The sequence below is a fragment of the Mobula birostris genome, chromosome 21 (assembly GCF_030028105.1).
Source record: "Mobula birostris isolate sMobBir1 chromosome 21, sMobBir1.hap1, whole genome shotgun sequence".
Lineage (NCBI taxonomy): Eukaryota > Metazoa > Chordata > Chondrichthyes > Myliobatiformes > Myliobatidae > Mobula > Mobula birostris.
Window position 1 is genome coordinate 53864447 of NC_092390.1, and position 247489 is coordinate 54111935.

At 39.8% G+C, this 247489-nt stretch overlaps 2 protein-coding genes across 9 annotated transcripts; both read left to right on the forward strand.

The window, feature by feature from the left end:
- The first annotated feature begins 13016 nt into the window (after nucleotides 1-13016).
- On the forward strand, nucleotides 13017-35645 carry nsmce4a (NSE4 homolog A, SMC5-SMC6 complex component). 3 transcript variants are annotated; one of them, XR_011882730.1, is made up of 12 exons: nucleotides 13017-13272; nucleotides 18960-19040; nucleotides 19454-19584; nucleotides 22299-22444; nucleotides 22610-22709; nucleotides 25855-25945; nucleotides 26592-26686; nucleotides 27940-27988; nucleotides 28081-28166; nucleotides 28377-28450; nucleotides 32579-32668; nucleotides 33539-35645. XR_011882730.1 is itself a non-coding variant. In XM_072239507.1 (11 exons), the coding sequence occupies exons 1-10, from the start codon at nucleotides 13053-13055 to the stop codon at nucleotides 28437-28439; spliced, it is 1062 nt and encodes a 353-aa protein (XP_072095608.1). In that variant the 5' UTR covers nucleotides 13017-13052; the 3' UTR covers nucleotides 28440-28450; nucleotides 33539-35645. The 3 variants fall into 3 exon arrangements, 2 of the variants coding, with proteins under 2 accessions (XP_072095608.1, XP_072095607.1); XM_072239507.1 differs by lacking the exon at nucleotides 32579-32668; XM_072239506.1 differs by lacking the exons at nucleotides 32579-32668; nucleotides 33539-35645 and adding an exon at nucleotides 32343-32517.
- Nucleotides 35646-39073: 3428 nt separating this feature from the next.
- LOC140185802 (arginyl-tRNA--protein transferase 1) lies at nucleotides 39074-219675 on the forward strand. Of its 6 annotated transcripts, none has more exons than XM_072239501.1 (13): nucleotides 39074-39414; nucleotides 46509-46572; nucleotides 47590-47652; nucleotides 49941-50041; nucleotides 55274-55522; nucleotides 71768-72018; nucleotides 77673-77801; nucleotides 79281-79409; nucleotides 107054-107086; nucleotides 129322-129503; nucleotides 134131-134230; nucleotides 186675-186795; nucleotides 216828-219675. In XM_072239501.1, exons 1-13 carry the CDS (start codon nucleotides 39330-39332, stop codon nucleotides 217004-217006), a joined length of 1686 nt encoding a protein of 561 aa, XP_072095602.1. In that variant the 5' UTR covers nucleotides 39074-39329; the 3' UTR covers nucleotides 217007-219675. The 6 variants fall into 6 exon arrangements, with proteins under 6 accessions (XP_072095602.1, XP_072095605.1, XP_072095606.1 ...); XM_072239500.1 differs by lacking the exon at nucleotides 39074-39414 and adding an exon at nucleotides 40238-40359; XM_072239504.1 differs by lacking the exon at nucleotides 77673-77801 and having other exon boundaries at nucleotides 39075-39414.
- The last annotated feature ends 27814 nt before the right edge of the window (nucleotides 219676-247489 follow it).

Genomic DNA, 247489 nt, shown 5'->3' on the forward strand with positions numbered 1-247489 from the left:
CAAAAAGGTAGAGAAGTAGCATGTAACATTTGTGCCACAAAATTTCTGGGCAATAATCATCTCTAATAAGAGATATTCAAATTACTTTCTCTTGATATTCAATGTCCATCTCAGTTAAAGCCCTCCCAACTATTGAGCACATCTGCACGAGATGCTATCGCAGAAAAGTAGCATCCATCATCAGGGACCCCCACCACCCAGGAATGCCCTCTTCTCACTCTTGCCATCAGGAAGAAAGTACAGGAGCCTCAGGACTCATGACACCAGGTTCAGGAACAGTTATGACCCTTTAACCATCAGGCTCTTGAAACAAAGGGGATAACTTCACTCACCTTCACTTGCTCCATCATTGAAGTGTTCTCACAACCCATGGACTCACTTTCAAGGACTCTTCATCTCATGTTCCCAATATTTATTGCTTCTTTATTTCTTTTTTATTACTTCTTTTTGTAATTCCACAGCTTGTTGTCTTCTGCATTCTGGTTGAATGCCAAAGTTGGGTGGTCTTTCATTGATTCTGTTATGGTTATTATTCTATTGAGTATGCCCACAAGCAAATTAATCACAGCATTGTATATGGTGACATTTATGTAATTTGATAATAAATTTACTTTGGACTTCAAAATTACCATCACCAAATCCACTACCACCAAGTAATGTGAACCACTATTGACCAGAAAATCAATGGGACTAGCCACATAATTATTAAGGTGACAATATGTTTATGAAGGTTCTCAGTCATGCAGGTCATTGTATATCAACCAGTAGTAAATCAGGGCAACTGGACTTGCTGTGTTGTCCAGAAGACATTTCACCACTCATCCGAGAGGCTTCTTCACTTCTGATCGGGGTGGGGGGGGGGGGGGTACAACACCCCCTATTGGCTACTTACAATACAGTCCTAACATCTCTACCCTAGCAGCTCCACAACAGTTCACACCTCTGTTCATGCAGAGGTAAGACTAATGACCTCTCATTACCTCTACAACTCTTAATGACCCTCGTACAACTGCTATACCTTTAAATAACTCACAGAGTTTACAAGCCTGAAATCTACGCAGCATGGATCAGAACTGAAGCAGCCTCTCGGATGAGTGGCGAAATGTCTTCTAGACAACTCAGCAAGTCCAGTTGCCTTGATTTACTACTGCTTGATGTTAAGGTGACAAGCGTAGTCAAAGCCTGGGTACCCTACAGGAAGATTTTCCATCTTCTACAGGGCAAAAGTAAGGACTGTGATGGAATACTTTTTCTGGTATGAGTGAAGGTCTGACAACAAAGCTTATCCACCCAAGGACAGAGTGATCCAGTTGAATGGCACCTTATCAATTACACTAAATATTTATTCCCTCTACCACTGGTGCACAGTGAATGCAGTGCGCATCATTAATAAATTGTATAGCAGTTACTCACCCTGGTTAATTTGACAGCATGGCTCACAGCCACGCCAATATGAAAGATGAAAGCAGCAGGTGCAGGTGTCCACCACCTCTGCCAGGGTTTCTTCCATGACACACACCATTCTGATGTGGAAATGCATCATTGGTGTTTTATTGTCACTGGGTTTAAACCCTGGAACTAGCTACCTAGCAATATTGTGGACACGTTTTCAATAGACAAGTTGCAGTGGTTCTCAAAGCCAGCTCACTATCACATAATCATGGACAATAAGAGGCCGACAGTAAGAGTCCATTATCACAAAAACTAATAAAATAAAATAAAATATAAATACTAAATCAAAATTAAATATACAATCTAAGTAACAATAAACCAATAATTATTAAAAATACATATATACAGCAGTTTAATATACAAAGTAATTTAAATGTTTTATAACCCATTTTTAATCATTGGCATTTGTAAACATAATGAAATCAGCAGTGGTGCTGTTTTCAACAGCATAAAGATCCAATTGTAACAGTAATGATACAATATTCTGACAATACAACATCATATAAGAAAGGTTCAACAGTCGGAAATTTCCTGCTGATTCGCCAGTTTCCAATTCTCTCCATTTTTGACAGGGGTGAATGAGATGATGTTTTGTTCAGGTTTGAAAAAAGAGAATTGTCTCTATTGGTGAATTGTTCAATGACTTGGAGATGCAAATTTTTAAAAAATTGACAAAAGTATTAGGAGGATATGAGGAAATATTTTACAGTGAAAATTATAATTTGAAACTGATTGTCTAAGACTGAAATTCATAAGGGCCAAAATAGAATTGGCTAGGTAGGAAGAAAAAATATTTCAGGACTATGGGGCGGGGGGAGAGGGAATAGGACAAGGGGACTGGTAGGATAGTTCAACAATAATCTTGACATGTTTTGAATATGATAGCAGTATTTTTAGAAGCATTTAACTGAACATGAACAGGTGAAGAAGGGTTGCTGATATTGCACAAGCAAGATGGAAGTGGTTTAAATTGGCATCAAGGTTGGCACAGACAGCCTGGGCCAAAGACCTATTACTATGCTGTTCTGTTTTATGTTCTTTGTTCTGTGATGATTCAAATGGTCTCTTCCACATCATTATAATTCTTATATTGAAACTTACTACTGAAAAAATAACTTGACTATAGATTTATGAACAAAAAAACTGGAATATACACAATGTATAAATAATATGAAAATAGATATTGCTAAAATATATTTATTTCCCTTTAAATGACAGTTTTCTGACTCCCATTTTCATATGTGACAATATTTTATGCACCTGTAATCTTTCAGATTCTCGCATGCCAGAGAATAGACTCAGAATTGTCATGGCAGTGAAAGTCATCCAGGCTCATTGAGTCCACACTCAGTCATGGGAGGGAAATCCCATTGGTCTCTTTTCTCTGTTGTTTTCCTCAGCCTTGCAAATTAATCTGCCTTAAGCATTTATCCGATTTCTATTGAGGGCTCTAACTGACTCTGTTTGTATCAATCTTACAGGCTCAGAGTAAAGATCCCTTACATCTCCCTTCCTTACCCTAATGAAACCATTCACTCTCATGTATACATATATCAAAGCTAATTCAAATAAACCTTTTCTGTAACCCTTTTAGAACCTCAGATAGCTGTACCATTTTTGGACTCAAGCTCTGTTTAGTACAGTTTGAACATTACAGTTTTTGTACTCTGTGAAATTATAAATCCCCGTATCCTCTACACTCAGTGAGCCATTATTTAAACATGCACTTTCACATTCAAAGAATTCCATTCTTGCACAGCCATCAGAATGGTACAATTTAGACTAAACTGTACTTCATTCTTTTGTCAAAGGTATGACTTCCTGCAGTACTGTGCAAAAGTCTTGGGCACACATATATAGCTGGGGTGCCCAAGGCTTTTGCACAGTATTGTATTTGTCAATGTGGAGTGGAGAGTGAGTTTGTGAACCTGGCAGGAGCAAAGTACGTTGGAAATGTCAAAGGCTGAAGCATTGCAGGAGGGCTGTGGGACAGGAGGCAGAGATGGACTGTTGGAGTTGGTACATGTGCAGACACACCCAGCCCTGAGGCACCTGGCAAGGTCCACTTGATTCCAAACAATTGGTTTACAAATCATTACAGAATGTTTCTCTGGTACTTCCTGCTCCCTCCCCCTCCTCTGTTCCCCTTTTCCCAACCATGATTCCTTTTTTCCACTCTCAATCCCCAATAGAGACCCATATCAGAATCAGGCTTATCATCACTCACATACTGTATGTCGTGAAATTTGTTTTTTTATTTTGCAGCAGTACAGTGCAATACATAAAATTAGTACAATACTGTGCAAAGGTCTTAGGCACCCCTAGTTACAGTACCTGTGCCTAAGTACTTTGCACAGTACTGTCTTTCTCTGAATTAAATGTAATCTGCCTGTTCACTCAGCTTATTTGCATAAATTTGTGAATTACTATCCTCGTTTTCACTGTTACTGTACACCATACTTCCTGTTATCTACAAATTTAACAATTTTACCTTAGCCAAGTATTTAATATTTATAAAAAGCTGTGGTCTCAATAATGACCCCAGGGAGCACCATCATTTACCATCCTCCAATCAGAAAAACAATAACTACTCTGTTGTCTCCCTTTTCAATTAGCGGCTTCTAAGTAGATATTACTTTAAAAATAGCCTGTATTAAAAACAACATCAAGGTAAGAGTTATAAATTTTTTTGCTAAATAACTAACAATCTGATATTCTATCTAACAAAAGACTAAAGATTATTTTGTTCCCTTATGGAGTGCTCCAGCAAAATGATTAGCACGTCAATTTTTTTGTTATTATTAAATAATTAAAATGTTAGGCACTACAATTTTCAAATTAACTAATAATTTGTTGAAAGCTGTGAAACAATTTTACTTAACTTCATTAATAGGAGCCTCTTTACCTGTACAATTAGCCAAAATTTCTATTCTAAATATATATCCTATGATTAAGCAGTCATTACGAATTTGGTATCAGTTTCGTAAGTTTTGTAATCTTAAAAAATTTAACCTTCTTAATTCAATTTATCGAAACTATTTATTCAAACCTTCACTTAGTGATCCTACCTTTTCTCTTTGGAGGAATAAAGGAATTTATTCCTTCATGGCTCTGTTTCAAGAAGGCTGATGGATGTCCTTTGAGAAATTAGTAACTAAATATTCTCTCTCATACTCACACTTTTTGCAATATCTTCAGGTCAGACATTTCTTATAAGAATATTTAAGTAATTTTCCATATATACAAGATTCTGACCTGTTAGACATTATTTTAAAAATGAATCCTTTAGTGAAAGGTTTTATTGGGAAAATTTATAATTTACTATTACATCAGGATAATTATCCTTTACTCAAGATTAAGCAAGATTGGGAAAGACAGCTTAACATGACCTTGATAACAGAGGATTGGTTGCAAATTTTGAAGTTGGTTAACTCTTCTTCGATTTGTGTCAGTCACTCTCTAATTCAATTTAAAATTGTACATCGTTATTATTTGACAAAGGAGAGACTGTCTAAAATATTTCCTAATGTTAGTAGTCAGTGTGATAGATGTAAAACTGAGACAGCTACATTGACACGTATGTTTTGGTGGTGTTCCGTATTGAAACAGTTTTGGAAATCTATTTCTTCTACAATTTCTAAAGCTTTAAAAATTAATTTACAATCTAATAAATTGACAGTTTTGTTTGGTATAATTCCTCAATATATTCACGGTGTTTCTATATCAGACCAACATGTAATTGCATTAGTCACATTATTGGCCAGAAGGGCTATTTTATTAAAATGGAAAGATGCTTCTGCTCCCACTTTGATACAATGGTTCTCTCAGGTGATGTTTTGTCTTAGTTTGGAGAAAATTAGAAGTCGAACTTTTGATCCTCGATTTGACTTTGAGAAAAGGTGGGGCTCTTTTGCCCGCTACTATCATTTGATTTGAGTTAATTAAGACGGTCCCCTTCTGATTCTTGGGTTAATGGATTTGGTTGGTGGATTGATGTCTTTCTTTTATGGAAGCTTGTATGGTGTATAGCTCCGGGTTTGTGCTCCAAATGGCATTTTTCCCCGTTTTTTTTTTGTTAGTAGGGTTTTTTTTGTTTTAGTTAGTAGGGGTCTTTTTCCTTTCCTTTTTTTTAAAAAAAATAGCTTTAACATTTTGTTTTTTCTTATTATTATTGATATACTGTTTAGCTTGGTTGATAGTTTAAATCTTATTGTACATATTGATATGTTGACGATTACTTTGATGTATTTTTGTTGTTGATTTTCAATAATAATTAATAAAATATTTAAATATGAAATGAAATAATTTGAATTTATTGTATTAATTGCCTATTTATAAACTTCAGATACTGAGAGAAGTTTGGAGAAAAGCTACTTTATTGGACAGTAAACTATAATATTAGGAATTTAAGAAATACACAGAATATACTGCTTTAATATACTTCAAACAAAAGATCCAGTCACAATTAAGCTGCATTTTTCATCAACTTGAATAAGAAAAATGATTTATGACAGTATGAAATATCTGATACACTTAGACTCAAGAGCTGATTGTCAAAAGCCTGTAAAATTGGATTAAAATACTGCTTAAACTACAGCAACAAAAATGAGCTCTCATGGCATGGATGACTAAGAATGAGATGAAAACGTAATGACTGTTTATTAAATTGTGCAACAGCCCCGTTTCTTCGTTCAATTCCATTCCAATCTGAATTGACACAGCCCAATTTTAGTGTTGTTATTTACAAATCAGTTTAACTTTGGTACAATCCTCTCCGTCTGAAAACCACAATACATTTTACTATTCTGAAGACTTTAAGCTTACCTCTATGTTCTTAAACGTGTTTGTACTCTGATAAACTTCAGCATTCTTTTTCTTCCTTGTTAACATTCAGTATTTAGTATGGTGCTGTTGCAATTGAAGTAACTAAAAGTTCAGCAGAATCTGTGTGTAGAAAACTTACAATATTATTATAATCTAGATCACACAGATGTTGCTTGGCGTCCTATGTCATCAGAATAAAATAAAGATTTCTCTAATCTAGGGTTTTTAATTTGAAAACACTAATGACTTATTTTCAGCACTGCACTAAGTCATACTGATTGATTAAAAGAAAGCTGGAAAGGAATTTATGGTATGTTGCATGGTTATGTGCCAATTTAATTTTAAAACTGTTTTTAAACAAGTGCCTCAGAGATTAGGAGTGTTACCATAGAAGGATTTGTAAATCTTAAAACCAATGCAGTACCAGATCAGGAGCAGATATTTGCCAACGAGTACAGCAAGTGTACACTCAAAGGGAATTTGATGCAACAGGGTATGGCATCATGCTTTAGAATTAGCATATAAACTAAAGAAAACACGAAAATGGTGCACTGGTCTGGAGAACATTAAAGTAGTCAAATTTGGAGATGAGTGAAGTATATACTATAAGAATAAAAAAAACTCAGAAATCCAACTACAGCCTACAATTAACAGAAATTAAAACCAAGGAAACGTATCACACCCTTCCATAACTAAAAATACCCAACATTCAGTAGTTTTAACTTAAAACTAATATGACCACATTGCATCTTTCATTGAGATCAAAAGGTAAATAATTTCTTAATTTGTAGCATGAAATATGAAGACTACTGATGAAGCTGTAATTTGACAAATGTATTTGTTCTGCTTTTGCAGAAAGCACGTAGACACCAATGACTCAAAGCAGATGTTGGCTACATGACAGGAGCCCAGCAGGACCCAACTATATGTGCTATGTTCAGCTTAGTTGGATGCTCAATCTGATAAAATATTTGAGCTCTGATTGGGTCAGGGTGTGCTATTCTGGCTCAATACATGGTCTGGGATGGGCTGATTTTAGAATTATTTGTTGTGCCCTTGATTCCTCATAGAACAGTACACTACAGGAACAGGCCCTTTGGCCCACAATGTTGTGCTGACCAATTAAATTAGTTATCAAATTGGCAATTAAACTAATCCCTCTGCCTACACAATGCCCATTTCCTCATATTCATATTCACGGGCTGATCTAAACTTCTCTTAAATCCCTATACCACCCCAGGCACCACAACTCTCTGGTTAAAAAAAACTTGCCCCTCACATCTCCTTTAAACTTAACCCCGCTCACCTTAAATGCATGCCCTCAGGTATGAGATATCTCAACCCTAGGAAAAAAGATACTATCTATCCATAAGACACAGGATCAGAAATAGGCCCTTCAGCCCATTGTCTGTTCCATCATTCTATCATGGCCGTCTACTCTATCTATGTATCTCATAATCTTATAAAACTCTATCAGTTCTCCTTTCAGCCTCTCCACCGCTCCAGAAAAAAAAACAAGTTTGTCCAACCTCTCGTTTTCTCGTTTGTCTAATCCGGAGAATATCCTGGTAAACCACTTCTGCAACCTCTCCAAAGTCCCGACATTCTACCTACAATAGGGTGGCCAGAATTGTATGCAAAACTCCAGATGCAGCCTAACTAGCATCTTATCAAGCTGCAACATAACTTCCTGACTTTTGAACAGTTCAATAGCATGTTTGAGATTGTTATACTTACAATGTCAATTAGCTAGATATGGAAACATATAGTTACACCTAGGCTGAGATGTACCAATGTCAGCACTCCAGCCAGACATTGTCAGCTCCATGGCCTTTTCTGTACTTCGCGATCCAGTCATTTCTTAAAAGTGTGTGGAGTGAATAGAGCACCCTCAACAATTATGTTGAGGACCTTGGAAGAACTGATGACAGATTAGCCAATTGGTTCTTCTGACTGAAGGTGATTATACATGTTTCAGCCTTACATTTGAAACGTGAGTACAGGTGCTGTTTCCCACCATTTTTGTCAATGCTGATGTCACTTTCTCTTCCTTTTACCTTTTAATTGTCCACCACCACTTACAATCGGATGCAGCTTTTGTGTTACGAAGTTAAAAACTGATGCTTCATCTGACCAATCAAAAGTGATGTTATGATGTTTGTTTTGAAACAAATCTTTTCAAAAGTGTTGTTTCCTTGAATTGTTTTTTGTTATGCTAGACCACTTGAAGCTGAACTGAAATATGATTTCAGACTACTTGTATCACGTAGGAATTTGGAGAAACAAGAAATTAACTTTTATTGAATATAATGTGTTTATTTGCATAATGGTGCTGATGCTTTACAATGGTTCGACTATGCTTAAAAACGTTGGGTCAACGATTTTCATTTGTTCTCGGTGCCAGAGCACACAGTCTCAGAACAGAGAGACATCCACTCAGAACAGAGAAGAGGAAAAATGTTTTTAGACAGAGGGTGATGAATCTGTGGAATTCATTGACACAGGTGGCTGTGCAGGCCAAGTCTTTGGTATATTTAAGGCGGAGACTGAAAGATTAATCAGGGCATCAAAGATTATGGGAGAAGACAGGAGAATGTGGTTGGAATGACGGAGGAGACTCAATGGGCCAAATGGCCAAATTCTGCTCTTATGTCTTATGGTCAAGCTGGGGTTGCTTGAAGCCTTAACTCAAAATTTCTGTCATTATAACTTACAATAACAAAGTTTGTTAATATTAAGCATGCTCATAGAGCACACTATATTTATTAACATTAATTCTGTGATGTTGCTCTGAATGTCCATAAGGCATAGGAGCAGAATTACGCCATTCAGCACATTGCTCCATCGTTCTATCATGGCTGATTCATCACCCTCTGGCTAAAGAAATTCTTCTTCCTCTCTATTCTAAAGCAGCATCCTTGTATTTTGAAGCTGTGCCCTTGGTCCCAGACCCTTCACTCCCATATTGTGTAGTGCCAGTCCAAATTTAATGTGATGTTTTATGTGAAACTGTAATATTTACTTCTTGGAACAATATCAAAGAAACAAACTGCTTTTTAAAAGAGATGGTATCTAAACATCAGGCCTGCTCTGCCTTTCAATTATATCATGGTGATCCTGTATGTTATCCACCTCCCTGCTTGATTTCTTTTATCCCTCTTGATTCACAAACATCAATCATGTATGAACTTACTGTTAAGTTTTGGATTATTGTTGCTTCTTTCGATTAGATGTAATTCTCTGTCAGAAAATGCCTGGCCATAGTTTTGGGGAAGTTACTTCTTTTGGTTCATAGACAGTAATTTGGAACCAGTAACTCACTAGCTACTGTCAGATCAGCACAACTTTGTGGGCTGAAGGGCCTGTATTGTGTTGTAGCTTTTTCTGTTTCTGAAGCATGTTGTCAACCAGCTCCATGTAGTTTGGAGCTCTGTAGTTGCCAAAAAGTTTTCAACAACATCCTTAAGTGCCTTCCATGTGATTTTCTCCGGTCCCAATTGCCTGTCATTGATGACCTGTTTTGTGTGCCAACAAAAATGCCCTCCTTAATCTTGGCATCAGTTATTCTGGGAATCATTGTTTCAAATATTGAAATCCTTAATGGAAATTTATAGCTTTTCTAAAATCTGTCCTGCCATGCAGCATCTGCCTTGTCTAAACATGCACACGCATGCCTGGACAAGATAGAAAATTTTCAGCTTGTGTTGTAGGCAACATTTTAATTGACTTGAATTAGGAATTAAGAAATGTAGGTGTTTTTTTAATGGTCAGTGATAGGGAAATTTCATTGTGATTTTCATGATCAGCAGCACAAAATCCATAAGATACATCCAAAAGTCTTGAGGAAGCAAAATCTTTGTTGTCCAGTATAATTAATGGATTTGTAGGTTCTGATCAATGTCAAGTAGATTAAGAACTGCCACAAATCTGATAAGGAAAGCAAACATTTGTTGCTACATATTTTAAGGCAATTTTGTTGTAAGCTCTCTAAAGAACTTCTATAAACGGAAACAGATAATGCTAGGTAGAATCAAGTGAAAGAGTATCCATATCACGGCTGATCCATTTTCCCCCTCAGCCTGAATCTTCTCCCCCCCGCCATGTCCCTTCATGCCCTGACCGATCAAGAATCTATCAACGTCTGCCTTAAATGTACATGAAAACTTGGCCTCCACATATGCCTGTGACAACGAATTCCACAGATTCACCTCTCTCTGGCTTGAGGGGACATAGCCTCAAGATTCAGGGCTGTAGATTTAAGCTGGAGATGAGGAGGAACTGCTTTTCCCAGAGAGTGGTGAATCTGTGGAATTCTCTGCCCAATGAAGCAGTGGAGGCTACCTCAGTAGATATACTTAAGACAAGATTGGGTAGATTTTTGCATAGTAGAGGAATTAAGTATTTCTAAAGAAGTTCCTCCTCATCTCCATTCTAACAGGACACAACTCTTTTCTGAGGCTCTTTCCTTCGGATTTAGACTCTCCTACCATAGGAAATATCTTCTCCACATCCACTCTATCAAGGCCTTTCACCATTTGATAGCTTTTAATTAGGTCATCTTTCATTCTTCTTAATTCTAGTGAATACATGCCCAGAGCCATCAACAGCTCTTCATATGACAAACCGTTCAATCCTGGAATCATTTTTGTTCACCTCCTTTGAACCCTCTCCAGTTTCAGAGTATAGTTCCTAAGGGACCCAAACCTGCTGACAACACTCCAAGTGAGGCCTCACCAGTACTTTATAAAGTATCAACATTACATCCTTGCTTTTATGTTCTAGTCCTCAAAAGAGAAAGAGTTGACATTTCAAGTCAATGACTTTCTAGGAATTTACAAGGAAAAATACTGCACTTGCTCAATATTTCAGTCAAATGTATGTCTTTGGTGTCATTAAGAAAATTCAATGTTGCATTCAAAAACATTGATTAGAAATTCATGTGCTAAATACAAAGTGCAAAGCTACAATGCACATTTTCTCTCATAATGACATTTTTAGTACAATTGAGAATAAGCCACTAACAAAATGTTATATTTGAAATCCAAATGAATCTTACAAACTGTACAATGATGATGTATGTCAATTACAAGCAAGTATATGCCAATGCTGGAAGTCTGAAATAGCAAGTCAAACATGTAAGAATATTCAAAGCAACCATTTGAGGTAGTTTGTGGGTGCTTCTGTAATCTTTTCCATGTCGGGAGCTGGAGGAGTACAGTTAAAGCTTTTGTGAAATTGGTGCAACACACATCAAAGTTGCTGGTGAACGCAGCAGGCCAGGCAGCATCTCTAGGAAGAGGTACAGTCCATGTTTTGGGCTGAGACCCAGGGTCCTGATGAAGGGTCTCGGCCCGAAACATCGACTGTACCTCTTCCTAGAGATGCTGCCTGGCCTGCAGTGTTCACCAGCAACTTTGATGTGTGTTGCTTGAATTTCCAGCATCTGCAGAATTCCTCGTGTTTGTGAAATTGGTGGCTTTTTTTTCTTTTAATTTGATACATTTTCTTTGTGTTTTGATTCTTTTTTCTCTTTATTGTGCTATCCAAAAAAAAGCATTGTGTTTTTCACTGTAATCGTTGATTCTCTTTCATCAGTTGTTGTCTGGCCCGCTGAATAGTTATTCATATTTCCAGCATCTACACTGTTAAAATTTTCTAGCATAACTATCAAATTTCTGTCTCAGTAAGAATAAACAATGAACGAAGGGAGCATTTCAAAAGCATAGTTGCTGCTGAGGATCTACTGTGGATAACATATCGATGCAGCTATAAAGAAAGAAGACAGTAGTTATATTTCATTAGGAGTTTGAGGAGATTTGGTATGTCACCAAAAACACTAGCAAATTTCTAGATGCACCGTGCAGAGCATTCTAACTGGCTGCATCACCGTCTGGGTATGGCAGTAGGGTGGAGGGAACTGCTATTGCACAGGATCGAAGTAAGCTGCGGCGATTAATTAGCTCCGTCATGAGCATTAGCCTCCATAGCATTCAAGACATCCTTCAAGGAGTGGTGCCACAAAAAGGTGGCATACATCATTAAGGAGCGGCCCCCCCCACCCCCATCACCGAGGATGTGCCTTGATCTCGTTGTTACCATTAGGGTACAGAAGTCTGAACGCTCACACTCAATGATTTAGAAACTACCTCTTCCCCTCTGCCATCCAATTTCTGAACCCATGAACACTACTTCACTACTCTCTTTTTTTTGCACTACCTATTATTTTATTACTTAATTATATATTCATACTGTAATTGTTTTTTTCTCTATCACGTATTGCAGTGTACTGCTGCCACAAAGTTAAGAAATTTCAAGACATATGTCAGTGATATTAAACCTGGTTCTGATACTAAATCTTAAAAGCCAGAATAGTGAATGAAAACAGATAGTTTATTTGTAACATTTGAACAACCTGTGTCAATATTATATTGAAACGTTTACTCTCTCTCTCTCTTCACATTTTAAATAACCCTTAAATTGCTCAATATTTCTCTCATAATGAACTAGTTTTACAACAAATAAGGACAGGCAGCAGCTGTGGATGAGAACAGGTAACATTTGAACCCAATCTCAGAAACGACTAAAAATCTGATCTAATTCATTACTTATATAAAATTTAGCACATTTAGGTGCTAACCTTGCTCACTCGCAGGCATCCATTAATGAAAGGGCAAAGGGAAGAAGACTGGGGCTTTGCACCGATTTCCGGTGCACGTCCATGACATCAGCGCGTACTGTTGACATGTGACGTAAGCCGAACGGCGAAGCCCGCGCTGATGTCGGAGAGAAATCGGTCTCGTTCGCAGTCGGTTAGCACCTCCAACGGCACCGGAGGGCAGGCCCGCGGCCGGAGAAACTCGGTCGTCTCCGATTCCACCATGACGGAGGACGAGGATCTCGGCGAAGGTGGCATCCCGTACGGGGCCCGGGACGATGACCCGAACCGCCGGAGGATGCTGAGGCACCAGTACCGGGAGCTCATCAATAGTGTTCAGCGTGAGTGGGCGGCGTGCCTCGGGCTCTCCCTCAATACACTCTCCACCGCTCGTTGTCCCTTTTGACTCATCGTTAATAAACCCTCAGCCGGGGGGAGGGGGTGAGATGAAAATACCCACTTTTCACCCTGGCACACCCGTCAGGAACTTTAAACAAAAGCAAGAGTAACTTGTGCCACCTTTGTGCTGTGAATAACTCAAGAAAAAGTAATAAAACCAGTCTGAAATAATAAATAGACTTCTTCAAATGCTCAGGCATCATCTGTGGAATGAAAAGCTAGAATTCATGATCTGTTCTGCTCTCCAGAAATCAATTTACTGACTATTAACTTTGAGTTGTCAACTTAGAGAGGGATTCTGAACATGGGCGCCATGTAATGGTACTTACAAGCTATATTTCTAAGAACAACTGCTAGAAGTAGAATCAGGCTTATGATTTGTATGGTGTGGACCTTTTGTGACAGCAATGCAGTGTAAAGTCATAAAATTACTATAAAGTACAAAAAAAGAACAATGGGGTAGTTCTGGATTGTACAGAAATATAATGGTGGAGGGGAAGAAGTTGAATGTGGGTGTTCTGGCTCCTCTACCTCCTCCCTGACGGTAGTTATGGGACGGGGGCATGTCCCAAATGGCAAGGGTCACTGGTGATGGATAATGCGTTATTGACTACCACTGCTTGATAACTTAATAATAGGGAGAATTGTGCCCATTATGGAGCTGGCTGAATCTACAACCCCCTTCAGCCTTTTGTGAACCCATGCATTGGAGCCTCCATACCAGCCTGTAATCGCAACCAGAACGAATGTTCTTCATTGTACAACTGTAGAAAATTTTAAGCGTCTTTGTTGACATAATAAATCTTCTTAAACTCCTAATGAAGTAAAGCTGCTGGCATCCCATTTTCTTAATGGCATCAATATGTTGGACCCAGTACAGATTCTCCAATATGTGTTCTCTTGACTTCCCCTTCTTGAAGTCCACAGTCAGTTCCTTGGTCTTGCTGACATAATCAGAGGCTCTTGTTGTGACCCTACTCAATGAGCTGATCTCTCTCACTCCTGGACACTTTCATGCTGCCACTTGAGATTTTACCAACAGCAGTGCTGGTGTCTGTGATTTAATAAATTTCATTTGAGCTGTACTTTGCCATAAGGCCATGAATGTAGAGAGAGTAGAGCAGTGGACAAAACATGAATCCTTGTGTTGGAAGTCAGTGAGGAGGAGATGTTATCATTTCCGTACTGACCATGGTTTCTCGAGGAGGAAGTGGAAGATGCATTTGTTCTGGATTGAGGATCTTCATGTTTAATACTGAAGGAAAGATGATATTTAACATTGAACTGCAACTGATAACCAGCAGCCTGATGTATTAGGATTTTATTCTCTAGAGCACAAGAGAATGAGGGGAGATCTTATAGAGGTAAACAAAATTACGAGCGGAATAGATAGGGTGAAGGCATGGAGGGTTTTCCCCTCAGGTTGAGTGAGACCAGAACGTTGGTTTAAGCTGAAATTTAAGAGGACCACTTTTATTCAGAGGGTAGTACATGTGTGGATCGAGCTCCCAGTGAAAGTGGTAAGTGGGGGTTCAGACATAATATTTAGGAGAAGCTTGGATAGGTACATGGATGTGAGAGGTAAAGTGAGCTATGGTCAGGATGTAGGTACGTGAGCTTAGGCAGAAATCTAGGCTGACGTGGAGTAGATGGGTCAAAGTCATGCTTTAATGCCTAAGATTCTGTTTTGTTGTTGTCTAGGTACTTCAAAACAGAGCCAGTGAGATTGCCTCTGCCATAGAGCTGTTGTGACAGTAAGCAAATTACAGTAAATAGTGACTTGCCTTTTAAAGCAGTTGAGCTGGAAGCTGAACTTCACTGGAAGATATCCATCCTGGTCTTCTGTAAAAATCTTTATCCGCTCAGGGGATCTCCCATCCACTGCTACCAACCTTATAGTTCCCACACCCCGCACTTCCTGTTTCTACCTCCTACCCAAGATCCACAAAACTGCCTGTCCTGGCCGACCTATTGTCTCAGCTTGCTCCTGCCCCACCGAACTCATTTCTGCATACCTCGACACTGTTTTATCACCCCTTGTTCAATCCCTTCCGACCTATGTTAGTGACACTTCTCACGCTCTTAAACTTTTCGATGATTTTAAGTTCCCTGGCTCTCACCGCTTTATTTTCACCATGGATGTCCAGTCCTTATATACTTCCATCCCCCATCAGGAAGGTCTCAAAGCTCTACGCTTCTTTTTGGATTCCAGACCTAATCAGTTCCCCTCTACCACCACTCTGCTCTGTCTAGCGGAATTAGTCCTTACTCTTAATAATTTCTCCTTTGGCTCCTCCCACTTTCTCCAAACTAAAGGTGTAGCTATGGGCACCCGTATGGGTCCTAGCTATGCCTGCCTTTTTGTTGGGTTTGTGGAACAATCTATGTTCCGTGCCTATTCTGGTATCTGTCCCCCACTTTTCCTTCGCTACATGGACGACTGCATTGGCGCTGCTTCCTGCACGCATGCAGAACTCGTTGACTTTATTAACTTTGCCTCCAACTTTCACCCTGCCCTCAAGTTTACCTGGTCCATTTCCGACACCTCCCTCCCCTTTCTAGATCTTTCTGTCTCTGTCTCTGGAGACAGCTTATCCACTGATGTCTACTATAAGCCTACTGACTCTCACAGCTATCTGGACTATTCCTCTTCTCACCCTGTCTCTTGCAAAAACACCATCCCCTTCTCGCAATTCCTCCGTCTCCGCCGCATCTGCTCTCAGGATGAGGCTTTTCATTCTAGGACGAGGGAGGTGTCTTCATTTTTTAAAGAAGGGGCTTCCCTTCCTCCACTATCAACTCTGCTCTTAAACGCATCTCCCCCATTTCACGTACCTCTGCTCTCACTCCATCCTCCCGCCACCCCACTAGGAATAGGGTTCCCCTGGTCCTCACCTACCACCCCACCAGCCTCCGGGTCCAACATATTATTCTCCGTAACTTCCGCCACCTCCAACGGGATCCCACCACTAAGCACATCTTTCCCTCCCACCCCCCCTCTGCATTCCACAGGAATCGCTCCCTACACAACTCCCTTGTCCATTCGTCCCCCCCCATCCCTCCCCGCTGATCTCCCTCCTGGCACTTATCCGTGTAAACGGAACAAGTGCTACACATGCCCTTACACTTCCTCCCTTACCACCATTCAGGGCCCCAAACAGTCCTTCCAGGTGAGGCAACACTTCACCTGTGAGTCGACTGGGGTGATATACTGCGTCCGGTGCTCCCGATGTGGCCTTTTATATATTGGCGAGACCCGGCGCAGACTGGGAGACCGCTTTGCTGAACATCTACGCTCTGTCTGCCAGAGAAAGCAGGATCTCCCAGTGGCCACACATTTTAATTCCACATCCCATTCCCATTCTGACATGTCTATCCACGGCCTCCTCTACTGTAAAGATGAAGCCACACTCAGGTTGGAGGAACAACACCTTATATTCCGTCTGGGTAGCCTCCAACCTGATGGCATGAACATCGACTTCTCTAACTTCTGCTAGGTCCCACTTCCCCCTCGTACCCCATCTGTTACTTATTTTTATGCACACATTCTTTCTCTCACTCTCCTTTTTCTCCCTCTGTCCCTCTGAATATACCTCTTGCCCATCCTCTGGGTCCCCCCCCCCCCTTGTCTTTCTTCCCGGACCTCCTGTCCCATGATCCTCTCGTATCCCCTTTTGCCAATCACCTGTCCAGCTCTTGGCTCCATCCCTCCCCCTCCTGCCTTCTCCTAACATTTTGGATCTCCCCCTCCCCCTCCAACTTTCAAATCCCTTACTCACTCTTCCTTCAGTTAGTCCTGATGAAGGGTCTCGGCCTGAAACGTCGACTGCACCTCTTCCTACAGATGCTGCCTGGCCTGCTGCGTTCACCAGCAACTTTGATGTGTGTTGCTTGAATTTCCAGCATCTGCAGAATTCCTGTTGCTTCTGTAAAAATATTAATTTTTGTATGAGCTAAGAATTCTACCTTTATTTTATTACCCTCCTAGAGACTTTTTTTTACATTTACAGTCCATCAAGGGACTAATGTTAAGTGACAAAATAGGCTGATATTCTTCTAGTACTCGTGGAGTTCTTGTGGATTTGTGCGACTTTGCATTATATCATGTTTGCTGTTGTGTGCTGGGGCAGCAGACACCAACAGAATCAACAAACTCATTCGTAAGGCCAGTGATGTTGTGGAGATGGAACTGGACTCTCCGACTGTGGTGTCTGAAAAGAGGATGCTGTCCAAGTTGCATGCCATCTTGGACAATGTCTCCCATTCACTACATAATGTACTGGTTGGGCACAGGAGTACATTCAGCCAGGGACTCATTCCACCGAGATGCAACACAGAGCGTCATAGGAGGTCATTCCTGCCTGTGGCCATCAAACTTTACAACTCCTCCCTTGGAGGGTCAGACACCCTGAGCCAATAGGCTGGACCTGGACTTATTTCCTGGCATAATTTACATATTACTATTTAACTGTTTATGGTTTTATTACTATTTAATTATTTATGGTGCAACTGTAACGAAAACCAATTGCCCCCTGTGATCAATAAAGTATGACTATATAATGTCCATTTTGTGTTTGGGCCAAAAACAGAAAATGTTAGAAGTACACAGCAGGCCATGCAACATCTGTGAAAAGATGCTAATAATTTAGATGGGACCTTTTCTAAGAACTGTGCTGAATTCTTCTGGTATTTTGTGTTTCTTTTTCTGATTTCCATCATCTGCATGTAGCCCCCCGGTAAGCCTCAGGCTCGCTCAGCTCGCTTTCATCTAAGGGGAGCAGCCTTCGGCCCCGCCAAACGGGGTAATCAAGTTTGTGTGGATGCTGCGTGATGTACCCCACCTCGCCAAATAACAGACAATACACCATGTGCGATTAAATAATTACACTTTATAGATCTTACTGGAACTGTGTAATTAATAGAGATAAAATATAAAAGGAAAATAAAAGCTGCCAAACTTATCAAAGTTCAACCACTTCATGCACAACAGTTGGAGCTCAATTAACAGAGTGTTCTGTCCACCATTCAATCCCCTCCGACCCCCTGGACCCACCTCCTGGGACCAACCACGTGCTGGGCACTTTCTCCTGCAACAATAAGGAGTGCCATTGGCTCATCTATTGCATTTGGTGTTCTTGATGCGCCCTCCTCAACATTGGTGAGACTAATCATAGAATAGACAACCATTTTTGTGCAGGGGTTCCCAAACTTTTTTATGCCATGGACCAATATCATTAAGCCAGGTTGGGAACCCGTGATTTTATGGAACACCAGTGTTTTGTCCTCAGGGGCTACACTGATCTCCAGTTTGCATGCCATTTCAAATCATATTCTGATTTTCACACAGAACTGTCGCTCTTAGGTGAGGCCATTTATAAGTCCTGATGCAGGGTCACCATCTGAAATGTTACACTATAAATGCTGCTTGATCTGCTGTGTTTCTCCAGTACTTTGTTTTTTGCTGCAGACCTTAAAGTCTCATCCAGTGGCATAAGATTTTTTTTTATCAGATATTGAGCCATGACCTCATTGCCTCTTATTTATGTAACCTTCTAGAGTGTCATAATCACAAGTGTAACTGTAAATTTTTTTCGTAAAATGTTTCTTTTCTCTTCATTCAATGTTTCAGAGAATCGGGAGGACATGATCAGACCCAACAGTAATAAATTAACAGAAGCATTGGAGGAAGCTAATAAATTGTTTTCCAATGGTGAGTGCTATTTAACTTGACATTTATTGGAATGAAATAGTTCAGGAACAATAAAAGCCTGAAATTTTATTTTAATTCAACTCAACTCAAAGAATCAAAGTACATTTATTATCAAAGTATGTATACAGGATGCAACCCTTAGATTTGTTTTCCCTTAACTCAAGTAGCTACAGTAGCACTTGATAAGTTTTTGCTGTTATTACAGTTGTTAATAAAACTTTTAACTAAAAGTGGTTAGGTGATTTTAGCATTTGTTTATACGTTTTCTGCCACTGAATTCTCTTGATAGTCATTTGACATTTTCTTTTACTCCCTTAATGACATGGTGACATTTTTCAGTAGATGGATTGTATTGAAAGATTCAAAACTTCTTAAGAAAACTGAAATAATGCTTCACTGTGCACCTTTTTCAGTACGTCAGACCAGCGAGGCAGCCCTGGATGCTCAGTTTCTTGTACTTGCTACAAATCTGGGACAAGAGAAAGCTAATCAGCTGCACACAGACATGATGGTATTTGATCCATCTGTCTTTGCAGAGGAACTGGTAAGAATATTTCATTTCTTTTAAAATGTTTAAGGCACAAGGAATGATGCTGTGAAGTGGTTATATCCAGGTTATCAGATTGAAAAATTTGAAGTTTTCAAGTTCATTCCAAATTTAGAAGACGGAATTGTCTTCAGGTCTGCTTCATTTAATTTTGTGTAAGGCTGTGGAACAGCTTGCTCAGTAACTATGCAGTTGCAGGTTTCTGGTGTAATCTCTATACTGATAACCAAGAGAGCCATCCACTGAACATCTTTGCTATCAAATTGGTTCTGTAGAAGGTGCTGTGTGAAACAACATAAGGGATAAAGCTGCTGCTCCTCGAGTACTGACCCTGGCAGCTGCATCCTTAAGTGGAATAACCACTGGAGTCAAAGTCCTGTCTTTGCATCAGATAGCTCTGTTGTGTTGTCTGGCCGGGTATTTTCTCTTGTGTTGTCCAGTGCCACCACTGCAGTAGGTGTGATCAGAACACTTTCAGAATCTCGGATTAGGGCATCTGAGAGGGGCTATGATTCTTCTTCAGCAGCAGCATTGTATTCCACTGCAACTGCTCATGACACAACTCTTGATCCAGCACGGTTATTGAACTGGGTGGGGAAGACTGACAGAGCCCTGCATGTAAGTGCCAAAGAACAGGTTAAGCATTTTCAGCCAAAGGTGTTGCATTAATGATCCATCAAGGACTTCTAAGATCCACAATATTACAGGAATTGGTCTTCAGCAAGATCTAGCCAAGATCAAAAATAAAGGCACTGGACAATATCCCAAGATGAGCAGTCTTTAGTGAATCATTAAAGGCCTTCTATTGTGAGGTCAGAGGTTCAAAGTACATTTATTACCAAAGTACGTATATGTCACCGTATACAACCCTGAGATTCATTTTCTTGCGGGCATACACAGAAAATCCAAGAACCGTATTGCCATCAATGAAAAACTGCACCCAACACGATGGCAAAACAACGAATGTGCAAAAGAGGAAAATAAAATAATTAAGCAATAAATATCGAGGACTTTTCATCTCATGCCTTGAAAGTGAGTCCAAAAGTTGTGGAAACAATTCAGAGATGAGCAAGTGAAATTGAATGAAGTTATCTCACTGGTTCAAGGGCCTGATGGTTGAGGGGGTAATAACCTGGTAGTATGAGGCGTGAAAGTATTATGTTTGCATTGTTTGAATGCCATCCTTCAGGCCTCAGCAAAAGAAGTAGTACATGCATGACTTATCGAACTTTTTGGCATAAGTTGATATATGGCGTATACCATTATGCCGACATGCCATGTATTAAGATCTCCACTGAGAAACAAGGGTTCCCAACCTGGCATCCACAGACCCCTCAGTTAATGGTAGGGGTCCATAGAATAAAAAAGGTTGGGAGCCCTGAATGAAAAATGGGATCTAACTAACTTTAACATTATATTGCTTTAATTCTACGGAGTCGCACACCAGCAAAAAAAAGATAGTAGGTTCCCAGAAATGGAAGGGTTTCTGGTCATCTTGACCTGAAACTTAACTAGACTAGCCAGATCAAACAATGTTCGCACAATTAACAGGTTAGAGACTAAATATCCTACTGTAAGAGATTTGTTTTCTAATTCCTTAAAGCCTTTCAATTTCTTACTAGGCACAAATCAGAAGTGTAAAAAAAAAGTCTTCTTCCTGGATGGCTGTTCCTTCAACACTCAAGAAGATTAGTGCCATCCAGCGCACAGCAGCAGGCTTGACTCGACTCATCACCGTAAACATTCACTAGTAATATCCACCTGGCTTCACTTATCCCTTTGAGCTAGTCCTCCTTCCCCTACCCCCAGCTTGTTATTCTGGCATCTTACCCCTTCCTTTCCCGTCCTGGTGAAGGGTCTCAGCCTGAAACATTGATTGTTTATCCATTTCCATATATGCTGCTTGACCTGCTAGGTTCCTTCAGCATTTTGTGTGTTTTGCTCTGGATTTCCAGCATCTGCAGAATCTCTTGTGTTTAAACATTCATTAGCACTGCTCAAGCATACTATGATTGCAGGGTATACCACCTACAATGTCAAAAGTGGATACTTTTCTAAGCTACTGCAGCAGAACTTTCAAAAATTGTCATCTATTGCACGAACAGTGGTGACCTGCAGCCATGTGGAAATGCCATTGCTTTTTGATTCCCTCTAAATCTGTGGTATCCTAATTAGTGAAATAGATTACTGTTCCTTCATTGTATTTGGATGTACATCCCAGAACTCCCTTTCCTGTAAGACTTTGACCAAAACGAATGCAACAGTTGATGATATGGTTCTCCGCTATTTTCTCAAGCCTTGGTCACTAAATGCATGCCTTTGCAACAAACCTCTCAAGCCATGAATTGATACATTTTGAAAAGGATTCCAACAGATAAGATAGTGATTGTACTGAAAGTGTTGCTTTATAATTAAATCTCCTTGACATTTACCTTATAAAGGTTAGAATATACAGTTATGCCATAGGAGTATTTTGGCAAGAATATATACATTATTTAAATTGAAAAGAGATGTCAGCTGAGTTGTTGTCATATCTATCTCTAGATTATTGTCTGTGGGAATGCACATGTTTTAGATTGTGTTTCCTAGCTAGCATTTCTTCTAAGTATGAAATAAAAGTTTGTGTATAAATCTTAATCTGCCAAATTTTATGAGTTTATCATTGTCAAGAATGACTGTTAGTTTGTTGCTTTCTAATTATTTCTGTGCAGTTGACATTCATGGGTTTGAGACGGCTGGAAACTGAAGGGAGTGATGATGATGATGAATCTGCAGGGTGGCTTCCAAAGGATGCCTGGACTAGACTAGGAAATGAAGCTGTAAAGTATTTTAAAAGAGCTCCAGCCTTTCATTATATGTAAGTTAAATATTTTTCCCCAGTTATCTGTCACAATAGGTTTTCTTTCAGCACCTGACTTGGGTGTTTCATTAACTGTAAAGCGCTTTGAAAAATTGAGATGGTGTAAGTAATTTTAGTTTTTTTTTTAATTACAAAGTTTACCATGGTTCTGTTATGGTGCAGGCTGGGATCTTACAAAAGTGAACCTCCAGTTCCACGACAGAAAATTGAGAGGCAGAAGAGAGTTCCAACAAAGGAAGAACGCAGAATAATGCCAACACAGGTTTGTTTGATAGCAACTAAGAATTGTGTATTTCATTATTTCAAGCACAAGTTTTGTCTGCTTCTGCACCAAAATAACTTATACTGCTCTTGCAGTGCATTGCGTGTAAAGGTAGGCAGGAAGTTAAACACCTTCTCAAAAATCATCTGAGATAGAAGCTTTCTTCAGGATTTTTAATGAGAAAACTTTTTGAAATTGCAGAAAGTTAAGTAAAACATGTATTAGATTCGATATAGATTGGTTGAAATCTGAATTAGCCTGTGCGGGAAGGGATGTAAAAAAAAGCTTACCAACAGGAAGTGATGTTTGTACAAAACAAACAGCGCCTCTCGAGGCAGAACATAACTTGAGTTTCCTGTTGATGTGCACAGAATTGCGGAGTGCTTTGTGGTGTAATCAGATTTATATACAGTGATTATCTGTTGTCTGGATTTTGAGATAACATGATGGTGTTCATTTAGCTAATATTTCCAAACTTCCTGTCATTTTCCTCAATATAAACTAAAAATTAACTTGTATAGAAACTTAAAGCTACACACACAAAATGCTGGAGCAACTCAGCAGGTCTGGCAGCATCTATGGAAATTAATAAGCAGTCGATGCTTCAGGTCGACACCCTTCTTCAGGACTGTAAAGGAAGAAAAAAAGTCCCAGAATAAAAAATTGGTGGGGGGGGGGGCGAAGGAGGATAGTTAGATGTTGATGGGTGAAGCCAGGTGAGTAGGAAAGATAGAGGGCTGGAGAGGAAGGAATCTGATAGGAAAGGAGAGTGGATCAGAGGCAACGGGGAAGGAAGAGGGGTCCCAGGGGTTGGTAATAGGTAGTCGCAAAGAGATGAAGTTAGAGTACGGAATAGAAGAAGCGGAGAGGGGGTGGGAATTTTTTTTTACTTGAAAGAGAAATCAATATTCATGCCATCAGTTTGGAGGCTACCCAGAAGGAATATAAGGTGTTGCTCCTCCACCCTGAAGGTGGCCTTATATTGGCATAAGAGGAGGCGATGGACCGACATCGGAGCAGGAATGGGAATTGGAATTAAAATGTTTGGCCACTGGGAAGTCCCGCTTGTGGCATATGGAGTGGAGGTGCTCAACAAAGCATGTCCCCAGTTTATGATGAGTCTCTCCAATTAGAGGAGGCCACATCAGGAACACCAGATTCAATAGACAACTCTAGCAGATTTGCAGGTGAAATGTTGCTTCACCTGGAAGGATTGTTGGGGCCTGAATGGGTGTGAAGGAGGGGATGAATAGGCAGGTGTAGCACTTAGGCCATTTGCAGGGGTAAATGCCGGGAGGGTGATTGGACAAGGGAATCACGAAGGGAGTGGTCCCTGCAGAAGGCGGGGGGGGGGGTGTGGTTAGGTAGAGATATGTTTAGTGCTAGGATCCCTTTGGAGATGGTGCAAGTTGTGGAAGATGATGTGTTGGATGAGGAGGCTGATGGGGTGGTAGATGAGGACAAGAGGAACTCTTAAGGTGGTTGAAGGATGAGGTCAGTGCAGATGTTTGGAAAGTGGAGGAGATGTGGGTGAGGGCAGCATCATTGGTGGAGGAAGGGGAATCCCGTTCTTTTGAGGAGGACATTTCTGATGTCCCAGAATGGAAAGCTGCACCCTGGGAACAGATGCGGCGGAGCCAAAGGAACTGAAAAAGCAGGAATAGTATTTGTGAGTGTTGCTTTGATCCCAGCATCTGCAGATTATTTTGTGTTTAGGAATAGTATTTTTACAGGAAGCAGGGTGGGAAACTGTATGGTCAGAATAACGGTGGGAATTGGTAGGTTTATAAAAGATGTCGGTTGACAGTTTGTCTCCAGAGATGGAGATGGAGATTGAGAAAGGGAAGGGAGGTGTCAGAAAGGGACCAAGAGAATTTCAGCACAGGGTGGAAGTTAGAGGCAAAGATGATGAAATTGACGAGCTCAGCCTGGGTGCATGAAGCAGTGTCAATGCAGTTGTCAATGTAGCAGAGGAAGAGTTTGGGAACATTACCAGAGAGGCTTGGAACGTGGACTGCTCTATGTAACCAACAAAGAGGCAGGCATAGCTGGAGCCCTGCAGATGCCCATGGCTACTCCTTGAGTCTAGAGGGTGAGTTGTTGAGGGTGAGGATCAGTTCTGCCAGATGGTGGAGGGTGGTGATGGAAGGGAACCAGTTGGTTCTGTTATTGAGAAAGATTTGGAGGGCTTTATGGCCTTCTTGATGGGGGATAGAAGTGTATAGAGATTGGACATGGTGAAATTGAAGTGGTCAGGGCCAGAGGATTGAAAGTTACAGAGGAAATCAAGAGCATGACAAGTATCGAGATGTAGGTGGGTAGGTACTGAACCAAGGGGAATAGAATGGAGTTGAGGTATGAGGACATAAGTTCAGTGGGGCAGGAGAGGCAGAAACAATATGCTTACCCAGACATAGGTCCTGACGAAGGGTCTCGGCCTGAAACATCGACTGCACCTCTTCCTACAGATGCTGCCTGGCCTGCTGCGTTCACCAGCAACTTTGATGTGTGTTGCTTGAATTTCCAGCATCTGCAGAATTCCTGTTGTTTGCTTACTCAGACAGTCAGGTTTGTGGATCTTGAGTAGGAGGTAGAAGCAAGTAGTGCAGGTAAGGGTTCTATCAGTTTGTGGCAGTGGATGGGAGTTTTCCAGAGTTGATGAGGTCGGTGGTTATGTTGGAGTCAGTTTTCTGATGATCTGGAGTGGGTTTCTATTCAAAGGGTGGGTATGGTGAGGTGTTTGAGAGTTGCCGCCGAGCAAGGTAGAAGTTGGTCTGCATAGAAACTTGCCTAGGTAATGGTAATGCATTATGTAAGCAATACATAGTCCATGATTTTGATACTTCAGCATGAAAATTAATTAGGAGCTCCTGATTTCCAGTACCTGCAGTTTCTCTTGTATGTCCATGAAAATTAATTACATTTGACTCTGGATGCGAAAAGAAAGCAGAAATTTAACAATGCCTATCAAATAAACATGGGTGAGTGTAGTGCTATTTATAAAGAAAATAATTAAAATGAGAAGTAAAACTCTAGTTCTGCAGTTTGGATGGCTGCGTTTAATTAGTCTTTTTTAGGTTACAAATAATCAGTTAATTTTGAGCAACTTTGTTCTATAAATTGCTATTTTGTTTTGTATATGAAGTTGAAAAAAATGGACGAATCTCACCAAGAGGCAACTGAAAAGGAAGTGGAGAGGATATTGGGATTATTGCAAGAGTACTTCAAATCTGACCGTAAGTATAGTACACACAGCATGCTAACTGTTACAATTATGAACATGATCTCTCCAATTGAAAACTCAGTGTACTGAAATAATCTATTTTGTGATGTGCCATCTATTACAGTAATTTCTGATAATTGCACGGATCTATTTGAGCAATATACCACCACTAAAACAACAATTGTGAATCAACATTGCAACAAACCACTAAATTATAAGAACTTTAAAAAATGCCTGGTCTTACCTATTTTTATAAGGAAGACCTGTGGCTAAAGTCATCATTATGTTGCTTTCAGCCTCTCTTGAGTATTAAATATATTCTGACTTAATACTCGTGCATCATATGTTTCTCGCACTTTTATTTCTAAATTATCAGCATGGTCTATTGATTAGTGTTCTCAACCTTTGAGTCTAAAAGTTTAAGATTTGAATTTAAAAATGTTTAAGTTTAAGGTCAGGTTGACACAGCAACAATATACAGAGCAAATGTTACAGTAATGAAGCTGCCTTTCTTTTAAACTGAAATGTTAAGCTAAGGCCCTGTCTAGTAACTGTAACAAATATTTGGAAGAAAAGCAGAACATTTTCCTAGATGAATGTTTACTCGTGACATTTGTATTTTTGATAATGTCATTGAAAATATTGATTTGTCTTTTCAGCTGAAACACCAATCAATTTCTTTGACTTTGTAATTGATCCACATTCTTATGCACGTACTGTGGAGAATATATTCCATGTCTCCTTCATTGTCAGAGTAAGTGTTGCGTTAAGTAATTGGTTTAAAGGGCAGCTGTTGGCATTGGCATATATTTCAACAAGGATATATATGTAAGAGTATTGTCTTTTCATCTTGAGCAGCTGCTGGCATCAATGTACATTTTTACAAGGATGTATATGTAAAAGTGTTGTCTTTACATCTTTCTCTTTGTGTACGAGGGGTGATTGATAAGTTTGTGGCCTAAGGTAGAAGGAGTCAATTTTAGAAAACCTAGCACATTTATTTTTCAACATAGCCCCCTCCTACATTTACACACTTAGTCCAGCGGTCGTGGAGCATACGGTTCTTGGACCTCCAGCAGGGGTGATTGATAAGTTTGTGGCCTAAGGTAGAAGGAGATGAGTTATTAACTTCAAACTTTCTGCATAATCACTCAAAGAGTTGACCTGAATGTGCATGGGACTGTTTTCCTTAGAGTGGAAGAGATTAGGGGCTGACCTTATAAAGGGGGATAATGTGGATGGTAATCTTTTTTTCCCATTTTTCTGAATGGCTTGGACATATTCCTAAGATGATACCTGAGAAGAGATTGAGCAGACAGGCCCTGTACTCTTTTGAGATTAGAAGAATAAGCGATGATCTCTGTAAAATATAAATTATTACAAGGCTAGATGTAGAGTTGTTGCCTTCCCTGATTGGGGTGTCCAGAAACTCACCAGAGGGGAGTGAATGTTTAGTGTTGGCGATTGTACAATAATTCTCTATGGAGATCAGTTGCAGAATACATTCACAATGGATTTTGGGGGAATTAATGGATTATAGGGAAAGTGTAAGAAAGTGGTAATGAAATTGTGCTGAATGTTGGAGGAGCCCAAGAGACCTATTCCTGCTTCTAATGCATTCATGCAATTCCTGTCAGTGGCCTTTGGAAGAGGTTGGTATTTTACATCTGTCTCTCCCTAAATATGCACTCCTGCATGAGTGAAAAGCCAAAGTTTCTTGTCTAGAAACTGGTGACGTGTCTACCTTTTTTTAAAAAAAAAGTCTGGAAAAGGTTACCACTCTGCTTTTTTGATGGGACTTCTGGTTGATTTTAAATCTCACTTTCAGCCTCTCCCATCTGTAGTTCAGTGGTCTTTATATAACTATTAGATCTGATCTGAATACCTATTACAGTTGCAATTTTTGTGTGAAGCACTTTTCCAAAGCTTGTCACCTTCATGATTGAAACTGGATTTGACTAAATTTTTAACTACTGTTTAAAGATATTGCTTGTTTTTTTTTTAAAGGATGGTTTTGCTGCCATTGGGCTTGATCAAGACAAACTACCAATTATTGGTAAGTTGCTGTATTATGGTAAATCGGGAAAAAAAGATTAAAATGTATTGGTATATTCCCAAGAAAATTATTATTTTTGTTTTATTTTTAAGAACCAGTAAATGAAAGTATGGATAATGACAGGCCACAACAACAAAGACAACAGATGGTTATTTCGTTGAGCCAACAAGATTGGAGGGTAGGTATAGTAAATAAAAGCTAACTTATTTTCTTGATGAAATTCAAGATTGTCTTCTATTTCATCATTTGGCTTAGGTGCTAGTTTCATCAAAATTAGATTAATAGACACTCCTAATATTAGTCTTATGTAGAACATTAACCATAATCACTGTGTGTTAAAGAATCTTAACTAAATTATATCTTAACAAGTACATTTTTTGTGTTACAGGAAATAATTGATACATTTGAAATAGCAGATGCCATGATACCACCAGCCACCCAAGGAGATTGATGAATCTTGATGTATGTAGTCTTTTGAAATCTTCACATTTTAAAAATATGTACTTCAGTCTATTTGTAAAAATTTATCATCTTTGTGAATATTAAATTGCATGGACCAATTCCTCGGTATGATGGATTGTATCCTGGGAATATTTGAGTACAAGGCAGAACAATAAATGCACTAATTTTGTATATACATTTAATATATAATGAATATACAAAAATTACACTTACTGTTGTGCATCCTGCAACCCGCATGGGTTGTAGGGGCACTGTACAGATGAGCGCTGCACCAGTTGTCTCCATCTCTCACGGTCGTGGGTGAGTGCGGCAAAGTTCTCTCTGGTCCACTCTGCAAAGTTGTCAGCCTATTTCTTCCTCTATCTGCCCCTTTTTCTTTCCCCCTGCACCATTCACTGAAGAGTGGCCTTTGAGAGTCTACTTGATCTTGTTATGTGGTCATACCATGTCAGTTTCCTCCTCTTTACCGTGGACAGTAGATCTGATAGTGTCTCGTGCTGGGTGATGGTTTTTCGTATTTCATTGTTTGAGACATGGCCAGTATAGGAGATGTTGAGGAGCCTTCTGAAGCATCTCATTTCTACTGCCTGGATTTACTTTTGCAGTTCTGCTGTCGCATGATTCACTTGCGTATTAAGAAGATGGAGAGCACAGATGCATGCAGGAATTTCAACTTGGATCTGAGAGCGACATTATTGTCTCTCCAGATTGGTTTTAGTTTGGCCAGCACTACTGTTGTTTGGGCTGTCCTTGCAAGGACTTCAGGCCTTGATCCTTCTTGGTTAATAATGGCACCAAGATACTTGGACCATTTGCCAGTTTCTAGTTTATGTCCACTGACTATGATTTTATCGTGATTGGCTCCTCAGTGTTTCTCATCAGTTTCATTTTCTCTGCGCTGTTCTCCATGCCATATCTGGTAGTTGTGTCATCCAGACGGTTCACAATGAAGGCCAATTCATCCTCACTTTTTCCCAGCTCATCAATGTCATCGGCAATCCCGAGGTTGGTTATGATCTGTCTTCCGATGCTGACTGCGCCGATATGGTCTTCCAGGACATCTGTCATTATTTGTTCCAGAAAAATGTTGAACATTGTGGGTGAAAGGAGGCCGCCTTGTCAGACTCCAACTGATGTGTAGAACCATTCTCCAACTGTGCCTTGAACAAGGACTGCACTGCTCACTTTAGTGTAGAGCTGCTTGATAGTTTGGATCAGCTTCTGGCTCACATTGTATCTCATCATTGTGGCCCAAAGTGCATCATGCCACATCCTATCAAATGCCTTTTTGAAGTCTATGAACACGTGGAAAATGTCCTGTTGATGTTGGCTATATTTCTCGCACAATACTCGGGAGTTTCGCACTCGCCGGAAAAACAGCAGCAAGACAACACTGGAGGACAGTGTCTTCAAGTGCAGTCGCTGCAGTCGAGACTGTCACTCCTGTGTGGGCCTCTACAGCCACAACAGATGCCGCTCTACCAACACAGACTGAAGCAAGACTTTCCAGGCGTAGATCCATGGTCTCACGAGACTAACGGATGCCATCACCACTCGGAGTTTGAAATTTAATAAAATTAGACTAATATAGTGTCAACCTCCGAGTACACTGCATTAGTCTAAATTTTATCAAATTAAGTACAAAAGCACAATTTCAAGTTTAGTCAGTAAGAATGTTAAGAATATTCATAAACAGAATTTGACTGAGGTTCAAGGAGGTATAGGGCGGCACGGTAGCGTAGTAGCTAGTGTAATGCATTACAGCGCCAGTGATTGGAAGATTGAAACCAGGTGAGGTAGTGCAAGAAAATACAATAGCAATGTTTGAGACATTTGGACAGTTGCACAGAGAGGCAGAAAATAGAGGATGTCAACTATGTGCAGGCAGATGGATTTATTTTAATTTGGTCATGGTGAGTGCAGACGTAGTGGGCTGAAGGGCCTTTTTCTGTGCTGTACTATTATACGTACATGGAGGAAAGAAGATATCTTCAGAATTGTCAAACTGAAGGCAGTTAGGGAGCAAAGTAGCAGAAAACTTCCTTTTCTGGGCGGGGGGGAGTGTCCTCCATTTTAAAACTGAGGTAGTTATTGCAGCTAGTTAAGAGTCAATGCAACTTGGTAAGTAAATGAGTGATTGTTGAAAGGGATTTATGAGGATTGGGCATGAAGAGTAGTTTTGGTTGTGGAGTGAAGAACAAGGGAGACTGGTGAGGAGTTTGTTGGAATTGTCAGGTCTGGATGTGGCACTAAGCATTTAGGCTGCAAATGAGCTATGCAGGGACAGGAATATTAAAGCAGAGGCATAAAAGGATCATGTGTGGTACCATAAAACAACTAAGTTGCAAATGGTCTTGTTTAGCCGTGGGCAATTTCTCTGGTTTCCTCTAGACAATGAAGTGAGTGACCAGGAAATGTAGTTTGCTGCAGGGACAAAGACACTGGCAAGACTTGCAAATATTTCATCAGAGAAAATTTCCGCACACCCAGAAGTGGATGAAACCTGATGATTTCAAGAAAGGGTTGGGAGAGGTACTGTTAGGTAAATATGGCTCCTGTCATTTTGCTAGTTGCAGAAAATTATATCAAGAAAAATGAACAATTTAAAAAGGTTTTGCAGCAAAGGAGCATAAATTCTTCAATGGTCCTGACTAGTTGCATTGGACACAAACTGAGCCTGGTGGTGTTTTGTAGCCTAGGCAGATCTGTTGGTGAATAACCAAGCAGATTATTCCTCTGCCACAATTCGTCTATATTTCTGAAACCTAAAGAAGTGGAGATAACTGCTGTAATGGTGAGTGTCCAAAATAGTGATTTTAATTTGGAACTGGAGTGTCAAAGGTGTGTATGGGTGCTTGATTGAGTAGATTAGCAGTTTGTAAATGGATGCTAAAGCTAAGTTGCAAGTGAATTGGGGGAGTTCAGACAAGAAAAAATAATGTTAGGGCACAGGCGTGTGGGGAAATGTAGCTGTAAGAAAACAATTGAAGAAAATGACTGAACACTAAATTTAATGGAAGGAGCAAGACTACAGGGTGACTATGCCAATGGACGCGCAATGAAAACAAGTGGGGAATTGTAAGGTTAAAGGAAGATCAGAAGGCAGTGGATTCTAGGAAGAGAATGTGTTTGAGTATGAGCAGCCACTTGGTATGTAAGCTGAGTATTGGAGGCCAATTCTCTGGATTCCTTCAAAAAAGAGTTAGATAGAGCTGTTAAAGGTAGTGGAGTGAAGGGATATGGGGAGAAGGCAGGAAAAGGATACTGATTGTGGATCATCAGCCATGATCACAGTGAATGGTGGTGTTGGCTCGAAGGGCCGAATGCACCTATTGTCTTGTCAGAGTATCATCAAGAACCTTCCCACAGTAGGTGATTAGGCAAAAGAGAATGAGAATTTTATAAGTTGAAGGGCTGAAACTAATTGACAACCAAGAAGAGTAAAGTGCCAAAGGAATAGGGAAATAGCCAAAACTGTCTTGATGTCAGAAACCACATTATCATCAAAGCTGTCTTAGAGCAGGGGTTCCCAACGTGGGGTCCACAGACCCCTCAGTTAATGGTAGGGGTTCACGGCATAAAAAAGGTTGCAAATTCCTGCCTTAGAGTATGCCAAATAGTGGCAGATATAGCCCAAAGGGGAAGCCTTGTACAGGGAGTCTGTGCTGTCATTCTTCTGAGCTTGTATCTGCATGTTAAGATTTCTTGTGCTCTATTTAAAATACGACATTTATATTTTGTCTCTGTTTTTTGTTTACATTTATTAAAACACATCCTGCAAGCTTGCAGGCTCCAGCAGAAGTTTCCAAGCTCCATTTTGATATCAAGACCGTTCAGCTTTTTAAGTGCCATTTGCTTTTCTTTAGATAACTCTAACCTTTAATTTTTACAGGTGCCTTATACCCCACAGCTAATAGAAGATGGGAGTTTTGCATAAATGAAGATTATTTTGTATAATTGTAATTTGAAATTTATACAATGTGATAAAAATTCATTGTATTTTTATTCTTTATCATGTTTTCAGTTTTTACATTTTCAGAAATAAATGGTTAATTTATTAATTCAAATTCTTCGTGTAAGATTTTATTGCTTGTCAACACCATTATGATTGGTGAATCCCCAATTTAGGTACTTGGAGCCTCCATTGATCAGATGCTTCGTATTCTGCAATAAACATATTGGCACCTGAGTTCAAAAAGACTTTCCAACATCTACAAGGTACAGAAAACAGGATGCTACAATTTAGTGCACGAAGCTCTGAGGAGGCAAGGGGAAGCATTAATGTTTTAGGGTGAGACTGGCATCAGGCTGAGAGAGAAGAGGAATAATTGCCATTGTATATAGCAGTACAAGGTGAGAGGATGGTAGGTGATGGGTGGAATGAGATAGGGAAAGGATGATGGGCTGATGGAACCAAGTAGGGGAGCAGAAGGGAAAAGTGAACAAAAAAGAACTAGGTAGACAGGTCAGTGTGTGGGTTACCTGAAATTGAAAAAGTCAGTGTTTATGCCATTTGGTTCAAAGCTTCCCAAACAGAGTGTGGGATGTTATTCTTCTATTTTGTTTAGCCTCTAACAAAAAAGATTGAGGATGGATGGTTTGGTGTGGGATGAGAAGCCAAGTTAAAATGATGTGCAACTGGAAGTTCAAGATGGCCGTCACAGACAGAGCAGGATGATTTTGTGATCCCTGATAGCTGACAGGAATGGGGGAAAATGTTGGTTGTACCAGTGGATACGATGGAAGATGAAGAACTGTGGACTAGTTTAAGTTTGAAGTGGCCAAAGAAGAAGATGAGGGTGGGGGGAAAAGGGAACAAGGATACTGACTTGGTGATAGCAAAATGCTAGATATAGAAGGGGATACAAAGAGAGATCAATCCCATCATAGTGAGATGGTAGAACTTCAAAGTGGATGTGCAAAAATTTTGTGGTGCAGCAGTAGTTCTTTGGTAAATGGAATATTCTCCACTCCTGGGGGTTTAGTTTTGATAAGATATAAAAATTTCAATTTCATCTAGGATGAAGCACCCTCCTATTAAACATTTTCTCCACCATTCTGAACATTAATTTTCTATTACTGTTGTAGCATGAACAAAGTCACCAGAGAGGCACTGAAGCCAGTGGATACCGAAATGTTTTATTCAGCAAAGTGAGACACTCTTGGAGGAAGAGGCCTGTTTGACCCAATATTACATGACATTTTATATGTTAAAGATCAAAGAACAATTCTAGTTAGAATGCATCTACAATGCTTCCTCTTCTGTTCTGCAGCCAATTAAATGTCACATTCTTCTTTCACTTGAGTAGTTACTTAAAATTGAGATTTGTGATCATCTAGAAAGTTGCTCATTCAGCAATCACTGCCCTGCTCCAAGAGTGGGTTCTTCTGGAGGTGTTCCAGACTAGCAGGCAACCACTTCTTCAGTCAGGTTTGTTATGCAATAAACCTGAAAAAGAGAAAAAAGATTTTGAGCAACTAAAGGCTGCAGATAAGTCATAAGCTTTTATTTTTGCATTTCTTGACCATAGTTCTGTAGTATGATTTTGTAATCATGTTAAAGCTTTCTTCCTGTTCTTTCAATAATAATCTTGAATTGGTCACCAATCAGCACAAGCTTTCACTATTAATGCACTTCTAACATACCAGTATTTCAAAACAATTTTTTTCTTGCAGTCAATAAAGATATTATACCTCATCTTTCATACTAACAATCCTATTCTCAATTCTCATCAATATGAATTTTTGCTGTATTTTCCAGGTCTTCATAATGTATTAATTAGTTCATTATGATAACATCCCCATGCACATATCCTGACAATCTTTCATATACTTCAGATTGCTACCAGAAAATACTAATACCGTTCTTGTGTCTACCTGTATGTCCCATTTTTAAATGTAGTCTCAAGATAATATGTGGAAATTTATCAACTTGTTTTGCTTCTGACTTCTGAAGCTCTGCTTGTTTTAACAAAGCTGTATTTTGTAGCTAATGTATAGATTTATTAAACCATGGTTAATATAAAAATATCACATTCTATATTAGATTTTTCTAAATAGACTAGGACTTCTTTTCTGCACCAGATCCCCGTAGCCCTCTCCTAATCCTGTAATTCCTTACCCAACAGCTCAGAAGTACTTTCACTAGAAAAACTGCAGCAATTTAAGAAGGCCATTGACAGCAATCTTTTCACGGGCAATTTATGGAAGCTTTGATAGTGATGACCAATCCCAAAAAGTAAAAACAAATACTTTTCTGGGGTTCAAATCCTTTCCAAATCTGGTACAAAAATAACCAAATGAGTAAGTTTGAATGACTTTGTAACTGATGAAAGGTGGAATAGAATTCCACAGCGCCTCTACTTTGTAGAAGCTTAAGATTAGGTGTGTCATAAAATCATAGACATAGGAGTAGCATTAGGTGACTTGGCCCAGAGTCTGCTCTGCCATTCCATCTAAAACTTTAAACTTCTATGGGTGTATGGTGGAGAGTATATTGACTGGTTGCATTGCAGACTGGTATGGAAATACTAATACCCTTGAACGGAAAAGCAGTGGATACAGCCCGGTCTATCATTGGTAAAGCCCATCCATCATCAAAGACCCCCACCATCCAGGCCATGCTCTCTTCTCAGTGCTGCCATCAAGAAGTTGGTACAGGAGCTTCAGGTCCCACACCACCCAGTTTAAGTATAGTTATTACCACTCAACCATTGGGCTCTTGAACTGGGTGGGGGGAAAGGGAGGAGATAATTTCACTTGTCCCATCACAGAACTATTCTCACCACTTATGGACTCACTTTCAAGGACTCTTCATCTCATTCTCGATATTTATTACTTATTTTATTTTATTTTTCTTTGATTTTGCATTTGCAGTTTGTGTTTTGAGCACTGATTGTTTGTCCTTTTGGTCTTTTGATACTATCGTGTTTCTTGTATTTAATATGAATGCATGCAAGAAAATGAATCACGGGATTGTATATGGGGACATATATGTACTTTAATAATGAACTTTTTAATTTTAGAGCTTGAATGCTCATTTTGGGGTCGCAACTTAATGCAATGACAACTGGCATACTGCTTCTGTGTTAAAGTAAACCAAGAGATCTTGAAGTATTCGTTTATCCCACAGGGACAGTCATTTGGAAGCCAGAATACTTGATTGTTAATGTTGAATAAACACCATGAAAAGAAAGCCCTTCCGACTAGCCATTCTTAATGAATACCAGCCAATGTAGTCTCAAGTGATTCTATCCTGGTTCAGAATCAGGTTTATTATTTTTATTTGATGTAAATTTTGTTTTGTGGCAGTAGTACAGTGTAAAAGATATAAACGTTATTATAAATTACAAAATATATAAATAATGCAAACACAAAGGAATAACTAAGTAGTGTACATGGACCATTCATAAAACTTATAGCAAAGAGGAAGCCGTTCCTAAATCACTGAGTGTGGATCTTCAGGGTCCAGCACTTTCTCCCCATTGGTAGTACTGAGGGCATGTCCTGGATAGTGAGAATCCTTAGTAATGGGTGCTGTCTTGCCGAGAATTAGACTTGAAGATGCCCTCGGTGTTGGAGAGGGTCACGCCTGTGGTAGTGCTGGCTGAGCCTACAACCCTTTGCATTGGAGCCACCATACCAGGCTGTGATACAACCAGTCAGAATGCTCACCATCGTACATCTTTAGAAACTTCCAATTAAGTAGAGCTGCTGGGGTACCTTCTTTGTGATTGCATCAATGTGTTGCACCCAGGACAGATCCTCCAAGATGTTGACTTCCAGGAACTTGAAGCTGCTCACCCTTTCCACCAATGACCCCTCAATGATAACTGGTGTGCTCTCCTGACTTCCCTTTCCTCAAGTTCACACAATCAGTTCCCTGATCTTGCTGATGTTGAGCGCGAGATTGCTTTTGCAACACCACTCAACTAATCTATATGGCTCCTTGTCACCATTTGAGAGTTTACCAACGAGAATAGTGTAATCTGCAAATTTATAGATGACTTTTAAGTTGTGCTTAGCCACAGTCATGAACATAGAGTAGAGCAATGGGCTTAGCACACATCCTGGATGTGTGCCTCTGTTGACTATCAACAAGGAGATGTAATTACCAATCCATACTGACTGTGGTCTCTGATATGGAAGTTGAGGATTCAGTTTCATACTGAGGTACAGAGGCCCAGGATTTGAAGCTTGGTGATTAATACTGAGGGGATGATGGTGTTGAATGCTGGGCTGAAATCGATAAACAGCACCCTGATGTATGTTTTGCCGTAGTCTAGTTGCTCCAAAGCAGAGTGGAGAGCCAGTGAGATTGCCTCCACTGTAGACCTGTTCTGGCAGTAGGCAAATTTAGTGGATCCAGGTCCTTGCTCAGTCAGGAGTTATTTCTAGCCGTAACCAACCTCTCAAAGCACTTTATCACAGATGTATGTGCTGCCAGGCGATAGTTACTGAGATGGCTCACCCTGCTCTTCTCGTACACCAGTGTGATTGCTGCCCTTTTAAAGCAGGTGGGAATATCAACCCACAGACTAAATTTGCCAGTGAAGATCCAGACTTCAAATTTTAATTTGAAAGTGAAGGATGCCTATGTTTTAATACAGAGTGGCAATTGCTCAACCACCACCTTGGCAGATCTAAAGGCAAGAATATCCAAGACAATTGGAGGCAAGACTGTTATATGGATTTATCACACAAACTGGTGGGTGCACATGCTGTTGTCCACACTGCTTCTCCCTCATGTTCCCCTATTCCTTTTCACCTCAAACCATTTATAAACTACCCTTTCTTTTTGTCACTAGCTGTTGAACATTTCCTGTTCCCCAGGGGATGTTGACATCCTTAATGTTGCCTTCCACCACCTGGGCTGCTCTTGAGTCATTCTTTTCCCTTGCTGTGGCTGCCACCCACCCATGCCCTTCACTTTCTAAAGGATTATTCATATGCCTTGTGACTTTCCTTCTAGACCACTGTCAACTGACACCCCTCACTCCTCAAAGTTGTAAGAGACTGGCACCCTTGGTTCTTTGAGGGTCAACACTCCAAACACAGCCTTCTCCAGTTGTGCCTGTCAAGGACAGTGGCCTTGTGGGGCATTCCAAATCTTCAGTAAGCTCCTAAATAAATATTGCTTGCTGTCAGTAAGTTATGGTCCAGTGCTGTACTGAGACAGGATGATGAATACTGCAGCTAGATTATGCAAGAAAAATAATGGACTATCTAAGGAGGACCTTTTTTGCTAAATTGTTATTCCATATCATGTTATTTTTTCATGGAAGAACAATTAAATTTAATCAATATTTATTCCATGGTTCTAAAAGTAACCCTGCTGAAAAAGGCTGGTGCAATAATTATGATTTATTTGCATTGGAAAATCTGACATAAATTTTATTCTCTGACTGTGGCCAAGTTGATCACCTTTTGTAAAATAGTGAAGGAAATTTTTACTTCCCAGTCAAGAAGAAAAATAATTGATACATTCTTATAGGTCAAATTTAATTGCTGACACAATGGAAGAAAAATTAAGTTATTACCTGACGTCTTGAAAGATGAAAGAAATTCTGCAGATCTTTTTTTGAAGGCAGTGAATGGAGAACTGACAACCTTATAATTCCATTACCAAAAAAACCACCTCTTTCTAGTTCTTTACATAATTAGACAAAATTTGTCTTTACCAAAAAAAAGCATTTTTATAAACATGAGAAAATCTCCAGATGCTGGAATACACACAAAAAAACACTGGAGGAACCCAGCAGGTCATGCAGCATCTATGGAAAAGAGTAAACAGTTGGTGTTTGAGACCAAGATCCTTCTCTTCAGGACTGAGAAGGAAGGGGTGAAAGATCAAAATAAAAAGGTGGCGGGAAAAGCGGCTAGCTGGAACATGACAGATGAAGCCAGGTGGGTGGGAAAGGTCAGGCTGGAGAAGAAAGAATCTGATAGGAACAGACAGTGAACAATAGAAAGGGAAGGAGGGGACTTGGCAGGCAATAGGCAGCTGAGAGAAAGTAAAAGGCCAGAGTAGGGAATGGGGGGACAAATCGATATTCATACCGTCAGGTTAGAGGGTACTCAATGGAATACAAGGTGTTGCTCCTCCAGCCTGAGAGTGGCCATAGATCGACACATCAGAATGGGAATGGGAATCAGAATTAAAATGTTTTGATGCGGTGGTACAGAGGTGCTCAGTGAAGCAGTCCCCTAATTTATGATGGGTCTCACCTATAGGAGGCCGTGTTGCGTTGGACACAATAGACAATCCCAACAGATTTGCAGGTGAAGTGTTCCAACTTGTCAATCCATGGCCTCATCATGTGCAAAGATGAGGCTAACCTCGGTGGAGGAGCAACACCTTGTATTCTGTCTGGGTACCCTCCAATCTGAGGGTATGAGTATCAATTTCTCTCCTTCCGGTGAACAAAATTCCTTTCACCCCCCCCCCATCCCCCACTCTGACCTTTTACCTGTGCTACTTCTCACCTGCCTATCACTCCCCCTGGGTCCCCTCCTCCTTCCCTTTCTCCTATTGTCCACTTTCCTCTCATCAGATTCTTTCTTCAGCCCTTGACCTTTGCCACCCACCTGCCTTCACCTATCACTTTCCAGCTAGCCGCCTTCTCTCTCAGTCCTGAAGAAGGAATTTGTCCCGAAACGTCGACTGTTTACTCTTTTCCATAGATGCTGCCTGACCTGCTGAGTTCCTCCAGCATTTTGTGAGCGTTTTGATAAGCGTGCTAGATAATCGCTTGCTTTTCAAACGTACAGTATTGCTGGTAGTTGGTATGTGACGTTATTTCCTCGTAAAGCCTTCTGTTCGTAGGAAAGACATGTAAAAATAAAGGTTTCGAATTGAACTTCAATCCAACGACACGGGATGTATTCAATCGTGGAATTTAAGGGTCTGAAGTCCGATTATCATTGTGGATACTGTGGCCTAGTCGACGGAAAGACATCTGTGGGTAAGTCAATGATTCGCTAAAAGCTATCAGTGGGCCACACTCGGTAGAAATCTAGACTGGAGTCACACTTGCGAACGATCCGCGCAGTACTGTTTCTAAACCCCTCTGCCAGATTGCTTTTACAGTACTTCAAGTCCAGAACAGTACAATAGCAACATTTCAATCCATCGTAATTAATGTCCGTTTAATAATACACAAACTCCAGCATGACGCAGGAAATTGAGCTCTAAATTCGAAGAATGCTATTGCGTCAGCGGAGGGCCGGGTTTTACTCCAGCTAAAGCTGTATTACACTTAAACCCGCACGATATATAAAGCACAGATTGATCACAGAAAGTGGACATTGGGCAGGTTACTTCCGTCCAGACTGCAACTTTGCATCGTGTCAAAACACAATCGCCAGTTAAACGCATTTAAGTTGAAAGGATTCCCGGCCACTTGCCACAGTGTATTTTGCAAACAGTATAATACTTGTTTTCTGAAGACTTGGTTTTGCTGGTATCTAAAGGCGGGTAAAATTAAACCATAGTAAAACAACTAAGGCCACCCACAGCCCTGGCAATCAGCGAGTACTCCGGCGCGCTCTCGCACCGATGACCCTTCGTTGATTGGCGAGTCCGTACGCGCGCGTTTGCTGCGTGTCCTCATTGGTTGACGGATGACCAGCCGTGCGAGTGTCCCTTCATTGAAAGCCGGTGAGAAGGTGCGCGCGTTCCCATACCTTTTTACTGATTGGTGGGCGAGTAGCCTACTCTCGTCATTGGTTGTCGGGCGAGTAGTGTGTCTTCATTGGTTGGCTGGCGGGCGGGCGCGCGCATGCTGTGCGCCTCAGAACAGCTGTTGAGATCATGGCTGCTGGCGGTCTAAGTATTGTGGAGTATTTCACAGAAGATGAAGGATATAAGTGTGGCTACTGCAAGGGTGCCTCCAGCAACTACTCGAATGGTGAGAGAAAAGTTGGGGCAAGGATGATTTGATGCAGTTAACTGTGCTGAGCGACAAAAGCGAGGACAGTGTTTATGTTTCGAGGCTGAGCTGAGGCCCGTTTCCTCTTCTGCAGCTTTATGAGGTCAAACAGACAAGTAGTCTCGCAGGGATCCGGCTGCTCTTGTTTCACACGGTCCTCCCTAACGTTCAGTAGTAAAGACTTAGAAGGTTTTGGAAGGTTTTAAATGCCCGGAAAGTATTTTTAAAATAGAAGTGATTGCTGTACTGCAGTATCCTATCTAGTAACATAATGATCTCAAATAATATTTAAATAAAATTATCTCACTTAACTGAAAATGCTGGAAATACTGAGCAAGTTAGGTCATAAGTGGGAAGAGAAAGTGTTAAATGTTTCAGGGATGAACAGTTCTAATCATAGCAATAGGGATTAATAGGCTTATAATGGATGTCAATAACCAACCATCTCTGGAGATGGAGACAGATTCAGAAAATGAAGGAAAGGCTGTGATGAACGATGTGAAGATGGGGGTAAGGTGGAAATTGGCATCAAAAGTAATTAAACTGTTGAGTTCAGTGCATTTTTTCTACCCTTTTTCCTATAAAGTCTATTCCATTCTTCTGGTTCCTCTGAATTTGTTGTATTTGATCCAATGATAAGTTTTATTGTGGTGGTGCCTCTGAAATAGTTTATTTTTCTTTTTTGAACTGTGACTTCCCTCTACTATTGTCTACTAAAGCTCTTGACTGCATCTCCTCCATTTCCTATGTGTAACCGTTCTGCCAGGACAGAATGAGGATAAAGTCTCCTTGGTCCTCATCTCCCTTCCTACCAGTTTCCACATTCAATAGATTATTCCACATCATTTCCTTTACTTTCAAGATGATTATCCCACTAGGCACATTTTTCTCCTCCCCTTTCAGCACTTTGCAGAAATGCTCCCTTTGTGACTTCCTGGTTCACTCATTTGTTCCCACCCATTTTTTTTACACGTCTTTCTCTTGTAACCATAGGTAACATAACACTTATCCTTTTTCTCCTTCCTCTCCCACCACACAGGTACACAAACAGTCTTTCCAGGTGAAGCAGCCATTCTCTGTTACTTCCAATCGAGTGTACTAAATTTGATCACAACGGGAATTCTGCAGATGCTGGAAATTCAAACAATGCACATCAAAGTTGCTGGTGAATGCAGCAGGCCAGGCAGCATTTCTAGGAAGAGGTATGGTCGAAGTTTCAGGCCGAGACCCTTCGTCTCTTGGCTTGAAACGTCAACCGTACCTCTTCCTAGAGATGCTGCCTGGCCTGCTGCGTTCACCAGCAACTTTGATGTGTGGTACTAAATTTGATGTTCAGATTGTGATTTCCAAATGCAGATTGAGTGATCACTTTGCAGAAAAGTACGAGTGTTTAATCTGCATGGCTGATCCTATTGCCTACTATAAATTCCCACTACCATTCCCACTCTGGCCTTTCAGTCTGTGTCCTCTTGTACTGTCACAGTGAGGCTCAATGAAGCTTGAGTAAATCACAAAGATGTGTGGCTTGGCGGGTTAATTGATCACTAAATTACCCCTGCCCCTGTATACAGGTGAATGCTATAATCTGGGCAAGTTGATAAGAATATGGGGACAATCATAATGAAGTGGCACTCTTGGCACACTTTGCACAGACTCTGATTTTTTTTTTCTGTGCAGTAAATCTTTTATGACTGTGCGAGCCTGGAAGTTAGCTACATCTGTGGGGTGGGGTAAAAGCTGAGATAATATTGCCATTTAGCTAGCTGGGGAATTCTTAAAAATCTGCAGTTGTTGAATTCCATGTTGATTTCCATGTTGATTTCTAACTGCAGCAGTGTTAGATCAGATACTGTTCCTAAAGTTTACATTGAGCTTTGTTGTAACAAGAGGCCAAAACAGGGGAAGTGAAAGTAAGGACGGGATGGAGGATTAAAATGACATGCAACTGGGGCCTCAGGGTCGCCCATGTACACTAATTGGAAGTGTTTTACAAAACACTCAAACCTTACACCCCCCTCCCTGCAATTTGTGTTCATTCTTTTTCTGCTGTCGTGACCACTGAATGCAATACTTAGCTGATAAAAGGAGATCCATTGCCTCCTCTACTGCCCCAAGAAGGCCTCTCTTAGGTTGGAGGAGCAACACCTCGTGTTCTGTCTGGAAAGCCCCCAACCTAACATCATGAACATTGATTTCTCCATCTGCTAATTTTTCACTCCCTCCCCCCCCCCCCACCTTCTTCAATTCCCCATTCTACCTCCCCTTGTCTCTAGAGCAAGGACAGGACTCCCCATGTCCTCACTTTCTATTTCATCCAGCCTCTGCATTTCTGCAGATGCTGGAAATCCTGAACAACACATACAAAATGCTGTAGGAACTCAGCAGGTAAGGCAGCATCTATGGAAATATTTCTGGGCAAGGCCATTCATCAGGACTGGAAAAGTGGGGGGGGAGACAAAGCCAGAATAAGAAGATGGGGGGTAGAGAGCAAGGAGTACAAGCTAGAAGGTGATAGGTCAAGTCAAATCGCTGGGGGGAGGGTGAAGTAAGAAGCTGGGAGGTGATAATTCGAAAAGTAAATGGAGGAAGAAGAAGAATCTGATAGGGGAGAAGAGTGGACCATGGAGTAGGGGAAGGAGGAGGGGCACCGGGGGAAATGATAGGCAGGTCAGAAGAAGACAAGGTAAGTGGAGGCAGGGTGTGGAATTGCTGATCTTACCTCTGTATATTCTACAGACATGTTCAGTCCAGTTTCACTTTTATCCTGTGAGGGGTTTGCCTGTTCTCAGACACTCATCAATAGGACCAATTCACTTTAATGTGCCTGTATCATGGTGCATTGGTATTGCAGAAGCGATCAATTTCTTTAGGAATTCAAAAGCATATTGTGAGTGTTAGAAATGCCAGGTCTAAGAGAATTAGACGTCTAAGATAATCATTGCTGAACTTATCTCTGTATATTCCAGTTTCCCAGATTTCCAAATCGAATACTGAATTCAACAATTTCAGGTGATCTGCTCTTCCCAGTTACATCTTTCTTGTTGCTTTTTTTTTTCCTTTCCTTCTCCCAGGACCTTTTTTTACTTGCACTGTATTTCCTTTTGTTATTTAATAATTCCTCTTTTGTAGATATTTCCTGTCCTTTATCTTTCTCTGTCTTTTATTGAAATATGAATGATATATTTATAGTGCAAAAGTCTTAGGCACATTATATATAGTTAGAGTGGCTAAGACTTTGCATAGTAATATATTTGTCAATGTGGAGCAGAGAGCGAGTTTGAAAATCTGGCGTGAGCAAAGGATGTTGGGAATGACGAGACTGGAGTGGCGTGGGAGGAGTGTGGGTCAGGTGGTGGAGGAGGAGTGCCAGTGGTGCAGGTGCAGACACACCCAACCCTGAGACAGCAGGCAGGATCTTTTGATTCCAAACAATTGATTTATTGATAATTATGGAATGTCTCTCTGGTGCTTCCTGCTCTCTCTTCTCTCACTTCCCCTTTTCCCAACCATGGCTCCCCGCTCCCTGCCCACATCCTACTCTTTATCATCAACCACATATGTCATGAATTTTTTTTGCAGCAGCTGCAGTACAATGCAATATGTAAAATTATAGTACTGTGCAAAAGTCTTGAGCACCCCAGCTATATATATGTGGCAAAGACTTTTGCACTGTACTGTACCTCTCCACAGGTACTTTAGATTTTATTTATGTCTCAATTTTCCAACATCTGCCCTAAACATCAACTGTTTATTAATTTCCATAAACGGTGCCTGATGTGCTGAGTTCCCCCAGCATTTTGTGTGTTGCTTTGGCGTTCATGATCTGCAGTATTTTGCTTTTGTTTTGAGGAGGGCTTGGTCAGATTGGGAAGATTGATGAAATTTCATGGAGTTGTGGGAAGGATCAGAGGCAAAGTGAACTAAATAATGCAGTTTCAGAATGGATATAAGAAGAGACAGAAAAGGCAGTAGACAGAAAAATTATTGAAGGTATAGTGGCACTTTGAAAAGGCTGTCCTTGATTTTGTTAATAGAAACAGGAAAATGCAAAATGATGTCAAAACAAATCTCAGCTCTAGCTGGAGAAATATATTTAGGGCACCACACTTTAGTATGAATACTAATACTTCGACGTAATTTACTAGAATTCTATGGTGTCAAGGGTCTTTACTTGTGTGGGGAGAACTAAAATAGATCAGGGAGACCAGATAGTGGTGTTAAGAATCATGAGTGGCTTTAATACAGCAAACACCTGAAAGAATGCTTTTCATTGCTTAAAGGCCAGTAACTGGCAGACATTTATTTATGGTGATTTATTCAAGTTTATGACAAAGGCAAATTTCCTGCAGAGTTGTGAGATGAGAGATGTTGAATGAAGTCAAGTGCTATCTTTACCAAAGATTGAGCAAATTGCCTTCTCCTGTACATTGTTTTACCAGAGCTTGCTTACCAGCTTTTGTCTTTGTGCTAAATATGAAGAATTTGCTAAGAATTTTAAAATCTATACAGGTTTCCCCCGCCATCCGAAGGTAGAGCGTTCCTATGAAACGGTTCGTAAGCTGAAATGTCGTAAAGCGAAGAAGCAATTACCATTTATTTATATGGGAAAATTTTGTGAGCGTTCGCAGACCCAAAAATAACCTACCAAATCATGCCAAATAACACATAAAACCTAAAATAACAGTAACATATAGTAAAAGCAGGAATGGTATGATAAATATACAGCCTATATAAAGTAGAAATACTTCTCTACAACGATTGCCTGCACAGATCTCCGTAGCGAAAATCTCACGCAAGCGCTCTCGGCATAAACGCGCTGTCCAGTAACCTTTAAACTATGAAGCTGCCAAATCTACCAAATAAGACGTAAAAATACACAGCCTATATAAAGTAGAAATAATGTATGTACAGTGTAGTATCACTTACCGGAATTGGGAAGACAGCGCCGAGCACACTGATGATGGTGTGTCAGACTGAGTCATCGCAGGTTGGGGCGGTGCAATGCCGCCGACCCGATACATTGCCGCGAAGAACGCGGCGGTAACCAGGAGACACACAGCGCATCTTTAAGAAAAATGCCGAAATAATCATGCTAATTAATTAGGTGCTGCCCGGCACGTAAATGTCAGTGCAGATCAGAGGCAATTGCCGATTGCATCGTCTCTGATCTGGGCCGACAATTGCGTGCTAGGCCGTACCTAATTAATTAGCATGTTTATTTCGGCTTTTTTCTTGAAGATGTGCTGTGTGCCTCCCAGCTACTGCTGCATTCTCCGCGAATCGGTACTGTATCTGTCCGTGGCCTGGGGGTTGGGGTGGTGGGACACTGCGGTGTCATCTCGTCGTCTGTTTCCATTAGAGCAGGCAGCTCATCTTCTCCTATGACTGCCCGCCTCGATGTCGAAGGTTGAGGTTCGTCGTCTGCTATGGCTGATGTGGAAGGCTTGTTTGACTGCAGAGCCTCGCACATTTTCTATCACACAGTTCTTCGTAAGCACTCAAACCATCCTGCAAATATCCCCTAAAGCTACATACCCTTTCAAAATTAAAGTCATACTTTATCATTGCAGCGAAAACCTCACGCAGTTGCTTCACTTTCGCTACTGCATTCGGTTTCGATTGTTATCCTTTCTTCTTCCAATTGCATCAGCTCTTCATTTATCAGCTCTTTGTCATGGGATGCCAAAACCTTCAACATCATGTTCTTAAGCTTCCACAAGCCAAACTCACTTTGTCCTTGCTTCATTCACCACAATCGAAACATTTAATTATGCCTAGTTTTACGCTAAGTGTAACACCCTTACGAGCTCTTTCAGGTTTTTCCGACACCTTAGAACTCATCATGCTCAATGCAACATGTTAAAGCAATGCCATTCCGAATCCGGGGGAGAGTGGCTACTCGGGGTGCGCGCTGCCTTTCTTCATAAGAGTGAAAACACCTTCTGAAAGCGAAAACAGGGTACTAATGTAGGTCTTTCGTAACAGTGAGGTTTTGTAAAGCGAACGTTCGAAAAGCAGGGGACACCTGTCCTGATATCACCTATTTTGGTACAGTGTGTAATTAAATGTGTTCCGTATGATCATCTGAAGGGAGAATTGGAGGAAATTGAAATGTTTCTCTGTTGTAGGTATGTGGGCTCATACAATGACTGTTCAAGACTATCAAGATCTAATTGACCGAGGTTGGAGGAGGCAAGTATCTCCTTTGTGTAGTTGTATAACTAATCTGTCGCTCAGAACAACAGACAAGGGAAAGCGTGTATGTCATTGCTCTTTGGCGAACTTGTTTGTGAAGAAGGGAAATAATTTGAATTTGCACAAGGAGTTTGTACATTTGCACAGAGACCATATGGGTTTCCTTCCGTAGTCCAAAGATGTACCAGGGTGATAGGTTAATTGGTCATTGTAAATTGTTCTGTGATTTGTATAGGATTAAATCAGGGAATTGCTGGGTGGTGTGACTTAAGGGTCTGGAAAGGCCTATTCCACCGTGCATCTCAATAAAATTAAATAAAATATATTTCAGACATCCCAAATTTCTAGATCTTGAAGTGTGATTGTGCATATTTCCAATGTAAAATTCCTTAAAAGAGAAATATGTAATCAGAACAGTTGTTCCTCTGTTTTGTTGATGTTGCTGGAGTACTGTATGTGACTTCTGGGTTTTTGTGTACTTGATTAAAGTTCTGCTGGAAACCCAAATAAGGTTACATTGCAGGATATAATCAAGACAGAAAAGAATGCAATGAGTTTACATTGGTATGATTAGGTAAAGCCAAATTTTGAAGAAATAAATAAGCTAATGATTTCAAATCTTTGTTTTGTGAAAGCACTGAAATAGAATAGCTTCCTGGAAATTTGTTTGACGTTTAAGAGGACTATAAAAAGTTCAAAGATTGATCATTAAAAGTGGACAAAGTGTGAGTGCTGGATGGTAATCCCTGACGAAGTAGAAAAAGAGGCTTCAGAATAAAACTCATCCTGTAATATATTGCTCTGATGCAATTTTCTTATCTCGTTTCTCATTAATTATAAAAATAATGGGCTATGTTAACTGATTTATACTGAACTTGTCTATCTCCATGGTGATGAAAACAGAAGTAGCGTAACTAATCCTGGTAATGGAGTGACATATATTTAATTCAAAACATCTATGTTTGAATTTAACTTGCGCCTGTATGCTGATAGGAAATTTTTTAATCATTTTAGGAGCGGTATGTACGTTTATAAGCCGGTAATGAATCGAACATGTTGCCCTCAGTACACGATAAGGTAAGGATTATGCTTGACTTCAGGTAAGCATGTTCATTCTAAGTGCTAGAGCAGGGGTTCCCAGCCTCTTTTTTTAAATGCCTTTGTCTCCTACCATTAGCCAAGAGACTCCCAGACCCCAAGTTGGGAACCCCTATGCTGGAGAGTTTCTCCTTGTGAAATTTTAGAGTTGGTACTTAGAAAATATATGGTGCCACTGGGTACGCAATAGGTCACCTTGCAGTTTATAACAATAAAGTTGAGCTCAGCATATGGTGGTTTGTTTTACTCAATACTCTTGTTCTTTGATAGGGGAGGCTTTAACTTATTATAGTTATTAGCAAATTATAAAAGGACAGAACAAGCACCAAGTTAGATTTATGGTTTACAGTTCTTGCAAGAGATATACAGTATTAAGTTCAATGAGCTGCAGGCACAGTTAACTACCTGTGGTTATAGTGGCAATAAGAGATCTAGCAAAACAAAAAAAGGGCAGTTGTGACTAAATATTCCTGAATACAAGGTTTTAGGGTAGGAAAGGAAATGAAGAGGGCTTAGGGGTGGAAATAAGTGTGGCAGTATTAAGGAAAACATCGCTCTGCTAGTCAGAGAAAATATCCTGCAACAGTCACAGAGTAAACCTGGAGATGAATAAAACCATGCAAATAACTGAAGGTTGGAAAGATTTCTGTTTAGAATTGAGAATTTATTAGATACACTTACTCTATTCTACACATGCTTAACTTGTTTTAGAAGGTTATTCTGGTACAAATTGCAGATACATCGAAATGTACAAAAAACTGGAAATAGTGGGGAAATTATGAATGGTCCATGAATGCTCGCTCACTATTTCTCTTTTGCACTTTATTAATTTTTAAAATTGAAACTTGCATATTTTTATGAATTGCACTGTCACAAACTTAACAAATTTCTTGACATATGTCATTAATAATAAGCTCGATACAGTTTCTGATCCTAAACTTGTAACTATATAGGTGTAGACATGGATGCCAATAACATAAGGGGCAAAGAAGTGGAAAAGTTTCAGAAAATCATTCAATAGAACTTTGTTGGTTACTTGGCTTCAACAAAGAAGTTGGTATTGCTGGGGTTCTGGAAAATGAGCTGGGCCTTTTGGGGAATTGTCAAAAAGGGTGTAAGATTTTAATGGTTTTGGGAAGAGGATATGGACAATGAAAGGACTTAAAAGTAGAGATATTCCAGTTACAGTCTATGTTCATGCCAATGAAGGGAGTAGGGAAGTTGGAGTTTTGTAAATGAGCGTAAACCAATAGAAAAGGGAATGTGCGTACATTACATTAAAGCCAAGCAGATGTTCAGAATGGAAATAAAGAAGAAAATAAGAGGGGCAAAGATGGAAAATGTGAAAAGGCTCCCAGTAACTTCTGAGTCCAAAATTATTCGATGGGCATGTGAATATTATGAGTGCTGTAAAAGGAGAATGGTGCTGATTAGATATAGAAGGCATGGCTCAGGTACTAAATTCATAACTAACATTATTTGTTACCAAGGAAGGTGACGCTGCCAGCGTCTCAGCGATGAAGCATGAAATAAAGATTCTAGATGGACTAAAGGTTGGTGACAAGCACTTGATGAAAAGGCAAGCAGCACTTTAAATCACATGGTTCAAATGGGAAGTATCCTTAGTATTAAGTGAAGTGAGGAAGGAAATTGTGGCTGGTGTGATCATGATCTCGGTTGCATTTATGGGTTAGTTTGTGAGTGTGGTACATGATACTAAAACCCTAGTTCAAAAAAAATTTATGTAGATAGGTCATCATTACCTCTGCTGGGAAGTGTTGTAGGAATAATAAACAGGAACAGAATTAGTGTAAGTGAAAGATTGCAGAAGGATCTATGTGATTATTTTTCTTATATATACGGGCAGAACCTTAGTTAAAACTGCTTACTTTATTTAGGCCATCTTGAAATTGTTAACTTAATTCTCTCCCAAATCTGGAGGTCCTTTTATTTCAGGTAGCCAGCAATTCACAAGAATATAGTTTAATATTTGTAATGGAAATCTGTGCGTTAATATTTTTGAGGCAAGCATCTCCACTTCCACTGATCTTGTAAGCATTATTAGTTTGCATAACAATATGGTAATTGCTACACTTTAAATCCAAGTAAGCAAAGTTCCTTTAGTCATTTAGCATCAGATATACACAATCAAATTATTATCTAGTAATTCATGTAATAATTTTGAGGTTATACGAAAATATCTTGTATAAGAATACTTGAATACAAGGTTAAAATCTTCCATTTTGAATGTTATTTTATCTTTCTAGATGTCGTATTTTGGATTTCAAACTTTCAAAATCTGCAAAGAAGGTATTAAAGAAAATGACACGATTCCTTTCCAAAGGAGAAGGAGAAAAAGAAACTGGTAGTAAGTATCCACTACTATATTATTGTCTTAATGATTCAAGTACCTGACAGCCATTCACTTTTCATATCTTTTGGGTGGCATTGTTCGTTTCCTACCTTACAATCTATATTATTAAATTACCCTCAATTTCATCTCCTTTTAAAATGACTGTTAGATGACAACTATAGGTTCTCTCAAGCTAACTTTGATGATTTTTGTGAAGAAAATACCAGAATCATGAGAAGTAACATGTCCTTTAAAGGATCTTGACAAAAAAATGAAATGTTGACTTAAATGGCAGTTATCCTGTTCCATGCTCTTAATGTAAGAGAAATTCTCCATTTTGCTTTCAGATTTGCTCATACGCAAGATATGAGTAAACAGTCAGTTTTTTTTTTTTTTTTTTTTTTTTTACCCTGTGTACCATCCAAGAAAGATGAGTACAACTCGAGTATTTTGATTAAAATTGGGTCTGTTTTTCATTTTGATTGTGGGTGAAGTTTCAGCTTTTCCATTATTGAATGGTGGATCAAACTCGATGGACCAAATGGCCTCATTCAGTCCTATGCCTTATGGTCTTTTCTCAGAGCATACCTCTTGTTTCTTTGTTCAACAATAGAGTTAAATATTCTGTAAAGTGAATTTTTATTTAAAGGGAGTTTGCATTGTATCTGTTAGAGGGAAATTTTAATGTTAATCTTACAACTATTATCATTGGGGCATAGAATTCTACAGCAGGGAAATAAACTATTCGATCCAGCTTGTCCATCCATGCTGACCAGTGGGTACCTTTCTGTATTAATCTCTAATCTCCAAGCACTCGGTCCATAACTCTCTATGTCTAAGTGATTCAAGTGCTCATTCGTGTAATTCTTAAATCATTTCAGCTTCAAGCAGTCTATCAGGCGTTACAATCCAGGCACTCACCATTTTCTGGTTGAAGAATGTCCCTCCCATGACAATGATAAATCACTCTCTCTTTACCCTAAATCGACATTCTTTACTTTTATTCTTGAAAAGTATTTTAGATGAAGAGTACAAGTAATGAAAGAATGTCCCTTTGGGAACTAAACCAAAATCTTTGTGTGTTGCTGTGAATGAAAACCAGCAGAGTGGGTGGAGAGTAGGGGGAGGTGTTCATGATGGTCTAGAGTGTGTATCAGGAAACTGGAAATATTAGTGATATTGATGTGCATTAAAGTGGAAGAATCCCAGGACCTGATTAAAATCTATCCCAGGGTATTTTGTGAAGCACAGGAGGAGATGGCTGGACATCTGATGGAGATCTCTGCATCATCTTTAGCTATGTTTGAGATATCAGAAGACTGGAGGGTAGCTAATCTTGTTTCATGCTCAAAAAAAGGGGGTAAGAATAAGTTAGGAAAGAATAGGCTGGTGTGTTAGAGTTAAGTTCAAAGTACATTTAGTATCAAAATATCTATACTATATAACACTTGAAATTCAACACCTTACAGGCAGCCATAAAAACAAAGAAACCCAATAGAACCCATTAAAAAAGACCTTCAAACACCCAATGTGCAAAAAAAGAAACAAATTGTGCAAAGAATTAAAAAGTAAATACAGAAAACTCAGAACGAAGTTCACGAAAGTGTGTCTAACGCCACAAAGCCAGTCATCACATCAGCTGATTCAAGAGCCTATTAGTTACAGGCCACAGCCTCAGTTAAGTTCAGAGACGAGTAAACCTCGCAGAGTTGTACACTGGCCCATCCCTCGCCTATGGCTCTGACATCCCAACCTTTTCAATCTGGCCCCGTACTTAAATTAGCAAAATATCAGCCTGTTCCTCACTCTCGGGTCTGGGCCTTGCTGCTTCAATTCGACCTCAAGTACACTGTAGCAACGACCGAACATGTTCCACACACTCAGACCCAGGCCCCACCACCTTGGTTTGGCCAGTACCGACCTTTTCAATCTGGCACGGTGCTTAAATTGACCAAATATTAGCTTGTTCCTCAGTCTCTGGCCCAGGCCCTGCTGTTTGATTTAGTCCTAAGTCTTCTCCAGCAGTAGCCAAACATTGGATCGTTCTTTGCTGTAGACCCCAGGCCCCACTATGCCGTTGCAAATGCAGTTCTCCAAATCTCCCAGAACATGGCAAAAATGCCAGGTCATACAGGTGGTTCAAAAGCAGAGCTCTGAATAATTGGAAAAAATTCTTCAATATAGGGTTTATGATCACTTGGAAAAGTAGGGACTTGCTGGGGGAGAGCGGTTGATGGAGGATTGCCATGATATTGTATTTGGGAGCTCCTGCCTCAGAAATGATATCAAATATTACAGGAAGATGGGGTTAAGATGGATAATGAATCAGCCATGATGGAACGGCGGAGGAAACTCGATGGGCTAAATAGCCTAATTCTGCTCCTATGTTTTATGGTCTAATATGAATGGGTTTTTGAGCAGGTTACTAAACTATTGATGTTGTGGTATCCATGGACGTTAACTATGGTTTTGACAAAGTCCCTCATGGTAAGTCGGTCCAGAAAGTTAGAGCACATGGCGTTCAAGGTTTTTCAGCAAACTGGATCCAAAATTGGTTTGCTGATGAGTAGAAGGAGGTAGTTTTTCCGACCCCAGTTCTGTGACCGGTGGTGTGCTGCAGGGATCGTTGCTGGGACCTTTGGTATGAATGTAAATAGCTTGGATAGGTAAGTCTGCTGACAACATGAAGATTGGTGGATTTGTGAAGGATGGTTATTAAAGGATGCATTGGGACATAAATCAGCTGAAAGTTGGGCACAACAACAGCAGATAGAGTGTAACCTAGATAGTGTGATGTAGTGCATCTTGCATCACACAGAAACAGCATGGACCTTAGAAAAAAGAAACACATTAATATTTTACTAAAAACTATACATAAGCTAACAAAGACTGACAAACAACGAATGTGCAAAAGACAGACTGTGCAAATAAAATACTGAGAACATAAATTGTAAATAATCCTTGAAAGTGAGTCCATGCGTCCGTTCAAAGTAGCGGTGAATGAAATTATCCACGCTTGTTCAGGTAGTAAGGTGATAACTATTCCTGAACCTGATGCTGTGGGGTCTAAGGCTGTACGTTCTACCTGATGGTAGTAGTGAGAAGAGTGCATGGCCAAGATGGTGGAGGTCTTTGATGATAGGTGCTTCTTTCTTGTGGCAGTACTCCACGTAAATGTACTCTAGGGGGTGGGAAGGGCTTTGCCAGTGATGGACTGAGCTGTATCCACCACTTTTTGTAGCTTTCTTTGTTCTTGAGTGTTGGTGTTTCTGTATCAAGTTGTGATGCAGCCAGTTAGGGTGCAACCATTGTGCATCAATGGAAGTTTGTCAAAGTTTTTTGTGACATGCCAAGTCTATGCAAACTTCTAACAATATAGAGGATCTGTTGTGCCTTTATTGTGATGACACTTGTGTGCTGGTCCCAGGACATATCCACTGATATGTTAACACCAAGGAATAGAAAGAATGTGGTAGTGCTTGAATAAGAGCAGAAGAGAATCCACCGGGATGTTGCTTGGAATGTAAGGCTTTGGGTACAGGCAGAGATTGGATGGGTTTAGATTGCACAGGAGGCTCTGGGTGTGATCTTAGAGATTTATATATATTTAAAAAAAAAACTACAGGGGCAGAGAAAGGGTAGATAATCATGGTCTTTTTTCAAGGCCACGAGAGTTTCAAGTTAGAGGGCACTGGTTTAAGGTGAGAAGAGGAATATTTATAGGAGATTGGAGATCTGAGGGACTTGCTTTCGAGAGCTCTTCATCTCATGTTCTCAATATTTATTGCTTATTTATTTGATTATTACTTTTATTTTTCTTTTTGTATTTGCAGTTTGTTGTTTTTTGCACACTGGTTTGTATGCCAGTTGCTGTGATCTTTCATTGATTCTATTATGGTTGTGGATTTATTGAGTCTGCCCACAAGAAAGTGAATCACTTTGATATGTACTTTGATAATAAATTTACTTTGAACTTTGAAGTTTTTCATACAGAGGGTAGTGTGTATTTGGAACAAATTGCCAAATTAGCTGGTAGAGATGGGTGTGATCACAGGTTTATAAAGCGTTTGTGCAGGTACACAGATAGGAAAGGAATGGGCCAATGGGCTTGTTTCTGTGACATATTTGTCTGACTGAATTTCTGATGTATGGAATATTTTCCAGCAGTCTACCCTATTTATGCTCATAATTTTATACATCTAAACATGTTGCCTATTAACCTCCTGTGCTCGAGAGAGAACACACCTAGCTTCTCTAATCCCTCTTCATAACTGAATTGCTCCATTCCAGGCAACATCCTTCCTATATATTACGGTGACTATAACTGCATGCAGTATTCTATTGGATGTATGACCAAGCTTTTATAAATTTAGAGCATATCTTTTTTGTTCAATGCCATTACCAATGAAGGCCATATGCCTTCCTATCCACATTACGTATCACATTATTCCTCTGTTCCTCAATACTCCTAGACCCTACCATTTACAGGTATGTACTGAGATTCATTTTCTTGCAGGCATACTCAGTAAATTCAAGAACCATAATAGAATCAATGAAAGACTGCACCCAACAGGGCAAACAAATGACCAATGTGTTAAAGACAACAATCTGTTCAAATACAAAAGAATAAAAATAAGCTATAAATATCAAGAACATGAGATGAAAAGTCCTTGAAATTGAGACCACATGTTGTGGGAACAGTTCAGTCATGGGCAAGTGAAGTTGAATAAAGTTATCATCATTGATACAAGAGCCTGATGATTTAGGGTAATATCTATTCCGGAACCTAGTGGTGAGAATTCTGAGGCTTCTGTATCACCTTTCTCATGGCAGCAGCGAGAAGAGAGGATGAGCTAGTTGGTGGGAGTCCCTGATAGATACTGCTCTGTGTAGTTGTGCTCAGTGGACATGAGGTCTTTACCCATGATGGACTGGGCCATATCCACTACTTTTTGTAGGATTTTTTATTCGAGGGTATTGGATTTTCCATACCAGGCTTGATGCAACCAGTCAAAGTATTCTCCACCACATATCTATAGAAGTTTGTAGGAGTATTAGCTGTCAAGCCAAATCTTCTCAAATTTCTAAGCAAGTAGAGGCACTGCCATGCTTTCTTCGTAACTGCACTTGTGTGCTGGACCCAGGACTTGTCCTTTGTAATCATAACACCTAGAGTTTAAGGTTGCTCACTCTCTCCGCTTTTGTTCCTTTTCAATTGTTAATTAAATTTTGTTCTATGTTATGAAGCTGAACCCATGGATTCCTGCAATGATGATAATGGAATTGGCCATCTACCTTCAACTTGTACTTCAGAAGTTAATATAGATCTAGAGAAACCTTTGGAGATTGTGAGCCTTGAAGAAATACCAAAGTCATCTCAAGTGCTTCAGAATTCTCAGACAGTCAGTGCTGATGACGAGAAGAACCCAGGCCAAAAACATTCATCTGCAGTGGCAAATGATTTTTCTGAATCATTTAAAAGTGTTCCTAAGCCAGGTGGGTTTAAAGAACTTATTTGTAGTGGAAATTGCTATGTAACATTCTTGGGAAAATGTACTATATATTGATATTTGAGGGCTATTGATTGTTATGAAAATTTAAGCAAAAATACTCTGCATGATTCGCTAATTGGAATGCAGATGCAGCGTTATTTCTCCTTCCCACTTGCCCAAAGAGAGTTGGAATCATTTTAGATGTTGAAATTTTTCTTGGTTGTATCTGAAAGTACCTATATGCATTTTTTTTTTTTTTTTTTTGTTGTTATTTAATTCCTGCCAGCCCTAACATTGTCATAAGAAGGAACATTGTTTAAGCAGGTCAGTAAGTCCATTGGGAGCTTGGTTTACTGCACATTTGCGTAGCTAAGTGCAAGTGGGAACTGTCTCTAGTTGGACAGTATACTGGATTCACACTGTTTTGAAAGCAGGTGAGATTTATTTATTTCATTTATATTGAGTTACAGCCTGCCCCTTTGAGCTACGTTATCCCAGCAACCCCCGATTCAACTCTAGCCTAACCATGTGAAAATGTACAATGACCCATTAACCTACCAACTGATAGGCCTTTGGATTGTGGGAGGAAACTGGAGCATCCGGAAAAGCCCCGTGCATTCCCTGGGGAGGACATACAGACTCCCTACAAGTGATGTCGAATTGAACTCCAAACTCTGATGCCCTGAGCTGTAATGGCATCGCTACGCTACTATGGCACCCTGATTCTGCTTCTCGGGCACTCAAAAGTTCGATCAGGGCCTTGATGTTTGTAAATCTTTCTTATCTCAGCATTTACTAAAGGTTAGAAGAAGCTTTCAAAGAATTGTTCTTTTCATAGTCTTATAAATTCAATTAGACATTCAGAATGCAATTTGAGACCAAGTAGCAAAACAGACTACCTGTCTTTCTTACATCAGCTAATTTCTATCACTCATTTGAATTGGGCCCTTTATGCATGGGGGCAGGCTTCCCAGCTTGAGCATTCAGAAGCTCATGAAAGATTGCTCTGTCTTGTTGAATTCAAATAGAAAACTTGGGCAACTGTATCTTGAGGTGGTAGGACAAGAGCTATTGCTGTTAATCTAGGTTCACGGTAGAAATTAGTTCTTCTACAGGTAATGTTGACAAAGGGTAAAAGTTCTTTTCTAATTAGGATTCCTGTTTTTAATCAGTTTTTAAAGAAACCTAATGTATACCTTTTGAGAGTAATTATAAAATGTTTCTTTACGTATATGTGTTCATAACGAAACATATAAACCCTTGACTGGAATATTGAAAAAGCATAAAATTTCCACTTTAACAACTCATGCAGCAAGGTGAGCAGTATTTTTTCTTTCCCCCGTGTACACAGTATAGGAACTCTTGATGTTTATGTGATTTAAAAGATCCAAGGTTTTTAATGAACTGATATCACCAGAGGGTGGCAGTGCAGCATAATAATTTTGTCTCTGGGAAAATGCAGGCTTTCTATATGTTTTAAATGTAAAGGCAAATATGGGTGAATTTCTTGCTGTACATACTTCCATAAGTGGAACACTTGTCTCTTATCAGGACAAGGTACATAAAAATAGTATTTGGTGATGGTGGTTTCATGTATTTGTAATGTGACCTAGTTGTTCTAAACTTGCTAGTATTGTATTTCATTTGACAGAACTCTTGACAAGATGATATCAATGCTAATTTTAAGTTGTATCACTTTGCAAATTGTAACTCTATCTCATCTAATAGAATGCCTACAACTTTTATCTTTATATTGAATTATACTGTAGCTAACAACACTGATATTATGTATCTTGGTCAGTGGTCCCCAACCACCGGGCTGCAAAGTATGTGTTACCGGGCCGCGAGGAAACGATATGATTTAACGATATGAGTCAGCTGCACCTTTCCTCATTCCCTGTCATGCACAGTTGAGCTTGAACCCACCTCCCCCACCCCCCGGGTCGGCAGGTTCGCAAGAATATTGTCAATATTAAACCGGTCCGCAGTACAAAAAAGGACTGCTGATGTTGGTTGTAAATTCTGGCCATGGTCTGGTTGATGGCTTTGACAGTCACTCAACATCTTTTTTGTTATTATATTTGAGAAATAGAATCCCACTAGACCCCAATCACTTCTCCTGGTGATGTATGATGAGCAAATTCCCTTCCATGTTGCATCCAGTCCTCCCCCTCAGTAATAATTGGATCCAATTACTCCAACTCCCTGCCTAGAACTTAATCCTAGGATTTGAATTCGGAAAAGTTAGAAACTGAACACACTTTAGGCTGCAAAGGGAACAAACAATGCCTGTGACAGTAGAGATGAGAGAAAATTAAATGACCCAAAAGGTGGTGTTTGTAATTAACAAAATTTCAGCACCTACTCTCACCTAGCACTATCTTTTGTTATATTTCATCACTGTTCATTTCTACCTCATCAGAAAATACAGTGGATTCCAATTAACTGGCTCACATCAGGACCAGTACATCTTGGCTCAATTAAGCAGTAATAGTTAAAAGGCATACAACTAGTTTAACTGAGTAACAATTTATGTATTTAAATGAAATATAGAACCAATTGTAGCACTGTCAATGCTACTATAGTACTATGAAACTATATTAGTTCCTAATACAAAAGAGGAATTCATCCGTGTCACATTCTTTTGTCTGTAAGTGAAGAAAATCGCGTAATCACCTAGTGCAGATAATGGACTGCCTTCATACAATGCTGTTGACGATCACGAACCCCAAATTTTCATTTTAACTGTAACATTCAAGATTATTGTTGACACCTTCAAATTCTCTAGTTTCTAACTTGTTGAAGTAGTGAAATCTTGTTTCATTTTCACTCCTGGCTGTTTCAGGCATCTCCAAGCCTGAATGCATGTAACGCAGCGAGCAAAACAGTTCTGAGCTGTGTTGCTGCTCAATTCTCGGCAACTATCAGCGACACAAATCACTGCTTTTTTTAGACACACTCACACGCAACTGACTCTATTTAAAAATTGCTCACTCCAAACAAGGTGTGCTGACTAATGGCTATGCAAGTTAATGTGACTGTCTCAATTAAGTGGCATAATGTACCAAATAAATGAAGGGAATCCCGGTTATTTTCTCTATTAGTTTTTTTTCTTTAGAGTTCTCCCAGATAAGAGGCTGTCCTACTTAAATGATGGTCCAATTAACTGCAAGGCGTTGTAATCTGTCTGTTCTCTCCACCCATCCCTTCTCTGCAACTGAAAATGTGTTTAGTTCCCAGTTAAGAACAAAAGTCTTTGACTTGAAGCATTAGCTCTTTTTCCCTCTCCACTAATAATGTGTATCCAGCATTTGACTTGGAAAATTTTTGTCAAGTATTTTTTATACAAAAACAGTCTGTGCCTGGTAAAGTGAGGCTTTACAGATCTTTTAAGGTCAATTTTAGTTTAATAGTCTTTGAGCTGAAAATAGGTTTAGCTTGCCTCAAGAAATTAAACTCTGATTAAAATTATTTGAACACAAGCTGCTTTGTATTCTGAGAAAAATTCTATTTTAAATGGGTCATTTGCAACTGTTAGTTTTACAGTACAGATGTTGTGTGTGACAGAGTGGGTGGTTAATTTGGTGGGCTAGCACTTGGACCATTGATTTGGGGCACAAATTCAAACCTGATTCTAGCATCTGGGAAATTTAAGTTCAAGTAATTAAATGAACATGAAACATAAAGCTGGTGCCAGTAATGGTGGAAAAAATAAATGTGTTGCTATAAAAATCCATCTTGCTCACTATGGTGGCATTCATGCCCTGTGACCAAATAAATGCATGTGTGTGTTTCAACTTCTGTTCACTTTCATATGCATCCTTAATTTTTCAAATTTTTAAATAGAATTGTATGCCTGGTGAACTCTGAAAATGAGGCAAATGTTAAAATGACTTGGGAGAAAAAGATAGAACGTGTATATCAGGTTGAAGTACAGAAGAGTTGAGGATATTTAACGTAATTTCTACATTTATAAAGGATTGTGAAGCAAGCCTAGATAGAAATAAGTAGTCTGATCAATAGAACCTTGGAGAATAAATGCTGTTGTTGTGCTGTATTAAACAGTAGTCAGAACCAGCATCTGGTTTATTATCACTGACGTATGTTGTGGAATTTGTTGTTTTTTGCAGCAGCCATACAATGAAATACAGAAAAATATTACTTTGAGTTACAGAAAGAAATATAAAATAATTAAATATGCAATGAAGAGAAAAAAGAGGCAGTTTTCATGGACCATCAAGATTGTGCCCTCTGAGATCCTCCTGAGATATTGATGCCAGGAATATGAAGCTGCTAGCCCTTTCTACTGCTGACCCCCTGATGAGGACTAGTCTGTGTTCTCTGAACTTCCCCTCCCTGAAGTCTGCACTCAATTCCATGGTCTTAACTGATGCTGAGTGCGAAACTATTGTGTTACAATATCATTCAATCAGATGATCTATCTCAACCTTGGACGCATCCTTGTCACCCTCTGAGATTCTGCCAACAGCAGTTGTGTAATCGTTATATTTATACATGGCAGTTGAGCATTACCTAGCCACACTGTCATTAGTGTTGAGAAGGTAGTGCAATGGGCTAAGCACATATCCTTGAGGTGTACCTGTCTTGATTGTCAACAAGGAGGAGATGTTGTCACTGATCTGTACTGACTGTGGTCTTCCAATGAACAAGTCGAGCATCTAGTTGCAGAGGAAGGCACAGAGGTCCAGGCTCAAGAGCTTGGTGATGAATACTGAGGGTACTATAATGTTGAATGCTAAGCTGTAATCGATAGACAATAACCTGATGTATATTTTGTTGTTGTGTACGTGCTCTAATGAAAAGTGGAAAGCCAATGAGATGCAACTTCTATAGGACTGTTGTGATGGAAGGCAAATTGCAGTGGATTCAAGTCCTTGCTCAGGCCAGAGTTAATTCTAGCCGTGCCCAACTGCTCATAGCACTTCACAGTAGTTGTGAGAGTTAGTAGGCAATAGTTTGGTACAGGTACTGCTCTTCTTTGGTACTGGTATGATTTGATGCCTTTTTAAAGCAGGTAGGAACCTTTGACTGGAACAGTGAGAGGTGGAAGATTTTCTTGAACACTCCAGCCAGTTGGTTAGCACAGATTTTCAGTGTTCTCCCAGGTGCATCGTCAGGACCTGACGCTTTGCAAGCTTCACCTTCTTGAAAGATATTTGTACATTGGCCTCCAAGGTGTATATCACAGGCTTTCCAAATGCTGCAGGGATGGTGATGTATGAAACGTTGCAGGGTTTGGATAGAGTGGATTGTGGGAGATTAAGGACTAAAGATCACAGGCCTGAAACTAAGGGGAAGAAACTTGATACTGATTAGAAAAAACTTTTTTTTATGGAATGTGTACTTCGAACCTGGAATGTACTACCTGCAGATGTTGTGGAAGACAGATGGTGAAGAAAAATTTTCAAGATTACTGTGGAGGAAACATTGAGTTATTCTGTAGGAACTGGCATGTATGCAATTTGCTGAATGAATTCCTGTTCTGTAACTATGCTGATTCCATAATATTCACAGTAGGAAAGATGATAAAATCCTTAATCAAACTTCTTCCAGAAAAAATATTAAAATAGAAAGTAATAGCTTGGATTCGTAAAGTGAAGGCTACATTTAATCAATTTTGTTTTGAATTCCAGAGAAGTAACAATCAAGCAAGTGTAATGAAGTGCAGTTAGCTATCATTTTTATTTAATTCATGCATTGTCAAATTGTGGCTAAGTCTTGAAAGTAGATTTTGGGGACAAGTAACAGTTGGTTATAAAATATTTTTTTGTATATTACAGAATTGCTTAGATTGAGATGTGATATTTCACAAATGTTGTTAATAGAATCGCTATTGATTAATGTTGATGTAATCAATTTGAATTCTGAGGTGCAAATAGAATCAAAATTTAGCAGTAGCACCAAGTAAGGGAATAATTTATGGTGTTCTGGTGAGGGCAACTGTAAGACAATAGAGGAATACAGAGAAAACTTTGAATGGGAATTGGTAAGTAAAGCAGCATGAGCAAGTATAAGACAATACTTGGTGGTAGAAAAGAAGAATAAGAGTCCACAGAGCCTCTGGAAAGATCGTACTTGCACGTTTACTATTAGCACTAACATAGGTTAACAAGATTTTTAGCTGGGGAAGAGTTGTAGGGAAGTTATATTTATATTTGTACGGAATTTTTGGTTAGTTTCAATTTGGAGTACGAAGACTGATTTTGTTTAACACACATAGAAACATAGAAAACCTACAGCACAATACAGGCCCTTCAGCTCACAAAGTTGTGCCGAACTTATCCCTACCTTAGAAATTACTAGGCTTACCTATAGCCCTCTATTTTACTAAGCTCCATGAACCTATCTAAAAGTCTCTTAAAAGACCCTATCATATCTGCTTCCACCACTGTTGCCGGCAGCCCATTCCACGCACTCACCACCCTCTGAGTAAAAAAACTTACCCCTAACATCTCCTCTGTACCTACTCCCCAGCACCTTAAACCGGTGTCCTCTTGTGGCAACCACTTCAGCCCTGGGAAAAAGTCTCTGACTATCCACACAATCAATGCCTCTCATCATCTTGTACACCTCTATCAGGTCACCTCTCATCCTCTGTCGCTCCAAGGAGAAAAGGCTGAGTTCACTCAACCTATTCTCATAAGGCATGCTCACCAATGCAGGCAACATCCTTGTAAATCTCCTCTGCACCCTTTCTATGGCTTCCACATCCTTCCTGTAGTTAGGCGACCAGAACTGAGCACAGTACTCCAACTAGGGTCTGACCAGGGTCCTATACAGCTACAACATTACCTCTCGGCTCCTAAATTCAATTCCATGATTGATGAAGGCCAATACACACCAACAACAGGAATTCTGCAGATGCTGGAAATTCAACTAACACACACCGTATGCCTTCTTAACCACAGAGTCAACCTGCGCAGCTGTTTTGAGTGTCCTATGGACTCGGACCCCGAGATCCCTCTGATCCTCCACACTGCTAAGAGTCTTACCATTAATACTATATTCTGCCAAATTCTGCCATCATATTTGACCTACCAAAATGAACCATTTCACACTTATCTGGGTTGAACTCCATCTGCCACTTCTCAGCCCAGTTTTGCATCGTATCAATGTCTCGCTGTAACCTCCAACAGCCATCCACACTATCCATGACACCGCCAACCCTTGTGTCATCAGTAAACTTACGAACTCATCCCTCCACTTCCTCATCTAGGTCATTCATAAAAATCACGAAGAGTAAGGGTCCCAGAACAGATCCCTGAGGCACCCCACTGGTGACTGACCTCCATGCAGAATATGACCCGTCTACAACTAGTCTTTGCCTTCTGTCTTTGCCTTCTGTGGACAAACCAGTTCTGGATTCACAAGCAATGTTCCCTTGGCTACCATGCCTTTCTGCTTTCTCAATAAGCCTTACATGGGGTACCTTGTCAAATGCCTTGCTGAAATCCATATACACTACATCTACTGCTCTTCCTTCATCAATGTGTTTAGTCACATCCTCAAAAAATTCAGTCGGGCTCGTAAGGCACAACCTGCCCTTGACAAAGCCATGCTGACTACTCCAAATCATATTATACCTCTCCAAATGCTCATAAATCCTGCCTCTCAGGATCTTCTCCATCAGCTTACCAACCACTGAGGTAAGACTCACTGGTCTATAATTTCTTGGGCTATCTCTACTCCCTTTCTTGAATAAAGGAACAACATAATAGAGATGGTTTAAAAAGATTTTGAGAATGATTGTAGAATTGAAAAGCTTCTTGGAATCATGGAAGAATCCATGAATCATAGTCAGGCATTCATACAGCATGGAAACAGTCCATCAGCCACCCATTTCCAGTGGAGACTCGTCAGTGCTAATCCCATTTTCCAGCCCTATTCAGTCTGTTACGTACCCCGTAACTGAGTTGCCAAACCAGCAGAAATGGATCACTCAGTTGGAGTCTGGATTACTAGATCTAAGAAAGTTTTATTAAAGAAACAAGCAACACAGTAATCGAAAGGATAATAAATACAACAGTTCAGCAATGATAAGCACACATGTGCACAGAATTAAGATAACAGGAACAACCAAGCTCTATCGTTGTCTAGGGGTAAATGACCAATTTCAAAGTGACGCAAAGTTCAGTCCAATTTAGTTCAGTTCGCAGTAATCGTTGCCATGGCGATGGACAACGTGGGGGGGGGGAAGGAGAGAGAGAACGAGAACGACTGATCATTCAAAACGGCTTCCACTCACAGACCTGCGATATTGCTCACAAGCAGCTTTCGGGCGAGTCCTTTGTGATGTCACCTGGGGTCACCGACTGTGACCCCTCCTCCAGATGCGGTCGATCCTCTGCAGTGAACCTGGCACCCAAGCAAGGGCGGACACACACTGGGTTCCCGCTGATCGTACCTTTCCACCCTGTGCGTCTAAGGCTGATCCCGCGATCAGCCGTCCAAGAGCTTCCCACCGACTTGTGAGAGGCGCACCGCTTCCAGGGTCTCGTTACCTCGGGGTGTCGTGTGTGTCCTGCCTTAGCGAACCTGTCCCTTTTTATCCCCCTGCTGGGGTATCGCCTGTCCATCACTTCAGACAGTTCAGGGTTCAAAGGGGGAGCCGCTCTAGACAGCTGTCTCTCCCGTCCCTTCATTACACATCTCCAGATCGCCTGTCCATCACTTCAAACAGCTCAGGGTTCAAAGGGGGAGCCGATCTTGACAATACCCAGACTGATGACTCCTTCATTAACATCTCCAAATGTTGCTCATTGTGTTCCTTATCTCTCCCTCCCCTGAGGACAGGTGGCAGACCAACTACTGATGCCACTGGTGCTAGCCCAGGCCAGCAAGCTTCTTAATTTATGTGTATTCTCGTCACACTTCCCCCCCCACTTTAAGGATTTTTACCGGGGTAAAAATTACAAACATGAGTACGTTATTTGATACACACAAATATACATCTTTATCAGCTATTTGGCTAATACTGAGAATTTGAAGTTGTCACCACCTTGACAGACAGTCAGCAATCACATTTTCCGTGCCTTTTATATGTCTAATTTTTATATCAAGTTCCTGTAGCACCAGACTCCAACTTAGCAATCTTTTTTTTTTATCTTTCATAATGGCCAAAAACACTAATGGGTTGTGGTCAGTGTAAATTACCAGTGGTTTCCGCGCCGGGCAAATATAAACTTCAAAATGTTGTAATGCTAGTATGATGTTATAATGTTATAATGCTAGCTCCTTTTCCACAGTGGAATAGTTCCTCTGATGGGTATTAAATTTCTTAGAAAAGTAAGCGACTGGGTGCTCAACCCCCTCTTTGTCTGTCTGCAACAGCACTGCCCCGGCAGCTTCGTCGCTAGCATCTGTTGCTAGGGAGAAGGGTTTTGAAAAATCAGGCGCATTTAGCACAGGATGGTGACACAGAATCGCCTTCAGACTCTCGAAGGCTTGTTGACAAAGGTAGTCCCTCACAAACTTCGCATTCTTTGGCAAAGGCTTAGTGAGAGGGAGAGTAATATCCGCAAAGTTTTTGCAAAACTTCCTGTAGTACCCCACCATCCCCAAGAACCTTCTCAGGGCTCTCTTGTCTGTCGGGGTGGGGACCTCCGAGATAGCCCGCACCTTAGCCTGCATCGGAGCCAGCTGCCCCTGTCCTACCACATTTCCCAGATAAGTGACCTTCGCGTGGCCGAACTCACTTTTCGCGAGGTTCACTGTCAGGCTGGCTTCAGACAGCCGTTTAAATAGCTCCCCCACCGCCACAATGTGCTCCTCCCACGTGTCACTCCAGACCACTAAATCATCAATATATGCTTCTGTGTTCCTGAGTCCCTTTATTACTGAATTAATCATCCTCTGGAAGGTCCCTGGGGCGTTTTTCATGCCAAAAGGTAGAACATTATACTCGTACAAACCGGAGGGGGTGACAAATGCCGAGATTTCTCTAGCCCGGTCGGTTAAAGGGACACACCAGTATCCTTTCAGCAAATCGACCTTGGTGATGTACGTAGCTCTCCCAACTTTAACGATGCAATCGTCTACCCTTGGGATGGGGTAAGCATCAGTTTTTGTGATGGCGTTCACCTTTCTGTAATCTGTACAGAATCAGATGCCCCCATCGGCTTTCGGGACAACCACGCAGGGGGACGCCCATTCCGTCTTGGATGGCCTAATAATATCTGTGGCTAGCATGTACTCAATCTCTTTCTCCACTTGTTTGCCCTTCTCCAAGTTCATCCTATAGGGGTGCTGTTTAGTAGGCTGGTCTGAGGTAACCACAACATCATGCACCATCCCTTTGCATCGCCTTGGGACATCGGGACATACATCTGTGTGCCGTTTAATTAGCTTTATCAATGGCCCGCTTTGTTCGGGGGTTAGGTGAGAGACCTTGTCAGCAAGATTAGCCAGAACAATAGAGTTCTCCAATCGGGTTGGCACCATATTCATCTTTTCAAGATGGGTTTTTCCTGTCTCATTCGACACCCCAGTCTCAGTAATTTCCGTGATAACACCAACCCGGTTTTCTTTCTGATCATGGTAGGCTTTTAACATGTTAATGTGTACCAACTGTGTGGGTTTACGCCTGTCTGGCGTTTCGATAACATAGTTCAAAGGGTCTATCTTTTTAGTTACCTTGTACGGACAGTGGAATCTCACCTGAAGGGGGTTGGCTACCACTGGGAACAGAACTAAGACCCAATCGCCCACTTGGAACTCTTTTTTGCGGGCACGCCTATCATACCATTTTTTCATTTTAGTCTGGGAGTGTCGCAGATTTTCTTTGGCAAGGTCACAGATCCTTTCCAGCCTCTCACGAAATTTTAAAACATAATCACATTAACTTGAACTGCCGGGCTGGACCATTGCTCTTTTAGTAAGGTCAGGGGTCCTCTGGGCCGATGACCAAAGACGAGCTCGAATGGGCTGAACCCCAATGACTCTTAAACTGTGTCCCTCACGGCAAATAGCAGGAGGGGCAAAGCATCATCCCAGCTCCTAGCGTTTTCTTGACAGTAAATTTTAATCATTGTCTTTAAGGTGGCGTGGAATCGTTCCAACGCCCCTTGTGACTCAGGGTGGTACGCGGAGGCCAAAATCTGCTGTGCTCCCATCTCATCCAACATCCGTCGGAAGGTGTGAGATGTGAAGACACTCCCCTGATCCGACTGGATTTCCCTGGGCAGCCCCACCGTAGTGAAAAATTTCACAAGCGCCTTTACCACGGCGGGCGCCTTCATGCTTGCCAGGGGCACAGCCTCCGGAAACCTGGTGGCGGCGCACATCATAGTCATCACATACTCTCGCCCACTCGCAGTTCTGGGCAGGGGACCGACAAAATCCACAATGACTCGGGAAAAAGGTTCCCCGAAAGCGGGTATCGGTCGAAGGGGCGCTTTAGGCAGGACCTGATTTGGCTTTCCTACCACCTGACATAAATAACATTGCCTACAATATTCAACAATATCTTTCCTCATGTTCGGCCAGTAAAGTTCTTCCATAATTCTGTCGACTGTCTTCCTCACCCCAAAATGTCCACTGAGGGGTACCTTGTGGGCCAAGTTAAAAATCTCGCCCCTATAAATCTTCGGCACTACCACCTGGTGTACAACTCCCCATTCCTCATCTGCGGGCACAGTAGGTGGTCTCCATTTCCTCATTAGTACTCCCTGCTTTACATAATAGCCTACTGGCTCCTTTTTTAATTCTGCCTCGGAGAGAGCTGTCTCTGCCAAATCCATCAGCTCCTCGTCCCGCCCCTGTGCCTGTATAAAGCCCCCCCCGGCTAATGCCAAGTCTGCCTCAGCTCCCTCACTTCCTCGTTTCATTTCTTTCCGTCTTTTCACTTTCTATCCCCTCCTCGTACAAGGCTGGCAGAAACGTTTCAGCTAACTTTATGTCAGCCTCTGCAGCTTTTCTCGACATACGCCGAGTTACTGCGCAAACGGGATAAACCTGCGAGTCCACGGGCGGGGCCTCCATGCTGGCAGGCTGACTTGTCAGCCTCATGGCGGGGAACACAATTCCCCCCGCGAGGTCATTTCCGATCAAGACTTCCACGTCTTTCATCGGTAATTCGGACCTCACCCCGATCGTGACGAGTCCAGAGACCAAGTTGCTTTGTAGGTGTATCTGGTGCAAAGGCACGGCTTCAGTCCCTTTTCCAATGCCTTTTATCACACTGACCTCCCCAGTCTCGGTCTCTGAACTAAAGTCTAAAACACTCTTCAGTATTAGTGACTGACACGCTCCTGTGTCTCTCCAGATCCGCACTGGAACTGGTTTTAACCCCTCCTTCACTGACACCAATCCGGCCGAGATAAACTTCTCGCACCCTTCCTGAACTTTGGCAGACCTCCTCTCCCTTGGGGGTGGGTTTGCCAGCTCAATACAGCTAGTCGGAACCCCCGTTTTTCCTTTCCCCGTCTCCTTCCTTGGGGCAAAGCACCTGGATGCAAAGTGTCCGACTTTCCCACAATTATAACAGACGACCCCAGGGGACTTCCTACCAGACTGCTCCCGGTCTACCTTATCCTTTTCACTAGTCCCCGGCTTACTTACTGACTTTTCTGGCGGACTCTCCCCGCCGTCCTGACGACCCTTTTGGTAGCCTTTACTCGGGGCAAACTTCATTTTATGCGTCAACGCATACTCATCCGCTAACTTAGCAGTTGCGGCTAACGTGGCTGCCTCCTTCTCATCTAGGTAGGGTCTCATACCCTCAGGGACACAACCTTTAAACTGCTCAATCAGGATCAGCTGCAGCAGTCTGTCATAATCCCCCTCTACCCCCTTTGAGGCGCACCAACGCTCACAATATGTCTGCATCTCACGGGCAAACTCCAAATACGTGCGGTCCCACTGCTTCCTCGCATTCCGGAACCTCTGCCGGTATGCCTCCGGGACCAACTCATAAATTCTGAGGATGGCCTCTTTCACCACCTCATACCTCTGGGCATCTTCGCGGACAAAGCTGAGTAAGCTTCTTGGGCTTTCCCTTTCAGTACACTCTGAAGCAAAACCACCCACTTATCCCTCGGCCAGTCCTGACATAGCCACTTTCTCGAAATGGAGAAAGTACCGATCCACGTCGGTATCGTCAAATGGGGGAACCAGCCTAACCTCCTGGGTCGTCCAGAACCCTCCACCTTGGTTCGGCACGAGCCCCTGCTCGGCCCTTATCTTTAACTTCTCCAGCTCAAATTCCCTTTCCCTCTGTTTCTCTCTCTCTTCTCGCTCCCATCGCCTCTCTTTCTCTTCTCTCTCCAACTGTCTCTCTCTCTCCCTTGCCTTTCTAACTCTCTCTCCTGCTCTTCTCGCTGTAACTGTCTGTCCCTCTCTTTCTGTTCTCGCTCCAACTGCCGTACCCGGAACTCATGCTCGAGTCTCAGTTTTTCAAGCTGCACCTGTACCGTGTCTCCAGCAGGTTTTTCAATAGACACCACCTCCAGCTCGCCTTGGGGAAACACACCTTTTGATACATAGTGCTCTACGATAGCTCTGTGTATCTCCTCTCTCCTCATTGTCGACTTCCCCTTAGCAAGATTCAACCGTTTGGCCACAGCTACCAATTCCGATTTCCTGGCATCCTCTAATGCCTCCAAGGTCGGTGCCTTTATAAATTCCTCAGCCTCCATTTCTGCTGTTTGTCTTTTCTTTCTTTCGGGAATGTTGACCCAATCAATTTACTCCGTCCCAAATTTAGCGTTCAAAATCCCGGATGAGCCCCCACTTATGTTACGTACCCCGTAACTGGGTTGCCAAACCAGCAGAAATGGATCACTCAGTTGGAGTCTGGATTACTAGATCTAAGAAAGTTTTATTAAAGAAACAAGCAACACAGTAATCGAAAGGATAATAAATGCAACAGTTCAGCAATGATAAACACACATGTGCACAGAATTAAGATAACAGGATCAACCAAGCTCTATCATTGTCTAGGGGTAAATGACCAATTTCAAAGTGACGCAAAGTTCAGTCCAATTTAGTTCAGTTCGCAGTAATTGTTGCCATGGCAATGGACAACATGGGGGGAAGGAGAGAGAGAACGAGAATGACTGATCATTCAAAACGACTTTCACTCACAGACCTGTGATATTGCTCACAAGCAGCTTTCGGGCGAGTCCTTTGTGATGTCACCTGGGGTCACCGACTGTGACCCCTCCTCCAGATGCGGTCGATCCTCTGCAGTGAACCCGGCACCCAAGCAAGGGCAGACACACACTGGGTTCCCGCTGATCGTACCTTTCCACCCTGTGCGTCTAAGGCTGATCCCGCGATCAGCCGTCCAAGAGCTTCCCACCGACTTGTGAGAGGCGCACCGCTTCCAGGGTCTCGTTACCTCGGGGTGTCGTGTGTGTCCTGCCTTAGCGAACCTGTCCCTTTTTATCCCCCTGCTGGGGTATCGCCTGTCCATCACTTCAAACAGTTCAGGGTTCAAAGTGGGAGCCGCTCTAGACAGCTGTCTCTCCCGTCCCTTCATTACACATCTCCAGATCGCCTGTCCATCACTTCAAACAGTTCAGGGTTCAAAGGGGGAGCCGATCTTGACAATACCCAGACTGATGGCTCCTTCATTAACATCTCCAAATGCTGCTCATTGTGTTCCTTATCTCTCCCTCCCCTGAGGACAGGTGGCAGACCAACTGCTGATGCCACTGGTGCTAGCCCAGGCCAGCACACATCTTAATTTATGTGTATTCTCGTCACAAGTCGGCCCTCCTTATCCATGAGCTCTGCGTGCGCGAATTCAACCAACCGCGAATCGAAAAAACCCGGAAGTGCTCTTCCAGCACTTGTTGTTCGAACATGTACAGACTTTTTTTTCTTGTCATTATTCCCTAAACAATGCAGTATTACAACTATTTTACGTAGCATTTACATTGTATTAGGTATTATAAGTAATCTAGAGATGATTTAAAGTATATGGGAGGTTGTGCGTAGGTTATCGTGGATCGGGATTTAAAAAAACGTTAGTTCTCTTACTAAGTAAGTCGGAACAGGTACATCCGGTATTATTTTGCGTGAGTTAGTCAAACATTTGTCTTAGTAGATAGTGTATATTTTACCTTTCTATGCTTATAAAATACTTAAGAAACTTATGTTTCAGCGCTGGGCTAGGGAATGGAAGTTCCCGAGTTCGATCCAGTGACAGATCACTCCCGAGCGCGCTGTCCATCCCTGCCGGGTTGATGTGGAGGATCAAAAACCCCAAACCCCAAAACCCAAAACCCAACAATTAAACCGCTGTGTTGCTGCGCAATAATTTTACTTTAATCAGGCAGGGCCTTTCTCATTTTATCCTTTAAAATTATTTCAATGGTTGACCGACTGTAGCCTAACGCTTTTCCAGTGACCGATGGCGTTTCACCTCTTTCTGATTGTTTTATTTCCACTTTATTTTAAATTGCGATCGTGATTATTTTTGTGAACACAAACACTGCGGATTCAGAGCTCTGCCGCCGGGTCCTAATGCCCACCGCATTGAGACAGGCTGGAAAAGGGACTTGAGCATCTGCGTTTTTTGGTATCCGCGAGGGGTCCTGGAACCAATCCCTCGCAGATAAGGAGGGCCGACTGTAGTGTCCTGTGCCTGATTGAGGACTTCAAGTTTATGAAATGGATTGGTACAATCTTACTGACAGTTGTGTTGCAGCTTCTGGTGCCAGTGAAACCTATTCAAAGACAAAGTACTTGTTATGGGAGATTTTAATTTTCACAGAAAGCTAGGCAAAACAGAATGGCATCAGCAGTAAAAGCTACACAAGATCGGTTGATTAACAAGTTAGAATGAGTTGACTGTTTATTATAGTGAACATAACGTCAAATTTGGTGTAACAACAAAGGGAATAAAGATTGGCAAGTTTGAGTTTCAAAGGATGACATATGAACTGGCTACCCTACATATACTTAAAATTGACAGATTCAATAATATTAGTTTGGAACAGTTCCACAGTTCTTGATGCTGATTTTTAAAGTGTTGCATGGGCAGTAAAAGTGAAATATGATGGAGACTGTTCAAATGAATACTTCAGTGCAGCTAAGACAATGCTCTTAATATTGTCTGGCACAGAATGAATATTCTGGAATAGTTGGCAGTTAAGAAGGACAAATAAAATATACTAAATAATCCATTTAAGTTTACAATGGTAAATTTGTCCTAAGTAATTTTATGATGTCAAGATCTGTCTAATTTTGGTATGTAAACCAACCTTCTTTTTAAAAAAAAAAGGCAGAGGAGCTGATCCAAATAAACCACCATGCCGCAAAGCAAAAGATGTTCGGAGAGAGAGAAAATTAAAAAAGCTGCTTCAGAAACAGCAACGTATGGAAATGGCTGATGTCTCCCAACATCAAGAAGCTTCTTGTGACAACTCTAATACTCTCTTCTTGCAACACCATGCCCCGCAAGCAAATCAACCAAAGTCATTGGAAGATTTTATTTCTGAATCTTTGTCTCCAGATGCAGTCCATAAGTTAGAGGTACTTTTTTTTAATTTCAGTGCAATTACTCATGCCGAGCCTTTGTTCCATTAATATTCTTGTATTAATTTCAAGAATGTAGTTTTCAAATATCAAAACAAAGATATCTAAATGTTTGAATAGATTTTGATCATATTTCATCACATTTCCCACCAGTGTTAATACAGAATGGAAAAATATGTTAATACATTGCTCGATGATATTTTTGACTTTTTACCTTTGTATCCTAAATATTTATATTAACACTCAAGATTTGTCACTTTTGATTAAACAAATTTACAATTTGCCTCTCATGGTGTTATTTCAAAGTACTTTGGGGAAAAATATCCAGAATTATGATATGTAATCCCATTTTTTAATTTCAAGTGCCTATTTTTGATAAAAGTCATCACAAACTGGAGAAAGTACAAATTTGCTGTTGATGCACAAAAATCTGGAATATCGTTAGCACTCAAGCCATAAAACGAAATTAGTCTAGCTGAATCTTGCAAAAATCTCTTAACATTTAAAATTGATTTTCACCACAGATAAAACTCATTCAGTTGAAGTATTTATAGATGACATGGCAGCAATTTTACTTCCCCATTTGCAATATGTTCAAGCAGATGGCTTGTTGCTTTCAGTGTTTGCCCAAGCCCACATTTATTGGTAATCATCTGCATTGCCTAAAGATGTCTCCAAATGAGACATAGTTTTGGAGCACTCAGTCTTTTGCCATAAAAGCCTGTATTTTTAAAAAAGTGTTTTTATTTCCATGTTCTGGCCACTGGATGTCACCACATCCTTCAGTGTTGATCTTGGCTTAATGCAAGGATATTTCTACCTTTCTATACTCCTCAGTCTATGTGTATTTCCGACTGACAACATAATTTTCTTTGATATAGAATATAATGTCATTGCCAATGTCTGAAACATCAACACCATATAATCACCAAATCTTGTGAAATCTTTCATATCCCAACTGGATATTTGGGACGACAGACATGGGAAAGTCTGCAGATGCTGGAAATCCAAAGCACACACACAAAATGTTAGTGGAACTCAGCAGGCCAGGCAGAGAAGAGTTAGCAGTTGACTTTTCGGGCCGAGACCTTTCATCAGGATATTGGCAGAAAAATGTTGTCTATCCTATTTCTAATTTATTGATCAATGTTAGGAGAGGAGACTGTGGACAAAAAACAGAACCTTTCTAAATAATAACTAAACGTATTCATGTATCCTTTTAATTCCTTTTCAGTTGCTTTCGAAAGCAAACTTTCTGCATCATTATTTCATGTTTTTGTTTCTTCAATGAGTTGTGCTCCAGAATGTTCAAAATATTTTAAATTTGATGGAAGTGCATGTATAAGTAACTTGCTTTCATTAAGTAAATCAGTAGTGGCCAAAGATAAGGTGACAGGACATAAACGTAGCAGCCCTCTTATTCTATTTAGATAACTAGCCTTTATGATAAGTTAGTTTACCTGCAGAGGAAATAGAAAATGTCTGTTTGATAGTCCTAGGTGCATCAGTAATTACATTTTAAACACAAATTGAGAAATTCAGATACACGTGTATGACATTAATATTCTGTGCTTTAATTCTTATGATTAAGCTTAAAACATTTTTTTTTCATTGAACTTGGCAAGCAAAGGTTGACAAGAATATTAAGGAAGAACAAATGGCTTGTGCTTTTATCACATTTTTCCTTGCATTTTGCTTGTTTCATTCTTTTTCTAAAAATATATTTTTGACTTGCTGCTTGATGTGATCAGCAATACATTAGCAAGTTCATATACAATATGCTGCCAAAATTCATTTTAACATAGAAACATAGAAAATAGGTGCAGGAGTAGGCCATTCGCCCTTTGAGCCTGCACCGCCATTTTTTATGATCATGGCTGATCATCCAACTCAGAACCCCGCCCCAGCCTTCCCTCCATACCCCCTGATCCCCGTAGCCACAAGGGCCATATCTAACTCCCTCTTGAATATAGCCAATGTACTGGCCTCAACTGCTTCCTGTGGTAGAGAATTCCACAGATTCACCACTCTCTGAGTGAAGAAGTTTTTCCTAATCTCGGTCCTAAAAGACTTCCCCTTTATCCTCAAACTGTGACCCCTTGTTCTGGACTTCCCCAACATTGGGAACAATCTTCCTGCATCTAGCCTGTCCAATCCCTTTAGGATTTTATATGTTTCAATCAGATCCCCCCTCAATCTTCTAAATTCCAACGAGTACAAACCCAGTTCATCCAGTCTTTCTTCATATGAAAGTCCTGCCATCCCAGGAATCAATCTGGTGAACCTTCTTTGTACTCCCTCTATGGCAAGGATGTCTTTCCTCAGATTAGGGGACCAAAACTGCACACAATACTCCAGGTGTGGTCTCACCAAGGCCTTGTACAACTGCAGTAGTACCTCCCTGCTCCTGTATTCAAATCCTCTCACTGGAAATGCCAGCATACCATTCACCTTTTTCACCGCCTGCTGTACCTGCATGCCCACTTTCAATGACTGGTGTATAATGACACCCAGGTCTCGTTGCACCTCCCCTTTTCCTAATCGGCCACCATTCAGATAATAATCTGTTTTCCTATTTTTGCTACCAAAGTGGATAACTTCACATTTATCCACATTAAATTGCATCTGCCATGAATTTGCCCACTCACCCAACCTATCCAAGTCACTCTGCATCCTCTTAGCATCCTCCTCACAGCTAACACTGCCACCCAGCTTCGTGTCATCCGCAAACTTGGAGATGCTGCATTTAATTCCCTCATCCAAGTCACTACCTTCCTTGATTTATTCTTTTGCCAAACTGGGATAACATACATAGTTCTCAGTGCAACTGGATTAAACACATCTCTTCAGATTTTTTTGGGTGTTTAAGGAGTTGATTTTGTTTGATTATTAGATAATCTAATTTGTTTCAATGTGTAAATTGACAAATACTGATGGTTCCCTCTCAGTGATTAAAAATGTGCAGTTTTATTGCTCTACCTGTTTTTTTTTCAACTATTATTAGCTTCATTTATGTCTTGTAGTGAAGAGAATGAGAAACGAAAACATGATTCCTATCAATTATAAACGGCTGGTGGTGAAAAATGACTTGATTGTTTTGTTCTTCATAAGGAATGATTTTGTTCTTTATGAAGAATGTTTTTTGTTTTGACCATTCCTGAACAGTTTAACTGAAATTACAAATTAATTATGAACAGATTTATGCCATTCGGCCCTTCGAGCCTGCTGCTCTGTCATTTAATAAGGTCATTCTTTCAGCTTCTTAACAAGAATCTATCTACCCCGCCTTAAAGAAACAAATATTTTAGTATATATTTCTGTTGTTCTTTGAGAGAGTAAGTTTTTAAAGACCTGTGACTCTGAACCAAAACGATTGGCCTTCGTAAATGAGAGACCCTTTAATCTTAAATAGTAATCCATGGTTCTTTATCAAGAATCCTCAAAAACTTGCAACTGGCAGATAAAAAAAGAACTGGTAGGAAAATGAGTCATCACTGCATAACGTGATGATGTGAATAAAAAGTACACTAGCAGACCATATTGTATCGTACTAAGCACTGGACATGAGGCATGACAGATCTAATTAATACTGCAATTTCCTTCAAATTAACTTAAGGCAATGTGTTTTCTTCAATCAGTCAAAAAACAGCCTGGGGCAATTATTCACCGACATCTCCATCACTATTCTTGTGTAAGTTCTGCCATGCCACAAAGACAGAATTGCTGGAGAAGACTAAGTCATTGGTACACACTCACCAGAAAGTGATTCAGGAGTCCTTAACGTATGATTGCATTGAGTCTGGAATCAATGGCATTAAATAAACTACCTGATGTTACCATCTATGACCGTACTCAGTTGAGTCGGTACTCTTTCACATTAAAGTCTTCTCAAAAGCAGTACAAGAGGTTGGAATTGCAACCGAAGTATTCGTGGTGGGGTCTAGAGTCTATCAGCAGTCCTTGCCTAGCAATCACATTACTGAAGAGATTGATGTCCAGGACATAGTCGACAGATTCAAGTTCAAGTTTATTGTCAAATAGTTGTACATGTATACAACCAAACAACACTGTTCCTCCAGACCACTATGCACCCACAAAACATGTATCACACGCAACACATAAAACAAAATATTACCTTAAATTAATAGAGTATCCTACGATGCATGCATTATACAGCAAGGTAAATTTTAAACAATACAGTAAACTAGTGTCAAGACAATAGAGTATTCATTAGTTTCTTTGAAATTGCAGTGGGTGGCAAGAAGATCAACACAAGGAAAGTAATACTTTATAGTCTAAGCTGCACTGACCGACCCACTCAAATTTTAGCACTTGCTCCTCAATGACCTACTCTTCAATACCTTGGTCAAAGGATAGGGATTATTTTCAACATGTGGCCAAGTGTTTTTTTTAAACCTACCCCCAACTTTCTTAGAAATGAAATTAAATGTTGATTCTGTAAGCCAAGCTTGGAGCCCATCCATTAGTAAAGTAGTAAGCTCTATACTTTTTGATAAAGAGGAATATTACTATATCGTGACCAGCCTTTTTGAGGACACTAAGTAGTACAATACTTTACATTTTTAATTCACTCTTTCCTCCATATATAATTCTTCTCAAATATTGGTTTACTTTTAATGATTAATCCTTGTCACGTTCTGATTTTTTTTAAAGCTACGTGAAACTGTAAAATAAATTCCAAAACTAGTGGAATACGGACATACTGCATGTCTGCAACTACTCGCAGTTCATTTGACATTTATATCTTGAAATTTTGCAAAATTTAGAAATAAAACTAATCATTGAGTTGGAAATATTAATATTCTTGTCCTGACTTTATTACTTCATTCCCTTTTTATTAACTCCACCTATTAGTTTTATATTACTAGGGATATGTTTGGCAATTAAAAGTAATTTTAGTTATGAGTAATGTTTATATGGTTAGAGTAGGATGTGTATGATCGTGGTAGGACAATAACTATGATATATCTTGCAGAAATTGGATCAATAAATTGGGTTAATATTGAACTATTTTATTTAGACTGCTGCTAATTTAGAAAGAAGTGAGGAGAAAGTAAACATGAAATGCAAATTTAGTCCATAATTACCAGTAAGAGTTTTATGTTGACCTGTTTTTGTTAAGAAGGTTAAGAGCTTAGTAAAGCATTAATTACTGTGAGTAAATTATCTAAGCTGGAAGAATCAATTTTCATATTTTTCCAACTTTTGTGATGGTGGCTTTAACTGATCTGTAAGATATGTGAACCCTGAGTCAGCAAATTAGAATGTATAATTACTGTTGAACATTAAGGCTTGAACTTCAAACTTCGTCTCAAAATGTAACCATGTTAGTATGTTATGCTGACTCAAAGCATTGGGATAATGGCATTATGCAGAAGTGATTTATTCAAGGTCACAGCGTAGAGATTTTGTTTTACAGTAATCTAAAAACCTAATATTAATGTTAATTGCATTGATTACTGTAGCTGCGTTGATTGGATGGTGCTGTTGCATTTTGTAACTTTTCTGAAAATTTCTCGCAATTTTTCTGTGTTTGCATTAAATCCTATAAATTTGCATTGATAATTAACTAATATAGCGGTTTATTATTCTTGCTTTTATTGTTTTTATTTTCTTCTTGCCTCCTGAAGGTAAGACTAGTGAGATCATCTCCACCAAACTCCCAGTTCACAGCAACTTTCCAAGAGTCATACCAGGTCTATAAACGGTACCAGATGGCCATTCACCAGGACCCCCCTGATAAACCAACTGAACACCAGGTTAGAATGAGAAGTACTTAATTCTCAAATCTTAGAGGTAAAGCAGCCCAGCTAATGAAGGGATTGCCAATGAGGTTCATATAGAAAAAAAATACTTGTTCATCCGAATATTTTTTTCCCTTTCCAATTTTAGTGGGTATGTATTAATGGTTAAGGAATAATAAGTAAAACATTAAGTAGTGAGAGTAAATGTGTATAATATAGCTTCCTTATAAGAGTAAGTACATAAATTATAATCGTCAAGTTATAGCTTAATTGACTAATCCTAATACAATCACTCTGCATATGTGTAAAATTTAATTAAATGTTGGATTGAATTATGAAATTGAAACATTTTTGAATTTCTGAAATGAGCAAATTAAATTTGGAAATTCACTTTAACAAAATAAACTGGCTTTGTAATTTTATCAAACCAATCTTAAGAATAGAGATGCCATTCTCTTCTTTATAATTGGATGATCATTTATAGTACAGATTTAACAATCCAATTCTATCGATTTTGTTCTTAAAAATGACAGCCTAAAACTCTTGTACTGGGCAGAAGCTATACACATGTAGGGACAGATGTTTTCTTATTCAATATCTCCTTGTTATGGGAGTCCAGAGCACAGAATCTGTATATCAAAAATATTTATCTTGATATCTGGAAAGATGTGAGTTCCTTTCAAATTAAGTTAATGTATATCCTGCATTCTTGGGCACCCCTATTTTAGAAAGGGCATTAAAGCCATGTGAATTGTACTGTCTCCTGGGTTGATGCCAAGAAGGGGGAACTACTTCCTGTGCCAAAGGGAAAAACTAAGAAGTGATGTTTGGAATTCCTATTTTCATATTGAATTCTAATAGGTTAAAAAAGGGGAATTTTTTTTTCTTTGTGGAACTGGTGTTAAAAGAAGACCAGTTTAAAATTCTTAAAAGGAATTTTCCTTTTATGGATTCCTTTCGGGTTTCAATCAGAAACCTCTCCAGTAATGCTAAATTTACACAATAAAATGTATACTGATGTTTTTGAATCAATTAGAGTAGACTTTGCAATGATCTCTTCAGGTTAGGTTACTGTGCAAGCAGTTATGTGCACAGGACAGAGACTATGGCGTCTAAGAGAACAGTTAAGTGATGATAATGATCCACCTAGCAATTTGACCTTTGAGCCAGTTTGTAAGTGTAAACATAAGTGTTCGTTAGCAGCGTGGACTGAATCAGAGTTAGAACTTACAAATCAAGTTGATGTGTTGTTTATTGCCAGCAGATGGCATATAAAAGAGAAAAAATTTCTAATTTATTAGTTACAAATTTTTGAGAATAGTTTGACACATGAATAAATTTAAATAGGCTTTTGAACTGGATGTGGAGGAGACCCTGCACTACTCTTGCCTTCAGTGGTAAAACCTAATTGTAAACTTTTGTTTACTTTGTGTCTTATTATAAACATGTTATCAATTTTTATTTTGAAAATTTACATGATCTCATGCTCTGAAGGTGAAACTAGTGCCAGTTTCCTTCGATGATCCAGCTTTCACTGAATCCTTTAACCAGTCAGCAACTCTGTACTCCAAGTATCAGATGGCTGTGCACCATGATTCACCTGATGAATGTAGTGTGTCAGAGGTAAAAATATTTATATTTGTTAATTTACTGGTTCTTATAGAAATGCCGTTATTTCATTGGTAATTCACAAAAAAGCAATTTGTTTTGTTAAAAAAGCTCTCTCAGTTGCCTTGGATTTCTAGATGCCCCATTAACCATGTAATTTTTAAAAATCTTGTTAATTATGAAAATGTTAATTATAAACAGGTTTGGTGACTAGGGCATGGAGAGCTCTATATTCCCACAAAAGAAAGACAATAATATATGGCATGTATATGTCTAGTTTGGTCATATCCCTTTCTTGTAGACTTTCATTTTAGCTCTCTAAATACACTTACACTCCATGTTAACTGAGAGATATTACTCACTAACATTGCGCTGAAAGTTGTGTTATTATAAAACATACAGATTTTTTTCTTACAATGTACGATTTGCCATTTAAAGAACTTTTTGCAATTGGAGCATATGGTTTTATATTTATGCTGAGTCTCTTATTAATATCAAAATTTGATAAATAGCTGATGCAGTTATTCCTGATTTGGTGCATACCTGCCCATGCTTCTCAAAGGTACTGAAAGCTTGTGCTTTGAATTGCCCCTTTATTCATTTCTGTTTTCATGCTCAGGAAATAAATGAAAAAATATAGCATGTTACAATATTTACTCATAGTCTGTACAGATCTCTGAATAATTCTTGTTATGAGAGTAAATCTTAAGTACTATCACAAGGTTGCTTTCATGAAGTGACAAAATAAGTATGTTGTCCATATTGAGAAAAGTGGGCAATTGGAAACTGGAAAAAGGATGAGTTTCTATTTTCTTCATGATACATTTTAAGCTCTCAGGGTAGATGTTAGAAACACAAGATATATTCTGCAGATGATGCAAATCTTGAGCAATACACTCAATGCAGGAGGAACAGTGAGTGAGGCAGCATCTAAGGAGAGGAATAAACAGTTGAAGTTTTAGGGCAAGGCCCTCTGTCAGGACAGGATATAACAAGATAGTTTTGCAATAAGAGAATCATGAGTGGGTGGGGGGGGGCAGAGTTTTAAAGTGAGTAGCTAATCATTTAAAAGAGGCATGTAGGAATTACTGATCACAAAAAGTGGTGAACATATGGAATTCTCTGCCCCAAGAGTTGTGGAAGCTAGCTTATTAGAAGTATTTAAACTGGGGGCAGATAATTTTTTGAAACCTTGGGACATTGAATGCTGTGGGGTTCTAGTACAGGGGTGGTTCAGCCAAGATCAAATTGAATGATGAAGCAAGCTTGAGGGGCCAGGTAGTCCTGTTTTATAGTTCATGCACTTTTATGTAACTATTATGAAGTTTTAAACTGTAAATAAAAGTTGATTTGGATTTCTGGTTTAACTGGAATATGAATCCAGCATTTTATACGAAGCAAATACATATTCCAATCTGTAGAAGTCCATTCTTCCTCGATCACTTTCTAAAATCAGTATTGTGCAAGAGGATTATTATTTTATTTTCCCAAATCTTTGGATTTCCCAAAGATTCTGTCAAGAAAAATCCGTATTGATCGCAAACATAAGAAAATTCTGTAGATGCTGCAAATTCAAGACAACACACATAACATCCATGGGAATGAATATAAACAGTCGATGTATTTTCCAGTCCTGATGAAAGGGCTTGACCCAAAACATTGACTGTTTACTCTTTTCCATAGCTGCTGCCTGACCTGCTGAGTTCCTCCGGCATTTTGTGTGTGTTCCCAATGTGACAAGAATACACATAGATTAAGATGTAGCTGGCCTGGGCTGGTACCAGTGGAATCAGCAGTTGGTCTGCCACCTGTCTTCAGGAGAGAGAGAGATAAGGAAAACAATGGAGCAGCATTTGGAGATGTTAATGAAGGAAGGAGAGCTGGCAAGAGCGGCTCCCCCTTTGAACCCTGAACTGTTTGAAGTGATGGACAGGCGATACCGCAGCAGGGGGATAAAAAGGGACAGGTTCACTAAGGCAGGACACACACACGACACCCGAGGTAACAAGACCCTGGAAGCGGTGCGTCTCTCACAAGTCGGTGGGAAGTACCGGGCCATAGATGCACAGGGTGAAAAGGCACGATCGGCGGGAACCTGATGTGTGTCCACCCTTGCCTGGGTGCCAGGTTCGCCGCAGAGAAACGATCGCATCTGGAAACGGAGGGGTCACGGTCGGTGACCTCAGATGACATCACAAAGGACTCGCCCGAAAGCTGACTGTGAAGGTCTGTGTGGAAGTCGTTTTGAATATTCATTCGTTTTGCTCTCTCTCTCCTCCTCCCACACTGTCCATCTCCCACGGCAGCGATTACTGCGAACTGAACTGAACTTTGCGTCACCTTGAAATTGGTCATTTACCCCTAGACAATGATAGAGCTTGATTGATCCTGTTATCTGAATTCTGTGTACATGTATGTTTATCATTGCTGAACTGTTGCATTCATTATCCTTTTGATTAGAGTACTGTGTTGCTTGTTTCTTTAATAAAACTTTCTTAGTTCTAGTAATCCAGACTCCAACTGAGTGATCCATTTCTGCTGGTTTGGCAACCCAGTTACGGGGTATGTAACATAAGTGGGGGCTCGTCCGGGATTTTGAACGCTAAATTTGGGATGGAGTAAAGTGATTGGGTCAAAATTCCCAAAAGAAAGAAAAGACAAACAGCAGAAACGGAGGCTGAGGAAATTATAAAGGCGCCGACCTTGGAGGCATTGGAGGATGCCAGGAAAACGGAATTGGTAGCTGTGGCCAAACGGTTGAATCTTACTAAGGGGAAGTCGACAATGAGGAGAGAGGAGATACACAGAGCTATTGTAGAGCACTATGTATCTAAAGGTGTGTTTCCCCAAGGCGAGCTGAAGGTGGTGTCTATTGAAAAACCTGCCGGAGACGCGGTACAGGTGCAGCTTGAAAAACTGAGACTCGAGCACGAGTTCCGGGTACGGTAGTTAGAACACGAAGAGAAGCAGTTAGAAAGGCGGGAGAAAGAGAGAGCGTTAGAAAGGCAGGAGAGAGAGAGAAACAGCTGGAGTGAGAGGAGAAACAGAGGGAAGGGGAATTCGAGCTGGAGAAGTTAAAGGTAAGGGCAGAGCAGGGGCCCATGCCGAACCAAGGTGGAGGGTTCCGGGCGACCCAGGAGGTTAGGCTGGTTCCTCCATTTGACGATACCGACGTGGGTCGGTACTTTCTCCATTTCGAAAAAGTTGCTATAAGTCAGGACTGGCCGAGGGATAAGTGGGTTGTTTTGCTTCAGAGTGTACTGAAAGGGAAAGCCCAAGAAGCTTACTCAGCTTTGTCCGCGGAAGATGCCCAGAGGTATGAGGTGGTGAAAGAGGCCATCCTCAGGATTTATGAGTTGGTCCCGGAGGCATACCGGCAGAGGTTCCGGAATGCGAGGAAGCAGTGGGACCGCACGTATTTAGAGTTTGCCCGTGAGATGCAGATATATTGTGAGCGTTGGTGCGCCTCAAAGGGGGTAGAGGGGGATTATGACAGACTGCTACAGCTGATCCTGATTGAGCAGTTTAAAGGTTGTGTCCCTGAGGGTATGAGACCCTACCTAGATGAGAAAGAGGCAGCCACGTTTGCCGCAACTGCTAAGTTAGCGGATGAGTATGCGTTGACGCATAAAATGAAGTTTGCCCGGAGTAAAAGCTACCAGAAGGGTAGTCAGGACGGCGGGGAGAGTCCGCCCGAAAAGTCAGAAAGTAAGCCGGGGACTAACGAGAAGGATAAGGTAGACCGGGAGCAGTCTGGTAGGAAGTCTCCTGGGGTCATCTGTTATAATTGCGGGAAAGTCGGACACTTTGCATCCAGGTGCTTTGCCCCAAAGAAGGAGAAGGGAAAAGGAAAAACGGCGATTTTGACTGGCTGTATCGAGTTGGTAAACGAACCGCTAGGGAAGGACAGGTCTGCCAAAGTTCAGGAAGGGCGTGAGAAGTTTATCTCGGCCGGATTGGTGTCAGTGAAGGAGGGGTTAAAACCAGTTCCAGTGCAGATCTGGAGAGACACGGGAGCGTGTCAGTCACTAATACTGAAGAGTGTATTAGAGTTTAGCTCAGAGACCCAGACTGGGGAGGTCAAGGTGAAAGGTATTGGGGGAGGGACAGAGGCAGTCCCTTTGCACCAGATACACTTACAAAGCAACCTGGTCTCTGGAGTAGTCACGATCTGGGTGAGGTCCGAATTACCGATGAAAGGCGTGGAAGTCTTGCTTGGTAATGACCTCGCCGGGGGAATCATGTTCGAAGCAGTGAGATTGACAGGTCAGCCTGCCAGCATTGAGGCCCCGCCCATAGACTCACAGGTTCATCACGGGACTGCGGTAGTAAATTTAGCTGAGACGTTTCTGCCAGCCTTGTACGAGAAGGGGGTAGAAAGTGAAAAGAAGGAGTGTAGTGAGACAAGAGGTAGTGAGGAAGCTGAGACAGACTCAGCATTAGCCAGGAAAGAATTTGTGCAGGTCCAGGAGCAAGACGAGGGGCTGATGGTTTTGGCAGAGACAGCTCTCTCTGACACAGAATTAACAAGTGAACTAGTAGGCTATCGTGTGGAGGAGGAAACAGTTGGTGGAATCATGAAAGAGGTTTACCGGCTGCCCAGGAGGAAGGATGTTATTGATTATGACCGATGCGAACTGAGACGGTCACAGGCTTTTGATATGCTAACAAACCTAGTCGGCGTTAGCGGGGAAATCAATGAAGCTAGGGTCCCCCTGATAAGAGAAAAAAACTATTTTGAAAAGATGAGTATGGTATCGACCAGATGGGAGAAGACTATTGTTTTGGCCAGCTCTGCTGATAAGATCTCTCCCTTAATCCCCGAACAAAGCGACTCTTTAGGAGAAGTAATTAAACGACTCGCACACGTGTATTTGATTGTCCCGAGGCGATGCAAAGAACTGGGATGTTGGGTGGTGTCTGTTACATTAGGGCAGCCTAGCGAGCAACAGCCATATAGAATGAGTAATTCAGTGACAAAAGGGCTGGCGAACACAGAGGTGTGTATTAGCAATGTAATACGGCTGTCTGAAGCCAGCTTGATAGTGAACCTTGAAAAAAATGAGTACGGCCACATGAAGGTCACTTACCTGGGAATTGTGGTGACACAGGGGCAGCTGGCAGCGATGCAAGCTAAAATGCGGGCTATCTCTGACATCCCAACCCCGACAGACAAGAGGGCCCTCAGAAGGCTCTTGGAGATGGTGGGGTACTGTAGGAAGTTTTGCAATAACTCTGCGGTCACTACCCCTCCCCCTCCTACTAAGCCCTTGCGAGAGAAAACTAAGTCGGAATGGGACGACCCTTGTTATTGTGGTCTGGGACAAAACCAAATGAGAGGTTACATTGATCGCAATTCATCAGTGTTTTTGGCCACTATGAAGTTTGCTAAGTTGGAGCCTGGTCTAAGAGATTATTAACAACACATATAAAAGGAACAGAAAATGTGATGGCTGACTGTCTGTCAGGTGTTGACAACTTCAAACTCGCTGTATTAGCCAAATAGCTGATAAAGATGTATATTTTTGTGTATCAATAAAGTATTCATGTTTGTAATTTTTACCCCCGGTAAAAATCCTTAAAGGAGGGAAGTGTGACAAGAATACACATAGATTAAGATGTAGCTGGCCTGGGCTGGCACCAGTGGAATCAGCAGTTGGTCTGCCACTTGTCTTCAGGAGAGAAAGAGATAAGGAAAACAATGGAGCAGCATTTGGAGATGTTAATGAAGGAAGGAGAGCTGGCAAGAGCGGCTCCCCCTTTGAACCCTGAACTGTTTGAAGTGATGGACAGGCGATACCCCAGCAGGGGGATAAAAAGGGACGGGTTCGCTAAGGCAGGACACACACACGACACCCGAGGTAACAAGACCCTGGAAGCGGTGCGTCTCTCACAAGTCGGTGGGAAGTACCGGGCCATAGACGCACAGGGTGAAAAGGCACGATCGGCGGGAACCTGGTGTGTGTCCACCCTTGCCTGGGTGCCAGGTTCGCCGCAGAGAAACGATCGCATCTGGAAACGGAGGGGTCACGGTCGGTGACCTCAGATGACATCACAAAGGACTCGCCCGAAAGCTGACTGTGAAGGTCTGTGTGGAAGTCGTTTTGAATATTCATTCATTTTGCTCTCTCTCTCCTTCCCCCACACTGTCTATCTCCCACGGCAGCGATTACTGCGAACTGAACTGAACTTTGCGTCACCTTGAAATTGGTCATTTACCCCTAGACAATGATAGAGCTTGATTGATCCTGTTATCTGAATTCTGTGTACATGTATGTTTATCATTGCTGAACTGTTGCATTCATTATCCTTTTGATTAGAGTACTGTGTTGCTTGTTTCTTTAATAAAACTTTCTTAGTTCCAGTAATCCAGACTCCAACTGAGTGATCCATTTCTGCTGGTTTGGCAACCCAGTTACGGAGTACGTAACACCAAAAATTAATCAATATAATTTTTGTCTTCCACTTTAGCTTTGAAGGTTAGGGTAATAATCTTTCCAATTTGCCATAGGAGAGTGAATTATTCTTCTGTTTTTCTTGTCTTTTTTTCTATAATGACAAAATGGTAATGTAATGTGATTTTTCTTTTTTTTAAAATGCCCTTGTTCTTTCTATGTACAAGTTAGAATTTCTGAATTCCATTTTTGGAAAACACCAATAAAGTTCCATTGATATCCTCATTGGCTGTTATGGATTATTGGATGATTAATATTTTGATCACATATTAAACAAATTAAACGTTCCTATTTGACTCTGCAACATTTTTTTATGATCTCATTGTTTTCTAAAGCCTTAACTGTTTACTGAATTGAGAAAATTAGTCAAGACTATTGGGGAAGAAGAAATGAAAGTGATGTTATTACTAGTAAGAAGTGTTTTACTTCTTGCCAGTAAAAATATCACTTTCAACAAGTGAGACCAAAAGCTGAGCAGAAAAACAGAAACTTGTATGCAATGTCCTTTGTTATGGATGCTACTGAGTATGAAAGCATTAACTAAGATCTACAGTTCTCTTCATTTTTCAAGAGTCCCTGTGAATTGGAAGATAACAAATGGAAGGCAACTTTTACAGAAAGGACAACCAATTAGAAAAATTCTGGAATTCATTGTTAACAATTAGAAACAAGACATTTCAAAACATTATGATTGAACATGACCATTCTAGTTTACGAAAGAGAAATTGAATTTGACAAATAGTAGGAATTTTGTGAATATGATTGCCATGATTGATAGAAACATAGAAAACCTACAGCACAATACAGGCCTTTCAGCCCACATTGCTGTGCTGAACATGTACTTCAGAAATTACCTAGGGTTACCCATAGCCCTATATTTTTCTGAGCTCCATGTACCTATCCAGGAGTCCCTTAAAAGACCCTATCATATCCACTTCCACCACTGTTGTCGGCAGCCCATTCCACACACTCACCACTCTCTGCGTAAAAATACTTACCCCTGACATCTCCTCTGTATCTACTTCCTAGCACCTGAAAACTGTGTCCTCTCATTTAAGCCATTTCAGCCCTGGGAAGAAGCCTTTGATTATCCACACGATCAATGCCTCTCATTATCTTATACACCTCTATCATGTCACCTCTCATCCTCCGTCGCTCCAAGGAAAAAAGGCCAAGTTCATTCAACCTATTCTCATAAGGCACGCTCCCCAATCCAGGCAACATCCTTGTAAGTCTCCTCTGAACCCTTTCTATAGTTTCCACATCCTTCTTGTAGTAAGGTGACCAGAACTGAACAGAGTACTCCAAGTGGGGTTGGACCAGGGTCCCATGCAGTGGCATGTACAGTGGTAGGAGGAATTAACAGAGAGTTTATTTATGTGAAGGGAAGTTGTAAATGAGAGAAATAGTGAAGGATCCCGGTGTTGTCCTGCACTGTAAAACAGCAGACGGGTGCAGTGAGGGGTTTGGAGAGTGAACAGTGTATTGACATTCATTCCTCGTTGGTTGGTGCAGAGGAACACTGAAGTGAGCAGTTTCAAACTCCTGGGAGCGCACATCTTACATAACCTCTTGTGGTCCCAGAACACATCCTCCACAGTCAAGAAAGCTCACCAATTCCTCGACTTTCTGTGAGGAGGCTCAAGAGTGTTTGTGTATGCACATCTGTACTCACAACCTTCTACAGACATGCAATGGAACACATCCTAACATACTGTATCACTGTGCGATACGGATACTGCACTGTAGTGGATAAGAGAGCTTGACAATGAGAAGTGAAAACTGCCCAACACATCACTGATACACCTGCCATAAAGGACATACTGTATATATACATAAAGGTGCTGTATAATGGCCAACAATATCATGAAGGATCTACCCACATTGCCTTTGGATTGTTTGCCCTATTCCTATCAGCATCCACACCAGGACCACTGGACTCAGAAACAGTTACATCCCCCAAGCCGTCAACGCCTCCACCCATTAACCTGCACACTACCACTACATACACATCACTAAGTGTCACCTTATGTACATAGTATAGTCTATGTATAGAACACTTACACAGCACATATATAGAGTCAGAATCATTTTCCCAGGGTGGAAATGTCAAATATGAGAAGGCATAGCTTTGAGGTGACAGGGAGAGAATTTCGGGGGGGTGTGTGGGGCAAATAATAGTTTAGTTTTATGAACAAAGTGGTGGGGCCTGGTATGTGCTGCCATGGGTTATGGTGGAAGTGGATATGATAAACTTTTAGACAGGAAATGGAGGGATATTAATCACATGCAGACCAAAGAGGTTTAATTTCATTTGGCATTTGCTTCATTGTGGGAAGAAGGGCCTGTTCCTGTGCTGTATTGTTCTGTGTTCAGGATGAACAACGTTGACGGAAAACTCTAGCCAGGTGTATCTGTGGCAACAAGTAGAGTCCTCAAGTGTTTGAGAACAGAGAGTCCAAGGGGTAAAAGTACATAGTTCTCTGAAAATGTAGGGAGAGTGGTGAGGAAGATATTCGGCGCAATACCGTTATCAATCATGGCTTTGAGTACAGGAGTTGGGACTTTACATGTTAATGGTGAGACCCCACAAGGTATTGTGCACAATTCTAGTCACCCATTTATGGGATGAATGTCATTAAACTGGAAAGGGGCTGGAAGTTTAGAGGAGTTTAAAACTGGAGGACATAATGTCAAAGGGACCTGAAGAGCAATTTTTTCCAAACACAGGTGGAGGGTATATGGTACAAGCTACAGAGGAGACATTTGGTCAAGTACATGGACAGGAGAGTTTCAGAGCAGGGGTCCCCAACCTTTTTTGCAACGCGGACCGGCCGACCCCGGGGTGGGGGGGGGGGGTGGTGTAGGGTTGCCAACGGACAAGAGTAGCAGTCAAATACGTTGTGTTTACCCCAGAAAGACTACATGTCCATGAAGCCTTGCGCGGCACCAGTGCGCATGAGTGACTTGTACATGCGTGTATGTGCCAATTCTTTTCTGCAAATCCTTTTTGGTGATTCTGTTCGGGGTGGGGGGTGTTAATCACGACTGGAATATAGGTGATAAGTGGCTAATACACTCAATTTTGTTTCTAAAATGGTTCATCTAACAAATTTAATATTAAACACCACATATTTTCCTCGCATGAATATAGTGATAAATCAATTATCAGGGGAGCTTGAAGTAAGTGTTGAACGAACTTCCAGTAGAAATGATAGAGGCAAGTTTGATATTATCATTTAAAGAAAAATTGGATAGGTACATTGGCAGGAAAGGAATGGAGGGTTATGGGCTGAGTGCAGGTCAGTGGGACTAAGTGAAAGTAGCGTTCGGCACAGATTAGAAGGGCAGAGATGGCCTGTTTCTGTGCTGTAATTGTTATATGGTTATATGAGTCACTTATAAGTCAATAGCATCATAACATTTTAGGTAACGTTTGGATATTAAACTCACAGCACATATTTTCCTCATGTGAACATATAAGATCATTGCAACGCACCAATATCGCTGAATCAGTGGGAGCCCTGGGTTTGTTTTCCTGCAACAACACGGTCCCATCGAGGGGTGATGGGAGACAGCGATACTCGAAGGGGGTTCCATATGTCCAGTCTATTCTGCAATTTAGTTTTCGTGGCATTCATTCATTGCAGAGATATGTTGGAAATGGAAGCAACAGTTTCAGTGCTTTCGTGGCTATCTCAGGATATTTAGCCTTGACTTTGATCCGGAATGCTGGCAGAGATGTTGTGTCAAACAAACTTTTCAGCCCGTCGTCATTTGCAAGCTCGAGGAGCTGATCTCCTTCCCACGCTGACATGGATGACGCGTGGGTAATGACCTCGAGTGCGTTCAAGCTCAACAGTGCGTGACAGGGAATGAGGAAAGGTGCAGCTGACTCATATCGCCAAATCATATCGTTTCCTCGTGGCCCGGTAGCACATGCTTTGCGGCCCAGTGGTTGGGGACCGCTGTTTTAGAGGGAGATGGGCCAAACACAGACAAATGGAACTCACACAAATAGACATTTTGGTCAATAGGGATGAGTCCAGCCGAAGGAGTTTCTGTCATGCAGGGAAAGAGCACTGAAGACTGGGGAAGCCCTTCAACCATATGGAGAGTGTGCAGAGAGTTTGAAAGTAGAAATTAGATGAGCAAAGTCAAGTCACGAATTATCAGTGGCAGCTAAAATTAAGGGAATGCGCAATAAATGTTAATAATATAAGCATATTAGTGAGTGTTTTAAGTATATGAAGAACAAGAGTGTAACCAGCAAATGAGTGGGGCCTGTTGTGCAGCAAGTTACAATCTATGTATGGGGCCAGAGGAGGAGGACACGGTCTGAAATAAATAACTTTCATCTGTATTCACCTTGGAGAAAAACATATTTGGATATTTCAGACGATGCGGTGAAATTCCAAAGCAATGGATTGAGTTGTAAGGAGAGACTGCATAGGCTGGGCTTTTTTGCTGTTGGTGTATCAGATGATGAGGGGCTAAACTTAAAGAGGACATTAAATCATAAGGGGCATAGACACTGTGAATGGAAAGAGACTTTTTCAAGCACAGGGGAGTCTTAAAACTAGAGAGCATAGATTTAAGTTGAGTGGTAAAAGATTTAAAAGAGAGGGCAAGGGATTCCCCATAAGCTCAACAGTCAGCTATCTACATTCTGGGGAAAACAGACCCAGGATTTGACGTCTCTCCTTATAATTCGGTCCCAGTCACATCCCCGTATCCCTTCATGCACTGACCAGTCAAGAATCTAATATAGGATTATCTGTCGTTATAGGCATTCATTAAGATTGTTGTACAAAACAAGGACTCTCCGTGTTGCATGTATAAACATGGATACATAAATTTGATTTCCTCTTCTTCACTTTGTTTGAGAATCTATTGCTTAATCTTTGATACTGATATTTTGGGACTTAATGAACAAAATCTGCGAATGATGTAGATTAGATTAAAGCAACAATGCTCTGTTCATAGCTTTAATTTGTGGAACTGAAATATTTAGTTACTTCATTCATTTTTCAAGTGTATAAAAGTCTGAATTGATCATATTTTCATTCCTCAACAAAGGCAGGACTAATTATTACTATTAAAATTTATTTTTCTTTTTATCTACATTGCATTAAGGCACTAAACTAGAGATGCATCGATAATTTCCCTTTAGGGTTAATGCAGTCAACATGAATGTTGGCTATGAGCTCCATCTTATAGATGGGTTAGAATATTGTCATTGATTCATACTTGGATTATGATGCATGTAGAAAATGTCATCTATTTCCAGTGCTTTACCTTTAAGCTCTGCTGTAAATGAACAAATTATTGAAACATAAATGTTTGTTTGCAGTCTCTCTACCCTAATATGCAATATTACAACTTAATGTAGAGCTGCTTAAAGATTCTATTGCCTATGTGCAGTGCAAGCTTAATGGATTTTTAATGGGTTTTTTTGCTGAACAATTGTTTAATGAATTTGAATTATTTACCAGCTGAGTTTTTGCATGCATTCTGTTTGAGTATTTGTGATCAAATTAGTAAATACACTTTTCTTTTTAACTTCCCACCCATGCTGTCTCCAAAAATAGGAAGTAGTTGTTTGTTCTTAATATTGATGATCTTTCTGAATTAGAGAAGTGTTTAAATATGAAATATCAAAATTTAGGGGTGCATCTTAGTACCTAGTTTGCATGTTTTATTATGATTCTAGGCCAGTGTTAAAGGTCACTGAAGACATCTGTGGGAACAATGGAGAATCTGGAATTGACTGTGTCTTCAATATCTTGTGTTACAGTATGTCAAGTTGTGGTTTATAAAGGTCAGGCATGTCATTATTCTCTGAGAGTTCTAAGTGGATACGGTTTCAGTGTTGCCAGTGACTCTTTTTAACCTGTCTCCCTCTTTGTATTTTTTCTATATATCTCTGTTCACCTTGATACCTAGAATTACAAATTGGGATTAATCCCCTACTCTTAAACCAGAGAGCAAATCCAGTTTGGGGTCCATTTCTTACTGAGTTCAGATTAGCCTATATAGTACATTTAAACAATAAGCTTTAAATCTTTTTGTAAAACTGCTTCATCAAGCTATAGATAATTTTGCTACCTTTAATTATAGTGGTCCAGCTAGAGGGACATTCACTTCCAAGGTTTAAGCTTTTACTGTATAAAGGAACTGCATATTGGTGTGCCTGGTACTGTTTTCCAAACCTCAGTTCGGAAAATAATTATACTTGAGGGAAAAAATCCTTTGAAGTACAGTCCAAATATATGAGAAGCTTAATGGCATCTCCACCAAGTTGGTCTGTCTTACATTATATTTGAAGAGTATGTCTGGAGATATAGATGTGCTTGTAGATTAGTGGACTCAATATTTTTTAATTTGATAAGGTGCAACATCAGAGGTTTCCAATGAAGGGTTATTGTTGTGAATTGAGAATTCATGCAGCAGAAGATGCCTGCAGCCCCACAGCAGCTGACAAATCCATCCTGCTGGTTTCCCAAATGCTTCATATGTGTTTTCTTAGACTGGGGAGGACCTATAGAATGATGAGGATTTTTATTTACTTTTTTTTTAAAGGAAGGAGGCTAGTAAATCTTGCCATTCAGATAGACTTGTGTGTCCATCAACATGACTCTCAAAATTAATATCCAGAACATAGATCGCATTTTAGGAGAAATGATACATTGAAGAAAAAGAGTAAGGGTGTTTTGCTACATTTATAAAGGAGGAGAAATAAATCAGCCATGATTTGATGGTGGAGCAACTCGATGGAATGAATAGCCTAATGCTGTTCCTGTGCCTTTTGGTTTTATGGGATTAGCTTGATACCCCATGAGGCATTATGACTCCATCAGTGCCTTGGTGAACCCAGTTCTTCAATGGAAAAGTTGAGTCTATGTGCAGCAAAGTTATAACACTTCAAATGCCACATGAATTCCTTTGTGAGGATACAGAATGAACTCTGCACTCTTGCTACCTTTTAGCCATGACATAATATCCCAAACCTTTTGTAGTGCATGCATTTCATATTTTGTCAAAGTATGTCCACATCCAAGTCTACAAACTAGAATGTGGAAACTCAATCTGGCAGTTAGGGTTAGACTCATTTTTGTCTGACTGTGATATACGCTTGTCAAGTATGTTGTGAAATGTGACTGTCTCTTTTGCCTTTGTGGTGCTGACATTTGAGTTGCTGCCAGTGGTGACTGACAATAACAATGCAATATAGATTTCACCTTTCAATTCATTCACCTGCTCCTCCATTGCTGCTGCTGCCACCTCTTCCTACTACTGCCTTAGCTGTTGCAAAAGGGAGAATTTGGGAAACTGGTTGGATGCCTCCAGAGATCTTGCCACATTAAAGGCAAAAGCATAGCTATGCTGTAGTTCTAAGCCTATTGGTTAGGCCCTCCCCACCAGTGAGCACATCTGCACGAAGCATTGTCACAGGAAAGCAGCATCCGACATGTGGGATTCTCACCACCTAGGTTATGCTCTCTTCTTGCTGCTGCATCAGGAAGAAGGTTCAGGAGCCACAGGACTCATGCCATCAGGTTCAGGAACAGCTGTTATCCCTCAACCATCAAGCTCTTGAACCAAAGGGGATGACTTCACTCTACTTGCCGCATCACTGAATTGTTCCCACCACCTATGGACTCATTTTCAGGACTATTCATCTCATGTTTTTAATATGTATTACTTATTTATTTGTTGTTGTTATTATCTCTTTCTTTTTGTATTTGGACAGTTTGTTGTCTTTTGCACCCAGGTTGAATGTCCTTTGGTGCGGTCTTTCATTGATTCTATTACGGTTATTACTCTATTATGGATTTTTGAGTAAGCCCACAATAAAATGAATTTCAGGGTACTATATGGTGACATATATGTACTTTGATAACAAACTTATCTTGAACTTTGAAAGAGGCCAGCATGCTCATTTCGGAGGGGGTGTGGGATGGGGGTGATGATGTACCAAAGGATACTTGGCATACAAGGGAGATTCAGGAGTTAGCTAATTAAATAAAATTTGCAGGATGCTGGAAATCTGAAATAAAAAAACAAAAAATACTGGAAACCATCAGCAGGGCAACGAACTTCAGTGAAGGAGAAGTAGTGTTTACCTTTTGCTTCAAGACCCTTCAACAGAAATGGGAAAGGGTGAATACAAGTTAGTCCACAGTAGCAGAGGCTGGGAGAGAAATGGGTAGAATAAGGAAATGTATGTTAAAATCAGATTATTATACTTTGTCTTTGCTTGTGTTTCTTATATCAAAACTACAGGACACGTCCAACAGGTCAAAGGGGAAAAAAGTGCGAGAAATAGCCACTATCAATATACACAAAGTGAGTGAGTTACTGAAAGTTGAAGATGAGGTATCGAGTCTAGAAAGCTGCAACATGCCAGATAGGAGATTAAGGGTAGTTCCTCACATTTGAATTTGGCCTGTGATAGTGCAGAAAGTTTCAGCTAGGTTATGAAGGGTGATTCATTCTGGACATAGCCATTGTTTTTAGTGGGGAGGCAACTGTTTCTTGTAAGTTGGACAAGAAGACGAAGGCAAAGCATTATTTCATTGAATAATTTGAAATGTCTAATGCATTAATTGTATTGAGTGAATACTGCAGTTTTTCTATTGATACTCTTGATTACCGATCAAATGAACTTGTCACGTGTTTGTGTTTTTTTTTAAATCATGGTTTACTATTTTCTGTATTAATTTTTCTTGTGTTACATGTTCATTTATTAGGATGAACAGAACTACCACATGTCAGGACAGGGACATTTCTGTTCTCACCTCCCCCAGCCCCTCCTTATTTAATTGCTGGTTTAAAAAACCTGGTATTTGAAAATAGTTTTGAAGTATTTACTCAGTTACTGTGACCTATTTGTACAGACAACATGGGGATCAATAGGCAAAACTGTACAAGCACTTGATCGTGGACCAATTTAGTGGCTATTTGGATCAAGTAGACGATTCATTGCTTTACATTGCTATCTCTTATAATTGAATCAATCTTTTGGAATGAAACCATAATGAAATTGAAATAGTAGGCTAATATTCGCTTCTCAATCAGGTTGCAATAAACTGGAATTTTTTTTTACATCATTAAGATTTACAATACTGTGCAAAAATCTTGGGCACATATATCTAGGGTGTCCAAGACTTTTGCACAGCACTGTATATTGGTTAAAAATGGGAAGGTGGCTGGAAAACAGAAATAAGAGTACTTAGCTTTGTATTATCTCAGTAGTATTAAGTGTTATTTGCACAGTACTGTAATTCAGTTATTCATGATATCACCGTTTAGCAAATGAAACTGTACAAGGTTAATCAAGTTTAGATATTTAATGTTTTACTGAATACTTTGATTTAAGAGCTAATCAGATTTTTATAGAGAAAAGTAGATAAATATTTTTGGGCTTTCATACATTTGGGTTGTCAGTTTTAAATGTTTTGTGAAGAGAAATTGCATTTTTGTAATTACATTTTGATTATTTACTCTAGATATTTTTATATATAGGAACAAGAGTTTAATGCAAAATGCCAAATGTTTGTGAGTAAAATTGTCATAACACCATAAAGCTTCAAACTTCTCAAAGCGACCCTGAATGAACAGTTGTAACCATGCTTTAGTACATTAGGTTAGAAAGCTTTTGGTTGGCTTTACATTTAGTGACAGCTTCGTCAAATATAATTGTCTCCCACAGCCTCCAATGTAAAGGTAGCTGCATAATATGTTGACCTGCGCATGACTAAATATTAGCTTTGGCACTCATTAATCCTGGTGGAAAAGGAATCATTTGGCTATGAAGCAAAAATAGTAATACATGTTAATATAGTAATAAATAGCATTCAAAAATGTATGAAGACTTTAAAATGTGCTTCGACATTCCAGTTAGGATGGGATATTGGAACATAGGGCTGTACATAGGAACATTTCGAGTATAAGCTTTTGGTGACCCTGCATAGTAATGTGATATCTCCCAAGCAGTAGTTGAAAAACAAAAGTGTCCAAATTATGTGTTTCTGAATCATTCTGGATTGAAGAGCAAGTACGTAATTATGCTACTGTGAGTTGAACAACAGGAATTCTGCAGATGCTGGAAATTCAAGCAACACACATCAAAGTTGCTGGTGAACGCAGCAGGCCAAGCAGCATCTGTAGGAAGAGGTGCAGTCGACGTTTCAGGCCGAGACCCTTCGTCAGGACTAACTGAAGGGATCCCTTACTCACTCTTCCTTCAGTTAGTCCTGACGAAGGGTCTCGGCCTGAAACGTCGACTGCACTTCTTCCTACAGATGCTGCTTGGCCTGCTGCGTTCACCAGCAACTTTGATGTGTGTTGCTACTGTGAGTTGAACTGGGTTGAAATTTCCCATACTTAAGTTGACAATTTTATAAGCTGAATATATTTCTCATTTTCCCCATTTTTCCCCAATGTAAAGCAATGTCCTTGTGATAATTCTAATGATTTGTCTTATCTTACCTTAAAGATGTTGATGCATGCATGAATAGACAGAACCTGTTGAATTGGGCTCATCTTTGTAATCATTGTTTTCTCCCCCCACCCACCAATCAGCTCTCCTAATGACAGTATTATACCATTGCGATTTGTGTATCTGGTTAACTTCCAGGCCATTTTCTTCATTTATCCTAAGAAGCAGACCTCCAGCACTGGATCCTCCAGTCTTGCCTTGGATGACTTCAGGGCTGTTTCAGCTATTTGTAATCCTTGTAGTCAGAGACATCTCAAAACAGTTCTTATAGACCAAATTCAAAATTTATCTTGCTGCTTGACTGCAGGCCGAAGCATCACGCCTGAGCTTATCACTGGATCCAGCATTACACTTGGAAATCAAATCCACTGAATTTGATCTCCAGTGCTTTCTAGATTTCACGTTACTGTAGTACAATTCAAGTTTGTGTAGTTTCATTGTGCCCTAGTTATGTTTCATGTAGTTTGTTTTATTGCGTGTTTCTGCAGGCTTTGCGCTATTCTTTTGCTACACTGATGATGGACCATACTCTTCCAGCCACTGATGCATTACAATTCATATTTCCAATAGATAATTTGCCTGGTCTTTCACCCATAGTGAAACAAAGGTTTTTAAAAAATCTATTTCTAACTTACAGATGTTTCTTTTTGGATGGGTGTTTACCCATTTTGATGAGTATTTTGTTGCTGTTGGGCATCTGCTGTCAATGTCAGAAACATTTTAATAACTATTAAAATCAAGTTTAATCATTAATGTCTGAAAAAAATCAACTAAAATGCGTAAAGCACTTCAAAGTATTAAAAGAACTTGCATTCTCCTTATGTCTATCCCTGTAATGAGTGACTGTTGTCATGAAGAGCTGTGAGGATATGCCAGGTGATTGCAGGCAAGTCAGTTTGTTTAACTTGGTTGACTAAACTCAGAGGTAATGATGTAATAAAAGGTATGTGGTGCTTATGAATTTTCAAAAGACTTTTGATAAAGTGGTGCAGAGGATAAATGTGCAGACTGATAATTCAGAGGCTGGGGATGACAATCCTGAGCATGACACAGTAGCACAACTAGTAGAGCCACTGCTTTCCAGTGCCAGAGACTCTGGTTCAGTTCAGATGCAATCTGGTACTATCTGTGTGGAGTTTGCATGTTCCCTCTATGACCTTGTGGGGAATGCTGCTTCAGTAGGACTAGACCTATTGTTGGTTGGCAGACAGGAAACAAAGAGTAGGGATTAATAGGTCCCTTTCAGAATGGCAGGCAGTGACTAGTGGGGTACCGCAAGGCTCGGTGCTGGGACCACAGCTATTTACAATATACGTTAATGATTTAGATGAAGGGATTAAAAGTAACATTAGCAAGTTTGCAGATGACACAAAGCTGGGTGGCAGTGTGAAATGTGAGGAGGATGTTATGAGAATGCAGGGTGACTTGGACAGGTTGGATGTGTGGGCAGATGCAGATAAATGTAGATAAGTGTGAGGTTATCCACTTTGGTGGCAAGAACAGGAAGGCAGATTACTATCTGAATGGTGTCCAGTTAGGAAAAGGGGAAGTGCAACGAGATCTAGGTGTCCTTGTTCATTAGTCACTGAAAGTAAGCATGCAGGTACAGCAGGCAGTGAAGAAAGCTAATGGCTTGTTTGCCTTCATAACAAGGGAGTTGAGTATAGGAGCAAAGAGGTCCTTCTGCAGTTGTATAGGGCTCTGGTAAGACCACACCTGGAGAATTGTGTGCAGTTTTGATCTCCAAATTTGAGGAAGGACATTCTTGCTATTGAGGGAGTGCAGCGTAGGTTCACAAGGTTAATTCCCAGGGTGGTGGGACTGTCATATGTTGAAAAATTGGAGCGACTGGGCTTGTATACACTGGAATTTAGAAGGATGAGAGGGGATCTGATCGAAACATATAAGATTATTAAGGGATTGGACACGCTAGAGGCAGGAAACATGTTCCCGATGTTGGGGGAGTTCAGAAACAGAGGCCACAGTTTAAGAATAAGGGGTAGGCCATTTAGAATGTTGAGGAAAAACTTTTTCACCCAGAGTTGTGGATCTGTGGAATGTTCTACCTCAGAGGGCAGTGGAGGCCAATTCTCTAGATTCTTTCAAGAAAGAGTTAGATAGAGCTCTTAAAGATAGTGGAGTCAAGGGATATGGGGAGAAGGCGGGAAAAGGATACTGATTGTGGATGATCAGCAATGATCACAGTAAATGGCGGTTCTGGCTCAAAGGGCCGAATGGCCTACTCCTGCAACTATTGTCTATTGACCAGAGGTTCCCAACCATTTTTATGTCATGGACCACTACTGTTAACGGAGCGGTCCGTAGACTCCTGGTTGGGAACCCCTCTAGACGCTAAAGCATTGATAAACTTAATGTTCACTGTCTTTATTTCATTATGATGTCACATCCTCAAAGAGCTTTATCCTGATGGTGACACCTACTTGTGCTAATTGGGATATCTCTTTAAGCATGTGCTGTTAGTATTTTGACAAATTGCAAGCCATGGCTTTGTAATGATTCAGAATTAATGAGCACTATGAAATTAACTTCCCATGGGGTCCTGATAATTCAATAGTGACAGCATGAAATGTAACAACTTTAGATATTAATATACAAACCTTTTGTAAACCTGGCGTAACTTAACATGCCATATGTTTAGGTGAACTTGTCTGCTTAAATAAAAATAAGTAACTATCCAATTAATAAAAGGTGCAATTTGTATTCTTTCCAATTCTCCCTTATAAATTTCTCTAGTCTTCAAGTTTAACACAAAAATAAAGTATTTGGATATAACAGGAAGGATAGCTTTCATTAGCTTGTTCAGCAAACCAACAAGCTGTAATTGGCTGCATTGGTGTTTTTTGTGACGTGACCTAAGTTAAGAATAAGTTACTCTTTGGAATTTTAATGTGATCAAATATACTATTGCTTGTGAACGCTTATTACCTTTCTAGCAAGGTGGTAGGTCAAGTTTAGAATTTTAGTTTGGGATCAATTGCACTTGTACATGCCATACTTTAAGGTGGGTATCAAGACTATGAGACTGATCTAGAGGAGAGTTGCCAGAATAACACTAGGTACTTCACCCATGCAGGTTGGTTTAAACTATGATTCTAATGAGAGTGCAAAGATTAGAATAAACTTTTTATTGGCAAGATAAGGGGAAAACAGCAACTAGTTTTAAAAAAGCCTATGGAAAGTTGTTAGAATATTGAAGGTACTGCATGAACTAGTGGTAGTAGTTGTAGTAGTTATGAGCAACTACAGCAAAGCACTGCGAACAGAACCCTCTCTCTTTTCCTCTATGTAAAGAAGAGTTTAAAACACAATTGCTATAGACCTAAAATTAAATATTTTTTAAAAATTTGAAGTCTTGCATGATTTTTAAATGTTCAGCAGCATTTGATAAGAGTTGTTAAATCATGTATCACACTGCCACAATGGTACCTTTAAGAAAATTACCTATACAAAAAAAATTTTGAAAATTATGCTGCCAAACAAATGTGAAAGAGGTGCTGTTAATTACTTGTGAAATATGAGGTGGATTATATATAATGTTGACATTATAATCTTTCAGTTCCACTATAGTACATAGGTCAGTAACCTCTGTGCAATTATTTACAACAGATGTTGGGTATTATTCACAAATTTAATGGAATGTTTTTGTAACTTGTGCCTTCACAAAGAAATGTCTGTTGTATATTGCATAGATACTAACAATCAAAGATCACATCAGGTAATCATAGTTTTTTTTCCAAAATAAGTGATTTTAAGGTTTTTGCACATTGACTATAGTTAATAGCGATAAACATTTATTTCTTGGGTACATCTGCCGCCAGACATTTTGGTGTCAGGATTTCCTTAAATAGGTCTTAAGATTTTAAATCTAACAGTTCTTAGAAGCAAATTTCAGTATTAAGTTCACTTTGCTTATCTTTGTTGGAAGTATTGTTTAAAGGTTTATGACACTAAGCTGTGACAAATTGCATCTATTAGTAGTTTATCAAAGAGGAAGAAATGACACCTAACAATTTCAAAACATATACAATGGAAACCAATGTTCTTCTCTTTAACTCTCCAGTCTGGTTTTACTGAACAGCTATAAAGTGAAGATTTCTTTGTTTCTAAAAACTGAATACAGTACAGCAATAAATCATACAAATCAACATAGACATTTTTAAAATGAGACTGTTATTGGGCCTGAATTTGCTAGAGTTGTATCATAGTATTAACCCTGAGCACAAGAATCATTAATAGGTAAATATTCCAGAAAATTATGGAGATGGTAACTTTCAGTGTTATGACTGATTGACAACCCTTTCCACTGTTGATCTGTCCAAAAGTGGTAGTAAGACTCAGTTCACTAGGATCACCAAGGATGATCAAACCTTTGCTGCCTTTAAGCTATTTTATATCCCTCAACCAACAAGGTTGGAAATAATGATATGAGTGACCTGAATGACTGATGATTCTGCAGTGGTAGCATTCCTATTGCTATTGTCCTTTTCAATATCAGTTTTTGTAACTTATTCACCAGTGGGGAGAGGATACGGAGCAAACAGAGGTGAGTGAGTATTGAGGGGCAAGCCTACTTACCAAAACTATAGTTGTGCACGAAACACATAACCATCTTCCAGTAACTACCCAGCATGTAGTCGAGCGATTCTGATGTTTTTTTAAAAAAACTGCATGTGTGTACATTGTGTGGACAATGTAGTAAGTATGTTCAGTTAAGTGCCAAAGGTTGTAGTCTTCTATGTTGTCCATAATTTTGCTTTATGGTAAGAATTTCATTGAATCTTGTCAGAAGATAAGGCTGTAGAAGTAGATGTTCTTAGCCTGCAATGCTTTTATGGGAGAAGGTGTGATTGGCAATGGAAAGTGATCAGAAGTCGACCAGTGATTACTCCCCTTAATCCTTCCTCCACCAAAAACACTTCACTGGAGGTGTATCAGGAAGTATGAGCTGAGATTGTAGAATGATGCCAATTATGACAGGGGCACAAAGGCAATAAATAAAACAAATTAAACTTTAATTGAAAACAGCATGTGAAGAACTGCATTAGTGAACATGCAGAAAAGCAAAGTAAGCATTTCTTAAGGAAGCTAAAGTGGGGACATATATAGAGTAGCTGGATAAAGAAGGTGATGTCCATGCTTCTGTGGAAACAGAGATAGTGGAATTAACCTTTATAATCTTTGAAGAATGTATGTTTAATTTATAAAATAAACTGCTTAAAGTTATTTTCTGAAATTGCAGTTCACTTGTTTTCTCAGAGCCATACCTCAGTCTGCTTTATACTCAGTTATTTCATGTGACGTGTACTTCGACAAGCTGGTCGATACATTTCAGAAAATTATGGTGCAACTAGAGATCAAAGTGAATGGAGCATGTTGGGGATGGGAAGTACGAGGGGAAAGGGCTGAAAAGTTCAAGCAACCATTCTATTTCCAGCAAAATCAAGATCCTATATATTAAAAACAATACGTTTTAAGCAACTTTTTATCATTATATTCTGAAAAGGTAATTGAATTGTTAGATCTTAAAACCTCAAAATATTTGAAACCCAAGAAAGGAAAGCAAATGGATTAACTCTGGCAGTGCAATGATTTTAATAATTGAAACCTTTCACAAAGAATTGGTCATACCAATATCAAACAGTTCATGTGTATGGCTTGCATTTCAGGAGCGGTTTGCTGAGGAGAGCATACTGTTGTATGTTGCACAGACCCTCCAGAATCACCACCTGTCTGCACTGTGAGAGTTTGTCCCAGGCACTACCCCAAGACAGTCAAATCCTTGGACCGTGAATGAGCTGTCAAAGCCTGTCAAAAGCTTTCTAACAAGTTTTAAAAGTTGGCAGGCACATTTGAAAACTATTAAAATAAAATTAAGCAATTTAAAGAAATTACTAAAAAGATTATTTACAGAAGCATCAAACATTAACACATAATTAGAAACCTGTTAAACCAAGGAAAATATTAACATATTCTAACCTTTTTTTTTTGCACAGTGTCAAATGATCCCATTCAAATGAATAGTGTCTTTGTTCTTGTACGTTTTCTTAGGTGTAGTGCTAACTGAATGTGGACCCTTTTTTTTGGGGAGGCTTGACTCCAGCTAAGGAAGTCTCAGACCTCTGTGATTGGGCACATATTCTGAGAAGACTAAATTTCTGAGAGACAAGTGGTGATAATTGTTCTGTTTGAAACCTCTGGCTATCAGTCAGCAATGATTCAGCACAATAATTTGTTTTCTATTCCATAAGCTTCAATCTTATTGAAAAGTCTTTGAAAGAGAATTTAGTCAAATTTCATGTCCGCTGACGGGCCTCTTTCCACCCCGATTTTTAAGTTAACTGTTGGATAATCAGGCATTGCTTAGCAGGTGAATGTTCAACTTTAATTGCTCTAATTTCTGACCATTAGATGTTAGGTTTATTGATTTTTAATTGCATTATTTCCTGTCTGAAATCCAGAAAGTTGTGACATAGGGCAGTGTGGCAGTTAGAATTTAATTTCGTTTTGAACATTGTTATTTTGGGTTATTTATAAAGCTTTTTCAAATGGTTCAAATTGTTCAATTTAATATCAGAAAATATATACAGTATACAACCTGAAATTCTTACTCTTCACAAATATCCGCAAAACAAGAAACCCCAAAGAATGAATGATGGTAACATCAGAACCCCAAAAGCTTTTTTTTTAGTATTGGGATTTTATTTTTAGAGGTTACCTGGGCTTTTATATTCGAATTGAAATAGGGCAATTTTTTATCTTCCATCCAGTCACTTTTTTCCTATTAACAGTATCATGTTTTGTATGTTACTGTGGTAAATTGATTACATTCAAAGGATTCAAAATTGTAAAAGTTGGACTTGAATAGCTTTGCTTGGAAAATGCATGGTCTTACAAAAGTGTAGGATGATCATTAACTGAATACAGTAAAAATAGCATGTAAGGTTGAGTGTAATTAAAGTGCAGAGGAGCCCGATACTTCACAGCTTCAAATTATCCAGTACTTTTGTCATTAGTGCAAACTCTTTTGCAATGACAGTCTTGTGCTTTAAATGGAGGATGAGTATCTTGACTTGTAGAATTCAGAGAGAAAGACACATCTCCAAAAGTTCTAAGACCCCTAATGATACACAGAACAAGGAACCAGCAGGTAAATTGTAACTTGCGACCTGTGAGCATAAACTAAAATTGTTAGAAGAACTTTCTAAAAGGGGATGGTGGGCAGCCAGAAGTCTTGGTACATATTGGCACCAATGACATGAGTAAGAAAGGGGAAGAGGTCCTGAAGAGAGAATTTTAGGAGTTGGGTGGAAAGCTGAAAAATGGGTTCTCCACGGCGGGCAATGGGGCAGTTGCTGTACAAATAGATGCAGTGTGCACTGAGGCTATGAGGAAGTACAGGCAGATGATAGGACAAAATTGAAGTCAATAGCATAAGTTAAAGTGTAATGGGGGGGCAAAATCAAAAAGGGTGCTGAATACAGGACTGAAGGTATTATATTTGAATGCACACAGTATACTGGATAAGGTAGATGATCTTGTGGCGCAGTTAGTGGCAGGTATGATATTGTAGGTACCCCTGGTCATGGCTGAAAGAAGATCACAGTTGGAAACTTAACATCCAAGGGTACATGGGGTGGGGTGGCTATATTGGTAAAAAAGAACTGAAAGAAAATGAAAAAGTGATAGGAACAGAAGAAGTAAAATCATTGTCAGTAGAGTTAAGAAACAGTAAGGGTAAAAAGACCCTGGTGGGAGTTATATAAAGGCCTCCAAATAGTAGGCAGGATGAGGTCTACAAATTACAACAGGAGATAGAAAAAGCATGTTATAAAGGCAATGTTGCGATAATCATAGAGGATTTGAATATGCAGGTAGATTGGGGAAATCTGTTTGGTGCTCTATCCCAAGAGAGGGAATTTGTAAAATGCCTATGAGATACTTTTTAGAACAGCATGTGGTTGAACCCACTAGGGGAATGGCAATTCTGGATTGCATGTTATGTAATGACCCAGATTTGATTAGGAAGCTTAAGGAAAGGAACCCTTGGGAGGCAATGATTATAATATGATAGAATTCACCCTGCTGTTTGAGAAGGAGAAGATAAAATCAAACATATCAGTATTACAGTACAGGAAATTACAGAAGCATCAGAGAGGAGCTGGCCAAAGTTGATTGGAAGGGGACACTAGCAGAGATGATGGCTGAATAGTAATTATGGGGGGGGGGGGCGGAATTCAGAAGGTGCAGGATAAATGCATCCCAAAGAAGTAGTCTAAATGCAGGATGATACAACAGTGGCTGACAAGGGAAGTCAAAGACCATATGAGAGGGGAAAAAATAGAGCAAAAATTAGTGAGCAGTTAGAAGATTGGGAAGCGCATAAAAACCAACAGAAGTCAACTAAAACAACCATAAGAAGAGAAAAGATGAAATTTGGAGGTAAGCTAGCCAATAATGTTAAAGACAATTCCAAAAGATTTTTCAGAAGTAAAACGAGTCATGAGTAGATATTAGACCGCAGAAAAATGACACAGGAGAGATAGTAATGGGGGACAAGGAAATGGTAGACGATCTGAATAAGTATTTTGCATCAGCCTTCACTGTGGAAGACACTAGCAGTATGCCAGAAGTGTGTCAGGGGGCAGAAGTGAGTTGAGTTACTATTACTAGGGAGAAGGTGCTTGGGATGCTGAAAGATCTGAAAGTAGATAAGTTCCCTGGGCCAGATGAGTTGCACCCCATTGTTCTGAAAGAAGTAGCTGAAAAGATTGTGAAGCATTAGTAATGATGTGGAATGGGTGTTTCATATAATAGAAAAGTCTAGGACCAGAAGGCACAGCCTCAGAATAGAGGGATGTCTATTTAGAATAGAGATGAAGAATTTCTGTTGCCAGAGGATGGTGAATCTGTAGAGTCTGTTGCCATAAGTGGCTGTGGAGGCCAAGTAATTGGGTGTATTTTAAGGTGGAGGTTGATGGGTTCTTGATTAGTCAGATGTCAAAGGTTATGGGGAGAAGGCAGGAGAATGGGTTGAGAGGGAAAATAAATCAGCCATGTTGAAATGGCAGAACAGACTCGATGGGCTGAATGGTTTAATTCTGCTCCTATGTCTTATGGTATTGTGGAACAGTCAGAGTGATGTCACCTTGCTTCAGGAGCCTGTCCTGTCATCAAAGAGCTGATGTGGAAGAGTGTGTTGAAAATGCAGAAATTGAGGGCCTTTAACTAGTACGAGGAGTCCCGTATGGTACAGTACCAGTCTTGCATATTGTTTGGCCAGAGTTGGAACCGATGGGAAAGAATATTGGGCTTCAGGTGGTAGAGAGGTTGGTTCCAGTAATTGATTATCTCAGTGTAGACTACAATTCAAAACAAATATAGGGAAATTATTCATTTTGGAAAGTATTAGAAATTGTATAAATGAAGAGGATCTCATGGGTATAATCTCAATTATTTACCTGAATAAAATACAAATTGACACGAGAAACATTTTTGGTGAATATGTAATTTGAGGAGTAGAATGGGTTAATGTAGGACTAAACAAATTTACCACTAGACTTGGAGAATCTTTCTGGGAACACGGCCGTGCAGTTAGACAGGGCATTTGTAGAACTTCGACAATAACTGGGTTGAGGTGCCCTTGAGTAAAGGGGAGGGAATAAAGAATTGGTCTTAAAGTAAATTTAAAAGAAGAATATGGACGTTTGAGCAATTATGAAAATCAGACTCTTGAGATATCTGCATTGCTCCATTTCTGTACAATTGTTCTAAATTTGAGTTCACCACCATTGATAGTCAAATCTTCAGCTTTCATGGACTTGCGTTCTAAAATTCCCTATAAATGTTTTCACTTTTCTATCCTCATTTCCTCCTTTAATGTATTCTTTGCAACCAACCTCTTAGATTAAGATCTTGGTAAACTATGTTAAGTATTGTACAATTTAAAAATGCAAACATGAGGAAATCTGCAGATGCTGGAATTTCAAGCAACACACATAAAAATTGCTGGTGAACGCAGCAGGCCAGGCAGCATCTACAGGAAGAGGTACAGTCGACGTTTCGGGCCAAGACCCTTTGTCAGGAGTGACGAAGGGTCTTGGCCTGAAACGTCGACTGTACCTCTTCCTGTAGATGCTACCTGGCCTGCTGTGTTCATCAGTAATCTTTATGTGTGTTGCTTAAGTATTGTACAGCCAGCATTTTATTATTTCTTTTGTGTAGCACCTTGGGACGTCATTGCTTTGTTAGACCTCTTATGCACATGGTAATTCTATTTACACTATTGGTTTTTAATCAGGTATAAATATTAAAAACTATCTTTAAATTGAAGTTTTCATCACAAAAGAAAACTTCAGTTGATCTGGCTATACTCTTTCTAATCCATTCTTGGTGGGTTGAGTAATGGTGTGAATACAGGTAAACCTGCTGAATAGAGAAATTCGATATAAGGAGTGAACATTCTATGTAATAAATAAACTTTGTATATTTAACCTTCATATCAGTTGTAATGTTATATGTAATAAAATTGCAAGAACTGATAAATTGTATTTATAATAGAACAAGATTGTTTTATGTATTATGGTCATCTACATGATTACTGTGTTATCTTTATTAAGGCTATAATTAATTTGATTTTTTTTCTTTTTTCATGCAATGAATGTCGATTTATCTCAACATAGTATACGCGATTCCTTTGTCAGTCTCCGCTCCAGGTAAGATCCACATTAGATTCATTGGTATGTTTTAAATTTTTTTTGTAATTTGAGATGCAGAAGCAAAGCTAGATATCTGCCATTTATTGCTTTAGAATAAGATGCTACATTATTGAAGATTTAAGATGTGAGCTTAATTTCTTTGATGAACCATGTATCTGGATGAACCATGAGACCTGCAATCTGCTGAGGGCCAGATCAGAGGCATTCAGATCTGGTGACCAAGTAAGATGCAAGAGGTCCAGGTATGACCTCTGGAAAGCTATCTCAAGGACAAATTGGTAATGCCAGACTGAATGTGAATCACCGTGGCAGAGCTTGAATGATATTACCTCTTACAGTGTGAAATCAAGTGACACTGGTGATAACAGAGCTTCGCCCCCAGAAGAGTTCAATGCCTTCTATGCTCACTTTGACCATCAATACATGGAGGAATCTTCACGAACTTCCACAGCTTCCTATGATCATATGATTTCGGCCTCTGAGGCCAACGTGAGAGCATATTCAGAAGGGTGAACTCACTGAAAACATCAGGCCTAGATTGAGTACCTGGCTGAGTACGAAAGACCTATGCTGGAATGTTCATTGATTTCTTTTACCTCTCATTTGGACGGTCTGAGGTACCTACCTGTTTTGAGCAGGCTTTAGCTATATCAGTGCCTAAGAAGAACATGGTAACCTGCCTCAATGATTATTGTTCAGTAGCGCTTAGAACCACTGTGAAGTGTTTTGAGAGGTTGATGATGAAACGTCAATTTCTGTCTCACAAGTGACTTGGATCTGCTCCAATTTGCCTACCAGCGTAACAGGTCCACAGCAGATACCATTTCATTGGCTTTTCAGTCAACACTGGAACATCTGGAGAGCAAAGATGCAGACATCAGGATGTTCTTTATTGACTACAACTCAGCATTCAATACTATCAGCCCTTCAAAACTAATCAATAAACATCAAGACCTTGGCCTCAATGCATCATTGTGCAATTGGATCCTCGATTCCATCACTAGCAGACCCCAGTCAATTCGGATTGGCAATGGCATCTCTTCCACAATCTCCATTAGCACAGGTGCACCAGGAGGCCACGTGCTTAACCGCTGCTCTACTTGCTTTACACATATGACTGTGGCTAAGCACAGCTCCAATTCTGTATTTAAATTTGCTGACGATACTGTGATTGGCTGAATCAAATGAGGTCATGAATCAATATATAGTATATAGGAGGGAGACAGAAAATCTGGCTGAGTGGTGCCACAGTAATTAACTCTCAATGTCAACCAGACCAAGGAGCTGATTATTGACTTCAGGAAGAGGAAACCAGAAGTCCATGAGCCAGTTCTCATTGGGGGATCAGAGATGGAGAGAGGTTAGCAACTTTAAATTCCTCATTATTATCATCTCAGAGGACCTGTCCTGGGACCAGCACGTAAGTGCAATTATGAAGAAAGCACGGCAGTGCCTCTACTTCCTTGAGAGTTTGCGAGGATTTAACATGACATTTAAAACTTTGACAAACTTGTATAGCTGTGTGGTGGAGAGTTTATTGACTGGTTACATCATAGCACCAATGCCCTTGAATGAAAAATCCTACAAAAAGTAGTGGGTATAGCCCCAATACATCACGGGTAAAGCCCTTCCCACTATTGAGCACATACTGTTGCAAGAAAGCAGCATCCGTCATCAGGGAACCCCACCACCCAGGTCATGCTCTCTTCTCACTGCTGCCATCAGGAAGAAGGTACAGGAGCCTCAGGACTCACACCACCCAGCTTCAGAAACAGTTATTATCCCTCAACCATCAGGCTCTTGAACCAGTGGGGATAACTTCATTCAACTTCAGTTGTCCCATCACTGAACTGTTTTTACAACCTATAGACTCACTTTCATCACCATGTCCTTGAAATTTATTATTATTATCTTTTCTCCTTTTTACTTGCACAGTTGACTTTTGTACATAGATCATTTGTCTGTCCTGTTGGGTGCTGTTTTTCATTGATTCTATTATAATTCTTAGATTTACTAAGTACTCCCACAAGAAAATGAATCTCAGGTTTGTATGTGTTGTCATGTATGTACTTTAATAATAAATTTACTTTGAACTTGGAACTTTTTAAAATAATTTTATGTGGATTTATCAAGCAAAGGGAATTGAACTGGTATTAATAGTTATTTCCGTTTCTGTCACAGTATGTTTTTACTAGTATTGATTCCCGTGAAATATGATGCAATTTTTGACTGGTTTTATATACTGAGATTTTGCTCTGACTTTCAGCTTGTATATACAATTACATGATTGAAATTGTTTACATTGATTTGATTAAATATAAAATGCATCACTGTTACTAAATCAAATGAGATTTAAGATGGCTGAAGCAATTAATGCTTCTCAGCTGTATGTGAACGTATTTTGACTTTGGGTGTCGAGAACTGTTTGTTTCTGGAAGAAATATGTTGACAAAGGTGATAGAGCAGGTGTCCCCAACCTTTTTAGCACTGCGGACAGATTTCGTATTGACAATATTCTTGCGGACCGGCCGTCCGGGGAGGGGGGTGCGCAGAGGTGGGGGGGATGGTTGCCAATGGACAAGAGTAGCAGTCAAATACGTTGTGTTTACCCCGAGAAATACTACAATGACTATGAAGACTTGCGCGGGCACCAGTGCCCAATGCGTGACTTGGGCATGCATGCACGTACGGATATTTTTCTGCAAATCGTTTTTGGCGATTCTGTTCGGGGGCGGGGGGTTGTGTTAATCACGACTGGAATATAGGTGATAAGTGGCTAATACACTCAATTTCGTTTCTAAAAGGGTTTATCTGACTAATTTAATATTAAACACACAGCTCATATTTTCCTCGCATGAATATAGCGATAAGTCAATTATCAGAGGAGCTTGAAGTAAGTGTTGAACGAACTTCCAGTAGCAGGCTTGATATTATCATTTAAAGTTAAACTGGACAGCTATATGAACAGGAAAGGAATGGAGGGTTATGGGCTGAGTGCAGGTCAGTGGGACGAGTTGAGAGTAGCGTTCGGCACAGACTAGAAGGGCAGAGATGGCCTGTTTCCGTGCTGTAATTGTTATATGGTTATATAAGTCACATAAGTGAATAGCATCATAACATTTTAAGTAACGTTCGGATATTAAACACACAGTGCATATTTTCCTCATATGAACATATAAAATCATTGCAACGCACCAATATCGCTGAATCAGTGGGAACCCTGGGCTGAATACTTGTTTTCCTGCAACAAGTCTGTCCTATTGAGGGGTGATGGGAGACAGCGATACTCGAATGGGTTCCGTATGTCCAGTCTATTCCGCAATTTAGTTTTTGTTGCATTCATTGCAGGGATATGTTGGAAATGGAAGCAAAGTTTTCACTGCTTTCGTGGCTATCTCAGGATATTTAGCCTTGACTTTGATCCAGAATGCCGGCAGAGATGTTATGTCAAACATACTCTTCAGCCCGCCGTCATTTACAAGCTCGAGGAGTTGATCTCCTTCCCGCGCTGACATGGATGACGCATGCGTAATGACCTCGCTTGCGTTCAAGCTCAACAGTGGGCATGACAAGGAATGAAGAAAGGTGCAGCTGATTCATATCGCCAAATCATATCGTTTCCTCGCGGCCCGGTACCGGTCCACAGCCCGGAGGTTGGGGACCGCTGTGATGGAGCATGGAACTAGGCCCTTTGACCCAACTGATTCATGCCAACCACAACACCCATTGCAGCCAATCATATTTGCCTGTTACTTGGCCACAACACTCTAAACCAGGGGCTTCCAACCTTTTTTTATGCCATGGACCAAAACCATTAAGCAGGGGATCTATGGATCCCAGGTTGGGAACCCCTGCTCCAATCCTTTCCTATCTGTTCAAGTGTATTTTAAATGTTGTTAATGTACCAGCCTAACCACTTCCTCAGCTCATTTCATAAACAGACTACCTCTGGGTGAAAAATCTGCCCCTCTGATTCCTATTAAATCTCTCCCCTCTCACCTTAAACCTATGCCCTCCAGTTCCTTATTCTCCAACTTCTACAAAAAGACTGGATTCGCCTCCATTCTCCAATCCTTCATTGAATAAAGTCTGTTCAGCTTCGCTCCATTATATAATCCCTTGAGTTCAGAAAGAGTACTCTGTACTCTTTCCATCTTAATAGCATTATTCCTGTAGCAGGGTGGTCAAATACTTACCCTTATCTGCAAACAATCCTGCATCACTTTTTAAAAAATCTTTCACACTTTTGTTCTACAATTTTTTCCACTTAATCTCTCCACTGTGGTCCCTGGTTAAACTGTATGGTTTCGTGTGTCAATTATTCTGTGTGAAAATTGAGGCCAGTTTCTTAGAGATCCAAAAGGAATTGGTGATTGTGAATATTTCAGTCACTGTGTTTATTTCCTTTTGCTGTGTGGATCGTGACATAAATGAAGTAAAATCAGAAATTGTAATATTAGTAGCTCCATTTCTGTCCACTGGTGAAAAGTTGTTATTGTGTGCAATCCAACATGCAAGCATGTTTTGATTTTTATTTGTTTTAGTTCTCTTTATGAAAATGCAAATACTTACACAGTAAAAGGTGAATCAGGATTGAATTGTATAAATAATGTTGCAGAAACTTCACTACATCTGTTTATGTATCAGATTTGAAGTCACTAAACCATAATGCGTGCGTAATAAGTAAATGCACCTAGGTGATCTCTTAACATAGTAACTTGTCACCCCCACCCCGATCAGAATCAGAATCAGGTTTAATATCACTGGCATATGTTGTGAAATTTGTTAACTTAGCAGCAACAGTACAATGCAATTCATGATAAATATAGAAAAAAAAGATTTACCGTAAGTATATTAAATAGTTAAATTAAAGATAGTAGTGCAAAAACAGAGATAATTTTTTTAAAAAGTGAGGTAGTTTTCATAGCTTCAATGTTCATTTTGGAATCGGATGGCAGAGGGGAAGAAGCTGTTCCTGAATTGCTGAGTGTGCCTTCAGGCTTCTGTACCTCCTTCCTGATTGTAACAATGAGAAGAGGACATGTCCTGGGTGATAGGGGTCCTTAATAATGGACACTGCTTTTCTGAGGCACCGCTCCTTGAAGATGTCTTGGATACTACAGAGACTAGTGCCCATGATCGAGGTGACTAATTTTACAACTTTCTGTAGCTTCTTTTGATCCTGTGCAGTAGCCTCCCCCATACTGGACAGTAATGCAGCCTGTCAGAATGTTCTCCTTCTTTGTAGCTGCATCAATATGTTGGCACCAGAGATATTGACACCCAGGAACTTGAAATTGCTCACTGTCTCCTCTTCTGATTCCCTATGAGGATTGGTTGGTGTTCCTTCATCTTGCCCTTTCTGAAGTCCACAATCAGCTCTTTTGTATTACTGAGATCTTGTGCAAGGTTGTTGCTGTGACACCACTCAACTAGCTGGTATATCTCGCTCCTGTACACCCTCTTGTCTCCATCTGAGATCTTGCCAACAATGGTTGTATCATCAGCAAACTTATAGATAGCATTTGAGCTCTGCCTAGCCACTCAGTTGTGGGTATAGAGAGAGCAGAGCAGTAGGCTAAGCACGCATTCCTGTGGTGTGCCAGCGTTGATTGTCACCGAGGAGGAGATGTTATTACCAATCTACACAGATTGTGGTCTTCCGATTCAGAAGTCGAGGATCCAATTGCAGAGGGAGGTTCAGAGGCCCAGGTTCTGTAGCTTTTTGATCATGACTGTAGGAATGGTGGTAGTAAATGCTGAGCTGTAGTCAATGAACATCATCCTAACATGGGTGTTTGCATTGTCTAGGTGAACTAAGGCCATGTGAAGAGGCATTGAGATCGCATTCGGTCCAGGTCCTTGCTGAGGCAGGATTTGATTCCAACCTTGACCAACCTCTCAAAGCATTTCATCACCTTAGATCTGAGTGCTACTGAATGATGGTCGTTTAGGCAGCCCACATTATTCTTGGGCACTGGTATAATAGTTGCCCTTTTGAAATGGGTACAAACCTATTCTCACCTGCCTATTACTTTCTCATGGGTCCCCTCCTCCCTCCCTTTCTCCTATGGCCCACTCTCCTCTCCTATCAGATTCCTTCTTCTCTATCCCTTAACCTTTCCCACCTGCCTGACTTCACCTATTACCTTCCAGCTAGCCTCCTTCCCCTCCCACCCCACCTTTTTATTCTGGCATCTTCCCCCTTCTTTCTTAGTCATGAAGAAGGGTCTCAGCCTGAAATGTCAACTATCTATTTTGTTAGATGCTGACTCTTACAACTACCTGGACTATACCTCTTCCCACCCAATTACTTGTAAAAACGCCATCCCCCTTCTCTCAATTCCTCCCCCTCCACCACATCTGCTCTCAGGATGATGCTTTTCATCTCCGAACTAAGATGTCCTCTTTCAAAGAAAGGGGCTTCCCTTCCTCCAATATCAACGCTGCCCTCAACTGCATCTCTTCCATTTCTGCCCTCATTCCATCCTCTTGCCACCTCAGCAGGGATTGAGTTCCTCTTGTCCTCACCTATCGCCCCTTCGGCCTTTGCATTCAATACATAATTCTCCGTAACTTCCACCATCTCCACCTCCACCTCCTCCTTCACTACCTTTCAGGGCCCTAAACAGTCCTTCCAGATGAGACAACACTTCACCTGTGACTCTATTGGGGTTATCTACTGTCCCCAGTGTTCCTTGGTGCGGCCTCCTGTATATCGGTGGGACCCGATGTAGACTGGGAGATCGCTTCGCCAAGCGCCTACACTCTGTCCGCCTGAAAAAGCAGGATCTCCCAGTGCCCATCCATTTTAATTCCACTTCCCATTCCCATTCCAACATGTCATTCCATGGCCTTCTGTACTGCTGTGATATGGTCACAGTTGGGTTGGAGGAGCATCACCTTGTATTCCATCTGGGTAGCCTCCAACCTGATGGCATGAACATCGATTTCTTGAACTTCCGGTAATGCTCCCCCTCCCACCTCTCCTTCACCATTCCACATTCCCATTTCCCCCTCTCAACTTATCTCCTTACCCACCCATCACCTCCCTCTGGTGCTCCTCCCCCTTTTCTTTCTTTCATGGCCTTCTGTCCTGTCCTATCAGGTTTCTCCTCTCCATCCCTGTATCTTTTTCTTCCCAGCTCTTCACGTCTCCCCTCCCTCCCTCCCCGGTTTCACCTATCACCACTTGCTTCCTACTCTCCTCCCCCACCTTCTTACTCTGACTGCTCGTCCTTTTTTCTCCATTCTTTTCCGTAGGTGATGTCTGGCCTGCTGGGTTCTTCCAGCGTTTTGTGTATGTTGCTTGGATTTCCAGCATCTGCAAAATACTACTACCAAATATTGCTTTTGACTGTTCTGTTCCTCTGAACATCTAAAGGTACTACCTGTACTCAAGTTGTTATAGATGAAAATGAAGATGAGTTATATTTGGTTTACAAAGCATATGTTTTCTTAATACATATTTACATAATACTCAAGTAATTTGGTATGAAGTAGGGAGATTATTTCCTTGGTGAAGGAGTTTAGAACCAGGGTTCACAAGTTTCACAATGAAGGGTAGGTCATTTGGGACAGAAATTTCTTTCTAACTTGAGAAAACTCTCCAAATCTGTTAGATTCTAGTGATTTAAGGCCATTAGACAAAAGAGCAAAATTAGGCCATTCAATCATGGCTGATTTCGAAGTTCAAGTTCAAAGTAAATTTATTATCAAAGTACAATATGTGAAGGTTGGGGGTTCGCTGGGTTAAACAGTCAAATGTAATTGGCAACTGGTTGTATTGAATGTAATTTGTTGGTGTTGCATAAATAATTAATAATAAAAAAGTACAATATGTCACAATATATAGCCCTAAGATTCATTTTATTACAAGAATACTTAGTAAATCCAAGAACCATGTTAGAATCAATGAAAGACCACACCTAACACCTAACATGGTGGACAGTCGATGTGGAAAAAACAACAAACTGTGCAAATACAAAATAAAAAAAAAACAAATGAGCAATAAATATCAAGAACACGAGCGGAATAGTCCTTGAAAGTGAGTCCATAGATTGTGGGTACATTTCAGTGATGGGGCAAATGTGGTTGAATGAAGTTATCCTCACTGGTTCAAAAGTCTGTTGGTTGAAGAGTAGTAACTGTTCCTGAACCTGGCAGTGTGAGTCCTGAGGCTTCTGTACCTTTTTCCTGATGGCTGCAGCAAGAAGAGAGCATGAACTGGACGGTGGTGGTCTCTGATGGATTCTACTCTCTCAACTCTATTCTCCTGCCTTATCCTAATAAACTTTGACACTTTTACTAGTTAATAATCTATCAACTTGTTGATTTAGATATACCCAATGACTTGGCCTCCATAGAAGTCTAAATTCAGAATTCCAAAGACTTGCCACCCTCTGGCTAAACAAATTCCTCCTGTATCTGTTTGAAAGGGATGTCCTTCTATTTTGAAGCTGTGTCCTCTAAAGCTAAACTCTCCACTGTTGGAAATATCTGATCCATGTCCACTCTATCTAGGCCCCTTAATATTTGGTGGGTTTCAATGAGATTTCCTCTTATTCTTCTGAACTCCAGCGATTACAGGTCCAGACCCATTGTTAACCCTTTCATTCCGTGGATCATTCTCCTCTGGACCTTCTCCAAAACCAGCACATCCTTTCTTGGATATGGGGCCTAAAGCTGCTCACGATATTCCAAGTGCTGTCTGACCAACACTTTGTAAAGCTTCAGCATTAGATCCTTGCTTTTTATTCTCAAGATAAATGCTAACATTGCCTTCCTTTATTTTTATTCCTTTATCTAAAGTGCATGAATATACATTTCCCTACACTGTATTCCATCTGTCACTTCTTTGCCAATTCTCCTAATCTAAGTCCTTCTGCAGACTTCCTGCTTCCTCAATACTACCTGCTTCTCCACCTATCTTTGTATCATCTGCAAATTTAGCAACAAAGTCATCAATTTTGCTATCCATATCATTTTGATATAATCTGAAAAACAGTGGTCCCAACAATGACCCTTACGGAACACCACTAGTGACTGGTAGCCAACCAGAAAAGGCCTCCTTTATTCCTCTCTTTTTCTGTAATGCCATGAGCTGTTATCTTGTTTAGCAGCATCTAGTCAATAGCTTTTGAAAGTCTAAGTAAAGAATATTTACTGACTCTGCTTTGCTAATCCTGCTTTTTATTTCCTCAAAAAATTCAAACAAATTTGTCAGGCAAAATTTCCCTTAAGGAAACCATGCTGATTTTGCCATTGAAGTACCCAAAAACCTCATCCTTAATAATGGACTTTCAACCACTGAAATCAAGCTAACTGGCCTATAATTTCCTGCATTTTGCCTCCTTCCCTTCCTTAAAGAGTGGAATGATATTTTCAATTTTCCAGTCCTCTGGAATCATTCCAGAATCTAGGGATTCTTGAAAGGTCATTACTAATGCCTCAACAATCTCTTCAGCTACTTCTTTCAGGACTCTAGGGTGTAGTCAACCTGATCCAGTGACTTAACTACCTTCAGACCTTTTAGCTTCCATAGCACCTTCTCCTTATTAATCGCGACTACTCTCAATTCTGCCCCCTGGCACTGTCTAATTTCTGGCCTGCTGCTGGTGTCTTCCACAGTAAAACTGATGTAGAATACTTATAAAAGTTGCTGCCTGGCCTGCTGCGTTCACCAGCAACTTTTATGTGTGTTGCTTAAAATTCCAGCATCTGCAGATTTCCTGGTGTTTGCAGAATACTTATTCTGTTTGTCTGCCATTTTAAGACACCAGCATCATTTTCTAGTGGTGGATATCTATTCTTGCTTCTTTTACTTTTTATATATCAGAAAAACCTTTGGTATCATCTTTTATATTATTGGCTTGCTTACTTTCATATTTCATCTTTTCTCTTATTTTTTTAAAGATGCCTTTTGTTGGTCTTTAAAGCTTCCCAGTCGTTTGGCTTCCCCTCTAATATTTTCTATATTATATGTCCTCTCTTTTGCTTTTATGTTGTATTTGACTTCTTTTGCTGCCTCCCTTTAGAATGCATCTTTGGGATAAACTGATTCTGTGCCTTCTGAATTACTCTCAGAATCTTCATCCTTTGCTGCTGTACCACCATCCCTGCTGGTGTCCCTTTCCAATCTACTTTGACCCGCCCCTGTCTCATGCTTCTGTAATTCCCGTGCTTCCTCTGTAACACTGATATATCTGATTTTAGTTTCTCCCTCTCAAACTGCAGGATGAATTATGATATATTATGATCACTGCCTGCTGAGGATTCCTTTACCTTAAGCTCCCAATTCAAATCTGCTTTCATAACATAGCACTCAGAATTGCCTTTTCTACAGTGGGCTCAAACATAAAAGCCATCTCGTAGGCATTCTACAAATTTCTTCTTTTGCTATCCAGTATCAAAATGATTTTAACAATTTACTTTTGCATTGAAATCACTTGTGTCCTTCGTAACATTGCCCATTTTACATGCCTTCTCTGTATCCCATTGTAATTTGTACCCCACAACCTGGCTACTGTTCAGAGGCCTGTACTTAAGTCCTATTATGGCTTTTTTTAATCTTGCAGTTTCTTAATTCTATCCACATGGTTTCTACATCTTTGCCTTGTTGAAGGCCAGTTCAGTGGTATCTAATACATTGAAGTACAGCAACTATTGAACTTTGAGAAAGAAATGGGCATTGCTTCCTCTCCCTGTCACCCGCCAAGCACAGCGCCCATGACTCTTCTCCATGCATCAACCGTTTTGTGTTGCTCCAGGGGCCAACAGAAGTTTGCATTTCTATTTTTATTTCTTCATGTTACAACAGGACGCAGTTTCTAAAAGGATATGATTGAAAGCTTTTTTAAAATATGCTTTGAAGACAAATTTATTTATGTTGAAACCATCACAGACTATGAATATTGTAAGTTTAGATTACTGGAGAATGGATAGTTCGTAATTCTTTTTATTGTGGTCGTAGATATATTGAGGTAGGATAAAGAAACTGCTCTCAAAAGTTCATTTGGAAGAGGTACTGTAGTGAAAAATATATTTTGTGAAATGAAATATTTCATACCAGTTTGGCTGTCAGTGTCGACACTTAGCACTTGCTGAAAAAGTACGAAGCAGTCAGTAAAGGTTAAAGGCTCGCTTTATTTTTACACTGATATTTTGCCAGGGATCCTCAACTCCTATTGTATTTCCTTTTTGCCACAATAGCCACCATGGTATTTTGGCTGATTAATGATTAAAACAAAATTGTTTTGTGTAATTTTGCCAGCTGCAAGCTCCTTTTACTTTTCCAGAGTTTTTGCATTTCTCTTTCTTTCTCAGAATCAATATTTTTCAATTAATTTGAGAGTAGTCAACTAGAAATGGATATTCATTAACTGTAGCTATTTATTTGACATTTAGAATCCTTACGCAAGTCACGGTATTTGCGTGTGGAAAAAAACAAGTTGCAATGTCGACACTAGGAAAGCAAACTTCACAAAATTGGTATGTCCCTTCAGGAAAGAAAGAAAAATAAAAAATTTTTATTATATATTGCCCTTTGCTTCACTTTCATGAAGTTTATCGGCATTGAAGTACTTTTGAAGTTTAGTCACTGTGATAACATAAAGAAAAAGTTTTAGTCAGTTTATGCATGGCAGGTTTCCACACTGGGCATTGTGTTTCAAAATCAGAAAATCTGATTCTGGGAAACTTGTTAGAGTGATACTGAACAATAAAGATTTTGCTTCCTGATTACTTTTGGGTGTAAATTTATGGATTTTAGACTGCTAATCATGAAAATCACCATAAAATTTCCCTATCACACACCATTTATTTTTAAATCACCTATATTTGTTATTTCAATTACTAACTCAAGTTAATTAAAATGTTGCCCACTATATAAGCTATTTTATCCAGGCGTGCCTGGGCATGCTTAGGCAAGGCAGATGCTACATGGCAAGACAGGTTTTAGAAAGGCTATAAAAAGCATTGCCTACACCATTCTAAGCATTATGTTTATATGTGATCACGTTGATCACTTTGTGATCACGCTGATGCGCATGATCTGCGTGCATAGCATATTGTGTGTACTCATTATAATAAAGTAATTGTATTTGTGATAGCAAAATGTCTTTCATATGTTGCAACAACTGCAGTACTTTGTTATATTTGTGGCAAGTATACACTTAAATCTCAAAGAAGGAGCGTAACTGGTGACCAAGATGTAGCCTGGGCTCCTCACAGTTTGCGCAGCCAATTTTAAAGCTTGGCTCAAAGATACTCGGATGTCAATGCTGTTCAAAGTCCCGATGATATGGCAAGAGCGGAAGGATCATTGACAGACTGCCATTTCTGTTTGACCAATGGTGTCTGGTTTCTCTGCTAAAATCAGGAAAACCATTGAATACCCTAATCTCCCTTTGCCATGAGACTGCATGACGATAGTCCTCCAATGCCAAAGCCATCAGAGTCTAGAGGAGGCCAATGAAGATGCCATGATACACAGCCAGGAACAGAAAATGATACTGATACAGATTTTGAACCCTTTACATTGAGTAAGCCTGATCTGATAACTCAATCTGAGCTAAAAGAACTGGTCAGAGATTTAGGTTTGCCAAACACAGAAACAGAATTACTGGAATCAAGACTACAAGGATGGAATCTGCTGTCACCAGGCACAAAAATTTGCATCATGTAGACCACTGAAATTGATGCACAGGCCTGAAAGGGTTAAGGGTCCTGCAAATACTGATATGAAGCCACAATATAGTCATGATAATTAGTTCATGTCTAAATACAGGGTTTTATGATAGATATGGTAATGACCCCATTATCCAGATATTCAGAAATGATTTATGAATGCTGTGAGGGTGAATTTATATTGCCCAAATTGCTGTTATATGGGGTCGCCTGTTGTGCCTTACTGTATTACCACTTACAATCTCATCTAAGCCTTGGTTATTCTGCAGCTACCAGTTTCAGGGATGTACCTGTGGAGAGCAGTTCACAGTTGATAGATTGATTTGATACTGCAAACAGCAGACATGGCAAAATCAAAGACATTGTAGAATTATGTAACATTCCTCAAGCATTGGTGTGCTGAGTTTTTTGAGGCAAAGGGACCACGGATGATGATGTGGTTATAGCAGTAGTAGAACAGCTTGATTAGTTGAGCACTCCAACTATGATTTTATCTGAGTTTTGAAAAGAATGCTGATGCTTGCATTTGACCAGAATGCTGATTATCAAGCTCTCTGATTTAAAGTCTTACCTTGAAGATAACTTCTGAATACAAGTTTCAATGGAATCACAGTAATTTTCAATATTAGGTATACTATTTCTATAAACATTAAGTATATTAAAAATAAACCAAAATAATGGAGATAGAAATTGGTATTATATAGCATCTAGTGTGACCTTGATTTGTGACATTTTCAATAAGATTTAATTTTGCCAGTCATCATTAAGAAAAACAGAATTAAAAAGAATAGTTTCCCCGCATTAATCAAGTACCATTCCTCCATGTCAGAGTTGCCAATTTTTTTTGCAGATGACCTCAGTCACATTCTTAATTCTTCGGGTAACATTGCAATTCAAATCCCTCTGCCAGCACAGGAGTTATTCTGGCTGGATCAGATAAGTAACGTTGTGCCTCAAGAGCTAGACTTGGTGCAGATTGTGCTGCTGCCTGCATCAGAGAGACGTTGGAGGAATTGGTGTGCAGTCTAACAGTCAGTGCACGTCTTAGTCACTTTTCTTAAGGTCACAAGACCCTGATGGACATTATTAATCCGGAATATTACAAGTCTGATTCATTGATTTATTGGTGGACAGCATGGGCGGTTGGTGGGGGATCTGTGTGCCCTTGACATAGCGAGGACTAGGCCTTAAGTTATGGTGTCACCTGTTTACAGCCGCCCAGGAGAGAGGTGGCAGAGTCGGTGAACTCTACCTGCGGCGGCTTGACATGGTATCTAAACTGGAGTTGGTGCTGCTCCCAGTGTTTGCTTGGCAGAAGACAAGCTGTATTGTGTTCAACCGCAGATTGCAGCAACATACATGGACTCAGGGTTTTGGACTACATATTTTTTGTGTGACTGTGTTTTATTGATATCTTCTTTGTGCTTGCTAACTTACACGTGCCTTGTGCTATTTGTTGCTGTTGGTACTGTGCTTTGCACTTTGGGCCGGAGTTAAGCTGTTTCATTTGGCTATATTCATGGATATTCATGGATGGTTGAATTACAAACTTGAACTTAACAATCAATATCTCCTCATTTTGCCATTTTTGGACACACTTTTGGTCAAAAACTAAATGGATCGTCTACATCAATACTCTGTCTACAAGAGCACATCTGATTCTAGTTAGTCATGAAAATTGACATAACTCCTGACTTCTTCAAGCCTTTAAAACATCTGCAATTTGTGTCATAAGTGTAATGGAATATGCTGTGTTTAGCCACAAGTGTGTAGTTCCATCAATACCCAAGAAATTTGACATTATTGAGGATAAAGTAGCTGACATAATTGCCACCCTCAGTTGCCAGTCCAAACATTGATCTCCCCCACCACCATCACAAAGGCACTGTTACTGCAGTTTATGCCATCTGCAAAATGCATTATGACATCTATCATCTTGCTGATCAGGCAATACTTTGTGACATTGCCAAGAAGTTGCATTCCAAATTGAACTCGACAATGAAATAAAGTAATCCAATTTTTAGAACTTCCTACCTTATAGTATCCTGGAAATGCTTTCATCACATGTTCCATCTTGGTCCCAAAAACCGTTTTGGCCCTACTTTTTCAAGAGCAATTTAGGAATGGTCATATTTATATTGCTTACAACAGAAATGAGTGAACAAAAATCACAACAATAGAGTGGTATAGATTAGCTGTGCATAATCTATATGTACATATTTAGTAGTTTAGTGAGCTGCCCACAAAACATTGCTGCATAGCACCAATGCCATTTTGAATGGCTGTTTGTCAGTCGATGTATGCATCTTTTCATTGATTATGTTGTATTTCTTTGTTCTACTGTGAATGCCTACAAGAAAATTGAATCTCAGGGTAGTATATGGTGACATATACGCACTTTGATCTATATGCTTCTATTAACTAAGATGGAAAAGTACCTGGAATAGCAACATGAAACTTTTGAGGTAGTTTGATTTTATTTTCTTTGTTAAATCCTGACTCGATAAGAACTGGAATTTAGTATGCTTTGTAATTTTCAGTGATTCCCCCCCCCCAATATTTTCTATATCTGGCATCAGTAACACCTTTGATTTAATTGCCTTCTGCATATTATACTTAATGTTCAAAGAGTAAATGCAAACTCTCACATTAAAAGCACCAGTGTGATTAGTTTAAAGTGAAGTATTTTGTAAAGCTTGAGATTTTGGTCCTAAAACATGCTTCTCCAAACTAGTGGGTAAATTGAGTGCCACTAGAATGAGCTCACACTTGCACTTTAAAAGGAATAGCATTGGAGAAGAGAGCTTTATATGTTTTGTACTCTACTTTCTTGACACAAGAGATAAAGTGGTCTTTGTGCTTCAGTTATCTCTTCTGTTTTAGTACATATGCTACAAAAAGGACAGGTTGCACCTGAAGCCAAAGGGGTCCAATATCCTAGCAGGCAGGTTTAATAGAGCTGTTAGGGAGAGTTTAAGCTAATTTGGCAGGGGGATAGGAACCGAAGTGATAGGGCTGAGGAAGGGGAAAACAGAAATAAATTAAAGATGGTGTGCAGCAGAGATGATAGAAAGGACAGGCAGGAGATGAGGCATAATCACAGCCAGTGGGATGAGTTACAGGGCAATAGAGGCATGCTGCAGTTAAAACAGAGAGCAATACTGGACTAAAAGTGTTATATTTGAATGCACGCAGCATAAGAAATAAAATGGTCGATCTTGAAATTCAGCTACAGATTGGCAAGTATGACATTGTGGCCGTCTCTGAAACATAGCTAAATGATGTCTGCCATTGGGAACTGAACATCCAAGGATATAAGGTGTATTGGAAAGATAGGTTAGTAGGCAGAGGGGGTGGTGTGGCCCTGTGTGTGAGAAATAATATTAAATCATTAGAAAGGGATGACATAGGGTTGGAAGGTGTAGAGTCTCTGTGGGTTGAGTTAAGAAGTGGCAAGGGTAAAAGGACCCTAAAGGCAGTTGTATACAAGCCTCCAAACAGCAGCCGGGATGTGGATTACAACCTACAGCAGGAGATTGAAAAGTTGTGTCAGAAGGGCAATATCATGATAATCGTTGGGGATTTTAATACGCAAGTGGATTGGAAAAACCAGGTCAGTACTGGACCTCAAGAGGAAGCATTTGTAGAATGTCTAAGGGATGGCTTTTTAGAACAGCTTGTCGTTAAGCCCACTAGGGAATCGGCTGTGCTGGATTGGGTGCTGTGCAATGATCTGGAGGTGATAAGAGACCCTTAAGGTTCCTTAAGGTTAAGGAACCCTTGAGGAACAGTGATCACAGTATGATCGAGTTCACTTTGAAATTTGAGAAAGAGAAACTAAGTTCCAATGTGTCGGTATTTCAGTGGAATAAAGGAAATTACAATGGTATGAGGGGGAACTGATCAAGGTTGACTGGAAAGAGATACTAGCAGGAAGGATAGCAGAGCAGCAATGGCTGGAATTTCTGTGAAAAATGGGGGAAGTGCAAGACAAATTTATTCTGAATAAGAAGAAATTTTTGAATGGAAGAAGGACACTACCGTGGTTGACAAGTGAAGTCAGAGCCAAAGTAAAAGCAAAAGTGAGGGCATACAAGGAAGCCAAAGCTAATGGGAAGATAGAGGATTGGGGAGCTTTTAAAAACTTGCAGAAGGAAACTAAGAAGGTCATTAGGAAGGAAAAGATGTATTATGAAAGGAAGCTGGTGACTAATATCAAAGAAGATACTAAAAGATTTATTAAGTTTATAAAGGGTAAAAGAGAGTTGAGGGTAAATATAGGACCAGTAGAAAATGACGCTGGAGATATTGTAATGAGAGACGCAGAGATGGCAGAGGAACTGAATGCGTATTTTGCATCAGTCTTCACAGTGGAAGATATCTGCAGTATACCGGACATTCAAGAGTGTCAAGGAAGTGAAGTATGTGCAGTGAAAATTACAACTGAGAAGGTGCTAAGGAAGCTTAATGGTCTTAGGGTGGATAAATTTCCTGGACCTGATGGAACGCACCCTTCGGTTCTGAAGGAAGTAGCTGGAGAGATTGCAGAGGCATTAACAATGATCTTTCAAGAATCGATAGATTCTGGCATTGTACTAGATGACTGGAAAATTGCAAATGTTACTCTGCTATTTAAAAAGGGTGGGAGGCAGCAGAAAGGAGACTATAGACCTGTTAGCTTAACATCAGTGGTTGGGAAGTTGTTGGAATCAATTGTTTGGGATGAGGTTACGAAGTACCTGGAGGCACATGACAAGATAGGCTAAAGCCAGCATGGTTTCCTGAAGGAAAATCCTACCTGACGAACCTGCTGCAATTTTTTGAGGAAGTTACAAGCAGGGTAGACAAAGGAGATGCAGTAGATGTGGTTTACTTGGACTTTCAGAAGGCCTTTGACAAGGTGCCCTCCATGAAGCTGCTTAGGAAGAGAAGAGCCCATGGAATTACAGGGGCGTTACTATCATGAGTGGAGCATTGGCTGATCGGCAGAAAACAGAGAGTGGCAACAACGGGATCGTATTCTGGCTGGCTGCTGGTGACCAGTGGAGTTCCATAGGGGTCAGTGTTGGGACCGCTGCTTTTTACGATGTATGTCAATGATTTGGAATTCAAAGGGTACGGGGCGAAGGCATGGGAGTGGAGATGACTAGAAGAATTGGATCAGCCCATAATTGAATGGTGGAGCAGACTCGATGGGCTGAATAGCCTACCTCTGCTCCTATATCTTATGGTCTTATGGTCTAATAAATAATAGAGATGCCAGTTACTTTTATTGGCTTTGGAGAGAGTTCTGTTTGACTACTTTTTTAATGTTCTTAATAAGGTTGCCTTGAAACACCATGGTTACTCTATCACCATCCTTGTTGAGTGGTTCACCATCATGTGTTCATTTTTAAAATATGTGCCACTTTTTAAAGCATCTGATATCTTATAATCAAGGTCATTTATTTATAATATAACTTTTTTATATTGCAATTTTCATACATTAAGATGCAGACTCAAAGTGCTTTATATAAATTGTAAAGATAAATCAATATGGTCATAAATATATGAGAAAACTAAAAATCATAAGTAAAGACTAACATTAAAATAAAATATAATCAAATATACCAAATTATATAAATGTAATCAACACCAGCAGGCATTAAGTAATCCTATAAGTCAGCCAAAAAAATTTTTAAAAGTTGGTCTTTTAGAAGTGTTTTGGAACATTCCACAGTATTTGTTTGGTATAACTCAGTCAGTAGAGTATCCCAGATTTTTGGTGCTTAAGAACAAAAGGCTGCATTACCAGTTTTTATATGCTTTGCTCTAGGAACATTAAGGAAACTAATATTCGTGGGTCTAAGATTGTGATTAGGGATGTGGGGTTAGACCCTCTGAAGATTTCTTAAAGCCTTGTATACAATTATGAGTATTTTATGACCTATACTATGAATTCAATTCTAATATTTATACTGTTGTGCTTGTTCTTTTGAAAAGATAAAGACTCTAGTACCTAATGAGGCATAGCTAAAAACATTGATTTGAACTGATTCTGAGCTGCTTTGGCATTACAGTGCCTTTACATCAGTCCTGGGATCTGGCAAGAAAGTGATAACCTGGTGAATCATCACTTGGACCAGGTTAAAGCAAGTACCATGCCAACATGCCACTACCCTTTTGATTTTTAAAAAAACCATCACTAGGACTCCATTGATAGTGACGGCATTCTTAAGTTGTAGATAGTGTGCTTGGCAGTGTTGCAGTCTCAGTCTACTGGTCACAAGTTTTTGCTTGTAAATGCATTTATTTAAAAGGTGATATTTGCTTAAGTAATGCAATTCTTCAGAATATCAGGCCTGGAACAGAGGTAAGAATGAATTGGCCTCATTCTGTGGTTGTTTACCCCTTTTAGTATATTTGTTTTCTGTGCATTTTGATTAATGTTCACTTTTTCTAAAAGCTTCAGTGTGACCAGTCTTAGAGGGCCAATTGCTAACAAGGTCTGCATCTGCCAGCAGTAGCCAAGGGAGAAGCACTGAAGGAATGTATAACCAATCTCGGTGGAGCAGGAACAATAATACGACAGTTTTGTTTAATCAGATAAGATTTCTGTAAAAGTACAAATCCACCCAAAAAAAGATCATATTTTAAAAATAAATGGGTAGATATTCATCCACCATTACCTCTGCTGAAATGGATGTACACTTCTTCCAAAATTAATTCAATTGAAGTGCATGTGACTGGATAAATTAAACTGGAGAACACAGTAGTATTGAATGTCGTTTGACTTTGATCTTTTATTTTTGGTGCTTGTCAGGTTGGGAACCAACTTGCAGGGACTTCAATGTGGATGTGGTGGGCACTAATTTGGGTGGATTGCTGCTGAAGCTCATCTTACACCTTGCATACACCTTCAGTAACTTTTATCAATATGAAAAGTATGACAATACAGTTTACAGAAAGGGGGCAAAAAGCTACAAGTCACAGGTTTTACTTCTGGGTAATTCAGCAGCAAGTACTTTAATTGGAAGAGTGGAAAAATTGATTCAGTGCATCAGTTGGTCTCTTTAATTCTTTGTCTAATTCTCAGTTAGCTGTCTGGTTCAAAGTATTATCAGAGTCGCCATAAACTACCCTGAGATTCATTTTCTTGCAGGCATTCGCAGTAGTTACAAAGAAACACAATGGAATCAGTGAAAAGCTACACAAACAAATAAAGGTGGACAAACAACCAATGTGCATAAGACCGTGCAATTACAAAAAAAAATAACTAAATCAATAATATTGAGAACATAAGTCTTTGAAAGTATGTCTATAGGTTATGGAATAATTCAGTGTTTGTGAAAAATAAATTTAACCATGCTGTTGCAGGAACCTGGTGTCTGAGGGGTAATAACTGTTCCTGAACCTGATGGTGTGGGACCTAAGTCTCCCGTTTCCCCTTTCTTGATGGCAATGGTGAGAAGAAAGCATGGCCTGGATGGTGGGTGTCCTTGATGATGGATGCTGTTGTCCTCTGATAGCACTCTGTGTAGATGTGCTCAATGGTGGGGACTGGGCTATAAGCGCTGTTATTTGTAGGATATTCCACTCATAGCATTGGTGTTTCCTTACCAGGCTGTGATGCAACAATGGGAATACTCTCCACTATACACCTATGGAAGTTTGTCAAAGTTTTAGATGACATGCCATATCTGTGCAAGTCTGAAGAAGTAGAGTCACTGCCATGTCTTCACTGTAATCACAGGACAGATCCTCTGAAATGATAATGCCAAGGAATTTAAAGTTATTGACCCTCTCCACCTCTGATCCCTTGATGAGGACTGGCTCATTGAGCTGGTTTTCTCCTCCTGTAGTCGATAATCAGCACCTTGGTTTTGCTAGCATTGAGTAATAGGTTGTTGTTGTGGCACCATTCAACCAGATTTTCAATCTCCGTCCTATATGCTGATTATAGACTATTTGTAGTCTATGAAGAATTGCAATTCAATTAAGTATTTTATATTGCAAAATAAATTGAGAACTCTGAAGTTTATAGAGAATAAATAACAACCTAGAGTATTTTCTTTCTAAAATACTTAAATATGAATATTTATGTAATACTGAAGAATTGAACACAAATCTTTCAGGTTTATCTTCATATCAATAGGTATTTGGATTGACATTCAGCCATTCTGACCAGTAATGTTTCCTGTATAAATTCCCTTATTTCCCCACATCCTGAATGCAGTGTTCGCTGAGTATAATTGTCATAACTATTGGAAGGAGCTCATGTTAGATCAGGGACAGATCAAAGTTAGCTGTGATACTCCTTGTAATGAATTGGCATATTAATATTCTCTGTCAAAGCTTGCATCAATAAAATGTAATAACTCAAAAGTTGTGGGTTTGAATTGTCTCAGGCTATTGCACAATATTTCACCCTCAGAGAAAAATAAGTGCATTTTAAGTATTAATTAAAATGCATTAATATTCTAAGAATGTTCTAAAAATATTGTAAAGAAGTTAAGATAAACGTGAGGAAAAGTCATGCCATTTCCTGTTGTGGAAGAGCTAATACCGGTCGCTTCCGATCAAGATTGCAGCTACGTACAGTGCTCGTTTGGTCAACATCTGGATAGATCATGAAACCACGTGTTTCACTTCTTTTGTTTCTTATCTTGAATATGATTCTGGAACTGTAAGAGCCCTTGTTTTGCTGTTTGGAGATCGTTTGGGTGCTTCAGTGCTCTTTAAGAGGATTCCGGGTGGCAGAGGCAGCATGAGTGCACCTCATGGCAACAAGGCTGAAGGACGGGTGCAAGCCAATGTTTGACCCCATTTTCCCGATTATAGCTTCCATTGTTTGCCAATTAAAGTGACGAGGCCAGTGTGGAAGTTTGGAGATGGTTTGGAGTCTCCGACAGGATTCTAGGAGGCCGAGGCAGTGTGTGCGAACGTTGTAGTGGGCAGGATGCAGGATGGGGCACATGCCAATGTTTGGCTCTGATTCGACGATGAAAGTTCCCATTGTTTGCTGGTTAAAGCGATGAGGGAGAATGAAGCATTGAAGCGAATGTAGAGGGTGAGCGTCAGCTACTTGCCTTTAGATCAGTTGCTCTGTACCAAAGAAGGGAGAGCCTGCCGCTGTGCCCAGAGAGTGTTGCCCAGGTTTTTTCTGCATTTTAGATGTGGTCTTGGTCTATGGACTTTATTTTTCAGTCTTACAGTTTTTAATATGCTGTTTTTTGCCCGATCTTGTTTATTTTTATGTGGAGAGGAGGGATTTGATGATGGTGCTGCCTTTCTTTTCTTTTTTGGTTTCATGGCTACCCAGAGAATTGAAGAATTTCAGAATTGTATAATTTGATAGCAAAATGAACCTTTGAACTTTAAAATGTTACTCTTATAAGCCAGTTTTCAAATTATTGAATATCATACACAGAAAAATACAGAATTTGAATTTTAGATGACATAATTTGCTCAGTTAAGGCACAATTAACAAAATAAATTATTTCAGTATTTTACTTGGTATATATGAAATAGTTTGGGCAAACCTGATGAAATTTTTTCTTCTCTAGGCAGAGAACCCAGCTGAGGGTCCTGATTCGGGTTATGGATCATTTCACCAACAGTACTGGTTGGATGGAAAGATTATTGCTGTGGGAGTAATTGATATTCTTCCTCGTTGTGTCTCCTCGGTGTACCTTTATTATGATCCAGATTATGCATTCCTGTCTTTGGGTGTTTATTCTGCAGTCAGGTGAGATGTTCAGTTATTTATTTTTCATTGTGTATTGAAGTGTATTTCCTTATTAGCATGCATTGTATCCTCAGGTCAGACGCCACGGTAGCTTAGCAGTTAGAGCGATGCTCCTGAAGCGTGCAACGTTGGAGTTCAACTCCGACGTCATCTGTATGTCCTCCCCGTGGAATGTTTGGGCCTTCTCTGGGTTCTCTGGTTTCCTCCCACAGTCCAAAGGCATATCAGTTTAGGAGATTAATTGGTCATTGTAAATTGTCCATGATTAGGCTAGGGTTAAATCGGGAGTTAATTGGGGTTTGCTGAATGGTGCAGCTCGAGGGGCTGGAAGGTCGTATTCCATGCTGTATCTCTAAATAAAATAGATAAATATTCTTATGGAGGATAAAGTGCTAATGAATTGCTTTTAAATTTGCTTGCAATTTAACAAGCAAAACCAAGACACCAAATAAATTCTCCATCAACATTTTGGATTCAGAAACTTAATATTGCACTGAAAAATCACACATGGATTTCTATTATTTAAGGAGGGAGGGAGGCAAAATTGCATCTGCAGATCTGTTTAACATCAGTTGGGAACAAGGTTTAAGACTTTCTCCTCAGAATGACTTAATATTTGGGTAAGTCTATGCATATCAAACTAATCTGCCTGATATATTTTTTAAGTTGCCATTGTCATTATTTCTTGTTCTATGGGTGCAATTCATATGTAGTAGGGGTAAAAATCTATGTTGTGTTGACAGCCGGTAATTTTACCTCAACCTCTTATCAGGTATTTGAATGATTTGTTTCCATTGAGGTAACTACCTGCTCCAAATTATTATTCTCATCTATATTTAAATGTTGCTTTTCTTCAACTTGTATATGCTTATGTCATGAATTCAGCCCTGATTTGACAGTCCTCTCTGAGCCAACAAGTAGTCCTGTTCTCAAAAATAATATTGCAAATCATAAACTATTCAATTGCTAATCCTGTTAAATTGCCATGGACATAAGAGTTGACAGATTGAGCAAAGAATGTGCTATAAAGTATAAAAATAAATGAATTTTACACTAACAAATCAGTAGCTTCAACCTTCGTTAGAGTAATTCTTGTGTACTAATATTGTATCTAGTCTTTACAGCTTAGTTGACTCCACATTTAATTATAGCTTCATATTTAATATATAATGCTGCTTATGTTAGAAGGTTGATGATGTTATGGGGAGGGTAAAATGCATGCTACAATTATACCTACGCACATCAGAAATTCTGGGGGAGTAAAAGTATAGTTAGTACGAAGAGTTAAAAGCTAAAAGTACAATGAGTGGTAAGCTAAGATTTCAAGAGGAAAAATCACTTAGCCAGCTTTGTATCACACATTGAAGTAAAAGTAAATGTTTTTAAGGGTAACACAATAGATATGAGGTGACAACACATAGAAGATTCATGACATGGGTCAGAACATGTGAATTGGTAAGAAACAAGCTACAAAACGAGAAGTGAAAAGCGCTATGACAAATCATATATCATCTTTTGCTAATCAAAGTAGCTCCTTTGACAAGCAAAAATTATGGTTTGTCCATAAGACATAGGAGCAGAATTAGGCCATTTGGCCCATCGAGTCTTCTCTGCCATTCAATCATGACTGATTCTTTTTTTTATCCCCCTCCTCAGCCTCACTCCACGGACTTTTCCCCATGACCTTTGGTGCCACGTCCAATCAACAACTTATCAATTTCTGCCTTAAACACACCCAAGTTAATCTTTAGAGTGTTTTGCACAAGGACACCCAAGTCCCTTTGCATTTCAGATGTTTGGATTTTCCCCCCATTTAGAAAATAATCTCCTCATTTATTTCTTCTACCAAAGTATATGACCTTGCATTTTCCAACACTGTATTTCATTTGCCACTTTCTTGCCCATACTTCTAATCTGTCCATCCTTTTGAAGCCTTCCTATTTCCTCAACATTACCTGCACCTCCACCAATCTTAGTATCATCTGCAAACTTGGCAACAAAGCCATCTATTCAATCATCTAAATCATTGATATACAACATAAAAAGAAGCAGTCACAACACTGACCCCTGCGGAACACCATTCGTCACTGGCAGCCAACCAGGAAAGGATCCTTTTATTCCCACTCACTGCCTCCTACCAATCAGCCAATGCTCAAACCATGCCAGTAACTTTCCTGTAATACCATGGGTTCTTAGTTTGGTAGCAGCCTCATGAGGCACCTTGTCAAAGGCTTTCTGAAAATCCAAATATACCACATTCACTGCTGCCCCTTTACTTATCCTACTTGTAATCTCCTCAAAACATTCCAACAGGTTCGTCAGGCAAGATTTGCCCTCAAGGAAACTATGCTGACTTTGTTCAATCTAGTCTTGTGTCTCCAAGTACTCCATAACCTTATCATTAACAATTGAATCCAACATGTTTCCAACCACTGAGGTCAGACTAACTGATCTATAATTTCCTCTCTGCTGCTTCTTTTCTTAAAGAGTCGAGTGACATTTGCAATTTTCCAGTCCTCTGGAACCATGCCAGAGTCCAGTAATTCTTGGAAGATCATTTATAATGCCACCACAATCTCTACCGCTCCCTCTTTCAGGACCCTAGGGTGTGGTTCATGTGGTTCGGGTGATTTATGTACCTTTGGGTCTTTCAGCTGTTTGAGCACTTGCTCCCTTGTAATGGTAACAGCACTCACTTCTCATCCCTCACACCCTTCAACACCTGGCAATATTATTTCTTCAGCCTCATTTTCTAGCAGTCTAATCTCTTTTTATTTTTTTATATACTTGAGAAGGCTTTTACTATCCACCTTGATATTGTTTGCTAGCTTGCTTTTATATTTCATCTTTTCACTCCTACTAATTCTTTTAGTTGTTATCTGTAGGTTTTTTTTAAAGCTTCCCAATCTTTTATCTTCCCGCTGGTTTCTCCTTTGTTGTATGGCCTCTCTTTTGATTTTTCTTTAGCTTTGATTTCCCTTGACACCCATGGTTGTACTATTTTGCTATTTGAGTATTTTTCTTTCTTTTTGGAATACATCTATCCCGCACCTTCCTCATTTTCAGAACCCCAAGCCATTGCTGCTTTGCTGCCATCCCTGCCAGCATCTCCTTCCAATTTACTTTGGCCAACTCCTTTCTCATACCATTGTAATTTCCTTTGCTCCACTAAAATACTGCTACGTCAGACTTTACTTTCTCCCTATCAAAGTTCAAATTGAACTCAATCATATTGTGATCACTGCCTCCTAAGGGTTCTTTTACCTTAAGCACCCGAATCACCTCTGATTCATTACATCACACCCAACCTAGTATAGCTGATCCCTTAGTCGGCTCAACTACAGACGCTTTCAAAGCCATCTCATAGGCATTCAACAAATTCACTCTCTTGAGAAACTAGATAGGCATGTGCTGGAGCAGAGTATGCTAAATTCAATAAATCAGATGAAATGCGATAGGAGAAGTGATACGTGGAACACAAATGCAGGCACATATCAATAGGACTGAAAGGGCTGTATATTTTTTGTTAATATGCATATGATTTAGGTTGGTAGACTGTTCTAAATGGAACTACATCTTCACTCGCGACTGGTCAGAATAAAATGTGAAAATTTTTAGTTAATGATTTGCATTTGGAAAGTTTGCTGCTGTGACTTTGTGTGCTCACTCTAAAAAGCTGTAATTATCAAGGGGAACTTTGACACAAAAGCTTGAAGACTTGCTTGAAATTTGAAGTTTCAGAAATGCTCAAGCTCTCCAGATACTGTCCAATTCCAGCTAGGATCTAAATCTGAATTTGCAATAAAACATTTGATCTCAAATTAAAATTGTCAAATCAAAAATTTCTTGCATTTAATTCTTACCTTGTTTTTGCATAATTAATTTTTTTTTAGCATGAGACTGCTTCCAATTACTAAGAGTATTTTCAACTCTGCTGGTTATTAAAGCAAGCTCTCTAGAGAACTGGCCCCTGAAAAAACAGGCTACAGCAATTTAAAATAAAATGTAGAATATAATATGTATTTCTCTTCCGTATGTATGCCGTACTTCAAACTGGGAAAACACTTTTTCATTCTTTTCCTTCCAATCAGTACAACTGACTGCATTGTTAAAATTCCAAGTTTCCATTAAGACGCATGCTTATACTTTTATTTGTGCAGGTGGTATATTTGCATATGAATTAGTTTTGCGCCTGAGAAGTCTTCTCTCTTGCTTGTTGAAACACAAAGGAGAAAAATGCTTTCATTATTGCCTATTCTGTTGTTTTCTACCCAGCTGGGGATGATGATCTCTGTTCAAGAAAAATATCGGGATACATGAATATTAACTAGAAACTGCTAAATGGGGTCTTTAATCGCAGGCTGTTTGAATTTCAGATCAACTACTTGTAGAGATGGTGCTAAAATAGAAGCATCATGTGTTGGGCATAGATGCTTTTCTGAATGCTGTGTCCTTTAAAATGCTTTTGTTATTTTCCATTCTCCTTGCATGATTGGAGTGGATTAAGGAGAGAAAGATCTTTAGAATGCTGAAACTAGGAGAAATATAGCCCAAGAATAACCCTTTTATTGCTTATAACACACTTAAATACCCGTTGATTTTGATTGTGTGCCATGATTTATTCTAGGGAAGTTGCTTTTACAACTGAGCTACAGAAGACAGTTCCTGATCTGTGTTATTATTACATGGGCTTCTACATCCATTCGTGTCCTAAAATGAAGTACAAGGTAATGTTTTGTTTGGCTGTACTGTCACTTCCTATCCATTGTTGGAAAATCGTAGTGCTTGAAAATTAACAATACAGGAGCCCTTTTGACCTATTATGTTTGTGCCAGTTAAACAAGAATTATCCAGTCTAATCCCACTTCATAGCATTTGTTCTGTAGCCCTGCAATTCATGGCTCTTCAAGTGCATATCCAGGAGCTTTTAAATGTGATTAATAATTGAGGAAAGGAAATAATAAGGAAGTATATAATTTATACTGTATATTGGCACACAAGCTACATTAAGTGTAGCAACACAAGGTGCTGGTAGCTTCATGTAGTTGTGAAGATTAACAACAATACAAAACCATGATATGATACTTTACAGAGTATGACATTAAGACAATATTTATTATTTAGCAATACAGCGCCCCTCCGCCCTTCGAGCCATGCGGCCCAGCAATCCCGCAACCCGATTAACCCTAACTTGATCACAGGACCAATGAACCTACCCAGTACATTTTTGGACTGTGGGAGGGAACTGGAGCACCCAGGGAAAGCCCACACATTCCAGTGGGAGTTCATACAGAGACTCCTTGCAGAGCGGTGCTGGAATTGAACTCCAAACTCAGGACCACAATAGCATCACGCTACACGCTACTCCAATGTGGCGCCCACCATTAATGGATTGAAAGGATGGAGGGGAAGTAGAAAATGAAATAGAAGAAAGCATTTTGTGTTCAGCATGCCAAACCCCATCTAGTAAGGGGGCTGGAGCATGGCTCGTGGACATTCACTTGCAGTACGTAGAACAGGCAGATTATTATATCAGTTTCTGTGCAGAGCTGACTCATTGGTTACATTACCATTTTGAAACCATTGTCCTGCAGCTCATGGCATCTCTTTGCCCAAATTATTGTGTATTAATAGGAAACAATCGTACCACGGAGCACAAGTAAATGAACGCTGATGGAAAACTATTAATATTTGAAAAATTAAAGAGTGAAAAGCATTGAATCTCCAGAACCTGATGACTGGCATCCTGGAGTTTTGAAGGCTGGTGGAACGCAGCCAGTCAGGCAGCATCTGTAGGTCAAAATTTCAGATTGAGACCCTTTACCAGGGCTTTTGAAGGCAGTGGCTATAGGGATAACGTTGTTTGCTATGTTGCAAATCTCAGATTCTAGAAAGGTTCCCAAACGTAAGGGTAGCAAATTCCAGGAAAAGAGTTGGAATCTATTATTAAGGCAATTGGAAAATGATGTAATGATTAGCCAGAGTCAGTGCCGTCAATGAAAGAAATAATGTTGGACAAATTTGTATATCAGTATATACCAATCTTTTTGGTCTTTCAAGAGACCTTTGATAATGCTACATATAGGAGATGATTAAACAAAGATAAAGAGATCTGGTGTTGGGATTAATACACTGCAGTGAAAAGTACATTATTTGTACTGTGCCATATTCAACGATTATTATTTGTTCTAAAGTCCTGTATTGAATGCTGCCTACACCTGCAGTAGCCTCTGTGCTTCTTTCCCTTAAGCAGCGAATCAGTCCTTTAGATTTTCCAGACCAATTTTAATACCATGTGTGACTTCGTTTGAATCTGTTATGAGAAACATAGAAGCTCATTTGTACCCGAACCATTTGGTCAGAATATTAATACCAGGTCAATAGTTTTTTTTTTTAATTTTATTTTTATTTGGATAAGGAATTCACAAATATCATGTACTTTTTTCACACTTATAACCTTTTCCATTTTTTTATATGTATAAAACTACAATTATTTATACATTCTTAAGTACACATTGAGATGATATAAAAGGAAAATAAACACTTAAATAGATAATTATGTACTGTGGTAAATCTAACCTATTAGGCTAAGTAATGGTATTAGTTGTTAAGAAAAATGGTAATAATAGATCCATATAACCCTTCTGGACCATTTCCACTGGTCCAAAATGTTGTATATAAGCCTATGTAACAACCATTGTAGGTGTTTATATCCTAATTTGTTCATGCTTGCTCCTGCCCGCAGACATAATTATCCAATCCCTATGTACTTATTTACTTAATTTTTTCATTTTTTTTACCCCTTTCCCAAATCTTTCCCTTTACTTGTGTTAATTCTCTATTTTCCAAAAGAAAACAAAAAAAAAAGACATTTAGACTAGGGGTACTTACGTTAGCAATATTACTGTGTTGATGAGAAGAGCAGTATAAATCGTTAGGAGAGTCATCTAAAGTCTGCTCGCATTGGGGTTATATATTCAATCCATTTATTCCAGATTTGATAAAATGTTTCTTTTTGAATTCTCAGGGAGTAAGTCAACTTTTCCATTTTAAATATTTCCAGGATAATTTCGTGCCAATCTTCTAATGTAGGTGGTATTGGATTTAGCCATTTTCTAGTGATTGATTTCTTACTTGCCGCTAAGAGGGCCTGCAGCAACTTTATATCTTCCTTCTGTTCAAGAAACAATACATGCCCCAAATAGAGCGTCTCAAAGTTCAGAGGTATCTGGGACCTAAGTACCTTAACTAATGTTCTATGAATACCTTCCCAATATAGACTTAATTTAGGGCAATCCCAGAAAATATGAAAATGATTTGCCTACTTGGAGCTGCACCTTCTCCAACACATCACATTTGTATCTTTATATTTTTCCTGATATGGGGTCTTGAAGTATCTTATAATGTTTTTCCAACAATGTTCTCTCCAAGTCAAAGAATTAGTCGAGGACCATTGAAAGCTGCAGATCTTCCCCCAAGTCTCCTCTGAAAGTACCAACCCCGCTTCTTTCTCCCACTTCTCTTTAATATACAGTGTATTTACATTTTTAGCATGGGAGAGTGCATTATATAATCGAGAAACTGATTTACTAGATATTGAACTGCAAGCCGAATTCAGAATCTTGAAAAATTCTAATTCTACTGTTGATAGGTCTGTATATCTACAACTCTGGTTAACATAGTTTCGTACTTGAAGGTACCTAAAAAAGTCATTATGTTCTAGGCCATGTTTGTCCTGCAGGATTTGGAAACTTTGTAATACTCTTTTATCTATAAATGAGAGGTAGGTTGTAAGACCTTTCTTTATCCATAGCTCAAATCTTTTATCTCCTCTGTTGGGAAGGAATTCGGTATCATATGCACACCATCTAAAGAGTTTTAACATGTTATTAATTCCACATGAATTAACCACCTTCTGCCATACTTTTAATGTAAGATTTATCCATCTGTTTTTAAATTTTTCCAACTGGGCCATCAATCCTTTGTCAGCTATTGAGGCCTGTAGAGGAAAACTGTCAACTAATCCAAATTCTATTTCCTTCCATCTAGCCTTATATTCCCTATTACACCAATATAACAGAGGGGTTATCTGTGAGGCATAAAAATAATTTCTCAGGCAAGGAAGAACCATACCTCCTCCTTCCTTCCCTAACTGTAAGGTGTTATATCGAATTCTAAGTTTCTTTCCTTGCCAAATGAAGCGGGAAATCCATTTGTCCCATTCCCTGAATTGATTATCATCTACCTCCACCGGTAAAGTACGGAAAAGATACAATAACTGAGGAAGAAGATTCATTTTTATAGTATTTATCCTTGAATTTAAACTTAAAAAGGGGATAAGATTCCATCTATGCATATCTGCTTTTATCTCTGAGATTAATGGCCCATAATTTACCTGTGACAGTGTTGAAAGATCCTTCAGCAGGGTTATTCCTAAATATTTTAATGATTTAGCTTCCCACTTAAGATCGTATGTATCCTGCAATTTTTTTGGATGGTGTATAATTTAGGACATAACCTGCGTTTTCTTTACATTTATTTTATAGCCTGATGTTTTCCCAAAGTCATCCAACAGTGTAAACAATCCTATAAATGATTTTTCTGGTTCACTCAGATAGACCAAAACATCATCTGCGAATAACGCTGCTTTCTGTTCAATCCCTGCCACCTTGATACCTTTTACGATTTTGCTCTGTCTTATTAGTTGGGCAAGCGGTTCAATATATAGCGCAAAAAGGAGAGGAGAAATTGGGCATCCCTGCCTAGTGCCTCTCTCTAAGATGAAGGAGTCAGAGAGGTCCCCATTTATCTTAATTCGGGCTGTAGGGCTGTCATATAGAGTCTGAATTACTTTAATAAACTTTTCTTGAAAGCCGAATCTTGTTAACACTCTGTATAGGAATACCCAACTAACCGAATCAAAAGCTTTCTCAGTGTCCAAACCTACTACCATTGTCTCTGTCTCGTTCTTATTAACCTATTCTAATATGTGCAGAGTTCTCCTTATGTTGTCCTGTGTTTGTCTTTGTTGAATAAATCCAGTCTGGTCTAAGTGGATTAGGCCAGGTAAAAGCTTTTCCAATCTGCGCGCTAATATAGATGTAAATAGTTTGTAATCTAAATTAAGAACACTAATTGGCCGATAATTGCCACATTCTAGTTTATCTTTACCGTCTTTAGGAATAACTGAAATAATCGCTTCTCTCCAGGAAGGTGGAGTTTCTCCTCTCTGCAAGATCCAATTAAAAGTGTTAAGTAGTAATGGGGCTAACTGTGTCTTCAGGGACTTGTACCACTCTGAGGTAAACCCATCAGAACCCGGGGACTTTCCAGCCTTTAACCTAGAGGTGGCCACGTTCAGTTCTTTGACAGTTACTGGTTTTAATAAACTTTCATTTTGTAAATCTGTAAGTTTAGGTAGATCTAAAAAAATTCAATACACTGGCTCATTGGGGGCCCAGGGTTGGGTGTACAGCTCTCGATAATATGTTTCAAAACTCTCTTGAATTTTCCCTATTGCACTCTCCACAAGCTTTGTCTTTGGATTCTTTATTTTATGAATTGTATTGTCTGCTTGTTGTTTTCGTAATTTATATGCTAATAATCTAGCTGATTTACCTCCTACCTCATAATTCTTTTGTCTCAGGTAAAGAAAATTTCTTTGAGTTTCCAACGTATAAATATTGTCAATTTCACTTTGCAATTTCCTAATTTCCTGTTTTCAATTTGAATTAATTTTGTTGCTATCTACAACTTGAAGTTGTTTTAATTTTCCTTGAAGGTCTGCTAATTTTTGTGCATTGATTTTTTTCATGTGAGTGGTAATGGAAATAATTTTCCCTCTCAGTACAGCTTTCAATGTATCCCATAAGATCACTGGTGATGTTTCTCCCGTGTCATTAAGGTCTAGATATTCTTTGATTTCTCCCCTTAATCTCTCCATTACTTTCGGGTTATTCAGTATATGTGAGTTTAGCCTCCATAGTGTTTTCCTCATTTTCCTTTCCAGGATTAAAGACATAGAGACTGGGCTATGATCCGACAGATCAATTGTTGCAATATTACAGTTTTTTATCCTGAGTCTATCTGTATTAAAGTTAAAGAAATAGTCTATCCTTGAATAGGCTGAATGAGGGAAAGAGTAATATGTATAATCTTTACTAGTAGGGTGTAATTCCCTCCAGACATCTATAATTCCCAACTCCTCCATCAATGAATTCACTTTCCAAGTCAGAGGTTTATTCTGAGTAACTATTCTTGAAGAATCTAATATAGGATTTAATCTAATATTAAAATCCCCTCCACAAATTACTACCCCTTGAGAACTGACCATTAGGTCAAAAATGTGTCTATAAAATGACCATTCACAACCTGGAGGAGCATAAACATTCAGCAATGTTATTTCTGTACCTTCTATTCTTCCTGTGATTTTTACAAACCGTCCTTCTTTGTCTTTAGTCTCTGAAATATGTTCATAATTAAGAGTACTTAATATTAAAGTAGCTACCCCTCTTTTGTGACTCAATTTATATGATGAATAAAGTACATGCTTAAAGCCCATTCTTTTTAATTTTCCATGTTCAGATTGGCTCATATGTGTTTACTGGAGGAAAACTATTTGTGCCCTCTCTTTTTTCAATTTAGACATAATCTTATTTCTTTTAATTGGATTCAAAACCCCATTAACATTATAGGAAATTATTTTTACCAATTCAGTTTGCATTTTTCTCTAGTAGAAAAAAAACACTCTCCTTTTCTAACCAAACAGTAAGCAATCCCTTCTCAACAGTAAACCAAGACATATAACCACACCCTAGACATTTTTGAACGTGTAACATTTGAAAATTTTTCCCAACTTCCCACAGTGAGGCCTGAGCACCGACCCGCCTCAGTTCAGAGGGATAACCTCTATCTTCACCCTGTGTTAGAGGGCCCTCAGCAGTTTGAATAATCATAGAGAATTTTCTCCTATTTATGTCTCGACCAAATTGCTATCATTCAAGTTATTCTGCCTAGTTTATTTTCAGTTACCAGTTTTCATTTTACCTTTAAGTCCGATTTACTCTTTTCAGTCATTTCTCTTAATTAATCTGTGTTCTCTGTACATTCGTGTCTGAATATTTGCAGTTTTTCCTTGTAGTTTGACACTCTGGTTCGTGTGGAGCGTCCTCGCCCCACTAACTGCCACGACTTCTGCCAAATCCTCTCCAGTAGCGACTCTGGTTAGGTGATAACTTTAATAGGTAGTCCCCGGTCCGCCAGGTCCGACGTTGCCTCCTCCACCGTAGCGTAAGTTTTTGTCCCTTCGTCGTAAAAGACTCTCAGCTGAGCTGGATACAGGGTCTGGAACTTGATGTTGTTTTCCTTCAGGACTGTCCGTGTTTCCGTATATTCCTTCCGTCTGGCAAGAATCCCCGGTGCGTAGTCGTGGTCTAAACTGATTTTACAGTTGTTCCACATGAAACCTTTCTTTTGCCATGCCCTTTTAAGCACTTTTTCCTTTGTTCTGTAACTGAGAAATCTGACCAGAATCGATCTGGGCTGGGCGCCTGCCGGAGGCTGTGGTGCCAACGCGCGGTAAGCCCTTTCTATCTGTAGGTCTTTTGCGGCCAGTATATCAAGGTTCGCTCTAAGTAGCTTCTCCACGAAGGAAATCATCAATCCGGGTTTACCTTCAGTTCCTTCGGGAACTCCGTAGATCCTCATATTTTCCCTTCTCGAGCGGCCTTCTTGATATATTAGTTTCCACTGGAGCTGGTCTTGTAGCTTCAGCATTTCTGCTATCATCTCCTCTGCGTTTTGTAGCTTCTCTTCAATTCCAACAATCCTCGCTTCGGCTTCATCTATCCGCGAGTTAGTTTTTACTATTTCTCCTTTAATATCTTCCAGCTGTTTGCTGTTATCTTGTTGGAACTCGCGAATCTCTCCGAGAATCAAAGACAGAGTCACCGATTCCCCCTCATTATTTCCGTCCTGGCTTGCCGTGGGGGAGGTAGGCCCGTCACCTTGCTGCGTCTCTTTATGTTTATCAGCCTTCGGAGCGGACTTTTTAATCTTGTTCTTAGACATCATCCTTGCCCCTTTTATTAATATAGTTATGCAATATTAAGTATTTGTCTAAATTCGATTTTGGGGCAGTTTACCTTCTTTTTTGTCGAGAGACCTTTTCCTTACGCCGCCATTCCCTTGATGACCTGGAAGTCTTTCTTGTGGACTCACTTTCAAGGACTCTACCCCAGGTCAATAGTTTTCAATAGTTCAAATAAAATTTATGTGAAAATAATTGAAGGTAAGATGAATTACTGTGTTTTTGTGTTTGGTGACTTAAATTGTATTTGGACTTTATGGACACTATGCTTCAAAATAAAAGGATTAATGTCTAGGTGGCCCATTTGATTCAAAATGGAAAAAAATCTTTAATATATTTTTAGTCACGTCGTTCCATCCTCAAGCTAATCACTGGAAGAGTCTCTAGTGACAATATCTTGGATACAACCATCTTTAGTTGCTTCTTCCATTACAAAGTCACAAATGGGGAGGTTTGCTGATGATTGGCCAAGGTTCAGTTTAACTTCCAACTCCTCAACAATGAAATAATCCATACTTAGCAATGGTCAGACAGGGACTGAGAAGTGGCAGATGACATTTGTGTCACAAGAGAACCAGGCACTGAGAATTTCCAGCCAGGCATAGTTGTTTCACTGATTCTTGACATTCAATACTTTACTATCATGGGCCACCCACTATCTACAGTGCCTATAAAAAGTATTCTCCCCCAACCACCCCCCCCCCAGAAGTTTTCATGTTTTATTGCTTTACAACGTTCAATCACAGTGGATTTAATTTGTTTATTTTTTGACACTGATCAACAGAAAAAGATTCTTTCGTAACAAAGTGAAAACATCTCTACAAAGTGATCTAAATTAATTGCAAATATAAAACACAAAATAATTGTTTGCATCACCTTTAATATGACACACTAAATCATCACTGGTGTACCCATCTGGTTTTAGAAGTCACATTAGTTAAATAGAGATCACCATGTGTAGTCAAGGTGATTCAATTGATTGTAGTAAAAATATAACTGTATCTGGGAGGTCCAACTGCTGGTGAGTCAGTATCCTAGCAAAAACTACACCATAAGACAAAAGAACAGTCCAAGCAATTCTTGAAAAGGTTATTGAAAAGCACACATCTAGAGATGGTTGCAAGAAAATTTCCAAGTGGCTGAATATCCCTTGGAGTACAGTTAAGTCCCTAATTGATAAATGGAAAGAATATGGCACAACTGTAAATCTGCCTAGAGCAGGCCGTCTTGAAACACTGAGTGACCGTGCAAGAAGGGGACTAGTGAGGGAGGCCACCAAGAGACCTATGACAACTCTAGAGGAGTTACAAGCTTCGGTGGCTAAGGTAGGAGAGACTGCGCATACAGCTGTTGCTCAGGTGCTTCATCAGTCACAGCTGTATGGGAGAATGGCAAAGAGAAAGTCACTGTTGAAAAACACTCACATGAAATCTTGGCTAGGATTTGCCAGAAGGCACGTGGGAGACTCTGAAGTCAGCTGGAAGAAGGTTCTATGGTCTGATGAAATCAAAATTGAATTTTTTGTCCTTCAGATTAAATGCCAGAAAAAATGGGATCTCCCAGTGGCCACCCATTTTAATTCCACTTCCCATTCCCATCCAACATGTCAATCCATGGCCCCCTCTACTGTTGGAAGAGCAACAGCTGGTATTCCATCTGAGTAGTCTCCAACCTGATGTGTCATGAACATCAATTTCACGAACTTCCGGTAATGGCCCCCTCCAGCCCTGCCAGTCCCCATCCCCTTTTTCCTCCTCACCTAATTTGCCTACACATCGCTTCCCTCCTGTGCTCCTCCCTCATCCCTTTCTTTCATGGCCTTCTGTACTCTCCTACCAGATCTCCCCTTCTCCAGCCCTTTATCTATTTCATCAATCAACTTCCCAGCTCTTTACTTCACCCCTTTCTGGTTTCACCTATCACCTTGTATTTCTTCCTCTCCTCCCCCTACCTTCTTACTCTGACTACTTTTTTCTCCAGTTCTGATGAAGGGTCTTGGCCTGAAACATCAACTGTTTACTCTTCCGTAGATGCTGCCTAGCCTGCGGAGTTCCTCCAGTATTTTGTGTGTGTTGCAGGGAGAAATTATTATCAAGTTTGAAATAATTTGATCCACAGGAGGGACCATGAGCTTTCATTTTGGTTGGAAAATCTCTAGCTATTCAGCATGGTGACTAACTACTGTATTTTCAATTAACTAGGTTTGGGCAAATTAAAAAGTCATTTAGAGTGACGCTCAGTTCCAAAAGCACAGAAAAATCACTAAATTAACTTTTTGATAATTTTCTATATATTTTCAAGTCAGGGTATTTGTTACATGAAGTGCAGACCTTGATATTCCTGTGTCCCTCGGTACCTTGAAAACAAGTCTTGCATTTGGCAGACACTGTCAAAGAAATTTTGGTGAATTGCTGCTGTGCATCTTGTAGATTGTATTCACTGCACTTATATTGCACCATTGGTAGGGAGAATGACTATGCTTATAATTGGAATACCTATCAAGTTAACTGTTTTCCTGTGTTGTTTCAAGATTCCAGAATGTAGAAGCTTTGCACCCATGAGGGCAAGTAGAGAGTATTCCATCTGATGTACATGTCAATGTTGAAAAAGTTCTGGAGTGTTTTATTTCATGAAAACCCAGGCTGTGACTCCTACAACCACCATTTATGTGATTGCTTGAAGAAATCATACTGTGACTTCTGTGAAGTTATTGACTTGCCACAGCCATAACCATTTTTCTTGATTCCAGTCAATTAGATTTTCCTTCTTTCTCACTGACTTCAATTTTGGACTGACTCTTTGCTAGTATGGCCAATTAGTCAACTTTGTAAACTCAATTAGATCTTGACAATCTGAGTAATTCATAACTGGTTACTTTTTTTTTGATTTTTTGTGTATCATGAATGGAAAATTTGAGCACTCGGGCCAAAGAATACATACGTGTGCATGTGATATTTTGAGTTCATTTTCTATTATAAGCTTTTGTTTAAAGGAAAGAATGTACCAAAAGGAGTGCTGAGAGAGTTGAAAGACCTTAGCTTTTGAGTTATTTGTTTTATATTGTGCACACTGTTTATGCATGCTAAATTTTGATAAATTGGTAGCTGTTGCTCACTGATAAAGTTATTAAAACTGTTCCTTTTAAATTAGAACACAGCAGCTTCCCTCTGAATTCAGTCAGGGCTTTGTTTGAAGAGATGTCACTTGAATGCATTTAATTCATGACAGGTACTCAAGGGAACAGGTCCACCGCTGAGCGCATTCACAGGTGATTTGCGGTACTGTCAAGCTATAAAGACTGTTTGCCCAGTTGAGGCCATAAATATACATGTACATAAACAGGAGTAGATTATCTTCTGACTTCCATATAACGAAGTTTTATGATTCAACAAATATTAAATGATCTATTTTGTATCTCAGTTATAAGAAATAAGTTAGATTTGAAAGTAACTGTTTATCTTAGGCGTCTGCCTAAAAGACTGTTGAGAACAGTGAAAGTCTAAGAGCAGTTTCTGTTTAACTCAAACCTAGAATAATGGTCTCTTTTATTTTAACAAGGTGATTAATTACAGACCAGTCTAGTAAAAAGAGACCTTATGGTACGTTCTGATGCGATAAAATGCCATGTATCACAAAAATATATCTAATGTTTCAGCTTTTGTTCCAGACAGTGTAACTAGATAGAATGACACCAGGTTTAAGTTGCTGTGGGAGCGTGGGCAGGATTTCCATTATGTAGCTCATGCATGCAGTGCTGTATAGATCAGTAAAAACTACTGATACTAGTTATGACATGCTGCTTATTTTTATTGACTGAAGCTCAACTGTATTGGGAATAATCCATCTTCGTCACATAAACTAAATGTAGTTTAAGCTTGAAGAGACAGATTTTCTTGAGGGTTAAACATCTGTGGGTTACTATTTACATTATTATTGGATGCTCAGCAGATCAAGCAGTGCCTATGGAGAAAGTAACAGGTTGCATTGTCAGTTAATGATTTCAATAAATTGATCTGCAAATGATGAACCATTTTTTTCAAATTGTGTAAGCTTGCACACTCAAGTCTAGAATTTCCTTTTGTAAAATCAGTGAGTACTATTGATCAAAATAAGTTTGGCATATACTCACAGTACAGTCATCCTTTCCAATTTGTGCCGTCTCTTGTATATAGTCATTTTGTTTTATCACTTCTCTGATGTTACATTTATGGTTTTAACATGTTATCCAGCAGTGTTCTTGGTCATTATCCTTGGTGTGCTGTAAATAACTTACACATTACCAAGCACAATATTTCATTTGGTTGGTATTTGCCCTTGCTTCCTGTAATTTGCTGTGCCCCTGCTGTGTTTTTATTTACAGTTTTGTTTGTATTTCCATTTTCAAATCATTCCTGACAATAATGATACTCTGCTAATCATTTTCTTACGTTTGAGTGCATTTTTTTTTTTAAAAAAGCTCCCCCTTTACTTCCTCTGATCGAGCCAATTTTTGATTCACTCCAGAAACCAAGTTTAGTGCCTCCAGCCCTTTAGGCTAATAGCATGTATGGCACCATGTTCGGCGGTTTGCCAAAATATAAGTATATACTGCTTCTAATTAGCCTTAATCTGTGAGATTTGTTTCCTCCTTGAACAATTCCCATAAACATGATGGATGTGAAAGCAACACTGACTCTCACTGGTCCATGTTTCTTTATCCTTCATTTGTCTCTCCATCAAAACCTGTTTGAATATTCCAGTTCATGATTACATGAATTAAAATTAACACAATTAAATATTTTGCCAGGATATTTTAAGCAGGCTGGGTTGGCCAAATATTACTTTTTAATCAAACTTTATTTTTCCAATTAAAGAAAAAGATGTATAATCAAAATGCAATTAAGTTAAATTAATTCATATGATTTAGTATTATTTTCGCCAAAAACTAAAAGAGAGTTAATTAAACAATTTATCTGTTTGAGCGATAATAGGAAAACATTTAAACATAAGAAAGTCTGCAGATGCTGGAAATACTAAATGCACAAAATGCTGAAGGAACTCAGCAAGCCAGGCAGCATCTCTGCAAAAGATAAACAGTTGGCATTTCTGGCCAAGACCCTTCACCAGGACTGTAGAGTTATGTGACATGTGTTTAGAAAACCTTGAGTTAAGCTGTCATATTTAACAAAGTTGCAGTTAAATTGGATTGGAATTAGCTTAACTGTGCATAAAGAATGGGTATAGTGATCAAGAAAAATTATTTGTAACATCAAAAAGAAGTACACTGAAAGTTGTATGATCTTTCTTCACTCAAATGTTGGAAAAAAAATTCAAATGCAATGCTTGCTAGAGAGTACCTGAAGCTACTAGGGATTTTAATGCCTTCTAAATGATTGTCAATACTTCATCAATGATTTAGTGATATGTTATTAGAAATAGAGTGGCTGAGCTTTTGTTTTCAACAAGATGATCTGATCAAAGGTAGCATAGCTCAGCTGACCATCAAATCGGTCTCTGATTGTATTTTAGTTCAGACTTTCAAAAACCGTAATACAAAATTCTGGTTTTAGTTGTTATTTTCTGTACGTACTCTGTGCTAAGTAACCAAAGTCCTGTGATTTATTTGTTTTCAACATACCTAGAATGTTCATCTCATTACTATCCTTCACCGGTTTAAAGCTTTTTCAGTGGAGAGTTCTTATTCCTTATATCTTCCATGTGAGCACTTGAAAGTGTCATTATTCATTATTCGATATTATCATTTAAAGTTAAATTGGATAGGTATATGGACAGGAAAGGAATGGAGGGTTATGGGCTGAGTGCAGGTCGGTGGGACTAGGTGAGAGTAAGAGTTCAGCATGGACTCGAAAGGCAGAGATAGCCTGTTCCCATGCTGTAATTGTTATATGGTTACATAAGTAAGTCAATAGCATCATAACATTTTAAGTAACGTTTGGATATTAAACACACAGCACATATTTTCCACGTATGAACATATATAATCATTGCAACACACCAATATCGCTGAATCAGTGGGAGCCCTGGGCTTGTTTTCCTGCAACAAGATGGTCCCATCGAGGGGTGAGCGGAGGCAGCGATACTTGAAGGGGCCTCCTTATGTCCAGTCTATTCCACAATTTAGTTTTCGTTGCCTTCATTGCAGAGATATGTTGGAAATGGACGTTTTCAGTGCTTTCGTGGCTTTCCTTGACTTTGATCCAGAATGCCAGCAGAGATATTGTGTGAAACGTACTTTTCAGCCCGCCGTCATTTTCAAGCTTGAGTTGATCTCCTTCCCGCGCTGACATGCATGACGTGCGGGTAATGACCTCGCATGCGTAATGGCTCAACAGTGGGCGTGACAGGGAATGAGGAAAGGTGCAGCTGACTCATATCGCCAATCCTACCCCCCCCCCGCCCCCGGATCGGCCAGTCCGCAAGAATATTGTCAATATTAAACTGATCTGCAGTGCAAAAAAGGTTGGGGACCCCTGTCTTAAGGGGTACAGGGGTTTTTTATAGGATATGATGAATAAGCAGGAATAGATAGGAGGATAAAATGTAGGTTAGGGTATATATGTGTGTATGATTGGGTGAAGGAATTTGGAATGTAAGTCTATTGCACACTCCGGAGCAGGAGGTGGCAGTAATGCACCATTAAGCTGGGTGCCGACCGCCGTAAGACAAGAAGAAGAAGAAGTGTAGAATTTCAATGTAGCAGGATCCTCTTTTGGGTGGAAGTCAGGAACAGGAAGGGAGCAGTTACTCTATTGGGGGTATTCTATAGGCCCCCTGGTAGCAGCAGAGATACCGAGGAGCAGATTAGGGGTCAGATTTTAGAAAGATGCAAAAATAGCAGGGTTGTTACGAAGGGTGACTTTAACTTCCCTAATATTGATTGGCACCTGATTAGTTCCAAGGGTTTGGACAGGGCAGAGTTTGTTAAGTGTGTCCAGGACGGATTCCTGTCACAGTATGTTGACAGGCCGACTAGGGGGAATGCCATACTAGATCTAGTATTAGGTAATGAACTGGGTCAGGTCACAGATCTCTCAGTGAGTGAGCATCTGTGGGATAGTGACAACCACTCCCTGGCCTTCAGCATTATCATGGAAAAGGATAGAATCAGAGAGGACAGGAAAATTTTTAATTGGGGAAGGGCAAATTATGAGGCTATAAGGCTAGAACTTGCGGGTGTGAATTGGGATGATGTTTTTGCAGGGAAATGTGGTTGATGTTTAGAGATCTCTTGCAGGATGTTAGGGATAAATTTGTCCCGGTGAGGAAGATAAAGAATGGTAGGGCGAAGGAACCATGAGTGATAAGTGAGGTGGAAAATCTAGTCAGGTGGAAGAAGGCAGCATACATGAGGTTTAGGAAGCAAGGATCAGATGGGTTTATTGAGGAATATAGGGTAACAAGAAAGGAGCTTAAGAAGGGGCTGAGAAGAGCAAGAAGGGGACATGAGAAGGCCTTGGCGAGTAGGGTAAAGGAAAACCCCAAGGCATTCTTCAATTATGTGAAGAACAAAAGGATGACAGGAGTGAGGGTAGGAACGATTAGAGATAAAGGTGGGAAGATGTGCCTGGAGGCTGTGGAAGTGAGCGAGGTCCTCAATGAATACTTCTCTTCGGTATTCACCAATGAGAGGGAACTTGATGATGGTGAGGACAATATGAGTAAGGTTGATGTTCTGGAGCATGTTGATATTAAGGGAGAGGAGGTGTTGGAGTTATTAAAATACATTAGGACAGACAAGTTCCTGGGGCCTGACAGAATATTTCCCAGGCTGCTCCACAAGGCGAGGGAAGAGATTGCTGAGCCTCTGGCTAGGATCTTTATGTCCTCGTTGTCCACGGGAATGGTACCGGAGGATTGGAGGGAGGCGAATGTTGTCCCCTTGTTCAAAAAAAGTAGTAGGGATAGTCCGGGTAATTATAGACCAGTGAGCCTAATGTCTGTGGTGGGAAGGCTGTTGGAAAAGATTCTTAGCGATAAGATCTATGGGCATTTGGAGAATCATGGTCTGATCAGGGACAGTCAGCATGGCTTCGTGAAGGGCAGATCATGTCTAACAAGCCTGATAGAGTTCTTTGAGGAGGTGATCAGGCATATAGGTGAGGGTAGTGCAGTGGATGTGATCTATATGGACTTTAGTAAGGCATTTGACAAGGTTCCACATGGTAGGCTTATTCAGAAAGTCAGAAGGCATGGGATCCAGGGAAGTTTGGCCAGGTGGATTCAGAATTGGCTTGCCTGCAGAAGGCAGAGGGTTGTGGTGGAGGGAGTACATTCGGATTGGAGGGTTGTGACTGATTAGTGGTGTCCCACAAGGATCGGTTCTGGGACCTCTACTTTTCGTGATTTTTATTAACGACCTGGATGTTGGGGTAGAAGGGTGGGTTGGCAAGTTTGCAGACGACACAAAGGTTGGTGGTGTTGTAGATAGTGTAGAGGATTGTCAAAGATTGCAGAGAGACATTGATAGGTTGCAGAAGTGGGCTGAGAAGTGGCAGATGGAGTTCAACCCGGAGAAGTGTGAGGTGGTACACTTTGGAAGGACAAACTCCAAGGCAGAGTACAAAGTAAATGGCAGGATACTTGGTAGTGTGGAGGAGCAGAGGGATCTGGGGGTACATGTCCACAGATCCCTGAAAGTTGCCTCACAGGTAGATAGGGTAGTTAAGAAAGCTTATGGGGTGTTGGCTTTCATAAGTTGAGAGATAGAGTTTAAGAGTCGCGATGTAATGATGCAGCTCTATAAAACTGGTTAGGCCACACTTGGAGTACCGTGTTCAGTTCTGGTTGCCTCACTATAGGAAGGATGGGGAAGCATTGGAAAGGGTACAGAGGAGATCTACCAGGATGCTGCCTGGTTTAGAGTGTATGCATTATGATCAGAGATTAAGGGAGCTGGGGCTTTACTCTTTGGAGAGAAGGAGGATGAGAGGAGACATGATAGAGGTATACAAGATATTAAGAGGAATAGATAGAGTGGACAGCCAGCTCAATACAAGAGGACATGGCTTTAAGCTAAAGGGTGGGAAGTTCAAGGGCGATATTAGAGGAAGGTTTTTGACTCAGAGAGTGGTTGGTGTGTGGAATACACTGCCTGAGTCAGTGGTGGAGGCAGATACACTAGTGAGATTTAAGAGACTACTAGACAGATATATGGAGGAATTTAAGTTGGGGGGGTTATATGGGAGGCAGGATTTGAGGGTTGGCACAACAATGTGGGCCGAAGGGCCTGTGCTGTACTATTCTATGTTCAAAGTGCTGGTTGACAAAGTGCAATAATTTTGCATTCTGTTCAATCAGCACATGACACTGGAAGCTGGTCATGGTTTTAATGTCGTCAATGGTTGGTTCCTCAGTGTGTAAGTACAGTATATGGATATATCTTTTTTCAAAAATATTTTAGGTGAGAACTGAAGCTGACTTTGCAATTATGCAGATAGCAACTTAAGTAAAGAGAACTAGCAGTACTTTGCTTCAAACCAGAATCATGTGTGTGTAAGATCATGAGGTATAAAATCATGACTGTTAATAGTCCAGTTTTATTGTAAGAATCATATTAGCAGGGAAGAGCACTTTTCATCAATTAATTTTTGGCACCCAGTCTTAAAACCTACCATTGTCTTGGGTGTTAAGGTGAGCTAAGTCATTCTTGGAAAACCTGGCAAGCTATTAAAGCACATCTGGAAAGGAAAATGAACAATTTTGATTAGTGAAAAGGCAAACTACTGTGACTGCTGTAAATCTATAATGTGAACAGAAAATCCAATAGTGTGATCTCTTTGCAGAAAGCCTCAATTCAGTTTGTAACTTGATGCTGAACTTCCAGTTGCCTATTACTGTGTTACTCTTAATTTGACCTCAATGTCGTATACACCTACAAAGTTTGACATAAACATGAAGAATACGTACTTGTCTTCCATTGAGACATGGTACAGGCACACTTACAGAGCCAAAAATAGTGTGAAAAAATTTAAATACTGTAATCAACCAGTTCAGCTTTGTTTCTTTCATTTCCTGCTTTCAGTTTTTTCCCTTTATGATAATTTCAGATTTAATTCATCATATCCCTTCTTAAAAATACCTGCTCTCACACATCGCAGACCTGTTTTTCAAACGAGTCTTTATGAATTCTTAGTTGGTTCCATCACCACTTGTATCATTTCATGTCACTTGCTCTCCATCTTGTAACAAACTTTCTCTGTATTTCTCACTAACTTTTTCCCAACACTTTTTTCCTTTAAAATCTGAACTTTTATCTCTCACTTTTTGAGTATCTAATGGAAGGCCAAGTGTAAGCTTATTAGTGAGTTCCATATTCTCACCATACTTGGGTAAAGAATATTATTCCAAATTCCCCAGAGGGTTTCTTGATGACTTCTTTAAAATAATGGACTCTTGTTACGCTCTTCCCCACAATGCATTCTCTCTGTATCCTCATTTTTAAACTATTATCATTTCAGAGACCACTCACAGGTCATCCCTCAACCTTCTTGAGAAAAGAGACCTAATTTTTTTTACGCAAACAACAGGAATTCTGCAGATGCTGGAAATTCAAGCAACACACATAAAAGTTGCTGGTGAACGCAGCAGGCCAGGCAGCATCTCTAGGAAGAGGTGCAGTCGACGTTTCAGGCCGAGACCCTTTGTCAGGACTGACAAAGGGTCTCGGCCTGAAACGTCGACTGCACCCCTTCCTAATTTTTTTTTATCATTTTTAGATATATTACCCTTTTCCTTCTAGTATCATGCTCGTAAATCTCGGCACCATCTCCATTGACTGTAGATACTTTTAAAAATATGAGGGGCACATTATTCCAAGGTTTCAGACCGGTTTCGTACAGCTTATCTACTTCACTATTCTATCCCTATTAAAATAATCTTCCATTTGTGATATATTATCATACTAATGATTGAATTGTGAATTTATAGGTCTTAATTTAAAATTTTCACAAGACAGTTAATGGCAAAAGCATGCTTTGCCACATTGTAAATGAACAGAATTATTGCATAAATTGCTTAACTACTTGATGCACCATTAAAGTACATGTACTTGTTTTGATCAGATGTAGTGAAAGGCTTGCCAAGAATGCATGTAACATAACATTGTGATTCTGCAGATTGGTGGTGTTATGCATAACTATCTACTTTTGTGTAGTTTAATTGTATAACTTTTTCTCAGTTGATGAATTGTTTTATTTTGCCAAATTTTATCAGCGGCAACAGGATGTTTATTAGGTAGTGTATCACTATTTTCTGTTGCCTGTTTTTTTTTCTCTCTATTTTGGTTTTCCTAGAAGCTTATCATATATACTTGCAAATCTCAAAAATACTGATCAGTCTGCTTTTAAGCAATGAAACATTAAGCAACATTAGCAACCAGTCCAGTACTCCCTTAGCATCAGTATAAACGTCAAACAAAAGTGGGCAAAACAAACAAGCCTGTTAGTATGCAAGGACAGAAAGCATATTATTGAGCATAGGGTGACTTTTAACCTTGAATTATGTGGTACATTGCTTGAATTAAAACTACAATTTTCTCATCCAGCAGCAGGAATATTATGTCTAAACAGTTTCAGTTTGACCTTCTAGGTTAACTCTTTAGTGCAGAGCTTGTGGGAGCTAGTTTGAGATTTTGTAAAAAGCAATAGTCTTGCTTGACCCAACTGGGATTGTCTGCTGGTTTGTAATAGTAAAGATCACAACTTGAATGAGATGAAGAATGGTGACAGTTTTTGTTTGCACTGTGATCTTTCTTAGTTGATGGACATGAAGGCTTTGGTGAGGCCCATAAAGGCCATTTGGAATAGTTGGTGTTGCTCAGTACGTTTTTTTTGTGGAGTTGGTAGTGGTGAATATGTACATTCTATGCCTTAATAGATAAAATCTACATTGATCACTTTGGAAGATCTAGTTCAGGAGACACAAGCATATTTGGCTGAGAGATCCTTTCTCAGTTAGAAATGAATATTTTTATGTGTCATTTCTAGTGTTTGATACAAACAGGCTGAGCAAGTGTTGTTGTATTGGTAGCTACTTATCAGTCATATAAACAACTTCCATGTTTGAAGGTTTTTCTGGCAACTGAGTAACAAGAAACATTTTGTAATCTGAGCCACAGTGTCAGTAAGAAGCAGTTGATTAATTTAGAAAAGAGTAGATATAATTGAGAACCTGGCCATAAATTGGACTGCATCCGACTCCAGCAGACTACTTGGCGGGAGTACAGAGTCTGCTGCGCTTTTGTTTTCATGGAAACGTGGCTTAGCGACAGAGTTCCGGACGCCGCCATTCAGCTAGATGAACTCGCTTTGTTTTGGGCTGACAGAGATACAACCCTGTGCGGTAAGACTTGCGGTGGGGGCTTGTGTATTTATATCAACATGGAATGGTGCAAGAACTCTGTGCTGGTCTCTAGTTACTGCTCATTGCTAGTGGGGTTTGTGACTGTTAGATGCAGGCCATTTTATTTACCACGGGAATTCACCACTGTCCTTATAGTCAGTGTGTACGTTCCCCCCAGCGCTAATGCTAAGAAGAAACTCTGTGAACTGTATGAGGCTATCAGCGAACTGCAGAACGCACACCCTGATGGACTGTTTATTGTCGCCGGAGATTTTAACCACGCGAACCTCAAGTCAGTTCTCCCCAAATTCCATCAGTATGTAGACTTTGCAATGAGAGGGGAGACTGCATTGGACCTTGTTTATACAAACAGCGCTGACGCATACCGGGTGGAACCCCGCTGCCACCTCAGTTACTCAGACCACATCTCTGTTATGCTAATCCCAGCACTCAGACTGCTCGTCAGACGCTCCAGACCAGTTCTGAAGCAGGTGAAAACCTGGCCAACAGGAGCCATCTCTGCTCTTCAAGACTGCTTTGAGCACACTGACTGGCACATGTTCAGGGAGGCTGCAACCGATGGCGACTGTACCAACTTAGAGAAGTACACGGCATCAGTGACTAGCTACATCAGCAAGTGCATCGATGACGTCACTGTGTCCAAGACCATCATTACACGCGCTAACCAGAAGCTATGGATGACCGCGGAGGTGCATGCGCTGCTGAGGACCCGTGACTCTGCCTTCAGAGCAGGCGACAAGGCAGCCCTAACAACAGCGAGGGCCAAACTGTCCCGGGCCATCAGAGAGGCAAAGCGTGCACATGCCCAGCGAATCCACAGCCACTTCAAGGACAGCAGCGACATGCAGCGCATGTGGAAGGGCATTCAGGACATCACCAACTACAAGACAACATCACCTGCTTGTGCTGGTGATGTCTTCCTCCCAGATGCGTTGAACAACTTCTACGCTCGTTTCCAGACGGAAAATGATGTGGTGGCAAGGAAGACCACTCCTCCTCCCAATGACCCCGTGCTATGTCTTACCGAGGCCGATGTGAGAAAAACTCTATGCAGGGTCAACCCACGGAAGGCTGCTGGACCAGACAATATTCCTGGCACAGTGCTCAGAGGATGTGTAGACCTGCTAGCAGATGTTCTCACTGACATCTTCAACATCTCCCTGAGCAGTGCCGTCGTTCCAACGTGTTTCAAGGCTGCCACCATCGTCCCTGTGCTGAAGAAGTCTTCAGTGTCCTGCCTCAATGACTACTGTCCCATTGCTCTCGCATCCATCGTCATGAAGTGTTTCGAGAGGCTCATCATGAGGCACATAAAGACCCTGCTGCCCCGCTCACTGGACCCCCTGCAGTTCACGTACCGTCCCAACCGCTCAACAGATAACACCATCGCCATCACCCTCCACCTGGCCCTCACCCACCTGGACAAAAAAGACACATACGTTCGAATGCTGTTCATAGACTTCAGTTCAGCATTCAACACAATCATTCCTCAGCACCTGATTGGAAAAGCTTGAACTGCTGGTCCTGAACACCTCCCCTGCAACTGGATCCTAGACTTCCAGACTGAGAGACCTCAGTCAGTCCAGTTCGGGAGCAGCATCTCCAACACCATCACACTGAGCATGGGGGCCCCCCCAGGGCTGTGTGCTCAGTCCACTGCTGTTCACTCTGCTGACCCACGACTGTGCAGCAATACACAGCTTGAATCACATTATCAAGTCTGCCAATGACACGACCGTGGTGTGTCTCATCAGCAAGAACAATGAGTCAGCATACAGAGAGGAGGTGCAGTGGCTAACAGACTGGTGCAGAGCCAACAACCTGTCTCTGAATGTGAACAAAACAAAAGAGATGGTTGTTGACTTCAGGAGAGCACGGAGCGACCACTCTCCGCTGACCATTGCCGGCTCCTCCATTGAGATCGTTGGGAGCACCAAATTTCTTAGTGTTCACCTGGCGGAGAATTTCACCTGGTCCCTCAACACCAGCTCCATAGTCAAGAACGCCCAGCAGTGTCTCTACTTTCTGCGAAGGCTGAGAAAGGTCCATCTCCCACCCCCCCATCCTCACCACATTCTACAGAGGATGTATCGAGAGTATCCTGAGCAGCTGCATCAATGCCTGGTTCGAGAATTGCACCGTCTCGGATTGCAAGACTCTGCAGCGGATAGAGAGGTCAGCTGAGAAGATCATCGGGGTCTCTCTTCCCACTATTACAGACATTTACACCACGCGTTGCATCCGCAAAGCTAACAGTATTGTAAGGGACCCCACGCACCCCTCATACAAACTCTTCTCCCTCCTGCCAGCTGGCAAAAGGTACCAAAACATTCAGGCTCTCACGACCAGACTGTGCAACAGTTTCTTCCCTCAAGCTATCAGACCCCTCAATACTCCGAGTCTAGACTGACATCTACATCATTTATTATTATATTGTAATTTGTCCTCTACTGTGCCTATTGACTTGTTTGTTAATTATTGTACTGCCCTGCACTGTTTTGTGCACTTTATGTAGTGCTGTGCAGGTCTGTAGTCTAGTGCAGTTATTTTTATGTTATTTTACGTAGTCTAGTGTAGCCTTCTGCTGTCTTACATAGTCTATTGTAGTTTTGTGTTGTTTCATGTAGCACCATGGTCCTGGAGGAACGTTATTTTGTTTTTACTGTGTACTGTACCAGCAGCTTATGGTCGAAATGACAATAAACTTGACTACAAACCAGTTTCCAGGATTGATGTTTTGGACATCATTGTATTAAGTAGATGTTCCGAATCAGAATCACATTTAATATCACCGGAGGAGGGAGGAGAAGATGGTGGCGCGACGCAGTGCGTGCGGCCGTTCCAAATGAATATCGTATGTGTTAACTAGGGGGCCGTGCACAATCCGGATTTGATGGAGACAGCCGTGAGGAGCGCAAAGGAACATCTGGAGTAACTTCTGAAATGCCTGCTTCGCTGCCACTGCTACTGTGCAATCGAGAATCTCTGGAGATGAAGGCCCCAAATCCTCAGCTTTGCGTATCGCCTGTTGTCAGGGCCAGGGTTGAAGTGCTCGGCAGAGATGGTGCTCGGTGCTCAGTGTTGAATAGGTGGTCGGAGGCTCGGAGTTTTTTGGATGGACTCGGAGTCAGACTGTGGTCGGATGCTTCCAGGATGCTGCACCGGCAAGTTGGCGGCGCTGGAGGTTCACCATCTGCGTGAGATGATGGGACTTTCAAGAGACTTTTACTGTGCCATGGTCTGTTCTTATCAAATTACAGTATTGCTTGAACTGTTATAATTATGTGTTTTTTGTTAGTTTTAAGTCAGTTTGTTATGTGTTTTTCATGATATCATTCTGGAAAAACATTTTATCATTTCTTAATGCATGCATTACTAAATGACAATAAAAGGGGGCTGCGTGTCCTCATAATCATATTTCATGAAATTTGTTAGGTAGAGCAAGCTGCTATTTAAAACAATGCTGAACTTTACCCAATGCAACAATTCATAAGAAAGATCAGTACTGTTAGTTGCAATACAGTTTTCATTGTAAGGACCTATTTCCTTTAAATCTTTTACAATTGCTTCAGTCCTACAAGATAATGAATGCCTATAGATAGCCAGATATATTACTTGCTGCCTAAAGCCCTATATATCTCAAAACACCTATGTGACCCTCTTTTAGGATTGTATATATTTAGTCTGCCTTCTATCAAAAAATGAAACGCTGCAACTTTTTTTATGCATGACAAAAGAGTAGGACATCACTCATGAATGTTCTTCCTATGTGTAGACTGATTAGCTGTTTGTTTATTAAGCTAGGGATAATTCCAACAATGTTGAGAGGACACTTAGCACTAAAGGCTGAAAAGTTGATGTTGAGTTTTTTTTAAAAAAGTTCTACAACAGCACTTAAGAGTATCATCACTATTTGACATACTGGACTAGGATTAAATACAGTACAATTGTGAGTGTTTAATCTCTACCCTTTGATCTAATCTTTTGTTGATTTCAAATGCTGGCTGCAGTCCCATCGTATTATGTTGCTGCTGAAGCAGAAATGTCATAGTTCTTTGACTTTGTTATGCTGGCATATTATCCATTGGTGATGAGCTGTTTAACATTGCAGTGAAACCTGCCAGCCCCAAAGTTTGTTTTTTTTTAATGATCTGATTTAAACCACACTGTGCCTGCATAAAGCTTTTGTTGATGGTGCTGTTGGAACAAACAGTGCCTTCAGTAAAGAGTGCTTGCAAATCTGTTGCAAGACTTTACATGGTGAGGCTGTATAACAGGCAGTCTTCTATATTTAAAAATATCTAATACTTTATCAACCACCTATATAACATAAGAATTGGTGAAGAGTGAGTAAAAGCAATTGGCTTGATAGTTCTTCCAGTTTGTATCTGAAATGCAAAGGGAACTGTTCTAATACAAATCTCACAGGTTCAATAGTGAATAAGAGAGCTGATAAAGTGTTGCTGTTTACTGCAAGGAGGGTTGAATACAAGGACAGTTGGCAGTGTGTCAGTTATATAGAGCATTGGTGAGATCTTACCAGAAGTTCTGTGTTATAGTATTGATCACTAATTTAATTGTGTAACTGCATTGGAAGCAGTTCAGAGAAGGTTTACTAAACGTTCTATATCCATTATATAGAACGCCATGTTGCCTTATGGAGAAAGGTTTGCAGGTTAGTTTAAATAGGAATTTGGAAGAATGCAAGATGATTTGGTTGAAACACAAAGATCCTGAAGGACCTTGATGTGATCAATATGGGAGAAAATCTGTTTAAAATATGGAGTGCATATATATTTTTAAAGAATGCAATGAGTCTCTGAAGCACATTCTCATGGAGTAGTGGAAGAAGATTCTTTGAATAATTTTAAGTCAGAGAGAGATCTCAGTTAAGGAGGAATCTGAAAAGTTATAAGAATGGACTGATGTGCTGAGTTGAAGTTAACTTTGGACAAACCATGATCTTAGTAAATGATGGAACGAGCTTGAGAGACTGAGTGATCTGCTTCTGATTTGTAATTTCATATTTCTTCAGATCAGTGAGCTTTAATAAAAAGTTGTGATGTTTTTCTCTCAAGTTAAAACAGGAAACATTCCACTTGTTATGTAGATGACTAGATAATAAGCTGTCTGAATAAATTGAAAACTCTGATTCCCAGAACTGCAAAGCAAATTATTAGAAATGAATCAAGAATTGAACGTATTCCACTTTTTTTTCCTATGTGCATCCTCTTATAGGCAATACAGTTGGACCTTCACTAATCCGACTACCTGTAATCCGGTTCCTTCGATAATCCGGCACTAATTATGCTTAATGTGATCCTTCTGTAATTCGGCATTTTCACTAATCCGGCATTCCTCCGGTCCCAATGGTGCCGGATTAGTGAAGGTCAACCCGTACTTGGAAAGATTGATACTTGGCTTGGTTTTTAGTAAGTTAGTCATGACTTTTAGTATTTTGATAGTTATACAGCATTCAGTTAATACTTAACTCCAAGCTCTTAAATAGGTGTTAATATATTGTCAAATTAATGAAAGGCTAAATAACATCTAATCCATTCCGTCGCTTAGTTTCATTTAATGATTCTGTGTACCTCAACAATATTGTCCACCATGTTTTCATACTCCTTGATACCTTTATCCAAAAAATATATATGTTTTGGCTTTGAGCTGGGTGGTATAGTGCCACAGCTAGTTCAAAAGTTGAAAGTAAACTTATCAAAGTACATGTATATCACCATATACAACAATTGAGATTAATTTTCTTGCAGGCATTCACAGTAAATATAAGGAACACGATAGAGTCAGTGAAAGTCCACCCCCAACCAATGTGCAAAAGACAACAAACTCTGCAAATACAAAAAGAAATGATAATAAATATTCTCCTACTATCCCCTACTATCAATATCCTGGGGGTTACCATCGACAAGAAACTGAACTGGTCTAGCCATATAAACACTGTAGCTACCAGAGCAGATCAAAGGCTAGGAATCCTGCGGCATGTAACTCACCTCTTGACTCCCCAAAGCCTGTCCACCATCTACAAGGCTCGGATCCAGAGTGTAATGGAATACTTGTCACTCACCTGGATGAGTGCAGCTCCATCAACATTCAAGAAGCTTGACAAGGCAGCCCATTTGATTGATACCCCTTCCACAATCATCCAGTCCCTGTACCATCAACGAACAGTTGCAGCAGTGTGTACTATCTGCAAGATGCACTGCAACAACACACCAAAGTTGCTAAGGCAACACCATCCAGGCCTATGACCACTACCATCTAGAAGGATAAGAACAGCAGATACCTGGGAACACCACCACTTGGAAATCCCCCTCCAAGTCACTCACCAGAATTCACCGTCCTGACTTGGAAACATATCACCGTTCCTTCACTGTCGCTGGGTCAAAATCATGGAATTCCCACCATAACAGCACTGTGGGTGAACCTACACCTCAGGGACTGCAGTGGTTCAAGAAGGCAACTCGACTCCACTTTCTGAAAGGCAATTAGGAATGGGCAATAAATGCGGCTTAGTTGGCGACACCCACATTCTGTAAATGAATAAATACATAAAAATAATAAATAAGCAATGAATTCAACATGAGATGAAGAGTCCGTGAAAGTGAATCACTTGGGGTATGGTGTTAAGTTCTGGTTACTTCATTATAGAAAGATATGAAAGCTTCAGAGAGTTTGCAGAGGAGATTTATCAAGATGCTGACAGGATTAGAGAGCATATACTTCATTAGGAGTTTGAAGAGATTTGGTATGTCAACAAAAACACTCAAAAACTTATGTTGATGTAACATGGAGAGCATTCTGACAGGCTGCATCATTGTCTGATATGGGGGGAAGGCTACTGCACAGGACTGGAAGAAGCTGCAGAGGGCGAGAAGTTTAGTCGGCTCCATCTTGGGTACTAACCTACAAAGTACCCAGGAAATCTTTAGGGAGCAGTGTCTCAGAAAGGTAGCGTCCATTATTAAGGACCTCCAGCACCCAGGGCATGCCTTTTTTGCACTGTTACCGTCAGGTAGGAGGTACAGAAGCCTGAAGGCACACACTCAGTGATTCAGGAATAGTTTCTTCCCCTCTGCCATCCGATTCCTAAATGGATATTGAACCCTTGAACACTACCTCACTTTTTTTAAATATATGTTATTTTGGTTTTTAGATTAGATTATTAAGACACGTAATACTCTTTTATTGTCATTTAGTAATGCATGCATTAAGAAATGATACAATATTTCCTCCGGTGTGATATAACAAAACACAGGACAGACCAAGACTGAAAAACTGACAATACCACATAATTATAATATATAGTTACAACAGTGCAACAATACCATAACTTGATGAAGAAGTCCATGAACACAGTAAAAGTTCAGTCTCTCAAATGTCCCACATCTCACGCAGACGGGAGAAGGAAGAAAAGCTGTCCCTGCCATGCCCGACCACAATCCGACTCTGAATCATCTGAAAACTTCGAGCTCTGATCAGCTCTCCGACACCGAGTACTGAGCACCATCTCTGTCCGAACGATTCGACCTCAACCTCAGTTGCCAACAGCAGGCAAAGCCGGGGATTTTGAGGCCTACCCTTCGAAAGCCCCGACCACAGAGTAACGACAGCAGCGAACGAGTGTTTCAGAAACTTCTCCAGATGTTCCTCTGTGCTTTCACGACCATTCTCCATCAAATCAGAATTGTCAATAGCCCCTGTTTAACAGATACGATATCATTTTCACTGGAGGGCTGCGCACGCGCAGGCGCGCTGCTCTCTCTCCTCCCGTTTTTGCATGACTTTATCTATTCAATATGCGTATACTGTGATTGATTACTTTTTTTACTTCTATATATGTATTGCATTGAACTGCTACTGCTAAGTTAACAAATTTCACGACATATGCTGGTGGTAATAAACCTGATTCTGATGTCTTATGAGGATAGTTTGAGCGAGTTAGGATTTTTCTCTTTGGAGCAAAGGAAGCTGAGAGGTGACGTGATAGAGGTGTACTAGATGGTAAGAGGCATAGATTGAGAGGATAGCAGTGCCTTTTTCCCAGGATGGGAATGGCCTTACAGTCAGCCCTCCATATCCGCGGGTTCCACATCCGCGGATTCAACCAACCGCGGATCGGGATCAAGAAAAAAACCTGAAAGTTCTCTCTCCAGTGCTCGTTGTTTGAGCACAGACTCTGACATTAGTATTATTGAGCCTCCTCCAAAGCGTCCTTATTCCCTAAACAATACAGTGTAACAACTATTTACCTAGCATTTCCATTGTATTAGGTAGATGATTATGAGTATTACTCGTTGTTTGAGCATTGTTCGCCTCGCGTCTTGTTCGTTTGCTACTTGTGTTGTGAGTGAGAGGAAGGAGTTTAAGGCTAGTAAGGGATGGCTGGCTAGCTATGTAAAGCGCTACAGCCTCAAGATCACGGGAGGATCGGCATCGGCTGATGCCGAGGCTGCATCAGCGTTCCCAGAAGAGCTACGATGGTTGCGTCTGTACTGAACATGTACAGACTTTTTTTCTTGTCATTATTCCCTAAACAATACAGTGTAACAACTATTTACATTAGGTATTATAAGTATTCGAGAGATGATTTGAAGTATACAGGAGGATGTACACAGGTTATATGCAAATACGGGACTTGAGCATCCGCGGAATTTGGTATCCACGGGGAGTCCTAGAACCAAACCCCTGCAGATACAGAGGGCCGACTGTACTTAATTGTGCTTTCTTTTTGCACTACCTATTTAATTTACTTTTCATATCTGTGTTTCTTATTGTAATTTATAGTTTATGTTATGTATTATACTGCTGCTCTAAAACATCAAATTTCACAACATCTGCCAGTGATATTAAACCTGATTCTGATTTGGAAAGGGTATAATTTTAAGGTGATTGGAGGAAAGTATAAAGGGGGAAGGGTGTCATAAGTAGTATAGTTGCTACCTGACAAGGCCAGAGACCCCCAAGTTTTACCCTGACCCTCAGGAGTCTGGAGCTTGCAAGTTCTCCCTATAACTGTGTTGGATTTCCTTTGTGTTCGGATTTCATCCCACATTCCGAAGGTGTACAGGTTAATTGACTGTAGAAAGTTGTCCTTCATGGGTTGGTGGCTGATAGAATCTGGGAAGTATAAAAACAGGGTAAATACAAGTTTAACGTAAATGAGAGGTTGGTAGTTGGCTTGATTTGGTGAACCAAATGGCTGGGACGTTGCTGTGTTTTCCTATATGATATTGATATGAAGGATGATGTTGTGAATAATGCAGACAGTTGTTGTAGTTTACAACAGGGCATAGACGGGATGCAGAGCTGGCTGAGAAGTGGCAGATGGCAGTTCCTTTCTTATGGTTAGTCTCACTCCCAATGTACACGGCCTTCAAGATGGCATGATGAGGCTGAGATGATTATCCACATCTTTGTGAACTGTGACTGCAAAGAAGATCCGGGAAAGAATGCAAGAGCCCTTATTGAGGTCCCTTTGGGCTGTTCCCTGGGATGCATATCAAGAGCTGCTAGTCTGAGTCTCACCTCAGTCCGGCTGAAAATTTTTTTTCAGTACAAGGTACCCATAAATGAATGTTGTCATCTGGCACAATTTAGTGTGCAGGAGTATTTGCTAAGGGAGCCAACACAAATGCTTTGTTGGAAAGGACTGCAGTCTAAGGTGCTATCTCTCCTGAATGCTTCGAGGCTGCAACAGTCCCACAGACACTTGAAGGGTCTGTTGTTCAAAGAGGCCACATGAGTGGCATTGGTGCTTTATACATAGTAAATATTAACTTGATGCTGCAAATGTATTGCCTTTATTATACTATGAATATACTGATTGGATATTACCATGAATGTAAAGAAAACAATCTACAGTTGTATTTCTCGTACAAACTTTATACATAAAAATAGACAGTACTGTGCAAAAGGCATAAGCATATATACCACATTAATAGCTAGGATGCCTCAGACTTTTGTACAGCACTGTAGTAATTTTATGTATTATACTGTACAGCTGCCACAAAAAAAATTTCATGATGTGTGAGTGATGATAAACCTGATTCTGATATGGGTCTCTATTGTGGAAGGGAGAAGGGAAGAAATGGGAAGCACCAGAGATACATTCTGTAATAAACCAATTGTATGGAATCAAATGAGCTTTCCTAGTGTCTCAGGGCTGGGTATGTCTGCACCCCCACACCACCATCTCCCCATCCCTGTTACTTTTCTTCTACCTGTCCCACACCCCTCCCGCGGCGCTCCAGCCTTGCCATTCACAACATCCTGCCAGATTCACAAACTCGCTCTCCGCTCCACCTTGACAAATACAATACTGTGAAAAAGTCTTGGGCACAATACTGTATTTTTGTAGTGGAAACTTTTTATTTCATTTCATCCATTAAGAACCAAGCATTTTTCTGGTGGATTGGCATCATTGCTATTGACTAGATTTTGTTGTTTTGAACGTTTCACTGTTTTTAGGAAACATGTTTTCATCATAAAATAAATATTACGGGGGCTCGTCTGTGAAATTACCTATAAATTTATTCAAGATTTTGCTGACGAACCAGAACTACAAACAAAGAAGCCGAAACACCATCTTAATACTCAAAATTATAATTTATAATTCACAACTGCTTTGGGTTTGAAATATTAAAATTCATTTCATTTGTTTGACTCACTATTTTCAACAACTGGTGTCATTGAAAATGTCCGTCTGCATCAAGTCTGATGTCAGAATGATCATTAAAACAAATGGGAATTTTTGTATTTTTGGTTGCCTATTTCCTGAATGTGAATACCATTGATTAACATTTTTTAAGAGTGTGACTTTATAATATCACTTTATAATATAATGCCACCTTTGTTATTGCTGGTCTAATGTTGGAGAAGATTGCATTATAACTTTGTCGTTTTATGTATGAGGTTAAGTGATCAGATTAATTAAATCAAAAGTTGCATCATGTTGGTGTTGGGTTTCGGACCTAATCTGTTACTTCGGTGTGAACTATTCCAAAAAATGCACAGCAAATGTTTATCTATCATTAAGGCCATTGGTTTTGTGATTAAATAATGTGCTATGGTTCATGTCAATTTCAGTAACTGTTCAAGGAAGTTTAATAAATTCACATTGAGTGTTTGTTAAATTCATTGCCAACAATGTTCCTCAGTACAGATGTGTATTCAGGTATATAAAGACAGTTAAGTATAGTCGTATTAGTACTTCGAAGCTTAAATAAGAAAGAATTGTAAACCTGAACTCCATATTTAACAACTCTACAAAAAAATCAGAAAAATTGTTATAGAAAAGGTGGTGCTCAGGTGACTGTCGAAATGGCATTATAAATGACTCAATAAAGCACTGTCTGTGCGCAAACAGTCTTCTGGTCTTCTAATATTTCAGTTAAATGAAAACAGTTGTGAATCATTAATCAAACACAGAATGGCATGATTTGAACTATGTGTTTCATCATAAAGGTGGAGAGCTGAATTTTATATACATGAGCGTGCAAAATCTCTTCTATAATGTTATGAAAGTTATGGACAATAATTTTGAAATAATTGCAGGGCAGGGGGAAAAGTCAATAATAGAAATTATTGAGGTGCACTGTTTGATTTTGCATGAAATTTAAATAGGTTATAAGCCGTTCATGAGCTGTGTCCATACCACAAAAACCTTAGCCCTCCCTGACAAACTGCATTAAGATCATGAGAAAATCTTATCTTTCCATTTGCTATATGCTTCCCTCCAATACTGCATAGAATTGACTTTTCGTTGTTGTTGCTTTGATAAACAAATGCTAAATGCTTCCGAAATTTAAAAAAAACATCTAGGGGATTCGTAATCATTTGTCTGTTAGTTTTTGTCACTTCCATTCTGTTCATTTGATCGAAGGATAATTGAGTTCTGTGCCAGATCTGTGGTCCTGATCTTCAAGTACCTTTCTCAATTGACCAATGGCTGTGCTGGTACTTTAAAAGCACCAGCTTTCATCAGCTTCTGTCTTAGCTCCCATACCAGGATATAGTAAACACCCTCACCAAGTGCCAGGAAGTTCAGGACCATGAGTGCACAAAGAAGTGATAGGGCATTCTGGATGCTATTGAGAGCAAGAATTCCATCTTTGGTCGCATTATCCACCCACAACATTAGTGTGGGCAGGAAGGAGTGTATGAGCTGATGGTGTTCTGGCATTGGCTGCAACCAGCTTCAGGAATTATCTGACTCAAGCAAAATGCATATAGATCAGTGTTAGATAGAGAAATAGAATCAGAATCGGGTTTAATATCACTGTTACATGTCATGAAACTTGTTTTGCAACAGCAGTATATTGCAATATATAGTCATAGTCATACTTTATTGATCCCGAGGGAAATTGGTATTCGTTACAGTTGCACCATAAATAGTAGTAATAAAACCATACATAATTAAATAGTAATATGTAAATTATGCCAGGAAATAAGTCCAGGACCAGCCTATTGGCTCAGGGTGTCTGACCCTCCAAGGGAGGAGTTGTAAAGTTTGATGGCCACAGGCAGGAATGACTTCCTATGACGCTCAGTGTTGCATCTGGGTGGAATGAGTCTCTGGCTGAATGTACTCCTGTGCCCAACTATATATATACACACACACCAAATGTATAATAAAAGATCTAGCAATTGCAATAATAAATGTATTTTTAAAAATTAAATCATTAGTGCAGTGCAAAAAAGGAGCAAAAAAGAATGTAATGAGATAGTGTATAAGGGTTGATTGTCCATTCAGAAATCTGATGGAGGAGGGATAGAAACTGTTCCTGAAGTATTGAGTGTGTGTCTTCAGGCTCCTTCACCACTTCTTTGGTAGCATTGAAAAGAGGGCATGTCCTGGGTGATGTATACAACCTTTTTGAAGCATTGCCATTTGAAGGTGTCCTCGATGCTGGGGAGGCTAGTGCTCATGTTGGAGCTGGCTGAATTCTTATATAAGTCCTTCTATGAAAGACCTGTATTGGTTTGACACACTTGATTACTTTCTTTTTATACGGTGCATCTCACCTAAGTCGGATTGAGGGTGTAGCAATGAATGTGTTTGATTCTGTCTCTAGGGATATGGCATTCAGTCCTAGGGTCAAAAGACTTTAGAAATGTAATAAATGGAATGTATATGTTTTTTTTAAATAGGCAAGTTATAATACTTACTTTGAATAGGGGCAGGGCATGAATGTGGAAGCTGTTCTCACTTGTACTAAACAGTTCAAGTCTGCTTTTTTAAATAATAACATAAGAAATAGGAGCAAGAATAGGCAATCTAGCTTGTCGAGCTTGCACCGCCATTTAATATTATGGCTGATCTGCCTGTGGACTCAGCTCCACCTACCTGCCTTTCTCCCATAACCCAGATGGAGTTCAACCCAGATAAGTGTGAGGTGATTCATTTTGGTAGGTCAAACATGATGGCAGAATATACATTACTGGTATGACTCTTGGCAGTGTGGAGGATCAGAAGGATCTTGGGGTCTGAGTCGATAGGACACTCAAAGCTGCTACGCAGGTGGGCTTTGTGGTTAAGAAGGCATACGGTGCATTGGCCTTCATCAACTGTGGGATTGAGTTTAACCACCGAGAGGTAATGTTGCAGCTATATAGGACCCTGGTCAGACCCCACTTGGAGTACTGTGCTCGATTCTGTCGCCTCACTACTGGAAGGACGTGGAAACCATAGAAAGGGTGCAGAGGAGACTTACAAGGATGTTGCCTGGATTGGGGAGCATGCCTTATGAGGTTGAGTGAACTCGGTCTTTTCTCCTTGGAGTGACGGAGGATGAGAGGTGACCTAGTAGAGGTGTACAAGATAATGAGAGGCATTGATCGTGTGGATAGTCAGAGGCTTTTTCCCAGGGCTGAAATGGCTAGAACGAGAGGGCGTAGTTTTAAGGTGCTCGGAAGTAGGTACAGAGGAGATGTCAGGGGTAAGTTTTTTATGCAGAGAGTGGTGAGTGCATGGAATGGGCTGTCAGCAACAGTGGTGGAGGCAGATATGATAGGGTCTTTTAAGAGACTCCTGGATAGGATCGTGGAGCTTAGAAAAATAGAGGGCTATGAGTAACCCTAGGCAGTTCTAAGGTAGGGACATGTTCGGCACAGCTTTGTGGACCGAAGGCCCTGTATTGTGCTGTAGGTTTTCTATGTTTAGATTAGATTAGGTTTAACTTTATTGTCATTGTGCCGAGTATAGATACAAAGCCAATGAAATGCATTTAGCATCTGACCAGAAGTGCAAAGAATAGTGGTATTTACAAAATAACTGCAAATAAAAGAAGTGCTACAGCACACGAATATAAAAGTATTGAGACAGTACAATACGGATGCAATACTGCTTAGCGCTGTGATGTGAGGTTCAGCGGGGTCACAGCCTCAGGGAAGAAGCTCTTCCTGTGCCTGCTGGTGCGGGAGTGGAGGATCCTGTAGCACCTACCGGATGGGAGGAGAGTAAAAAGTTCATGGTTAGGGTGAGATGCATCCCCGATAATGTTTTTCGCCCTGCCCAGGCAGCGTTTATGGTAGATGTTCTCTATGCTTATATAGTTATCAGTCAGCTGATTGGTTTCACTTCTCATTCTGCCTGGTGATAGATCATGCCATTGGGTGGTAGACAACCAGTCAGCTGATTGATAAGTATATAAAGGCCAAGCATTTGGAGGACGCACTGCAATCAACAGCGCACTGATGATGTCTCCCTGTACAGTGACAAAACGTTTGCAAGTAAATTGCCAAGATCACGGGACTATTCAACCCAACTATTTACCATCTATTTTTACATTTTATGCAAGTTTACTTTCATAATCTAGATTCCATTTCCTTATAGCTTGCTTAGTAATTCTTTGTTGCTTTTTATGGTTTCCCCAATCTTACAATTTCACTGTACCCTTGGCAACTTTGTGTGCACAAGCTTTTTACTTTGTATGCAGAAATTAACCTTCTATTTGCCCAATGATTTGACATTAGTGATTTCCTTGTGAAGTACTTTTCTGTAATGTTTGTGTTGTGTATATATGGATCTCATAGTCAGAGAACACAAACACACTAGTTATCAACCTTATTGTTCATATACAGTAAATCATGTCCTTGCATTAGGACTGTATCTTTCTATACCATGACTTTCTGTGTATTTATCTAAATGTCTTTTAGATATAGAAATTGTATCTGATCCTACCACCTCCCGTTTCAACCACTATCTGTGTAAAAGGACAAGAGTTATTCATTAGATTGTTCTTTCCTTCCTCTCATCTTAAACCAATGGAGTCTTGTTTTTGATACCCCTGCCACAGGGAGGAATGATTCTAGCTATTTACCCTATCTGTGCCTTTCATAATATAATATAATGTACTTTAGTCAGATCACTCCTTAGCCTCCTTTGCTCCAGGCCATTCTAAGTCCAGCCTATGTAACCTCTCCCCCATAACTCAAGTCCATCATTCCAGGCAACATCCTGGTGAATTTCCTTTGTACTCTAGTGCAATCGTAATCTCTAAACTTCGTTAAAATATTTTTAGTTGGAATTAAGGAAACAATTTATTTGCTTAATCTGCTTTCTGAATATGGGTTGTTAGATTTTGATGTTTTAACGTATCCATACAGTTAAAAGGGTTGTTGTTAAGCCCCATCATCCTTACTGGACCATAGGCTACAGACAGTTATCTGTCCTGATCCAGTCTTTCACTTTGTCTTTAGGTGTAGCCCATCTTCTTACTCTCCCAGGGATGAGGTCTTTGGAGCTTTTGTTGGCATTTCTGTAGCACTGGGTTTTTCAGGATGGAGGTGCTATCCCCATACCCAAACCACCTCCTTTGACAGCTGGGCTTGGGACCATCCATTACAGAGTTGTCAAAGGGTTGTGACTCATTTTGAAACTTCGTCGAGCAGTGAACTTCTCTACATTTCTGTACTCTACATTGTTCTAAGGTCAAGACAAAGCCTCTTAGCCATTACTCAAGAAATATTTTCCCTGGCTCCATTGAATAGTGACTTTCATACCTCTTACAGTCTACTGACCTGTTCTTTAAATTTCAGGGTAAACAAATAGTAAAGTCTAATGCATTTCAGCTTCTATAAACCTGTCACTGCTTTTCATCAATTGTCTGAGTTGCAGCTCTTAAAAAGTAACTGGGAATACAAGTAGACTAAATAATTTGTGTTATTTATAATTCCTTATGGGTTGGATTTGAGTTTCAACTCTATCAGAGCTAAATCCTTTTAGATTCATTTCTGAAATGATAAAATGGATTTTAGAAAGAGTTCATTATGTTAGAAATAAATGAAACCATTGTAGTGTAAACATGTGGAGACATGATTAATATTGATATTTTAGTTTTAATAAAATGTAAAAGATTTTCCATTTGTCCTTTGTGTAATATTTTAAATCCAAGAGTCGTATTGTTTGGACAAAAATATTAAACAGTTTTAAAATATTTACTGAAGCTTAGTAATGTTTTCAGTGTTTAGACTTGACTTTGGTTTCTTTATTTTAGGGTATATTCTAAATTTCTTCAACAATACAATGAGTTATGAGTAAATTGTATTGGTACTCCAGGAAACCTGTATCATAACTCTTCATTTGAGACTTTTCTCTGCTTGTGTAACAGCAGAATTTACTCCTAAAATAATTGGATCAAGTTATCCACCAAAATAGCAGTGGTGAATTTGAATGCAAGTTGTAAGCAGATACACTAGATTTGCGTGTTGTGGTTTCAGGATATTTTGTGTTTTCTTCTTGAATTGCATACCTTGTTGGGAAATTAATGTTACCAATAATACATTGATTCTATTATGGTTATTAATCTATTATGGATTTGTATGCCCATAAGAAAATGAATTTTTGTTGGGAATTGAAGATGGTATTTCCAAGTGCTGAGAAAAGGAGCTCATTGCCCTCAGTAAGAGAGCCAGAAGTTCATACCGGATAAGAATAAAAATAGAGCTATTTTTGTGTTTTCTTGCAGGTATCTTTTTGTAAATATTGCATTTTTTCACTATTTTCACTAATTTTTGACGCACCTAATAAACACCCCTGAACTGAAGTGCTAAGCAACTCCAGCCATCTTTTCTTTGGTAAAATTAAAGGTCATAGTCCACGTTTGTAATGTATTGTATATGATGACATATATGTACTTTAATAATAAAATTACTTAGTGATGGGAATACCGCCTAGGATAAATGCTTTAATTCTACCCTCTGATCAAAGTTATTTGGATTGAATAGGATTTTAGAAGCTATTAATAAGTTTCTAGAAATCCGATTGAACATTAAAGTTTATATTAGTATTAGTAGATCGTTGCATATTGTTTCAGACATGAAGGAAGTTTGGATCACATATCAGAATCCGGATTATTGTCACTGACTTGTATTGTGAAATTTGCTTTTTTGGCAGCAGTACAGTGCGATAAAATTACTATAAATTACAAATTAAATAATGCAAAATAAAATGTTTATAGGTTCAAAACTCTGAGGGCAGAGGGGAAGAATCCTATGTTTGAGTCTTCAGGTTCTCATATCACCTCCCCGATGATAGTAACAAGAAGAGGGCATGTCCTCTTGAAGATGTCTTCAATGATAGGGACATTTGTGCCTATGATCAAGCTAGCTGAGTTCATGATGTTCTTCAGCTTCCTTCCTTCCAGTGGATTGGAGCTTTCATTCAGGCTGTGATGCAACCAGTCAAAATGATCCCCACTGTACATCTGTAGAAATTTGAAAGAGTCTTTGGTGACATACCAAGTTCCCTCAAGCTTTTAATGAAGTAGAACCACTGGTGTGCCTTTTTTTGTGATTGGTTCAATGTGTAGGTCCTCCAAGATGTTAACACCTATGATCTTGAAGCTGATCACCCTTTCCACCACTAACCCCTCATGGAAGACTACAGTGTCTTTTCCCCACATTGCTTTCCTGACGTCCACAAACAAATGCTTGGTCTCGCTGATGTTAATTGTGAAGTTGTTGCAATACCATTCAACTAGCCAATTTAGCTCACTCCTGTATGAACCAAAAGTCTACCGGAACATGGCATGATCAGCAAATTTATGGTGTTTGAGCTGTGCTTCTGAATTTTGAGATAATAGAGCAAGCAGTAGGCTAAGCATGCATTTGTGGGGTGCACCTGTGTTGATTGATAGTCAGCAAGGAGATATTATTAATAATCAGCACCCAACGTGGTCTCTTGACAAGGCGTCAAAGTTTCAGTTGCAAAGAGAGGTACAAAGGCCCGTGGTTTGAAGCTTGTTGATTAATATTGAATGGTGTTGAACACTAAGCTATAATTGATAAACAACAGCCTGGTGAATGTATTACTGTGACCATTATTGATGAATATTTCAGAGATGTAATTAAGACTATTAAAATTACACAAAAAAATAAATCTGGAAAGAAATAAATGATAAAATGCCACTGCCTAGAATGAAAAAAATATGCAAGTACCTTCATACAAGTTGGATATTTGCTGGCTGCTCTTAGTTAGAGTGCTGCTAGGGGAATGCATGTCATAGCCCCATATATTTCACTTGACATTGGAGGGCTTTGGAAAACAGCCTCATTAATTTCAAAGTGGACGTCATGAAGTATTCAGGTAAATATTTACTCAGCATTCAATAAGGTTTGATTGGCTGTATTATGTTATTTCTGTACAAAGGGAAATGTTTCTGGAAATGCTCTGATATTTAAATAGGCTTGTGTCTATTTTTAATATATACTGGAGTGGTAGAGAATTGTAGCCACATTTTAATTTTTGTTAACTTGTAAAGAACAAATTATAGGAGAAAGTTAAATGGTTATTAGTGAGAAGGAAGGTGGTTTATTGGGCAATGTACTTAAAACAAATCTTAGCTGCTTGCATAAAGTATATAACCTCAGTCAAGACCCATCGAAAGATGTAACCTTTAGGCCAGTGGATAATTAGTTTTAGATCTTCATTCTAAAATCAGCCAGTCAGACCTCATTTGAGCTGTGGGCTAACGTGGCAGAACTTAATCCTGTGTGTGTCTCTTACTAACTCTACTTAATCCTTTCTTGCATTGTTTCAAAGGCAAAAAAATGATAAAAGAGCAGCTTCCAAATTTTGTCTTCAAAATTGTTTTGTGTTTAAAAATTCCTGACTATTGTCTATACAATGCCATTGTGGGTCTGTGTTTCTACATATAATATAGGAAAAACGATTCTAATAGTTGGTTGTGATGTGAAATTGGAGTTTTAAGCTTCTGTTGCTTTTGTAACTACAAGAGTATGTTAGGGGATAGATATCCTGATTCAAGTAACATATCGTGATATCCCAAAGACTTTACAACATTTACAAAGTGCAAGACTAGAATGTTGGGGAATTCCTTTTACTTTCTTGGACGAATGCAGCTCCCAACAGCATTCAGGAAGCATGACAGCATCAAGGGCTTGACTGGCACCTCATCTACCACCTTAATCTCTCCACCATTAACACACTTTGGGTCCAGTGAGTGCTCACTACAGTAGGTATTGCAGTTGCTTACATATGCCACTTAGACATGACTCACATATCTTCAACTTCTCATGAAAGTCAAAGATAGCAGCTGATTAGAACAGTGTTGCTTACAGGTATCCCTCCAAACTGACTTCAAATTACAGTATATCATGGTTCATTTGTCATCAGTGGGTCTAAATGCTGGGATCCCCTAGCCAACAACATTCTGGAAATACCTTCAAAATTACAGCAGTTCAAAAAAATGTAGGTAATCATTGCCACCAAGTTTTTGGAAATGATTTTCAAAGTTCACCTTGTTCTCTTTCCATCCTGGCCAGTGATAGTTCTTCTTTTAATATTATTGAGCAAGTTGACCAGAAACTTTGTGACCGTTCATGCATTCATCCAGAAGCTTTGGTTAAGTGACAGATGTATTCAATGTTGGGCAAAACACTTTTGGAAGGATTTTAAAGTAGTAGAAATGCTGCAGGAACAATTCACTAAGAAAAGTTTGAGATATTTCAGCTTCAAGGCTGGACTGGTATAAACATTGGTATTGTGCTCCTTAGAACCAAGAAAGTTGAAAGAAGATTTGATAGAGCCTATTAAGAGAACTCTATATTCTGAAACTCTCACCTGCGAGGGGTAGAATCAGTCAGGCTTTTGGAGGGAATTAGGAGGCCAGTTGTGGGAAAATATCTTTCAGAGCTAAGAGGAAAGACAATGGGAATAGGATTGATGGGATTACATGAATAGCCATCAATTATAGACTGTGTCCAGTGGCCTCCAGTGCCATGATGATTCAATGCAAAAGCCTTTCAGTATAAGTGAAATGAAGGACATATACATATATTTAGACATACTAGAAATTAGACAGGTTTAATTCTTGCAAACTGCAAGATGGGAACTACATTGCCATTATCCTTCTCTTGCCCAAGGCAATCTCATTGACTTCATTTTTAGAGCATGTTTAGAGAATCAATTGATTACGCCTTTCCTCCCTTGATCTAAATAATGAGTCATGGTTTCAGGGTACAACGTGAATTATTTAGAACCAAGATGAGGAGAAATCTTTATACTTAAAGTGTTGTGAACCTTTCCAGTGCTCTACTCACAAGGCTGTGTTTATTCAGCCAATGCATACACAAGACTGAGATCAACAGATTTTTGGGCACTTAAAGAATTGATATAGATATTTTACTCAGGACTTTATTAAATAGGAGAGCAGATTCAATAGGCTACAAGGCCTATTCTTTTTCTACTTTTTTCCTCTCTTTTTTAACCTTGGGTCAGCTTCAATAGCCCCACTGTCCTCATCTTTCCTGTACCTAGGCTTCACTGCAGTTACGTTTCCACTGTCTTTTTCGGGAAAAAATATTTTGTGAACACATTCATTTTTGCCACAAAAAAACACTTAATTTCAGTGCTATATGGCTTTGAAACTGAATTTCCAGAAAAAGAAGGAATCATTCAGAAGTTGCACTGAATATTAAACTTGAGAAGGAAGATACTAAAGGAAAACAGCTGACCTCTGATATCAAAAGAATAAGGAAGCAGCTATTTAGCTGAATGGCAGAGAAATTTACTGGAGAGGTGAAAGCTAAAGCTAAATTAATTGTAAGCTAAGAATGAGAAGGGAGAGTCTGCATTGACACATGCCACATAGCTGATTCAGAATCACAACAGAAGCAGTTTATTAGAAAATTATTAAAACATTACAGGTTTGTTTACCACAGAATTATACACTAAATAGATGTTTTTATGTTTTGCAGTAATGAGTTGAAACTGCTTTGCTCATCTTTGAGCAACATTGAAATTAGTTCTGCCAATATTTCGCTGTTTTTCAAATTACAAATAAAATATTGATATTGTTAGCCTGTAAAACATCTACAAGTAGCAGAAATCAATCAAACACACTATATTTGGATTAAAGTTAATTTAAAATTATGGAGGTTTTTGAACTCTTATCTGAGTCAACTCATTTCAAACAAGTTTTCTTTAGTAAGCATTTTTTGCAAAAATAAATTTATTTTCTCATGGGTTAGTGTGGTCTGGATTTGGTGTTCTGAATTGTTTGCTTTCTGCTGTTATTCTCCTAGCACTGAATTGCCTTAGTCAAAACAGGCAGGCTTGGGTTACTTGTGAATGGAGGCAAAGTATTCATCTAAAATACAATTAAATTAATCTATGTTTGTGTAAAGAAATCAGTAAGTGGGGCCACTAAATTCTTGACCAAGTTTATTAAAGAGAAACTATGGGTGTCTTCTTTCACAGAAGACAAGAATTTAATAATCCTAATCACTACCTTTCCTCCAGCTGAATTCTTCTGGACTTTAATGAAATACTGCTGCTTCATTTTGCAGTGTATTCGGGTCAATGGAAACCACATTGAGACAGTATTATTCATAATTAAGGGGAGAAAAAGAAAGTTTCAGAAATAACAAGTAGAGTCTAGCAGTTAACTAGATTGTCTCATACTGTAGCTTAGTTGTACATTTTTTGCTGTCTTATTCACCTTTTTAATTTTGCAAGTTCCCTATAGTTCAGTAGGTTTCTGTTAATTTTGGGTTTGGAATTTCCATTACTTGTTAATTCTTATTTTTAAATGTCTGTCTTTGAAATTTTGATTAGTACAAATAGATTTGTTATTTCTTAATGTTGGTTATCTGGACAAGCAGCTTGACATGTAAATAGAATCTGATGAGTTCAATTATGGTTTTCATTTACTCTCCCGCTCAAAGAAAATTCAAATTCCACAGATTATTGTCTGGAAATTCAATTGCATACTACTTTCAGTTTAAGCAATTGAAAATCAGTTCTTTTCTCCCCACTCATTATCCCACCGCCCAAAGAGCAAAAGGTGATATCGTTGGTTCTTAGATTTTTTTCTGTTAATTCTAGACCTGTAACTAGGCTCTTTCTGGTATTATCCATCTGTGCGGAGTAGTTTCTGCATCAGAGATGATATTATCTCCCATCTAATACATTTTTCAGAACACTGTGTTGATCTCAGCTGGTTGTACCAGCCTTGCACTGATCTAGTAAACTTATTGGATGAGTGAAAATTGACCCAACCCCTGAAATTACTCTCACTGAAAATGCTAGCTTCTGGCCCCTGTCCCTCCTCTTCCTCGGTGTCCAAAGACTGCTTTGATTTCCACTCTCACCCCTTCCCATTGCAAAAAAAGTTGTTAAATTTTCCTTCTATCCATCCTCCATTGACTATCCAACCAATACTATGGTGAAAGTTTCCAGCGTCTAAATTCATCTATTTGTTTATCGACACCCCTGCCTCAACCCATTTGCTATTGCAACTCTTTGCTGTGCTTTTGCTTCCTTCAGTTGCAGACTTCCAGTTGTCATTGAGTTGTTGATCACCTTTCATTGTTTTATTCAGATAGGTAACCGTTTCTGCAAATCCATTCAAGGTGGGAACTTTGCTCAAAATGCGTGTCTCTGTGTTACAATGATAATTTTGTAAAGGAGTCAAGATGGGTGGTGTGTATGAATTAACTAATTGGAACAAAGTGAAGAAGACAAATGAAAAGCCAAGGAAAATGTTTTGATGGATCTGGCTTTAACTTCTGGTGAAGAGTCATCAGTTTTAAGGGCCGCCTTTGTGTGCTATTTTCAGACGATTACACTAGTTCTTTTCGAAGACTTCAAGAATGAATAAAGTTATTAAAACTGAACACTGCTGTAATCTGGCGCCACTGTAGCATGGCGGTTTGCATGACTAATACAGCTTAGGGCATCCTGAAGACATCTCTAAGAAATCTGTACGTCCGTCTCTTGGAATGCATGGGTTTTCTCAAGGTGCTCTAGTTTGCCCCCACAGTCCAAGGACAGTAACGGTCATTGTAAATTGTCCCGTGATTGGGTTCTGGTTAAATCGGCAGTTGCTGGGCGGCGCAGCTCAAAGATTCAAAGTACATTTATTATTAAAGTTTATATGCAGTATATGACCCTGAGATTCATCTTCCCCACAGACAGCCATGAAACAAAGAAAACCATGGAACCCATTCAAAGAAAAACATTAACACCCCCCCCCACCCCATGCAAAAAAAAAGATTCGTGCAAATGGCAACAAAAAAAGGAGCGTAAAAAACATGGAATATAAAACACAAAATCAAAAAAGTCCAGGCATATTAAGTTCAACTGCAAAAAAAAGGCTTATTCTTTGCTGTATCCCAAATAAAAAATAAAATAATTTCAGGCAATATGTTACTTTTTTCTAACTAAATCTTCAGGTGCCAATGTGATAAAATGACTTCCTCCTCATTGCTTCTGTGCACATCCTCTATCAAAATACTAACGATACAAGCTGAAGATTTATCAAAAATGATTTTAACATCAAAGCATATCTGAAGAAGCTATTTTATTGAGTTTAATAATAGCAAGTTTAACGTTGCATTACTTTAATGTCTTATACTTAGGCAGTCCCTCAGTATCAAGATTAGGTGTTTTCTCCTTTGGTCTGGGAGTTCTGAGATGACATATGAGACCAATGCTAGGCTGATAGATGCTTCCATGGCTAAGGTAGATAGTGTCAAATAGGTTGGGAGTTTTGCACTGATCTTTTCTTCACTCCTGACAAATGGACTCGAGGTGCTCAGTGCTATCTGAAAAGGTCTTTTGCTTTGAGTAAGGGATTCTTAGGAGTCAGAGCAGATTTTGTACTTTGTCTCTTTTAGTGACAGAGTTCAGATATGGAAGAATAAGCAACTCAGTGTAACTGAAGGAAAAAAATTAAATCCCTTGAAACTAATCACAGATTTAACTATTTGCCATGAGATATAACTTACATGAAATTACATTGTAAATCAATAGGTTGTGTGTGATTCAATTACCTGTTGCTTGAAACTCTTATTGGTTACTTCACATGGAAGTGTATTCTGAAATGTCCTGCTGCAAAATTTATTTGTTGAGTTCATAATTATATAATGACAGTAAATATCAAACCAGCAATTTGAGCAGCCAGCAAAAGGCATCCAAACTATCCTTTCTGAGAGAATTCCAGCATAAAACCACTTCTGCCTTTCCCCACTTTCTTAACTTTTGTTTGCAAAGATATGGTATCGTATCAGACACCAACGTGCCAAAAGCTATATTTAATATTATATAATTGCAGAATTTTTACTGGTTGCAAGATAAAAATTCTCTTATTAATAATTGAGATTTGGGATGTACTATGATTTAAATTGCATTAAATTAACTTAAAGTAAAATGTTTATTTTGTAATTGCTCAAGTTTTTTGGACTATAAAAATAATTTCAAAACACAAGGTTTGAATATTATTTAAACTTGGGTATCAAGTTGAAAGTGTTCAGATACCTGAGGTATGAAATGCTTAGTGCTATACTGATGTAGCATGCCATTCAATAACAAGTTACTTCATCACCACTTCAATGGCCTCTGGTCTGTCATTAATTAATTATGTAAATATCTTTTACTTAAAAATGCTTCAAGACTGTGGATATAAGAGGTCATTCGAGGAAGTATGCTGTAAGAAAGCATTAAAACTATGTTTTGTGGAGTGTCCACTGTAAATATTCCACAAGGCAAATATGACAAATGCTGGATATGTATCTGACCCACTGTGTGTTGATGGTACTTTTGTCTTTATTTGTCAGCATTCCACTGTTTGCTGCTCAAACCTTTGTCTCATCTGTATTAAATAAAAAGCTCATATTCTGAGACAGTTTCTCCAATTTCTAGAATCTCCAATGAGAGGAAACCTTCTTTCCACATCTGTGCAATTAAGATCCTTGAGGATATTATTTATTTTACTTAGACCATAAAACAGAGGAGGAGAATTAGGCCATTTTGCCCATTAAGTCTGCTCCACCATTTCATCATAGCTGATCCAATTTTTCTCTCAGCTGCAACCTCCTGCCTTCTCCCCAAATCCCTTCATGCCCTGACCAATCAAGAATCTATCAAACACTGCCTTCAATATATATACAGACAGACTTGGCCACCACAGCTGCCTGTGGCAATGAATTCCACAGATTCACCACTTTCTGGTTGAAGAAATTCTTCCTCATTTCCATTCCAAAAGGACACCCCTCTATTCTGAGACCGTGTCCTCTGGTCTTAGACTCTCCCACCGTAGAAAACACCCTATCCACATTCAATCTATCAAGGCTTTTCAACATTCAATATGTTTCAATGAGGTCACCTAGTGAATACACGCCTAGAGCCATCAAACATTCTTCATATGACAAGCCTTTCAAACCTGGAATCATGTTCATGAACCTCCTTTGAACCCTCTCCAGTTTGATTACATCCTTTCTAAGATAAGGGGCCCAAAACTGCTCACAACACTCCAGGTGAGACTTCACCAGTGCTCTATAAAGTCTCAACATTACAGCAACACACATAAAAGTTGCTGGTGAACGCAGCAGGCCAGGCAGCATCTCTAGGAAGAGGTGCAGTTGACGTTTCAGGCCGAGATCCTTCGTCAGTCCTGTTGTCAACATTACAGCCTTGCTTTTATCTTCTAGTCCTCTTGAAATGAATGCTAACATCGCATTTGCCTTCCTCACAGCAGACTTAACTTGCAGATTAACCTTTAGGGGATCTTGCACAAGGACTCCCAAGTCCCTTTGTACCTCTGATTTCTGAATTTCTGTTTTTTGTATTTTCTCTCCATTTAGAAAATAGTCAACCTTTTCATTTCTTCTACCAAATTGCATGATCATAGACTTTCTGACACTGTATTCAGAATCAGAATCAAGTTTATTATACCAGCAAGTGACGTGAAATGTCTTAACTTAGCAGCAGCAGTTCAATGCGATACATAATCTAGCAGAGAAAATAGTAATAAATAAACAAATAAATCAATTATGTATATTGAATAGATATTTTAAAAACATGCAAAAACAGAAATACTGTATATTTTTTTAAAAAGTGAGGTGGTGTCCAAAGATTCAATGTCCATTTAGGAATTGGATTGCTTAGGGGAAGAGGCTGTTCCTGCGTCATTGAGTGTATGCCTTCAGGCTTCTCTACCTCCTACCTGATGGTAACAGTGAGAAAAGGACATGTTCTGGGTGCTGGAGGTCCTCAATAATGGACGCTGCCTTTCTGAGACACTGCTCCCTGAAGATGTCCTGGGTACTTTGTAGGTTAGTACACAAGATGAAGCTGACTAGATTTCCAACCTTCTGCAGCTTCTTTCGGTCCTATGCAGTAGCCCCTCCATACCAGATAGTGATGCAGCCTTTTAGAATGCTCTCCACAGTACAACTATAGTTCTTGAGTGTATTTGTTGACATGCCAAATCTCTTCAAACTCCTAATAAAGTATAGCCGCTGTCTTGCCTTCTTTATAACTACATCGAAATGTTGGGACCAGGTTAGATCCCAGGAACTTGAAGCTGCTCACTCCCTCCACTTCTGATCCCTCTATGAGGATTGGTATGTGTTCCTTCTTCTTACTCTTCCTGAAGTCCACAATCAGTTCTTTCGTCTTACTGGCTGCAGCACCATTCTACTAGTTGGCATATCTCACTCCTGTATGCCCTCTCGTCACCACCTGAGATTCTACCAACAAATTTATAAGTGATATTTGAGCTATGCCTAGCCACATAGTCATGTGTATATAGAGAGTAGAGCAGTGGACTAACCACACGCCCCTGAGGTGCGCCAGTGTTGATCGTCAGTGAGGAGGATATGTTATCACCAATCCACACAGATTGTGGTCTTCCAGTTAGAAAGTCGAGAATCCAATTACAGAGGGAGGTACAGAGGCCCAGGTTCTACAACTTCTCAATCAGGATTGTTGGAATGATGGTATTAAATGCTAGGCTATAGTCAAGGAACTGCATCCTGACATAGGTGTTTGTGTTGTCCAGGTGGTCTAAAGCCGTGTGGAGAGCCATTGAGATTGCGTGTGCCGTTGACCTATTGTGGCAATAGGCAAATTGCAATGGTCCAGGTCCTTGCTGAGGCAGGAGTTCAGTCTAGTCATGACCAATCTCTCAAAACATTTAGTCACTGTCGATGTGAGTGCGTCCAGGCGATAGTCATTAAGGCAGCCCACGTTATTCTTCTTCGGCACTGGTATAATCGTTGCCTTTTTGGAGCAAGTGGGGAACTTCCGCCTGTAGCAGTGAAAGGTTCCATCTGTCACTTCTTTGCCCACTCTCCTAATCTGTCCAAATCCGTCAGTAGCTGCTCTACTTCAAACAAACCTGCCCCACTTTCACTTTGTATTGTCTGCAAACTTCGCAACAAAGCTCAAGACATTGACTATTTATTCCTCTCCATAGATCTGCCTGATCTGCTCAGTTCTTCCAGCATTTGGTGTGCGTTTATCACAATGGGCTAAACTATCAAATGAAATGCCTTGCTTTTTTCTTCTACAGTGATTGAAATTTTCAAACAAAATCTTCAAAAGTATATTATGTTCAGTGGTTCAACAGATGACATTCTTACATACTTCATAATTGCTCTATTTATTTAGAGGCTTAATTTGATGAACTGAACTGTGTATTATCAAGGAAAAGAAGCGATAAGTAATCCTTATTATTCTAGGGGCGTTGGTGAATTAACTGATCCAAGGCAGAAATGTTAACATGTTTAGATAGGAATTTCTGTTGTAATTTGTTGGCATTATGAAGAATTAATATTATGAATCATATTGCATATACGTATAGGACATGCTATACCCATAGCATTGTCTCCAGAGGAATGCCTTGCAGCAGTTTATTTGTTAGCAGAAAACTAATTGCTGCTAGTTAGTTGTATTATCAGATCTATCCAACTAAACTTGCCTTTCCAAGTTCGTTAGCACATTTAAAAATGCAAACACAAAGAAATCTGCAGATGCTGGAATTTCAAGCAACACACATCAAAGTTGCTGGTGAACGTAGCAGGCCAGGCAGCATCTCTAGGAAGAGGTACAGTCGACATTTCTGGCTGAGACCCTTCGTCAGGACTAACTGAAAGAAGAGTTAGTAAGAGATTTGAAAGTGGGAGGGGGAGGGGGAGATCCAAAATGATAGGAGAAGACAGGATGGGGAGGGATGGAGCCAAGAGCTGGACAGGTGATTGGCAAAAGGGATGCAAGGCTGGAGAAGGGAGGGGATCATGGGATGGGAGGCCTAGAGAGAAAGAAAGGGGGAGGGGAGAGAGGAGTTCCAGAGGAAGATGGAGAGCAGGCAAAGAGTTATAGTGAGAGGGACAGAGGGAGAAAAAAGGGAGAGAGAATTCTCTCTTTAGCATGTGGTTAGCATATGGATTACATTAACATCTTGAAATTGTAAACATTTAAATTATACTGTATAGACACTAATCAGCAGAAAAAGGCACTTTTGTGTCACAGTGAAAACAGTTCTCTACAAAGTGATCTAAATTAATTACAAATATAAAACAAAAAATAATTGATTGCCTAAGTATTCACACCCTTCGAGTCAGAATTTAGTAGATGCACCTATGGCAGCAATTACAGCCCTGAGACTGTGTGGATAGGTCTCTATTGTTACATACTTCATGGATATATTGTGACTGTCTTGTTAGGATGATGTAATGGTCTTGTAGAGGTCACATGATGTAATTTTCCCACCAGTGAGGTCACATGATGACCTGTTTGTCAACAGGTATATAAAAGGGAGACCCCTCGTGGCATAGTTTAGTTTTTCAGTTTAGTTTTGTGTTAGATATTCCGTTTTGCTGCGTATTTGGCTTATGACGCAGTTTTGTTTTAAAGTGGAGTTCTACTTTCTATTGAAAGTAGTATTGGAGAGTGAAGACCTTACCAAAGTACAGGAATTCGCCAAGTCGAGTAAAGCTGATATTGTTTGGCGGTTTTGGAGAAGATCAACCTTTATTGAATCTTCGTTCAAGTAAAAGTGACCTGCAACTGAGATATCCCCTGCTAAAGTAGAAAGGATAGTGCAGTGTCTATTCGCTAGAGGAAAAGGTCAGTTCCTTTAAACTGTTTTATTTCCGTCGTCGTGAATCCTGCAAACAAGGCAGGTTCCGGCTGGGATCAGCAGTAACGACACATCTTTGAGGAATTCTTTACTTCAGGAAAGTCTGTCCTAATTGACTGTATAAATCTCTTGGACTTTCGAATTTACCATTCTAAGAACTGTGTTCGAATCTACCACTTTAAGAACTGTTTTCGCATTTACCCTTTTAAGAACTGTTCCAGAGTTGCCGTATAGCAGTTAACTTCCGGTTAAGTTAGTCGTTTAAATACATTTCACTATTTTTGAGCAAAGTTTAATAAATGTTTGTTTTTATAAAACCTGACTCAATTCTATATTCATTGTTGCCAGTCACGTGACACTATCAGCTTTGCACATCTGGATGCTGAAATTTTTCCCCATTCTTCTTTACAAAACTGCTCAAGCTCTGTCAGATTGCATGGGGATCATGAGTGAACAGCCCTTTTCAAGTCCATCCACAAATTCTCAATTGGATTGAGGTCTAGACTCTGACTTGGCCACTCCAGGACATTAACTGTGTTGTCTTTAAGCCATTCCAGTATAGCTTTGGCTTTATGCTTGGGGTCATTGTCTTGCTGGAAAACAAATCTTATCCCAAGTCACAGTTCTCGTGCAGACTGCATCAGGTTTTCTTCCAAGATTTTCTTGTGAAGCATCCCTACAGCATAATGCAGCCACCACCATGCTTCAGGTAGGGATGATGTGTTTTTGATTATGTGCAGTGTTTGGCTTATGCCAAAAATGGCATTTAGTCTAAGCAACACACATACAAAATGCTGAAGGAGCTCAGCAGGCCAGGCAGCTTCGATCAAAAAGAGTGTAGCCGATGTTTCGGGCCAAGACCCTTCAGCACGACTGGAGTAAAAAAGATGAAGGTGGGGAGAGGAGAGGGAGAAACACAAGGTGATAAGTGAAACCTGGGGGTGGGTGTTGAGGTAGAAGCTGGGAAGTTGATAGGTGAAGGAGATACAGGGTTGAAAAGGGGAATCTAATAGGAGAGAACAGAAGGCCATGGAAAAAAGAAAAGGGGGAGGAGCACCAGAGGAAAGCGATGGGTAGATAAGAAGATAATTTGAGAGAGGGAAAAGAGGAAGGTGAATGGTGGGGGGGGGGGAGGAGGATCTGGAAATTTGAGAAATCAATATTTATGCCATCAAGTTGGAGGCTACCCAGATAGAGCATATGGTGTGTTTGTCCAACCTGAGTTTGGCCTGCTCATGACAGTAGAGGAGGCTGTGGGTTGACATGTTGGAATGGGAATGGGAAATGGAATTAAAATGAGTGGCTATGGAGACGAAAGGTCTCGGCCTGAAACGTCGACTGCACCTCTTCCTAGAGATGCTGCCTGGCCTGCTGCGTTCACCAGCAACTTTTATTTCCAGCATCTTGAATTTCCAGCATCTGCAGAATTCCTGTTGTTTTCCTGATTTTTCTGGCGTTTCTGGTCTGGTGGCCAAAAAGCTCAATTTTGGTTTCATCAAACCATAGAACCTTCTTCCGGCTGCCTTCACAGTCTCTCAAGTGCTTCTGGCAAATTCTAGCTGAGATTTCATGTGAGATTTTTTCAACAGTGACTTTCTCTTTGCCACTCTCAGATACAGCTGCGACTGGTGAAGCACCTGAGCAACAGCTGTATGTGCAGTCTCTCCCATCTCAGCCATTGAAGCTTGTAACTCCTCCAGAGTTGTCACAGGTCCCTTGGTGACCTCCCTCACTAGTCCCCTTCTTGCATGTTCACTTAGTTTTTGAGGACAGCCTGCTCTAGGCAGATTTACAGCTGTGCCATATTCTTTCCATTTACCGACGAGTGAGTTAACTTTGCTCCAAGGGATGTTCAATGACTTGGAAATTTTCTGGTAACCAGCTCCAGACTTGTGCTTTTCAATAACTTTTTCATGGAGTTCTTTGGAGTGTTCTTTTGTCTTCATGGTGTAGTTTTTGCCAGGATACTGACTCACCAGCAGTTAGACCTTCCAGACACAGGCGTATTTAGAAACATAGAAAACCTACAGCATGTTACAAGCCCTTCAGCCTACAAAGCTGTGCCAAACATGTCCTTACCTTAAATTACCTAGGGTTACCCATAGCCCTCTATTTCTCTGAGCTCCATGTACCTGTCCAGGTGTCTCTTAAAAGACCCTATCATATCCGCCTCCACCACCGTCAATGGCAGCCCATGCCACACGCTTCCCACTCTCTGCATAAAAAACTTACCCCTGACATCCCCTCTGCACCTACTTCCAAGCACCTTAAAACTGTGCCCTCTCGTGTTTATTTTTACTACAATCAATTGAAACACCTTGACTGCACACGGTGATCTCCATTTAAATAACTATGTGACTTCATAAACCAATTGGCTACACCAGTGATAACTTGGCATGTCAAATGGGGGTTAGTACTTAGGTAATCAATTTTATTGTGATCAATAATGCAGTTACCATAATTAATGTAGTCCACAAAAAAGTTCAGCATTGTTTATTTTTCTAGTGGTTATAAACATTGTTAACTTTGTAGGTGTATTAATCTTCCTTATTTTCTGATAGACTCTACTTTGCACTTTCTATTTGCTAAATACTGTCAGTGGCTCTAGAATCTAGAGGGAGACATTACTCCCAGAGCTTTACCCATTCAATGTAGGTGTGTTTACTGCAAGAATATAGAATGTGGTGCTAGTTCTTCAGACATTCCTTTCATCACTGAAAAAGTGTTTGACTTTACAGAGTTTTATTTAAATGTGGTAGTTTGATATGTTTTGAGTCTTGTACATTTAAGATTATGTAGGATCAATTCTCCCCACATTTTCAACAGCTCCCTCCAAATTCTTCCACTCAGTTACACACCAGAGGCAACTTACAATGGCCCATTAACCTAGCAACCTAAACAGCTCTATGATGTGAGAGGAAACCCGATCGTCCAAGGGAAACCCATTCAGTCACGTGGAGAATGTGCAAACTCCACACAGACAGAACCTGCCCTTGTTTTATTGAAGCAAAATCACATAGTGAATGTACATTTATGGGTGTTATCCAGTTGTCTGTGGCTGCCTTATTTAAAATAAAAACATCATGCTATGGATTGTCGCACAAGATGTTTACTACTTTGGCTTGTGTGCCTTCTCAGGAATAATGTACTCTTGTTACATTTACAACCTTTCACACAGTTGCTTTGTATATTTTTAAAGTTTCATTGAATTTCCCCTCATTTTGCTTCTGTTTTTCAAGGTTTGTTAATTTACAATAAAGAGACATTCACACGGTAACTGTACAACTTATATCCAGTGTTTCTTTTGTTTCCTAGGGTCAGTACCATCCATCCGATTTGCTGTGTCCAGAGACATATAGCTGGGTACCCATTGAGATGTGTCGGGCAAAGTTAGACCAGTCTAAGTATAGCCGGCTAAATGAAGATTCAAATGCAGGTTAGTTTACAGACTGACGAATTAGGCTGCTTTTGCCTACTACCTAACTAACTGATTGTGCCGCTATGAAACCTTGTTAATGTTCAGAAGAATATAATCAATTCTTATGAAGGAAATCACTCTATATTTCATTTACCTCTACTTAATGTTATTTTTCTATTTGGATGAAGTGTTTGCGATCAGTCTGTTTAGTTAAGGTATCTATGATATTGTATCTTGCTGCTGAGGACATATCCTTCACTTATTTCACCATTTTGTTTTGAGCGTAACAATTCTGTTTTGTTTTATTGATTTTTCTTGGCGGGGGGATCTGAGAATTGCATTTATTCACCATCCCTAATTGCCCTTGAGAAGGTGGTGGCCAATCACTGGATTTCTTCTGGTGAAGTGACTCCCATAATGTCTCAGGGAGGGAATACCAGGATATAGACCCAGCAGCAATGAAAAAAACATTTCAAAATCAGGACTGAGGGGATTTGGTCAAAGATAGTAGAAAGGCTCTGGGGTGACCCGCTGCAGAAGACATGGACAGCTTTGTCTGTTGAGGAGTTGTGACAAGAACTGAACATTGTGCCTTTATCAGCAAGTATCACTACTTCAGACCTAATGAAGGTCATTTGTGATAAATTGAAGACAAGTGTGTCAACGAAACAGCCCTAAGGAACTCCTGCCATGATATTTTGGGGCTGAAATAATTGACTTGCAACAATCACTCTCATCTTTCTTCTCACAAAGGCCCAACTCTGACCATTTGGCATATTTGTCCTTAATTGCACTGATTTCAGTTTTACCAGGCCTGTTGATGCACCACTCGGTCAATGCTGCCTTGATCTGAAGTGCAATTGCTCTCATTTTATGGTGGAATTCTACGGTTTTGGTCAACGTTGTGATGAGATCCTTTAGGAACCAATGAGAAAAAATGGGCAATCTGTGCTTGGAGCCGAAAAGTATGGTTAAAATCCTAAATTAATGCTTTCCATCATTATTCATAAAAGGGAACAGACATTGTAGTTGAAAAATTCAGTGAAGAATTAGATGAGTATCTAGCACAGATCTCCATAAGTAAAGGGAAAGTAGTGCTTTCAAAAGCTTCAGATGGGATTTGTCCTATGCTATTATAGGAACAATGGAAGAGTTTGCCAAGGTTCTGGCCAAAATGTTTAAATCTTCACGAGAAGCAAGTGAGATATTAGAGAGCTGGAGAACAGTAAATTTGCACCACCCCATCCATTGAGAAAAGAGCAGAGTAAAGCCTGATAACCTTTGACCTGTGGAACCTATCATCAATGGTAGGGAAGATGCAGAAAAACTTTCTGATTAATAACCACTTGGAAAGGGATGGTCTCATTGAAGAAGGCCTAACTTTGGCAAGGAGAGATCCTGCCTGACCAATCTGACTGAATTCTGTAAAGTGGTAACAAAGAGTATCAATGTAAACTTAGGTAATAGATGAGATTTTAAATGGATTTCAATAAAACCTTTGACAAGGCCTTCATGGGAGACTGGTCACAAGGTTAGGGCCCATGGAATCCAAGGTAACTTCAAAGGTTCAAAGTAAATTTATTATCAAAGTACATGTATGTCGCCATATATGAGGGGTGATTGATAAGTTAGTGGGTGAAGGTAGAGGAGTCAATTTTAGAAAACCTAGTACATTTATTTTTCAACATAGTCCCCTCCTACATTTACACACTTAGTCCAGCAGTCGTGGAGCAAACGGATCTTGGACCTCCAGAAAGTGTTCACAGCAGGGGTGATTGATAAGTTTGTGACCTAAGATAGAGGGAGATGAGTTATACAGCTCTCTTTACGTGCACATGCAGTTCAACTCTTGAGTGATTATGCAGAAAGTCTGAAGTTAATGACTCTTCTCCTACCTTAGGCCACAAACTTATCAATCACCCCGATGAGTTGTTAACCTCAAACTTTCTGCATAATCATTCAGAGTTGAACTGCTTGTGCATGTAAAGAGAGCTGTTAACTCATCTCCTTCTACCTTCGGCCACAAACTTATCAATCACCCGTGCTGTGGACACTTTCCGGAGGTCCAAGATCCGTATGCTCCACGACTGCTGGACTGTGTGTGTAAATGTAGGAGTGGACTATGTTGAAAAATAAATGTGCTAGGTTTTCTAAAATTGACTCCTTCTACCTTAGGCCACGAACTTATCAATCACCCCTCGTATAACCCTGAGTATTTTTGTGGGCATACTCAGTAATTCCAAGAACTATAATAGAATCATTGAAAGACCACACCCAACAGGGCTGACAAACAATCAATGTGCAAAAGAAAACAAACGTGCAAATACAAAAAAAAATAAATAGGCAATAAATACTGAGAACATGAGCTGAAGAGTCCTTGAAAGTGACTCCATAGATTTATGGGAACAGTTTAGTGATAGATTGAGTGAAGATATCCCTACTAGTTCAAGAGTCTGATGGTTGATGGATAGTAACTGTTCCTGAACCTTGTGGTGAGAGTCTTGAGGCTCCTGTACCACCTTCCTGATGGCAGCAGCAGGAAGAGAGCATGACCTGGCTGGTAGGAGTTCCTGATGGTGGACAGCACTCCACGTAGGTGTGCTCAATGCTGCGGAAGGCTTTATCTGTGACGGACTGGGCCAGATCCACTACATTTTTCTAGGCTGTTCCTACAAGGGCATTGGCGTTTCCATGCTAGGCTGTGATGCAACCAGTAAATATACTCTCCGCCATACATCTATAGAAGTTTGTCAAAGTTTTAGATGTCATGCCGAATATTCAGAAGCTTCTAAGGAAGTAGAGGGATGCTTTCTTCTGAACTGCAGTCGCGTGCTGGGCCCCGGACAGGTCCTCTGAAATGATAACACTGAGGAAACTTAAAGTTACTGGTTCTCTCCTCTTCCTGAAGTTAATAATCTGAAGTCCTGAATTAGCTTGGCAACAGGAGACAGAGGGTAATGGTAGAGGGTTGGTTTTACGATTGGATGGTCATGACTAGTGGTATTCCACAAAGGTCAGTACTGGGGGCTTTGCTATTTGTATTATATGTGAATGACTTGGATATGATTCTGAGAGGCAAGAGAGAGGAGCAGTGGGTGGAAGAAGGTGGGAGGGTTACAAAGTGGTGCTTACGCATGCAGCTGTGCTTTTAATTTCAAAGCTGGTTACTGCTTGTAGTTTATATTTTGAAATAGTTTACGGAGGCTCTTTCTCATTTGTTTTATTGGCTATATATTAAACAGTTAAGTAAAATACGTAGCCCAAGATGGTGCCGTGTATGGAGGCCATGTTATGTACTCTGAATTGACATTGTAATTTTCTGCTTATCGCTCTACTTCTTTCTGCACTTCTCTTACAAGAAGCTGAAAGTCACATCAGGTATGATCAATTGACTCTTTTGCACTTGGAAAGATGGCACTCAATCATAACGTGCTGCCTTTCTACCACCGGGACCCCCTGCTCGCACGAACCATGTGAGGTTCATTCGCCACACCGGCTTTACTGAGGAAGTGTCGCAAGAGACGAGGAAGAAGAGCCAGTGTCTTGGTTAAGTTAAGACAGCGCACAAATTGGCCATTGCTCCCTAGCATACTCCTGGCCAACATACAGTCCCTGGACAAAAAGATGCGTGAGCTGAGAGCCAGAATATCCTACCAACAGGAAACAAAGCACTGTAACATCTTATGCTTTACTGAAACCTGATTGTTGGAGGAAATACCAGACCAAGTCATCGAACCCATCGGGCTCTCTGTGTTCCAGGTGGACAGGTCTAAAGACCTCTCTGGGAAAAGTAAAGATGGGGGAGTATATTTCATGGTGAACAATCCTTGGTGCGACCCAGGTAGCCCGCACACCCTGAAATCCTTTTACTCCCCGGATCTGGAGTACCTTGTGCTGTTATGTCGACCCTTCTGGCTGCCTGGAGAATTCACGCCTGTTATTATTATAGCTGTATACATCCCACCACAAGCTGTTACCAACATAACTTTCAATGAATGTTGCAAAATCATCAATATCCATGAAACCACACACCCAGAGGCTGCTTTCATCATTGCTGGAGACCTTAACCGAGTGTCGCTGACCAGAGCCTGATTGAAGTTCTGCCGACATATCAAAGTGAGCATATGGGGAGGAAACATACACAACCACTGCTACTCTGCTTTCCACAATGCCAACAAAGCACTTCTCCGCCCTCCGTTTGGAAAGTCTGACCATTCCTCCATCTTGCTTTTACCCACCTACAGAAGAAATTAAAGCAGGAAGCAGCCATAGTGGAAATTACCCACTGCTGGTCCAACCAATCAGACTCAATGTTACAAGACTGCTTTGATAGCGTCACCTGGGAGGTATTTCGAGCTGAGAATATCCTTGACTACACAGAGATGGTCACAAGCTTCATTCGGAAGTGCATAGAAGACATTGTTTCCCAAAAATCACCACCTAAGATTCTACCAATAATGGTTGTGTCATCACCCTTGGACACTACCTCACTTTTTAAATTTATATTATTTCTGTTTTTTGCACGATTTTAATCTATTCAATTTACGTATATTGTATTTGATTTACTTATTTATCTATTTCTATTATTTTAGTTTGGTTTTTTTCTTCTATATTATGCACTGCATTGAACTGCTGCTGCTAAGTTAACAAATTTCACGTCACATGCCAGTGATAATAAACCTGATTCTGATTCTGAATAGTTCAGTGCGTGTTGCTCTTAGCACAAGGGATAAAACCCTCGCCTCTGGATACCACAGGAGCTCAAGATGCCACTATGATTTACGTAGAGTCATCAAGGTGACAAAACGGCAATACAGGGACAAAATCCGGTCACAACTCTGCAACAATGTCGCACGTAGCGTACGGCAAGGACTGCACACCATGGCAGACTTCAAGAGGAAATGCAGCAGTGCAGCCAACTTGGCCGCCTCACTCTTGGATGAGCTAAGTTTTTTTTACACTTGATTCGAGGTTGATAGGACTGAAGCCTCGAGGAGAGCTGCTGACGAGACCTGCACCTTGGTCATTTCTGAGGCTGAGGTACGTAGAACATTTCAACGTGTCAAGAGCTGCAAGGCAGCGGGGCCAGACGGTATCCCAGGGCACGTCCTCAAAGTGTGTGCAGAACAGCTGGCTGGTGTGATTACGGATATTTTTAATCTCTCCTTCTTCCAGTGTGTAGTGCCTCCTGTTTCAAATCGTCGATCATTGTCCCTGTACCTAAGAAAACAAAGGTAGCATGGCCGAACAATTGGTACCCTGTCACACTCACCTCAATTATAAGCAAGTGCTTTGAGAGGCTGGTTAAAGACTATGTTTGCAGCATGCTACCACCCACACTGCATCCCCTACAATTGGCCTACCAATGGAACCGGTCTACCGATAACACCATAGCCACAGCACTACACACCGTCCTCACTCACCTGGAGAAGAGGGATGCATATGTTAGAATGCTGTTCCTGGATTACAGTTCAACATTTAACACCATAATTCACTCCAGACTTGACAGGAAGCTCAGAGACCTCAGCCTCCCCACCTTGTGCAGCTGGATCCTTCCTATCGAATCGTCGACAGGAGGTAAGGATAGGCTCCCTCACCTCTGACCCGCAACACAGGTGCCCCTCCCCCCGTTGTGTTCCAAATCCCCTCCTCTACTCCCTTTACACCCATGACTGTACTGCCACACACAGCTCCAATCTGATGATCAAATTCGCAGATGACATGACTTTGATTGGCCTTACTTCTAGTGGTAATGAGACAGACTACAGAGGAGAAGTTGACACTCTGGCACAGTGGTGCCAAGATAACAATTTCTCTCTCTCTCTCTCTCAATGTCCAAAAAACAAAAGAGCTGATTGTGGATTACAGGAGGAATGGAGACAGGCTCAGCCCGATCAACATCAATGGGTCTGCAGTTGAGAGAGTGAGTACAGTAGTTTCAAGTTCCTTGGTATACACATCACCAATGATCTCACCTAGAATGTACACATGAGCTATGTGGCAAAAAAAGCACAACAGCAAATTCTTCCACCTTAGGCAACTGAAGAAGTTCGGCATGAGCCCCCAAATCCTCAAGACCTTCTACAGGGGCACTACTGAGAGTATACTGACTGGCTGTGTCACCGCCTGGTACAGAAACTGCGCAAACCTTGGTCACTGGGCATTGCAGAGAGTGGTACAGACAGCCCAGCACATCTGTGGATGTGAACTTCCCTCCATTGAGGACATTTATAGCAGCAGGTGTAGAAAGAAGGCCTGGAAGATCAACGGGGACACCAGTTACCCCAACTATAAACTGTTTCAGCTGCTTCTGTCTGGCAAACGCTACCGCAGCATTAAAGCCAGGTGCAATAGGCTAAAGGAGAGCTTCTTTCTACAAGCTGTTAGACTTTTAAATTCACATGTCCGTACATTGAAACAGAGTCATAACACAAAGATTTTTACTCTCTCATGTTGTGGGATGGATGTAAGATTTAAATAAATTCTACAATTCTAAAAAATTCTAGGTCAAGAAAGTAGTGAGGTGGTGTTCATGGCAGAGGGAAAGAGGCTGTTCTTGAATCATTGTATGTGTGCCTTCAGACTCCTGCACCTCCACCCTGATGATAGCACTGAGAGGAGGGCATGTGCTGAGTGATGGGGGTCCTTAATAATGGATGCTGCCTTTTTGAGGCATTGCTTCTTAAAGATGTCCAAGATGCTGGTGAGGCTAGTGCCCATGATGGAGCTGACTGAGTTCATAACTTTCTGCAGCTTATTTTGATCCAGTGCAGTGTAACACAAGCGATAACCACATTTGTTACTTTGATAATGATGTCAAGATGTAAAGAAAGTAAATGAAAAATTTCTAAGGTGTAGATAAGCAACTTTGATTATAAAGAGTAACTTGGAAAACTGGATTTCTCTTAATTAGAACAGAACGAATAAGATTGTCTCTGATTAAGCTGTTCAAAATTGTGAAGGATTTAGATTTAGTGAACAGGACAAACTTTTTTTCCCCTCCAGGCTTTAAGATAGTTATTAGAAAAATTAAATTTATCATCACCCACAAGTGGAAGGGAGGCTACTAGAAAGGTAAAAAAGAGAGCCCAGCTAGAAACAGTAACTGAAAACTATACCAGATAAGTAATTGAAAAGAAAAAATTGGTTTAAGAAATAAACAGAGAGAGGCAATAAATTGATGGCTTTATGGAAGAGCTAAATAAGAGAGCTGTGAACTTTGCTTCCCCTTTTGTCAGTGATGCATTGTATTGAGTTTTGTTTCCATTTCATTTTGAATTCATTCACCCAAGTTATCTCTGATACATATGTGGGAATTAAATAATATGAAGTCAGAATTACTAAATCTGAATTTGATGATCAAACTTTTTCTGTCTTGACAGTCTGTGAGTATAGTGTTCCACATACAGTGTTACCACTGATCTGGAGGCTGCAAATGAAGTTCCAAGGTGACCTCAGGCCCAGAAATCTCAGCTTTGAAGTATGTAAATTAAGATTGTGCACAGTAGCCTGGGTTTGCTGCTTGGCACATTACAGCAAGGATACTAAACAGTGGCAAGTATTTGAGCACCAATGTTGTTCTGAAAGAGGCCAACAGATTCTTGCACCATTTGGCCATTGCCATACTTGCAAGGCACCACTCAACCATTTAATAAAAGGACATATTGCTATTATGGTACACATCACTGCTTCTTCTGCGACACTCAGCATTTGAACTTTTACTTGTGCTGCAGTAGAGACAACACCTATCAAAGGCAAGATGGTTGAGTCCACAACTATTGTAATGAAACCTTCTATCAAATTAATATCAGGAAAAACTAGGCTCAAAATTTACACAAACCCTTTTGCAAGGTTGGAATTGGTCTCGTACTCCTGTAGTTGTCATGCATTCTTTTCTGGTAACCTGGTGCTTTGCCAAGCATTTCATTGTCTACATTTAACTTTGCAATCTGCCCCATCAAAGTTCTGGCTTGAACTCTATACACAGCACTTGTTTGTGCCCTCACCCTCCAATGAACTGGAGTACCCTTTACATGTCACAGATGCAGACCACTATTGCCTGTTGACCAACTGTATTGAGATCATCAGTTAATGTCCAGAAGAAGAGCTGGTATTTCAGTTGGTGACTTCTGCGATCAATTAGGGAGCTGTCTCCATTATTATGCTATTGTTGCTCAGCCATAGGTTTTTAGAATAATCCAGAATTAATTAACCATAGATAGTGGTAGCTTTAATTCCAGGTTTACTTAATTTCTTCAATACAAATTCTATAATAAGATTTTAACTTGCACTTTGGATCAGTAGTCCAGAAATGTAATTGTTAGCCAATAACCTGTTAGAGTAGATGGAAGTATTATATTACAAAGATATTAACAGATTATGCAAATAGTAAAATTGTGCCAAAGGCATTTCATATAATTGCTTTTATATTGTCATCCATATCAAGCCTAAAAAGGATGGGTTAGGAGCACTGTTAAAAAGTTAAATCTAATTCTAGTGCTGCTTCTTTTAAATCATCTCCATGTTGCTGATTTCAGACAAGTAGTTCCATAATAAGCAGAGGTTCCATCTATCACCAACCTCAGTGCACCAACTGGTAAAACTCCTCAGTTAATCCAACTCTGCATTTTGAAAATATTATGCATACAGTATATATTTAATTGTGATCAGCAGCATTTATTTAATAATCAGGTTGAAGCATTTGCACTTGTATTTTTCTTATTTAACTAATTAAATAAAGCAATACTGGAATGACTTCAGTATGCTTTTCACATCCTCCTATATAACTTTGTGTCATTTTTACCGGATCAAATATGAAGCTTTTAAATATTTCACTGCTGGATGTTGAGATTCTCTTGAGTTATGAGCTTATTCATCATTATTCTGCATGAGTTCAATTTGTCAGTTTGGTAGTTATTTACTTTTCCCCACCTGAAAATACTGAGAAAATTGACTTCAAATGATGCTTCAATGGAGTGCAGAGAGGTCGTACTTGATAAATCAATGCACAAGACTGAAGAGCTTTAGTGAGAGCACTATAATTTATTGTTTCCAGGAACTTTAAACTTTTCTTCATATGTCTGTGAATTCTGAAAGTAGCAAATTTTATGAAAGGTCTTTTGAGCTTTACTACAACATTCTGCAAAGATAGTCATGTTTTGCTACCAATTTGGTTATATTCTTGTCATTGATCTATCTGTCAAAGTGAGTTGCTTGTAGCAGAATTTAAAGTCAAAGTGGAGTTTATGATCCAAAAGTACATAAATGCCATTTAAAAAAACTTGCAGCAGCATCACAGGCACATAGAATCACATAAGCAACACTCACAAGAAAAACAAAAATTAAACAATTGATGAACACAACTTGAATATACAATAAGTGGTCAGCCTTTATAATTTAACAGAAGAAATTAAATTTGAGATTTATTAGAAACAGTCCGCAAACACTGCAACAATCAAATGCAAAGCATTGTGGATGCTGAGAATTTAAAATTAAATCAAAAATCGTATTCCAGGCAGCTGAACTTATTACAGTTAAGAATACTCTATAATTCCAAAATAGCTTCAACAGATTGCAAATTTTCACAATATAGTATCTACATTCGGCAATACGTAAATCTAAACGCATTACCAATCTGGGATCAAATTTGTTTTCAGACACAAAAGTACACAAAATAGCAACAATTTGTAATCAACACTACTAAAATACTAACGGAATAACTGACTCTCCTCTAAGTAACTACAGTAACTCCTTTCAAGGCTATATACTTATTGTTTACAGATTTTATTATCTTTTCTTCCCTTTTAACACAGTGGCATGCAAAAGTTTGGGCACCCCGGTTAAAATTTCTGTTACTGTGAATAGCTAAGCGAGTAAAAGATTGTCTGATTTCCAAAAGGCATACAGTTAAAGATGACACATTTCTTTAATATTTTAAGCAAGATTACTTTTTTATTTCCATCTTATACAGTTTCAAAATAACAAAAAAGGAAAAGGGCCCGAAGCAAAAGTTTAGGCACCCTGCATGGTCAGTACTTAGTAACACCCCCTTTGGCAAGTATCACAGCTTGTAAACGCTTTTTGTAGCCAGCTAAGAGTCTTTCAATTCTTGTTTGGGGGATTTTCGCCCATTCTTCCTTGCAAAAGGCTTCTAGTTCTGTGAGATTCTTGGGCCATCTTGCATGCACTGCTCTTTTGAGGTCTATCCACAGATTCTCAATGATGTTTAGGTCGGGGGACTGTGAGGGTCATGGCAAAATCTTCAGCCTGCGCCTCTTGAGGTAGTCCATTGTGGATTTTGAGGTGTGCTTAGGATCATTATCCTGTTGTAGAAGCCATCCTCGTTTCATCTTCGGCTTTTTCACAGACTGTGTGATGTTTGCTTCCAGAAATTGCTGGTATTTAATTGAATTCATTCTTCGCTCTACCAGTGAAATGTTCCCTGTGCCACTAGCTGCAACACAAGTCTAAAGCATGATCGATCCACCGCCGTGCTTAACAGTTGGAGAGGTGTTCCTTTCATGAAATTCTGCACCCTTTTTTCTCCAAACATACCTTTGCTCATTGCGGCCAAAAAAGTTCTATTTTAACTTCATCAGTCCACAGAACTTGTTTCCAAACTGCATCAGGCTTGCTTAGATGTTCCTTTGCAAACTTCTGATGCTGAATTTTGTGGTGGGGACTCTTCCATGAAGGTCATATTTGTGCGGGTGTTGCTGCACAGTAGAACAGTGCACCACCACTCCAGAGTCTGCTAAATCTTCTTGATGGTCTTTTGAAGTCAAACGGCGGTTTTGAATGCCTTTCTAGCAATCCTACAAGCAGTTCTCTCAGAAATATTTCTTGGTCTTCCAGACCTCAACTTGACCTCCACTGTTCCTGTTAACTGCCATTTCTGAATTACATTACAAACTGAGGAAATGGCTACCTGAAAACACTTTGCTATCTTCTTATAGCCTTCTCCTGCTTTGTGGGCATCATTTATTTTAATTTTCAGAGTGCTAGGCAGCTGCTTAGAGGAGCTCATGGCTGCTGGTTGTTGGGACAAGGTTTAAGGAGTCAAGGTATTTATAAAGCTTTGAAATTTGCATCACCTGGCCTTTCCTAATGATGACTGTGAACAAGCCATAGCCCTAACAAACAAGTTAATTAAGGTCTGAGACCTTGGTAAAAGTTACCTGAGAGCTCAAGTCTCTTGGGGTGCCCAAACTTTTGCATGGTGCTGCTTTACTTTTTTCACTCTAAAAGTGTGCAAAACAAAAATAATACACTAATCTTGCTTAAAATGTTGAAAAGAATGTTTCATCTCTAACTTTATTACTTTTGGAGATCAGTTCATCTTCTACTCACTTAACTATTCACCGTAACAGAAATTTTGACCGGGGTGCCCAAACTTTTGCATGCCACTGTAGATTCTTCCCCAAAACAAAACAGGAATTGGTTTATTATTGTCACCTACTGATGTACAGTGAAGAGCTGTCTTGTTTACTGTTCATCCAGACCAATTCATTCCATGGTGCATTGAGAGGGCACAAGGTAAAACAATAACAGAATGAAGAATAAGTACAACAGCAACGGAGTAAGTGCATTGCAGTTTGACATAAGGTCTAAGACCATACGAGGTAGATAGTGAGGTCAAGAGTGGAAGGGAATTATTCAATAATCTTGAACCTAGTGGTATGTGCTTTTATTGGAAAATGCATTATATTCTCTATGTATTGCAGTATTTACTCAGCAGTATTTACGCAAATGTACACATTGTAACAGTATTTTCTCAAAGGGACATTGTATTTTCTATATTCACTATGTAACTGCTGCTAGCTCAATGGAAAGTATTCACTATGTAGCCATGACCTTTGACCTACTTATTGTTGATTCATGAAGAGAACTGGAATGAAACCAAACTGGAAGATAATGGTGGCGAGTAAGGGGATGAAATATGCGGCAGTATGCCAACACAAGACTAATAAAGAAATAACTGTGGATACTTGGTCTAAGACGTAAGCTAGGACATGATTAAGTTGGTGAGAAAAAACAATAGTGGAAGGTCGAGAGCGGATGTATTGATGATATGTGATCACAGGCCGACTGGATATGATAATGTAGCTAAGATAGGAAATTGCTATAAAAAATGTTGTATACAAGCCTCGATGGGCAGTCAGCTACTAGCTTTCTGATTGTCTCAGCATTGATTTGCAAATTAAAGTTTAAAACGTCTTGAAGGATTTTCTGCGTCTCCTTGTTGTTTGTAAGAAACGAGAAACCACGACACTTTCAGGCTTTTGTACCTTCTGCCTGATGGGAGAGAGAAGAGTGTCTGGGGTGAGTGGGGTCTTTAATTACACTTGTTACTTTGCTGGGGCAACAAGAAGTATAGACAGAGTCCATAGAATGGAAGTTGGTTTCTGTGATGTGCTGAGCCCTGTCCACAGCTCAATGTAGTTTCTTGCCGTCATGGACAGAGAGGAAAATAGTGAGATAGTGTTCTTGTGTTCATTGTTCATTCAGAAATCTGATGGCTGAGGTGATGAAGCTGTTCCTGAAATGTTGAATGTGTGCCTTCAGGCTCCTGTACCACCTCCTTGATGGTAGCAATGAGAAGAAATGAGGATCCTTGACAATGTTCCCTCTAATTTTTTTAACGTGCCCATGGTCTGTTATTTATCAAATTACGGTATTGCTTTGCACTGTTGTAGCTATATGTTATAATTGTGTGGTTTTTGTCAGTTTTTCAGTCTTGTTTTGTCTTGTGTTTCTGTGATGTCATTCTGGAGGAACATTGTATCATTTCTTAATACATACATTAGTAAATGACAATAAAAGAGGACTGCGTGTTCTCTTAATCTAATCTAATTTAATATAATTTGTAATGACCAGTGTGCGCAAAAAATCTTGTGCTGTGCAAATTTTTGCCCGGTGACAACAACATGTGCGCACTGAATTTTATATATATGTATTTATTTTAACATCTAGCAAAACTGTGTCAGTAAGAACTGTGATCTCCTCTGGGTTTGATCATTTTCGCTCTCGTTCATCTGCACTGTTACAAAACATACGTAGCAGGTAATGAAGGATTTCCTTGCCAGAGCCTGTGCACACCATCCATATGTGATTTGCTTGCTAAATGACACTTTAAAAAGTCAAGTTTCCAAACGTCACTCCACTTCTTCCCACTGCAAATTCTCCAGCAACTTTTGCAACAGAAACAAGTAACACTAATTTCTGTATTATACATAAATACTGTATTTCTCATTGTTGCATGTTCCTGACGTCATGAGCTTTTGGTGTAGCAGTTTCTACTGTTTCATTAAGCTATTCCACTTTAAATGAACTAGCAGTTCTTTTGCACTTCACGCCCTTGCTTCTTTGGAATTCAACATTGTGAATCAATAATTTCTTCAATAACAATATAAACAAGGCAGTTCTAAAATCTGCAGACAAATCATCGCAAACTCCGCGCCAGCAACCGGAAAAGGAAATGCGATTGTGTATGATTGTGAAATATACTTAACATGCCAATGAGGTAGAGAGTGACAACGTCTTTTGCGCAGATTAAATTCCTTTGTGCACTAGTCGCAAAAGAAATGTGCGCATGCACACCTTTGAGGGAACATTGGTCTTTAACGACAAATGTTGCACCAACAAAAATTGGTAAAGGTCGCTAGGAACATGCTGAATTTCTTCAGCCTCCTGGGGAAGTAGAGGCATTAGTGACTTTTCTTGACTGTGACATCTGCGTGTTTGAACCAGGTCTATCTATTGGTGATGTTCGCTCCTATGACCTTTAAGCTCTCAACCTCAGTGTCGTTGATGTACACAAGTATATGTGCACTAACCGAAGTCCTGAAGATGAGGAAGAATTTCTTTAGCCAGAGAGTGGTGAATTTGTGAAATTTGTTGCCGCAGATAGCTGTGGAGGCCAAGTCTTTATGTATATTTAAGACAGAGTTTGATAGATTCTTGATTGGTTAGGGCATGAAGGATATGGGGGTGGAGGTGGAGGCAGGAGATGTGAACTGAGGGAAAAAATGGATCAGCCATGAGGAAATAAAGGGTCAGACTCAATGGGCCAAATGGCCTAATTCTGCCCCTATATCTTATGGTCTTATGATCTAAGCCAGCCCTTTTATTATTCTGCCTGTGAAGTTAACATTGTTGTCATGACACTGCCTTTAACTGAATTTGTATTTTTATCTGTCCAGTCATCTCATTAAGATCAGTTCCAGTGTCTCCTTGCTAGTGTGAATAACCACTTATTTGTCGTTTCTTGTACTCAAATCTTTAAGATAGGCTACCTAACTATATTTTTATTTGGAGCTTGGCTATTTCTTCTATGTCCTGTTGATCAACGCTGAGTACAGTGGTTTGGGCATAGATCTTGGTGGCTTTGATCTACCTGCTGCTTCTTGTGCATACCCATAAGGAAAAATCAGTTGAATACAGTTACATTTGCATAATCTAGTTTGGTCACATGGGCAGGTCAGAAACCGTCCCTGTGAAATTATCAGAAACTTTGACAAATGTCAAAGCCTTGTCCTCAGCTTTTCCATCTATTAAATCTGTTGTTATTTCATTGCTTCTAAAAGTCGTTTACAATCAGAAACATTTGAAGTGAGTAGCAGTCATGCTATTGTTAAAGTTGTTAATTTTTTTAAAGAAATGATAACAATGAAAACTCTACCACTACTGCATTCTTAACTTTCATTCTTGCCTTCAAAATCATCATTCAAATAGATGGTAGATCAGATGAACGGCACAGATCCATGAGCAGACTTCCTGGTGTAAATCCTTGAGAATTCCAGGAATTTTGCACTCTGCCATCACACTGTGCAGGAGAGTATAGTGACAGATTTACTGTATAGAATGAAGTTTGAGACTAATGCTGTTTGATAAGAATAATGCCATACTCAGACGCTTGCTAGTATATGCGAGCATCTTCTGGGCCAAATATAATCTGACCAGAACACTGTTCAATTCTGGCATGAACTCTGTCCTCTACCTTCTTAATCTACTGTTTAGTATTCTTGCTGTGGTGGACATTGTTCTTCAGTGGTTGAACACTCCTATGACTGCAGCCTTGACCTCTTCTGCAGGATGACGTGGAATTGTGTACTGTTTGATATATGTGGTTCCGTATTTGGGCTCTCACGAACTGGTCTTGGCAGATTCTACAGCATTGATTGGAGAGTCTTGTTTCTCCCTTCCTATGTAATCATTCATATTGCTTTAATGTTTGTTAAGTTGTTTTATCTCACCTCTCTACGTTTGAAAACAAATATTATCCCAAGCTCATAATATGTTTAGATCTGCTGCCAAATTTAGATTTATGCAAAGTAAATTTGATTCCATTGTTTTTTTTAAAAAGTCTTTGTTTGCTTTAGATGTTTACATTCTATGGTTTGCTTGGCAGAGAGTAGATAACACTATAGGCCACCAAATAAGGATATGGAGAAAATTTCAGAAAATTTCAGAAAAGTAATAATTTTAAGTAGGTAATGAGCTATTTCACACAACCTAATATGGACAATGAACCCAAGAGCGTAAATGATGAAGATTCCAAGGGAGTCTCTTAGATGCATACAAGATAATTGTCCCGTTCAATATCTTTCTAGACTAACCACAACGGATACAGTGCTGTGGTTGTCTTTGGGGACCAGATAAGGAATGTTTCTCTGGGAGAACATTGAGAGAGCACTGTATTCAGTATCAGTGGGTAGAACATAATTATGGAAAAGGGCAGGGAAGATTCAGAGATGAAAATAAATGAAGCATGGTCGATATCAGTGATTTCTAAAGTGAACTACTCCATGTTGATTAGAATCAAAGAATATCAAGTAAATGAATACACAGCAAGAGAAATGCTTCACAGAGAAGTTATTTTAATTACAGCATGGAGGCCTCACATCATTGAAGGGAAGGAAACTGAAATATGGGTAATTAGAAAAATGCAGATATTGGGTTAGAATAATTGAAAGAATAATAGAATTTGTAATGGAATTAAACTGCAATTGAATTGTTTCTGTGTTGTGTTCCTCTGCAAATTCTGTCCTTGCCCCTTTGTATGATGTGCATATTTATGGTAGCCTCTAAATATTCTTGGTGACATCGATCAATGCAATTTCATACATTGAAATATTTCAAGTTCATTGCATTTGATTAGCTCTGCTGCATTCTTTGACAGCATAGTGGTGAAGGTAGGTGAAGGAAAGTGCTAGTGTCGTTTGCAGTATATGGACCGTCATAAACCATTTGTTAAATCTTTTAGCAAAGCTAAAGACTGTGCGGCAAAAGTAGCAGTGATGCGTTGTATATAAAATTCAATAAGATGGTGAAAAGAGTTATGAAGGATTATTTTGTTCATTTGTTTGGAGTGGTTTCTCTGGGTGTCTGGTTTTGATGGTACTGTTAATGTATATTAATAACCTCACCAAAGTATGATTTTAAAGCCTTTATATGTGGCAAAATATAAAGGTAATAAGCATGTAAGAAATAGTATTAGTCTTCAAGGTGTAGATTTACTGATAAATGAGGCAAATGCATCACAGTTGTTTAATGCAGAGAAGTGTGTGGTAGGAGATGAACTCAATAGAGATGGAGTAGAGTGGTGGAGTTTTACATGCTGGTCTCTGAAGGTGACAGGTGAAGATATAAAGGGGTTCAAAGGTTCAATTTAATGTCAAAGAAATGTACAGAGACTGCAGGTGCTGGTACATAGAAACTACAGCACAGAAACAGGCCTTTTGGCCCTTCTTGGCTGTGCCGAACCATTTTCTGCCTAGTCCCACTGACCTGCACACGGACCATATCCCTCCATACACCTCCCATCCATGTATCTGTCCAATTTATTCTTAAATGTTAATAAAGAACCCGCATTTACCACCTCATCTGGCAGCTCATCCCATACTCCCACCACTCTCTGTGTGAAGAAGCACCCCCTAATGTTCCCTTTAAACTTTTGCCCCCTCACCCTTAACCCATGTCCTCTGTTTTTTTTCTCCCCTTGCCTCAGTGGAAAAAGCCTGCTTGCATTCACTCTATCTATACCCATCATAATTTTATATACCTCTATCGAATCTCCTCTCATTCTTCTACGCTCCAGGGAATAAAGTCCCAACCTATTCAACCTTTCTCTGTAACTGAGTTTCTCAAGTCTTGGCAACATCCTTGTAAACCTTCTCTGCACTCTTTCAATCTTATTTATATCCTTCCTGTAATTTGGTGACCAAAACTGAACACAATACTCCAGATTTGGCCTCACCAATGCCTTATACAACCTCATCATAACGTTCCAGCTCTTATACTCAATACTTTGATTAATAAAGGCCAATGTACCAAAAGCTCTCTTTACGACCCTATCTACTTGTGACGCCACTTTTAGGGAATTTTATATCTGTATTCCCAGACCCCTCTCTTCTACTGCACTCCTCAGTGCCTTACCATTAATCCTGTATGTTCTACCTTGGTTTGTCCTTCCAACGTGCAATACCTCACACGTGTCTGTATTAAACTCCATCTGCCATTTTTCAGCCCATTTTTCCAGCTGGTCCAAGTCCCTCTGCAGGCTCTGAAAACCTTCCTCACTGTCTACTACACCTCCAATCTTTGTATCATCAGCAAATTTGCTGATCCAATTTACCACATTATCATCCAGATCATTGATATTGATGACAAATAACAATGGACCCAGCACTAATCCCTGTGGCACACCACTAGTCACAGGCCTCCACTCAGAGAAGCAATTCTCTACCACCACTCTTTGGCTTCTTCCATTGAGCCAATGTCTAATCCAATTTACCACCTCTCCATGTATACCTAGCGACTGAATTTTCCTAACTAACCTCCCATGCGGGACCTTGTCAAAGGCCTTACTGAAATCCATGTAGACAATATCCACTGCCTTCCCTTCATCCACTTTCCTGGTAACCTCCTCGAAAAACTCCAGTAGATTGGTCAAACATGACCTAACACGCACAAAGCCATGTTGACTCTCCCTAATAAGTCCCTGTCTATCCAAATGCTTGTAGATTTTGTCTCTTAGTACTCCCTCCAATAACTTACCTACTACCGACGTTAAACTCACCGGCCTATAATTTCCCGGATTACTTTTCGATCCTTTTTTAAACAACGGAACAACATGAGCCACTGGCCAATCCTCCGGCACCTCACCTGTAGACAGCGACATTTTAAATATTCCTGCCAGGGCCCCTGCAATTTCAACACTAGTCTCCTTCAAGGTCCGAGGGAACACCCTGTCAGGTCCCGGGGATTTATCCACTTTATACAATATACATCCTGAAATGTTTTTTCTTTGCAAAACATCCACAAAAACAGAGAAGTGCCCCAAAGAATGAACGACAGTTAAACGTGAGAACCACAAAGTCCCCAGCTCCCCCCTCCCACGCGTAAGCGGCAGTGAACAACAATCCCTCCTCCCTCCCTACTGGCAAAACTAAAAGCCCACCGGCTACCAAGCACGAGTGTGAGCTAAGCAATAACAAAGACCCAGACCTTGCAGTTAGCCCAAAAACTATCGCAATTCATCCGGTATTCGGCAACCCACAGGTTCTCTCTCTTCCTAATAAGGGAGAGGGAGGTGCCCCCATTTTTACAGCGAGCAGGAGACATAACAACAACCCGCTGGTTGTTGTTAGAAAGACCGTTTTCTCGCTTTTTACGAGCTCTGTGCCCAAAGATTGGAAAGATCTTGGGTCTTTGGGCCCACAGCGAAAGATTTTCCTGCCTCCCCTACAACACACGTGTCTCCTGCTCCTCGATCTGCCCGCCTCCAGAGTCCTGAGATCTTAGGCTTCCAAACACTAGGCCACCTCTCAGGCCTACTCTTTGGTGTGCCGATAAACGGCCGGTCCTGAAACTCCAAGAACAGGTCCCATTCCCACAAAGAACTGAAGTCAGCGTGTAACTCCAGGTCAGGGTCTTCAAAAGAACCCTGAAAGGGAAAAATAAAGATATTAAAGATGGAAATAGAGCTGTTTCCAAAGATGCAAACAAAGGAGTCGCTGTTTAGTGCCATCTTAACGCCACCTCCGTCTAGTTATCACTACCTTTAAATAAAGTATGAAAACAGGCAAGTTTTTCCAAATCTTTTAATGCAGTCTCACTGTGTATTGTAGCTAATTCTAGATGCCATTTCTTGGGAAAGTTCAGTGGAAATTTCCCGAAGTGTTATAGAGGATGAAAACTAGAGTGACTGTAGAAACTGATGTTTTCATCTTAGAGCAGAGCAGATTTGCAGAGGTGTTCAAAATCATCATGTGTTAGTTGCAGAAACATCAGTAACAACAGGACATAAATTTAAGGCCATTGGCAAAAGAATGTTCAATTTTTTGGGGCAGGTAGGATATGGAGTTGGTAATTTCCACAATTATTTCTTCTGATCTGTAATGCCACAGGGGGTGTTGGAGGTAAATTCACTAATTACTACAAAAAGAGAATTAGACATATATTTGAAGGTAATAACTTACCATCATTAGCATCATTATGGTTTACCATTGCTGCCTTCTGGGTAGTGCTTTCACAAGACAGGTGACCCCAGCCATTATCAATACCCTTCAGAGATTGTCTGCCTGGTGTCAATGGTCAGATAACCGGGACTTGCGATATACACCAACTCACCAGCGACTCATACAACCATCCTCCACCTGCTTCCATGGCTTCACATGACCCTGATTGGTGGGGGGGGGGGGTGCTAAGCAGGTGCTACACCTTGCCCAAGGGTGACCTGCAGGTTAGCGGAGGGAAGGAGCGCCTTACACCTATGGTGGAGACGTATCTCCACTCCATCACCCCAGATAGCTTATTGGATCCTGAAAAATGTACTGTAGGATGGGAGTTCAAGAGCTGGCAGAGAATGAAAGTGCCAAGTGACATCTGTCTAGTATCTTGATAAATAATTCTCATCTGGGTGAAGTGATACTTCTTGATCGTTTACTTAAAGACATGATGAAGCTCTTATTTAAAAAGGAGACAACATTAGAAATCAATAATATAGCTTTTATCAAGTTTACTGATACTTTAGCATAACAGATTTGAAGCTTAATTTGCATCCTGGAGTTATTGTGGTAGAAAGGGAAAAGAAAATACAAGTGATAATAGTTTTGGGATTTACAAGAAAATGCATATTATCTTGCCAGAAGATAATGTGGGCCCATGTCCACTAGATATACCAATGACCTCAGCTTCCAAGTTAGCTGTCAATCTTTCCAGCCCCCTTAGAGTAGCTATAGGAGGGAAAATTTATAACAAGTGGCTGTCATAAATTGTAAGAAGAACCAGTTTTAACATTTTGGCTTAGCATATAAACTAGAATCTTTGAGAAAACAAGAAGTTTCTATGTCCTGCCAAAGGGTCTCTGCCCGAAACATCGACTGTACTCTTTCCCATAGATGCTGCCTGGCCTGCTGAGTTTCTCTGGCATTTTGTGTGTGTTGCTTGGATTTCCAGTATCTGTAGATTTCCTCTTGTTTGTGAAGTTTCTATGTACTGGCTGTAGAGGACAATAAGATGTATGTATTGAAGGGACATTTGATTTCAAAAGTACACCATATCTCGTGGACGCAGCCTAGTGTTTATGGTAATATTATAATGCAATTAGAAGTTATTTTCATGGTGTTCCCAAGAGTTAGGTGAAAAGAGTGGGTTTATCCCTGTCTATTATTAGTTAACTTTATAACATCTTCGAAAATGGTAAACATGATGGATGCTTTTATGGATGAGGATACGAACTCTATCACATCAGCAGCGATGAATGAATAAGAGGTTGTTTTCGCTGATTACCAGAGGCTGTATTTTGCGAAAGTAGGAATTTGTGGGGATGAAGCATAAGAAAACAGATGGATTATCTCAGCTCGGCCCAAGCAGGTTTAAACAAGTGGCGTGCATCATGATAAATAAGACTGAAAATGAAAATAAATTGTGTTGGTGTAGAATAGGATGTGAAGTTTAAAAGTTCACCATAGGACAGCGCTTTGCAATTCAGCTGCTTCATCCTCAGAGAATTTCATGAGGGATGGAGTCAGGAGGAAGAGTTTCTTGGCTGGGTTAACAAATTGTGACTCAAGAAAGTTGTGGTTCATCTAAAAATCGGTGCTGAGCAAGCTGTCTGGCATCAGAGAGATAAAGGATTTAAAGATATGGTGAGATGAAATGTAGTGCTGAGTTCTGTCAATCTAAAATGAAAGATCTGCCTGAGACTATCACTGATGGACTGTAATTAGATAAAGTGGGAGAGGAGTGACTTCTTTGGGACACCTTTGAAGCGATCATCATGATCAAGAAAGAGGAACAAGAAGAAAATATTAAAGATGTATAATTAAATAGAAATAGAACCATTCAGTAGCAGTGATATGTTCATTAATTTATTGTTTTATAAAGAAGTGATATTATTAAGACGAAATGCTCCAAATGTTTTTCTGATTTTCAGTTTGGATATTTCAGTACACTTGGAATGACTGTATTTAGCAAGTTAAGCAGAGATGGTCATTGAGTGGAAAGTTGATTATCTGTTTAATGGGTTATGTGGGAGACTGGAAATAGAGTGGTAACAAGACAGAATAAATCAGGCAGGGGATGATCCTCGAGAGGATAGGTAAAAAAAGACGGGATCAAGCTTAGATAATGTAGATGTGTTCTGCAAATAAGCTTTCAGTTACAGTGGTGCAACTAGTAGAGACGCTAGCTCAAAGGCACCAGACATCAGGGTTCAGTCCTGACTTTGTGTGCTGTTTGTGTGGAGTTTGCACATTCTCCCTGTGATCACATGAGTTTCCTCTGGATATCTGATTTCCTCCCACGTACCAAGGACGTTCACACTGGTGGATTAAATGGCCACTATAAATTGGCCTTATTGTGTAGGTGAGTGGTAGAACCCGAGGGGAGTTGAGGTGAATGAAATATGGGATCAACGTAAGTTTAATAGGGAATGTGAAGGAATATAAATATGGGTTTAATGTAGGTTACTTAAGTTAATGGGTGTTTATGGATTTTTGATGGTTAGCATATACTTGAAGGGCCGAAGGCCTGCTTTCCTCTCACATCTCTGTATGACTATGAAAGATAAAATGATGCAAGAAATCAAGCCATAGTACAGAATATATGAGGTTTTGAAATTGTATAGAGTTTCCACAATTATCTTCCTGTTTTCATTCCTTTCACATGTTGGCATGAACATGCCATCAAATTTACTGCACACACTGATGCCTTTCATTTTTCATATAATGAGGTCAGAAATTCAATAAGAAGAATTATAATGTAAGAAAGAGCATAAATCTTCTTAAATTGGACAAAATTATGGATGTTATACTGAGAGGAAATGTTGGAACAATGGATGACGTTAAAAAGCGGGTCCATGTTTCAATACTGATGAAGCAAACGTGGCACGATGTTCATTTTACAATATGCTTTATATTATGTAAGCCATAGTTATATACATGTACATACTGCAAAACTAGTGGAGAAGCCTTAAAAGACTTTTAAAATGGCATGAATATTCTCCAAAATGTTTTAATTAACAATTATTTTTCAATTAATTACTTAATCCCTTGAATATCCTCAAGCTGGTGTTTATGTTTATTAGATACCTACTGTTAACTTGGGGGGGTGGCCATTATTCAGAGTTTAAAAACTTCAAATCTGACAGTCCACATTAGTGATCATTATTGCATGGTTCAGAGAACAGCATAACATTATTCTGTCTCCCAGTCTTTCCCTCTCTGCTCCTTATTGAAAAATTGTTACTATGGTCCTTATATTCTTGTGGCAGATCTGTAAATTTGATGAACTGCAATTTTGTATATACTGTACATGCTGTTAAGCAGCTGCTCCTAATATATTGCCCTTTATTAGAGTTGATTCGTTTACTTGAACAGTCAATTAGTCAGGAAATTGAAGCAGGAGGAGGGATTCTGGTATAGAAAATTAATGGTCATATAATGAACTTGAGTTAAAAGCAGTAGATCTTAAATTTTTATGACTATCATTGTGGTGGAGCGATTAAATTATTGGGTAGTAATCCAGAGGCTTGAATCATCAGTCCAGAGACCCCAATTCAAATCCTACTTTGTCAGCAGAAAATTCAGAATTTAAATAGTAATGATAACTACAAAACTATTAAAGTGTCATAAAAACCAGTCTGGTTCACATATATTCTTCAGGGAATTTAAATTTGCCATCCTCACCCAGTCAGCCTACCTCTAACACCAAACCTTGTCTTTTAAATTACCTTAAAAATGACCTATTAAGCCACTCAGTTGTTCCATTACTGCTGTGTTGAAACAATAAGGATGATACCAGACAGACCACCCAGCATCAAACTTGGCATTGACCCAGACAAAGTAGTTCCCAGCCCATTTGCGTTTGTAACGTTCTCTTCGCAATACTGTGACATATCTAATTTTGGAGATTTATCTCTTGGGTTCTGTTTGTGTAGAGCCGGTCCATTGTCTCTGTGATCAGAAGGGTTTCCTCTCATGACCCAGAGATTTGGAAGAAGCACAAAAAGTAGCGAGGGCACACTTATTTTTGGGTTATGGCACATCGATGGCTACGTCCAAGAGTGAACAATGAATGAGTTAGGCTTAGTCAAGAACATATTGAGCATATTAGATCTGTAGCAAATAATGAATGATGAGATTTTAAATTGACCTGATACCATCCTCATAAATAATTTTTATTATTCATTCAAGGGGCGTGGGTATCACAGGTTGAGCCAGTTTCTATTGTCCATCCCTAACTGTCTTGAGAAGGTGATGGTAAGCTGCTGCCTTCAATTGCTGAACTTCTGAAGTAATGGATATGTACACAATGCTGTTAGGGAGAGCATTCCAGGATGTAATTCAGCAACAGTAAGGAGCAGGGGCATGTTTCCAAGTCAGGGTGGTGTGTGGCTTGGAGAGCAACTTCCCTGTTTTACTGCCTGTGTCCTTTAAGCTGATGGAAGCTGTGGGTTTGGAAAATGCTATCTGAAGAGTATTGGGGATTTGCCATTGTGCATCTTGTAGATGGTACAAGTCTCTGTAAGAACATCATAGAATCACTTTCATTTTATAATCCTGCTCAAGCTCTCAGGTTTTCTTCAAAGATTCAAGATTTAAAGTGCATTTATTATCTAAAAATGTATAAATTATACAACGTTGATTTGTTTGCTTAACAGGCGGTGGGCAAAGCAAGGAATCCAAAAGAACCAATTTAAAAAAGGCCAACCCCCAGTGCCGACAGAGAAAGAGAAACAAAATATCAAAACAAATCATGCAAACAATAGAAGCAAGCAACAACAGCAGCATTCCGAACCAAACTGATTCCTTAGTTCCAAATCCCCATAGCAGCCCAGAGTAGGCCCAAAGCCTCGGTATTCAGTTCATCATATTAGTGGGGGAATTACCCCAAAGTTCACAGACTTCAAAGCACAGCAACCGCGGGCAATCTCACAGCCTTAGCGTCGTGGGGAGAGGAGCCCCCAGACTATCTGAGCTGGTGTTTAAATGGTCTTAACCTCACACTAGGACCCAGGCCCCCCCCATGACGAAGCGTTTCAGGCATAGATTTTGCTGTCAGAGAAGCTGTTCTCATCCTCTCCAAACTGGCTCGGCGCTTATAGCGACCCAACCTTATTCGACTCTCGACACCCTGCCTTTCCAGGCTACCTGGGCTGGTGTTTAGATTGTCCAAACAGCGTATTGTACCTCGCATTAGGACCCGGACCTTGCTGCAATGAATTGCTCCGGGTCTAGAACATGCTGCCCAGCGATTGGCTTTGGACCTGGATTCTCTGCTGAAGAAGCTGTCCTTGATCTCACCAAATCAGCTCGGTGCTTAGAGCGATTCATCCTCACACCCAGGTTAGCTGGACGGGCGTCAGAACCCCTCCATCCCATCTTCTCCCCTCCGAATCGTCCACTCCAACCAGCATGGCTCCAACTCCAAGTGCGTCGATTTTTGGAGGGCACATCTCTCGAGTTCGCTTTGCCATCACTCGCCTCTTCATTGCTTGCGGTGATAGTTTACCACAATTTACTTTTTTTTAAAAAAGCGTTATTAATAATGTTTTAATCAATTTTTTTGCTTTTGAACCATCAGTAAGCTGTTGCAGTAATGCATCAGTAATGCCATCTTAAACCGGTAGACTCTGCCAGTAGTTTAAATTTAAATGATCTCCCTCGTAAGATAATTGGCAAGTCAGCTTTTTTGAACTACGCTTCTAATCTGTAGAATTCAATACCTAAAACAACAGGAGATGCAGACTCAGTTGACACTTTTAAACACCAGCTCAACCCTATTTATTCAGTCTTTCTTTTAATTAACATCATTTTGTCTTATGTTTTCATGTTTGCACCTCATTCCATTGTAAAGCAATTTGAACTACATCGTCTGAATGAAAAGTGGTCTATAAATAAGTAGTTATTCATATTATTATTGTGTAGTTGTGGTGCAGTGAGTGAATGAATGGGTGTGGGTGGAGTGCCTATCAAGCGGACTGCTACATCCTGCATGGTATAAAGCTGCTTGAGTGCTTTTGAAGCTGCGTTTATCCAGGTAAGTGGAGAGTACTCCACTACACTCCTAACTCTGTAGGCAGTGGACAGGCTTTTGGGTGTTAGAAGGTGGGTTGCTCACTGTAGGATTCCTAGTCTCTGACCTGCTCTTGTAGCTACTGTACATTGTCCACACCAGTTCAGTTTCTGGTCAGTGGTAATCCTTACAGTATTGATAATGCGGGAATTCAGTGGTGGTAATGTTGGAGGTGGTAGCTGTATTTTCTTTTGTTGTTTATTGTCACTGCCTGGTGCAAACGTGCAAAGCTACCGTGATAGTTTTGTAGTGTAACACAGGTAAGAAAAACAACAACAACTCCTGTACCTTCACTTGGAACATCCCATAAATAGCCAGTGATGAGAAAGGTAAATCATGATTTCGATGTTGATGATTCCGTAAGTAATTTTAAGCTGATTACTTGGAATGCTTCCTGCTCATAGACCATGCAAGCAAAGAAACTACTTCCCATGGAGATTAAAAGCAATAAAGATGGACCTGGTTTGCAACAGATAGTTGTTAATCAGTCTTAAAGATGTGGCAGATTCTGGGTTATTTTAGTTACGAATTCAACAAACGTGACTATCTTAGATTTGTGCAAGAAAGGATATCATTCCATTCGTGCTTCAGTTGCAATGACAATATCTAGCACATAACAGCTGTTTTCAAATTTATCAAACAAGGTGTATTCAAGGACTGTTTCTTGATCAAACTACAGAAATACTGTATAGAGCTGATAGTTTTAATTTGAAGAAAAATGAAAATAAATGTGTTTTCCATTTACATAGAACTGTCCAGTTATAATACCAGCTGCTAACCAGATGGTTTATATTTATACAGGATGCTCTGGAATGCACTATCACACTCTGTTTCTTAAACTATGTACATATATTACCAAGTCACAGATATTAGGCAACAAGTGTTTTCTCTCTTGGGTTTACAATATTTTCAGCATTGAAAACATTTGCAAAATATTTATTCACCATTATCTGGCATTAGTAAATCTGATACATGGAACAATATTGTCTGTCCGATACCTTTTAAATTTCTCAAAGCCTCACTATGGAAGCATTTACTGTAGCAAATGAAACATTCTTTGAAGCAAGAAATCTGAAACTCAATTTTTAATGAGCAAAATGGCTACTTTACTAGAGTAAAAAATAACTTACTGCTCATTGGATTAGCGTGCTTTCTGAACACTTCAGCTTAAAAATCTACTGTGCTGTTACTGTCTGGAAATGCAATCTGACAATACAGGTTTACGTGGATGACTGGGTTTACCATGCTTCAACATAAAGCTGTGAGATTTATAAATTTTCAAACAAAGATCATGTAAGAGTGTGGATTAGATTCATTAGATTTCAATACAGATAGGAAGTAAGAAAATATAAATAATTAAAATCCTGAACTTCTTAAGTATGATACTGTTGCTTTCCTAGGTGGATGATTATTCAAATTGAATTGAAACCAAAGTTTGTAAATAACGCAGTGCAGTGTTCATAATAAAATACTTAAAGTGCTTGATTTTGTTGTATTAATCTTATCTTTCATGCTTGCTATCAAATTCAAAGATGAGCTTACAGTGTTTTTACAGTGGAGGAGCAGCACATTGTTTTCACCTGTGCTGTGGGAATAGTTTCACCTAACTGCAGATATGAATGTTGATATTGAATAATCAATAGTTGTTTAGAAAATTACTGACTAAATACGGTCCGTCAAGTATGGGAGTTCCTTGCAATTCTGTTCATTGTTTATTCTTTCCAATCCTGGTCAATCTAAGATGAATAAATATACCTCATGATTTTTGAAGATCATTCGTTGACTGTTTTGCAAGCTGATCTTCTTTTTCACAATCCCTTGAAAACTTCAAAGATAAAGGATGAAATTTCAGTTTGCACAGATAAAACAAATAACAGTGAATTTCTCAAGAAGCTATAAAAGCTATATGCTCTGAATACTAGATTTCAATGCACAGCATGCAACATTCATTTTTAAAAAATGCCCTATATAGTACTTGAATGTAAATGGTGAGATTTTTGGCAGAAAAGTTGTTTCTGCAAATGTTTTGTCCCAACTATCATCCCACCCTAAATCCACCCATATTCAATTAACTGTTAGCATCGGTATTTTTTATTAAGTTCTTACATGTGTTCTGTGATGAATTTGGACTGCATGCCATGGTTTAGTTGCATCACAACTGCAAAATAGATTATATTAGTGGCCTCAGTACATGTATGCCCTGGAGAAAAGCTAAGAAGGGATCACACAGATGACATGGTGCATTGTATCTAGACAGGTGGACACTAGTTTTTAAGGAACAAACTGCTCCCATATGTCTGTCCTGTCACATAATCTCCTTTCTCTGTTATGTCCTGGCATGGCTGTCTCAATGGGCTTTCTTTGGCAAGAACCTTAATGAGTAGGTTATTTTTGTAATCACCCTCCCTATTTGGGGGAGCAAAATGGCTCAGAACTGGGGGCCATAGGAGCTCGGTTGGTCAGAAAATTGCTGTGCTAAACAGACATCATTGAGTTAAAATGAACATTTCTTAGTTTAATCTTTACCATATATCCATACTAATAATTAGCAGTCTGCCATCTCATACTCAATATTAAGTGCTGAAGTCCAGAGGTTTGTAATATCTACACACAAGAAACCTGCTTGCTAGCTGAGAATGTTCTTGTAATTGGTTCATTATTGCTGTGTACCTACATTACATGCAGTGAAACGTTTTGTTCAATGCCATCCAAGCAAATCATTCCATATACATGTATACTAAGATAGCACAAAAGAAAAAAATAACAATACAGAATATATTGTTACAGAGAAAAAATGCAGCACAGGAAAACTGTTAATGTGCAAGGGCCATGATATGTCAGACTGAGAGGTCAAGCGTTCACCTTTAGCATACAAGAGGTCGATCAATAATCTTGTAAGAACACGATAGAAACTATCTTCAACCCAGAGAGAAACACTAACATGATGAAACATCCGCATCCTAATTGCCAAGCTCAGTGAACAACGTAACATCAATGGATTTATGAGCATTTGGAGAATCATATCATTAGGTTTAGTTAGTTCAGCTTTGTGAGGGTCATGTCTCGTGAGTCTGATTTCAGTTTTAGCAAAACAAATTGATGAAAGAGGAGTGGATGTTGTGTAGCAATTGATTTTAGTAAGATGTTTGACAAGGTTCCCCATGGTAGACTCAACCAGCAAGTTCAACCTGGAAAAGTGTGAAATGATACACCTTGCAAGATCAAACATGAAGGTGGAGTACAAAGTTAATGGCAGGATTCTTAGCAATGTGGAAGAACAGAGGAATCTTGGGATCCACATCCACAGATCCTTCTAAGTTGCCATGCAAGTTGATTAAGATGATGTATGGTGTGCTGCCTTCTTTCGTTAGGGGATTGAGGTCAAGTGATAATGTTACAGCTCTATAAAACTCTGGGCCACAATGTATAGTATTATATTTAGTTCTGATCACCCCATTGTAGAAAGTTTGTGGATGTTTTAGAGAGAATGCAGAGATTTATCAGGACGCCATCTGGATTAGAAATAGTGTCGAATGTGGGAAAGATGGGCTAGGGCTTTTCTCATTGGAACGAAGGATGATGAAAGATAACTTGAGCAAGGTGCTATAAGATTATGAGAGGTATAGGTAGACTGATCAGATAGAACCTGTATCCCTTTGAGGTGGGGATAGTGGCCAATAGCAGAAGACATCCATATAGGCTGAGTGGAAAAAACAGGAGGTATCTAGTAAAGTGACCTCTGAGTGTAATGTTGAATTATTCTGAACTATTAATTTTATCAAGCAAAGCTTATGTAAAATAAAATAAAATATTTCAGCAAAATCAATGTTTTAAGGAATTATTAATAGGAAATGAATTAAATTTGATGCATATTAGGAAGTGATAAATTTTACAAATCTTCCCTTTGAAAGAATAACCAAAAAACACACTATTGGCCTTGCAGCTCAATCTTCTATATATAAATTTTCACTTACCCTCGATTTTATTCAGTTCAAAAGTGCTCCACCAACACAAGAAATTAGCTTTCAATTTGGTCTACATAGAGGGCATATATAATCATCCTAAATTATTCTTGTGGACTATTTGCACTAAACAACTTTTACCCAGTTTGTTTAAAAAAAACTAGTAATGTGGAGGGTTAAAAATGCATACATGGCTAAAATCTGTAATCCTTCAAAAATAAGTTTATTGGATATGTTTTGCTAAAATACTTAGTGAATCAAGATAAGATTCAATTTTCACTTGATTTTAAACTATTTTGAATACTTTATGTGGTTCTTTCAAGTGAAGTCTCACTCCTACCCCAAAGAGATGTTGCATTTATAAGTTTAAATTGCTAACAGTTTTAATTAAGGAATACTTAATAATGACTTTAAGCATATTCAAAATTGTATGGACATTGTTGAGTAAAATGTGATTGCTTATTGTATTTCAGTTTTAATTAAGCAACTATTATTGATTTTTTTCAGAAGATGAAAATAGTCTCCAAAACCTGATTAAAGTTCGGATTCTTTACAAAAATACAGTTATGCCTTATAACATCTATCGGAAACGGCAAAAGAGGATTAATGATGAAGCTGTAGTACAACAATATGCAAGCCTGGTTGGGCAGGCCTGTGCAGAACGGATGGTACTTTATCGAAGCTAAACACAATATTTTTAAATGTTAAAGATGTACAATTAAAATAACATGGTATAATGAGATAATGCTGTGTAATAGTATAAGAATGCATAGTGTATTAAATACGATTTGCACATGTAAATGTCTTATACAAAATTTGCTATAGTATATTCATATATTCTCAAATTTTTCCAGACTTATATCCGATTATTTGAATTTTCTTTGAGTAGAATCATATCATTAGCATCTATTTACCCCCTCACTCCACTTTCTTTATTAATTTCACTTACCTTGTCATTTCTTTACTCTTATTTCCATTCTTCTTTTGTCACCTCCGTGAAGGGACAGCTGAACAATAGCCTTAAGAATTTCTCACGATGGCACTTGTCCTTTGGATATAAGATTGCTTTCACAGAAGCACATTTTCTTTGCTTATAGTGCAATCTTTAAATTAATGATTCAGAATATTGCAGTTTTGAACAGAGTGGAAAAATTCGTGATAGTCGGAGGTGGGTCCTTTAGGTGTTGTGGTGTGCTAAAAAGTTGTTGCAGCCAACTTTTCTGGTTAATTTTTTTTTAATATTCTGTAGTTTGGAAGTTGTACACAATATAATGCCTCTGTGGCAGTTCAAAATAAAACAGAAAATAACAGATTGACTTTTATTATCTTAGCTCAAATAGAAAAAGTGATTTATAAAAGATTATATATTGTGGCAAAAGGGAGCAGCCTTTGCAAAGGATGTATTTAATTTCTGCTGTAAACTATTTTGAGAAATTAACATTGGGGTAAAAAATTCCTATAATTTGATTGATGAATAATGGTGTTGAAAACTGAGGAGTTAGAAGGAGAACACAGACCTATCTACAGAACAAACAATGGAAAAATAAAGCAATTATTACAATATGCATAGTTAATATTGTTATAGAAATATTGTATTTACATGACAATTCAAAATAAATGCAAGTGCTTCTCTGGGGTGTATTTTATTTTGTTTTTTTTGTTTTTATATATAAAGTTTTGGGGTGGGTTGGACTTTCATTTTAGAAATGCTATATAAGCAAATTTTCAATTTTATAAACCGCTGTGATTTTTGTATCTTAATTCAAAAATTTATTGATAGAATGCCCCAATGACACAGTAAGCTCATTTCACCTGTCTATATCATAGGCAACCAGCTACATAGCAAAGTACTTCTCATGTTCGAGTTCTAAGTGCATTTATCATCAAAGTATGTATAAGTTATACAACCTCGAGGTTCATCTGCTTACAGGCAACCACAAAGCAAGAAACCTGGAAGAACCTAATTTTTAAAAAAAGACCAACACCCAATGCATGGAGAGAGGGAAAAAAAACAAATCATGCAAACAATAAAAGAAGCAACTACATTCATAACAAAAGTGAGTCCATAGAACCAAAACCCGTAGCAGGCCCATAGCCTCAGCCTCAGTCCATCACACAGTGGGGTAAATCGTAGTGGAGCAGGCAGACACGAAACCCACAGCCTCAACCTCAGTGTTGAGAGTGGAGCAGCAAGCAAAACCAGTCCATCTGGCCAGGCGTTTAAATTATCCAAACACTGGATCATGCCCTGCACTAGGACCTGAGCCCCACTGCATCGATACACTCTGGGCCTGGACCCTGCCACCACATTCTCATCCAAACCCAACCTTTCCAAATCGGCCCAGGGCTAAGATCAATCCAAACTTGCTCCATTTTAAACCAAATGAATCTAAGAGTTATATACGGTAACATGTATGTTCTTTGATAATAAAATTTACTTCAAACTTTGAGCCATAAATCATGTTGAAAAGTGAAGGTGATGATTTTAAAAAATGTATGTTGTTTGAAGAAAAACATCACTATCCTCAAAGCCGTTCATGAAAAAATGTTCGAAATGGTGCATGTGTTATTATGAGACCATCTCCAGCTATATTGTTTTATGTTTAGATTAAGTAGAGAATATGTGTTGTATTCACCAAGCCTTTGATGTAACAGTTGAACTGCTGTCTTAAATGATTTGAATACATGCCCAGGTGGCAAAAGGGCATCAACTGTGGTAATAAAGAGAGTAAAGAACAGGAGATCCTATGCTTTGAAAATGCATCTTTTGCTATTTGGATTGTCCAAATCCTTGAGTATTTTGCTAAATTATATTCTCAGTCTTATTGTAAAGGTAAACATTGATGTCTTCAGAGCATCCAAACAGCTATATTGATTATATTGTATTTTTTTCAGTGAGATAATGGGTTTTCCATTTTATTTCATGAGGGAATTGTGGAGAACTTTCCAACGAACAAAACATAATAGAGTATCCACTATACCATTGCCACTTCTGTTTGTAGAGAGTATTCAATTAAAAAATGTGAAGTTTACAGAGATTTGTTTTCTTTTTCAATACATCACAGTATTTTTTCTGCATTGTGTAGAAATGTGCTATTACAGTCACAGAGAAAAAGAAACAAATTATAGCTGTAGAGTCTTATTAAATGTTTCAGGACAGATCATATTACTTTGTTTCATGTCAGTTGCTTTGAATACCACTAATTGAATATTTGTCAAGTCAAATTTAAAAGCCATTCTGCTCACAGCAAGGTGTTGTGTATAACGTTTGGTTAAGACCTGGAAAAATGTGTTTCCTGTTACCTTTCTACACTTAATTTCTACAGAAACAGAACAGGCATTTCCAATAATGTAAACCTCCCTTACTATTAAAACATGTAATATTAAAATATTAAATTGCATGATACAGATTTGAAGAAAGGATTATATTTGCATATATCCTCCCTGTGGAATGCATGGGTTTTTTCAGGCACTCTGGTTTCCTCCTACAGTCCAAAGATGTACTAGATAATAGGTTAATTGGTCCTTGTAAATTGTACCGTGATTAGGTTTGGGTTAAATCAGTGGTTGTCAGGGGTTTCTGGGGTGGCACAGCTCGAAGGGTCAGAAAGCCCTACTCCACGTTGTATCTCTAAACATCATCAATATATTGTCTAATTAACAGAATTATTAAGTGATACAAGAGCAGCTGGCTGTATAGGGGAACCAAATGGTAATAGAGTATGTCTCGAAGATTTGTTTGTCCTTTTTTTTTGTGATTTTGTTGTCCAGAATCAGTTTTGATTGAAACTGTGAATCTGAATTAAGGTGCTATTTTACCGCCTCAAAGGCTTTTTGCTTTAAAGTGCTACATCCAATATTTATACAAATTGAATTGAAAAATTAGGTGCACATCACCATTTAAATATAATTGCGAAATTAATTTGGAAGAAATTGGGATAATTTTACAAGTGCTTTAAATTTTACACATATTTTGTAAAATAAAATTAATGTGGGTGTAAGAGATTTTTAACCTCTTTTAAAAGGAAATTGGTAATGCATATGTAGTTTTCAATATGGTCAAATTTGATGAACAAATGCCTGCTCACTTGATCTGGAACTGTCCTGACTTGTATGGCAGACTATACATTTAATCCAAAATCTTCATTATTATTTAAACTTCTAGATTTTTTATAATTTTAAAACTTTTCCATGAGATTTTTTAAAATCTGTAAATAAACATCTTTTGAAATGCTTCAACATGACAATGTTGACCTCAAATTTGCTTTGACCATGAGTAGGAATGGAAGGAATCCTAAACTCTCTATATGGCTGTCCCCAAATAGAGAAAGCTCGACTTGTGGACATGCCCACAAATGAACAGGGTGTAATATTAAATTCAAAAGTCTATCATACATTCACTCTATGAACAGCAAAACTGGTGTCCACCTCCATTTTTAGTAATTGTTCTTTCTCATCAATCTTGTGTTTTTAATGTCATTCATTACAATACTGTAGATGTATGGTTACCATATCAAGTGATTATTGCACATTTTCTAACCTAAGGACAAATCAACTCACGGACATCTAGAAACGGGACAAGTTTGTTACCAGGGATGGCCTGTAAATTACAGCTCCAATTTCACCCAAGGTCATGGTTTGCCTCAGAGCAGAGGTAAACATTATTAATTTCTTTCCATGGTACAGATGATGGATTTGCATTCCTAACAGAGAATAGTCAGTTTCATAATTACAAAGATGTGTAGCTTATATCTTATCCACATAATGTCAGGTATCTGGTTAAATTTGTGAAAAGGCTTTAAGTAACCCTCTTTTAGAAATAAGAGTTTGCTTATGGTTTAAAAAGCTTCATCCCCAGTAGCATATACTGTAGGTGCATGGTCACGTAGCAACAGACTAAATGAGAGAAGTTTGAAAATGCAAGATGGTTGTTGATATACTGAGGTACCATACTTTGTTACAGATTCACCACAAAATTTTTGTTAAAATACTTAGGATAATTCTTGCATCTGTGATTCTCTGTAAGGTTTAGATAATTGCTTCAGTCACTAGTTCAGGAGAAAGGTCAACTGAGAATGATCTGACTCATTCATTTAAAAGCAGAGATAATTTTTTCCCGATTTGCATGCTGTTTATGAATAAAAGAACTGCATTTTCTTCTGCTGAGAGACCAGCACTAAGTGGTCTCTCTGGTGGTCCACATGGAAGTGGTTTTAATTAATAACCTCCTGCTCAGTTGAATGTATTTTTGTAAGATTCTTCAAACATTGATATTATTCCTACAAATCAGCAATGTATGATTCTCCATTTACTGTACTTGCACATTTAAAATGGTAAGCATGTTGTCCTGGTTTTCGGAGTTGAAGATAATTCAGTGTATCCTTTTTATCAAAGCTAAATGATTGTTTCCATCTGTTTATTTTGTTGTAAAAGTGCCTCTAAAAAGTGATTACATTGTCAGTGATTTTTTTTCTGAAACAAGAAATATCCAATGTCTTTATATCTAAAATTGACTTTTTAGAAATCCATTACAAATGAAATATACATGTTCCTGGTAATACTTCAGGCCAAAATGATGCATCTTTTGTATTGTATTTTTGATATTTTTTGATAAATAGTACAAATCAAAGCAGTTATTTGTCCATGTAATCAGTAATTAGATTTTGTGAATTTCTGTACTTTAATCAGTTATTATTAATTTGAATAAGATCATAAGAAATAAGAGGAGTATGCCATTTGGCTTCTTGATCCTGCTCTGCCATTCAATAAGCCCATAACTGGCCTTGATCCTATAGTCTCCACAATAAATATCCATCTTCCCGAATTTAGTTAATGACTTGGCTTCCACGTGTTCACCTCCCACTGGGTGAAGAAGATAGGAATGGAAGGAATTCTCCCCCCCCCCCCCCCCCCCGGTTTCTATCCTCTATAGTCACATTCATCTTGGAATTTTGTAGGGTTCTGAGAATCCCCTCTTATTTGTCTGAACTCTAGTGGAAAAGACACAATTGGCCAAATTTTTCCTAATGCTTCAATTCTGCCATCTCAGGAATCCATCTGATATATCTTTGTTAGTGTTCCATAACAAGAACGTCCTACTTGAATGCTACAGATCCTACAAACGAAGGCCAATATTACACCATATACTGTTGTGCTTAGATGCTTGATTTCAGTGATTGGTGCACAGACCCACTTAGTCTTTGTTGCACCCTTCCTTTTCCAAGTCTGTTTTCCATGCATATAAAAATGTCATTCTGATTTTAGAATCAAAGTGGACCTCATATTTCCCTACTTACTCAAATTGCCTACATCACATTGGAGTCTCTACAAGCTTTGAAATGTTGTTTTAATTCTCTCATCCAAATTATTGATATTTCTTTTGATTTCCCGGGCATTGATCCTGTAGCACCCGATAGTCACTCCCTACCATCCAAATGGTTTATGCATTATTTTGAGGCTTTGTTTTCCCTGACTAAAAATATCTTAAACTTTGTCCACATAGTTACATCAAGCCCTCTAAAAAAAAAATAAGGTCACTTCTCACTTATCTGAATATTGAAATGACTAGGCCGCTGATGTTTAATCTTTTTTTAACAATGGATCTGTGTCCAATAGCAAATATATTCAATTTTGGATATGCAGACCAAAAATTGTACTCCTATTGTGGCCTAAATAAGGTCCTATATAACTGTTGTAAGACATTTTTACTCTTACATTCAAATCCACTTGAAAGAAAGGCCAACGTACTATATGCCTTCCTAATTGAATGCTGTAGAGGTATGCTATCTTTCAATCTACAGTGCTAACCAAGTCTTCAACATCAACATTTCCAGATCCCACACCAATTAAAATTACTCAATATTTTTCCTTTCTACCAAAGTTCCTATGGTATCCCACTGGTCACAGGATGTCATCATTCGATCCCCACACTTAGCTTACTATCCTTACATGTGTATTACTGTCAATTCTGTATTCTCTAACTTTGTGCAACACTTCCTGTGTGTGATCTCATTGAAAACCTTACAAAAATCTAAATACACATCCACTGGGTTCTCTCTCTCTCTCATGTACCAGATAGAGAGAACCCCAAAGTTTAATTAAACATGACTTGTTTTTCATAATGCCACATTGACTCTGTTCAATCATATTATTTTCTGTGACTTCACGTGCTTTTATAAAAAGTACAATACATAATTATGGTATGCAGAAATAAAACAATATAACTAATTTAATTGTCATTCTTCAGAAAGTGTAATATGCAAGATTGTTTAAAAGAGACTATGAGTTGAATTATTTAAGGATATCAAACACAAATGTGCATTGATGGCTCACAAACAAGAGAAAGTCTGCAGATGCTGGAAATCCAAGCAACACACAAAATGCTGGAGGAACACAGCAGGCCAGGCAGCATCTATGGGGGGGGGGGGAAACAGCTGACATTTCGAGCCGAAACCCTTTGGCAGGACTGGAGAAAAAAGCTGAAGAGTAGATTTGAAAGGTTGTGGGGAAAGGGCAGAGCGAAATGCCGGGTGATAGGTGAAACTTGGAGGGGGAGGGATGAAGCAAAGAGCTAGAAAGTTTACTGGTGAAAGAGACAGAAGGCCATGGATAGAAGAAGAAGGTGGGGGGAGGAGCGCCAGAGGGAGGTGATGGACGGGCAAGGGGATAACATGAGAGAGGGACAAGGGGATAGGAAATGGTGAAGGGGACAATGGGTGGAGGCATTACTGGAAGTTTTGAGAGATCGATGTTCATGCCATCAGGTTGGAGGCTACCCAAACGGAATATAAGGTGTTGTTCCTCCAACCTAAGAGTGGCCTTATCCTGGCAGTGGAGGAGGCCATGGATGGACATATCGGAATAGGAGATACTGCTTGTTCTGGCGGATGGAGCATAGATGCTCGGCGAAGCAGTCTCCCAATCCAAGTTGGGTCTCACCAATATACAAGAGGCCACACAGGGAGCACCGAACACAGTATATGACCCCAACAGACTCACAGGTGAAGTGTCACCTCACCTGTTTGGGGCCCTGAATGGTAGTGAGGAAATAGGTGTAGGGGCAGGTGAAGCACTTGTTCTGTTTACAAGGCTAAATGTGAGGAGGGAGATCAGTGGAGAGGGATGAATGGACAAGGGAGTCACATAGGCTTGTTTCCTTGGGATGGTAGCTTGACAAGACATTCATCACCGCGCTTAACAAGGTATATTTTTGAAAACAGAGTTCTTTTCCCTGTTGAATTTCTTAAATATATTCAATAGGTCCTTATTACTCATGTTAAACTCAGACAAGGGTAATTTCTTTGGTGAATTATGAAGAAAGATGCGTGGACAAGAACAAACTGGACATTGCATTTATGAATCCATCTCAAGAATTTTGTTGTGGCAATGATAAAATCGTATACTTTTGATTATGAATTGATAATTTTCACTGAAGAAGATATTCACGGTGTGTTCCAATGGGTATTGTACCCCCAGTTGATGAGCCAGAGTTTCAATCCATATTAATGATTGTATCCAGCCTCATTTCTGGCTGTTAAGACTCAAAGGACATCGATAAGCTGCTTAGTGACTAACGGCAGGTGGGATTCTTGTGGGTCATGAGGAGCATTCATTCATATTTACCTGATTGTTTTCCAGGTAGTCCATTAAGGATAGTTCGTATTGCCAACTGTGAAACTAAATTTAAACATTGAAGTAAAACATGTTGGTAATTTTTTCTCACCAAGACCTTGGCTGCCCATATCAAAACTTGCTCAAAATAGACATAGCATAGAGGGAATATCTTTAAAAAAACGTGTGACTGCCAATTTTTTTTAAATGCCTGAATTATATCTAATTGATACTCTCTGCATACCATGGAAACCTTGGAACATATTATAATATAGAAAATTATAGTTTGCAGAATCTTAAATTACTTCTGTCATCAACATCTATTACATTTGCAGTGTTATTATCAATGAGAAATTTTCTGTGACAAAGTACGTCTATCCATGCATTTACTGGAAAAAGGTATTAGGTTCCAATATAAACATTACAGACACCTATCTGAAGCCTTTGGTCATGAACCTTGTTTCTGGTGTCCTTGCACAGATTACATCTGGTTTGCATTTGGAAATCAAAAATTGCAAGGAAACATTGGTTACCCAATAGGAGTTAACTGTCTTACACCCATAAGATGAAAAAAGAAACCTCAGAATAGTGATCATAAAAGAGTTGCTTCCCTGGTACAACCAGCATGCAAAAATCCAAGCACCGCAAGCAGAATCTGCCCTCTATTTGAGTTGAGATAATCTGCATAACAGATCTTTTTAAAATGACAAGAATGCTAGTTAGGGCAGGTACAACCATAATCATTTAAAGGACATTTGGATAAATACATGGAGAGGAAATATTTAGAGGGATATGGTCAAATAAGAGCTAATGGGACTAGGTTGGCCAGCGAGTTGGATTGTAGGGCCTTGTTTCTGTATTGCATTGTTCTATGAATGGAAAACTATAAATACAAGATGGCTTAGATCTTCCATTTTAAGAATGTCAGGTGGCTCCAATTACCAAGATTCCCAAGCACACTGGTCTGAAATCTGAACATTCCCCTGCTATTTTCCTAGCTTTCTGATCGGGAATAAATGTGGACATGTGCCTGTGGTCTGAAAGATAAGTTAGCCTTTTTATTTGATTAGTCGTTAAGTTTAAAAGTATATAATATTTTAAAATATGTATGCATCTTTGTATTTGAATATTTTAAAACAAATATTTTCTTAACTTTATTTTTATTCCTGAGTGTTTTTGCATGTTTACATTCTATATCAGTGAAGCTTTGAGAGTGTTTGAGCCTGGGGGCACAGCCTCACCAGATATCAATATCACTCTGGGCATGCAGCTGATCACTTAAGAAAAGAGCTTCTGCACTGTAGTAGAGTGCTGAATGTCGTCAGTCATCTGGGAGCCAGGTTTTCAGCAGGAGACTGAGTCCAGGACCACACTAGAGGAAATCGTGTGTTCCAAAGACGGATGATGATGATTTGGGATCAGTGGAAGATTTGCTGTATTGTTTGAAAGTTGATGAGAGTCCCGGGTAGTATAACAGTTCCTTGTCCCATTGCTGGTCATTATGGCAATCACAAGAGCAGTGTATTTCCTCAATGTTAGATATTTGTATCTGATGCTGACTGAAGTTTTGTAACTTAATAAAAACAGTAATGGCATGAAGTAATTCCATGTGGATACTTGAGCACTACCCTACTGATATGGATTGTTCAAAAAAAACATTATGAAGTCGTCTTTGCCTTCTGCCAGCTGGTTTCAATGAAACTTATCTTCAAAGAAATAAATTTCAAAATACAGTGTCAATAATAATTTCACCATTAAAAAAACATTTATACAGAGATTCTCCTGCACACCCTATCAAAACACTTACAGCAGCAGAAATATGGTCTTGCAGCAGTGGAAAATGGGAGATATTTGATGACTACTCATTCTATAATGTTTAAGAAAGGATATAGGATATTTGCCTTCATTGTCATGGCTGCAGAGCATAATAGCAGAGGTTGTGGTCTTTCATTAGACCACAGTTGAAGAAGATGATGCCAGTGAACCACATGACCAAAGGTGGCGTCCTTCATACGGTTTTCAAAACTACCACTTTTACTATTTTTTCTTTCAAATTTTCAAAGATTGGAGACTGCTAATATTGGAACCTATGATTTACATTTTGATTGTGTGATTTTGGGCTGATTGAGTGATCTGGCGCTTTGCTGGTTCTGAAGGAGTGTGGTGGGGTTTTGAGCAGAATGTGCCACCTGCAGGCTGAGAAGCCTGGAAATGGGGTGTGAGCCCATGATCGACTCCATTTCTTGCTGATTAAAGCATCAAGCAAGATTGAGATCAATGAGGACAAGAACGCATGTACAGTGCTGCTCTCTCTCTCTCTCTCTCTCTCTCTCTCTCTCTCTCTCTCTCTCTCCTCTTGCTCACTGGTGCAGGAGTCTTGGGTCTTGGGCAAGGTTTAAGTGACACTGATTATGGATTGGACTGTTTAGTTCATGTTATGGTGTGTTTCTGTTTTCTAGTTACTCTTTTTTTTATTGCTATTTTGTGCAATTTTGATCAGGGTGGACTAGCTCTGCGGCCTGCAGTCAACGAACAACACAGCACTAAATTGAACCGAACAGAACTACACTGAACATTCCTAGACTTCCAATTACGCTGTGATGTATACTCTGTGTTTCTCGTTTGTTTTTTGGCGTTTGTGCGACTCGTTTATTTTTGCGCGTTGGGTGTTTGATGTTTTCTTTGAACTGATTCCATGATGTTTCTTTCTTTCATGGCTGCCTGTGGGAAGATGAATCTCAAGGCTGTATACTACATACGTACTCTGATCACCGCACTAATAGTGCAATGATTTAGAAGGATAAAGTCCCAAACAACAATTGTCTGCTCCCTGGTGGTCGATGATTGTTTCTAGGGGACAGAAAGAAGAGCTCTAAGAGCAGATTGAGACCCCATTGATGCGTGTAGTCTTTGGCTACCTCCAACTGCATGATAATGGAAACAGAAATTTGCCCAATAATCACGGCACAATGAAATACGTATCACCGTCTGCGGCACTGAATTGCCTATCTCTTTCCTTTTGGGAAGGATGTTTACCCACATTCCCTGACATCATTTGAAGGCTGCCAGCCAGGCTGTACCTTACAATAAACCTCTCAATGTAAATCCTTAGCAATACACATGAAACGCTGGAGGAACTCAGCAGGTCAGGCAGCATCTATGGAGATGAATGAATAGTCGACATTTCGGGTGTATAGGGAATGAACGTCCATGGTGAAAATGAGACAATCGGGGCCAGGAAACTTGAAGACATTGAAAAAATCCAGAGTGTGTGATGTGTCATTGATGTAGGTAGGAAAGGTCTGAACCAGGAGGGGTAAAAGAGAATTGAGGCATGCAGATATAAGTTCAGTGGGGCAAGAACAAGCAGAAACAAGGGTCTACCTGGAGAGGCAGGTTTGTGGATCTTGGGTGGGAGGTGCCGGGTAAGGGAACTTTAAAGTTGGTGGCAGTGGATGGGAGATTCCCAGAGTAAAGAAGGTCAGAGATAGTGCGGGAGACAATGGTCTGGTGCTCCTTAGCATCCGGTAAGGAGGGGTAAGTAAGAGGAGGTGTCTAGAGTCGTCGCCTGGCCTCAGCAAGGTAGACATTAGTTGGCCAGACTACAGCACCCTCTTATATGTGGATTTGATGGTGAAGTTAGGATTAGTGAGGAGACAGTGGAGAGCAGTGCTTTTGGAAGGAGTGAGTTTCGAATTGGAGAGAGGAGTGGTGAAGTCAAATTGGTTAATGTCTCATCAGCAGTTGGTAATGAAAAGATCCAGTGCAGGCAGATGGCCAGGAAGAGGAAGGTTGAAGATGGGAGAAGGGATCACCAAAGCGGGCTGGAGAGTCCTTGCCAAAGAAGTAATATAACGTGTTGCTCCACCAGCCTGCGGGTGGCCTCACCTTGTCACAAGAGGAAGCCATGGATTGACACATCGGAACAGGAATGGAAATGTGAATTGGTATTTAAATGTTTGGCGACCAGGAAGGCCCTCTTGTGGTGGACGGTGCAGAGGTGCTCGACGAATCGGTCCCCCAATTTATGGCAGATCTCACCAATCCAGAGGAGGTCGCATTGGGAGCAACAGACACAGTAGACAACCCCAGCAGATTCGCAGATGAAATGTTGCCTCACCTGGAAGCACTGTTTGGGGCCCCGAATGGAGGAGAGAGAGCAGATGTATGCTTGCAGGGTTAAGTGCCTGGAGGGAGATCAGTGGGGAAGCATGAATGAACAAGGGAATTGATGAGGGAATGATTCCAGCAGAGAGCACGGGAGAGGGGGACAGGTAAAGATATGTTTAGTGGTAGTGTCCCTTTGGAGATGGCAGAAATCGCAGAGGATAATGTGTTGGATGTGGAGGCTAATAGGGTGGTAGGTAAGAACAAAAGGAACTCTATCACTATTACAAGTGGATGGGGTGAGCACAGATGCACAGTAAATAGAGGAGGCTCTTTGGAAATGGAGGAACATAGAACATAGAATAGTACAGCACAGTACAGGCCCTTCGGCCCACAATGTTGTGCGGACCCTCAAACCCTGCCTCCCATATAAGCCCCCACCTTAAATTCCTCCATAAACCTGTCTAGTAGTCTCTTAAACTTCACTAGTGTATCTGCCTCCACCACTGACTCAGGCAGTGCATTCCACACACCAACCACTCTCTGAGTAAAAAAACCTTCCTCTAATATCCCCCTTGAACTTCCCACCCCTTACCTTAAAGCCATGTCCTCTTGTATTGAGCAGTGGTGCCCTGGCTATCCACTCTATCTATTCCTCTTATTATCTTGTACACCTCTATCATGTCTCCTCTCATCCTCCTTCTCTCCAAAGAGTAAAGCCCTAGCTCCCTTAATCTCTGATCATAATGCATAATCTCCAAACCAGGCAGCATCCTGGTAAATCTCCTCTGTATCCTTTCCAATGCTTCCACATCCTTCCTATAGTGAGGCAACCAGAACTGGACACAGTACTCCAAGTTTGGCCTAACCAGAGTTTTATAGAGCTGCATCATTACATCGAAGTCATGGAGGATAATGATTCTCCATTTCCACAGGCATAGCTCCCTCTGCAATTCCCTTGTCCGTTCATCTCTCCCCACCAATCTCCCTTCTCCAGCCCTTGATCTATCCCATCCACCTGTCTACACTTATGTCCTTCCAGCTAGCTTCTTCCTCTGTCCCTGCCTTTTAATTCAGGCATCTCTCCACTTACCTCTCAGTCCAGAAGAAGGGACTCAGCCTGAAACATCCACTGTTTACTCTTTTCCATAGACACTGCCTGATCCAATGAATTCCTCCAGCTTTTCATGTGTGTTGCTCTGGATTTCCAGCATCTGCAGATTTTCTGATGCTTGTAATGTAAATCCTTAATGGCCTTTTCATGTATTGCTTGGGTAGCTTAGTATTCATCCAAGTCCTGATGTGATTTGGGAGCTGGAATAATTCCTTAATGAACCTTTGCTCTAGCCATAGCCTGTTATTAACAGATGTCTCATTATCTCAGCACACATTTCTCCTAATCTTTTATTCTAGGAGCAATCAGAAACGGAATTAACAGGTTAGATGGTCAAGTGCAGATTAACAAATCCTTTCTGGTTATCTAAGGGAAAATCATATCCAACCGCATAAAGTTAATTTATATGAAATTACAGAGAGGGGATGAGGATACTGTGGTTGAAGTGATACATACAGTATAAACTTCTAAAAGGTGTTAAATAAAATGCCACATACTGGATTTATCATCAAGATTAATGCTCATGCAAATGGGTTATAGCAACATGGACAGAAAAATGGCCAAGTAGCAGGAAACACAGGTCTTGAAAGATTGTTTTTCAAATTGGTGGAAAAGGTATATTAGTGTTCTCAGGTTCAATGCTAGGAATACTAATATACATTGAAGACTTGGACACCATTTCAAAGTTGCAGATGACACACAAACCAGAATCAGGTTTGAATCATACTGTCATATGTCGTATTGCAGCAACTGCATATTGCAATACATAATAATAAAAAACTCTAAGTTACAATAAGAAATATACTTTTGAAAATTAAATAAATAGTGCAAAAAAGAGAGCAAAAAATAAATAAGTACTGAGGTAGTGTATATGGCACCATTGTCCATTCAGAAATCTGATGGCGGATGGAACGAAGCTGTTTCTAAAATATTGCGTGTGTGTCTTCAGGCTCCTGTACCTCCTCCCTGATGGTAGCAATGAGAAGAGGGCACATCCTGGGTAATGGGGGTCCTTAATGATGGAGGCCACCTTTCTGAGGCATCAAAGATGTCCTCGATACTGGGTAGTATAGAGCCTATGCTGGAGCTGACTGAGTTTGTAACTTTCTGCAGCTTTTTCTGAAACTGTGCAGTGGCCCCTCCATACCAGATGGTGATGCAACCAGTTAGAATGCTCTCTACGGTACATCTGTAAAAATTTTCAAGAGTCTTTGGTGACATACCAAATCTCCTCAAACTCCTAATGAAATATAGCTGCTGCCGTGCCTTTTTTGTAATTGTATCAATATGTTGGGCCCTGGATAGATTTTCAGGGATCCAGGAACTTGAAACTACTGTGAGGACAGTAATGAACCAAAGATACAGTGGACGTTATGAAAGCCACACTTGAAGAAGGATGTAAAGGATCTGGAGAGAGTACCGACGAGATTTAGTAAAATGATAAATGAGCTGAAGGAATTCATTAATGTGGATGGATTGTAAAAGCTGACTATGTATTTCACTGTAAAAGCTGTCTGTGTATTTCATTGAACAGAATAGTCAAAGTACCTTGCAGAGGTAATTAAAATAATGAAAGTACAAAAAGCAAAACAATTTCTTTAATGAAAGACACAACAGCAGTGACACAGAATGAAGGTGATTGATAAGATAATTAAAAGTGAATGCTTTGGGTCCAGAACGCTGTGCTTGGGCAGTGGAGGTGAATTCACTCATAGCATTCCTAAGAACGCTGAATAATAATTTGAAAGAAATACTCCCAGGACTTTGAGAAGAGGGCAAGGAACAGGGCTAAGTACATAGCTATTATGTCAAGATGGTCCCAAGTATTTCACATGGCCTCCTTTAATGCTGAAACCATTGTGATCCAGACTCTCATTGTGCCAGTATCACAGTAGCATAGTGGTTAGCACAATGCTTTAAAGTACAAGTGACCTGGGTTCAATTCCCATCATTGCCTTTAAGGACTTCTGTACTTTCTCCTGGTGACCATGTGGATTTCCTCCGGGTGCTCTGGTTTCCTCCCACAGTCCAAAGACCTACTGGTTGGTAGGTTAATTGATCTCTGTAAATTGTCCCGTGATTAGGCCGGGTTGCTGAGCAGTGTAGCTTGAAGGGCTGTAAGAGCCTATTCCATGACGTACCTCAATCAATAAGTAAATAAATATCGACACTGCAGCTTGATAATATGAGGAGCAATCATTCCGCACCCTTCACCTCCTTAGTATTGCGGCTAGTGTGTAGTGTATTTCTCCTATAGGAAAGGGGTTTGGAGAAAAGTGGAAGTAAATTAGGTTATGAAGGGGCTGGGTCTCTATCCAGGGAGGTTTCACCAAAGTAAGAATTTTAACAGTCTCATCTGAGACAAAAAGCTCAGCAGTTAAGAACTGAAATGAATAAATGTTTCAAGCAATACAGGTATGATTATTGCATCAGAGCCTCGAGGCTTAGTACCATGAATAAGTAAAGGATGAGGTACAAAGATAGTTGAATGGCTGTGAAACGCAGTCATATTACATGAGGAATGAATGTAACAATGTAACAATTATTAGAGTTACATACAAGAGAAATGGATGGGCTGAATAGCCACCTATATCGTCTTGCACGAACAATTGTAACTCATTGTTCTTGTCTCTAGCTGCATAAAACTGGGTGTATTGAAACCCCCTGAGCCACTCCCATCAGTGTGATTCCTGCAGATCTCTCCCCTGCATGCTTGCATCTGTCAAATTAAAGGCTCACTGCATCCACAGTTCGGTACTCCATATCGTACTTAATTCACAACTTTGCCATGGAGTGCACAATTGTCTAAATTGACATGTATCACTCCTAAAATAACATGTTGTTAAAATGCGCAACTATTTGATATTGCAAATCATAGGGTTTTTTAAGCTCAACAGTTGAAAATCATCATACAAAGCGATTTTAGTATGTTTTCAAGTGAAAATGAATTTCTAGACCTATGCACATAATGTGTTGAAGGAGCTCAGCAGGTCAGGCAGCATCTATGGATGAGAATAAACAGTTGACACTTTGGCCAGGGACCCTTCATCAGGATTATTACCATCTATAGATGCTGCCCGACCTGTTGAGCTCCTCCAGCACATTGTGTGTATTGCTCTAGATTTCCAGCATCTGCAGTCCCTCTTGGGTCTTGTTTCTGGACCTGTTTTCTTCTGCACTGACAATCTCAAAATACAGAATATGCTGTTGTTAGAATTGCTCACCCAATGTCACAAAATTTATAAAACCCATTGTAAATGGAGAATTGTTAGCTCTAGTCTAAAACTGCTGAATACCAAATTATTCACATTTCATTCGTTTATTGAAGAATATTTAGCTCCATTTTTCTTTTGAATTGAATTGACTTTATTACTTACATCGATCATATACATAGGATCTTTATGTTACGTCTCTGTCTAAATGTGCAATGTGCAATTTATAATAAGTAGTATGTACAACAGGACAGTCAATATAAAATAGAAATACAGTTGTGTCAGCATGAATTAATCAGTCTGATGGCCTGGTGGAAGAAGCTGTCCTGGAGCCTGTTGGTCCTGGCTTTTATGCTGCAGTACTACTTCCCAGCATGTGGCCAAGTGGTTAAGGCATCGGTCAAGTGATCTGAAGGTCACAAGTTCAAGCCTCAGCTGAGGCAACGTGTTGTGTCCTTGAGCAAGGCACTTAACCACACATTGCTCTGTGACGACATTGGTGCCAAGCTGTATCGGCCTTAGTGCCCTTCCCTTGAACAACATCGGTGGCGTGGAGAGGGGAGACTTGCAGCATGGGCAACTGCCGGTCTTCCATACAACCTTGCCCAGGCCTGCGCCCTGGAAACATTGCAAGTTGCAGATCCATGGTCTCGCAAGACTAACGGATGCCTATATACTATTTCCCGGATGGTAGCAGCTGAAACAGTTTGTGTTGGGTTGACTCGGGCCCCCAGTGATCCTTCGGGCCCTTTTTACACACCTGTCTTTGTAAATGTCCTGAATAGTGGGAAGTTCACATCTCCAGATGTGCTGGGCTGTCCGTACCACTCTCTGCAGAATCCTGTGATTGAAGGATGTACAGTTCCCACACCAGGCAGTCATGCAGCCAGTCAGGATGCTCTCAATTGTGCCCCTATAGAAAGTTCTTAGGATTTGGGGGCCCATACCAAACTTCCTAAACCGCCTGAGGTGAAAGGGCGCTTTTGTGCCTTTTTCACCACACAGCCGGTACGTACAGACCACATGAGATCCTCACTGATGTTTATGCCGAGGAATTTAAAGCTGTTCACCCTCTCAACCCCAGATCCATTGATGTCAATAGGGGCTAGCCTTTCTCCATTCCTCCTGTAGTCCACAACCAGCTCTTTTGTTTTAGTGACAGTGAGGGAGAGGTTGTTTTCTTGGCACCACTGTGTCAGGGTGATGACTTATTCTCTATAGGCTGCCTAATTATTATTTGAGATTAGGCCAATCAGTGTAGTGTCATCAGCAAATTTAATTAGCAGATTGGAGCTGTGAGTAGCGACAGAGTCATGGGTATACAGAGAGTAAAGGAGGGGGCTTAAGACACAGCCCTGAGGGCCATCTGTGTTGAGGGTCAGAGGGGCAGAGGTGAGGGAGCCCACTCTTACCACCTGCTGGTGATCTGATAGGAAATCCAGGTTCCAGCTATACAAGGCAGGCTAAAGGCCAAGGTATCTGAGCTTTTTGTCGAGCCTTGAAGGAATTATGGTGTTGAATGCTGAACTGTATTCCAAGAACAGCATTCTCACATAAGCATCCTTCTTCTCCAAATGTGTAAGGACAGTGGGTAGGGCTGTGGCTATTGCGTCATCTGTCGATCAATTATGAAAGGTAGGTGAATTTTAGGGGGCCCAGTGTGGGTGGTAGCGTGCTGCAGATGTAGTCTTTGACCAGCCTCTCAAAGTGTTTGCTTATTATTGAGTTGAGTGCAAAAAGATGCCAGTCATTCAGACATGTTACCTTGGTCTTTTTAGGTACCAGAACAATGGTGGATGTTTTGAAGCAGGTGAGCACTCTACACTAGGAGAGGGAGAGATTAAAGATGTCTGTAAATACACCTGCCAGTTTTGCCGTGCACACTCTGAGTACCCGCCCTGGGATGCAGTCTGGTCCCGCAGCCTTGCAACTGTCCAAAGAAATTGGACAGTATTTACAAAGAAATTTAGATAACCTGACCACCTTTTGTAATAATTTCTGATGACTTTTAAGATTCTTATCCAAGTTTAATTCAGAATTTTAGATCATTATATTGGATGTCTAACACTGAACAACGTTTAAACATTCTTTTAAATATTAGTGTTGTTATTTTCTTAACTCTCTGCTTTATCACCCAGGAGGAAAAATATGTAGTCATGAACAAATTTTGTCAACCTGTCATTTCTTTTCAAATAATGGGGTTGTATTTTTTGAACAATGGAGTTAATTGTTTCCAATGTACTTAGATTAGATTAAGCAACACACATCAAAGTTGCTGGTGAATGCAGCAGGCCAGGCAGCATCTCTAGGAAGAGGTACAGTCGACGTTTCGGGCCGAGACCCTTCGTCAGGACTAACTGAAAGAAGAGCTAGTAAGAGGTTTGAAAGTGGGAGGGGGAGGGGGAGATTCAAAATGATAGGAGAACACAGGAGGGGGAGGGATGGAGCCAAGAGCTGGACAGGTGATTGGCAAAGGGGATATGAGAGGATCATGGGACAGGAGGTCCGGGGAGAAAGACGGGGGGGGGGAATCAGAGGATGGGCAAGGGGTATATTCAGAGGGACAGAGGGAGAAAAAGGAGAGTGAGAGAAAGAATGTGTGTATAAAAATAAGTAACAGATGGGGTACAAGGGGGAGGTGGGGCATTAGCGGAAGTTAGAGAAGTCGATGTTCATGCCATCAGATTGGAGGCTACCCAGACGGAATATAAGGTGTTGTTCCTCCAACCTGGGTGTGGCTTCATCTTTACAGTAGAGGAGGCCATGGATAGACATTACAGTAGAGGAGGCCGTAACCTGTCCAGCTCTTGGCTCCATCCCTCCCCTTCCTGTCTTCTCCTATCATTTTGGATCTCCCCCTCCCCCTCCCACTTTCAAATCTCTTACTAACTCTTCCTTCAGTTAGTCCTGACGAAGGGTCTCGGCCTGAAACGTCGACTGTACCTCTTCCTAGAGATGCTGCCTGGCCTGCTGCGTTCACCAGCAACTTTGATGTGTGTTGCTTGAATTTCCAGCATCTGCAGAATTCCTGTTGTTTAGATTAGATTAAATTAGTTTTATTGTTATTCACACCAGGATGCAATGGAATTCCTTGTCTACATGAAGCTCGCAGTGTAAAGCATACATGGTAATAAATAGTACCACAATAAAAACAACATGCACAAAACAACAGATTAGTACTTAGATTGCAGTGCAATTTGATCTTGTACAAAAATAAACATTTTGCAGTGGAAACTTAATGTCAGATTGGCAACTGCAAGTAAAAATGATGCCAGGCTGACCTGATTTCATGGAGAAATTGCTGAATGACATTCAGTACTACATTAGCAAGAGAGAATACTTCCATTTTAAGTTTGATCATTCACTGGCATTGAGGAGATATTTAATTCCAAATTATTATATGCAGATTGGAGTTGGGAAAAAGAAATCCCATACAATGAAAGCACTTCAGGTCAACAAAGTCCTCACAAGAAAAGTTCATTCTGCCTGCCTGCATTTCCTTAGTGAAATGACTAGAACATGATAGATACATATAACCAGATAAGAGCCCCAAATCAATGGAGAGATTTCCTCAATAATAACAGTTCTCTGATATTCTCTTTTCCCCCTTGTTTTCTTATCTCTCTTTTCCAGAAACAGGCATCTCACGAGTTGTCAGACCTTGAGTATCAATGGGCTTCCTATATCATACCTAAATGACCAATCTACACTCAAATAGCTAATTGGTTAGGAAAGGCATATTTAAAACCAGGGATTCACTACCAGGTCTGGTTATTCCTTAGAAGTTTTCATTCACGCACAAGTAGTAGTTAGCACGGGATGAAAACCTTCCAAACAGAAATGTTTACAGAATTGCCTTCTTAGTCCTCGTTCATGGCCACAGCAACATTAGCTTTAGACTGTTTCTGCTTGTAAGGAATATTTTCTGCGTTAGAACATGTTGGCTTAACTGAAGCTTTATAGAACATCAGACCTTGAGAGTAGGCCATGAGCAAGCCTTAAAGTCTATGGGGGTGGTACAGTGAAAGAGAAAAAGATTAATTGGTTGACCAAGACAGGGTTCAGGGGAGGAGTGAAAGACAGGGTGGCATAGACTAGTACTTTAATCTGGAAAAGTGAGGAGGGATATTAGGGCTGTTGAGTGCAGGACGTAGGTGATAACTGGCAATAGCTTATACTTATAGTGCCAAGGGAAACACAATTTTTTTAGATGTCTTATCAATATACTTCTCAACAGTGGCTTGAACAGGTTCCTTCATGGACCTTTCTGTTAGTCATATTTAGATCTGTTTTTTTTTACTCAACTCTGCCAAACTGACACTATGTTCAGGGAAATCCAAATTTATAGAAGATGCCTCAAATAAGCATTCATCCCCTTACATAAGCAAAGTCTCTTAAAGCAAGGCCTAGGAGCTCACCAAATGGAGCACTGTGGACTCCAGCCCACATTCTACCATTTGTTATCCAATACTTTGGGCTGTCACACTGCCAACACACACACACACATCTATATTTGTATTATCACATTTGATTGTGCTTGAACTCCTTCCAAGTCTTATTCCATCAACACTCTGCAGGGGATTGCTTTTAGAATACTCTTCACTTGTCTAGACAAGTACCTAATTCTTTGCAATAGTCAACCTTCTTGGTTTTAATTTAACAAAAATGCATTCCCATGGCAACCACTTTATTTCTAAATTATCTCTTTTCTGTATATTCCAAGAATTTATTGCTTGGAGTTGGCATATTCAAAAGTATCATTAAAAAAGACATGTACAGCGGATGTTTTCAGAAGATTATTCTACATTTTAATGGATATTACTTGTACTTTGAGCTATAATTCATATAGTTATATGTTAATTTACACATGTTGTTGATTTCATCAGGAATAATGTTTTATTTAAAACTTAACATTGCAATTGATCAATACCTATTTTTTTCTGTTTTGCATCTTCTCACACTATGTCATTTTCACTTATTTTACCACCAATATTATCAACCCTAAATGCTTTTGTGAGCAATCAAAGTAAACTGTAAAGTGTATAACACATGACAAGAATACAAGAATCTTACACAATTTTACAATCAATGATGTGTTTGCAATGAGATGCTGGTACAAGCAGGCCATAATAACCAATGACCTCTAAGTCTGATTTAAATATATGGCACAGGATGCATTGAAAACGATTGCAAGGAACTCATTATATTCAACTTTTGGACCAGATTTGCAGCCTGGCAGTACAACTCACTGAACATGCCAATATACTGCAATACACTAAGTTTGATGCCCATAAGTTCCTGATTTTAGTTAGGCTGAAGAAGAGGAAATATGTAAAAGAAGGCAAATTAGAAGAGAGTTTGTGTTCTTACTCCAAATACCTCATAGCCATAAGAAAAGCTGTTGATGCCAGGGAACGTGACGCTGCTTGCCCTACCTACTACAATGTGTTTTCCTGACTTTCCCTTCTTAAAGTCAACAATTAATTCCTTGGTCTTGCAGATGTTCAGCACAAAGTCCATTGGATATTTCCATTTTAACATGGACCATCGTTGTTCTAAACCTGCTATTTCCTAACTTTTTTCACTTCTCATCAACAGATGGTAACAGGTGCAGCAGGCTAACAGGAAGGTAAATGAAGTGTTGGTCTTCATTGACAGAGAGACTGAATTTAAGAGCAGGGAGGTCATGCGGCCACTTGCAAGGATACTTGTGAGGCTCTACCAGGAGTACTGCGTGCATTTCTGGTCTCCTTACTTGAGGAAGGAATTGGAGGCGGGGCAGAGGAGGTTCACCAGGTTGATTCCAGAGATGAAGGGGTTAGATTATAAGGACAGATTGAGTTGCCTGGGACTGTACTCACTGGAATTCAGGAGAATGAGAGGAGATCTTACAGAAACATATAAAATTATGAAAGGGGTAGATAAGATAGTGGCAGGGAAGTTATTTTCACTGGTAGGTGAGACTAGAACTAGGGGACATAGCCTCAAGATTTGGGGGAGTAGATTTAGGATGGAGATCTGCTTTTCCCAGAGAGTGATGAATTTGTGGAATTCTATGCCAGTGAAGCAGTGGAAGCTACCTCAGTAAATATATTTAAGACAAATTTGGTTAGATTTTTGTATAGTAGGGGAATTAAGAGTTACAGCCATGATCTTATTGAATGGTGCGGCAGGCTCAACGGCCACATGGCCTACTCCTGCTCCTATCTGTTATGAACATAGCCTATACAGAGTGAGCACCAGTAGGTTCCAGGTTTCACATGGAATGTTTATAGTTCTCTCTGAGCCCTTAGTCATCCTTCACAGAGGGAAATGTCAATGGCCATCATTGAAGGAATATCAGAATGTGACGGGGGAGTTTGGCCATGATCTACTGTTGTCCCAGTTTCATTCAGCTAAACTAGATTTTTGGTTGTGAAAATGGAGCATATCCTTGTTCAAAACGAATGTTAGAGATAGATTTTCTTTACACAGAGAGTGGTGAGTGCCTGGTATACGTTGCCAGGGTTGGTGGTAGAAGCTGACACATTACGGAAATTTAGGAGATTCTTAGATAGCAAATTGGATGAAAGAAAAATGGAGGATTGTGGGTTAGGGAGGGTTAGATTGATCGTGGAGTAGATTAAAAGATCAGCACAACATTGAGGACCATTGGATGCACACTATGCTGTACTATTCTATGCTCTGTGCGTCTGATTTTAAAAAAAGTATATGAAGGCTTTATAAAAAGTTCTGGAAAAGATTGATCCAAAAGGTTCTGGGAATGTCGGTAATCACCCAGAAACCAGAATTGTTTTCCACAAGCATGAAGGCTGAAAAACAATTCGCTGGTATTCAAAATCATCCAGATTTTAAACAAGACAAATTAGATTTTTTCTTCCCATTGGAAGAATTGTTAAGTGTTGAAGGGTGCTGACTTGAGGGATTGGTAAAATAACCAAAGCTGATTATTAGAAAAAAAAATTCCAAGCAGCACGTAATTATGATCAGCAATTCATTGACTGAAACTATAGTGGAAGCAGCTACATTAGTGCTTTTCAAAAAGGATTTAAATAAATTAAAATGTACAGGGCTATAGAAAAAGAATGAGGAATGAAACTAACAGGTGTCCTCTATCACAAACAAGAGAAAATCTGCAGAAATCCAAGCAACACCTACGAAATGCTGGAGGAATCCAGCAGGCCAAGCAGCATCTATGGAAAAGAGTATACAGTCAATGTTTCAGGCCAAGACCTTTCATCAGTTGACTGTTTACTCTTTTCCACAGATGCTGCCTAGCCTGCTGATTTCCCCAAGCTTTTTGTAGGTGTTGCTTAGGTTTTCTCTGTGCTGAATGTGCTGTAATGATTCTAATATTCCATGGTGTTGGCAATAGCTACCAATTTTCACTGTCCTTGTATCTTCTGACAAAGTACAGCAGAACACATTACACACAATCAGGAAAGCTCACTAAGGCCTCTACTTTCTGAAGAGGCTGAAGAGAGCTGGACTATGCACATCTATACTCACATCATTCTACAGATGTGCATTTGAGAACATCCCAACAAGCTGCATCACTGCATGATTTGGACACTGCACTGTGGTGGGCAGGAAGGCTCCACAATGGGTAGTCATAACCGCCCAAAATATCACCAGCACCAGCCTACCTGCCATCAAGGATCTATATAGAGAAAGGTGCTGGGAAAGGCCCAGTAACATCATGAAGGATCCTACCCACTCTACTCATGTACTGTTTGTTCACTCCCATCAGGGTGGAGGCTATGTAGCATGCATACCAGGACCACCTGACTCAAAAACAGTTATTTTAGCCAAAGTAAGGCTGATCAACACCTCCAGCCACTAACCCTCTCCTTCCCTCAAAGGAACTGTACTTCCCTCAAGTGCAGGACTCTGCAGAGAGTGGTGCAAACAGCCCAGCACATCTGTAGATGTGAACTTCCCACTATTCAGGGCATTTACAAAAACGGGAAGGTAAAAAGGGCCTGAAGGATCATTGGAGACCCGAAAAACTGTTCCAGCTGCTACCATCCGGGAAATGGTACTGCAGCATAAAAACTAGGGCGACAGTCTCTGGGACAGCCTCTTCCACCAGGCCATCAGACTGTTTAATTCATGCCGACGCAACTGTATTTCTATGTTACATTGACTATCCTGTTGTACATAATATTTATTATAAATTACCATTATTGCACTTTTCATATTTAGATGGAGAGGTAATGTAAAGATGTTTACTCTTCATGTATGTGAAAGATGTAACAAAGTCAATTCAATTCAATTCACACCGCTCAACCACACTACTTTGTCATCTCCCGTCAGAACCCCTGTGCCTAGCATCACTTTATGGACATACAATCTATGTATATAGCTATCTTGCATATTTATATTCATTGTGTGTTTAATATTATTATTATGTTCTTTATCTTATTGTTTTTTCTGTGCTGCATCTGATCTGGGAGCAACAATGTCTTAATTTTTCTCTGCACTTGCGTACTTGAAATGACCTTTAACAATGTTGAGTCTCAAATAACTAAAATCAAATGATTTCAAACTGATACATCTGCTGGTGAGTGGCTTTAAGATGTTCATAAGCCCCGGAATTCAACACAACATCGTGAAGTTGCAGGAATGTGACCAACTGTACCTGTGTATGTAAATGAGTATGTAGGCACACAAAAATTCATTTCTTCATACAAACACACATAAATATAATTTACCAAAAATAACGGAAAGGTTTAATTTTATTAATCAAAAATTAATTCCTCATTTATTGGGAACGTTTCATTTTAGTTTTCACTTTGCAAGTTAAAATGTTTTTTTCTCTCTCTACATCCGTTGGTGCCATTGTCAGTCTTCTACCAGGTTAGACAATCAGTACCTACTGGCATTGCTAGCCTAGAAATCCCTCTGTCGTTGGAGGATTAATTAGGCCAATACATATTTGTGTGAGAGCCATCCACATCAGTTCTAGGTTGCAAGAGACCCATTCATTATGTGCAATAAGACAAGCCTAGCACACAAAGGCCTATTCTCTCACCCATTCTGTGCAGTGAGAGGAACATAGAGAGGTCACACATTATGTTCTCTGTCAGAAACAAGAGAAAATCTGCAGATGCTGGAAATCCAAGCAACACCCACAAAATGCTGGAGGAACTCAGCAGGCCGAGCAGCATCTATGGAAAAGAGTAAACAGTCGATGTTTTAGGATCATGAGTTCAGGGTGGGTTGGAGTGGGAAGAGAGCTGTGGGATATAGATTCGGCATTGGGAGACAGATTTTTGGCCAGTCCATAACTTGGAAGAGGACGCATCATGTTATTTAAGTCCCATGCCAACATGTTCAGGAACAGTTATTACCCTTCGACCATTAGGCTCCTGAACATGTGTGGATAACTTCAGTCATTACAACAGTGAATGGATCACTGAATACACCTGTGGACTCACTTTCAAGGACTCTACAACTCACTTTTTGTATTATCTATCTATCTATCTAGCTATCTATTTATTTATTATTTATTGTATTGTTTGTCTTGCACATTGTTTGCTTGTCAGTATTTGTGTGTATTTTTGCATTGATTCTATTGTATTTCTTTATTCTACTATGATGTCTGCAGGAAAATGAATCTCAGGGCAGTATATTGTGACATACACACAGTAGCTGCTTCATTAAGTACACCTGCTCATTAGTGCAAATATTTAATCAGCCAATCATGTGGCAGCAACTCACTGCATAAAAGCATGCAGACATTGTCAAGAGGTACAGTTGTTGTTCAGACCAAACATCAAAATGGGGAAAAAATGTGATCTAAATGACTTTGACTGTGGAATGATTGTTGGTGCCAGGTGGTTTGAGTGTCTCAGAAACTGCTAATTTCCTAGGAATTTCATCCACAACAGTCTCTAGAGTTTACTGAGGCTACGTCCACACTAGACCGGATAATTTTGAAAACGCCGGTTTCGCGTAAAAACGATAGGCGTCCACACTAGGCGTTTTTGAAAATACCTCTGTCAACATTAAAACGGATATCTGGGCAAATCTCCTACTGGGCATGCGCAGGACACATCTACAGAAAACAAGCGAAGAGGAAACGGTATACTTGGTGCACGTTTGTCCAGATACAGTCTAGAAAAACTTAAAAGGAAATTAAAAGGAATGTGGACGGGGGGTCAAAATGACGGGAAAAAGCTTCGGTTACAGATTTATCCAGTCTAGTATGGACGTAGCCTCAGAATGGTACAAAAAACAAAGAAACATCCAGTGAGTGGCAGTTCTGTGGGGGGAAATGGATGGGTTATAGCAGCAGAAGACCACACTGGCTTCCACTCCTGTACCTAATAAAGTGGCCACTATGATAATAAATTTTGATTTGAGAGAAGGCCACAATCAGATGCTAAGGTCATGAATAAGGTGTCAAAGTCACAATGCAGCTACGCAAAAGAGAGCCACAGCTTGGGCTCAGTTTGTTAATATAAGACCACATAGCTAGCGATGGTTCTGAGAATTACCAAAGTAAATCTCATTGTGGAGACCTGCTTTTGCATGTGTTGCAAGTACTGAATGTGAATCAAGCAATTACTATTGCATTTTCCGGAAATAGTGCCCAAATGAGGTTTTCATGCTGTAAAAATTCAATCACAAATTACATACAGTATAAACATGCAATCTAACACATTTCTGACATTAGGTACCCTGGCATTAAAAAAAAATGGCTTGGAATGTTACCTGCCTTATAAGTTTGGGGCAGTATCTATTAGCCCTATTCCCCCACCTGACAGCCTCACTAAGGCAGTAACTTGATTTGTCAGTTATCATAAGTGCAACATCGTATTTCACTTTTCTACTACTATGCCAGAACATATTAGGCAATGAACTGCTGAATCGCTAACTTTCTATCTGGCATGATTATTAAATGATTATATGTTTTGACATTTTGTTGCATACTGTTATAATTTTTCATCAGCTTGCGTAATTCATTTTGCTTTTTCAATCACTTGCAAGAGTTTGGGATCATAATTTTATTATCTTATGAACAGTTCAAGACTGAAAAACATTTAAAGATTGCTTTTAAAGCAAAGTGCATTCATGCATTTTATTAATTTAAAGGTATTCAGATGCAGCGCATCAAAGTTTAATTGGGCTGTAAGTGAAAAGAATAAGCAACTTGTTAACCTGTCAGTGTTTTATAATTATAAAACACCAATACCCTTCCTTTATGACTTTCCCAGTGCCTAGTGTCTGGAGTGGTTGTCCAGCAAATAATAATAACTTGTGTGATACCTTTACTACAGCGATATAGCACACTAGAGTTCACAGCACCCATATCAAACTAAATGTAACACCAAACCACAACAGTTCAAGAACTAAAAGCCAAAAGCTTAAAGTGGTAGAACTTAACTTGTGTCTTCAAGAAAGAAAGAGTGGTAGTGAACATTATGGACTAAATCCTAACAATGAAAGTCTTAGCAGCTGGAAGGTATAGCTGCTAATGGTAGAATGATAAATAACCCTCTTTCTGACAGCTTTAATCATGAAAAATACTGCAGAAAATGTTCAAAATGCTGGCTGGAGATGGGTGCCTTTTGGGGTGGAAGTGATAGGTAGATGTCATGGTTTTCATTGGGTGCTGTGGGGTTAGAGAATCCAGGGAATCAAACAATTGGGGAATTAACATATATCATTGCAAAGAGAAGTATTGTTTTGATATGAGTTGGAATAATTTGTATCATGCTCTCTGATAGTCTGATGGAAGCAGATTTCATTATAATTTTAAAGACGAATTAGATATATGATAAAATAAAGAAAAATGGGGGGGGGGGGGGAAACCAGATTGGAAATGGAAAAAGAGATAAGGGGAAGACAGAGAAATTTTGAGAAACTAATTTTTCATGCCATCAGGTTAGATGCTACCCAGACAGAATATGTGTTGCTCGTCCAGCCTGAGTGTGACCTCATCATGGCAGTACCGGAAGCCATGGACCCACTCTGGTTCCCCTTCTCTTCTCATCTCCTCACCTATCCATCACCTCCCTCTGGTGCCCCTTCTCCTTCCCTTTATTCCATGGTCCACTGTCCTCTTCTATCAGATATCTTCTTCTTCAGCCTTCACCTCTTCCACCTATTACACCCCAGCTATTTAATACATCCCCCTTCCCCTCCTACCACATTTTATTCTGGCCTCTACCCCCCCACACTTACTTTCCAGTCTCAATGAAGGGCTTCGACCTGAAATGTTGTTTATTATTCTTCTCCATCGATGCTGCCTGACGTACTGTGCTTCTCCAGCATTTCCAGTATGTTGCTCAGGAAAAAGCAGTTAGTACTTTATAAGGTTTGGCACATGCAAGATAGGCCAAATGATGGATGGGCCTGATTTTCTATGGAAATGAGTAGAAAATAGCAAAATTTCATAACATTAGATGCCTACTTTGTGATCTAATGTTTAAGAGAAAACACCTCAAAATTGCAAGTTCAGCTTCCACTAATTATTTATTAAATAAAAAAACTTAATTTTCTCTAAGGCTTAAATAAATATTTCATCCTTATGCCAAAGTAGGACATTAGACTAGATCCTCACAGTCTCTGTTCAATAATTAAGGACCAGAATAGAATATACCTACAAGGAACCCTCTAAACCAATAAGGCATATCATTACAAGGGTTTCTCAACATGATTGACTTCAGCAAAGCCTTTGACTAGGTCCTGCATGGGAGGTTGGTCAACAAAGTTCAGTTGCTTGGCATTCAAGATGAGATAGACATTGGCTTTGTGGGAGGAGCCAGAGTTTGATAGTAGATGGGTGCCTCTCTGAATGGAGACCTGTGACTAGTAGTGTGCTGCAGGGATCGGTGCTGGGTCCATTGTTCGTCATCTATGTCAATGATATGGATGATAATGTGGTAAACTGCATCAGCAAATTTGTGGATGACATGAAGATTGGGAGTGTAGTGGACAGCGAGGAAGACAATCAAAGCTTGCAGCAGGATCTGCACCAGTTGGAATTCAATGCAGACAAGTGCGCTGGGTTGCACTTTGGGAGACCACCCAGGGTATGTCTTACGTGCTGAGCAATAAGGCACTGAAGAGTGTGGTAGAACAGTTCCATAATTCCTTGAAGGTGGCATCACAGGTACAGTACTGGGTAAAAGTCTTAGGCACATATATATAGCTAGGGTGCATAAGACTTTTGCACAGTACTTTAGTAATTTTATGTAATACACTGTACTGCTGCTGCTGCAAAAAAGACACATTTCATGACATATGTGAGTGATGATAAATCTGACTCTGATATGGGTCTCTAATGTGGACTGAGAATAGGAAGGGAGCAGGGAGAGGGGAATCATGGTTGGGAGAGGGGAAGGGAGATGGGAGAGAGCGGGAAGCACAAGAGAGACATTCTGTAATGATCAATAATCCAATAGTTTGGAATCAAATGACCTTGCCTCGTGTTTCAGGGCTGAGTATGTCTGCACCTGTGCCAACCTCTTTCCCTGGCACTCCTTCTTTGCCACCTGTCCCACATCCTTCAGGTGGTGCTCTACCCTCACCATTCCCAACATCTTTTGTTCCCACCAGATTTACAAACTTGCTCTCTGTTCCATGTTGACAAATATAGTACTCTGCAAATGTCTTAGGCTATATAAGCTATATATATGCGCCCAAGACTTTTGCACAGTACCGCAGATAAGAGTAATAAAGCAAGGTTTTGGCTCATTGGCGTTCATAAATCGAAGTATTGAGAACAGAGGTTGGGATGTTGTTTTGAAGTTGTATAAGACATTGGTGAGGCCTAATTTGGAGTATTGTGCACCTTGCTGCAGGAAAGGTGTCAATAAATTTGAAATAGTGCAGAGAAAATTTACAAGGATGTTGCCAGCACTTGAGGACCTGAGTTATAGGGAAAGGTTGTATAGATCAATACTTTATTCGCTAGAGTGTAGAAGAACGATGGACGATTTGATAGAGGTATGCAAAATTATGAGGGGCTTTTTCCACTGAAGTTGGGTGAGACTAGAACTGGAGGTTATGGGTTAAAGTTGAAAGGTGAAATGTTTAAAGGGAAAATGAGGGGGAACTTCATTCAGAGGGTGGTAAGAGTTTGGAATGAGCTGCCAGCAAAAGTGGTGGAATCA

Coding starts and splice junctions, on each gene's coding strand:
- nsmce4a (XM_072239507.1), top strand. CDS start 13,053: ATGTCGGAGAGAAATCGGTCTCGTTCGCAGTCGGTTAGCACCTCCAAC. Junction 13,273..18,959: donor GCTCATCAATAGTGTTCAGC/GTGAGTGGGCGG, acceptor TCAATGTTTCAG/AGAATCGGGAGGACATGATC. Junction 19,585..22,298: donor CTGTCTTTGCAGAGGAACTG/GTAAGAATATTT, acceptor ATTTCTGTGCAG/TTGACATTCATGGGTTTGAG.
- LOC140185802 (XM_072239500.1), top strand. CDS start 40,263: ATGGCTGCTGGCGGTCTAAGTATTGTGGAGTATTTCACAGAAGATGAA. Junction 55,523..71,767: donor TAAAAGTGTTCCTAAGCCAG/GTGGGTTTAAAG, acceptor TAAAAAAAAAAG/GCAGAGGAGCTGATCCAAAT. Junction 129,504..134,130: donor GGTGTTTATTCTGCAGTCAG/GTGAGATGTTCA, acceptor GATTTATTCTAG/GGAAGTTGCTTTTACAACTG.